General features: G+C 42.8%; 5 protein-coding genes and 2 long non-coding RNA genes across 8 annotated transcripts in view; 5 read left to right on the top strand and 2 right to left on the bottom strand.

Moving 5' to 3' along the window:
- The window catches only part of LOC135540216 (leucine-rich repeat neuronal protein 1-like), a 20844-nt gene extending 10963 nt beyond the window's left edge, over positions 1–9881 (top strand). Inside the window, exon 2 of the mRNA XM_064966703.1 lies at positions 5742–9881. Within this exon, the coding sequence (XP_064822775.1) occupies positions 5989–8151 (2163 nt within the window). The 5' untranslated portion in view covers positions 5742–5988 and the 3' untranslated portion in view covers positions 8152–9881. The remainder of the gene's footprint in view (positions 1–5741) is intronic.
- Positions 9882–45474: 35593 nt separating this feature from the next.
- On the top strand, positions 45475–50213 carry setmar (SET domain and mariner transposase fusion gene). The gene is made up of 2 exons (XM_064966702.1): positions 45475–45913; positions 48435–50213. Exons 1-2 carry the CDS (start codon positions 45809–45811, stop codon positions 49242–49244), a joined length of 915 nt encoding a protein of 304 aa, XP_064822774.1. The 5' UTR covers positions 45475–45808; the 3' UTR covers positions 49245–50213.
- A 17446-nt stretch (positions 50214–67659) lies between these two features.
- On the top strand, positions 67660–216731 carry LOC135540212 (inositol 1,4,5-trisphosphate receptor type 1-like). Of its 2 annotated transcripts, XM_064966699.1 has the most exons (62): positions 67660–67796; positions 74198–74311; positions 83132–83202; positions 95584–95699; positions 95937–96023; positions 97134–97292; positions 101102–101200; positions 101685–101768; positions 101879–102025; positions 102480–102575; positions 102828–102872; positions 102982–103011; positions 105505–105659; positions 113945–114044; positions 114135–114295; positions 115546–115687; positions 115813–115971; positions 116114–116286; positions 116713–116832; positions 117063–117257; positions 117426–117677; positions 117788–117933; positions 118049–118198; positions 118418–118608; positions 118811–118943; positions 119133–119187; positions 119318–119483; positions 119833–119997; positions 120102–120173; positions 120286–120423; positions 120620–120745; positions 120856–121056; positions 122855–123106; positions 124993–125118; positions 126223–126351; positions 127754–127874; positions 128018–128202; positions 130851–130999; positions 131952–132063; positions 132677–132712; positions 138494–138535; positions 139489–139536; positions 140681–140810; positions 145284–145471; positions 151954–152143; positions 152429–152694; positions 154256–154456; positions 154834–154944; positions 163564–163659; positions 163768–163905; positions 164464–164562; positions 165029–165221; positions 175273–175395; positions 180884–181059; positions 181737–181901; positions 185024–185213; positions 185441–185533; positions 187768–187916; positions 188153–188318; positions 189492–189652; positions 211608–211769; positions 213124–216731. In XM_064966699.1, exons 2-62 carry the CDS (start codon positions 74220–74222, stop codon positions 213211–213213), a joined length of 8313 nt encoding a protein of 2770 aa, XP_064822771.1. In that variant the 5' UTR covers positions 67660–67796; positions 74198–74219; the 3' UTR covers positions 213214–216731. The 2 variants fall into 2 exon arrangements, with proteins under 2 accessions (XP_064822771.1, XP_064822772.1); XM_064966700.1 differs by lacking the exons at positions 102982–103011; positions 132677–132712; positions 138494–138535; positions 139489–139536.
- On the bottom strand, positions 98512–102307 carry LOC135540214 (uncharacterized). Its single transcript, XR_010455725.1, has 3 exons — positions 101855–102307; positions 101650–101698; positions 98512–99501 (listed from the first exon to the last, which is right to left on the bottom strand). It is a non-coding gene; the product is annotated as an uncharacterized LOC135540214 (long non-coding RNA).
- Positions 102432–135356, bottom strand: LOC135540213 (uncharacterized). Its single transcript, XR_010455724.1, has 3 exons — positions 134474–135356; positions 104148–104266; positions 102432–103606 (listed from the first exon to the last, which is right to left on the bottom strand). It is a non-coding gene; the product is annotated as an uncharacterized LOC135540213 (long non-coding RNA).
- Positions 216732–224250: 7519 nt separating the features above from the next.
- Positions 224251–228035, top strand: LOC135540211 (class E basic helix-loop-helix protein 40-like). Its single transcript, XM_064966698.1, is given in 6 exon segments — positions 224251–224661; positions 224785–224848; positions 224980–225087; positions 225569–225680; positions 225921–226742; positions 226745–228035. Coding segments are annotated over 6 exon segments (1215 nt in total). The 5' UTR covers positions 224251–224584; the 3' UTR covers positions 226777–228035.
- Positions 228036–231808: 3773 nt separating this feature from the next.
- On the top strand, positions 231809–249791 carry LOC135540210 (ADP-ribosylation factor-like protein 8B-A). The gene is made up of 7 exons (XM_064966697.1): positions 231809–232080; positions 242761–242841; positions 242977–243050; positions 246954–247047; positions 247624–247691; positions 248170–248240; positions 248453–249791. Exons 1-7 carry the CDS (start codon positions 231958–231960, stop codon positions 248491–248493), a joined length of 552 nt encoding a protein of 183 aa, XP_064822769.1. The 5' UTR covers positions 231809–231957; the 3' UTR covers positions 248494–249791.
- Positions 249792–288358: the final 38567 nt, after the last annotated feature.

Here is a 288358-nt window from a genome sequence, read left to right as displayed (position 1 = left end):
GATAGGATAAAGTAATCCTTCTCACCCCCCCGCCTTAAATGATTTAGATGCACTATTGTAAAGTGGCTGTTCCACTGGATGTCATAAGGTGAACTCACCAATTTGTAAGTCGCTCTGGATAAGAGCGTCTGCCAAATGACTTAAATGTAAAATGTAAACCATGGCAAGCCATTAGCCTAGCAATGGCGCCTGCACTGTTATCCCCCCTCTTCCTAAATCTGTATTAAAATCCCCCCTATCACTAATTTCCTATTTGTAACACACAGGGGCGTCAGACAGTCCACCATCTCCTTCCTGTCTGCCACCACCTGTGGCACATACACCACCACTAATCTAAATTTACAATCCCTTATCGTGACATCCACCCCTATAACCCTCCCCTGCATTACAACAAAGGAATCTTCCACTTTTACCTCCCTGTGCCCACACAACATCCCTACCCCAGATGAGTGCACCCCCCTACACCCCAAACCGACTCTCCCTTGTCCCACTCCCTCTTAAATCTACTAACATCCCCTCCATCCCTCAGGTGAACCTCCTGTAAAAAACAAAAATCAAACCCCACACCCTCCAAATAACTAAAAACCACCCTCCTCTTAACAATATCTCTTAAACCCCTTACATTTAAACTAACAAAAGTAAAATTAGACTCCATGAAAAAATAATAAAACAAATACTAAACCCAGACAGAAAAAAAAAAACAGGAGACTCACCCGATGCTCCCCTGCTCCATATCTACCGGTGAGAACACCATCTGTAATCTCGACATCCCCCCCTCTTCCTCCATCACACCATCCCAGGATGCAGGAATAGTGTTTGGCTTCGGGGTGCCCTGCACCCTGGGTCTACCCCCACAATCCTCCCCCTCCCCAGTGTTGCAGCTGGTTTGGAAGAAAATTGGGGAGGCTGAGTCCCCAAACAAAAAACTCCCCACCTCCTCCTGTACCCAGTCCTGAGTCTTGTTAGGTGTGTCCCCACCCAAATGAATTTGAGAGTCTTGGGAAACCAGCAGCAACCCAGAGGTTTCTCCCACCCCCATCACTCTCTTGGCCATCCCCTCCCCCTCACTGTCGGCCAATCGCACCCTCCTCTTCACTCTCTTCTTTGGTGATGGCGGCAGTGGAGAGATACCACCCCCTCCCCCCGCCAGCTCCTCCACCATACCCCTCATCTCTTCCACCATGTCACTTTCCCCCCAGTCCACTTGCTCTTCCACCGTCTTCTTCTCTACCATTCCTCCCTCACTTTCTTCTCTCTCATTCTCCTCCACTCGGTTGCCTTCTTCCACCGCTTTTCCTGGTTCTCCTACTCCCGTGCCTTCCGTTTCCTTCTCTCTTCCATCCACCGCTTCTTGCTCCTCTTCCTTCCTTGTGGCCTTCCCCTCTGGACTTGTAGTCTTGTCATGAGGCATGTTTCCTTCCCCTCCTCTTCTTCCCCCATCCCCCGCTCCTGCTCCCCCCCAGCCGCAGACGCATATGACCTCTGACGGGCCGGGCACCCCCGCCACAGGTGTGCTGACGAGCCACACCCATGGCATGTCTTAGGCTTGTCACAATCCCTCGCCTCGTGATCCTCAGATCCACAAAATCTGCATTTTCTCATGCTGCACGAGGCGAAAATGTGTCCATAGGCCATACAGCGCCTGCAAAATGGGGGCTGACGTGCATAAAACAAAGTCCCACTGTCAGCCCCAAGGGAGAACATAGCAGGAGGATGAAGGTATCCACCATGTCCCTTTGGGTCCTCCCTGAGGAGGGCCTGGAAACCTCTCCTCCCATTCCAAAACCAAAGGGAGTCTTTGAGGTGCCTAGCTGAGGAAACGTTATACATGTATCTCCCCAGAAAAGCCCTCACCTCTTCATCCTTAACATAAGGGTTGTACATGTTAACAGTTACAACCCTAAAGTTATTCTTCGCCAGACTTGATATTTCTTAGTGGCACATCGCCCTCTCACCTCCCACTGCTCTTGCCCTTCTAAGGATATCATCATGTTTTTCTTCCGTATGTAGCGCGACGTTGTATGCTCCCTCCAACGAGTTGCCTTGGAAACAAAACACGTCCTTCACCGTCAGCTTTAGAATCCCCATCAATATAATTATTCCAAAAGATTCTCGTCCTAACGGCTCCAACTCCTTTTCCTTCCAAGCAAAACGAATCGTGTTAGCCAGCCCAATCCCAGGGATCGACCGTGATGATGTATTTAGCACCATCTCCGCAAGGAGAATGGCGCTCGTTCTTTTCTCTTCCAATACAAGAAAAAACGAAAATCCAAAAGTGACCGAAACTGTCCGGTGAAAACTAACACAGAGACAGGAACAATCACCCACAACACACTCAAAGAATATGGCTGCCTAAATATGGTTCCCAATCAGAGACAACGATAAACACCTGCCTCTGATTGAGAACCACTTCAGACAGCCATAGACTAAGCTAGAAAACCCCACTAAGCTACAATCCCAATACCTGTGAAAAACCCCAAGACAAAAACACACCACATACCAAAACCTATGTCACACCCTGGCCTGACCAAATAAATAAAGAAAACACAAAATACTAAGACCAGGGCGTGACATCCAGACACTAATTGTCACGTTCTGACCATAGTTCTTTTGTGTTTTCTTTGTTTTAGTGTTGGTCAGGACGTGAGCTGAGTGGACATTCTATGTTTTGTGTTTCTATGTTGGGTTTGTTGTTTGGCCTGATATGGTTCTCAATCAGAGCCAGGTGTTTGTCATTGTATCTGATTGGGAACCATATTTAGGTAGCCTGTTTTGTGTTGGGTTTTTGTGGGTGGTTGTCTTCTGTCTTTGTGTCTATGCACAAAATAGGACTTTTTCGGTTTTTCACATTTGTTGTTTGGTATTTTGTAGTGTTCACGTTTATGGTCTTTATTAAACATGTTGAACACTAACCACGCTGCATTTTGGTCATCCTCTCCTTCAACGGAAGAAAACCGTTACACTAATGATACTCCCACCCCACTTAGACTTTCATATACATTTGTTAAATGTCACCCCCCTTGTAAAACTGAAATGTTTCCAATATAACTATTTTGATACTTGTGATAAATGTCACTGTTATCTCTGTCTGACATTTCAAAATGGAAACACCAACATTGGTTTTGTGTACACTGGTTTAGATTGTTGTCAAGGAAACCTATGAGAGCATGAAATAAACAAAAAAAATGGTGGTTGAGTCAATATTGGATTTATGTTATGCTATCTCAAAAGTCCCCATTAATCTATGGGTTTAACCTTTGGCTTAGACCTTCATTTGTAGCTTAATGTCAATATTTATACTAAAGCCTTTGTTTGGAATACAAAGTCTTAAATGAAATGATGCCCTCGTAAATGTAATCTCTCACACTGAAATGGTCCCTCTAATGTGGTTTGGAGTCATGGACAGAATCTCAGACTAACCCCACTAACCCATATCAGATTTAAACCAATGGTATCACTGGGAATCCTTTATCCAAAGTTTGTTAAACATTTTAGGGTCCAGTGAGCATATTTTTAATACTCTAAAACAGAGTTCCCCAACTGGCGGCCCACGCATGTTTTTGGACCCAAGTATTCCGAGCCAAAAATAAATACATGCTGAAGTTGTCCAGCATTTATGAAGTTGTTTATTATTATTTATCTTCATTGTTGATATGAAATAATGCAAAAACACCAGGAAATCATCTCCAAGTTATTTAAATTTTTGGAACTCTGTTCAACACACATTAGGGATTGTATACAAATGTAAGCGAGGTTTTAAATTATTATGTTTTAGTCAAATATTATATCTCAACCTAGTTGATGATCCTTGCCCTAAAACCTCAGGATTTAGCAACTTGATTTATTTTACTGCAATTTCCTTTTGGAAGCAAGGCATCCTTGCAAGACATTGTCGCTTTGCTGTATTTTTGATGCACTGTTGACTACATCTAAGCCTATTTAAGCCTATCAGTTATGGCTGTTTATAAACAGTGATTAAACACGATGAGGTAGGTTACAGCCATTTGTAGTTAAAGAACACAGTGATCTCTATCTCTCCTGAGGGTTACATTTCCTCAGACTGATTTCTGACTCCGCTAATCCTGATGGGTCAAGTCAATCTTAACCACTCACTCTGCCTTAGCATAAGAAACATGTCTGTATTACAAGTATTTCACCTCTTATTTCACCCTGTCCTGGGAGAAAAATCCCCTGTGCAGGAGGAGCTTGAACTTGTTTCATGTCACCCTTGCTCTGTTGCCAGACAGTTTTGCACTCCGATGAATATGCAGCTCTCTTCTTTCAAAGCCTCTTAGCAATATCTTCTTAAGTGAGTGTTGATCACAGATGTTGTTTGGTTGTAAGGTCTATGGCACTGTAGTACTAATGTATGTCTCTTCCATGGAAAGGGATACGCTCTTCAGTAAAATCACCTGATGAGGTTAGGGGATTTCTTAAGTGTTGCTCAGATTATAATGCCATACAGGACTCCGCCACAGTAGAACCAGCTAGCCTGGATATGGTGGCAGACCTTTCTGATTCCCACATCTGCATTATATATGTTTACTACATATACAGGAAAGGTTGGTACTCATAGTAAATCACTAATGTAAACCCTCTTCTCAGTTCAAATGGTCCTAATGCTTCAGTAGTTTCAGGGAGGAATCAGTACTTATTGATTTCCACATGCCACTTTCAGAACTCAATTACAGAGCCTTGTAGTTGCTCAAGTGTGCATTTGTGCCAGCCTCTCCTCTGGAAAATCACTAACACTCTTTAGTGACGGTAGCAAAAGCTTAGAAACCAACTCAATAGTCAGTGAAATCATTATTCTGAAGAACATTACCACAAAAAAAAGTATATTTTAATTGATATAACATGTTCACTTTAGGTTTAAAGATATTGTGGCCCATTTGTTAAGAGTCGGAACTGTAGTGCTATATGGGATGGCAGATGCCTGGAGCTGCTCTTCTCCAGACTAGACCGTTGGGCCAGATTCTGGCTTCACAAGTCCTTCTCCTAAAATCTCTGTCCTTGGATAAAAATCATTCTGGATTATCACAATTTATATGAATAAGTGACTGTTGAGGTTGAAGAGAAGTGTGAGGTATGTTCAACAAAATGCTGTGCTTGTAATGCTCACTGAAGGCTTCTCTCAGAAACACCCTAAATATGTTCAAAGAAATCCATCATATTTCTGTACCAAAACTAGGACACAGTGGACCCTTCATTAATAATCTAGGAACTTTTTTTTTTTAATTTACGTATCTCAGAGTATTTAATGATGTGTGAAGAAGCTAATGATCTATTCCTGATGGGCCTATTGGATAGATGAGAGCACTCAATGGAATTTGATCTTTGTCAAAATATACAAGTTCTGATGGGTGTTTTTTGTATTATTGTACATGCATTAAAACAAGCTGATTTCACATTTTTCCTCATAACTGATGATGCTGCATAATTCATATTAACAATCTCTCAGATGAAGATGTAAACAGAAGGCTTGCTCTCAACATCATCAGGAGCTGTGTTACAATCATGTTTTATTTAACATGACTGACATGTAACTTTCGGTAATATTATGTGACTGGACGTATGATACAGTGTACCCTTACATATACCCCTGACAATAGTTTTCATCAACTCCCTTTGTCTCATACATATCATTTTGTTATGCTATTTGTGCTCCTTTGTGTCCTTGTGTTAAACTAAACTATAGTGACTCAGTCTTTTTTTTGCATTTTTTTGTCTTTGTTTTACAGACTCACCTTGCAGTCCTGAGGTATTGATGAAAGAATAAAACTGAACAGTGGGAGACTCACTGTAACACTGGAACTGTTTCCTTGGAACCCCCTGGGCATAGTTTTCCATCTGGATCATTTTAGAGGGATACACCTACAGGTCAACACCCCCTCTGGTTAATGACAATCACACAGCTCCCTCCAAGTTCATCTACCCCTTCTGGTGTCCAACCCTGTGGGTTTAGACAGGTGAACGCAGACAGACAGCATGGCTAGAGGGAGGTTTATCTACTGTCTACTAGGCCAGTTGTTCACTGGCCTGATTCTGTTTTCCTTTGGACTATCCTCAATCCAGAGAGATAATGATTGTCCCCAGCAGTGTGTATGCGAGATCCGACCCTGGTTCACCCCTCAGTCCACCTACAGAGAAGCCACGACGGTGGACTGCAACGATCTCCGTCTCACACGCATCCCAGGCAACCTGTCCAGTGACACGCAGGTGCTCCTCCTGCAGAGCAACTACATTGCCAGGACCAGTGAGGAACTGGAGCAGCTATACAACCTGACAGAGTTGGACCTGTCTCAGAACAACTTCAGCAGCATCCGTGACGTGGGCCTCAGCAACATGTCCCAGCTCACCACCCTGCACCTGGAGGAAAACCAGATCACTGAGATGCCTGACTTCTGCCTGCAGGACCTCAGCAACCTGCAAGAGCTCTACATCAACCATAATCAGATCAACATTATCTCCCCCAATGCCCTCTCTGGCCTGCACAACCTGCTCAGGCTCCATCTAAACTCTAACAGGCTCAAGGCCATCAACAGCCGCTGGTTTGAGTCTACTCCCAATCTGGAGATCCTCATGATCGGGGAAAACCCTATAGTTGGCATTCTGGAATTTAACTTCAAGCCTCTTGTAAACCTGAGAAGCTTGGTTCTGGCTGGAATGGATTTAACAGACATTCCTGGAAATTCCTTTGTGGGACTAGATAACCTAGAGAGTCTCTCCTTCTACGACAATAAGCTAGTCAGAGTTCCTCAAAACGCTCTTCAGAAACTACCTAACCTCAAGTTCTTGGACTTGAACAAAAACCCTGTGCACAAAATTCAAGAGGGGGACTTGAAGAACATGCTGAGGCTGAAAGAGCTGGGCATTAACAACATGGGGGAGCTGGCCTGCATTGACCGCTTTGCCCTTGATAACCTCCCTGAGCTCACCAAGCTGGAAGCCACTAACAACCCCAAGTTCTCCTACGTGAACCGCCAGGCCTTCCGTGACCTCCCCGCCTTGGAGAGTCTCATGTTGAACAACAACGCCCTTAACGCCCTCTACCAGTCCACTGTGGACTTCCTGCCCAACCTGCGTGAGATCAGTATCCACAGCAATCCCATGCGATGCGACTGCGTTATCCAGTGGATGAGCTCCAACAAGACCAGCATCCGCTTCATGGAGCCCCTCTCCATGCTCTGTGCCATGCCAGCCAAGGTCAGAGGGCAGCATGTGAGGGAGGTGCTCCAGCAGGACTCAGCAGAGCAGTGCCTGCCGATGATATCCCACGACACATTTCCCAACCACCTGAACTTGGACATCGGCATGACTGTGGATCTGGACTGCCGAGCCATGTCCCAGCCCGAACCGGAGATCTACTGGGTCACGCCCATGGGGAACAAGGTGATGATAGACACCATGTCTGAGAAGTACAGCCTCAGTAGCGAAGGAACGCTGCGCATCTCTCACATCCAGGTAGAGGACTCTGGCAGGTACACCTGTGTGGCACAAAATGTTGAGGGGGCAGACACTCGGGTGACTGCTGTTAGGGTGAATGGTACTCTCTTAGACAGCACCCAGCTGATGAAGATCTATGTGAAACAGACTGAGTCCCACTCTATCCTAGTCTCCTGGAAGGTCAACTCCAATGTCATGACCTCCAACCTCAGGTGGTCATCTGCCACCATGAAGATAGACAACCCCCACATCACCTACACAGCCAGGGTCCCGGTGGATGTCCATGAGTATAACCTCACACACCTACAGCCTGCCACCAAGTATGAGGTGTGTCTCACCGTCTCCAACATCCACCAGCAGACGCAGAAGTCCTGTGTCAACGTCACAACGAAGCATGCAGCCTTTGCTGTGGAGATATCCGACCAAGGCACTAACACTGCTCTCGCAGCTGTCATGGGAACCATATTCGGCATCATCAGCCTGGCCTCTATGGCTGTGTACATTGCCAAGCGGTGGAAGAGGAAAAACTACAATCACTCCCTGAAAAAGTACATGCAGAAAACATCCTCCATCCCACTCAATGAGCTCTACCCTCCCCTCATTAACCTGTGGGAGGTAGACAGTGAGAAGGACAAAGAGGTGCCCTCCTCCTCAGAGACCAAACCCAGCCAAGTGGACACTACACAGAGCTACTATATGTGGTGATAGCTACTGGGTCGTTCCACCAATTCGGTGCCTTTTGAGAAGTGTAACTTGGTAAAAAAAAATGTTTGATTTCACCTAATATTATCATTCTGTCATAAAGAGCACATGTTGAACTTCATTAAAAACACATTTTCTCATCTCAAAAGGTTAAATACAAAATTACTATGGTAAGTGTCTATTAAGTGCCAAATAAAGTAACAGGGTTGACGGTAACAGGGTTGACGATTTCATCTAATATCAGCCATAAATCCCCTTGTGACAGGGGGAATGGAAGTGTGTTGTGTACAACAGGGAATGCAAGCTTCACAACAAAATCGAAGTTGTTAAAATATTTCTAGCCTGTCTATTGGTAACATGCTCAGTTTTCCACCCGCTCAGTTGTCCACCCGCTCAGTTGTCCACCCGCTCAGTTGTCCACCCCAAAACACCAGATGGCCAAAAAGAGTTGAAACAGCTCACCTGCTTTTACACTTTTTTTATATATATATATAAAAGGAGAGTTCAGTTTACGTAACAAGGTTGACCTTAAAAATAAGGGACAGATGAAAATGAATCACTAATCACATTAAATAAATAATAATCTTTTGAAATGACTTTGTCAAAGTAACAATAGCCCAAAAAACTTTACAATGATGGTGAAAACTTGGAGAAATGTTGGGGTTAAGTGGGTTCAAATCTTCCTAGAAGTCAGGTCACTGAGGGGGTACAGAGGGTCATGTAAAAATGCTGAATTTTTTTACTTTAGCAAGTCTTTATTCATATGGAAAATCAGATTAATTTAATTCTCCATGTGGTCTGTATTAATAAAGGGCACTTCATTTAATAATAAACAGAATTTCAAAATTAAATATTGTTCCGCAATTTCTACTTAAAATATCAAAGGGATGCAAAAGGCACTCATTTCGTGGAATGACCCTACTATATGGTGAAAGACACTACATGTGGGGTAAATCAGAAATCATTTTCTTATAGGAGCACAAGGACATTTCTTTCGCTTCTTTGTGTGACAGTAATATGACTTTTTTTTCTTCTGTTTTCTGCTTTGCTCATATGAGGCGAAGGACTGACTAGTATTTCAGACTTTTTAGCATAGCACATTGCCTTTCTTCTTGTGCTCCCTTTTTTGACACTCAATATGACAACTTTGTTTAGCTCCCAGGACTTGGTAGTCACTGTGCTTTATTTTTTGTACTTGTTTTGATAGCACAGCATGGGTATTGTAAAGGATTCAGTCTGGATCAGCTTGCAGGAGCTGGAATTGGATCCATTTAGATTTCTTTCTCTGGCATTATTCTTAGAGAATGCAATGTTTTTTTCTCGTAAAACAGTTTAACTGTTAACTGTTGTGCACTGAAATATATAAACCAATTTGTCTATGGACTCCAATATAAGCTGACAAAGTACGTTTAGACTTGATATACTGTCTATTGAATAATGTTAGCAATCGTTCTGTAATGTTGTATCAACTATAATTTGAACAACTTTTTTGACATTAGTAAACATTATTTTTTTATTTAGAACTTAAGTTTGCAGAGAAAACACTGTAAACCAGCAATATAAATATGAATGTTTATTAACTTGGTAAGTAGACATAAGGCTTTTTAAATTCTCAGAATATTTTATTTCATTTTGCTAGAATCTGTCAACGGTCACTGATTTTGTTGTGATTTACACATGCAAATATGTTGTATATTGAGGAACAAGCAAAAATAAAATGTATTTTCCTCATATTTTTTATACGATTTCGAGGCCATGTGTCATTATTTGCAGGCTATGTTACGTCAGATATTTAAAACAGGAAAAAATCTACTTTAGAAAATGTATTTATTAGTATGCACTAATTTACCATAATTCCATATGACTATCAAACTTGAATAAAAATGAAAACATCCTCTGCGGGGAGATAAAAATGTGTTTTACAGGATGACATAATGTCAATCCGTTTGAGAGTAGGTGTAGGCACAGTGTAGATTGTGTTAACGAGAGTGAAGAGATATAACGACAAAGATTGAAATGCTGCTAAAAGCAATTATCAGAGCATAATTCATATCTGTCCGTTTAGTCTCCAAATACTGTTGTAAAAAGCCTACGAGGAGCAAACAACCCTCCGAAGCCACAGATGAAAAGTCTGAAAACCAGGAAGAAGACATATGGGGATAAATGTCAAGACAAGCCTCCCAAGCTGATTGACTCCTAGATTTCACTGGACACAGATGACAGATCTTCAGGGTTTACATGCTGCCCACTGCCATTAATGACATGTAGGGCAACAGTGTCCTCCCTAGTCTTGTCCAGTCACCAGGATGAGATGAGATGGGTGTGGGGAGCAGGGAGAGGAGAATATGAAGTGGCCAAGCATAGATCAAAGGAGGAAGTGATTATGGATAATGGGCACAATTAAGCAGCACAGATTGCTGCATTTCTAACAGTCAGCAGCCCTGCCTTAATCAGACAGATGCTAGCAGCTTCAAATTCTCTGCATTCCTAATACAGTATGAGATGGAATTTCACAGGGGTCTAGAGGTGCATAACTGAGCCTTCTGAAGGATTTTGTGTTCATGTGTAGTTCTCCATTTGGTTTTTACATTAATGTAGATGTCCATGGTAGAGATGGAATCAAACATCAGTCTGTTTCTCATCCACCATAACTGCTCTTTCACCAATAAGCTCACTGGGAGGTGAAGAGGAGGAGGGAAAATGAAGGTTAATGTTGAATGTTAATGATGAATCCTCTGCCACTTCAATGCAGTGACTTTTTCGTAGCAGGTTAGGAGAACTTACACAGCAGGCTAGTATAATTAATGTAGCAGGTTAGGAGACTGAGGGTAAGGCTAGGAAAAGGGTTTTAGGGTCAGTGAAAATGCTCTCCTAAGTTGCTACGAAAAGTCACTTCCGGTCGTAGATGTATCGAAGTGGTGTGAAAAGAGTGTGTCCCCTGTCACTCAACAGCTTTCTCATTGAAAATCAAAAAACCCACCTCAGTTCATATCACAATTTCATTGGCTCTGTCTCTAGGAAGGTCTGGGCTTATTGGGAGTTGATCGTTCAGGAAGACTATGTTGGTGTTTGATGTTGATTGACAGCTTAGAGCTTTGTAGAGCAATCAGACCATCTCAGTCGGTGTTCCCCTGATAACATATTCATCCCTCTGTTCTCTCAGTTTCTCTAACTGTCCCTCCCTATCTGTATCACCAGAGACCATCTCATCTAACTCCAATGTACTACTTCACTGCAGAAAAATGAATAAGCAGGGCAGTAGAAGTAGTATATCTGCTACAGAATCTTTATGAATGTAATGGATGTGAGATTATGTCAACGTGTTTTTTTCCCACCTTTTTTTAACCAGGTAGGCTAGTTGAGAACAAGTATTGGTGTTGTCTAAAATTAAGGGATCTCTCACCTAGATCTCTCGCCTGGCTACTCCAACCTCGGCCAACAGCTCCGCCCCCCCCTGCAGCTCCTCGCCCAAGCCCCTCCAGGTTCTCCTTTACCCAAATCCAGATAGCAGATGTTCTGAAAGAGCTGCAAAACCTGGACCCGTACAAATCAGCTGGGCTTGACAATCTGGACCCTCTATTTCTGAAACTATCCGCTGCCATTGTCGCAACCCCTATTACCAGCCTGTTCAACCTCTCTTTCATATCGTCTGAGATCCCCAAGGATTGGAAAGCTGCCGCAGTCATCCCCCTCTTCAAAGGGGAGACACCCTGGACCCAAACTGTTACAGACCTATATCCATCCTGCCCTGCCTATCTAAGGTCTTCGAAAGCCAAGTCAACAAACACTGACCATCTCGAATCCCACCGTACCTTCTCTGCTGTGCAATCTGGTTTCCGAGCCAGTCACGGGTGCACCTCAGCCACACTCAAGGTACTAAATGATATCATAACCGCCATCGATAAAAGACAGTACTGTGCAGCCGTCTTCATCGACCTTGCCAAGGCTTTCGACTCTGTCAATCACCATATTCTTATCGGCAGACTCAGTAGCTTCGGTTTTTCGGATGACTGCCTTGCCTGGTTCACCAATTACTTTGCAGACAGAGTTCAGTGTGTCAAATCGGAGGGCATGCTGTCCGGTCCTCTGGCAGTCTCTATGGGGGTGCCACAGGGTTCAATTCTCGGGCCGACTCTTTTCTCTGTATATATCAATGATGTTGCTCTTGCTGCGGGCGATTCCCTGATCCACCTCTACGCAGACGACACCATTCTATATACTTCCGGCCCGTCCTTGGACACTGTGCTATCTAACCTCCAAACGAGCTTCAATGCCATACAACACTCCTTCCGTGGCCTCCAACTGTTCTTAAACGCTAGTAAAACCAAATGCATGCTTTTCAACCGATCGCTGCCTGCACCCGCATGCCCGACGAGCATCACCACCCTGGATGGTTCCGACCTTGAATATGTGGACATCTATAAGTACCTAGGTGTCTGGCTAGACTGTAAACTCTCCTTCCAGACTCATATCAAACATCTCCAATCTAAAATCTAATCAAGAGTCGGCTTTCTATTCCGCAACAAAGCCTCCTTCACTCACGCCGCCAAACTTACCCTAGTAAAACTGACTATCCTACCGATCCTCGACTTCGGCAATGTCATCTACAAAATTGCTTCCAACACTCTACTCAGCAAACTGGATGCAGTTTACCACAGTGCCATCCATTTTGTCACTAAAGCACCTTATACCACCCACCACTGCGACTTGTATGCTCTAGTCGGCTGGCCTTCGCTACATATTCGTCGCCAGACCCACTGGCTCCAGGTCATCTACAAGTCCATGCTAGGTAAAGCTCCGCCTTATTTCAGTTCACTGGTCACGATGGCAACACCCATCCGTAGCACGCGCTCCAGCAGGTGTATCTCACTGATCATCCCTAAAGCCAACACCTCATTTGGCCGCCTTTCGTTCCAGTACTCTTCTGCCTGTGACTGGAACGAAGTGCAAAAATCTCTGAAGTTGGAGACTTTTATCTCCCTCACCAACTTCAAACATCTGCTATCTGAGCAGCTAACCGATCGCTGCAGCTGTACATAGTCTATTGGTAAATAGCCCACCCATTTTCACCTACCTCATCCCCATACTGTTTTTATTTATTTACTTTTCTGCTTTTTTGCACACCAATATCTCTACCTGTACATGACCATCTGATCATTTATCACTCCAGTGTTAATCTGCAAAATTGTAATTATTCGCCTACCTCCTCATGCCTTTTGCACACAATGTATATAGACTCCCCTTTTTTCTTTTTTTTTCTTTTCTACTGTGTTATTGACTTGTTAATTGTTTACTCTATGTGTAACTCTGTGTTGTCTGTTCACACTGCTATGCTTTATCTTGGCCAGGTCGCAGTTGCAAATGAGAACTTGTTCTCAACTAGCCTACCTGGTCAAATAAAGGAGAAATAAAAAAAATAAAAAAAAAATAACCTTGCAAGCACCACCAAGGACATAGTCATAACAACACTTGTCCTATTGTTTCCTGTCAAACCTTTTGAATCCATTTAGGAAATGTTGTTACTCATGTTACATTTTTATTTGTCATTGAATTGCTGCAACAAAACTGGCTAACATTTTATTTCCATTTCCATTATGCCTCAGAACATGCACTAGGTGTCCCCCCCCCCTCTCTTTCTCTCTCTCTCTCTCTCTCTCTCTCTCTCTCCCTCTCTCTCTCCTCTCTCTCTCTCTCTCTCTCTCTCTCTCTCTCTCTCTCCCTCTTTCTCTTCCTCTATGTTTCTCTGACTAGTGAGATGCCAGGAGAAGTTGTGAGGAAATGTCATTAAATGTCACAGACCCTTTGGGGAGACTTATGTCCTGTGTTGTGTTGGGGCTGACAGAGCACAAGGCAAGGCTGTGTTTATGGGCATCTGACAATCGGAATGGAACTGTGATGCCAATCAATGAGTTCTTTTGAAAATGTGTGTGGTAGTCTGCGCCATGTCCTATCCGAAAGGCCTGTTTCCATGACAACCCCCGAACTGAGTACACCTTTTGAAGGAGGGGACCACAAAAACACCATGTACACTTTCACAGGTGTGTAGAGAGAAAAACACGTTGAAGAGGAGGAGCTTTGAAAGAACTACGTGGATCAAAGTCAAGACAAGAATTTATTGAGAGTAGCTGTGATTTCATTGCGTTGGATTATTCTTACAATTCCTGGTGCAACAGATAAATGCCAATGCACAGGTTGGCTGTGTCTGTGTTTCTGCCAATATTGCCTAAATCTTTTTCATTTGTCAAATCTGACAGAATGGGGACGCCTCTAAATCTATGGCGACAAATGGAGATCAAATTTAAAGAGATATATTTGGCGAGGCTCTGGAGCAATAACTGAAACCAGATTAAGCGCTCCCTAATGACTGAAATATAAGCCTAATACTGTCTGTTGGCATAGTGTGTGGGAATACAGCTGGAGATTTGTCATATTGTTTCAGCCCAGAGCATGTTCTAGGTGGCTGGTGAGTCAGTGCTGGTGTCTGAGTTCTCTTTGCTGCTCTACTGGACTGTGGAGCTGGCAGCAGTGCAGCAGTCCAAAGCTGAGGTGACCTTCTGTCTCTGCCTTGACTCACAGCCCAGCTATCAGCTCTCCCCCAACAGGCCCATGGCCGCCGGCGCTCACCGAGAGAAATTAATCAAAATGTAATCTTTCTGCTCAGCGTGAGGAGGAAGCCGAGGCCTGCGCCAGGACCTGACACTTTCTATTAGACCGGCCCATTTAACAGAGATAGTAGCTCCTTTAAGAGGCAGGAAGTAACTTCCTGTAGGCACATATTTGTTCAGCAGCGTTCAGTAGATATTAAAGGGAAACTGGATATACAGTAGAGCCTAGGTACACCTATATAAATGCTGACTTTGGCCAATTGATGATTATCGGCAAGAGGATAAGGTTCCTTTTTTTCAAAGAAGAGGTTTTCAACTTATGAGAGGTGTCTATTGTATAAATAAGAAGAAGAAAGTTTATCAAATGAAGATCGCAATAGCTGGGTGGAGGAAGTCACAGCGAGCATGAGAAATCACTGAGCAGCAACTGCTGTGGCTTAACTTTCTCTGAAATTGCTTTTCAGTCAACACAAAAGGTTATGCAATTTAAATATAACATTGTATGATTGACATGAAATGCATTTTCATAAAACACATTTTATGAAACTCTTGGTAACTCGATTTGTTTTCAGAATGCCTCCATAAAGTTACAGATACAAGTGTCAGCTGGAATGAGGGCTGTGCTTTGCCTTGAATGGAATGGTTGTGCCTTATGCTACAACAGATTGACCTTCATGGAATCATGAGTGAAAGAGTAATTACTCATTCATATCTGAAGGCTTTTATGCCTAACAGATATGAATCATGATTTCTGTCATAATCTAAATAATGACAATGATTGTAAGCAAATAACTTGGGACTGTGAATTAATCTTCCTCCAAATCCATTGGAGAAGTGATTTGACATGTTTATTAGCATCCCTGAATTGCTCACTCTGATTAAATTAATGACAGCACATTACAAATTCCTAGACACATAATGTCACTTTTAACAGTGAAGCTGGTAACATTTTCCTCCCTTTAATCGAAAGGTTCTCTTTCTCAAGTGACCTGCCTGTCACCACCAGCACAAGGTGTGGGTGTGGGGGAGTTGTTACCATGGCAACATTGGTTTCTTTGTCTCCCCCTGGGATTTTATTTAATAATTATTGTTTAGATAACGAATACAATTACCTTGTTCATATAAAGAGCTTGTGAATGGGCTTTGATTTAATGCTCATCAGATTTATGTCCATGAACATAACCCCATTTTAGACGAGGGATAATTATGGAGTATCATGTATCAGGCCATTAAAATAAGGATTTGGAAGCTTATACTGTATTGCTGGCAGATTTGTTTCCCATATTTTGGACATTAATAGACTATGTGTATGTGGAGGCTGCTAAGGGGAGGACGGCTCATAATAATGGCTGGAATGGAGTCAATTGAATGCTATCAACCACATGCAAACTACTTCTTTGATACCATTCCATTTAAGAGTGGCTGACCCAGTGCTTCAGTGGTCTTGAGAGATGTGGAGGTTTAGAACCTTTAGTTGGCTCTCCCTATTTGATTTCTAGAAAAACAATCCTTTATCTGATCTTTCCTGTTTTTGTTTTGCTCGATTATTTTGGTTTGCTTCCTTAAAGTCTTACAGTTTGGTGTGGGTTTTTCTTTTGTTTGCCTCTTAGTGGACGTATTTATTGGGTGCTCATGGGGGGCGTCTTTTAGGTTCCAGTTGTTGTTGCTATGCAACTATCAGTGGACACCTCATGAGTGCCTTTTAGAACCCCTCCTAAAACCCCACCTGTTTTTGGTTTTCTTGCTGGGGAACGTAACAAAATGGGGGCTTGTATCTTGTTTCCCATGAGTATGGTAGTCGCTCTAATCACCTACTCTGACGCTTTGCTTTGCCCAGATAGTTGAGTGTTCAAAATACACATTTTGTGGTTGAGTTTCTGTGACTGACATCCACCCCGAGGGCTTATAAGATTGATTGAAACATTTTGAAAGTTGCATCACACAGGCTAATTTTAAAAAAGCCATGGACTTTAAGTTGGAAGAATTTCTGGAAACCCTACATGTCACGACTTCCGCCGAGGTTGGCTCTCCTGCCCATTCGGGCGGTGCTCGGCGGTCGTTGTCACTGTCCTATTACCCACTACTGATCCCTTTTTTGTGTTTCTGTTGGTTTTGCTAATTGGTTTCACCTGTGTGTTGTTTAGTTAATTAGTGTCTGTATTTAATGTAGGTTGTCCAGCCCTTGTTTTGTGCGGGATTGTTTATTTTGTCGTTTCGTTTTGTCTGTCGGTGTTTGCTGTTTGTTTTTTCTCCGGTTAGTCTTTATCCTGTTTTGGATATTTTCACCCTGTCTTTATTTTGGGTTGACTGTTGTTTGTTTTTTGTTCACCGGAGAATAAACGTTATTATCGCATTCTGCTCTCTGCGCCTGATTCCACCCACCTTGACTAGACGTGACACTACATGGGAGATACTAGATAAATGTATGAAGGCAAATCTGCTCCTCATTACAAAGCATTATGACATCAGGGTGACATCTGGTGATCCAAAAGCAGTAGTCAAAGAGTTGATCTGTACTGTCTTGGTGGAGGAAGAAATCCTTCTGGAGAGGAAGGATGATGAAAAGGGTCCTACGGGTGGTAGAGTATACCCCATATATGTGCAACTGAGAGAGGTAGAACTAAAGCCAAAATGGGAGCAACAGAAATTAGAGTTGAAGCACAGGAAAAGACAAGATAAGTGTGCAGCCCCCCCAAAAAATGTGAACGTGCAGCCAGACTAGAACAAGAGCGAGAAGAACGTGCACATGGCATTTGATTAAAAGATTTGGAGCTGGAAATAAGACAAAGGGAGATAGATCTGGAAGTACTCAAGTCAGGCCATCCTGCACCCTCAACAGTTTGGTTTCGGTCGGAGCAGTCGGCTTGTACTGCATTTCAACGAAAAGGAGGTGGATGTATATTTTACTTGAGCAGATTGCCACATCCCTAAAATGGCCGCGTGACAATTGGTCACTGCTCCTCCAAAGTGTTCTTGTGGGAAAAGCTCCGAAAGTGTACGGCGCTTTATCTCTTAACCATAGTTCAGATTAAGGCACTGTTAAAGCTGCTATCTTTCGGGCATACGAGTTGATCCCAGAGGCATTCTGTCTTTAGTAATTTATGAAAGACAGAATCACAAAGCCATGTTGAGTTTGCAAGGTAACAAGCTTGTCTTTTTGATCTGTGTTGTGGTCCTCAAGAGGTCAAGGACCTGGAGGATTTAAAGAAAATTATACTTCTCGAGCAGTTCCAGAATTGCCTTCACGAAAGGGTTGCTACCTACATTTATGAGTTGCAGATGAGTTTGTGTTGACACATAAAACTACCTTCACAAACAAGTCACCTCCTACTGTGAGGTTACAATCCTTTTCTACAGCACCCAAAGATAAAGATGGGCAGAAAACTGTTTTTTTTCCGTATCTGCCAGTGGGTCATTACTGCCAAGAGAAAGGACACATTGTCCTTATATATATATATATATCCCATTTAGCAGACGCTTTTGTCCAAAGCGACTTACAAGTCGGCTGGGGCCACTACTTTTGCATATGGGTGGCCCCAGTGGGAAACGAACCCACGACGCTTGGCGTTGCAAGCGCCATGCTCTACCGACTGAGCCACACAGGTCCTTCAGTTTCCTAAGTTGAAACAGAAAACTGAGAGAGAAAAATACATTTCTTCTTGTGAGAGCATCTCCTAAACAAAATGTTGGATCAGATGTGTATGAACCCTAAGTGGTGCAGCAGTCTAAGGCACTGCATTGCTAGAGGTGTCACTACAGACCTGGGTTTGATCCCTGGCTGTATCACAATTGGCTGTGATCGGGAGTCGCATAGGGTAGAGCACAAGTCGTCTGTGATAAGGGAGGGTTTGGCCGGGGTATGCAGTCATTGTAAATAAGAATTAGTTCTTAACTGACTTGCCTAGTAAATTTAATAAACCCCAACATATACATGTAAAGTAATCTACAATTTCTAGTATGGTAACAAGTATATTCCAAGCTAAAATCCAACAGTGGGCAGTCAATATGTTTTTGTCTTTAGTCACTGCGTAGCTGTAACGGCTTTCATCTGGTTGAAGAGAAGCGGACCAAAATGCAGCGTGGTATCTTTGAGACATGTTTAATGACGAATGAAAAAATGAACAAAACAACAAACGTGAAAACCTATACAGCCTATCTTGTGACAACAAACACAGAGACATGAACAATCACCCACGAAATACTCAAAGAATATGGCTGCCTAAATATGGTTCCCAATCAGAGACAACAATAATCACCTGACTCTGATTGAGAACCGCCTCAGGCAGCCATAGACTATACTATACGCCCCACAAAAACCCCAAGACAAAAACACACCACAATAACACATGTCACACCCTGGCCTGACCAAATAAATGAAGATAAATATAATATATTTCAACCAGGGCATGACACATAGGACACAGAGATGAAGGACACATCAAAGACCCAGTAGCTCTGCAGAGCAAAAACTTCTAGGCAGAGACAGCTAAATTGACCTTCAAATTGCTATGATATATGAAATCACTCCGGAGTTCCCATGGAAGCATTTAGTGGGCCTTAGTCTGCCTGTGTCTACAGCTGGACATGTAATGGGCTACTTTAACAGAGGTGGTTCCAGACTAAAACTGGATTTGCTTGTTTAATTAATTTGTATGTAGGGTTGCACATTTTGGGGAATATTCAGAGGTGGAAACTTTCCATGCAAATTAACGGGAATATATCTGCAACCCTATTTGTATGACATGATTTCTCCCCCGACACGATCTCCAATCTCTCTCTTCAATCTCTCTCTCTTTTACTCTCTCTCTCTCTCTCTGTCTCTTTATACTTTGTAATAGATAAAGGAGATAGAAAGTTTTTTTTTTAATTCGATCAGCTAAAACATGAATATAAATTATTACTTTGTTCTATGTTCTCATGGTTGTGTCTGTTGGCTGATGTTGTTGTAGTTCTGCCCACAGATTGGTCTCTGTGGTGATGCACTCTTTGTTGTGTTTGGAAGAGTTAATTGGGGGTGAACTAGCTGTACGAGCTCAGTGAAACTACCAAATGTACATTATCTCAGAATCGTTCATCCTCTGTTAAATTCATAATGAATCGGGTGGACTGATTTTACTGTTGTATTGTATTCTCCCAAGGCCTCATTAAAATAATCAGTCGGCTTGCGGTGCAGTGTGTGCATTGCTGCGGGAAGATGTTTTGGGTGGGGCTGCTGTCGAGGGGGGAGTGGGTATTTTCCTCCACTCATACAGGAGTAATAAAGACCTAGTGCACTAATTTGGTAGGATTTGTTTTTGGTGTGGATATATATACTGTATATGTTTATAAATATATGTATATATTTTGTATTTATTTATTTATCAGGGGGTGCTGCAGCTATGGCTATGAGTGTGTATAAATGTCACTGTTTGAGGACCTTTCAATTCATCAACATTTCATCTGTACACAGTCCTATTGCAAGTTTGGTTGCAATTAATTCCACTCAAAAGAAGTGTGGTGCGGTGCAACTAAACACATTTAATATGCAAAGGTTGAATAAATGTTTTTGTATCAATGGAATAATATAGTAATAAGCACCGGAGATGTCCAATAAAACAAAACAGGAGCCTTAAATCCCTGGATGGTCAATGAAATCAATGAGAGTGACTGGGGAATCTGTGTTAATACAGGTCTGTCTGTAAAACGGCCACTTCTCAGAGGGAAAAGCTATCAATCCACACCTCCCATTATACCCTGAACTCCCTCTTCATAGGCTGTCTTCCTCTCCTGCTGCTCCTGACATATTTATGTACCCGAGGATATGATCAAAGATGGTTCCACTCCATCACCCTTCTGATGGCCTAATTACTGATAGAAAGGAAACCTATTTATCAGCTCATCGTGTGTGAGAGTGTGAGCATGCATGAGCATTTGTGTGTGTGTGTGTGTGTGTGTGTGTGTGTGTGTGTGTGTGTGTGTGTGTGTGTGTGTGTGTGTGTGTGTGTGTGTGTGTGTGTGTGTGTGTGTGTGTGTGTGTGTGTGTGTGTGTACTTACAGGCCCTAGTTTTTGCAACCTCAGCTAATATCCATACTACAGTCAGCATCTTTTTGACAGTTCTTATGTCACTTCTGAGTTTTCACCTCACTCACTGACCTCGGCAATTAAAAAGCAGGTCACAAAACATCTGCTATGATTTCTTATCCATTCATTTGTATGTAAACCTCCCTATGCAATTAAACTGTTAGATAAAATAAGGCACTTTCTATCTAGAATTCTAGCCCAAGGCACAACAATTAGGTCGTTCAAGAGTGAAGACATACCTGACCGCCAAGAAAAGTATCCACAGACTCAAGGCTGCAGTATACAGGCCAGGAAACATGTTGAAGGTTGTGACTCTCTTCCAGAGGTATTATTTAATCATATATGAATATTGTCACCTGTGAGGCTCTGCAGTTGCTCTTTTGTTTCTCTTAAAAAAATAACAGTTCAGCTTAATTACAGATTTGAGCCAAAGGGCCATGTTCATTATGTTTTCAATTTGAATATGGAACAAATGTTATTTGCATTGCTTCTGATAAACAGGTCTGAAGTGTTTCTCATTTTACACAAAATGTACTAGAGCTGTACAGTACTGATGTGATGACATTGAGAATGTTCCCCAATGTTTTGCTATTGTCTGCCGTAGCAATCATTCTCCTTTTGTAATTGGTGTAAATTGACTTCTCCCAGACAGCCCATTTCATGCCTGTGTGGTTTGTGTGGGCAGTTGACAGGCTGGTGGGAGAAATATGGAGCCACAATGATTGCAAAATCATAATTGAAGAATGAGCAATGCTCAGCATAGACTACAAAGTTGAATATCATCACTCATTGCTTACTTTCTACACATAACAAGCACTATACTGGTACAAAAAGATGAATCAAACATGGGTTTCTTAACCTCTGTAAGTGCTGGTAGTCCCCTCTGTGGACTGGGGTTAGATATTGATTCAGCTGACAGCGTCTGTGAGTGCTCTTCATAAGTCAATTGGCTAAGACAGAGCAGTTTTGTGAAATATGTATTATCAGCTGGTCATGACTTGTACAATACAGGGTACAGCAGGGTTGTTTCCCTTTCGACCAAGAGAACTGCTTATAGAATCTTCACCAATATGGTCACGGAACCATTCAGGAACAAGCATGCAACTCAAGTGATCATCTGTCAATTATCCAACACTTACTGTTGATTGCTCACTGATCTGACCGTCTTTTGTGAATGCCCATTTCTCTACTGAGGGATTCAGCACCAAGCTACAGTATGTGGGAGGGAGAAAGTGAAAGGAAGAGACTCTCTCTCTCCGTGTTTTCTCTGCAGAGCTCAGAAAGTGGTAAATTACTAAGTAATTGCTGTGCTCAAATAGCAGAGCCCTCTACCAGAGCAGTGATGTGTACCTATTTTGTTGACCGGTTGGAATGTAATATTCCAAAAGCACTGAAAGACACTTTTTATGCCATAAGGCTAATCAGTACATATACAATGTTGCCATAACAACACAATCATCATTATTAGTGCATGGCTAAATATCTGTTTTTCCTGGTGTTTCAACTCCCATCACAGTAGTAGACTCTCATCACTGAGCTCCTCTGAGCAGGTATCAGTGGGAAAGTAAAAGGCCTCAACAGGACGGGGGGAAAGCAGCTATTGACCCAGTGAGGCTTCTGTGCCATGAAAGTACTTACCAGAAGAAAATCAATCTCTTGGACATCGAAAGGATGTTTTGATAGGAAATCAACACTTCTTCATCTTTACTGCAATATCTCTACATTTATTAATGAGATCACCTTGTTGGACTTAGATCAATCTGACATAAGTGATACAGTACATACAGTTTCCCACACTCAAGGAGACTCTTTAAAAATTATATAAAGCCATCACTTTAGGGGTTGGCTATTCTTAATGTGGGAGATTTATTTTTTTAAACAGACTTCTTTAGGCAAGGCACTCATGGGGGAAGTTTACTGTAATACTCCCTAGGTTGAAGATACACATCTATTTACACATATATTTTTGATCTAGCTCCCCAGGAGGTGAAGCGTGATAGGTTAAGTAAAATGTTAAATCTGCCTTATACACATTATGTTGTACTACATAGCTGGCCTCTGCCTAGTTATGTCTATCCATGTGGAAAATAGAAACTATTATACACTGATAAATCATAAAGTTCTAGTGTATGAATAGCATTTTGTGAACAGTACAGTATATGGAAGTAATTGCCAAACTGCTTCCTTCTCTCTATCATTAGTCATTTGTTCTAGTTCAGGGTGTCAGGCAACAGCTCTCAGCAACAAATATAGCTAACCATGTTTTCTAAAAGAACCGGAAAACATGCTTCCTCTAACTCTTGCCTCCAGTGGTAATGCATTGCCCCATTCCTTGTGCATTCAATTTCATGTGCATCATATAAACGTCACCTGCAGAAACAATTAAAAGATCAGTCTGGCTCTGTTTAACTTTGTAAATTACACTCCTCAAAGGCTTATTTGTTATAGGGAACACCGGTTGTGTTTTGTTTATATCTTTGTGAAATTGCTGTCAAAATATGTTAAAATCGACATAAATAAATATCAACGCATTATGTTATCCATATTTCTGGGGAAACTGGCTACTATTTTTAGGGTCTCACTCTCTCTCTCTGTCTGTCTCTCTGCCTCTGTCTCTTTCTATCTTTCTCTCGCTCTGTCTCTCTCTCTCTCTCTCACCCCCACCTCTCTCCCTCTGTCAATTCTCTCTCAGTTTAATTCAATTCAATGTAAGGACTTTATTGGCATGGGAAACACATGTTGACAAAGCAAGTGAACAAGAGAATAAATAAAAGTGAAATAAACAATAAAAAGTAATATTATATGCAAATATGCATATATTATATGCAAATAGTTCACGTACAGAAGGGAAAATAAATAAACATTAATATAAGATTGTATTTACACTGGTGTTTGTTCTTCACTGGTTGCCCTTTTCTTGTGGCAACAGGTCACAAATCTTGCTGCTGTGATTGCACATTGTGGTATTTCATCCACAAGATATGGGAGTTGGATTTGTTTTTGAATTCTGTGTTGGCCTGTGTAATCTGAGGGAAATGTGTGTCCCTAATATGGTCATACATTTGTCAGGAGGTTAGGAAGTGCATCTCAGTTTCCATCTCATTTTGTGGGCAGTGTGCCCCATTGCCTGTATTCTCTTGTGTGCCAGGTCTGTCTTCGGCAGCCTTTCTCAATAGCAAGGCTATGATCACTCAGTCTGTATATAGTCAACGATTTCCTTAAGTTTGGGTCAGTCACAGTGGGCAGGCATTCTGCCACAATCTACTCTCTGTTTTTGGCCAAATAGCATTTTTGTTTGCTCTGGTTTTTTAGAAGTTCTTTCCAATGTGTCAAGTAATTATCTTTTTGTTTTCTCATGATTTGGTTGGGTCTAATCTGTTCACAAACACAAGCAGACCCCACAGAGCCCCAGGACCAGCTTGCTTAGGGGCTTTTCTTCGGGTTAATTTCTCTGTAGGTGATGGCGTTGTTATCAGAGTTGGGAAATTGGGAATCGCTTCTTTTTAGGTGGTTATAGAATTTAACGTCTCTTTTCTGGATTTTGATCATTAGCGGGTATGGGCCTAATTCTGCTCTGCATGCATTATTTGATGTTTTACATTGTACACTGAGGATATTTTGCAGAATTCTGCATGCAGAGTCTCAATCTGTTGTTTGTGTTACGAATCCCACCGAAGATGGTGCCTCTTCCTGTTCGGGCGGCACTCGGCGGTCGTCGTCGCCGGCCGACCAGCTGCCACCGATTCCCTTTTCTGTTTCATTTAGTTGTCCGATTAGTTGCACGTGTTTCGTGTTTAGGTTTTGGTTGTGGGCTACTTAAACCCAGCAGGCCCGCCGGCTTTTGTGCAGGCTTGTTTTTCTGTTTATGGTGTGTGATTATTTTGTGGATTCCTTTTTTCCAAACAGTTTCGTCCTGTTTGTTGGACTGGGTCTTTATGCGCCCTTGTGTGTGTGGCGTGACCGTCTCTTTGTTTTTTGGAAATAAAAGATCCACATCTTTGAACTACCCTGCTCTCTGCGCCTGACTCCTTCACACACTACCTCTAGAAGCCGTTACAGTTTGTCCCATTTTGTGAATTCTTGGTTGTTGAGCGGACCCCAGACCTCACAACCATAAAGGGCAATGGGTTCTATAACTGATTCAAGTATTTTTAGCTAGATCCTAATTGGTATGTCTGATTTTATGTTCCATTTGATGGCATTGCCTTGTCTCTCAGATCATTCACAGCTTTGTGGAAGTTACCTGTAGCGCTGATGTTTAGGTCAAAGTGTGTATAGTTTTTTGTGTGCTCTACAAGTCTCTACAAGTCTCAAAAAACATTTTTAAAAATACAGCAAGAGTCGCAGCACAGAATGAAGAAATAAAATAGTACTAAAATGTGTATTGGTTAGTTTCACCACTGTTGTTAGGTGTCTAGATGGAATTTGTGTTTGTGGTCCTGGCAACTGGACCTTTTTTGGATCACCATTATTTTTGTCTTACTGAGATTTATTGTCAGGGCCCAGTTCCGACAGTATCTGTGTAGAAGATCTAGGTGCTGCTGTAGGCCCTCCTTGGTTGGGGTCAGAAGTACAAGATTATCAGCAAACAGGAAACATTTGACTTCAGATTCTAGTAGGGTGAGGCAGGGTGCTGCAGACTGTTCTAGTGCCCTCGCTAATTTGCTGATATATATGTTGAAGAGGGTGGGGCTTAACCTGCATCCCTGTCTCACCCCCGGCCCTTTGGAAAGAAATGTGTGTGTCATACCCTGATCTGTTGCCGTGTTTTCCCGTCTCCCTGCTTTCTCAAGTTCTGTTTTCTAGTTTCCCTGGTTCTGATCATTCTGCCTGCCCTGACCCCAAGCCTGTCTGTACCTTCCTGACACTGACCCCTTTACGAACCTCTGCCTGTCTTGACCCCAAGGCTGCCTGCTGTTCTGTACCTTATTGACTCTGCCCTGGGTTATGGACCTCTGCCTGCCTTTGACCTGTCATTTACCTGCCCCCTGATTGGGTCAGTATACATCTGTGACTCTAGCTGTCTGCATCTGGGTCTTATCCTGAGTTCTGATAGTGTGTGTTTTTTGGCAATTTTAACCACACACTGTCATGTTTTTCCCCCAACACCACTTTCTTTCAATTTATATAGCAGGCCCTCGTGCCAAATCGAGTCGAAAGCTTTTCTGAAATCAACAAAGCATGAGAAGAATTTGCCTTTGTTTTGGTTTGTTTGTTTGTCAATTTGTGTGTGCAGGGTGAATACTTGATCTGTCATTCAGTAATTTGGCTAAAAGCCAATTTGACATTTGCTCAGTACATTGTTTTCATTGAGGAAACGTATGAGCCTTTTGTTAATGATAATGCAGAAGATTGCCGTTGACGCATGTCCCATGGTAGTTATTGGGGTCAAATTTGTCTGAACTTTTGTGGATTGGGGTGATCAGTCCTTGCTTCCAAATATTGGGGAATATGCCAGAGCTGAGGAGGATGTTAAAACTTGTTAAGGATAGGGGGCAGTATTTCCCCTTTGGATGAATTGCGTGCCCATAGTGAACTGCATCAAAATCTGTCCTAAATTGCTAATATATGCATATTATTATTATTATTGGATAGAAAACACTCTGAAGCTTCTAAAACCGTTTGAATTATGTCTGTGAGTATAACAGAACTCACAGGGCAGTCAATCTTCCAAACTAGTTTTGGAATCCTGAAAGTTGGGGCAACTTTGACGTCATCGCCCCCTCCCTTCCCAACAAGTTATGGATCTGGAAACACTTCCTGTGTCTTCCACTAGATGTCCTCATTCAGTAGAAAGTGTAATGGTGCATTTGCTGTGAACTTTGACCTAATGGGAAGTAAATTGCTAGAGTGTCGCAAAAGATTCATGTGCTTGAAAGCGCGTATGCGTTTGGAGTGAGTGGTCTGTTCCAATCAGCCCGAGATGAACTAGGATTGCCCGGTTGGAATGCCATTCGTTTTGTACGTTCATAACATCCTGAAGATTGATTCTGCACTTAGTTTGACCAGTTTCGTCGACCTGTAATATGTAATTTGGAAGTTTTGATGCAAAATTATCCTGGACCAGAAGTCATTTTTTGGGCATTTGAGCTGAAAGTGGTAGCAGATGCTGCTACATGGACACTAGAATTGAACATTATGAAACAAAACGATTTATTGTTGAAGTAGGACTCCTTGCACTACATTCTGATCGAAGACCATCAAAGGTAAGGGAATATTTATGTTGTAATTTTGTATTTCTGTTGACTCCAACATAGCGGAGAAATATTGTTACGTCTGAGTGCTGTCTCAGATTATTGCAATGTTAGGCTTTTTCCGTAACGTTAAAAAAAATGTGACACAGCGGTTGCATTAAGAACCAGTGTATATTTTTAATTATATGTAGAACATGTATCTTTAGTCAAAGTTTATGATGAGTATTTCTGTTATCTGGCGTAGCTTTCTATAATTCCTCCGGACATTTTGGAGAATTTTCTGAACATGGCGTCAATGTAAACCGAGATTTATGGATATAAAATGTATATTATCGAACAAAACATAAATGTACTGTGTAACATGTTCATATGACTGTCATCTGATAAAATTTGATTTGATTTGATTTGAAAATCTTCATTTGTCACATGGTTAGCAGATGTTAATGCGAGTGTAGCGAAATGCTTGTGCTTCCAGTTCCGACAATGCAGTAATAACCAACAAGTAATCTAACTAACAATTCCAAAACTAATTTCTTATACACAGTGTAAGGGGATAAAGAATATGTACATAAAGATATGAATGAGTGATGGTGCAGAGCAGCATAGGCAAGATACAGTAGATGGTATCGAGTACAGTATATCCATATGAGATAAGTATGTAAACAAAGTGGCATAGTTAAAGTGGCTAGTGATACATGTATTACATAAGGATGCAGTGGATGATAGAGTACAGTATATATGTATACATATGAGATGAATAATGTAGGGTATGTAAACATTATATTAGGTAGCATTGTTTAAAGTGGCTAGTGATATATTTTACATCCTTTCCCATCAATTCCCATTATTGAAGTGGCTGGAGTTGAATCAGTGTGTTGGCAGCAGCCACTCAATGTTAGTGGTTGCTGTTTAACAGTCTGATGGCCTTGAGATAGAAGCTGTTTTTCAGTCTCTCGGTCCAAGCTTTGATGCACCTGTACTGACCTTGCCTTCTGGATGATAGCGGGGTGAACAGGCAGTGGCTCGGGTGGGTGTTGTCCTTGATGATCTTTATGGCCTTCCTGTAACATCGGGTGGTGTAGGTGTCCTGGAGGGCAGTTTGCCCCCGGTGATACGTTGTGCAGACCTCACTACCCTCTGGAGAGCCTTACGGTTGTGGGCGGAGCAGTTGCCGTACCAGGCGGTGATACAGCCCGCCAGGATGCTCTCGATTGTGCATCTGTAGAAGTTTGTGAGTGCTTTTGGTGACCAAATTTCTTCAGCCTCCTTGAGGTGCTGGTGCGCCTTCTTCACGATGCTGTCTGTGTGAGTGGACCAATTCAGTTTGTTTGTGATGTGTATGCCGAGGAACTTAAAACTTTCTACCCTCTCCACTACTGTTCCATCGATGTGGATAGGGGGGTGTTCCCTCTACTGTTTCCTGAAGTCCACAATCATCTCCTTAGTTTTGTTGACGTTGAGTGTGAGGTTATTATCCTGACACCACACTCCGAGGGCCCTCACCTCCTCCCTGTAGGCCGTCTCGTCGTTGTTGGTAATCAAGCCTACCACTGTTGTGTCGTCCGCAAACTTGATGATTGAGTTGGAGGCGTGCGTTGCCGCGCAGTCGTGGGTGAACAGGGAGTACAGGAGAGGGCTCAGAATGCACCCTTGTGGGGCCCCAGTGTTGAGGATCAGCGGGGTGGAGATGTTGTTGCCTACCCTCACCACCTGGGGGCGGCCCGTCAGGAAGTCCAGTACCCAGTTGCACAGGGCGGGGTCGAGACCCAGGGTCTCGAGCTTGATGACGAGCTTGGAGGGTACTATGGTGTTAAATGCCGAGCTGTAGTCGATGAACAGCATTCTCACATAGGTATTCCTCTTGTCCAGATGGGTTAGGGCAGTGTGCAGTGTGGTTGAGATTGCGTCGTCTGTGGACCTATTTGGGCGGTAAGCAAATTGGAGTGGGTCTAGGGTGTCAGGTAGGGTGGAGGTGATATGGTCCTTGACTAGTCTCTCAAAGCACTTCATGATGACGGAAGTGAGTGCTACGGGGCAGTAGTCGTTTAGCTCAGTTACCTTAGCTTTCTTGGGAACAGGAACAATGGTGGAACTCTTGAAGCATGTGGGAACAGCAGACTGGTATAGGGATTGATTGAATATGTCCGTAAACACAGCAGCCAGCTGGTCTGCGCATGCTCTGAGGGTGCAGCTGGGGATGCCGTCTGGGCCTGCAGCCTTGCGAGGGTTAACACGTTTAAATGTTTTACTCACCTCGGCTGCAGTGAAGGAGAGACTGCATGTTTCCGTTGCAGGCCGTGTCAGTGGCACTGTATTGTCCTCAAAGCGGGCAAAAAAGTTATTTAGTCTGTCTGGGAGCAAGACATTCTGGTCCGTGACTGAGCTGGATTTCTTCTTGTAGTCCGTGATTGACTGTAGACCCTGCCACATACCTCTTGTGTCTGAGCCGTTGAATTGACGCTTGGCTTGTTTGATAGCCTTACGGAGGGAATAGCTGCACTGTTTGTATTCGGTCATATTACCAGTCACCTTGCCCTGATTAAAAGCAGTAGTTTGCGCTTTCAGTTTCACACAAATACTGCCATCAATCCACGGTTTCTGGTTAGGGAATGTTTTAATCATTGCTATGGGAACGACATCTTCAACGCACGTTCTAATGAACTCGCACACCGAATCAGCGTATTCGTCAATGTTGTTGCCTGACGCAATACGAAACATGTCCCAGTCCACGTGATGGAAGCAGTCTTGGAGTGTGGAATCAGCTTGGTCGGACCAGCGTTGGACAGACCTCAGCGTGGGAGCTTCTTGTTTTAGTCTGTAGGCAGGGATCAGCAAAATGGAGTCGTGGTCAGCTTCTCCGAAAGGGGGGCGGGGCAGGGCCTTATATGCGTCGCGGAAGTTTGAATAACAGTGATCCAAGGTTTTGCCAGCCCTGGTGGCGCAATCGATATGCTGATACATTTTAGGGAGTCTTGTTTTCAGATTAGCCTTGTTAAAATCCCCAGCTACAATGAATGCAGCCTCAGGATGTATGGATTCCAGTTTGCAAAGAGTAAAATAAAGTTTGTTCAGAGCCATCGATGTGTCTGCTTGGGGGGGAATATATACGGCTGTAATTATAATCGAAGAGAATTCTCTTGGTAGATAATGCGGTCTACATTTGATTGTGAGGAATTCTAAATCAGGTGAACAGAAGGATTTGAGTTCCTGTATGTTTCTGTGATCACACCATGTCTCGTTAGCCATAAGGCATACGCCCCGCCCCTCTTCTTACCAGAAAGGTGTTTGTTTCTGTCGGCGCGATGCGTGGAGAAACCCGCTGGCTGCACCGCCTCCGAAAGCGTCTCTCCAGTGAGCCATGTTTCCGTGAAGCAAAGAACGGTCTCTGATGGCCCTCTGGAATGCTACCCTTGCTCGGATTTCATCAACCTTGTTGTCAAGAGACTGGACATTGGCGAGAAGAATGCTAGGAAGTGGGGCACGATGTGCCCGTCTCCGTAGTCTGACCAGAAGACCGCCTCGTTTCCCTCTTTTATGAAGTCGTTTTTTTTGGGTCGCCGGCTGGGATCCATTCCGTTGTCCTGGTTGAAAGGCAGAACACAGGATCCGCTTCGCGAAAGTCATATTCTTGGTCGTACTGATGGTGAGTTGACGCTGATCTTATATTCAGTAGTTCTTCTCGACTGTATGTAATGAAACCTAAGATGACCTGGGGTACTAATGTAAGAAATAACACGTAAAAAAACAAAAAACTGCAGTTTCCTAGGAACGCGAAGCGAGGCGGCCATCTCTGTCGGCGCCGGAAGTTTGGACCCATTTCAAGAGGTTAGTGAATGATTTTTTTTTATCCTGCTTTTGTCATTTTATATTTTGTGGTACAAAATGGCTACGTTTTGTCTTTGTTTTGGTGGTGGTCTAACATAAATATATGCTGTGTTTTCGCCGTAAAACATTTTTAAAATCTGACACGCTGGGTAGATGAACAAGGTGTTTATCTTTCATTTGAGGTATTGTACTTGTTAATGTGTGGAGGTTAAATATTTCTAAGAATATTTTTGCATTCCCTGCGCCACCGTTTCAGCTGAACAAGGGGGGGGTGCAGTTCCTGTCGGGGAACCCATAGGCTTAACAAGTTTTAAAGAGTTTAAGCCAATTGGAATTCGTGGTCTGTATATTTTATAATTTAATTTAGGATACTGTAAGGGTTTCGTAACGACAGACGCTGGGAGATGGGAAGCAAGTACAGGGTGAGGATTTAGCAATGAATAGACATGAAACTAAACAAGAACAGTGTCTAGACAAGAGAAACAAAACAACAGCAATGCAGACACAGGGATGAAACTGAGGAAGTGACAGATATAGGGGAGGCAATCAATGACGTTATGGAGTCCAGGTGAGTCTGATGACTGGTGCACGTAAAGATGGTGACGTGTGTGTAATGATGAGCAGCCAGGCAGCCTCGAGTACAAGAGAGGGGAGCGGGAGCAGATGTGACAGGATACCATCAACCCCACAGGCCTTTTTGGGTTGGAGGGTTTGTATTTTGTCCTGTAGTTTATTCAATGTAATTGGAGAAACCAGTAGTAAGATTGTATGGATTCTTCAGTTACACTGGGCTGATTTCTGATGTGACATTCCTTCTTTTTCCGTAGTGTATTTCTATATTGTTTTAGTAATTCACCACAATGAAGGCGTAGGCTCAGGTTTTCTGGATGTCTGTGTTTGGTTGGATAGGTTTCTCAATTTCTTTCTTAGGTTTTTGCGTTCTTCATCAAACCATTTGTCATTGTTGTTAATTTTCTTAGGTTGTCTGCTTGATATTTTTAGATTTGATAGGGAAGCTGAGAGGTCAAATATACTGTTGAGGTTTTCCACTGCTAAGTAAATTTCCAGGAAATTGTCTAGAAGGGATTGAATATGTTGTTGCCTAATTGTTTTATGGTAGATTTCCATTTATAGCTTTTGTTAATATTATTCAATTCCTTTGACTTTTATGCCTCATGATTAAGCAAAGCTCTGTTCGAGTAGTGTGTGTGTGTAACGAATCTCCTCTTCGTCTGAGGAAGAGTACGAAGGATCGGACTAATATGCAGCGTGGTAAGTGTCCTTCATAATTTATTAACAGAACGCACAAAACAAAATAACAAAGTGAAATGGACAAAACGAAACAGCTCTCTAAGGTGACATTACACTAAACAGAAAACAACCACCCACAAACAAGAGTGGGAAAACAGGCTACCTAAGTATGGTTCTCAATCAGAGACAACGATTAACAGCTGCCTCTGATTGGGACCCATACCAGGTCAAACACATAGAAATACCAAACATAGAACAAAAATATTGAATGCCCACCCCAACTCATGCCCTGACCAACCTAAAATAGAAACATACAAAAGGATGTAACATACGAAAGGTCAGGACGTGACAGTGTGGTTTTGCTGTGATCTGATAGAGCGTTCAGTCAGTCCACTTACAACCCTAAGAGACTCTGGGTTGAGGTCAGTGTTAAAGTAGTTTACAGTACTACTGCCAAGAGATGAGCTATAGGTGTACCTACCATAGGAGTCCCCTCAAAGCCTACCATTGACTATGTACATACAGTGCCTTGCGAAAGTATTCGGCCCCCTTGAACTTTGCGACCTTTTTTTTCAGGCTTCAAACATAAAGATATAAAACTGTATTTTTTGTGAAGAATCAACAACAAGTGGGACACAATCATGAAGTGGAACAACATTTATTGGATATTTCAAACTTTTTTAACAAATCAAAAACTGAAAAATTGGGCGTGCAAAATTATTCAGCACCCTTAAGTTAATACTTTGTAGCGCCACCTTTTGCTGCGATTACAGCTGTAAGTCGCTTGGGGTATGTCTCTATCAGTTTTGCACATCGAGAGACTGAAATTTTTTCCCATTCCTCCTTGCAAAATAGCTCGAGCTCAGTGAGGTTGGATGGAGAGCATTTGTGAACAGCAGTTTTCAGTTCTTTCCACAGATTCTCGATTGGATTCAGGTCTGGACTTTGACTTGGCCATTCTAACACCTGGATATGTTTATTTTTGAACCATTCCATTGTAGATTTTGCTTTATGTTTTGGATCATTCTCTTGTTGGAAGACAAATCTCCGTCCCAGTCTCAGGTCTTTTGCAGACTCCATCAGGTTTTCTTCCAGAATGGTCCTGTATTTGGCTCCATCCATCTTCCCATCAATTTAAACCATCTTCCCTGTCCCTGCTGAAGAACAGCAGGCCCAAACCATGATGCTGCCACCACCATGTTTGACAGTGGGTATGGTGTGTTCAGGGTGATGAGCTGTGTTGCTTTTACGCCAAACATAACGTTTTGCATTGTTGCCAAAAAGTTCAATTTTGGTTTCATCTGACCAGAGCACTTTCTTCCACATGTTTGGCGTGTCTCCCAGGTGGTTTGTGGCAAACTTTAAACAACACTTTTTCTGGATATCTTTAAGAAATGTCTTTCTTCTTGCCACTCTTCCATAAAGGCCAGATTTGTGCAATATACGACTGATTGTTGTCCTATGGACAGAGTCTCCCACCTCAGCTGTAGATCTCTGCAGTTCATCCAGAGTGATCATGGGCCCTTGGCTGCATCTCTGATCAGTCTTCTCCTTGTATGAGCTGAAAGTTTAGAGGGACGGCCAGGTCTTGGTAGATTTGCAGTGGTCTGATACTCCTTCCATTTCAATATTATCGCTTGCACAGTGCTCCTTGGGATGTTTAAAGCTTGGGAAATCGTTTTGTATCCAAATCCGGCTTTAAACTTCTTCACAACAGTATCTCGGACCTGCCTGGTGTGTTCCTTGTTCTTCATGATGCTCTCTGCGCTTTTAACGGACCTCTGAGTCTATCACAGTGCAGGTGCATTTATACGGAGACTTGATTACACACAGGTGGATTGTATTTATCATCATTAGTCATTTAGGTCAACATTGGATCATTCAGAGATCCTCACTGAACTTCTGGAGAGAGTTTGCTGCACTGAAAGTAAAGGGGCTGAATAATTTTGCACGCCCAATTTTCCAGTTTTTGATTTGTTAAAAAATTTGAAATATCCAATAAATGTCGTTCCACTTCATGATTGTGTCCCACTTGTTGTTGATTCTTCACAAAACAATACAGTTTTATATCTTTATGTTTGAAGCCTGAAATGTGGCAAAAGGTCGCAGAGTTCAAGGGGGCCGAATACTTTCGCAAGGCACTGTACCTAGCGTCCGACAGAGCTGCAGGAGTTGTGACCCGTTTTTGTTGGTTATGTTGTCGTAGTTGTGTCCAGGGGTGCATATAGGGGAGGGAATGCTGTCACCTCCAGGTAGGTGTTTGTCCCCCTGTGTTGAGGGTGTTGAGTTCTTGTCCAGTTCTGGCATTTAGGTCGCCACAGACTATTACATGTCCCTGAGCCTGGAAATGGTTGTGGATTCTATAGGGGATATAGGTAGCACACATGAGGATGTTTTTCTCTGTTCAGATAATTTCCTGTTTTTACTAATTTAATAGAGTGGGTTAGATCTGCTCTATACCAAATAAGCATACCCCCTGAGTCTCTTCCCTATTTCACACCTGCTTTTTTGGTGGATGGGACTACCATCTCTTTGTAACCTAGAGGGCAACCAGTCTCCTTTTTACCATGTTTCTTGCAGGATGACAATGTTTGTTTTTCCAGTTTCTTTGATGAACTCTGTGTTCCTGCTCTTAGGCCAAATGCAGATTACCTCAGACCTTGGGTATTCCAGGATGAGATAGTAAATGTTTTGTGTTCCATAGTGTTTAGTGTTGTTTTTGTGTGATTTAGACCTGGACCATCACAGTAGGTGTGAGCAGAGCATGTTGAGCATCTGATACATACCTCTTAGGTCAAAGGATAGGGCTTGGGCAGGTGTAATAGTGGGGGTTGGGCCTGTTGCTCTGCTCAAGGCCTGTGCATAATATGTCCTGCTGTCATGTTGAGGTCCTTGCCGCATGGGTGGGGGGCATGGGGTGGGCAGATGGGGCATAGGTATGATATGGGGGCTATATATGGTGTGGCCAGGGTTTGCTTGGGGTGGTCTTAGCTGGTTGGGGTGTGGCTGGTGATGCTGTGGTCTTTCTAGCTCTCTCAATTTCAATTTCAATGTCAATTTATTGGCATGGAAAACACATGTTTACATTGCCAAAGCAAGTGAAATAGGTAATAAACCCAAAAAATTAACAGGAAACATTACAATCACTGGATCGCGTTGTCCAGAATATGGACCGCTGGGAGAGACAGGGAGTTCTTCCAGTGCCTCCACCAGCACAACTGGGGTATATCATGGGCGCCCCTTTACCACCTGAACCCACTGGGATCCGTCTACCCATGCCACGGGGGTACGACGGAAGTCCTGCCAACTGCCAGGGTTTCCTCCTCCAATTAAACCTTTATCTGGCCACTGTCCAACAATCTCCATCGGACCATGAGAAGGTTTTCGTTCTCGTCTCGTGCCTCACCGGGAAAGCACTGGAGTGGGCCAGCGCCGTGTGTGAAGATGCGGCGTTGGACCATTTTGAGGAGTTTACCCGTCTTTTCCGGGCAGTGTTCGGCCACCCACCTGAGGGCAGAGCGGCGGATGAGCGTCTCTCATTTGAGGCAGGGGACGAGGAGCGCGCAGGAGTTTGCTCTGGAGTTTAGGACCCTGGCTGCCGGCGCGGGATGGAACAACAGGGCCCTGATTGACCATTACCACTGCAGTCTACGTGAGGACATCCGTCAGGAGCTGGCCTGCAGAAACACCACCCTCACCTTCGACCAGCTGGTGGACCTGTCCATCCGACTGGACAACATGCTGGCTACTCGCGGACGTCCAGATTGGGGTCTAGTGGTTCCATCCTCCCGCACCCCCTCTCCGATACCCATGGAGCTGGGAGGGAGGTGCAGGGTTGGTTCCTCTGGGAATCGAGGCAGCAGGCAGGGTGCTCTTGCGTCACCCCGGGTGAGTTGGCACCATTCTCACCCAGAGCCCTTTGTCGCACATATATTTGTGTCTGTCACTTTTCCGGATTTCTTTTCCCCTTGTTCCCAGCATAAGGCACTCGTAGATTCAGGCGCGGCTGGGAATTTAATTGATTAAGTGTTAGCTTATAGTTTAGGGACTCCTATTGTTCCCATGGATGTACCTTTCCCATTCACGCCTTAGATAGTCGACCATTAGGGTCAGGGCTTGTCAGGGGGACCACCGCTCTTTTGAGTATGGTGATGTGGGGGGGTCACACGGAAAATATTAGTATTTTCCTTATTGACTCTCCTGCGTATCCAGTGGTGCTAGGCCTACCCTGGTTAGCTTATCTTAACCCCACTATTTCTTGGCCACAGAGGGGTCTCACAGGGTGGTCGCAGGAGTGGTTAGGTAGGTGTTTAGGGGTTTTCGTTGGTGATACTATGGTGGAAAGTCCAGACCAGGTCTCCACCGTGCACATCCCCACAGAATATGCCAATTTGTCTCTCGCCTTCTGTAAAAAGAAGGTGACTCAATTACCACCTCAATTACCACCTCATCGAGGGATTGTGCGATAGATCTCCTGGTAGACGTTGCACTTCCCAGGAGTCACGTGTATCCCCTGTCGCAAGCAGAGACGGTGGCTATGGAGACATACAGTATGTCTCCGAATCCCTGCGTCAGGGGTACATTCGGGCCTCCACTTCACCCGTCTCCTCAAGTTTCTTTTTTGTGAAGTAGAAGGATGGAGGTCTGTGCCTGTGCATTGATTATAGAGGTCTAAATCAAATCACGGTGAGGTACAGTTACCCGCTACCTCTTATTGTCACGGCGATTGAGACAATGCACGTGGCACGCTTCTTCACTAAACTGGATCTGAGGAGTGAGTACAACCTGGTGAGTATCCGAGATGGAGAAGAGTGGAAGACGGCATTTAGTACCACCTCAAGTCATTAAGAGTACCTCGTCATGCCGTACGGGTTGATGAATGCTCCATCAGTTTTCCAATCCTTTGTAGACAAGATTTTCAGGGACCTGCACAGGCAGGGTGTAGTGGTGTATATTGATGACATTCTGATATACGCCGCTACACGCGCCGAGCATGTGTCCCTGGTACGCAAGGTGCTTGGTCGCCTGTTGGAGCATGACCTGTATGACAAGGCTGAGAAATGCTTGTTCTTTCAACAGTCCGTCTCCTTCCTAGGGTATCGCATTTCCATGTCAGGAGTGGAGATGGAGAGTGACCGTATTGCAGCCATGCATGACTGGCCGACTCCCACCACAGTGAAGGAAGTGCAGCGATTCTTAGGGTTTGCCAACTACTACCAGAGGTTTATCTGGGGTTTTGGTCAGGTGGCTGCTCCCATTACCTCAATGCTGAAGGGGAGCCTGGTGCGCTTGCATTGGTCAGCTGGGGCGGACGGGGCTTTTTTTGGCACTTGAAGGCTGTGTTTACCTCGGCTCCTGTGTTGGCTCATCCGAATCTCTCTTTGGTCTTCATAGTGGAGGTGGACACCTCCGAGGCTGGGATAGGAGCTGTGCTCTCTCAGTGCTCGGGTACGCCACTGAAACTCCGCCTCTGTGCTTTCTTCTCTAAGAAGTTCAGCCCGGCGGAGTGAAACTATGATGTGGGGGACCTGGGGCTGTTGGCTGTCGTTAAAGCTTTGAAGGTGTGGAGACATTGGCTTGAGGGGCTAAACACCCCTGTCTCATCTGTACTAACCACCGCAATCTGGAGTACATCCGGGCAGCGAGGAGACTGAATCCTCATCAGGCAAGGTGGGCCATGTTTGTCACCCGTTTTGTGTTTACCCTCTCTTACAGACCAGGCTCCCAGAACGTCAAGGCAGACACACTGTCCCAGCTGTATGACACAGAGGAGCGATCCATGGATCCCACCCCCATACTCCCCGTCTCTTGCTTCGTGGCGTCGGTAGTGTGGGAGCTGGACGCGGACATTGAGCAGGCGTCACGTGCAGAGCCCACTTCCCCTAAGTGTCCAGCTGGGTGTCTGTACGTTCTGTCTGCTGTCTGCGATCGGCTGATCTATTGGGCTCACGTCATCCTGGGGTCGGCCGGACGGTGCGCTGTCTTGGTGGGAAGTACTGGTGGCCCACTTTAGAAAGAGATGTAAGGGTTTATGTTTCCTCCTGCTCAGTGTGCGCCCAGTGCAAGGCTCCTAGAAACCTGCCCAGAGGTAAGTTACAACCCTTACCCGTTCCACACCTGTCGGTGGATTTTATAACCGATCTTCCACCTTCACAGGGTAAGACCACGATCCTGGTCGTTGTGGATCGTTTTTCTAAGTCCTGTCGTCTCCTCCCTTTGCCCGGTCTCCCTACAGCCCTACAGATTGCTGAGGCCCTGTTTACACACGTCTTCCGGCACTACGGGGTGCCTGAGGATATAGTGTCTGATCGGGGTCCCCAATTTACGTCAAGGGTCTGGACGGCGTTCATGGAACGTCTGGGGGTCTCGGTATGCCTTACCTCAGGTTTTCACCCCGAAAGTAACGGGCAGGTAGAGTGAGTTAGAGTGAACCAGGATGGTAGAGTGAACCAGGATGTGGGTAGGTTTCTGACGTTTTATTGCCAGGACCGGCCGGGGGAGTGGGCGGCGGTCGTGCCCTGGCAGAGATGGCCCAGAACTCGCTCCGCCACTCCTCCACTAACCTTTCTCCATTTCAGTGTGTATTGGGGTATCAGCCGGTTCTGGCTTCATGGCATCCGAATCAGACAGAGGCTCCTGCGGTGGACGACTGGTTCCAGCGCACGGAGGAAACATGGGACGCCGCCCACGTCCACTTTCAGCCTCAGGCCAGTGGTGGCTGGCACACTTCAGGAGGCTGAGGTGCGGGAGTTTCCTCTGCCCCCTCTGGATATTGAGGGGGTCCCAGCGGACTCCGTTCGACCCATCCTGGATTCGAAACGTCGGGCGAGGGACCTTCAGTACCTTGTGGACTGGGAGGGGTCAGGTCCGGAGGAGGGGTTCCTGTGGAGGACGTGTTAGATCCTTCCCTGCTACGAGAGTTCCACCGTCTCCAACCGGATCGCCCTGCGCCTCGTCCTCCGGGTTGTCCCCGAGGCCGGTGTCGACGCGTGGCTGGAGCCGTCGGGAGGGGGGGTACTGTCACGACTTCTGCCGAAGTCGATGCCTCTCCTTGTTCGGGCGGTGCTCGGCTGTCGACGTCACCGGTCTTCTAGCCATCATTGATCTATGTTTAATTTTCCATTGGTTTTGTCTGGTCTTCTTACACACCTGGTTCCAATCCCATTCATTAAAGTGTTGTGTATTTAACCTTTTGTTTCCCCTCATGTCCTTGTCAGAGATTGTTTATTGTTGTGTTTTATGGATTGGTGTGTGACGGGTTCTTTTACCCACATTTATTTTATTATGGACTTTGGTTTTGGAGTTTGTTTTAAGTTGTTAAAATACTCCAATTATACCAAGTTTAATTCTCCTGTGCTTTACTTCCCTGCCACCTACATACACGATGTGACAATCACAAAATGTCCAAAATAATAAAGGCATTATGTCTATATACAGCGTTGTAATGATGTGCAAATAATTAAAGTACAAAAGGGAAAATAAATAAACATAAATATAGGTTGTATTTATGTTACGAATCCCTTTTGGCCCGACAGTCTAGGGGGGATGGTAATGAGACTCGTAACATAACTCATGCAAGTTATTATTGTGACAAAGGAAAAGTGTGAACGAAATAAGCACGACAACTGAAATCTACCGTCAAACTCTAGGTTTATTTATAAACACACGGTAATGGGGGGAGCAGGAAAAGGGGCTGAGCTGGACCCAAGGAAAGAAACAATAAGTATTCAAAAACACCCCTAAGCTAGACTAGCCTACTTTAACAACAGCTAACTAACTAACCAAAAATACAGTGGGTGGTCCGCCCAGTTCTAACTAGTGTATTTAACAAAGTTCACCTACGGGTAGTGTATGCCCATGGGCGACTTGTCTTGGTTTCCCCCTTTTCCACCAGCAATCAAACACAAACACCATAACCAAAAACAATACTCACAGGCGATGACAAAGTGCTATGAGGTGCTTAAACAAAAGAGAGGTTAAGACACAAAGAGTGAACCACAGAGACCTACAGACATGGCATTTACAGAGAGATTGAGCTTGAGCTGAGCTTTAGAACAAACAAATGATGGGGTTTTTAAACCATGGGGAAGGAACTGTGATAGGTCAGGAAATAGGAGGAGGTGTGTCTTCTGATTGATGATTGATTGTTGACTGATTGGGGAGTGATGATTTTCACCTGTGAGGGGAGAAGGAGAGAAAAGAAACACACACACAGGATACACACACACACAGGATAACTGTATCCGTAACAATTTACAATGGTGTTTTATCTTCACTGGTTGTCCTTTTCTTGTGGCAACAGGTCACAAAATATTGCTGCTCTATCTTGTCAATAAAGACATTTCAAATGTCATATTATGTCTATATACAGTGTTTATCCCTCTTTTCTCTTTCTCCCCCCCCTCTCTCTCCCTCCCTCCCTTTCCCACTCTCCCTCTTCCTCTCTTTCACTCTCTCTCCCCATCCCCCCTCCCTCTCCCTCTTCCTCTCTCTCTCTCTCTCCCCCATCCCCCCCCCCTCTCCCTCTTCCCTCTTTCCTCTCTTTCTCCCTCTTCCTCTTCCTCTCTTTCACTCTTTCTCTCCCTCTCCCCCTCCCCCCTCTCCCTCTTCCTCTTCCTCTCTTTCACTCTTTCTCTCTCTCTCCCCATCCCCCTCCCTCTCCATCTTCCTCTCTTTCACTCTCTCTCTCTCTCCCCATCCCCCTCCCTCCCTCTCCCTCTTCCTCTCTTTCACTCTCTCTCTCTCCCATCCCCCTCCCTCTTCCTCTTCCTCTCTTTCACTCTCTCTCTCTCCCCATCCCCCTCCCTCGTTCTCCATCTTCCTCTCTTTCACTCTCTCTCTCTCCCCATCCCCCTCACTCTCCCTCTTTCACTCTCTCTCCCATCCCCCCTTCCCTTTCCCTCTTCCTCTCTTTCACTCTCTCTCTCCCCATCCCCCTCCCTCCATCCCCCTAACTCTGTTCCTCTCCCCATCCCCCTCCCTCTCTCTCTCTCTCTCCCCATCCCCCTCCCTCGCTCTCTTTCTCTCATGGACACAGAGGTTAAAAAACAATCAGTAAATCAAATGTACATATCTTTAAAGCCCTTTTTACATCACCAGTTGTCACAAAGTTCTTATACAGAAACCGAGCCAAAAACCCCAAAGCACAAAAAATGCAGATGAAGAAGTACTGTGGTTAGGAAAAAAATCCCTAGAAAGGCAGGAACCTAGGAAGAAACCTATAGAGGAACCAGGCTCTGTGGGGTGGCCATTCCTCTTCTAGCTGTGCCAGGCAGATATTATAAGAGTACAGGGCCATTAAGGCCAGATCGTTCTTCAAGCTTCCAAAGGGTCTGAGGTCAGTTACATTTGCTCCTGGGTCTGTGTTTTATTACCAGGGGATTGAGGTGAAGCTCTCCTTGACATCATCGCTGCTCTGTCACCGAGAAATACCTCAGATGACAAATATCACCATTTGTCAGCTACACCTTTCATGACTTATTTTGTCAGTGCATCGATCTCGCTTTAAAATATGTCTGGAACACATCTAAACATCATAATAGCACTCACAGTTATCTTTTCAACTGCCAGTGATTTAGAGATATCAATGTTACTGGAAACAGAAATAAAACTATGGTGAGCAAAACAGTTGCTGTAGGACTCCATGATGGAGGAAACCATAGAATCTCTCCAGGGTATCTAACATCATGTTCAGTTGATAATGATGCTATAGATTACTTTACTCTGAGGATTGACTCCTTTGACATCCCACTGAGCATAGTCCAATATGTCTTTAAAACAATCAAACCCCGACAAATGAGGCAATATATTTTTTTGTCTCTCCACAACTTAACAAGGTTTACTATATCCCATCTGTAACATGGATTTTGATCCATAGCAGGGTAAGTGGAAGTTGAAAATGAATTGATTGGATTCAGTGAGTTTCAGGGAGTGGAGACTCTTGAGCTTGGCTGGGCACGCTGCTTGCGAATTGCTCAAGGCCATAGGACGGGAAAATAATTATACTTATTTAGTTTGATATAATAAAAAACTATTCAAGATGTATTTTAGCATGTATTTAACATGCATTCTTTATCCTCTTCATAGGATAACTGAATGTATATGTTATATTGTATTTATATGTTCTATTGATTGTTTATTTTCTGTTATTGTCTGAGCTGTAACGTCAATTCCTATGCTTCTATTTTCTGCACTCACCCAGACCTATCTTCATCCTTCTAACCTGACACTCAACCACAGTACACGAAGGCCAAGGTCCATCCCTCTCCATTACTTCAATTCCAGACAGATTAAGGGTTCAATTCTTTTCAAATAAGCAGAATGTGCTCTATTATGACCTCAACCTTTCTTCTCCATCTTTGTGCGAGACAAATCTGTGGAATGGCTCTCTCCTCCTTCCCCTGGGCCTCCTCCTCCTGGGCAGGCAGCAGTAACCTGCAGTCAAAAGAGAAGAGAGAAGAGAGGACAAGGGAGCTGAGTAATGGGTGAGACATCACTTTTGGGGTTTTCTGTGAAGAAATATCATCATGACACCTTCAGAGAGTCTCTCACCAGTGGCTTGTTCAGACTTGCAACACCAGGCATGTGATTCCCTTGGTTCCCCCTGCGTTAACATGAAAGATTCTTGTGTCCTCTATTCCACTACTGTATGAACATCTAGTCGGCTGTTTTGTTGCTGTTGTAATGTTCATCATCAGTTGTATTTAGCTGGGTAACAATTTAGTCATCAGACTTCACACAACTGTAATAGACAGTTGAGTTTGTGCTCCAACAGTGATGGTTTAAAAACACTGCAAACCTTGGGGGGGGGGGGAGGATGACCATGCCTGACTCTACCTAATTGCTTTGTGAAATGTTGTCATGTGAGTAAATCATGCTGCTGTTGCTGTTGCCTAGCAGCAGAGGAAGTCTTCTAACAAGTCTCTGAGGATGACTGCTCCAGGGCGTGAAAATTCAAGCTGAAGCCATTCTACACACAGACCTACATACAACCTTCATGTCACTTCACTGGAGAGGGAGGAAAAGTTTGTCAACGTGTTTGTACATTGTGTCAATGTACATTACCTCCATGTCTGTTAATGTGTTTAATTATTCTTTATTTGTTTCTATGTTTTCTTTCTTTTTTACCTTTCACCAATCCTTCTTGTTTGGCAACCTCTGTTGTTTTCAGAAGCTGTGCTCCTCTTTGTTTCATTGGCAGTGGATCCGTGGCCCTTTATGCACTGGGAGAACTGTGATGGGAGGCTCCTTTGAGAAGCACAGGGAAATGGCACAGGCAGAGTCCTAGTAATCAAGCCCATTCAGGCTAACAAAGGGAAACGGAGGTAGCCTTTTAAATGTTTTTTTCTTTTTTTCTCCAAAGTCAAACAAGACAGTGAGCAGCAATGCCACAGCAACTTTTCCCACAAGCTGAGAGCAGCATCACTGGCAATTTGAAGCCAAGTCAATCAACAGAGAAGCAGAGGACATGGTCTATCATGGTTTTGATTCACTGGCTGTCCAACCACATGTATTATGCCCTTCAAAGTCCAGGTCTTCTGTTGTCTTCTCATTAAACACAAAATAGTTCATAGTTCCCCAACAAGCTCTGTCAACAGGAGAACAGAAGGTAAGGGATGTACTTCATCCTATTGTCAAGCACTATTGTGAGAGCCAGACAATGTAAAGTCATTTTAATTACATAGAGACCTTAATTAAGAAAAACAAGCTGGTACTTCTGGTACTTTAGCACCAATTTTCAAATGGGAAGTCCACTCAAAACACATTCCCTCTTTCTCAGTGCACATTACCTTCCTCTATTTTATTGGATAGCAAACTCCCATTGGTAAATGCAATGTATTTGTGTGGACTGAGTTTGCAACACTCTGGGAATCCAGAGGGATAAACTCCAAGCTGTGCGGGTAGAATGTTATACAGTCTAGCTAAATACTATTTCAACCTGTACTGTTTGCTTATTTTTCAGCGGACAGGGAGGCAGGAGCACACCGTAAGAGGACAAACATGCTGATGGGATTTTGAAAAAGTTAATATTTTATAGAGATTGGAGGACATAAGAAAAAATATATATACCGCATTTGCTGACTGTACAGACCTGGGCTCTTCGATCAGTTAATCATCATGACAGCCATCAATAATCTTAAACGCTCTGTCCATATCTAATGTCAGTTTCCCTAAAAAGTAATATTGTTGGTGAGCATCTACTGTCCTCTTCAATGCCCTAACGGCATTCATTTGGTTTACATTATATTTCATTCCCAGGAGAAATTCAGTAAAACTCAAAATCACGAATTTAGTTTTTTCACAAGGATATTGTAAATGAGAGAGGATAGCAGGAGTATTCTCAGAGGAAGAGGACAAACGGTCAGTTGTGTGTGCAGCTGAGATGCCAGCCAGCAATGTTGCAATGTGACCTCTCTCCATCTGCTTCCTTCAGCCACTTGAGTCCAAACCTATGCATTTATTATGTATGACAACATCAAAACATCATGCCATGGTAGGGATATAGCTGAAAACTGCCAAAATGACTCACCTGAAAATAAAAAAATGTTCTGCATCCTGTCCAACATCTATGCCTTTGAACAAAAAGCGAACTTAAAGGAAACCCTGATGACCGCATTGTTTGTTTTAAGGCCAGGCAGTATCTCTCGCAGCAGTATCACACCATATTGGACAGGATAGTGACTGAGGAAGAAGGTAAACATAAGCCTGGAATCACAACTTTCTTTCTTAATTTCCTATCCCCTCCCCATGGGTCTGAGGAACAGATGGAGCGTGGTGCTCCCAAACCCCATCATTACAGGATGGATGATGTCACTCACTGGCAGGACGGCAGGGTTGCTTCCAATGTTGTTCATTTGGTGTGTCATTATCTCCAAGGTAACACTGGTCAACCTGTTGCATCCTGACTGCTTGCATCACTGCCTGGTATGGCAACTGCTCGGCATCCGACCGTAAGGCGCTACAAAGGATAGTGCGTACAGTCCAGTACATCACTGGAGCCAAGCTTCCTGACATCCAGGACCTACCGCACGTCAAGCGGTACCGGAATGTAAAGTCTAGGTCCAAAAGGCTCCTTAACAGCTTCTACCCCCAAGCCATAAGGCTGCTGAACAATTAGTCAAATGGCCACCCAGACTATTTACATTGACCCCCACTGCTTTGTTTTGTTTTTCATGCTGTTTATTATCTATGCAGCATTACTTTTTTTACTTTACTTTATTTTTTACTTTAGTTTATTTAGTAAATATTTTATTAACTCTATTTTGTCGGTAAGGTCTACACCTGCTGTATTTGGCTCATGTGACACATAAAATTGATTTGATTTGAGAGGTCCTTGCTCCTCATTCACGCATGTGTCAGGTTGTCCCCCTCACTCTCCAGCTGGGTTCAAACTAATTTGTTTGTGCTCATATGATGTGGGAACCACAGTACACTTTTCCCTCCTATGGCCATGTTTTATTAGCTCGATAACAATGGCCTACCATGATTCATTGCGCGATGACTGTACCTGGGTCTCTTTGTCAAGTCTCACAGCGCCACATACCGCAAAAATTGCATAAATGCATAGTGAGATTGTGCTCCGAGGCCGCTAGGTGGCGACATTGTAAAACATTCACACTAGACTTTCCGGAAGCGTCTCTTCTTTGAGTGTTGTAGTGTCTTTTCTCGGTTGACATGATTCTCGAGCTTGCTAAATTTGAGAGCTGAACATTTAGCGAGAAAATATGAGTATAATAAAGGTTTTTGATCAGTATTTGTGCAAGGGTCTCGAAAATGTTCCAGTTTTACGAGAGGGTAATGTCAGCAAAGAAGAATATTCTGAATTTCAGGTAAAATGCTTTATTGTAGCTCGTCGTAGCTGACTGGTTAGCCCATGCCAATACAACGAGCCAGCAATCTAACTTAGAAATTGTTAGGCACCATTATTCCACGTGTGTAATTGTTTATATGGATAAACCATAGTTACTTGGCCTATGCTACACTGTGATAATGAAACTATTGCATATTCTTGCATTAGTGCTTGTAAACAATGCTCTGATGAGAACCATGTTGAAGTCAATGAAGTAGCAGTTTTCTTTATTTTCGGGGGGAAATAACAAAAGGTGCAACAACCTAATTTCTTTGCAATATGAACATTTAGAAATGCTTTCTTAGAATTAGCAACATGTCTGGTCGAGGACCTAAAATCAGTTGCGGTCAGTGCCGTTTAAGATGAGGGAGGACGATTTTTTTTTTAATGAGCATGGCTTTCTTTCTATTATAGCATAAGGGTGACTGTCATTCATCTTCCATTCACCCAGTTCAATGTAACAGCGATAGGTTTAGGCTACTACATGATACTAACATTTTCCCTATACCCATCATGAGGTTGCTACAACCTAGCCTATGAATTAAAGTTTATAACATAGGTGACACCCTGACGGTGACATTCAATACTGCCTTGCACACTCTTGCCTGCATGTAGCTGATATAGGGTGTAATCGTTAGTCCAAAAGTTGCAAACAAGAGTTTCTATTGGACACATGTAGGTATGTTTATCCCCATTTTGTTCCATTTGCTTCTATTTAAGAAACATTTTTCAACAGAATCAGCGGAATGAATACACTCCATATCACACGTAAACACAGTTCACGTTCATAGTATTACTTCTCGCTTGCGCTCTCCTCCTCTCACCCCTTCCCTCGTGGACTTCAATACACAACACTTCAGCTGTATGTGACCAGGCAACACAAAAAAACATTCCAAACCAAACCGCTACATACAGCCTACATCGTTGTCACCATATTTGCTAAAGTAATGTCATAGTCAGCATAGCTAATATAATGAACTCGTTAGTATACCCGCTACAATCATGCAGTAATGTTAGTGTACAGTCAGTAAGCAGTTACACCGGTGGACCCCGGTGGCAATACATTTGTAAAACCAGAAGCTTACCTTGACTTGGAAGAGTTCCAGTGTTGTGTTTGATGTCATAGCCAGCTAGCTAACATAGCATCCCTCTGTTTGAGCAGGGTGTTTCAGTAGGCTGAACTAGCTAGCTTCATTTGCTAGTGAAGTCAATGAAACTGAAACTGAAAAAAATGGGGGAAAAGTCTCTATTTCTCACTTGCTTCTCCTTCATTTTGGAAGAAATACATATTTTTTAAACTGTTAAACTATTGTCTTTATCTCTCTTTGAGGCAACTACTCACCACATGTTATGCACTGTAGTGCTAGCTAGCAGTAGCTTATGCTTTCAGTACTAGATTCATTCTCTGATCATTTTGATTGGGTGGACAACATGTCAGTTCATGCTGCAAGAGCTCTGATAGGATGGAGGACATCCTCCAGAAGTTCATAATTACTGTGCAAGTCTATGGAAGGGGTGAGATCCACAATCCTCCTAAGTTTTGTATTGAAGTCAATGTACAGAGAGGACAGAAGCCAGCTGCACTGGCGACACCATGGTGCTACAGAGTGCTGTGGAGGCTACTGTAGACCTTCTTTGCAAAATAGTGTGTTTTAATCAATTATTTGGTGACGTGATTATATTTAGTATAGTTTCATCTAAAAAGGATAACTTTTTTAATTTTTATTTTATTTTTATGAAATTCACTGAGGAGGATCTGCTGAGGATCCTCCACTGTTTAAAACCAATAAAACCCATTGGAAACTGTGTGGTAATGATAATGGGCCTACATTTATACAGTTACTTGACTGTGTCCAGCTCACTAATAATCACCTAAATTGAAATTAGATAGTCAGGGAGTATAGCAAATTCCAAATACAATGGCTAGAGGACAATATTTTGCAAATTCTAATGGCAATGAAATAATTTATAACAAATGTTCAGTGTGGCTCTCCGGACCTCATTGAAGACCAAATGCGGTCCCCAGGGCAAAATTAGTTTGACACCCCTGCTGTAGACACCGGTATAAAGAACAGCTGTAGATCTTCATTTAGGTTGTCTAAACTGTTTTCTGCCAGCTGGTGGCAGCACAATATCATCCCTGGCCACCACTTGGACTGTCTGGGTGAAATAGAGAGAATCTGAAATAGGCTATTGTAATTACTGAACTTTCGGAACTGCACCACTTTACAATCTCCTTACATGTCTTTCTCTTTGAGATTTTCACCACGGCTTGCTTAAAGGAACATAGCTATGCAGGATTGGATGATATTACAGGGAAGAAAAAACATAGCTTCTATGTGTGATTGAATAAGCTTTTTCTCTAACTATGTCCTCTAAACAAGTGAAATCCCCCAGAGCCTAATATCTTGAGTGGTTGTTTTTTTAAATTTTTTAAAAATTCGTTTGTATCTGATAAAAAACTTCAGTCCCCTCTCCTCCATCTGTCTCCTTGCTTTCAGTATTCTCCAGAGAACATCCAGGGGCCGGGATGTGACATAGACCCCAGTGAGGTGACTCTTCCTGGATGCTCCTGCTACGCCCACTCCTGCCTTAGAGAGAGCTGCTCCTGCCTGCAGACTTACGGACAGACATGCAGACAAACGTACGACAGCCATGGCCGACTCCAAGAACAGGGGGATACGGAGACTGGTTACTGCAGGCCTGTGTTTGAGTGTAACGCCTTGTGTGGCTGTAGTGAGGCCTGCTGTAACCGGGTGGTCCAGAGAGGCCTGGGGCTCAAGTTGTGTGTCTACCCCACAGAGGACAGAGGCTGGGGCATGCGAGCGCTGGAGCCCATCCCCTGTGGAACCTTTGTGTGTGAGTATGCCGGGGAGGTGATCGGCTTTGAGGAGGCCAGACGCAGACAGCTTGCTCAGGGGCTTGAGGACAACAACTACATAATTGCTGTGCGGGAGTATGCTGGCCAGGGCCCTGTCAGTGAGACCTTTGTGGACCCAACTGTGGTTGGGAATGTGGGGCGTTTTCTGAACCACTCCTGCCAGCCCAACCTGTTCATGGTGCCTGTCCGGGTGCACTCCCTGGTGCCCAGGCTGGCCCTGTTTGCTAGCAGGGACATCACCCCTCAGGAGGAGCTCACATTTGACTACTCAGGGGGCTATAGCAATACACCCTCTGTGGAGAGGTTGGTCCAGAGTGACCCTGGGACAGAGGCCAGTGAGACAGGTACCCTCCAGAGGAAACCATGCCACTGTGGTGCCCAGAACTGTTCCCAATTTCTGCCACTGGATTTATCTGTTCTCAACAATTAGATTAGAGGGATGCATTTATTTGGTAAATGTTTATACATGTTTTGTTATTTGAAGTGATCATGTTGTACTGGAAAGGAGAGACACTTTGCACTGAACCCTTTTTTTGTCGTTTCTGTTGAATACAACTCTCTGTTGAATCACTAACACAGGCTTCTGGGGTATTCATCCTATGCTTACCAGTGTGGCATCCATCTGGCTTAAAGATGAAATCTGGGATTGGTGCCTCCATCTCGAATAAAGGGGAAATCTGGGATTGGTGCATCCATTTTGAATTCATAATGTCATTGATTATAAAGGGCTCATGCGCTTAGTTCAACTGTCTTAACCCATCAGAACCCAAAATATAAACCTGTTTGTAATTCTAAACAAACTGTAATTCTAAACAAACACGGTATAGTTTCAAAACATGGTTAGAATGTAATTGATGGTCAGTAGCTCTCTTTCAATTTTAGAGTGGCTACAGCCCCAACTGTCAGCTGTTTACCATAACAAGTGCCAGGGTGCCATTTTTGATGACCCACTTTTCTGTCACGACTGCTCAGTCTCCACCCTCTTTCTGTTGGATGGCATCGCTGATCTGATATAAAGATACAGCATTTCTATCACAATGTATAAACTTCATCTGTGTTGTGCAGACCAGCTAAAAGCTCTCTCTGTCAGAGAGTACTTGTGCTATGTGGGGCACGTCCCACCAGACCTAGCTATCAAAACACTTCAGTCCACAAGTGGCCTATATATAAGCCCTCGCCCCATATCTCACTGACAGCAGATTCATCTAGCAGGTCTTTATATTAACTATGCACTGACTGATATTGACTACAGCAAAAGAGGGGTCTGGCTTCGTAGGGTTTTGTATACTTATAAGAATCATATGTGCACATCTGCTCATAAATTGGCACAACAATGTTGTATGCGAAGACATTTCTCTCTCTAAAGATGTCCATTTAACCTTTAAAGATATATAGCATACACGTTGGTGGTATCTTGTCTCCATCCCTCAACTTTACAAATATCTCTGTGGTCTTTCAACACAGTGTCCTCCTGAAGGTATCTTCAGCTCTTCATTGGAGCCAAGAATCTCCAGAGGTGTGAGCAATTAAGAAGGGCCGGAGGGTATTTTAATATAGTAATGGGTCTTATTCCCATGCCACAGGAGGGGCCAAGGTGTCCTGCTTTACTGTGACCATTCTTAAATCAAGCCCCTCCTCTCAAACTGCCCCACTTTCAGTCTAGACCCGCTTTCATCCCAGCTGCTTATTAATATCCACATCTAGGTTAATTAGCACAGAGACCGTGGTGTGTTCCATCCAGAAATAAGACTAGCACTCCAGTCACGTTGGGGGACGGAGGAGAGCAGCGTGGCTCAACCACTGGGTGGACTCATTTTACTTCAACCAGGACAAAGGGTTGGCGGAATTGGCACATTTTAGACCGTCCTATTGGTCCTGAAGTAAATGTTTGCCCAGCCGAGGCACCATATGAGCATAAATGAATGCACCCATCCTCTACCATGGTTTGGAGATGGAAGGCCTAAGCCAATCAGAGTTAACCATCAGGTGGATTTGTTTTTCTTTGTTAGAGAGAGAGATGAACTTTAATGCATCAACCTAGATTTTTTCTCAGCTACTGTATGAGGGTTCCCTTTGCTCTATTTGTTTAGTTATGTTTGGTTATGGTCCAAATGTTCCATGGCAACCCTTCTGCTGTCATCCCATTCCTATCACAGGTGGCACAAGTATATCACAGAAACACCTTTGACCAGTGACATTTTGCTTTAATCAAGGTAGAGGTCTGGTTGGTATGTGTTAACAGGTGACAGCTATTTTGGACAGGTGATTGGACACCAAGGTTTATTTCTTTATTACTTTTATTTGAGATGGACAATGTACAACAAATCATACGTCTCAGTGTATGAGAAGTGATGTGTTGCACCAGATTGAGCTGACAGCTAATTTACATCTGCAGTCACCGGTGGTAGGCATGGTGCAGGCAGGCAGTGTTCAACACAAACTGTTCAGGACTGGAGCTAGAACTCAGTGCCTCATTCCCAGGACAGTCATCTAGCAATCAGCAGTTAACCACATGATATGAGCTTCCTCCTGGTGATTACAGTGGTCAGCTGCTACAGCACAGCCCTGGTGACAGTCACACTAGTCACAACACTTAAGAGGGACAGACATTTATTGTAGACGACAGTGAGGTTATACCCAGCTAGCACATTTGATTCCTTGGAAGTTGTGGGAATGTATGTTTTTGTTTTCCCATTTGTTCTGGTTATGAAGCCATACATTTCCTGACCTTTAAACTGAACGTTTTCTAAATTTCGCCTGTTCTGGGAATTTTAATTGTTAGGTTGCAGGGAGGTTCTGTGAACGTTTTCCCCTGAACGTTTTCCTGGGAGGCTTTGTTAACGTTCTGAGATCGGAAATTATATTTTATTTGAAGCTAATTAAATTACTTTCTTTGAAATTGTTTCAATAAGAATTGTATTAATACTGCTAGCTTAGGTTAACTGTTTTGAACTCCAAGCACAGAGAGGACACATGGGAATTCATTGGTTTAGTCATTAATCATGCAAACAGATCAAATGTTTTATTGTTCTATGACATCAGTGAGACTCAAACCTATGGTCTTCTACTCTCTATCCAGGGAATTAGTCCACTGCGCCACCAGGATGGAGCTAGTGTGCCATGTTTTTTTAAACTCATACAAAGCTGTTCATTTTAGTCTATTTAAACAGACTCGATTTCAAAGGAAACAAGCACTCATTAAGATGACACCTGAACACACTTAAGGAGATAGAGGATAGAGTTTTTAAATAAAAAATATATAATTTTCTTTGAACATTACTAATGTTTTCTTGTGTTTTTTTATGGAAAGTTTCCTTAATGTTCTGAGCACATAACTTTAAATAGAACCATGCGGAAACCTGCAGAAAACGTTACTCTGAAGTACTGTTTCCACAGAAGAATGTTGTTTTTTAGCGTTCTCTGAATGATCTTGAGAATATGACTTTAAATAGAAACATTATGGGAAGGTTATATGCTAAATAACAATAGTACAACCACACTCTAAGAAAAACATATGGTTCTCAGAATGTTATTATTTTTTTAATTTTACTTAACCAGGCAAGTCAGTTAAGAACAAATTCTTATTATCAATGACGGCCTGGAAACAGTGGGTTAACAGCCTGTTCAGGGGCAGAATGACAGATTTGTACCTTGTCAGCTCAGGGGTTTGAACTTGCAACCTTCCGGTTGCTAGTCCAACGCTCTAACCACTAGGCTACCCTGCCGCCCCAGTAGCTGGGCACTGTTCTTCTGTCTACAATATACAGTAGGTCATACCTGTACCATTTTAACTCTCTTTGATCTCAAGAAAAATGTATAGTGACCAATGTTTTGCTCAATTCTTCATCTAAAATGAGCATGGTATAGCCTAGTAAGAAAATGTATAGAGTTCAGGGAGAATGTGTTTTTGTCCTAGATGCATAGTACTGGTTGATCTAGTAGTTTGTCTTGAAAATAAAAACATGACTTGCCATAGTGAGCTCCATACATATAATCAGCGGATTATTGAAGCCAGTGTTGTGGTGGTACACTTTCTGGACACTTTCTTTTGTGTGAGTGTCCAATGACACAATTTTTCCACATTTTACAGCTCTTAACTGGCCATTGCAGTGCCTTGTTTTCCACTGATGCTAGGTACATAAAGGGCTGCTAATATGACTTTAACGTGATAGAGACAACAAGAAGCGAGAGTCTATTTCAGGATGAATCACCAGTGTAGTAATAAGACCTGGCAGCCTGTCATCTCTGAAGTGGAGCACCTCTCTAATGAGGGAACAGATGTCATTGCCACCAAACTTGGGGCCAATTTTTTTTTTATCGAGTCAACACAGATAAAAATAGATCTGTTGGAGCCACAGCTGGGAGAATAAATACATCTAATTTCAAGAGTTAGTAGTGTTTCAGGGCTTTGGAGTTGTTTTGTAGATATTTGTATAGAGAAATTTGACAAAATTGTGTATCATCAAAACATTTGTTGTTTTCTCTCTAAGATGTAACAATCTTATTACCAGTGTTCGCTCTCTCACCACAGTCCGTGACAATACAACACATTTGGTGTTTGACTGGAACATCTTTGTGTGATGTTTTCACACATTCCTGTGCCTTGAATTGGTAGATGGATTGTCGACTGTATATTCATGGAAACATATGTACATTGGGACAGTACAACAGATACTGAACATATGTAATGTTAGTATGTAAGCATGACAGTGAAAGCTTGTTGTTTTTTGTTTTTTACCTTTAATTAACTAGGAAAGTCAGTTAAGAACAAATTCTTATTTTCAATGACAGCCTAGGAACAGTGAGTTAGCTGCCTGTTCAGAACAACAGATTTGTACCTTGTCAGCTCAGGGGTTTGAACTTACAACCTTCCAGTTACCATGTCCAACGCTCTAACCACTGGTCTACCCTGCCACCCCAGGAATTACCTGCTGTTAAAGGGGGATCTTGTTCTATGGGTTAAATAGGTGAGTTGATCATCACCCCTGCATTGCTTTCTAGATGTTCACCTTGTTCAAAGGAGGGGCTCATTGGTGCAGTCATCACACTCTTGAAATGTGGAGAATCACACTCTTCCATTTTTAGGTCCACTAATTTAAATGCTGACAATCTGAGGCAAACACCACCTGGTAGACAATATGTTCTAGTTCATCTCTATTATGCTGAAATCAAGAGCATGGGGTGAAGAGACATTAGTATTTTGGTCTACAAAATGCATATGAGTGGATGGTATGACAATATACTGTACACATGAGCAGAATGAATGTCCCATGATATCAAGCATTTATTCTGTCACCCTTGAAGTGATGGGCTGTGTATTTCCATTTACCAAAGATGGAAGTCAATTCTAAATGCCTGCAAAGAATAATGTGTAGGAAAATCCATGATGTGAAAATCATTTTTCACACCTTGAGAGCAGCAACAGAAATAATAGCACAAACCAGTAGGCCTAATTAGAATGTCTCTATAGCTGGTTTAATAAGCATGTTTCCGTAGGGGATAGCGAAGCCATTATACCGGTATAATTGTATTTTATTTTTAGTGAGAAAGAACTCTACCCTGTAGGGCACAGCATCAGTTCCTGTTCTTTTGACAACAAAACCCAAGTGAAACTGAACCCTAGACCTGTACTCTGAAGAGAGGAGAGGGCAGTGAAATTCACGAGAACGTGCTCTGTCACTAGACATTTGAAAAGCAACTGCATCTTGACTCTGTTGGGCATAAAAAATATATGTATCCTAAATTGTCCTCTGGTCTCAACTCCAATTACAAGAGTTATTTTTTTCTCCCAACATCCTCATAACAACTTTTGTCCTGTTTCTGTCACTCGCATCTTCATGCAACCAAACCCAGAAACCTGTCTGTCCGCAGGCTGCTGTCTTACAACACATTCTAGCCAATAGCATTTGAAACATCTGATGTTATCAATGGGGGTATTCTACTTAATCTGGCATTTATTTTTACATTTCTGGCTTGGTTGACTTGATGGGATGCAAATGAAGGGAGGACAGGAACGAAAGGAAGTTGCTTTCAGAGAGCTCAGTACTCCCATGCAGGCATGGCTTATAGTGTAATGTAGAGGGGGGGGGGGGGGCACTTCTGAGATAGATAAACCAACCAGCCATGTTCTGTCCTCTGTCTCACTGGGATCTGAACCACATGGTTCATAACAGAGGTGTAAGGGGCTGGCTGCTATAGTCTGGTAAACTCCATTAGCTTTGAACATGCAGCGGCTCCTCTGAAGAAAGAGCTTATTCATAGTCTGCACACCACACGTCATAGATGGAACGAGCTGCATGGGGAAAGCAGCATAGAGACTGTTGACAGTTATGTGTCTCGCCTGTCAGGGGAGCAAAATCAAAGTGGTTCTCTGGTAGAGTGTTAGGGTCAAAAGTACAACACCCTGATGGAATGAATATTTCTGTGTTTGAAGAGCCTTTCCTGGGTCTAACCTGATCTGCTCTGTTACATTCACTAGGTAGTGTAAGCTTCACATCGTCACAAAAACTAACTCTTGCCAAGAAGCCCCATCAGTAGAGCAGAACATGGAGAAGACAGGATATAGTGGGTTACTGACCTTGAAACCTGGCACATTCTGAAAAACAGAAGGTTTGACCCAGCTTGCATACACAGAAGCTAGAGAAAGGTAGTGCAATGTTAAATCTGAGGAATGGAGGAGAGAGGAACTGTCTCTGGAGTCATTGCTCCCAGCAGTGTCATGGTTCACTGTACCAGATACAGGAGATGGTGAGAAGCTAACACATCCTTGTGTTAGTGCAGTGCTCCCTCTTCATATCCATTACCATGTCTTTCCATATAGTTGTTTTGTATTTCTCCTATCAAATGCACATCACTTATGGTGTGCTGGCCTGGGCCCAAAAAATATTGTAATCAGAAAGTAGTACCCATCGAGTGACATGAGAAAACTCCAGAGGCTTACAGTTGGTCATCCACTACAAATGGAGAAAGATTTCACCAGATAATGACACAAAACAAAGGCAGTACGTCTTTATTATGGAATATATCAGAGAGGAAGCTCATAATTATTTCCTAAGAATGAAAGCAATAGCTGCACATAATACCAGAGTTTCTTTGGTTGTAATTGAGTTTGGCCTCGCTATCATCATTTTGATCAATACGAGGATTAGATTAGAGACAGGGCCCACACAGAAATAACAACCTTGAGACTCAGACAAGGCTTGTGAATCACGATAACCATCTATAGGTAACTGCTAAAATAAAGGAAACACCAACATAAAGTGTCTTAATAGGGCATTGGGCCACCAGGAGCCAGAACAGCTTCAATGCACCGTGGCATAGATTCTACAAGTGTTTGGAACCCTATTGGAGGGATGTGACATCTACTTCCACAAGAAATTCCATCATTCTGTGTTTTGTTGATGGTGGTGGAAAACGCAGTCTCATGTGCCGCTCCAGAATCTCCCTTGCTATTCGGGATCCCTACCCCATTGAAGTTGAAATGTAAAAAGTTTAATGTAAGGGTTATGGTTAGGGTAAGGATTAGGTTTAAGGTTAGGGTTAGGGTTTAGGGTAGGGATCCCAGATAGCACTAACCCTCCAGAGTCTCCCATAAGTGTTCAATTGGGTTGAGTTCTGGTGACTGAGATGGCCATGGCATATGGTTGACATTATTTTCATGCTCATCAAATCATTCAGTGACCACTCATACAAAGCCATGGTAGCCAAAATAATTGCCTGCCCAGAATTTTTATACATTACCCTAAGAATGATAGGATGTTAATTACTTAATTAACTCAGGAATCACACCTGCGTGTGGAAGCACCTGCTTTCAATACACTTTGTACATTATCCTTCAATTACTTACATTTCTAGTGTTTCCATTATTTTGGCATTTACCTGTACATTTATACCCACACACAACGTTGGCAGAGGAATGGCGTCAGGCAGGATCAGTCAGACACAGTGGTTCTAAAACTGAAAACACACACACAAGCATTCACGTACACACATACTGCACATTCCCTCAAATATCACATACACCCACACACATGGGGAATGCATTTAGTCATCCCACTCTCTGTTTAACATTCTGTGCATTAAGTAGTTGTTGCAGTCTTTTCTGTGTGAGAACAGAAAGGAACAGAAAATCCTATCAGAAACAGACATATGTCCCAGAGTACTAAAGGCCATATCCACCATAAGCCAGACTGTTAGTGTTTCTGGCTTTGTCACTGTCGTTAAGCTCCCTGTCTATGACCGTTTACTGATAAAATAATCTATCTCGATGTCTGAGCAGTTTGTTGTTTTAGTTTAGCTGTGGGAAGAATAACTCTTTGGATAAAGCAAACACTACCAAATATCCCTATTCCTTTGTATGCTTATAACCAAATTATTCTTATTAGAAACAGGGCTGACTGCTCTCTTGATAAAAGGCCTTATTTAAGCAATAAGCCTCGGGGGTGTGTGGTATGTGGTCAATATACCACGGCTAAGGGCTGTTCGTAACCACAACGCAACGCGGAGTGCCGCGTAGCCGTGGTATGTTGGCCATGTACCACAAACCCCAGAGGTGCCTTATTGCTGTTATAAACTAGTTACCAACCTAATAGAAGGGTAAAAATACATCTTTAGCCATACCTGTTGTATACTGTCTGATATACCATGGCATTTAGCCAATCAGCATTCAGGGCTCCCTCAATCCAATTTACAATTAACATTATACAACGGGTGGGTCTAATCCTGAATGCTGATTGGTTAAAGCCGCATTCCAGCCGTTGTCTCATCCACAAGTCACCACTGGCTAAATCTACAGTATGATGTTAGTTAAAATGCCGATTTACTCTATTCCACCTGACTGTGCAATCCACTGTCTCATCAGCCCAGCCAAACAATTTATAAACTTGATCTCTACTATAAAAAGCATCTAGACATTATCTCACATTTCTTTTCGACTAACATTTAGTTTTCAACAGCGGAGATTTGTATACACCTTGCTGTCTGGGTCTTTTTCTTCGACATTTGTTACATCTCCGACATTGTTTCAATATTCAAATTCGACCTCCAGCTGTCCCATAGTAATGAACGTGTCGGGATGAGACAGATAGGGAGGCAGCGTTTCTCAACCAGTCGAAATCATGAATCAGCTGGCATCATTTTTATGGATATATACAAAGAAATATCAATTGAAAAAAGGTAAACCAAAATTAAGTTTGCAGTCTTTCCAGCTAGTTTGCAGTATTTCCAGCTTTAGTTTGGAGTGTTAGCTGTGTTGTTAGCTAGCTCCTCTGAACAACAGTGTACTGACGAGTGAGCTCATTTTCTATGCCAGGTGAAATCACTCCTCAATAGTTCATTGTTATGGATGTATCCAAATGAAATGTAGAAAACAACTTCAAACAAATGCAAATGCAGCAACTTGGTTGTTATTCTGGCTTCACTTTATGACGTCACTGTAAGTTAGCCATAGTTGGCTAGCTAGCAAGCAAGGGATAAGAACGATGCTAGCCAGTATGGCAATGGAACATTAGGAATGAACGAATGGGTTGCTTCCACAGATACAGAAAAAAAAGACTGAACGGCCGGGTCACGTCTCTATCGAACCAATAGAACGAACAACCAGCCGGCTTGAGTACCAACCCTAGATTTGTGTCGGGACTATATCTTGTGGAAGGATGAAATTGTATGAATAAATTAATCAAAATAATGTTTTAAATTAAAATATGTCAATCATTATGTGAATATTTTGGTAACCCGCTGTATAAAAGTGATAATGCCCTCGAAGCTGGTGTTTGGAGGATATATTGACACGGTTTGCCAGCCCTCACCTTCTTCTCGGGCCTAACAACACCCGTGGCAATATATCCTCCAAACACTGGCTTCTCGGGCATTAGCACTTAAACAACACTGCAATTGCACTTCCTTGATTATTGGTGCTCAAAGGAGAAATACTTCCAGGGGAAAGGTAATAGGTGGACCAAGTGTGACCAACTTAAGTATTTTTGTGATGAATAATACATTTTCATTGTGCAGCGTAGCAACTCGAGAACACCTTGCAGTGTATCAACTCGAGTACACCCTGCAGTGTAGCAACTCGAGAACACCATGCACTGTAGCAACTTGAGTACACCCTGCAGTGTAGCAACTCGAAAACACCATGCACTGTAGCAACTTGAGTACACCCTGCAGTGCAGCAACTTGAGTACACCCTGCAGTGTAGCAGTGTAGCAACACTGCAGGGTAGCAACTCGAGAACACCCTGCAGTGTATCAACTCGAGTACACCCTGCTGTGTAGCAACTTGAGTACACCCTGCAGTGTAGCAACTCAAGAACACCCTGCAGTGTAGCAACTCGAGAACACCCTGCAGTGTATCAACTCGAGTACACCCTGCAGTGTAGCAACTCGAGAACACCATGCACTGTAGCAACTTGAGTACACCCTGCAGTGTAGCAACTCGAGAACACCCTGCACTGTAGCAACTTGAGTACACCCTGCAGTGTAACAGTGCAGGGTAGCAACTCGAGAACACCCTGCAGTGTATCAACTTGAGTACACCCTGCAGTGTAGCAACTCGAGAACACCCTGCACTGTAGCAACTTGAGTACACCCTGCAGTGTAACAGTGCAGGGTAGCAACTCGAGAACACCCTGCAGTGTATCAACTCGAGTACACCCTGCAGTGTAGCAACTCGAGTACACCCTGCAGTGTAGCAACTCGAGAACACCCTGCAGTGTATCAACTCGAGTACACCCTGCAGTGTAGCAACTCGAGAACACCCTGCAGTGTAGCACACACCCTGCAGTGTAGCAACTCGAGAACACCCTGCAGTGTAGCAACTTGATTACACCCTGCAGTGTAACAGTGCAGGGTAGCAACTCGAGAACACCCTGCAGTGTATCAACTTGAGTACACCCTGCAGTGTAGCAACTCGAGAACACCCTGCACTGTAGCAACTTGAGTACACCCTGCAGTGTAACAGTGCAGGGTAGCAACTCGAGAACACCCTGCAGTGTATCAACTCGAGTACACCCTGCAGTGTAGCAACTCGAGTACACCCTGCAGTGTAGCAACTCGAGAACACCCTGCAGTGTATCAACTCGAGTACACCCTGCAGTGTAGCAACTCGAGAACACCCTGCAGTGTAGCAACTTGAGTACACCCTGCAGTGTAGCAACTCGAGAACACCCTGCAGTGTAGCAACTTGATTACACCCTGCAGTGTAACAGTGCAGGGTAGCAACTCAAGAACACCCTGCAGTGTATCAACTCGAGTACACCCTGCAGTGTAGCAACTTGAGTACACCCTGCAGTGTAGCAACTCGAGAACACCCTGCAGTGTAGCGACTTGATTACACCCGGCAGTGTAGCAACTCGAGAACACCCTGCAGTGTAGCAACTTGAGTACACCCTGCAGTGTAGCAACTCGAGAACACCCTCTAATGTAGCAACTTGAGTACACCCTGCAGTGTAGCAACTCGAGAACACCCTGCAGTGTAGCAACTTGAGTACACCCTGCAGTGTAGCAACTTGAGTACACCCTGCAGTGTAGCAACTTGAGTACACCCTGCAGTGTAGCAACTTGAGAACACCCTGCAGTGTAGCGACTTGATTACACCCGGCAGTGTAGCAACTCGAGAACACCCTGCAGTGTAGCAACTCGAGAACACCCTGCAGTGTAGCAACTTGAGTACACCCTGCAGTGTAGCAACTCGAGAACACCCTGCAGTGTAGCAACTTGAGTACACCCTGCAGTGTGCGAAGAGACAGCAGGTGCCACTTGGGTACCTTCAGGAGTGTTACTCCCATCATGCTTTCAAATGTGTCAAAGTGATCTGGTGTTACATGCCACTCCCAATGCATTTGGGTCACACAGATCAAAGTGATGCTACAGTGAAGTCTACCACACAGCATTTAAATGAACTTCAAAGCATCAACTACAAAATCTATTACAGAGCGATCTGCAACTATTTACATCTCAAAGGCCTCTCAATGGCCTCCTTATTGTGCACTAATCAAAATCAGAGTGTACGGTGGATGTGGAAGGAAGCTCTCATATGTTAATAGATGCACAGAAGCTGAACATTACTCATCATCCCTTTAGAACTTGCAGTTCTCAAAGTAACATGATCTATCAACAAGATGTGAAGAAACTGAGCTGTGTGGCTGTGTCTGTTTCTGTGGCTGTGTCTGTGAGTCTATGTGTGTGTGTGTGGGTGCTTAAATACATGGTAATAATATAGTATTGAGAATATCACAGACCAGATGAGAAAGTGGACCCAGAGCCATATAGAGAATTGGGCAAATCCCAGTGGGCACACACTGGTTGAATCAACGTTGTTTCCACGTAATTTCAATTAAATGATGTTGAACCAATGTGGAAACAGCCATCACTAGCACATCAGAGGCGGCTGCCTATAGACATAGATTAGGAATCACTGGCCACTTTTAGAAATGGATCACTAGACACTTTAATAATGTCTTCGTATCTTGCATTACTCATCTCATATGTATAAACTGTACTCTATCCTGTTCTACGGTATCTTAGTCACTTTGATTGTGTGTAAATATTGCATCACCTATCTCATATGTATATACTGTATTCTATACTATGCCTCTGTATTGTAGTCCAATGCCGTTCTGACGTATGTGTACATACATTCTTAATACTTTCCTTACTTAGATTTACATGTATTTTGGGTATATGTTGTGAGACTGCTAGATATTACTTGTTAGATATTACTGCATGTCGGAGCTAGAAGCACAAGCATTTCTCTACACCCACAATAACATCTGCTAAACACGTGTATGTGACCAATACATTTGATTTGATTTGATTTTAATAGACATTGAATTGACATCTGTGCACAGTGGGATGCGGTTTCTGTCTGAACGTTCCTAGAGCACACTTTCCCCTCCCTAGCCGTTGCTAAGTGATAATTGACGCTTCCACGTTGTGCTGTTTATTTCTGATAGCTTTCAATATCTACATTGTAGAATAATAGTGAAGACATCAAAACTATGAAATTTCACATATGGAATCATGTAGTAACCAAAAGAATGTTAAACCTCTTAAGGATCCACCCCTTTTAAAAAAAAATGACATACCCAAATCTAACTCCCTGTAGCTCAAGCCCTGAAGCAAGGATATGCATATTATTGGTACCAATTGAAAGGAAACACTTTAAAATTTGTGAAAATGTGAAAGGAATGTAGGTGAATATAACACAATAGATCTGGTAAAAGATCATACAAAGAAAAAACAACTGTTCTTTTTTATACCATCATCTTTGAAATGCAAGAGAAAGGCCATAATGTATTATTCCAGCCCACGTGCAATTTCGATTTTGGCCACTGTGTATTTGCAAAGTTTTAGACTGATCCAATGAACCGTTGCATTTCTTTTCAAAATTGTGCACTCTCCTCAAACAATAGTATGGTATTATTTCACTGTAATAGCTACTGTAAATTGGACAATGCAGATAGATTATTAACAATAATTTAAGTGTTCTGCCAATATCAGATATGTCAACATCAACTGTTCAGAGGAGACTGCATGAATCAGGCCTTCATGGTCAAATTTCTGCAAAGAAACCACTACTGAAGGACATCAATAATAAGAAGAGACTGGCTTGGGCCAAGAAACACAAGCAATGGACATTAGACCGATGGAAATCTGTCCTTTGGTCTGATGAGTCCAGATTTGAGATTTTTGGTTCCAACCGCCGTGTATTTGTGAGAAGCAGAGGAGGTGATCAAATGATCTCTGCATGTGTGGTTCCCACCATGAAGCATGGAAGAGGGTGTGATGGTGTAGGGATGCTTTGCTGGTGACACTGTCTGTGATTTATTTAGAATTCAAGGCATACTTAACCAGCATGGCTACCACAGCATTCTGCAGCGATACGCTATCCCATCTGGTTTGCGCTTCGTGGGACTATCATTTGTTTTTCACCAGGACAATGACCCAATACACATACAGGCTGTGTAAGGGCTATTTGACCAAGGAGGAGAGTGATGGAGTGCAGCATCAGATGACCTGGCCTCTACAATCACCCGACCTCAATCCAATTGAGATGGTTTGGGATGAGTTGGACACACTTTCTCATTCCAGAGTGAAGGAAAAGCAGCCAACAACTGCTCAAGCATATGTGGGAACTCCTTCAAGACTGTTGGAAAAGCATTCCAGGTGAAGCTAGTTGAGAGAATGCCAAGAGTGTGCAAAGCTATCAACAAGGCCAAAGGAGGCATTTTCGAGGGAATCTAAAATCTAAAATATATTTGGATTTGTTTAACTCTGTTTTGGTTACTACATGATTCCGTATGTGTTGTTACATAGTTTTTATGTCTTCACTATTATTCTACAATGTAGAAAATAGTACAAATAAAGGAAAACCCTTGAATGAATAGGTGTTCTAAAACTTTTGACCGGTAGCTTGTGTGTATATATATATATATTTGTTTTGTATACAATATAGCTCATCTTTATCAAGGGACCCAACTGTACATTGTAAAAATTAAGAAAAACCCTTGAATGAGTAGGTGTGCCTAAATTTTTGACTGGTACTGTATATGCAGGGCTCCCTTGTAAAAGAGACACTGGTCTCAATGGAGACTCCCTGATTAATAAAGGCAAATCAAATACTCTGTAACCCACACATACACTTCTCTGTAAGGTCCTTCAGTCAAGCAGTGATTTTTAAACACATATTCAACCACAAAGACCAGGAAGATTTTCCAATGCCTCGCAAAGAAAGGCAACTATTGGTGGATGGGTAAAAATGAAAAAGCAGACATTGAAAATCCCTTTGAGCATGGCGATGTTATTAATAACACTTTGGATGGTGTATCAATACACCCAGTCACTACGAAGCTACAGGCATCCTTCCTAAGTCAGTTGCCAGAGAGGAAGAAAGCCGCTCAGAGATTTCGCCATGAGGCCAATGGTGGCTTTAGAACAGTTACAGAGTTTAATGGCTGTGATAGGAGAAAACTGGGGATGGATCAACAACATTATAGTTACTCCACAATACTAACCTAAATGACAGAGTGTAAAGAAGTAAGCCTGTACAGAATAAAATATTCTAAAACATGTATCCTGTTTGCAAGGCACTAAAGTATCTGAGCATCACTGAGTACCACTCTTCATATTTTCAAGCATGGTGGTGGTTACATCATGTTATGGGTATGCTTGTCATCGGCAAGAACTAGAGATTTTATTTAAACATAAAAATACACGGAATAGAGCTAAGCACAGGAAAAATCCTACAGGAATATCTTGTTCAATCAGCTTACCAACAGACACTGGGAGACAAATTCACTTCCAACAGGACAATAACCTAAAACACAAGGCCAACTATACACAGGAGTTACCAAGGCGACATTGAATGTTCCTGAGTGGCCTTGTTACAGTTTTGGCTTAAATCGGCTTGAAAATCTATGGCAAGACTTGAAAAGGTCTAGCAATGATCAACAACCAAATTGACAGAGCTTGAAAAAAAATGTATGTGCAAATATTGTACAATCCAGGTGTGCCAAGCTCTTAGAGACTTATCGAGAAAGACTCTCAGCTGTAATCCCTGCCAAAGGTGATTCTAACATATATTGACTCAGGGGTGTGAATACTTACAGTATATAAATAAGATATTTTTATTTTATTTTCAATAAATTTGCAATTCTAAAAACATGTTTTCCACTTTGTCATTATGGGGTATTGTGTGTAGATGGGTGAGAAAAAAAATTTTTTTATATTTAATCTATTTTGAATCCAGGCTGTAGCACAACAAAATGTTGAATAAGTCAAGGGGTATGAATACTTTCTGAAGGCGCTGTATTTATGAATCTGAGTGGACGTAAGTGGTGTGATAGTTGATTATGTAAAAATGCTGACATAGATAAAAAATGCACCTTATCCTGAAGTCATTGATATTGAAAAACATATGGCAAATGCTACACGCTTTTCAACTGATCATCTTAGTGCGCCGCTGAATTCCAATGGTAGGTGAAACAATCTCAAACCGTGCTATTTACTGTTAATTAAAATTATAATCCTTAGTTGCTACATTCATTTTTGGAGTTGTAAATTATTGCTATATCCATTGATTCTTGAAGAATATAAATGCTTCGTGAGCTTAGTTCAACTGTTGTACCCCATCAGAACCCAAAACATAAGCTTGTTTTACTCCAATGTTTGTAAACAATGTAAATATAAACAAACACTGTATAGATAGATGGTCTGTCCTTGTATCCAATGCTCTGTCTATGAATTTGAGAGTGGTTACATTTCTCCAGGCCAATCCCTCAACTTTCTACCAAAAGAGAAGCGGGGTGTCGCTTTGTTATTGTTTCAACTAAAGAATCTACCTTTAAGGGATCTCAATGTTATTTTTGTTAAACAATCAACAAGTGAATAAGTGGGATCTGGAAACAGCCAGGGGAGCACTTAAATGTATTAAATTCATCTGGGAAGTGTTTTACTGGCTTTAATGTTGCATGGATGCTTTTTAATGTTTTAGACAGAGTACACTGATTAGTCTGTGTTCTAATTCCAGAAGTTAAAAAAATAGAAAGACAAGACTTTAATGGGGCATATTAAACTGAACTAGATCACTCACACTACGTCAGAGTTTCAAAACTTGAAAGCAAAGAGAGAGCTTGCTAGCTGAAAGAGTTAAATTACCGTTATCGTAACCGAATTGTAATTCCTTTCTCTGGTTGTTTGTTCATGTTCATTGTCCACCATAGCTGAAGATTCTTTTCAAAACACATCATGCTCTCTAAGTTGCAGCATGGTTACAATACAGTTGCATTTTTCAGGATATTCCATCAAGGGCAAGGAATGATTATCTTTTTCTGTGTGAACAACAGCCTAGAGGAAATAGACCATGCAGTTTCAATTGTTGAGGTGTCTGTCTCAGTTGAATCCTTTTCATAAAACACAATTCATTGAACAGTGTTAGTGACAGAGTTGAAGAGTTTGTGTTTTTGGCAGCAGCGTTTCCACACAATGACTGTGTTTCTCTAATTTCTCTTCTCAGACTGGCATATACAGCATGAGGCCTAGCTATAAGGGAGAGTGGCTGTTTTTGACATTTCTGTTTTTGACATGGAAAACATATATATTAAAACATATACAGTATATAATAAGGTCAAAACATCACTCAATCAGGGATTTCATCCTCCATCATCATCATCGTGTGCATGGTAAATTCCATGTCATGTGATATTCTTTTTTTTCTTTTTTTCACCTTTATTTAACCAGGTAGGCAAGTTGAGAACAAGTTCTCATTTATAACTGTGACCTGGTCAAGATAAAGCAAAGCAGTTTGACACATACAACAACACAGAGTTACACATGGAGTAAAACAAACATACAGTCAATAATACAATAGAAAAATAAGTCTATATACAATGTGAGCAGATGAGGTGAGATAAGGGAGGTAATGGCAAAAAAAAGGCCATGGTGGCGAAGTAAATACAATATAGCAAGTAAAACACAGGAATGGTATATTTGCAGTGGAATAATGTGCAAAGTAGAAATAGAAATAATGGGGTGCAAAGGAGCTAAATAAATAAATAAATACAGTAGGGGAAGAGGTAGTATTTTGGGCTAAATTATAGATGGGCTATGTACAGGTGCAGTAATCTGTGAGCTACTCTGACAGCTGGTGCTTAAAGCTAGTGAGGGAGATAAGTGTTTCCTGTTTCAGAGATTTTTGTAGTTCGTTCCAGTCAGTGGCAGCAGAGAACTGGAAGGAGAGGCGGCCAAATGAGGAATTGATTTTGGGGATGACCAGAGAGATATACCTGCTGGAGCACGTGCTACAGGTGGGTGCTGCTATGGTGACCAGCGAGCTGAGATAAGGGGGGACTTTACCTAGCAGGGTCTTGTAGATGACCTGGAGCCAGTGAGTTTGGAGACGAGTATGAAGCGAGGGCCAGCCAACGAAAGCGTACAGGTTGCAGTGGTGGGTAGTATATGAGGCTTTGGTGACAAAACGGATGGCACTGTGATCCAATTTATTGAGTAGAGTATTGGAGGCTATTTTGTAAATGACATCGCCAAAGTCGAGGATCGGTAGGATGGTCAGTTTTACAAGGGTATGTTTGGCAGCATGAGTGATGGATGCTTTGTTGTGAAATAGGAAGCCAATTCTAGATTTAACTTTGGATTGGAGATGTTTGATGTGAGTCTGGAAGGAGAGTTTGCAGTCTAACCATTTTCTAATTCTGCTCCAGTCAATTATGGTGCCACCAACCTCCTGTGGTCAGATGTTTTGGCTTATACTACACTAGCTTAGATCAGGAACAGTTTTAAGCTATTAATCTGTTGCTATTCTGATGCTATTTATTTTGATGCTAGACACCCACATAGGTCCAATTGTCTGTGGACAAATCACTGCCAAAAAGAGACTGCAGTTTTAATAGATTGTTCATTCACAATGACACACTTCAGCCTACACTTTAGTCTACAAAGTTATTCATAGTGTCACAGTTTATAATAGAAGGCCTAATACACTTTTAAGCTAAAATAATCATCACAGCAATAGTAAAACAGCTCTACACATAAGTCTATTAATATGTCTATTTTTAAATTGCAAACTTCAGTGTCAATACCATACAATGGATCGCAGCCTACAAGTTAAGCCTACAGTTTTTATCATTGAAATAACATTTCCCAAACACTGCAATATATATATATATTGTCCTCAGTGGCAATCAGCTTCTTACCTCCTCCACATGCGCATTGAAGAAATGCCCCTTTTGCTTATATTTATAAATAAATATATATAATATAAGCAAAAGGGGCGTTTCTGCAAAGCGCATGTGGAGGAGGTAAGAAGCGGATTCCCACTGAGGACAAATTCAGCTGTCAAAGAAGCTTTGTTCTAACTGGAGTTTCAGTCGGCGATCATGGATTTAAACGAGGACGGCGCAGTGGAAATTCACGTTTGCTGATCCAGCCCGATTCGGTCATTTTTTCGCCTCATTCTTTCTTTTGTGAAGGTAAAGTCTTATGCAGATTCTCACCCTGTAGCATAGTTTTGAGAGGAGCATCATCCTCTAACGTCATACATGAATTTTCAAGGAACCCACGCGTTATAGTCTACCTCGATATAGTAGGCTATGTCTTCTATAGTCTTTAATGCATTGTGCTTTCAAGACCACCAAAATTGGTCTGTATCGTGGAATAAAACCTGGAACTTCAGACGTTAAAATGTCAGATTGTTTTTAGACAAGTGCATTTTGAATGAGCTGTGAGAAATTTCAAGGTGGCCACGGATACATTTTTGGTTTATGTGACTCGGTTACATTTGACAGCTTCAGGAAATGAAAGATGTAACAAGGTAGCCTAAGCAACAAGCAAAGACTGACAATGTAGCCTAACAATGTAATCATAATGTTTCAATTGAATATATATATATATAAATAACTACTAATTTTGTTTCATCCTGATGAATTAGGAGCCTATCCAAGACAATTCGTGTTGCCTACATCAATGATAGAATAGGCCAACAAACCAAGAGTAAAAACAAGCATTGTCAGATGGTTCTGATGGACCTATTTGCTACATTCTAGATGGCTACAATATTCCCTTCTGTTTGGATCATTTTTATATTGGGGATGTTGAGGCACAATGGTTTCTCACATTGGGGATTTGGGCAGGATTTTTTACTAATGGAAAGGTCTGCAGACATTTCAGTTTGGACACTAGGTAATTAGAGTTGTAGGTTTTTCAAAATATTCCATAAAGAGTGAGGCCTACTTACAAACAATCAGAAGCTATATTTTGTTTGAATGTAGGTTTCATGTACAGGTAACTGCCAAAAACAAAGGATACGCCAACATAGTTTCTTAATAGGACGTTAGGACGCCACGAACCAGAAATGTAATGCACTTTGGCATAGATTCTACAAATCTGATCAACTCTATTATTAGAGGGATGCGACACCATTCTTCTGAGATATTCCATCATTTGGCGTTTTGTTGATGGTGGTAGAAAATGTTGTCTCAGGCGCCACTTTAGAAAGTGCCATACATTTTCAATTGGGTTGTGATCTGGTGATGGCCATGGCATATGGTTTACATTGTTTTCATGCTCATGAAACCATTCAGTGACCACTCGTGTTCTGTGGATAGGGGCATTGTCATTCTATGTGGGCATAGGCATGGTAGCCACAATAATGGCCTGCCCAGCATTTCTATACATGACCCTAAAAATGATGGGATGTTAATTGCTTAATTAACTCAGGAACCACACCTGTGGTAGCACCAGCTTTCAATATACTTTATGTCCCTAATTTACTGAAGTGTTTCCATTATTTTTGCAGTTACTTGTATCTGTAGCCTATCACTACCCAGCAACCTGCATGAGCTGTGTTGAGTGTTGAAAACTATAATTTGAAACCATTAATTTCAAGTTCAATTGGCCTAAACCGATATATAAAGGAGGACCCCTGCCCTGTGGCGCAACAGAATTTGAGTGTGTCACTATTTCCAATAAAAGGAATACTGTCATGGACTAACTGCCCATGCAAAAGCCCAGAGATATTTACATGTTGAACTGGGGAATAAACTTTGCCAAATGACATCAGTTTATTAATGCAAAAACAAATGAGATTAGCTTTAGTTCAAAGGTTACATGGTGTCTCGTAGTGCAAAGTATAAAGGAGCTCACTCAGGTGGTGATGCATTAAAAAAAAAAAACATTTTAAGTGAGATTCACATGAGCACCACAATGTCTTCCCCCCCCCATGCTCTACCAAGGTTTTCTAACACACAGCTTGACCTATTACCGTAACTATATTGTACTTCCAACTATGTGTAGGTAGGTTGCTTAGGTTTCAAACCTTCTCAAAGAGCTTTTATAGAGGAGGTGCTTCCATAATAATGGGATTTGTACCGTATACAAGGTGAAGCATTGGAATCTTCACACACCACAGTAAGACATTATCTCATTACACATACTTACAAGACCATCAGGCTTGATTGATCTGTGTTGTCTTGTAGTAGTGTGGTGCATGCCTGCATTTTATTTCAGCAATGTATGTCATGGGGGGGGGGGGGGGATAATAACATCCTTTTTTGGTCATTAGGTGCCAAACATAACAACAGGTGGTGCTGTGTTAGAGCCTGTCTGCATTCCTAATTTCTGTAACTATTAGCTTACCTGTGTAATATTGGCATAAGCTCACAACCACTTGTTTCAAACATGGTCCTATTTTATAAATTGCTGTGCTGATCAATGGACAGTTCATTACCTTTGTCAAAATAATATGTAGCTTAAAGTTATGTTTGTACTTGTATTTCTTTTTGCAATAAATATGGGGTCGCTACAATAATACACATTTACAATAGGCTTATATCTAAAAATGCATACAGCCAAAGGATGGATGAATATAAACTGGTATACATCATTTTAATAGCGGAACACTGTAAAGTCCATTATCCTTCTGAAGAGTATAAATTAGACTGTTTGAGAAGCTTTGAATCCCAAGCAACCTGCCTACACAGATTGAAGTACAATACCAACATAGCTACTGTAGTAGGTCAAAGTTGTGTGCTGGAAAACCTTGGTAGAGCATGGGTGGAATAGGCTTTGTGGTGCTCATGTGAATTTCCTTTTTCGGCTTCTGACGATGCCTTTTCTCACTTAAATTGTAGTTTTGTTTTTAATTTCCATGGTTTTTACACTGGAAGGTGCCTATTATACTACAGCTTAACACGTGCTCTCCCTGTGAACCCTCACAATGTTGTGCATTTTAGATTTTATTTATTGAATATCCCAGCTCATAATCCTACTGATCATTGCTCAAAGCAAATTGGCGAGAGCAAGGAAACAAAGACTGAAGCAAATATTTACTATGCGATTACACAATGTAGCTGGCTCGATGACTACAAGAGCGCGAAATATGGATGAGCTGTTCTCATCAGAAGTGTTCTGAAATATTCTTTTTCGCCAAGGCGAGGTGTGACTGAATATATCATAGTCATCCTCCTTGGTGGAAATGACTTGGGACAGCCCTGGTGCGTCAGATGCGAGTTGATTTTGGAGGTAGTCCAGCTGAATTCTCCCCGGGAAAACGATGATCTACTCTGACAGCACACAGTGGAGGAATTAGATGTTCCAGTGCGACGAGGACATCAACAAGCACATAGAGATGTCCAGGTGCTCTGTCAACCAGCTGGTGTTTGCATTTCTCTGTGACAGGTGCATGCCCACAATCCTCCACTCAGACATAAAGCACTGTGTCCCCGGGAAGTACCGTAGGGAAGGCGTGCATCTCACGGATGATGGAAATGACCTCTTCCATGAGAGTCTGAGAGCTGGGCCCGTATCCACAAAGTGTCTCCGAGTAGACAATTGGTCACAAGTGCTGAGAATGGAGACATTTTATTCCTACTCTTACGGGGGAAAATAAAAGCTATGCATGAAGCCTCTTCAGTAATACGGCACACCGAGTCTACAACTATTTAGGACACCTCCATGAGCTGTCCTAACCAATTCATGAAGAGTTACCAGCAGGTGTCTTGATAATAGAAAAAGGCAGAGATTCAGTGCTTCCTGCACCATAGACAGGCAATTGCTTTGGAGTTATAGAAATATCAAACATTCCTTCATGATCAATCTATAAATAATCTAGACCTACATGCAACAATACCGCTTGCCCTTTTGACAATGATTTCTTATGGGGCCTTATTCTCATGACGTATGCCTAAATACTTACAACCACTAGACTAATAAATAGTCAGCTTTTCTTTCAATTATTTCATTAAGCTGCGTGTTATTTCAAGTAGAATATCACGTTGTTATAAAAGATGCCTATAAGTGGGTAATTGAAAACATTTAATTGCGTTTGGGTAAAAATTATAGACCTTTCAAACGTTTTATCCCACATTATCGGCAAGTAACTACTGTGCCAAAACAATTGAGTTGGTTAACAGTATTGACAAGTGTGTAGATATTCTGCTTTTAACCATTATACTGTATGATTCAGTGCAAAATGCCTATCACATTATAATGTGTCTATCACATTATAAAAAATATTGGGATTGGACATTTTATCATGGTGAATAGCCACTATTCCTTCCCGCCCTCCCTGCCTTTCAATGGACAATTGCCCTGCCCACACCCCAATGTACATTTTATATTTAAGCAATAAGGCCCAAGGAGGTGTGGTATATGGCAAATATATTAATGGCTAAGGTCTGTTCTTAAGCATGATGCAATGCGGAGTGCCTGGACACAGCCCTTAGCCGTGGTATCCTGGCCATGTACAGTATCACAAACCCCAGAGGTGCCTTATTGCTATTATAAACTGGTTACCAATGTAATTAGAGCAATAAAAATACATTTTTCCTCATACCTGTGGTATACGGCCTGAAATACCACGGCTTTCAACCAATCAGCATCCAGAGCTCGAACCATCATTGTCACATTTGTCACTATAAAGTCCATGGAGAATAAGAGCACCTCCTCCCAGCTGCCCACTGCACTGAGGATAGGAAACACTGTCACCACCGATAAATCCATGATTATTTCAATAAGCATTTTACCACGATTGGCCATGCTTTCCACCTGGTTACCCTACCCCAGCCAACATCTCAGCACCCCCTGCAGCAACATCTCAGCACCCTACCCCGGCCAACACCCCCGCGCTTTCTAAAATCTTCGAAAGCCAAGTTAATAAACAGATCACCGACTATCTCAAATCCCACCGTTCTCCACTATGCAATCTGGTTCCCGAGCTGGTCACGGGTGTACCTCAGCCATGCTCAAGGTCCTAAATTATATCATAACCGCCATCAATAAGAGACAGTACTGTGCAGCCGTCTTCATCGACCTGGCCAAGGCTTTATACATCTGGCCCTTCTTTGGACACTCTGCTAACAAACCTACAAAAGAGCTTCTACGCCATACAACACTTCTTCCGTGGCCTCCAACTGCTTTTAAATTCTAGTAAAACTAAGTGCATGCTCTTCAACCGATGGCTGTCTGCACCCTCCCGCCCGACTAGCATCACTACTCTGGACGGTTCTGACCTAGAATATGTGGACAACTACAAATACCTAGGTGTCTGGTTAGGCTGTAAACTCTCCTTCCAGGCTCACGTTAAGCATCTCCAATCCAAAATTAAATCTAGAATCGGCTTCCTATTTCGCAACAAAGCTTCTTTCACTCATGCTGCCAAACATACCCACGTAAAACTGACTATCCTACTGATCCTTGACTTTGTCGACGTCATTTACAAAATTGCCCCCAACACTCTACTCAGCAAACTGGCTGTAGTCCATCACAGTGCCATCCGTTTTGTCACCAAAGCCCCATATACTACCCACCACTGCGACCTTTATGCTCTCGTTTTCTGGCCCTTAATGCATATTTGTCGCTAAACCCACTGGCTCCAGGTCATCTGTAAGTCTTTTCTAGGTAAAGCCCTTATCTCAGCTCACTGGTCACCATAGCAACCCCCACCTGTATGGCGTGCTCCAGCAGGTATATTGCACTGGTCATCCCCAAAGCCAACACTTCCTTTGGTTGCATTTCCTTCCAGTTCTCTGCTGCCAATGACTGGAACGAATTGCAAAAATCTCTGAAGCTGGAGTTTTATATCTCCTTCTCTAACTTTAAGCAACAGCAGTCAGAGCAGCTTAACAATCACTGTACATGTACACAGCCAATCTGTAAATAGCACACCTAACCACCTCATCCTAATATTATTACTTACCCTCTGGCTCTTTTGCACCCCAGTATTTCTACTTGTACATCATCTGCACATCTATCACTCAAATCAAATCAGATTTGATTTGACATCTATCACTCCAGTATTAATGCTAAATTGTAATTTTTCTTTTCTATTGTGTTATTGACTATACGTTTGTTTATGTGTAACTCTGTTGTTTTTGTCGCACTGCTTTGCTTTATCTTGGCCAGGTCACAGTTGTAAATGAGGACTTGTTCTCAACTGGGCTACCTGGTTAAATAAAGGTGAAATAATAAATAAAAAACAGTTGTAAATGCGTGTGTAATATATTTATTTATTTTTTCATTCACACCTGCACTATTGGAGCTCGGAGCTCAATAATTTTACTGTACACTGCAACTAGGCATGAGTCTAAATAAAAATCTATCAACCGGAAGGTTACAAGTTCAAATCCCCGAGTTGACAAGATACAAATCTGTTGTTCTGCCCCTGAACAGGCAGTTAACCCACTGTTCCTAGGCCGTCATTGAAAATAAGAATTTGTTCTTAACTGACTTGCCTAGTTAAATAAAGGTAAAATAAAATTAATAAATAATAGCTCTAGGCCTATAGGTTAAATAAGCAGTATTTATCAGGGTAAATTACTGTACATCTGTGTGGTATATTTATCACACCAACTCTTGTCTCTTCCATCTTTTCCAGGCACAGTCCAGGGTGAGGCAACATGTCAGACAAGATGTCCAGTTTCCTCCACATCGGGGACATCTGCTCTCTCTATGCAGAGGGCTCCACCAGTGGATTTATCAGCACTTTAGGGTATGTCTGTCTGCCTACTGTTATACTGCTGCATATGAATCCAATCCCTCTCAACTTGAAAGACGCACATGCTCATAGATTCATGTCTGTCACGGTACACATCCAATGTCAGACACGGGTTGGTGTACATTTACACATAAACATACACATACACACAGAGCCAGGTACCAGTGAAATAATGAACCTGGTTGGGGCCAGGGAGACAGCTGGAACTGCTGCCAAGGTGATGATGTCAAATAATGTAGGGGTTTATTTAATGGCTTATTCAGAGTCGTGGCTTTACTTCACAAGCTTTAATAATGTTTGCTCCTCTAGTGTTATTAGCAGAATAAACCCTTACTCATTCCATTGTTATTAAAGTAATGCCGTTTCATACCGGTTTCAGCTGAAGTGGTGGAGCATATAATAATAAAAGCTAGATTGCAGAATGCTTGTCATTGAGGTGATAATGTTCTATGCCCTTAGAAGACATTTTGAGAAATGGCAAGGGAGAGAGTGTTTGGAGCTGGAGTGTGAGAGGCAGAGGCAGAGGTCACAGAACATTTTTTGGAGTCCAGCTGAGGATGTAGAGAGGGAGGACTGAGGACACAGAAGTGAGGGGTTTAAAGGCAAGGGGGAGGAGAAAGTGAAACAGTAGGGATGGTGAGTGTCAGGGAAGAGAGGAATGTGTTTGAACAAGTGAAATGTTATATTGAATGGGATAGTGTCAGTGGGATATGGATTAGGTAATGTGTTGGCTGTTTATAGGATGTGTTGGCTGTCCTTTTTGTCTCTTCCAAGTTGTACCATTAGTAAAACCATGAAATGATGGTCCTAAGTGGCTTAAATTATTTTGCTTCCTGTGTTTGAATTTAAATATTGAGAGCTTATGTTGTATACATTTATACAGAAGTGATTGCTCAAATTAAACTGTACATTTGAACTCGTCCTTCCCCTGTGTGATCACACCCATTTAACAGAATTTCACGCCTAAACTTTCATCACGGCTCAGTGAGGGTTGAGGGAGATCATTGACTGAAGCATGAGCTGAATTCACAACAAGGCTTATGGGCTTGACGACACCTCAGCCTCTAGTTCTCTGGTGTCAGAGCTGCGAAACTACCTCGTCTCCTTCCTGTTCCTCCCATCTATTTTCTGCTCCTTCCTGTTTGTTGTTCTTTTCCCTCAGTGACAATGAACACGGTATCTGTGTTGCCATCTCCACTCTTAGCCTCCTTTTTAGCATTGTCATCCATGCCTCTTAATCATACATCGTCACTATCTGGCCCTTTGCTGGGCCCCCATTCAAGCCTTGCCCTGCCATCTCTCAAGAAGCCCCTGCTCTTACACAAATTGCGTAACCAGGCCATGGAAACAAATGTGTGCATGGCTTTGAAGATCAGCACCTTGACCATACTCGATTGTCAAGTTGCCAGCCTGGTAATCATTTTTTTCTCTCCCCCTGGTCCCCTCTCTGTTGTGGTTGCCCTCTGTTAGGAGATGAGCTGAAGGGAATGAGCTATATTTAGAAACAGCAGGCAGTGTACAGGAGGTTGTGATACTGTTGGTTGTCTCTGTGTATCATACTGACCATTATAAAGCTTTGTAACGAGCCACCTGGTCTGCAGCTGGTTTTGAGAGGACAGTTCTGTTCACTACTGTACCAGGGGTCTGGCCTGGGCTGGCTGCTTTCTCGAGCACAGAGCAAGACTGCTGCCCTTTGCTGATTTTACATCGACGTTATTACACCTCTTTACATTATTACACCTCTTTACATTATTACACCTCTTTACAGGCTCTGCATAGAAATTCAGTTGAATGACGTCTAGCATTTTCCTTGTAGTGTGTAGGCTGTATTGTTCTGTAGGACATTATTGTATTGTTTAAATCATGTGTAATTCATACAGATACATGTATCCATGATCAGTACAATTCAGGTCATCCATGTGATGCATGGACAAGATATTATTAAATAAAACAAATAGTTTTAGTCAATCGTAACCCTATTCATTTCCCTTGGGGATATGCTTACAGTGTGTTTTTTAAAATTTAAACAATATAATAATGTCCTACAATACATAGCCTGCACAGGCTATAAATGGAAAATGCTGACTGGACTGGCTCCAGAACCCCATCGAGGTGTCATATTTATCTTTCCGACTACCTGCCAAGCATCCTGTGTTTTGCAGCCAGGAGTAAATCTGAGGCCTATAATGGACTGAGCTTTTATGAAATGGATTATTCCATGGGTGTTATACCTGTGTAGTAACACTGTAAATACTATAGTAACAGCATTGTAGTTGCATATTATTTTAATAAGTGCTTTGGGTGTGCTATATAATGGCAAATGAAGGGAGCTGAATGTTTTGCTTTTCCACTTGTGTAATTACAATAAACATTCAACTCCATAAATGTTATTATTTAACAATACTATGTAACATGTCAATACAACGTTGTGCTTTGTGTAATGTGTTGCTACACAGGTTATAAGAGCAACAACTCTTATCAGACACCAATAGTGTTAATGGCTCAGCAGAATGCTCCAAGAATGATGATCCATATGAGGACTTAGTCCCAATCTTGCATGGCTGCACCAAAATAGGAATCAGACAGAGAGTTGTCCTCTGTAGCTCAGATGGTACAGAATGGCGCTTGCAGCGCCAATATCGTGGGTTTGATTCCCCCGGACCACCTGTACGTAAAAGGTATGCATGCATGACTGTACAGATGTAGGATCTTACACTGAACAAAAAAACACATTTCCTTCGCATACTCTTAGAAAAAAGGGTTCCAAAAGTCTTCTTTGGGTGTCCCCATAGGAGAACCCGTTTTGGCTCCTCTGTGGAAAGGTTTCTACCTGGAACCAAATAGGGTTCTCCTATGGGACACCCAAAGAACCCTTTTGGAACCAGCGTGCCACTGGCCATCAAAGGTGAGCATTTGCACTCTTAAGTCGTTTATGACGCCGAACTGCAGTCAGGTCAAGACCCTGGTGAGGATGACGAGCAAGCAGATGAGCTTCCCTGAGACGGTTCTTAACAATCTGTGCAGAAATTCTTCGGTTGTGCAAACCCACAGTTTCATCAGCTGTCCAGATTGCTAGTCTCAGACCATCCCGCAGGTGAAGAAGGTGGATGTGGAGGTCCTGGGCTGGCGTGGTAACACATGGTCTGCAGTTGTGAGGCCAGTTGGACTTATTGCCAAATTCTCTACAAGAACATTGGAGGCGGCGTATGGTAGAGAAATTAACCTTAAATTCTCTGGCAACAGCTCTGGTGGAAATTTCTGCGGTCGGCATGCCAATTGCAGATTCCTTCAAAACTGGATATGTCTGTGGCATTGTTGTGTGACAATACTGCACAGTTTAGAGTTGCCTTTTATTGTCCCCAGCACAAGGTGTACTACCTGTGTAATTATCATGCTTTTTTAATTGGCTTCTTGATATGCCACACTTGTCAGGTGGATGGATTATCTTAACAAAGGGGAAATGCTCACTAACAGGGATGTAAACAAACTTGTGTACCAAATTTGAGAGAAATAAAGCTTTTTGTGCATATGAAACATTTCTGTGATCTTTTATTTTAACTTATGAAACATGGGACCAACACTTTAAATGTTGCGTTTATATTTTTGTTCAGTATAATTTGAGCCAGTGTCACGCCCTGGTCTATATTTATTATGTTTATCTTCATTTATTGGGTCAGGCCATGTTGTGACATGGGTTTATTTGTGGTGTGTTTCGTCTTGGGGTTGTGTGGGGTGTATAGCATAGTCTATGGCTGCCTGAGGCGGTTCTCAATCAGAGTCAGGTGATTATCGTTGTCTCTGATTGGAAACCATATTTAGGTAGCCATATTCTTTGAATGTTTTCGTGGGTGATTGTTCCTGTCTCTGTGTCTTCACCAGATAGGACTGTTTAGGTTTTCACGTTCCGTTTGTTGTTTTTGTATTGTTCGTGTTTTTTCATCATTCATTAAACATATCTAAAAAATACCACGCTGCATTTTGGTCCGCTCCTCCTTCAACAGAAGAAAGCCGTTACAGAATCACCCACCACAACAGGACCAAGCGGCGTGGTAACAAGCAGGTGCAGCGAAAGGAGGAATGGACATGGGAGGAAGAATTGTTCGGAGAAGGACCCTGGGATCAGCCTGGAGAATATTGCCGCCCCAATGAAGAACTGGAGGCGGCGAGAGCTGAGAGGCGCTGGTATGAGGAGGCAGCACGGCGACGCGGATGGAAGCCCGAGAGTCAGCCCCAAAAATTTCTTTGGGGGGGGGGGGGCTCAGGGAGAGTGTGGCAGAGTCAGGAGTTAGACCTGAGCCCACTCTCCCTGTTTATCGTGAGGAGCCAAGGAGGAGACCAGAACCAGAGCCGGTGTTGGAGGTGAGCGAAGCAGAGACTGTGAAGGAGTTAATGGGGGAATTGGAGGAGAGAGAAATGAGGGAGTTGCTGTGTTGGTGCTTTTTGCATGGAATTCGCCCGACGGAACGTGTCAGGGATTTGATGGCACCTGGGTCAGCGCTCCATACTCGTCCTGGGGTGCGTGTTAGTCGGCTGGTGAAGTTGGTGCCAGCCTCACGCACCAGGCCTCCTGTGCACATCCCTAGCCTTGCACGTCCTGTGCCAACACTGCTCTCAAGATCTCCAGTACGCCTTCACGGTCTAGTCCATCCTGTGCCACCTCCACACACCAGCCCTCCGGTGGCAGCTCCCCGCACCAGGCTTCCTGTGCGTGTCCTCGGCCCAGTATCACCAGTGCCAGCACCACGCATCAGGCCTACAGTGTGCCTCGCCTCTCCAGCGCTACCGGAGCCTTCCTCCTCTCCAGTGCTGTCGGAGCCTCTCGCCTTTCCAGCGCTGCCGGAGTCTCCCGCCTGTTTAGCGCATCCAGAGCCTTCCTCCTCTCCTGCGCTGCTGGAGTCTCCCACGCTGCTGGAGTCTCCCGCCTGTTTAGCGCAGCCAGAGCCTTCCTCCTCTCCTGCGCTGCTGGAGTCTCCCGCACTGCTGGAGTCTCCCGCCTGTTTAGCGCAGCCAGAGCCTTCCTCCTCTACAGCGCTGCTGGAGTCTCCCGCCTGTTTAGCGCAGCCCGAGCTGTCAGTCTGCATGGAGCAGCCAGAGCTGTCAGTCTGCATGGAGCAGCCAGAGCTGTCAGTCTACATGGAGCAGCCAGAGCTGTCAGTCTACATGGAGCAGCCAGAGCTGTCAGTCTGCATAGAGCAGCCGGACCTGCCAGTCTGCATGGAGCTGTCAGTCTGCATGGAGCTGTCAGTCTGCATGGAGCTGCCAGTCTACAAGGAGCTGTCAGTCTGCATGGAGCTGCCAGTCTACATGGAGCAGCCAGAGCCGCCAGTCAGCCAGACTCTTCCAGATCCGCCAGTCAGCCAGACTCTTCCAGATCCGCCATTCAGCCAGACTCTTCCAGATCCGCCAGTCAGCCAGACTCTTCAAGATCCGCCAGTCATCCAGACTCTTCCAGATCCGCCAGTCAGCCAGACTCTTCCAGATCCGCCAGTCAGCCAGACTCTTCCAGGTCAGCCAGACTCTTCCAGATCCGTCAGATCTGCCAGTCAGCCAGACTCTTCCAGATCCGCCAGTCAGCCAGACTCTTCCAGGTCAGCCAGACTCTTCCAGGTCAGCCAGACTCTTCCAGATCCGCCAGACTCTTCCAGATCCGCCAGTCAGCCAGACTCTTCCAGATCCGCCAGTCAGCCAGACTCTTCCAGATCCGCCAGTCAGCCAGACTCTTCCAGATCCACCAGACTCTTCCAGATCCGCCAGACTCTTCCAGATCCGCCAGACTCTTCCAGATCTGCCAGTCAGCCAGACTCTTCCAGATCTGCCAGTCAGCCAGGATCTTCCAGAACCGTCAACCAGCCAGGATCTTCCAGAACCGTCAACCAGCCAGGATCTTCCAGAACTGTCAACCAGCCAGGATCTTCCAGAACCGTCAACCAGCCAGGATCTGCCGGATCCAAATACCTGGCTGAGCTTCCTCTTAGTGCTGGGCTTCCTCTCAGTCCCGAGCTTCCTCTCAGTGCTGAGCTTCCCCTCAGTCCCGAGCTGCCTCTGCCCCGAGCTGCCCCTCAGTCCCGAGCTGCCCCTCAGTCCCGAGCTGCCCCTCAGTCCCGAGCTGCCCCTCTGCCCCGAGCTGCCCCTCTGTCCCGAGCTGCCCCTCTGTCCCGAGCTGCCCCTCAGTCCCGAGCTGCCCCTCAGTCCCGAGCTGCCCCTCAGTCCCGAGCTGCCCCTCAGTTCCGAGCTGCCCCTTTGTCCAGTGGAGTTCTGGGTGAGGACTACTAGGCCATGGTCGGCGGAGAAGGTGGACTATCCTAGGACGCGAGGAGGGGGGACTAAGACATTTATAGAGTGGGTTCCACGTCCCGCTCCGGAGCTGGAGCCGCCACCATGGACAGACGCCCACCCGGACCCTCCCTATTGTTTTGATGTGAGTCCGCACCTTAGAGGGGAGGGGGGGGGTTCTGTCACGCCCTGGTCTATATTTATTATGTTTATCTTCATTTATTGGGTCAGGCCAGGGTGTGACATGGGTTTATTTGTGGTGTGTTTTTCGTCTTGGGGTTGTGTAGGGTGTATAGCATAGTCTATGGCTGCCTGAGGCGGTTCTCAAACAGTCAGGTGATTATCGTTGTCTCTGATTGGGAACCATATTTAGCTAGCCATATTCTTTGAGTGTATTCGTGGGTGATTGTTCCTGTCTCTGTGTCTTCACCAGATAGGACTGTTTAGGTTTCCACGTTCCGTTTGTTGTTTTTGTATTGTTCGTGTTTTTTCGTCATTCACTAAACATGTCTAAAAAAATACCACGCTGCATTTTGGTCCACTCCTCCTTCAACAGAAGAAAGCCATTACAGCCAGTTTGCTACAGCAGGAAAATAATCCTGCAGCAACAGGAAATGGAAATTATGTGGATTATAATTACTGGAATAGTTTGTAGGGGGTTGATACATTTTTTGTTAGGACAAATCAAATCTGAAATTTCAAAGTGGAAATACTAACTATACTAACTTTTTCAAAACTCAAATACACTACAAGTTTGAATTTCACTTTGGACAAAAGCATCTGTTAAATGGCATATATTATTAAATTATTATATGTTAGAGTGCTTGATGAATGCCATTCACAGATGTTAAGGTGTTCAAATTCCAAGTGCCTCTCAAGTCAGCTGTGTTTTCTTAAGTTTAATAAGGCTCAATGGATTTAGATGTTTAAAAGTTAGGCTAAATGTGAATAACAATGTAATACTAAGTATTAGTAATAATAATGCAAAAAAATCTAGAGCCCCTGAAACCCAAGAGTTTTATCCACCTAAAAGCTTTATTTACAGGCCCAGCCCCAATCCTTTAATACTCCTCATTTCAACAGCTTCTCCCAAACCAAATATTTATTTTCACCCCTTAATACACATTTCAGCCAGGAATTCAGAGGAAATTTCAGCTAAAGCTGTTCTTGCTCCGTTTATTTTTAGCTTAGAAGGTTTGGTTTAGTTCTGAGTTAGCAGACTGGCTTAGTATTGCTTGAGGCGCTGATTTCAGGCCTTTATGTCCTTATACTGTAGCTTCTCTCAATGTGCGGCCTCCAGAGAGCACTGTGCCCTGCTCGGCCAAAATTAGGCATACTGAGTTTGATGGACAGTTCCCACAGCAATCTGCCCTCTACGCCTCTTGACCAATAATCCTGTCGCTGATACAGTGAAGTAGTGCCATTATGCACTGTGATGCATGCAGGGTTAACATAGTCTCTCAAACTCAATCATCAAGTTTGTGGACGACACAACCTTAGTAGGCTTGATTACCAACAACGGCAAGACAGCCTACAGGGAGGAGTTGATGGCTCTGGGATTGTGGTGTCAGGAGATTATTTTGGACGTCAGCAGAGGGAGCACCCCCCTAGCCACATCGACGGGACAGCAGTGGAGAAGGTGGAAAGTTCCTCAGCGTACATATCACTGACCAACTGAAATGGTCCACCCACACAGGCAGTGTGGTGAAGAAGGCGCAACAACGACTCTTCAACCTCCAGGAGGCTGAAGAATTATGACTTTGCACCTAAAACCCTCACAAACTTTTACAGATTAGCATTACTCATCTCATGTAAATACTGTATTGTATACTATTTACTGTATCTTAGTCTGCCGCTCTGACATTGCTCGTCCCATATATTTATATATTCTTAACTCCTTTCCTTTTATTTTTGTGTCTTGTTTGATATTGCTGCACTTTCGGAACTAGAAGCACAAGCATTTCGCTACACCCGCAATAACACGTGTATGTAACCAATACAATTTGATCATGATTGGTTTTCATTTGTGTCTTTCGCACTCAAACATCCACATGGACAGCCACACAAAGCCCTGAGCACCGCCCCCTTCCAATACAGTTGTTGTGTTTTCAAATCCAATCAACGTGAGGTCTCAATCCCCCCCCCCCCCCCCAGAAAAAGAAAACGTTGAAGAGAACCAATCAAAGCTCATTAAGAAATAAACACAAATCTGTGCAAATATTGTATTTACAACGGCCTCCTGTCCAGACCGGTGTGTCAGCTCTCCCTCGCTGACCATGTGAGTTGCATCAGCCAGGCTAGGAGTAGCATAGATCAAACAGGTTGTAGTTATGAGTAAAAGAGAGGTTTTAAATCCGGATGGAGATTACAGTATTGAGCAACTCAACAGCATTCTGTGCTGTGTGTGTACCAGTAGCATTCACTGCTCAGAATGAAACTTGTGGCTGATGTATTGTTTGTCTGTTTCTGCAGGCTAGATGTATGTGTAGTTAGAGGGATGAGTGTTTGATTGACAGCTGTCATTGCTCCTCCTGTTCCCAGGCTTGTGGATGACCGCTGTGTGGTACAGCCAGACACAGGGGACCTCAACAACCCGCCCAAGAAGTTCAGAGGTAATGAGTACACCCCTTCTATCACTCTGTTCAGGCTGCTGTTCAAATGCAAGCGTCCAACCCATACTGTGGGATCAAAGAGTCAGCAAGGAGTTATGGCATTGACTTCATGTGATCTTTTTTCACTCTAGTTTCCTCTCTTAGTCCAATCTCTGCTCAGATGTCATTACAATGGATATGATGTCAGCTGGAAAAGGCCTTGTAGAATCTCTTCCAACTCTGAGGCCATCATTGCAAGAGGATTATAACTAACTACTGTGGGTTTAACCCAGTGGTTTGTGCTCCATGTAAGCATTAGATCAGTAGTTGACACTGAGGGGTTTTTAAAGGTATGTTGAGACATGGAGCCATGACCCCTGATCCTTTGTTATGACATGTGAACTGATGTCTGTGGAAATTAAACTCTACTGAAGCTAATTAACCTTGTATTCACCTGCCTCCTCTAACTGAAATGTGGCACTAGACTATACTACAGTACAGGCTACATTACAGTGCAGTTAATACACCACATTGTGTCACCTAGTGAGAGGCCTGTGTTGACTGTGTTGGGGGTGGTTCACTCCGATGCCCTTTGTTCTTTCACCACTAAACTAAAATGTTCCTTATACTTGTATCTGGTAGTGGCAGCGTTTTTTTTTTAAATTAAAGGTGTTGGCAAATGTATCTAATGTCTTCAGACTATGAAAAGATGGCAGAGTGCCATGTTTCTTTCATTATTGAGGCTTATTCATGCAGTCCATTTCCTGCAAATGTAAGCAGTGTGGATTACGCCAGAGTTTAGTGTTTCTGAGACTGTCTAGAAGTCTGGAACAGGCTTGTGTGTTCTGTGAGTAAGAGATAGTAGGCTATTTACTGACAGTTTCTCAAGGCATTTTGGATTGTCAGCAATACATTTTAGTCATTTAGCAGACGCTGTTATCCAGAGCGACTTACATTGCATTCATCTTAAGGTAGCTAGGTGAGACAACAGCATCACAATCGTAGCACGGGGGGAGGGGGAACTTATTTAAGATACTCTTCTTTTAAGATACTCGTGAGACTTATTTACGATACTCTTTAAAGAGAGAGGCTATCAGACATTTTCAGAAGATGGGCAGGGACTGACATTAGACGGAAGCTTTTTCCACCATTGGAGAGCCAGAACAGAGAAATGCTTTGACTACAAGATTAAGCTAGTATATAGCCTGGTCATGAGTCGTGCTCAGGGTTCATGCATTAGATCTGATTGATATACATACAGTACATCTTTCATGGCAGGTCTGACAGGCTTCACTGCTCATATTCAAAGTATTTCTATAAACAGATTAGCATTCCAAATCATATAGATTGATGCAGTAGTGCCAATGATGCATCCTACTGGGTGTTGGACTCCTGTGTGTTGCCAGGGTTTGCCTACAGTAATGTTACCTGTGAAATGTCAAACTATTTGGTGGTTTTGAGGCCCATTTGTCCCTAAAGCGAGCCCTGGACAATGTCTTGATGTTGATTGCAAACCCTTGTTCCCAGCTTGCTGTTATTGGGGTTTGGATTTGAGCAGGCTGAGGCAGCAACAAAAATAGTTGTTTGATGTGAGATTCTGTTTACTTCGTTTTCACTTTAACTAGAGCTTCATATCTTCAGAGGCATCTTAATCCATTAACAACACTATCCTCCGAAGAAGAAAAAAATCATTCTAAGAGTGTATTTTGATGCCACTGCTGTTTCATACTTGGATGTTTTGGAATTCACCTTTATTGCTTTAACACATCTAATGCCATGGGTTTGTTGTATAGTCAATCAACAACACCAAATTGTCGGCCCAATTACTGTGATTAAAGAGGTGATAGTACACTGGGATTCGTGCCTTCACTGGTGTCCGTCATTAATTGCCATGGCTGTCTGTCAGTTTGAACTGGAGCTGGGTCAATCCTATTGCCATAGTAACAACATATTGGCCTTTCCCAGGTGGAGATTTCAATGGTGGATTACGTGTGCTACTGTCTTTTTAGCTCATGTGGAACACATCTGCTTAATTAATGCATAATGCAAATGCTGAATTTCATAATGAACTGTGTTTGGTACAGAATATGATGATGATGATGATAATAATAGACTACACTCATGTATAGTAGCACTTTGATTGAAACTGGATTAGGTTATTTTGGAGAAAAAGCTATCTACCAGCTATGGATTTGTATGATTGGTTGGGGATTACTGTATATCAAGCTTCTGTGTTTAACTTTATTCTCAGTCTTGGCGACGATATCTAACTTATTCCCCCACTCAACCATACAACCTAGCCAAGACATTAAGAATTCTAGTCTGATCAGTGATGTGTCAGACAGTAAAACAACCTGAGTGTTGACAGTTTTTACAGTGATTTTTACAGTCCTCCCTTTAGCTCAAGGTCAGTGCAAAACGATTCTGATAGCATCAGGGCGGGCCAGCTGGGAGTGATTGTGATGCGCCTGCTGATGGGCACCTGGAAGCTCTGGCTGCATACTGTCTCGGTCTCTAATGGAGCCCTTTTTAAATTAGCACAACACCTTGGCAGGCCTCCAGTGCAGACCTTTGAAAATACATTTTTGAGTGAAATGACGTGATTGCCAATGTGAGTTTCATTTATTCGAATCAAGGTCATGGAAATTAAATTGACCTTTTTATCCCTGAAAATGAAAGCCCTAGTTTACTTTATATAGCACGTCTGTGTCATTGTCACACAAATCACTCTATATTATGTCAACCTTCAGTGACAATGGTGACAAAATGAAGATGTAATGAAACACACCACAACTCCTCTAGTATATTGTACTCTCCTGCACTGTTGCACAGTGGAAGATGATTCAATGTAAGGAGACATGCCTGTTGTTGCTCAGGGAAATGTATTGCTTCTGGTTAGTTGTGTGATTTGCTAAATGGATGGTTTTTGTTTTTGGCGCAGGAGCCCAAGATACAGTAACTCCTTCATGTCAAGCAGCTGTTCAGTCTCAATCTAGAGGCTCAGTAGACTCAGGAGGCAGCACCATCACTGTCTTTAGGCCTCTAACAAGACTGGCCCAAATATGTCACTGCTTAGTATTGAGAGAAGAGGAATCAATAGCTACTAAAGCAGCAGGGTACCTTACTATCTTTATGTTCCTTTTCATTCTCTTTTTGGACTGAGAAAACAGTCCTACGTAAAATGTCTTTAGCCACGATTGTTTCTGCTCAATGGCATGTAATTGTCAAAATGGTGAGCAGTTTTTGTTTGCACGGCTGTTGTTTCAGTTCCCCAAATAGCCACATTAGACATGCACACTACTGGACAAGAATCTATTTAATCATCTAGTCTTGGAACCTTAACTTCAGTCACTCCCATTGCTGCAACTATATGGACTGATGGTTTATTGGGATGTTATAGGTCAGAGGAGTTAAAGAGTTTGTTTGAGGGGTAGGCCTTAAATAGTATTTGTAGACTCCAACTCCTTTTTAAGATGGCGCTGACAGACACGGTTGCCCTGTTTCTAGCTCCTAGCCAACTTTGAAGTAGTTTGTATTCATTATTTGTTTTCATTATTTGCTCAATGTTTCTTGTGTCATTACCTACAGCAGAAAATAGCTTTTGGACATTAGATCAGCAGTCACTCAAGCAAAATTTGCACAAAAATGGGTCATTTTTTTGAACTTCCCAGGGCAGCTCTATTTATCCTGGGGTTGCAATAAAAAACGCTAGCGCCGGAGAAGAGGAAGAAGTGGGGCCCTAGTCAGACTCAGACGGTATGCATACCATCCACCGCTTCAGATTATTTTACTCGCTAATGTTCAGTCCCTGGACAATAAGGTAGATGATCGCCTTCCTGACAGACACCAGGGACTGTAACATACTCTGTTTTACGGAATCATGGCTCTCTCCGGATATATTGTCCCCATCCATTCAGCCAGTGGGGCTCTCCGTCCATCACGCAGACAGGAAGAAGGAACTCTCTGGGATAAAGAAAGGTGGAGGGGGTTATTTCATGATTAACAACTCATGGTGTGATTGTGTTAACTTACAGGAACTCAAGTCCTTTTGTTCTCCCGATATGGAATATCTCACCATCAAATGCAGACCGCATTAACTCCCAAGATAATTTTCTTTGGTTATCGTCACTGCCGTGTATATTTCCCCTCCAAGCCTACACTGTGACTTATTTCAAGGAACTACACTAAACTATGTACAAACTGGAAACGGCATATCCTGAGGTCGCAATTATTGTAGCTGTGGACTTTAATAAAGGAAATCTGAGGAAAACAAATATTATTAACACACTGTTGAAGGAATTCTAAATTCCCCTGTATTATTTCCCAATCAGAATTAAATACTCTGTCAATGCATTCGAAGGGTTTGTAAGACCCAATATTTTTATAAGAATGGACAGAGCCCCAGTCTTAAAAGTCAGGTAACAGCGTTTTTATTCAAGAGAGTACTGGTATATACACATTTTTCCACAGGTTCTAAACTGAAAATGACGTCAGCGTTTTCTAAATGTTCTATCTCTTCATGACACCGGTAGAGAGGCCCAATAGTTCTCGAGCCTTCCCTCCTCGCCTGTAGCCAAGGTCAGTCAGTGTAGATATCATTCTAGACAGTCTAGAGATAGTCCGTCCCTGCCATCTGGAGATAGTTCATTCATTTGTACCAAGGCACTGTTCTAAACTCCTGACTATATTATATACAATTGGGAATGGGAGCAAGAGAGAAAATTCATATATGTACAGTACATAATAGCATTTGGACTAGTCAGTCCTGATTGAAATGTATACATAATTAGTCATCATTGATAAAAATTCCCTTAACACACACGCACATCAAGTACTTTGGATCATTGTTTCTCTCTTCCGGGATGGCTACAAGGCCATCCCCTGCCCTCCCTTCGGCAAATCGGATCATGCCTCCATTCTGCTACTCCCCACCTATAGGCAGAAACTTAACAGGAAGCACCCGTGGTAAGGACAGTTCAACATTAGTCTCATAAGAGCTTTGCAGACCTGTATTGTGCAATATTTCCCCATATGTTATTTTTCTTCAAGCTCGGTCAAGGAGTTTGGTATTATGGTTAGAGCAATTTTCAAGTCTTGCCATTTTGATTTTCAAGCAGATTTAAGTCAAAACTGTAGCTTGGCCACTCAGGAACACTCATGTTCTTCTTGTTAAGCAACTCCAGTGTATATTTGGCTTTGTGTTTTAGTTTATTATCCTGCTGAAAGATAAATTCCCCTCCCAGTGTCTGCTGTGAAGCAGACTGAAACAGGTTTTTCCTCTTGGATTTTGCCTGTACTTATCCCATCCTGTTTCTTTTCATCCTGAAAAACTCCCCATTCTTTGCCAATGTTAAGCATACCCATTCCATGATGCAGCCACCACCATGCTTGAAAATGAGGCAGCTACTCCGGGATGTGTTGTTGGATTTTTTTGCAGTATTACTTTCGTGCCTTTTTGCATACATATTCATGTTTTGGAGTATTTGTATTCTGTACATTTGTATTCTTCTTTTCACTCTGTCACTCCGGTCAGGGTTTCTCAAACTCTGCCATAGGGCCCCCTCTGGATGCACATTTTGGTTTTTGCCCTGGCACTACACGGCTGATTCAAATAACCAACTCATCAAGCATTGATTATTTGAATCAGCTGTGTAGTGCTATTGCAAAATCCAGAACGTGCACCCAGGGAGGGCCCTAGGACAGAACTCAGGAAACCCTGATTTAGGTCATTATTGTAGAGTCCCCACAGTGTGGATTTATCCTCAGTTTTGTCCCATCACAGCCACTGAAATCTGTAGCTGTTTTAACATCTACAATGGCCTCTTGGTGACACCCCTTAGCAGATTCCTTTCTGTCCTGCAGCTCAGTTCAGAAGGACAACAGCAACTTTGTGTCTGGGTGGTTTAATACAAAATCCACAGCATAAATATTAACTTAACCATACTATATATTCAATGTCTGAGTTGTTATTGTTACCCATCTACCAATCACTGCTCTTCTTTATAAGGCTTTTGAAAAGGTCCCGGGTCTTTTGTAGTTGAATCTGTGCTTGAAATGCAATACTTGACTGAGGGACCTTTTTTCATAGATGTTGTATGTTTGGGGGACAGAGGGAAGGGGTAGTCATTAAAATGTCAACCCTATTATTTCAGAGTCCAAATAACGTATGATGTGATTTGTCAAATTTTACATCTAGGCTTGCATAAACAAAGGGGGAGAATACTTATCTAACTTTATTTGAGATATTTAATTTTTATTAATTTGTAAAATTGTGTAGAATTCTTTTCACTTTGACATTATGGATTTTGTGTAGATCAATGACAAATTACTATTAAATCTATTCAATTGCACTTTGTAATGCAACAATGTGAAAGTTCAAGGTGGTGTAGACTTTCTAAAGGCACTGTATGTACATAGTCATTGAACACTGGTCACTTTAATAATGTTTACATACTGTTTTACATGTGTATATACTGTATTCTAGTCATGGCTCATCCAATAGAACTACTGCAAATTTTCTATTCATATACAGTCCAGTTGAAGTTAGAAACACAAGCATTTTGCTGCACCTGCGATAACATCTGCGTACACGACCAATAAACTTTGATTTGATTTTCCCACTGACCTCCGTGCCTTATTTGGCCATGCTGTTTAACTGGTGACATATATGCAGAGGAAGACAATATATATATTAGTACCAGTCAAAAGTTTGGACACCTACTGATTCCAGGGTTTTTCTTTATTTTTACTATTTTGTACATTGTAGAATAACTAAGGAATTATGTAGTAACCAAAATATATTTTAGATTATTCAAAGTAGTCACCCTTTGCCTTGAAGTAACTTTCAAAGTTCTTGAAATTTTATGTTTTAATTATTATTTATCTATCCTTCATTTAGGTTCTTAAAATGTTCTGTATTGACTGACATGTCTTAAAGTAATGATTGACTTTTAACAAGGCACACCTGTTCATTGAAATCCATTCCAGGTGACTACCTCAAGAAGCTTGTTGAGAGAATGCCAAAAGTGTGCAAAGCTTGTCACAGGCCGGCTCATAGCCTGTGGCAAAAATGAGGGGACACAAACAGGTATAGGCCAATCAAAAATGTTCTTTATTATGAGCCAAAACTATTAACTTTAAACAAAGGAATGAGGTGTGAAAGTATCATAATGTAGGGTGTATGTAAAGTGCAGGGATGCGTGAATCTGTGTGTGTGAATATGACTGAGTGAAAACTACAAAGGAACAAACAAAACAGGATCATACCTGGAGGAGCAGAGAGAGAGAGAGAGACGAGTGGTTAGTGAAGCAGTTTAAATACCCTGAGCCCAGGTGGCTCCAATCACTAACAACCCTCTGCCTGCAGGAGGAACCACCGCTCCAATGCAGGAGGGGCCGTGACACTGTCATCGAGGCAAAGGGTGGATGCTTTGAAGAATGTGAAATGTATACAGTGGGGCAAAAAAGTATTTAGTCAGCCACAAATTGTGCAAGTTCTCCCACTTAAAAAGATGACAGAGGCCTGTAATTTTCATCATAGGTACACTTCAACTATGACAGACAAAGATAATTTTTTCCCCAGAAAATCACATTGTAGGATTTTTTAAATGAATTTATTTGCAAATTATGGTGGAAAATAAGTATTTGGTCACCCACAAACAAGCAAGATTTCTGGCTCTCACAGACCTGTAGCTTCTTCTTTAAGAGGCTCCTCTGTCCTCCACTCGTTACCTGTATTAATGGCACCTGATTGAACTTGTTATCAGTTTAAAAGACACCTGTCCACAACCTCAAACATTCACACTCCAAACTCCACTATGGCCAAGACCAAAGAGCTGTCAAAGGACACCAGAAACAAAATTGTAGACCTGCACCAGGCTGGGAAGACTGAATCTGCAATAGGTAAGCAGCTTGATTTTAATAAATCAACTGTGGGAGCAATTATTAGGAAATGGAAGACATACAAGACCACTGATAATCTCCCTCGATCTGGGGCTCCATGCAAGATCTCACCCCTTGGGGTCAAAATGATCACAAGAACGGTGAGCAAAAATCCCAGAACCACACGGGGGGACCTAGTGAATGACCTGCAGAGAGCTGGGACCAAAGTAACAAAGCCTACCATCAGTAACACACTGCGCCGCTAGTTACTCAAATCCTGCAGTGCCAGACGTGTCCCCCTGCTTAAGCCAGTACATGTCCAGGCCCGTCTGAAGTTTGCAAGAGAGCATTTGGATGATCCAGAAGAAGATTGGGAGAATGTCATATGGTCAGATGAAACCAAAATATAACTTTTTGGTAAAAACTCAACTCATCGTGTTTGGAGGACAAAGAATTCTGAGTTGCATCCAAAGAACACCATACCTACTGTGAAGCATGGGGGTGGAAACATCATGCTTTGGGGCTGTTTTTCTGCAAAGGGACCAGGATGACTGATCCGTGGAAAGGAAAGAATTAATGGGGCCATGTATCGTGAGATTTTGAGTGAAAACCTCCTTCCATCAGCAAGGGCATTGAAGATGAAACATGGCTGGGTCTTTCAGCATGACAATGATCCCAAACACACCGCCCGGGCAACAAAGGAGTGGCTTCGTAAGAAGCATTTCAAGGTCCTGGAGTGGCCTAGCCAGTCTCCAGATCTCAACCCCATAGAAAATCTTTGGAGGGAGTTGAAAGTCCGTTTTGCCCAGCAACAGCCCCAAAACATCACTGCTCTAGAGGAGATCTGCATGGAGGAATGGGCCAAAAAACCAGCAACAGTGTGTGAAAACCTTGTGAAAACTTACAGAAAACGTTTCACCTCTGTCATTTCCAATAAAGGGTATATAACAAAGTATTGAGAAACTTTTGTTTTGACCAAATACTTATTTTCCACCATAATTTGCAAATAAATTAATTAAAAATCCTACAATGTGATTTTCTGGATTTGTTTTCTCATTTTGTCTGTCATAGTTGAAGTGTACCTATGATGAATATTGCAGGCCTCTTTCATCTTTTTAAGTGGGAGAACTTGCACAATTGGTGGCTGACTAAATACTTGTTTGTCCCACTGTAATATATTTTCATTTGTTTGGTTACTATGTGATTCCATATGTGTTATTTCATAGTTTTGTCTTCACTATTATTCTACAATGTATAAAGTAGTAGAAATATAGAAAAACCCCTTGAATGCGTTGGTGTGTCCAAATATTTTACTGGTACTGTGTTTGTGTGTGTATTTTTAGGAAAAAGATCAATTCGAAGCTGAATTACAGACTTAGGCTACCTACTTGAACTTTTAATTTTCTAAACATCTCTTCTGAATATAATATACACCTTTCTCAGAAATAGACCACAATGTCTTGCACTGGTAAACTGCTTCCCCTTGAAATCTCCCCCCCCAGGCCCTGTCTTGTGTGCCGTTTTATAATATGTAATATGGTGTTTGATGAGATGCAAGACCAGATGGTTAATTGTATTTTAGCAAGACAAGTTGACAGTGTGTTCATGCAACAGTACAGCAGGAATACACTATGCAGATTTCCTGGAACCAAATCATGCCTAATATCGCTGACATACAGAGAGGCACACTCACTCATGGAGAAGCACTGTGCTTGGCTGGAGATTGATCAATCCTCAACTGATTTACTGTGAGACGGATGGCACTAGTGTTTGTGGAGTGAGCTCATCATTCTAGAATCATCATTGCCCAGTGGAATGAGAGAGCCATGTTTATGGAAGCTAACAAGGTGTACCACATCTCTTTTTGAATGCGCAGAAGAACAGGGGCATAACATTTTCTTGTGAATTTATAACTGACTTGCAAATAATAGGCAAAGCCCTGCTCAAGACTGTGTGACACGTAGCCTATGCGTTGGTTTGAAGACATGTAAGCATAGGAGGCCATAGTGCCTGGTCAAAGTGACTTTGGGGCAAAGTGGGCAGCTGCCACACTCCACTTTCAGATGAGGAAGCATCATTCTACCCCTTCAATTATAGATTTTTCACAAATGTGATTATAGAATTGTGAAACCCATTCAAAAGATTAGGGGACATGATCTGGAAGTAAATCAGAAGGGGCAATCACTTCACTTGTTCATTTTTCACGGGCTGCAGCTCATTCTAGCTATTTAATAATAACTAGCTACAGAAATGAACGAACTACCTAGCAAAACAATACAAAAACATGAAAAGATGGCTAGATATCTTGTTTAAAAAAAATCAGATCACCCACAAGTTTCAAACCAAAGGAAGAAAGATGAAGGCTTTATTCAGCAGCCACTAGTTAGCTGTGCGATTCTAGCTAGCGTTAGCTACACCACTTTTTTCACTGAGCTATGTCCCTCGGTATATTGAAGCCAGTCACTAAATAAAATTGGGTGAAAATTCGTTACTCACTAAAGTAAAGTTGTTGCTGGAGTGCTGACGGAAGTTTTTAAGCTGTCATTTCACCATATAAAATAAACTACTTCTGAGCACTTTGTTTACCGCCAGACCAGATCTGGCGCATGCAACTTGCATTGTAGTTCAGATCTGACACATGCAGTTGGACCAGAGCAAAACATCAGCCTATATGTAATCTTGGTTAATCCAGAACTCAAATCTTGCGTAAATTGTCGGATGCTATGTTTATGTAGTCTGTCCATGAGAGATTAGCCTACATTGAATCCATGAGGTGAATACTATGCGGGTAGGTAGTGAACTACTTTGTTGTTTCAGGCAATGTCAGCAGTTTTTACTGTTACTGAAGCTCTACAATCTATGGCAGATTCAAGGCACCAGGGTTATTGTGGTTCCGAAGAAAGTACTCTTGAGAGTGGTGTAGAACAATCGAGCATTTGTGGTGTTCTGAGAGTCCTAACAAGCCTGGTTACAGTTCACCTACACAGTGAAAGGATCGCGTTCTCTCTCTGTGTTTGACAGGCATTGCATTTGAAGTATAGGGCAGCCTACTGAGGAGTTGACCTCGAGATGACACATGACTACCCTCCCAGTAGGTGCTGTGATATGAACATGTTTCACCTGCAGGGGCCTCGGTGTCCTCGTGGTGCTCCAAGGTTTGTGTGGGGTGGAGCAGCGTACTTGTGTGTCACCCCACCTCTCCAGCCTCTCCCAGGCCTCATCATCACTCCTCCAAGTAGTCACAATAACAGAACTGAGACTCCATGCTACGTCTCAGTGCGCCTGAGCACTGAGCAAAGGGAAGTGTAGCAGACTAAGTCCTAAAATCCCTGTTGAGTATTAATAGCCCGGTTAAGCTGGTTTCTAGGGAGCATATGCCCAGCATTTTAAACCTAACTTTTTTCTCTCTGATCTATGCGGTACTATGCGACAGTAATTGTTTTGGTGTCATGTCTGACAGTTAGGTGTGTCTCTCGAGGAAATATTACCCTCTGCTAGGACGACTCGTTGCTGTCTGTGATAGTATTTATACACTTCTCAGAGAGCTGGGATCTCATGGATTGAAGGAGAGAATGCAATGTTATTTGAAGAATGTGACCTGTTGAATCTTTTAACCTCTGGATAATCACGATCATCCAAAGCATGTCGTAGTAATGTGAACATTCTGAAATAAGTCTTTACAATATTTAGTACAGTGGGCTTCCTGCGTAAACTACAATTTATTTGATCTGAACTAAGCATTTTGATGGCAGCCTGTTTTATGTTGATTCCTGTCTCCGTTCCTCAGTGTAAGCCCTCTGGGTTGTGTCCTACTGTACCCTGCCATTTCCTGCACAGTTTGCCAACTGTTCATAAAAAGGAAACTGTTCATTCCCTTCCTTCCCACTGTGTAGCATTTGCATATAACCCTCCCCATTCTGTCCCCCTAACCTGGTCTCCTTCACTCTCTAAACCCACTTCCTCTCCCTCTCTCATATAGCGGGCCCTCTCTTCTACCGCTCTGTTTTCTGTCTGGCTCCTCCTCCTGTGCTTACCCATCCAGCCCTTCCCTCTCTTCCTTCATGCGTCCCATGACAGCTAATCCCTGGACGCTGTGGTGTTTGTTGGCCAAGTTTTTGTGGTGTGCTTGGTGCTGGTCTGGAGCAGCTATTTTTACCCCTGTCACAGATAATCAGATCTCCCATCATTGTGCTTTGCAGGTAGCCAGCCTCGGAACCGGAGGAGGAACTAGTGTGTTTTCTGTCAGGACTCACACTGTTCAAGATCTGATCAGCTCTGTGATATTTCTAAAGAGCTCTACTATCCCCAATTGGATCAGGCCAATGTGTTTACCTACAAGAGAATCAAAATGTCTAAAATCACCATCATCCTGTTATATCTATTTAGCTCGTCATGTCCTTGTTATACTGGCAGCCTATTACTCTTCCATGCCCTTTTGGCAACTTTCCACTGCTTTATACGTCATGTACTGAATGTTATGAACTTGATAATAAATCTTCACCTGTTTTCTCTGTCTTTCCAGACTGCCTTTTCAAGCTGTGCCCCATGAACAGGTACTCTGCACAGAAACAGTTTTGGAAGGCAGCAAAACCAGGTGGAAACAGCACCACTGACACAGTGCTCCTCAACAAACTCCATGTGAGTACCTCATCTCACGGCTCATTATGCCTGCTAGTTCTAAGCTGCATGCATTGCCGTGTTGCTGAGGTCGAGCAAATCATTACAAGTGAAACACTCTTCAAGTTTATAACACAACATAAACCCAGATCTATATTCCATAAAGTACGGCTTCTTATTCTTAATGTGTTTTGGAGCAGTAAATCTAATTGGTGGCCATTATATTCTCTGACATCTCGTTTTATCCCTATATTTCAGCATGCTGCTGATCTGGAGAAGAAGCAGAATGAATCAGAGAACCGAAAGCTGCTAGGAACTGTTATCCAGTACGGAAATGTCATTCAGGTATGAGCAGGAAGAGTAGGGGTGATAGGGTAACAAGGAGATTGAGTTTGGTAAAGCCACAATATAACAGTGTCATTAAGGTTAGTGGAAAGCCTGGAGCAGAGAGGCAATACAGCTCTTCCATAAATGCAGCGAATTATCATCCAGGCCTTATCACCCCCTGCATATGTGACCAGTGATAGTCTCCTATGCAGAAATTAGATCATCAGGCCACAGGGAAACAAATGGGTCTAAAGTGTGTCAGTTGATTTCAAGTGACAGACCCTCAACCCTGGTAGTTGTGATATCTGTCATCTAAAAACACCAACATATACTGTATCTATTTTAGGGCAGCTGTCTCCTGAACTTTAGTCCTGAACATGCTCACATATGTATTGGCGGAAGTGGTACAGTAGGTGTATTGGGTTTATGTGTTTTAGGTGTGTGATGACAGGTAAGGTATTGAGGGCAGTAGGGTACAGCTATGCTCCTCTGCCAGTGTTTGATATTTACCACAGGCTTACTGTGGTAAGTGGTTGCAGCACTTGAGAGCATGCATTGTAAACGCATGTATCTGTAATTGTCTGAGACATTTCAAATGACAGTTGTCTTGTTTTTTCAGTCCCTGCTTTCTCCCTCAAAACAAACAACCACAAAGGTTGGTTAAGGTCTAGTCTCCCAGTACCAGACATCACACTGAATACTTGTTTGAGGGGTCGATGCTGGTTGAGTCAACATGGTTGATTTCTTGGGTGAAATTATGGGGCAAAGGGGGTCATGAGAAACATATTTGAACTTGGGCCTTGGAGTATTATAAAAACAATTCCAGGGGGAGAAAAGGGTCCAGAAAGAATTCAAGTGTGATATTTTCAAATGGCAGATTATTTTGTGGATATTCGGGAATGGCCACTGTGCCAGTATTTGACATCTAACTCAATCTCTTCCTGTAGATATACTCCTTAATAGACTCAGACCATGACATTAACAGTATCTGTCTATTAAACCCCAATATACAAAGTAAGAGACTTCTATAATCATTACATATTTAAACTTGATCAAACTCTAATTGGAAATGTAAATTATGTTTACATGCACTTGCAACTGTGTCTGTTGTTTGCCACCCTGTTCCAGCTGTTGCACTTGAAAAGCAATAAGTACCTGACGGTGAATAAGCGTCTCCCTGCCCTGTTGGAGAAGAATGCTATGAGGGTGACGCTGGACTCTGCAGGCAACGAGGGCTCCTGGTTTTACATCCAGCCCTTCTACAAGCTGCGCTCCCTGGGAGACAGTGTGAGTGTCCAGCCCAGTGTTGGCTTTAGTGTTTGTCAGATAGGAAGTCTGGTCATGTCTCTGTAGATAAACAACGAAGCCCAGACAACAGCCTTTCCACTCAAGATCAAGATGCGATGCTCGTTTTTGTGATTCTTAGTTATTGGTAATGTTTCAATTTGTTAATTGGTTGTCTAGCATTTAATCATTCAGGCTAGCTGGTTCCAGTTGTATATGTCCATAGACATGTAGGTAGAGAGTGATTAAGAGCCTATGTAACGACTGTCTTCGGGTGAAAGAGGGAGGACCAAAATGCAGTGTGATGATAATCCATAATTTAATGGGATACTTAAACAACGAACAAAACAATAAACCGACAGACAAAAATCAACGAAGACGAAACAGTCCTGTAACGTGAACACTAACACATAGGAACAATGGTAACAGGAACAATCACCCACAAAATACCCAAAGAATATGGCTGCCTAAATATGGTTCCCAATCAGAGACAACGATAGACAGCTGCCTCTAATTGAGAACCAATCTAGGCAACCATAGACTTACAAAAACACCTAGATCGGTTAAAAACACCCCCATAAACATACAAAACCCCTAGACAAGACAAACATATACATCACCCATGTCACACCCTGAACTTACCAAAATAACAAAGAAAACAAAGAATACTAAGGTCAGGGTGTGACAGTACCCCCCCCCCTCTCAAAGGTGCGGACTCCCAGCCGCACACCTAACACTATCTGGGAGGGTCTGGGTGGGCATAAATCCGAGGTGGCGCTTCTGGCTCGGGACGTGGTCCCCGCTCCATTTCTGACTCGTCACACTTACTTAATGTCTCTGGAGCGGGAACCCTCACTGCCAACCACGGATTAGAGGGCGCCACTGGACTGATGGTCAAATCCGGAGTGAGTGGCGCCTCTGCATTGGAGGGAGACTCTGGCGGATCCGGACTGGAGGGAGACTCTGGCGGATCCGGACTGGAGGGAGACTCTGGCGGATCCGGACTGGAGGGAGACTCTGGCGGATCCGGACTGGAGGGAGACTCTGGCGGATCCGGACTGCGGCCCGTCGCCGGGAGGTTCCGGACTGCGGCCCGTCGCCGGGAGGTTCCGGACTGCGGCCCTTCGCCGGACGCTCTGGCCTGGGCACTGTCGTAGGAGGTTCCGGTCTGCGGACTGTCGCCGTACGCTCTGGACTGGGCACTGTCGCCGGACGCTCTGGACTGGGTACTGTCGCCGGACACTCTGGACTGGGTACTGTCGCAGGACGTTCTGGACTGGCGAGGCACTGTAGGCCTGGTGCGTGGTGCAGGTACTGGTGGTACAGGGCTGGGGACACGCACCTCAGGGCGAGTGCGAGGAGCAGGAACAGGGAGTACTGGACCCAGGAGGCGCATTGGTGACCTGATGCGTGGTCCCGGCACTGGTGGTACCGGGCTGTAGACACGCACCTTAGGGCGAGTGCGGGGAGGAGGAACAGGATGTACTGGGCTGTGGAGGCGTACTGAAGGTCTGGTGCGTGGTGTTGGCACTGGTGGTACTGGATAGACCGGACCGTGAAGACACACTGGAGGTCTCGAGCTAATGTCCTGAACAACCCGTCCTGGCTGGATGGTGACTCTAGCCCGGCACGTGCGGGGAACGCAGGCACAGGACGCACTGGGCTGTGCAGACATACGGGAGACATAGTGCGCAACGCCGGCGCAGGATATCCTGGCCTGAGGAGACCCACTGGCTGTCTGGAGAGCAGGGCTGGCACCATCCGCCCTGGCTGGATCCTCACCCTAGCCCGGCAGATGCGGGGAGCTGGGATGTAGTGCACCGGGCTAAGCACGCGTACTGGGGACACTGTGCGCTCAACCGCATAACACGGTGCCTGACCAGTACGAAGCCCTCTCTCTCCACAGTAAACACGGGGAGTTGGCGCAGGCCTCCTACCTGGCTTTGCTACACTCCCCGTGTGCCCGCCCAATACATTTTTGGGGCTGCCTCTCGGGCTTCCAGCCGTGCTGCTTCTTCAAACCGCCGCCTCTCCGCTTTGGCTGACTCCAGCTCTGCCTTGGGGCGGCAATATTACCCCGGCTGCATCCAGGGTCCTTCTCCATCCAGTATCTCCTCCCAACTCCAATAGTCCTGATTGCGCTGCTCCTCCTGCTGCTGCCCGTTACCACGCTGCTTGGTCCTTTGTTGGTGGGTGATTCTGTAACGACTGTCTTCGGGTGAAAGAGAGGAGGACCAAAATGCAGCGTGATGATAATCCATAATTTAATGGGATACTTAAACAACAAACAAAACAATAAACCAACAAAATTCAATGAAGAGGAAACAGTCCTGTAACGTGAACACTAACACATAGGAACACTGGTAACAGGAACAATCACCCACAAAATACCCAAAGAATATGGCTGCCTAAATATGTTTTCCAATCAGGGACAACAATAGACAGCTGCCTCTAATTGAGAACCAATCTAGGCAACCATAGACTTACAAAAACACCTAGAACGGAGACACCCCCATAAACATACAAAACCCCTAGACAAGCCAAACACATACATCACCCATGTCACACCCTGACCTAACCAAAATAACAAAGAAAACAAAGAATACTAAGGTCAGGGTGTGACAGCCTAACAGGTCATGATCTCACTGAAAGTTCACCTGAACAGTCTGGCATGCAAGATTCGAAAGCTCCTGGTATACACCCTGAGATTCTTAAAACAGGTGAATTAAAACACCATGAGATTCATTAAAACACCATGAGATTCATTAAAACACCCTGAGATTCTTAAAACACCCTGAGATTCATTGAAACACCCTGAGATTCTTAAAGCTCCGTTCGTCAGTGACCACAGCAAAGATCATTAACAAAGGGATCTTTAGGACAGCACTTCTCTGACGCTTGATGCCGCTGAAGTTTACCTGCTTTATAAATAGAAGCCGTGGTGCAGAGAATTGACAAGTTGTAAGATTAAATTAATACATAATTTCCTATTTTGACATTGTGTTGGCCTTAGGGTTTCTACCGGTTTAATTGCAAGTAGGCTACTATAGGTCATCATCATTAGCTTTAGTCATTAGGGTTTTTCAGGCTGAATTATTCCTGTGCTGATGAGAGGTCAAGTGTGGCCACCGAGTGCTTGGTAGCCAACACGGTCTGATGGGAACAAGTCAAACAATGTGTTATCATATTTGCCTGGTGTTACATAGCACCAGTAACTAGCTATAACAACATTGAGGACAGAGACTTTAGGGAAACATTAGGATAAAGGATGTTAAAAGGAATTCATTATGCAGTGCTCAGACCCGTTTGGCAGTACATCCTGTGCAGCAGCAGGACTTCACCTTGCTATTTTGATACCACAGCTTTTCTCTCATATTATGCAATCAACTGATGCCAAAAGTTGAGAGGTTCTGTTTATCTTGAAGGGCACTCTAAACTGGACTGACCCCTTACTTTCTTTCCCTGTGTGTGTCTCGGGGCTGTCATGCGTAACAGCTCTCCTGGGGCCTCTGTAGATGAGCAGATAGCACGCTCTGGAGGACACTAGTGGTTGTACAAGTGTTACTTGTGGTTTTCTACTGGCTGATGGGTCTGATAAAGACAATCATACTGCCTCTCTGTTTGCTGTGTCTCTGATGGTTTCTGTACAGTAAGTGTGGACAGCTGTGTGTTTCGGTTTGTGAATGTGTGTGGCTGTGTGTGAACGTGTGTGGCTGTGTGTGAACGTGTGTGGCTGTGTGTGAACGTGTGTAGTTGATCATGGATCTCTGTGTGTATAATAATGCTATTTGATTGCTCCCCTGTATGTCTAGGTGGTGATTGGAGACAAGGTGGTCCTTAACCCTGTGAACGCTGGACAGCCCCTTCATGCCAGCAGCCATCAGCTGGTAGACAACCCAGGATGCAATGAGGTAGAATACATGTTTCATCTTCATTGTCTCCTGGGTGGAGACTGCGTTTGTAACAGAAACCATATTCTCCATTGTTATGTAAACCAAGGTGTGCCTGCACATTTCACTTCCACAAATCACAAGTAGTGCAGGTTTTAACCATGTTGAGAAGTGTGCCTTATTCTTAATTCTCATGTCCTCTCAAAGATGAGGAAACATATTCACTGTACAACTAGCTCCTCTCTTATACTTGTTTCATATATACTAATCATCGGCAGTATTATCTTGAGTTCATTAAGTGAGGGTCCTTAATCCACTCTTAAGGCTCAACCGCCATTAAGACAATTGACTCTTCAGTTAAAGACTATATCATTACTGTGCTCCTCCTTACAAACCCAGCAGACTCCCAGGCTCATTTGTTTTTGTCACTTTTTTAAGCCAAACTTAATTATGTGAATAAATGTCTTTACCTTAGCCTTTCCTGACTCATCCTCTTGGTTTTCAGGTGAACTCCGTGAACTGTAACACAAGTTGGAAAGTTGTTTTGTTTATGAAATGGAGCGACAACAAGGAGATTATTCTTAAAGGGGTAGGTACTCTGATATTTGATAAAATGTATTAGACACAATAACACATTAAATAGGTTAGCTGGCTCTCCTTCCCCATGATACTGACTGGTGTCTGTGTTTGTGTTGCCAGGGTGACGTCGTTCGGCTGTTCCATGCAGAGCAGGAGAAGTTCCTGACATGTGACGACTTCAAGAAGAAGGAGTATGTCTTTCTCAGGACTACAGGACGCCAGTCCGCCACCTCCGCCACTAGCAGCAAGGCATTGTGGGAAGTGGAGGTGAGCATAGAACAAGTAGATAGTAGATACATGGTCTGAGTCATGTCACACAAACATGCCACAGGAGGCTGCTGAGGGCAGGATGGCTCATGATAATGGCTAGAATGGTGTGATTGGAATGGTATCAAACACAAGAAAATCATGTTTTTAATGTGTTCGATACCATTCTGTTCCAGCCATTACTATGAGCCCATCCTCCTCAATTAAGGTGCCACCAGCCGCTTGTGAATCACACATACAGTGAAATTTATCGACATGGTTACACACAACCTTTGATTGTGGAAGCCTTGCATTGACATGACACTCTGTAGACTGTTCCAAAGCTTAAGGTCTGGAACAGAGAGAACCAGGTGAAACTATGTGGGTTGTCCTGCATCTTACAATGTGTTTTTACTTGTATGTTATCAGTCCAGACGTTGTCCTCATGCTGTCAGGTGTTGCATTCTTCTGTCAGGTGGTCCACCATGACCCGTGTCGGGGCGGGGCTGGCTACTGGAACAGCCTGTTTAGGTTCAAACACCTTGCCACAGGGTCTTACTTGGCTGCTGAGGTGAGTCCCCTTACAGTGACAGTAGACATATTACATGGTAGTCTACCAGCCAACCACTTGCATTTGATTTATACCTGGGAGTATAATGCACACAATCATCTTGCAGTACTTCATTATGCGATCTGAAAGTCTTAACGACAGGGCTTGATTAAGTTTAAGTTGGATTGACTTTATAGTAATTTATAAGAGGACTTCTTGCTTCCTCACATGTTGGAGTTAAGTATCCTATTCTGTTTCTTGGTTTATTTTCAGGTGAATCCTGACTATGTGGAAGAATGTCCTGAGCCCCGATCCTCAGTAAGTCAACCAGAGACAGCTCTATATCTGTGTTTCATGTCTATGTTGTGTTTGCTGTCTTGCCCTACCTACTGCTGCTGATCTGTGGTGGATCTTGTTTCCTCTCCAGGTGGTGGATTTTGTTCCCTTTAACTTCCAGGTACTGTGCCTGTCCTTGTGTTTCATCCTCTCAAATACTTCACTGATGAGTTGAGGGACTCTTTAACCATGTTTTAATAATCAACTCACCCTCTTGAAGAGAACTAACCTAGCTAAATTAGTGTCCCCCAATTCAGGCTACTGTTTGTGTGTAGTGTGTTTGAGTGGTTATTATGAAAACAATTCACTATATGGGGTCGAAAGCTGAGGCCAAAACCTGTCCGTTTGTTCTGACCTCTGCTGCAAACATTTTTTAAAGTAAAGAATAGTTCAGTGAGTGCAGGTTTTTCCTTTATTCAACATTATCTATTACCATCTATCATTTGAAGCTATTTCTGTATATTCTAAAAGGAGTTTATTTTTGTAACATTGGCAGTTGTGGTAGTTGTGGTAGAGCACCACAGCATGTAAGCACACCATATATTTAGATGATTTGTATATGGTACTAGAGCTCACATATAGATGGCAGTATAACACCATATTACTGTGGATGAAGTCATTATACAGTGTATATATGGAAGGAATATGCCAAAGAATATTATTTTCTGGGGTGGAATCCAGGGTCTGCTTTCCAGTGGCGATTTTAGCATGTAAATCTTGGTGGGGCAAAAAAGAAAATGTAAAGTAGGATGCATGCCAGCAAAGCCACTAAACAACACAACATTAAACAATACATTAATGGCACTATAACGGTGACAAACGGTGCCCACAAACTGTTAGGGCCGACATAAAGCTGTTCAAACAGCAGTCCCAACACCTTACCACTGCTACACCTGGCTATCAGCAGATCCTTGTCTGGCAGCGAGACAGTTCATTCAGCCTCATTTACTGCCTTTATAAAATCATAGCTTATTTGGCCGACTTGTTTAAATAAATGTGGTTTCTAATGACAATTGAGATGTACAAACTATGGCATAAGGGACGACAAGCGGATAAGAAGCAATCCGTAATTCGATGAAGCCATTAATGATTTAGGACGGATAAAGGGTAAATGGACCAAATTATTAGGGTGAGGCACAAAGGCTACTAACATCTTACTACACAACATACACATAGTATTACTTTCTTAGCTACAGTATATATATCCCCCTGGTATATTACCTAATTTATGCAGCAGTATACAATAAATGTTTGGACCTTGTTGTGCTGTGCTCACTTGAACAGGAAGGGGGCAGGACGGTCCTTCGTGGGCAAATTTTGTCATCCAAAGTCTGGCATTCTCTGGATTTATGGTGCTTTCAAAACAACTGGGAACTCTGAAAAAAACAAGGTAGAATCATGATGATGTCATTGAGCTTGTGGTTGTAGCTCTAGAAAGAGTCCGAATTTACAGTTCTGAGTTGGATGACCGTTCAAAACATATTTCGCCAGTCGGAGCTCATTCAATCCTGACTTCCCAGCGCTCTTGAACTCACTGATGTCAAGTTTTCGCAGTTCCGAGTTAACAGTTGTTTTGAGCGCGGCACAAATCATGCTTCATTGACAGCATGGCCAATGTTGAAAGTTTATTATTTTAAACTTGGTAAAGAGCCGCTTAATCCCAGATTTGGGACCACACAGCCACTGTCACTGATTCCTTCCAAACCACCCATTGTTGAATTTGCGATTTTCAACTTGTTGTGTAATGTCCAATGGCTAAAATACCTACATTTTGGAGCTGCCTTACGCAATAAAACAAAAAAGAGACAATGTTTGTATGTGGCTTTATTAACTCAATGATATTTATATTTATTTTTTTACATTGTTTGCAAACTGATATGTGACATGCTAGAAATGTTGGGCTCAAAACAGGTGGGGCTCTGCCCCTCTCCTCTCCCTGACCTGAATGATGGGTCGCCACTGCTGCTTTCCACGATTTGTTTCCGTCACTGAATTTACAGCTTTCAAAAAATACTTACAGATGATAAAATATGATCATATGAGGCTAATTACATCACAAATTGACTTAGCTTTTCGATCTGTAAACTTGACAGGATGAGTCAACCACACATTATCTCTTCTAAAAGTGGAAAATGTCTCTGAATTGGCATGACTTCAATCTCAATATAACCTCATGCTCAGTCTTCATCTGATTGGTACTGATGAGTACAGCAAAGGAAAGATGTTTGGGTGGGTGTATTTGTCTTGGGGGAAGCTGGATGAAGTTTGGTCAATTATTTCCGATGATGATTTCTCTCTTCTTACTGTATTGTAAAGCTGCAAATTAGAAAATGTCTTTAACGACTGTGGTAATCCAAACAATGTTGCAATGCTTTATCATCTTAATGTGATCCACTGATATAGCATTGATTAAGCTATTGTTGCCATGCATAAGTCAAACTATAAACAGATTGGAGGAAATGTGTGCAACATCTTCATGCTCTCAGCCTCATCTGTTACACACAGTCACATACAGTAATATCACTGCATTGAAAGTCTGAACTGAATTGCTGAGTCGGGATTTTAGTATGAAGCTCCATAAACTGACAGCGTCCTCTCCCTACTGTACCTGCAGTTGGACTCGGATCATGAAGCCCTGCGAGCGCGTCTGCGAACCCCTCAAGAGAGAGTCATGTACCAACTGGTGTCTGTCCCTGATGGCATGGACATCTCCTCTATCTTTGAGCTGGACCCAACCACCCTGAGAGGGGGTGACTCCCTGGTGCCCAGGTACATAGACAAATATCACTCCCCTCCACACATGCATTACATTCTATGATCTGCCTTTCGTCGCATCTTCAATCAACCTGGTCTAAATAGCACGGGTGTGATGCTTGATACAAATCTGTCTCGTCAGGGCAAGAGTTGGCCATGTGTGGGGCTCTGCTTCCTTCTGTAGCGTCCATGTTACAGACTGCTGCTGCTGACAGTCACGTTGTGTTGACTGGACGGGGGACCCACCATGACATATGAAACTGCTATTGATGCGGCTGCTCTTCACACCTTTCCTGTCTGGCAGGGGCTCTGGGCTCAGTCCCTTCGTAGACAGGATTAGGGCATTTCAAAGGCTTCAGATTTCTGGGCAGCGACAGAGGAGGGCCTTTGGGGGTGTCTAATCACACAGCCTAGTTAGTCTAAGAAACCCAGGAGCAGCATTTACAATTCAGAGATGATAATTTCAGGGCAATTTTGGGATAGCTAAAGGATGGCCGATTGTTTGCTCTTTGATCTGAATAGTGAGTTTGCAGGACAGTTGAGCTCAGTGCAATTTTGGCGCTTTTGTTTTCAAAGTGATTCATATTTTTCTAATGAAAAAATATCTCACCGTCTACCACTGAGTGTGTGCGCACCTGTGTGTGCGTGCCTGTGTGTGCACGCCTTTGTGTGTGTGTGTGTGTTGTAGGAGGTAGCACAGTTTGTTAACACTAGCTAATGATAGTCAGGAAAGTCCCGGTATGGTTTTAAGCAGGAAACCATGGTAATGGGGCAGACTGCAGCGCTACAGACTGGATCAGGATATCCAGAAGATGTTGCAACATGCCGTGATTTAGTCATATCTTCCAGCTGAAAAGAGAAGCCAGATGTTGCATAACCATCCATCCATCCACCCACACACCATAAACACACCATCATCTGGAAGGCATATTTTCCCATGAAGTAATTTGATCTTTCAGAGGGCTACTGCCAACTACGTGGGAATAGTCAGGTCCTGTCCATAGTACTGCATATACTTCTATATTCACATCTGGTGTGTTCTTTCCTTTTCACCTCCTGACTGCATCATGTGTTGGCTAAAATAACAATAGTGTGGTTGTTTCTGTCACCAGCGCCACATAAGACAAGGTGTGTGCCCCCTTCCCCCGTAGTGTCAGTTGGCATTGTGTCATGTTGTGAGGTACCTGCCTGCTGGCTACCATTGGCAGCACCCTCGCCCTCTGGTCCCCCTCCCTACCTGAAATAACCCATATTCGCCAGGACAAAGGCAGCCAAGCTGGGCTTTAGTTGCCAGTCATTAAGAGTGAGTGTGGTAGAAGTAAGCCTGTTATCCTAACAGGCCATTATGCAACCAGGCCAAGAATACAGCCAGAGAAGGTGGACACACACATAGATCCCAACCGGTATATTATTTCACTGAAATACAGGGCCTTCAGAAAGTATTCATACCCCTTGACTTATTCCACATTTTGTTGTGTTACAGCCTGAATTCAAAATGGATTAAATTATTTATTTTTCCCACCCATCTACACACAATACCCCATAATGACAAAGTGAAAACATGTTTTTAGAGAACTTTGCAAATGTATTTAAAATTAAATAACAAATTTACATAAGTATTCACACCTCATTGTAGAAGCTCCTTTGGCAGCGATTACAGCTTTGAGTCTTTCTGAGTAAGTCTCTCAGAGCTTTCCAACACCTGGATTGTGCAACATTTGCCCATAATTCTTTTCAAAATTCTTCAAGCTCTGTCAAGTTGGTTGTTGATCATTGCTAGACAACCATCTTCAGGCCTTGCCATAGATTTTCAAGTAGATATAAGTCAAAAATGTCATTTGGCCACTCAGCAACATTCACTGTCTTCTTGGTAAGCAACTCCAGTGTAGATTTGGCCTTGTGTTTTAGATCATTGTCCTGCTTAAATGTGAATTCCTCTCCAAGTGACTGGTGGAGATCAGACTGAACCATGTTTTCCTCTAGGATTTGGCCTGTGCTTAGCTCCATTCCATTTATTTTGTTACCCTGAAAAACTCTCCAGTCCTTAACAGTTACAAGCATACCCATAACATGATGCAGCCACCGCCATGCTTGAAAATATGTAGAGTGGTACTTGGTAATGTATTGGATTTAGCCAAAACATAACACTTTGTATTCAGGACAAAACATGTATTGCTTGCCAAATGTTTTGCAGTTTTTCTTTAGTGCATTGTTGCAAACAGGATGCATGTTTAAGAATGTTTTTAATCTATAAAGGCATCCTTCTTTTCATTATGTCATTTACAGGTGAAGTCGGAAGTTTACAAACACTTAGGTTGGAGTCATTAAATCTCGTTTTTCAACCACTCCACAAATGTATTGTTAACAAACTATAGTTTTGGCAAGTCGGTTAGGACATCTACTTTGTGCATGACACAAGTACTTTTCCAAACAATTGTTTACCGACAGATAATTTCACTTATAATTCACTGTATCACAATTTCAGTGGGTCAGAAGTTTACATTCACTAAGTTGACTGTGCCTTTAAACAGCTTGGAAAATTCCAGAAAATTATGTCATGGCTTCAGAAGCTTCTGATGGGCTAATTGACATCATTTGAGTCAATTGGATGTGTACCTGTGGATGTATTTCTAGGCCTACCTTCAAACTCAGTGTCTCTTTGCTTGACATCATGGGAAAATCAAAAGAAATCAGCCAAGAAAAAGAATTGTAGACCTCCACAAGTCTGGTTCATCCTTGGGAGCAATTTCCAAACACCTGCAGGTACCACGTTCATCTGTACAAACACTAGTATGCAAGTATAAACACCATGGGACCACACAGCCGTCATACCGCTCAAGTAGTAGACGCATTCTGTCACCTAGAGATGAACTCACTTTGGTGAGAAAGGTGCTAATCAATCCCAGAACAACATGAAAGGTGAAGATGTTGGAGGAAACAGGCACAAAAGTATCTATATCCACAGTAAAACGAGTCCTATATCGACATAACCTGAATGGCCGCTCAGCAAGGAAGAAGCCACTGCTCCAAAACTGTCATAAAGAAGCCGGACTACGGTTTGCAACTACATATGGGGACAAAGATTGTACTTTTTGGAGAAATGTTCTCTGGTCTGATGACACAAAAATAGATTTGTTTGGCCATAATGACCATCGTTATGTTTGGAGGAAAAGGGGGAGGCTTGCAAGCCAAAGAACACCAACCCAACCGTGAAGCACGGGGGTGGCAGCATCATGTTGTGGGGTTGCTTTGCTGCAGGAGGGACTGGTGCACTTTACAAAAATAGATGGCATCATGAGGAAGGATTATGTGGATATATTGAAGCAACATCTCAAGACATCAGTCAGGAAGTTAACCTCTAGCGAGCAATCCCGTATCCGGGAGCGTAATCATAGCCTCAAGTTCATTAGCATAACGCAACATTAACTATTCATGAAAATTGCAAATGAAATGAAAGAAATATATTCACTCACAAGCTTAGCCTTTTGTTAACAACACTGTCATCTCAGATTTTCAAAATATGCTTTTCAACCATCGCTACACAAGCATTTGTGTAAGAGGTATTGATAGCTAGCATAGCTTTAGCCTAGCATTCAGCAGGCAACATTTTCACAAAAACAAGAAAAGCATTCAAATAAAATCATTCACCTTTGAAAAACTTCGGATGTTTTCAATGAGGAGACTCAGTTAGATAGCAAATGTTCAGTTTTTCCAAAAAGATTATTTGTGTAGGAGAAATCGCTCCGTTTTGTTCATCACGCTTGGCTAAGAAAAACCCCCGAAAATTCAGTCATTACAACGCTGAACTTTTTTCCAAATTAACTCCATAATATCGACAGATACATGGCAAATGTTGTTTAGAATCAGTCCTCAAGGTGTTTTTCACATATCTATTCGATGATAAATCATTCGTGGCAGTTGTGTTTCTCCTCTGAAGAAAATGGAAACATGCACGCAGCTGGAGATTACGCAATAATTTCGACGGAGGACACCAAGCGGGCACCTGGTAAATGTAGTCTCTTATGGTCAATCTTCCAATGATATGCCTACAAATACGTCACAATGCTGCAGACACCTTGGGGAAACGACAGAAAGTGTAGGCTCATTCCTGGCGCATTCACAGCCATATAAGGAGACATTGGAACACAGAGCCTTCAGAATCTGGGCCATTTCCTGTTTGAAATTTCATCATGGTTTCGCCTGTAGCATAAGTTCTGTGGCACTCACAGATAATATCTTTGCAGTTTTGGAAACGTCAGAGTGTTTTCTTTCCAAAGCTGTCAATTATATGCATAGTCGAGCATTTTTCATGACAAAACATCTTGTTTAAAACGGGAACGTTTTTTATCCAAAAATTAAAAGAGCGCCCCCTATATCGAAGAAGTTAAAGCTTGGTCGCAAATGGGTCTTCCAAATGGACAGTGACCCCCAAGCATAATTCCAAAGTTGTGGAAAAATGGCTTAAGGACAACAAAGTCAAGGTATTGGAGTGGCCATCACAACGCCCTGACATCAATCCTATAGAACATTTGTGGGCAGAACTGAAAAAGTGTGTGCGAGCAAGGAGGCCTACAAACCTGACTCAGTTACACCAGCACTGTCAGGAGGAAGGGGCCAAAATTCACCCAACTTATTGTGGGAAGCTTGTGGAAGGCTACCCAAAACATTTGACCCAAGTTAAACAATTTAAAGGCAATTCTACCAAATACAAATTGAGTGTATGTAAACGTCTGACCCACTGGGAATGTGATGAAAGAAATAAAAGTTGAAATAAGTACTTATTCTGACATTTCACATTCTTAAAATAAAGTGGTAATCCTATCTATCTACCTAAAACAGGGAATTTTTAGTAGGATTAAATGTCAGGAATTGTGAAAAACTGAGATTAAATGTATTTGGCTACGGTATATGTAAACTTCCAACTTCAATTGTATGTTAGTATTGTAGAGTAACTACAATGTTGTTGATCCCCTCTCAGATTTCTCCTTTCACAGCCATTAAACTCTGTTTTAAAGTCACCATTGACCTCATGGTGAAATCCCTGAGCTGTTTCCTTCCTCTCCGGCAACTGAGTTAGGAAAGGCACCTTTATCTTTGTGGTTGAATCTGTGTTTTGATATTCACTGCTCGACTGAGGGACCTTACAGACCTTTTTGTGTGGGGTATAGCTGAGGTAGTCATACAAAAAAACAATTTTAAGCACTATTATTGCACACAGAATAAGTCCATGCAACTTATTATGTGACTTGTTTTGCAAATTTTTACATAACAAAAGGGTTGAATACTTATTGACTCAAGACATTTCAGCTTTATTTTATTTTACTTCTTAAAACATTAGTCCACTTTGACATTATGGTATAGTGGGCCAGTGACAAAACAATCTAAATGTAATCAATATTAAATTCAAGGTGTAACACTATGAATTGTGGAAAAAGTCAAGGGGTGTGAATATTTTCTGAAGGCTCTTTTTTCGAACGATATTGGTCTTTTTCCATTTTATTAGTCATATGTACAGAATACACATTGTATACACTGTCCAACGAATTGCTTACTTCCCACAACAACAATAAGAAACAACAATAGGAAATAAGAAAACAAACATAAAGTTAAATGGCTCAGTAGAACATAATAAACATTTTAGCATGAGCATAATAGAGGACGATACAATATTTACACATTTTTGTGCAGTATTTTGTAATAATAAGAGTTTGGTAGCAGCAGTTGTGATGTGTGTGTGTGTGTGTGTGTGTGTGTGTAGCATTAATGTCTATTTGTGTGTGGGTGTTTATGTGAGTTAGTGCATATGTGCTAAGGTGTGGAGAGTCAGTCCAAGTGGTCAGTCCAGTTTAAGTGTTCAGCAGTCTGATGGAGCCTGTTGGAATCAGGAAAACCTCCCACAGACCTAGCCTCAGTCCAAATCTGCATGTGCTTCAGGGAAGGGAACAGAGCTGTGAAGTAGCACAAAGCCATGAAGGAGTGACTGCTCAACTGCAGTTTTTCCCGTTAAAACCCAGAAGTTATTATTTATCATTTTATGTTTCTACTGTTGTGTGAGAATCTGTTTTTGGGTGTGTTCTTTCATGCGTGTTCAATCATGTGGTGTTCCTAGGTGTGGATTGATGCTGGCCCTCAGATCATCTTCTCCTATGCCATTGGCACCTACTATGCTGCAGCGGCCTCAGGAAAAAAAGAAAAGACATTAGTTTCTTCTCCATTTAGATTTGTTTCATCAAATTGTGAAATAATCCATGTCTGTTGTGAATATAGGTGATTATGATTCTTGGCATCATAACAATTACAGTCAAAGGAGTTGGACTGCAAGTTCCAACACAATCACCTATATTTACAACAGCCCTATTTTCCTTCCATTTTTTGTCTAGACGGCATAGTTGTGCAAGAAAGCAAGGTTCGGTACCCTTAGTGTTGGTACACAAAAAAGTGTTTGAATTTTGGAAATGGATGCTCATAGAGTTGTGGCCAAAGGTTTTGAGAATGACACAAATATTAATTTCCACAAAATTTGCTGCTTCATTGTCTTTAGATATTTTTTGTCAGATGTTAGTATGGAATACTGAAGTATAATTACAAGCATTTCATAGTGTCAAAGGCTTTCACTGACAATTACATGAAGTTGATGCAAAGAATCAGTATTTGCAGTGTTGACCCTTATTTTTCAAGACCTCTGCAATCCGCCCTGGAATGCTGTCAATTAACTTCTGGGCCACATCCTGACTGATGGCAGCCCATTCTTGCATAATCAATGCTTGGAGTTTGTCAGAATTTGTGGGTCTTTGATTTTCCACTAGCCTCTTGAGGATTGACCACAAGTTCTCAATGGGATTAAGGTCTGGGGAGTTGCTGGCTTCTTTGTGGCTTCTTTGTTGCACTTCTTGACACCAGGCCATCCTCTAAAAGTCTTCGCCTCACTGTGCGTGCAGATGCACTCACACCTGCCTGTTGCCATTCCTGAGCAAGCTCTGTACTGGTGGTGCCCCAGTCCCGCAGCTGAATCAATTTTAGGAGATGGTCCTGATGCTTGCTGGACTTTCTTGGGCACTCTGAAGCTATATAGAAAAATTTAACCACTCTCCTTGAAGTTCTTGATGATCCGCAATATCCTTGCCTGTGAAGCCTTTTTTTGTGCAAAGCAATGATGATGGCACATATTTCCTTGCAGGTAAGCATGATTGACAGAGGAAGAACAATGATTCCAAGCACCACCCTCCTTTTGAAGCTTCCAGTTTGTTATTCGAACTCAATCAGCATGACAGAGTGATCTCCAGCATTGTCCTCGTCAACACCCACACCTGTGTTAATGAGAGAATCACTGACATGATGTCAGCTGGTCCTTTTGTGGCAGGGCTGAAATGCAGTGGAAATGTTTTTTTGGGGATTCAGTTAATTTGCATGGCAAAGAGGGACTTTGCAATTAATTGAAATTCATCTGATCACTCTTCATAACATTCTGGAGTATATGCAAATTGCCATCATACAAACTGAGGCAGCAGACTTTGAGAAAATTAATATTAGTGTCATTTTCAAAACTTTTTGCCATGACTGTACACTTGTTTGAGGACGTTACAGAATGCCATCACACCCACCAATGGTGAGAGCCCACTGTAGCTGTTATTACCATCATCTATGCCTAAGTAGGTTTTGGGTGATTTAAACAACACATTGATACACACACAAACACACACTCAAAGAGCAAGCATCCTGCGAGGGAGAGGAATAACTCACCACGTTAGAGCAATGACAGTGTTGTTGTTATTGTAGAGGTTACTACTAGGGGGGATACTACTGACTCTGCCATCTATGACCATGCAGAGTGACCATGCAGACAATGCACTGTTATAGATTGTTGAGCTTGAATCAGGAGCAGAGCATGAGTAATCAATAACATTTTATTTTATTATATTAGGATCCCCATTAGCTGATGCCATGACGCCAGCTCGTCTTCCTGGTGTGACATGAGTTATTGAGCATCCTGTCCCATCCTCACAGGGCTTGGTTTACTTAACAGGACAACAACATTTGCCCATCCAAGTTAACAGAGCATAGCAACGATGGCAGTAATTCTGTTGCTGGAAGGTGTGATAACAGGGTAAAACCAGCTGGTATTCCCCAGTATTACCACACACTTCTATGAATGTTTTAGCAACGCTCACTTTTCAAAGCTACTGTAAGGTTGACACCTAAGGAAATACAATCCACAGACATTATTTTGAATATACAAGACTTACTATAGTGTTTTTTTATATTGTTGCTGTCCTCTGAGTTGCTCTGTCTTGATCCCTCAGGAACTCTTTCGTGAGGCTCAGGCACCTCTGCACCAACACATGGGTCCACAGCACCAACAACCCAATTGACAAGGAGGAGGAGAAGCCTGTCATGTTACGGGTGAGTGGCTGGGAAGGATAATAGTGGGTGACCGTTGGTCGGACTTGAACATCTATTTATTGAAAGTATGTTTTACATGTCCCTGTTTAGATTGGTACATCAGCGGTTAAAGAAGACAAAGAGGCCTTTGCCATAGTGCCTGTCCCCCCAGCGGAAGTCAGAGACTTAGACTTGGCCAACGATGCCAGTAAAGTGTTAGCATCCATCGCTGGCAAGCTGGAGAGGGGCACTATAACCCAGAATGAGAGGAGGTAAAGTGTGTCCCTGCCGCACTCCTTTGACCTACTGTATTACTTTATTGTTCAAAGGTTTGTGGTCACTTAGAAATGTCCTTATTTTTGAAAGAAAAGCAAAAATAATTGTCCATTAAAATAACATAAAATTGATCAGAAATGTTGTCCTGATTAAAGAAGCAATAAAACTGGCCTTCTTTAGGCTAGTTGAGTATCTGGAGCATCAGCATTTGTGGGCCTGAAACAAAGTACTTTCCTCAGAAACTCGTCAGTCTATTCTTGTTCTGAGAAATGAAGGCTATTCCATACGAGAAATTGCCAAGAAACTGAATATATTGTACAATGCTGTGTACTACTCCCTTCACAGAACAGCACAATCTGTCTCTAACCAGAATAGAAAGAGGAGTGGGAAGCCCCGGTGCACAACTGAGCAAGTACATTAGAGTGTCTCGTTTGAGAAACAGAATACTCACAAGCCCTCAACTGGCAACTTCATTAAATAGTACCAGCAAAACACCCGTCTCAACTTCAACAGTGAAGAGGCCACTCCAGGATGCTGGCCTTCTAGGCAGAGTTGCAAAGAAAAAGCCATATCTCAGATTGGCCAATAAAAAGAGAAGATTAAGATGGGCAAAGGAACACAGACACTGACAGAGGAACTTTGCCTAGAATGCCAGCATTAGTTTTCCGTTTTCAGCTGTGCTAACATAATTGCAAAAGGGTTTTCTAATGATCAATTAGACTTTTAAAATGATAAACTTGGATTAGCTAACACAACGTGCCATTGGAACACAGGCGTGATGGTTGCTGATAATGGGCCTCTGTATACCTGTGTAGATATTCCATAAAAAATCAGCCATTTCCAGCTACAATGGTCATTTACAGCATTAACAATGTCAACACTGTATTTCTGATCAATTTGATGTTATTTTAATGGACAAAAGTTTTGCTTTTCTTTCAAAAACAAGGAAATTTCTAAGTGACCCCAAACTTTTGAACGGTACTATATCTGGTAGGTTGAAAGTATTTTTAGAAGGCTGTTGTTGGACTTTTGACATTTGGTAGAACTATTATTTTTCATGTTGAGATTGTCATCATTTAACACCTACACCAGGTAGTAGTTTTTCTTTAACACCTACACCATAGTTTTTCTCCTTTAGCTGTTGTTCCTAGCTCATCTCTCTGGAGAGGCTGGCTGTAGGAGTTGGTGTTATCTGGTACCTTGGTAGAACCAGTCACCTCCCTGGCCCTGTCACTTTGGTCTCTAGGTTTGTCACTAAGCTTCTAGAGGACCTGGTCTTCTTCGTGTGTGACATCCCCAACACTGGCCAGGATGTGCTGGAGATCATGGTCAACAAGCCCAATCGAGAGAGACAGAAACTCATGAGGGAGCAAAACATTCTAAAACAGGTACACCTCATCGTACAATACAGCGGTAGTATCATCTACATTGGGCTTGGTTAAGTTGACCTCTCTGCATTGTCAGTTTGAGCATCACAATTAAAATTACACATGGAATCCATATCCCTCTTTAGATTTTCAAACTTCTCCAAGCCCCGTTCACGGACAGCGGGGATGGTCCCATGCTGCGATTGGAAGAGCTTGGTGACCAGCGCCACGCCCCCTTCAGGCATATCTGCAGGCTCTGCTACAGGGTATTACGGCACTCCCAACAAGACTACAGGAAGAACCAGGTTGGTGTGCATAAATTATTGATTGATTGATGTTGTATCAGACGCAGAGATGCAGAATTTATTTTGTTAAAAGGCTAAGTTTACTTGACCTGTTAGTTGTACGTTAGAATGGTGCTGACCCTCACTGACTCCCCCTCTACAGGAGTACATAGCCAAGCAGTTCCGCTTCATGCAGAAACAGATAGGCTACGATGTTCTGGCTGAGGACACGATAACAGCCCTGCTCCACAACAACCGCAAGCTCCTTGAGAAACACATCACAGCTGCTGAGATTGACACCTTCGTCACCTTGGTCAGGAAGAACCGGGAGCCCAGGTGAGACCAAGAAGAGGGGCAATAGGATGGGGGCATGCCATGAGCCTGATTCAGAAGGTTGTTTGTGGGCAGTTTGGGTGGAACTTTTTTTGTACAGCACCAGCCAGGGAATGTAGTAGATGTAGATTTATTCAAATGTATGCATGAGGATATCAGAGGAAGGGATTGTGTGGGATCATGGCACTGGAGGTAATTGCTGTCATTACTGCTGTCAAGCTCCAGTCATGCCTTATGCTACTGGTGATATGAGAAACATGCTGGTCCAATGGCCTGGATGAAGAGGGCTTTTACTGGAGTCTCATGGAGCTGGTAGGGGAACTGGGACAGAGCCAGAATAAGCCTACTCTGGGAGCCTGTAGTGTAGCCACTGGCAGTTGGGCCTGTACATTGACAATCATTCCCTTTCTCTTCGTCTCTTATCTTCAGGTTTCTGGACTACCTGTCTGACCTGTGTGTGTCCATGAACAAGTCCATCCCAGTGACTCAGGAGCTAATCTGTAACGCCGTGCTGGACCCTTCCAACGCAGACATCCTCATCGAGACTAAGTATACCCCCCTAGATATGATGATTTTGTTTTACCCTAGCACTGAAAACATGAGCGTGGGTGTGTGCATGTGTTTGAACATTGATCTGATGCTTTCTAATTAGACTGGCTCAATTGCTGTTATTAGTAATGCTGTCGATTTATGGAAACAAAACACAGATGTGTTGTTTCAGTATTCATTATTTTCTGCAGTTTCTTTGTTGACTGTCTGTTTTATTTGCCGCCGACCAGGCTAGTTCTGTCGCGCTTTGAGATTGAGGCTGTAACAATTGGGGAGGCTCCCGTGGAAACGGAGGAGGATGAAGAAGAGGTGTGGCTCTTCTGGAGGGACAACCTCAAGGAGATCAAGAGCAAGAGTGTCAGAGAGCTGGCCCAGGACGCCAAGGAGGGCCAGAAGGAGGACCAGGAGGTGGTCAGCTATTACAGGTCAGGGATCAGGGCCTTACAGGGTTCACAATGCGTTTTGGTTGGATAGTTAGTGTTATGACAGTATGTAGAAGCATATGCACCAGTCATTTGATTGTCTATGTGTAGGCCTGCTTTCAGACTAGGGCCCTGACCAGATGTTAAAGTATGTTCCTCTCCCTCTTGCAGGTACCAGCTGAACCTGTTTGCGCGGATGTGTCTGGACCGTCAGTACCTGGCCATCAATAAGATCTCCGGCCAGCTGGACGTGGACCTGATCCTGCGCTGCATGTCTGACGAGGACCTGCCCTACGACCTGCGCGCCTCCTTCTGCCGCATGATGCTGCACATGCACGTGGACCGCGACCCCCAGGAACAGGTCACCCCCGTCAAGTACGCCCGCCTCTGGTCTGAGATTCCCTCCAAGATCGCCATCGGCGAGTGAGTGGGGTTTATGAACGTGTTATTAGAGTCCTTTCAGAGATATTCTACATTACCTGAGCTCATCTACAGGCTACCCTTTACACAAAAATATTCTCTCCCTTTCTAAGCTACGACAATGATGGGACAACCAGAGATGAGATCAAGGAGAGGTTCTGCCTGACCATGGAGTTTGTGGAGAACTACCTGATGTCTGTGGTGTCTCAGAACATCCCCTTCGACGACAGAGAGAAAAACAAGCTCACCTTCGAGGTAGGTTTCCCTGGAAACAGCATGATGTCAACCAGACAACTTTACTTTGAGGTAGGAATGCATAATGTATATGTGGAGAATTTACTCCCCTCCTTTTTCTCTCATATCTATGAAGGTAGTTAACCTGGCAAGGAACCTCATTTACTTTGGCTTCTACAACTTCAGTGACCTGCTGCGACTGACTAAAATCTTATTGAACATCCTGGACTGTGTTCATGTCAGCACCATATACCCCGTCACCAAGCTGGAGAAGGGAGAGGAAAAACAAGGTGAACAGCACACTGCTGCCTGTCTGTTACCCTTCTGTCAATTGGTATTGGATGTTACTGATGTACTGTAATTGAGGCGCACTATCTCTCTCTCACTCTTTCTCAATACACCTCCCTTCTATGATGAATCACGTGGAGTTGATAAGGTTTGGTTAATGTGTTGTCTGTGAGTAAGTGCCTCATTTCAATTCTGAGGTGTGTGTGTGTGTGTGTCCACAGGCAGTAATGTGATGAAGTCTATCCACGGGGTGGGGGAGCTTATGACCCAGGTGGTCCTCAGAGGTGGGGGTTTCCTACCCGTCACCCCCACCCACCAGCCGGAGGAGGGCGTGGTCAAGACCCAGACGGAGCCGGAGAGGGAGGACATCATGGTGATGGACACTAAGCTCAAGATCATCGAGATCCTCCAGGTAACTCCTACCCTTTTCATCTGGATTTTCATGTAGATTGTCTGATAATTGTATCCAATTATCATGGCTTTGATTTCCCATAGTATCAAATAAAATTGTATACAAAATCTACAACATATTTTTCTCTGTATGATTATTCTTAGTGGGGAGCTCGAAAGCCTGGTGTTTTAACTAAATTGTGCGTTCTGTTTCTGTCCACTAGTTCATTCTGAATGTGCGGCTGGATTACAGGATCTCCTGCCTACTCTGTATCTTCAAGCGGGAGTTTGATGAGAGTAACCCTCAGGGTGATGGCGCACCATCTAGTGCTAGTCAGGATGGAAATAATATGACAGGTCAGCATACTGACGGCCAAAGCCTTGTCCTTTTTTGTTACTGATTTTACCCTCAAGCTACTGACCCTACAGACATACCAGATGTTTATTTTCAGAATGATTAAATTAATGTATGGTGTTGATGGTTTCTAAAAGGGAAGTATGGCCTTCAAAGAGCTTCACAATAATGTAAATGCTTCATTTTTTTAGGGGCTCTAGATTTTGAGAACATTGAGGAGCAGGCAGAGGCGATCTTTGGAGGAAGGTAAACCCTCTCATTTTAAATCTTGATACAATGGAATGCAGTGTCCGTTTCCATAATTACACTGTATTAACACTAGCGTAGGTCTTATGAAAGTATCCCCAGTGTCTGAGCCTGGTGTGTTGTCCTGCAGTGAGGAGAACACCCCTCTGGACCTGGATGACCATGGAGGGAGAACATTCCTGAGGGTGCTGCTACACCTCACCATGCATGACTATCCTCCCCTGGTGTCTGGGGCCCTCCACCTGCTTTTCAGACACTTCAGCCAGAGACAAGAGGTCCTCTTGGCCTTCAAACAGGTAGACCACCGCCCAAACCCATAGGCTCCACAGCCACAAGAACACACAGGTGCTCTGTATCATTGCTCCTCACACCCATCAATAATCTTATCTTTAGTTAGAAAGTCATTTTATGAATTAGCAGCAGTCGTTGGGTTAAAAGGCGCTTGAAGGCCTAGCTTGCTGTGAATATTCAATGCCCAGGGGGCGGGGCACAATTGGCCCAGCGTCATTAGGGTTTGGCCAGAGGTAGTCCGTCATTGTAAATAAGAATTTGTTCTTAAATGACTTGTCTAGTTAAATTAAGGTTAAATAAAAAATCAATACAATTAAGTCTACATTCAGGTGTACATCTTCCTCTTCCTCTTAGGTCCAACTCTTGGTAACCAGCCAAGATGTGGACAACTACAAGCAGATCAAGTCAGACCTGGACCAGCTGCGCTCCATTGTAGAAAAGTCTGAGTTGTGGGTTTACAAGAGGCAGGGGGATGATGACGGAGGGGACGGACCCTCAGAGTCCGACCATAAAAATAAGGTATTGTTTCAACTGAACTAATGGTTACTGTACATCTGAAGGCTTTTGCTGAATGCTTCACATGAATATGAACAAGATCTCATTCTAACTCTGTCCATGTGCAGGGGGATTCAGGCAGCTCAGACAAAAAGAAGACGGAAACCACCAGCAGTTACAATTACAGGGTTATGAAAGAGGTACAATCTTCTTAATTTTCTCTCATTGTTCCATCACACACTGTAAGGAGTCACATCAGATATGTATGAGGTAGTCAGTCTCTGAGCCTCTTCTCTCTTCCCCTCTGTTCAGATCCTGCTGCGGCTCAGTAAGCTGTGTGTCCAGGAGGGAGCGTCAGGGAAGAAGAGTAAGAAGCAGCAACAGAGACTACTGAGGAACATGGGAGCCCACAGTGTGGTGCTGGAGCTACTGCAGATCCCCTATGAGAAGGTACTGAAAGATAGGATGGGCCAGACCTATACTCTCATCACCTCATGCTTTAGAGAGACTAAAAAGGCATAAAGGCATGAAGCAAGCACATAGACTTGTACAATTACGAGGTCAGCAATGACATTTGTGGAAGGTTTGAATGATAGCTCCAGCTCTTGGGTTGAGTGTCTGTCTGTTCTTGTGATGAACACTTTAGGGTGAGGACGTCCGCATGCAAGAGATCATGAAGCTGGCCCATGAGTTCCTCCAGATCTTCTGTGCAGGGAACCAGCAGAACCAGATCCTGCTGCACAAGCACATTAACCTGTTCCTCAATCCAGGGGTGAGTGGACTCCTGGGGTAAGGGTTGGCGCTGGGCTCGGAAGAACCAGTGGTACTCCATCATTCCAATACCAATAAAGCAGCTAGTTTAATGCTTATCTTTCTCTTCAGATTCTGGAGGCAATCACCATGCAACACATCTTCATGAATAACTTCCAGCTGTGCAGTGAAATCAACGAGCGTGTGGTACAGCACTTTGTCCACTGCACCGAGACGCACGGCCGCCATGTACAGTACCTCAAATTCCTGCAGACTATTGTCAAGGCTGAGAACAAGTTCATCAAGAAGTGTCAGGACACCGTCATGGCTGAGGTGGGGCAGGATAATTGCAGTGCACACGTGATTATAATGCAAATGAAACACACTATACATTTCTGTAATATAAACCAGCAATACTACCCAAACAAACTTGCTTTCAAATCTACAGTGCCTTGCAAAAGTATTCAGCGCCCTTGAACTTTGCGACCTTTTGCCACATTTCAGGCTTCAAACATAAAGATATAAAACTGTATTTTTTTGTCAAGAATCATCAACAAGTGGGACACAATCATGAAGTGGAACGACATTTATTGGATATTTCAAACCTTTTTAACAAATCAAAAACTGAAAAATTGGGCGTGCAAAATTATTCAGCCCCCTTAAGTTAATACTTTGTAGCGCCACCTTTTGCTGCGATTACAGCTGTAAGTCGCTTGGGGTATGTCTCTATCAGTTTTGCACATCGAGAGACTGTATTTTTTTCCCATTCCTCCTTGCAAAACAGCTCGAGCTCAGTGAGGTTGGATGGAGAGCATTTGTGAACAGCAGTTTTCAGTTCTTTCCACAGATTCTCGATTGGATTCAGGTCTGGACTTTGACTTGGCCATTCTAACACCTGGATATGTTTATTTTTGAACCATTCCATTGTAGATTTTGCTTTATGTTTTGGATCATTGTCTTGTTGGAAGACAAATCTCCGTCCCAGTCTCAGGTCTTTTGCAGACTCCATCAGGTTTTCTTCCAGAATGGTCCTGTATTTGGCTCCATCCATCTTCCCATCAATTTTAACCATCTTCCCTGTCCCTGCTGAATAAAAGCAGGCCCAAACCATGATGCTGCCACCACCATGTTTGACAGTGGGTATGTTGTGTTCAGGGTGATGAGCTGTGTTGCTTTTACGCCAAACATAACGTTTTGCATTGTTGCCAAAAGTTCAATTTTGGTTTCATCTGACCAGAGCACCTTCTTCCACATGTTTGGTGTGTCTTCCAGGTGGCTTGTGGCAAACTTTAAACAACACTTTTTATGGATATCTTTAAGAAATGGCTTTCTTCTTGCCACTCTTCCATAAAGGCCAGATTTGTGCAATATACGACTGATTGTTGTCCTATGGACAGAGTCTCCCACCTCAGCTGTAGATCTTTGCAGTTCATCCAGAGTGATCATGGGCCTCTTGGCTGCATCTCTGATCAGTCTTCTCCTTGTATGAGCTGAAAGTTTAGAGGGACGGCCAGGTCTTGGTAGATTTGCAGTGGTCTGATACTCCTTCCATTTCAATATTATCGCTTGCACAGTGCTCCTTGGGATGTTTAAAGCTTGGGAAATCTTTTTGTATCCAAATCCGGCTTTAAACTTCTTCACAACAGTATCTCGGACCTGCCTGGTGTGTTCCTTGTTCTTCATGATGCTCTCTGCGCTTTTAACGGACCTCTGAGTCTATCACAGTGCAGGTGCATTTATACGGAGACTTGATTACACACAGGTGGATTGTATTTATCATCATTAGTCATTTAGGTCAACATTGGATCATTCAGAGATCCTCACTGAACTTCTAGAGAGAGTTTGCTGCACTGAAAGTAAAGGGCTGAATAATTTTGCACGCCCAATTTTTCAGTTTTTGATTTGTTAAAAAAGTTTGAAATATCCAATAAATGTCGTTCCACTTCATGATTGTGTCCCACTTGTTGTTGATTCTCCACAAAAAAATACAGTTTTATATCTTTATGTTTGAAGCCTGAAATGTGGCAAAAGGTCGCAATGTTCAAGGGGGCCGAATACTTTCGCAAGGCACTGTATATGGTGTGTCAGTAGAAGCTGATAAGAACAGTATGTCTGTCTTCCTCCCGCTAAGCTGGTCAACTCAGGCGAGGACGTGCTGGTGTTCTACAACGACCGTGCATCCTTCCAGACTCTGGTCACGATGATGCGGTCGGAACGGGACCGTATGGATGAGAACAGCGCTCTGAGGTACCACATCCACCTGGTAGAGCTGCTGGCCGTCTGCACCGAGGGAAAAAATGTTTACACAGAGATCAAGTGCAACTCTCTGCTGCCTCTGGATGACATAGTGAGGGTGGTCACCCATGAGGACTGCATCCCTGAGGTGAGTGAATGTCGGTTGTGCCAACAGGCAAGCGGGGTAGACCGCTGGAAACATATGATGAGCCCTATTTGTATATTGTGGAGCTCATCTGAACAGATGCTTCTTGAAGCAAGTTAGGCTAAATTATAATTATTTGGCTCTTGAGAATAATGATGTACTGTACCTAGGTAACTCTAAAGTTGTTAAAGGTCAACTGTCTCTTAGAACCAACTTTTCTGGTTTTAAACAGTCTATGTGGCATCAATGTGAGTCAGAAACATAAATTCTAGTGTCAAAATTGACTACAAAGTGTAAATAGGATAGTTTTGGTCATAAAGTCAGTCTCGTCCCAAACAGAGTTTTGTAAGTGAGTTAGTCATGACTTACTGGATGGTTTTGGTATGGAAGCAGCTGTGCTGGTTGCGCTCTATCAGCACACTATCCAATCATAGCAGCCAGAACCTCCAGACAGTGCGACAGACCTGCCCATTATATAGCGCCTCAGACTATTTTACATAAGGAAGCACATCGCCAATATTATATTGAAATAACCCTTGGCCCTAAGCCCTTTATGAAGTGGCCACTTGCTGATGTGTTTGATAGCGTCTATCACTTGAATGTACCCATTTTTGCGGAAAAATTTGAATTGAGACGATCAGAGCACACTTGTATCCCAACTACAACTTGTCAATATTCCAAAAACCCAGGCATTCGGGAGCATCTTGTGTCTTCCCGCAATCTGTTTTTGTAACATGATTCTCTATGAGCACTGCCCGACAGACGTGCACTCTGATAATAGATAGTGAGAAAGTTGTAAAAAACGAAATGGCACTGAAACACACACTTTGCCACTCCCCAGTGACTTGATAAGCTGATTGTGGCCTGATAAGCTGATTGTGGCCTGATAAGCTGATTGTGGCCTGATAAGCTGATTGTGGCCTGGCTGCTCAATGTGCCTGTTACAGTAGCTACTACTTGCTAGCTTCATTGACAATCAGAGTTGAAACTTAGCTAGCTACCAAGTGATTTCGGGAACTGATAAACAGTGTGTAGCTTGTGCTTTATTTATCATCGTATGACAGCTTGCAGATAATGTTATAGACTTGTTACTGTTCTCAGACATCAGTCCTGAGCTCGTAGCTAGACTTTCTGGACTTGATAGACTGTACGAAGTGCACTGACTAATTTTCCATGCTATTTTTTTACGCGAGAAATACTGCACCAAACACCTAAATTAGAGCTCTGCAAAAAGTCTACATTTAATTTCAGATTTCTTGATTTATCTTAGATTAATTCTGCCTAATTTAACAAAGTGACTATTTTGAAGAAGTGGCTATGTTGTTGCTACGGTGACTCAGGAGGGACAAACAACAGTACCTGCCAGGGTATGATTAAGCAATAAGGCCCGAGGGGGTGTGGATACAGCCCTTAGCCGTGGTATATTGGCCATATACCACAAATCCCAGAGGTGCCTTTTTTTTGCTATTATAAACTGGTTACCAACATAATGTGTGGCTCAGTCGGTGTGGCTCAGTCGGTAGAGCATGGCGCTTGCAACGCCAAGCGTCGTTTTTTTGGGCCACCCATATGTATAAACTGTAAGTTACAAAAGCAAATGGGATATATTATTATTATTATTATAATTAGAGCAGTTAAAATAAATGTTTTGTCATATCCGTGGTATGCATACCCGTGGTATACCACGGCTGTCAGCCAATCAGCATTCAGGGCTCGAACCACCAGTTAATATGCAAACGTTACAGACCCATATCAACCCACACAACCAAGACGGCTCTCATTTGGCTCCTGCTTGGCTTCAGTTCTATAGCATTTCTTAATGAGCAATCTTCCAAACGAGGCCAAATCACAAAGTGCCGTCGCCCTTTAATTCCGACCTTCCTCTCTAGGTGAAGATAGCCTACATCAACTTCCTGAATCACTGCTACGTGGACACAGAGGTGGAGATGAAGGAGATCTACACCAGCAACCACATGTGGAAGCTCTTTGAGAACTTCCTGGTGGACATATGCAGGGTAAATAAACACACATCACATCTGTTCCATATCTTATGGCTTGTCAACAGACATGCAGGTGACATGTTACTGATAGCTTGTTGATAGTTTGTTAAGCGTTCTACAGGGAGACTCTCCAAATAAAGTGTTATGGTTTCAAAATTCCGGTAACTTTCCCAAAATCCTCAGGTTTTCCAGAAATCGCAAGAGCCTAACCCTCCCCTAACCCCGGCCAAACCCTCCCCTAACCCTGGCCAAACCCTCCCCTAACCCCGGCCAAACACTCCCCTAACCCTGGCCAAAGCCTCCCCTAACTCGGACAAGGCTGGACCAATTGTGTGCTGCCCTATGGGACTTCCGATCACAGTCGATTGTGATACAGCCCGGGATCGATCCCTGGTCTGTAGTGACCCCTCTAGCACTGTGATGCAGTGGCTTAGACCACTGAGGATGCAAATTAAATTGTATTTTCACATGCGCCGAATACAACAGAATACAACCTTACCATGAAATGCTTACTTACAAACCCTTAATCAACAATGCAGAGTTTTAAAATTGTAAGAAAAATGTGCTAAATAAACTAAAGGAAAAATAAGAACACAATAAAATAACAATAATGAAGCTACCAGTACCGGTACCAAGTCAATGTATAGGGGTACGGGGTAGTCGAGGTAATATGTACATGTAGGTAAGGGTAAAGTGACTATTCATAGATAATAAACAGAGAGTAGCAGCAGCGTGTGTGAAGGAATGTGTGTGTGTTTGGCGTCCATATGAATGTATGTTTGTGTGTATTGCAGTGCCAGTGTAGTATGTCTGATTGTGTGGTTAGAGTCCAATGACTGTACTTCGAGCCTGTGTAAGACAGTCAGTGCAACAAATAAGAAAAAATAAGCGGGTCAATGCCAATATTCCGTTCAGCAGTCTCATGGGTTGGGGGCAGAAGCTGTTAAGCCTTTTGGTCCCAGGCTTGGCGCTCCAGTTCTGCTTGCTGTGCAGTAGCAGAGTCTTGTGTGACGAGAGTCATTGAAGTGTTTTAAGGGAGGAAGTGTGGTCCAGTGAATGCTCACCCATTACCCACTGTCTGATGAGTCAACCTTGTATATCTGTGTCTGCTGTCTGTAGGTGTGCAACAACACCAGTGACAGGAAGCATGCAGACACGGTTCTGGAGGGTTACGTGACAGAGACGGTCATGAGCATCGTCACCACATTCTTCAGCTCGCCCTTCTCTGACCAGAGCACCAGTCTGCAGGTAACCATGACTGCAAAACAACACAACTTAAATAACCACCATAACGCACAACATGTTACAATCCAAGCAGTTGAATGGTGGATATTCTGAGCTGTCGGATGAAATCTGGTATCAATCATTTTCTGTTGATAGTGATATGTGTTAACTTATTGTTTTATAAAGGGCATTCATGAACATTATCCCCAAGGGCCCACACACTTACATTTATCATGTAACATATTACATTTCTTCAAATAGGTGGCGCGTCAAGTGTATGTAAGTATGGGTAAATGTCCAGCTGTGGTTAGTTTCCTGTCCCCTGGGTGTGTTCCTTACCAGCAGTCCTAGACTAGCAATAGATTTCATATGGAACTGAGTCAGCACCTTCCAAGAACCCTTTACAGATGCTGGCGTCTTGAGAATCCTCCCCCGAGTTCCTTCCCAGATCTTTGTTTCGCAAGATGCCATCACTGCTGGGATGTGTTTGCAAACAGCAAGTAGAGAATGGTCAATCACTCTGTGGTCTACTGTAGCCTAAAGAAGTTGGGAGGTGTGCTGTGTGAGGGAGTAGCCCATTGCTTTTCTTGGAAGCTTTTTCAACCACTCGTGGTGAAGGCTAGTAATACCAATGCAAGATTATCTTGTAAGGAATTGTGTTTCCTGTTTTGCAGGAATAGTTTCACTCCCATTAGACTTTATTAGGTTTTGTTTTTCTCATCGTCATTTTCTCACCCTTAAAAAATTCCTCCTCCGTCCACCATCCCACATCCCAAGACACTTACAGTAATATGCGTGTACACAATTTATGTGAAGCACCTAATGATGATATTCATTCCCTTCTATCCCATGACAGGCAAGCATTCTGGGAAAGATGACCGAGGTATATGTTGTGCTGTAGGTTTGTGTGCAGCTTGCTTACAGGGTGTTGTTAGGTCCTGATGGTAGTGGTGATACTGTATGTATTAGACATTGGTACAGCAGAACTGGTTGATACCTGAACTGATTCTGGTAATAACCAACAGGCATACTAGAAGTGATAGACCGTCTTACCTACTGTAGGTGTATAATATAGCACGTCTACAGCACATACGGTTAAAGATTCTAGGATTCTACGGGCAAACAGGAGAAAACTCTTTGAAACCGAAAACATAAATTAGCATTCAGGTAATACCTTGTCAGTTTCAAACCTTTCTCTGGTTTCTCCCTGCAGAACATGACCAGTTTGTGTCTGAGAGCACCCTATGGTCTGAGATAAACCACAAAAGCCTTTGTTGATCACCATTGGGGATTTTAACTTTGGTTAATGTGTAGCTTCTGACTCATCTTTTGACGCCTTCTCTCCTTTCATATTTCCTCTACTTTCTTCCTGTCTGTTTCTATCGGCTCTCTCTCTCTCTCTTCTCTTTTTTTCTCTCTCCCTCAGACTCGCCAGCCGGTGTTCGTTCAGCTCCTTCAGGGGGTGTTTAGGGTGTTCCACTGTAATTGGCTCACCCCCACACAGAAGGCCTCAGTTGAGGCCTGTATTAAGGTGCTGTCTGATGTGGGTAAGATACCTGCACTTGGCCTCCACCTGCTTCCCAAACACTGTCTTGATAAAGTATATATAATAATATTTCAACATCTTTTGAAACTATTGTTAAATGAGCTCACCTCTTAAGTTTGCATCCTACTGTTTCATTGCACACAGCCAAGAGTAGAGCCATTGCCATCCCTGTGGACCTGGACAGCCAGGTGAACAACCTGTTTGTCAAGTCCAACAATGTGGTTACCAAGTCCATCCTGAGCTGGAGGCTCTCTGCTAAGAATGCCCCCAGGAGGGACTCCAACGCAACCACGTCGGTCAGCTACAGGAACATCATAGAGAGGCTACAGGTGAGACTTCATAATGGCCATGTCCATCACCTACAGGAACATCATAGTGAGGCTACAGGTGAGACTTCATAATGGCCATGTCCATCACCTACAAGAACATCATAGTGAGGCTACAGGTGAGACTTCATACTAACCACGTTTAAGCTACAGGAACATCATAGAGGCTACAGGTGAGACTTCATACTGACCATGTCCGTCAGCTACAGGAACATCATAGAGAGGCTACAGGTGAGACTTCATAATGACCATGTCCATCACCTACAGGAACATCATAGAGAGGCTACAGGTGAGACTTCATAATGACCATGTCCATCACCTACAGGAACATCATAGTGAGGCTACAGGTGAGACTTCATACTAACCACATTTAAGCTACAGGAACATCATAGAGGGACTACAGGTGAGACTCTGGAATATATTGAGGAGTTAACGTTTACTGTAGCTTTGCATCTAACAGTGGGTTCAAGCCTAGTTCTGACAACATTTGATATGGGTAATCAGGAAATCAGTTTCATTTTGATTTTGAATTCAATAACATCCTGCTTCTGTTGTTGGGAAAATTAGGTGCTGAGATTTTGGAACTCCAGGTCAATTGGCCAATCTATTCCCAGAAATGGAATGCATGGAAGTGCAATAGTAAAGGAAAGATTTGTAATTCCCAAGAAGGTTAATACAGAGTTTGTTACAATTTCTTTTCAGCCAACATACTGAGGATACTAGCAGACCATATTGCCACTCCTATTTGCCCTATTTTCAATTTAAGCCTACTAGAAAGTATGTGCCCTCAGGCTTGGCGGAAAGAAAAAGTAATTCAGCTACCTAAGAATAGTCAAGTCCCCTATACTGGCTCAAATAGCCGACCAATTAGCCTGTTACCAACCCTTAGTAAACTTTTGGAAAAAATTGTCTTTGACCAGATACAATGCTATTTAAAGTAAACAAATTGACAACAAACTTTCAGCATGCTTATAGAAAAGGACATTCAACTGAGAGAATTTGACTATGAAAAGATTGTGGGGGCTGTTTTGTTAGACTTCAGTGTTGCTTTTGCCATTATTGATCAGAGTCTGCTGCTGGCAAAACATATGTTATGGCTTTACACCCCCTGCTATATTGTGGATGAAGAGTTACTTGTCTAACAGAACACAGAGGGTGTTCTTTAATGGAAGGCTCTCCAACATAATCCTGGTAGAATCAGGAATTCCCCAAGGCAGCTGTCTAGGCAATTTAAGTTTTTCAATCTTTTCTAATGAATTGCCACTGGCTTTGAGTAAAGCCAGAGTGTCTATGTATGCGGATGACTCAACACTATACATGTTAGCTACTACAGCGACTGAAATGACTGGAACACTTAACAAAAAGTTGCAGTTAGTTTCAGAGTGGGTGGCAAGGAATTAGTTAGTCATAAATATTTCTAAAACTAAAAGCATTGTATTTTGACAAATCATTCACTAAACCCTAAACCTCAACTAAATCTTGTAGTGAATAATGTGGAAATTGAGCAAGTTAAGGTGACTAAATTGCTTGGAGTTACCCTGGATTGTAAACTGTCATGGTCAAAACATATTGATACAACAGTAACTATGATGGGGAGAAGTCTGTCCATAATAAAGATCTGTTCTACCTTCTTAACGGCACTATTAACAATGCAGGTCCTACAGGCCTTAGTTTTGTCGCACCTGAACTGTTGTTCAGTTGTGCCACAAAAAAAGACTTTGGAAAATGGCAATTGGTTCAGAACAGGGCAAAACGGCTGTTCCTTGGATGTACACAGAGAGCTAATATTAATAACATGCATGTTAATCTCTCCCGGCTGAAAGTGGAGGAGAGATAGACTTCATCACTACTTTTATTTATGAGAGGTACATGTTGAATGCACTGAGCTGTATGTTTGAGCTACTGGCACACAGCTCGGACATCCATGCATACCCCACAAGACATGCCACCAGAGGTCTCTTCACAGTCCCCAAGACCAGACTATGGGAGGCGCACAGTACTAAATAGAGCCATGACTACATGGAACTCTATTCCACATCAAGTAACTCATGCAAGCAGTACAATTTGATTAAAACAAACAGATAAATGGAGCAGTGGGGGCTGTGAAGCAACACAAACAGGCACAGACACATACATACACATACACAACAACATACGCACTATACACACATGTACACAAGGATTTTGTTCTGTAAATATGTGGGAGTTGTGGAGTAGGGACCTGAGGGCACACAGTGTGTTGTGAAATCTGTGAATGTATTGTAATGTTTATAAAATTATATAAACTGCCTTAATTTAGCTGGATCCCAGGAAGAGTAGCTGCTACCTTGGCAGCCATTGTTTTTGGTAAACAATGGTTAACTTCTGCTTTTATATGTTTGTCGAGTGAGCAGTCTGAGACAATAAGGTCACAATGTTGACCAGCATATTTTTCAGTTTTGTCAGCTTCCCTGTTGGGGCAGGACTTCCACAGTAGGGGCTTGCACCCAGGCACCAAACCCATAGAGACAGTTAGGTTGGGATCAGACCTACCCATGATCTAAAATTCAGTGTGCCAATGCCCTGAGTTTCCCTGTGCCCTGTCTGTGTCCTGTCTCTGTTTCTGTTACGCCTCAAACCGTGCCTGTCCTCTGCTCTGCTTTGTGTTGTAGGACATAGTGTCGGCCCTGGAGGACCGTCTGCATCCCCTCGTCCAGGCTGAGCTGTCTGTCCTGGTGGACGTGCTGCATCGCCCTGAGCTGCTGTTCCCTGAGAACACAGACGCCCGCAGGAAATGTGAGAGCGGCGGCTTCATCTCCAAGTGAGACTCCAGTACCCACAAACCACGGCAAGCCACCCACATCCCTGACAAGTTTACAAACAATCGATGCGCCTCTTTCCACGTCCAGTAATGGACCATAGTCTGCAATTTTCTTTGAAATTCTGCAATTTCTTCCAAAGCATTCATAAACCAAATAAGGGTTAGTCCACTTGGAAATTATCTAGCTGTGGTTTGACTGAAAAGTCTGTACAGTCACATGATACTGTCTCAGTGTTCAGGAATGCATGGTGTTAACCTGATCTGAGCTCTTTCATACTGTACCTGTTGAACTGTAACTAGAGCTGGGACACATTTCCCCTGTAAGTCTACACAGTAATTGAATTCATCATTGAGCAGGGCGTCCCGCTCCAAACAGGCTAAATACGGAAGTGACCCAGGGCTTTGTTTTCACATGTCCTACCCTGAGCCTACTGGAGCTCTGGCTCCCTCACACAGTCCTTCCTCCCTCTCTCCCTCCAAGCTTGCCTCCCCCACACAGGCCAGGACACTCCTGTGTATGTTGTGCTTGATAAGGGCTGAGATTGGATAACAGGGTGGGAGTGTGGATGTCTGTGCTCTTTGAACAGATTCCGGCTCAGGGATTAGCCTACTGTAAAGGGCCGCAGGGAGGGGAAATTCATATGTGGAGGAGCACGTGAGACACCACCAGTTCACACTGATTCAGGAAACTGATTTACGGTACAAAGGCAATACAGTACAGTACTAGCCTCAATGTGTAGAATACAATGGGACCTTTATGGAAAGCCTGTATGCCAGAAGAGATTGGGTCTACTGGGTTCATTGAAGCTTCAGCACTTGACTCATATACAGGATTGGTAATTTGGATTGAAATCTCTCTGAAATCAGAGTATTTTCTAGTTGTTGTGGTATGCAGTTCTGTACAGTGCAGTATGTGTGATCCACCTGCCCCTGACCTCTGACCTCTGCCCAGGCTCATCAAACACACCAAGCAGCTGCTGGAGGAGAACGAGGAGCGGCTGTGTATCAAGGTGCTGCAGACTCTGAGGGAGATGATGACCAAAGACCGTGGCTATGGGGAGAAGGTAGCTACCTACACTAAAATGGCCATCTTCACCACCTCACAATACTCATCTGGTTCTCTCTACGCTGGGATTTATCATGAGAGGAAACAGAGTTACTTGGAGGCCTGGTATTCTGTAGCTCTTTACAGAGGTCAGTGCAGAGGTCAGGGTTTAAGAGCAAAGATGGAGTTGGAGGTTCAGTTTTCCTCTGCTGACCTGTGCCCTCCCCAAAATACTGGGTGTACATAGGTCTGTGATTGGATGGGATGAGTCTTTTGGCTTGGTTTATAACCTACAGTAGCAGTTGCCCTTCTGCAGGAACAAGATGCCAAGGGTGTGTGTATATACGGTATCCTCCGTGCTATTCACAATCACACACTAAGACACGCGCTTAAACACTAATACACCATTTATGTGCCAATGACTCTCTGTACTAATCTCTGATTAATGCACTTTGTTCTCTCTGCTGTTCTGTTGATACTTACAAATCCATTGCTTTGAGATGTAGTAACTTGTGTGTTTTTTACTAACTGACATGGTGTGTGTTTCTGTCCAACTGCTTGTCTGTTTCCAGCTGCCTCCCCTCCCCTTAACACAGCTCTACTAACTCTGCCACTATACTCTTCTCTTCCAGCACATTGCCTTTGATGATGAGATGGATGTGGCTGAGGTTGATCATTTTCCTTCTTTCGTTTGATTTCCGTCTCATACTAGTGGTGTAGCTAGATGCACCTGTGTTAAAGTTTTGCTGTATTATGTGCTGCTGACCTCCGTGAACTCTTCCCCATGCTCTCTCTGTGTCTGTCAGAGTAGCTGCCAGTTGCCATGTGTTGTACTGTGTAACTGTGCCACCACTAGCATGCTAAGAACTGTCTGGTAATGTTGCCAACTTGCCATACTTCTATGTGTCTTTATTGTAGTAATCTGCATGAAGTTTAGTTGCTGGTCATTGTGTACTTCTTTTGTATGAGTGTGTCAGAAGTTGTGTGTCTTTTCAGAATGGACTTGCACATTGTCAATCTTTTATTTTAGGAAACAGTGCATACAGACTGTAATGATAGACCACAACGAGCAAAATGAGTCTACACGTCAGTGGATGTAGCCATTTAGTACATAACTGGAACACGGCGATGGCTTTATGGTTCAGTCATAATGATGTACTTTCTAGTCTTAGCAGCTTTGGAGTTTCTGTGGTGAAATACTTAATGGTGCCATTCCTTTCTCCATCTGCACATTTGTTTGTGTGCATTTCCTTGATTCATTTCCCCCCCTTGTGTTCAATGCACTGTGTCACTTAAGATGTACAGTAATTTGCAGTGCTCCGCCATATAGTATATTTATGTATCCTTTGAATGGGAAAAGTGGAGATATTTATTGTGCAAACTGCAAGCAACTTTGAAACAAGTTCAATTCGGTTTGCAGCTTTATTCACCACTTTCTCCTCACAGAACTGAGACTAGACAGAACAAATTCCTTTGGGAGATCAAGTGGTAGGCTATCTGAATGGAGGCAGGACATGAAGAGCCAGCACCCAGGGTTTGGCTTGAGGGGGAAGCAGCAAGGGGGAAGGTTGGTGTCAGGTGTTGATCATACCCAGTCTCTCTTTGGATGGTGGTCAGAGGGACAGGGGCAGGGTGGTTGCCCCTAAGCACCCCATCACCATTACCACAGCAGGTGTGTGAGTATTTATACACATGGAACTATCCCTTAAACGTAGTGGTGGAAACCAGATCATCCCCACATCCATAGAGGGTAACGGGGTGTTTGGGTGTGCAGGTGTTCTTGCTTTGCGCGTGTGTACTGTATATGTACATCCGGGAGTGTGTCTGTGCGTGCCCTAGAGGAAGTGGAAACTGCAGATATCCTCTTTCTTCCCTTTCATCTTGTACTGCGTCTGTCAGGGGACTTTCAGAAAGCCTGAGGCCGGTGCCATATGGGAGGGACTAATGTGGCATCACATTCCCACTGATGTCATAGAACAGAACACCTCTTTTACTCAGAAGCCGTTCTATTATTATTCCCCTTCTCCATGTCAACGCACCAGACTGTACAGGACACCACATTGACTAAAACCTATATTGAGAATGTATGACATTTAAGAGCACAACCTTCAATCACAGATTATATCGTTTTTTGTTTTTTTTTACCTTTAGAAGGTTTTGTTTAGTATTAGTTGCAGTATTACTGTAGTTATCTTTTTGGTCACAATAACATCATCTAGTCAACTTGTATTGTCTAGTAAATGAGCATGTACACAAGATAGTAATGATTTACAGCAGTAGAGACTAACTTCCTTTCAGAAAAAAAGGAAAGCAAACAATGGAGTGAGAGAGACTGATAAGAAGGAGAGGTAAACACAGATATCAGTTAGACTGACCGTTGGAGAGTCTACGATCTGAGCTGTATGTCTGCCAGGAGGTCACATACTCACATGAGTGTCTTCTCTCTCTTTTTCCTCCCTCCATTCCTCCCCCCAGTGTTATCCAGTGATGGAAATCCCCGGCTACTTCTTTGTTGCCTGAACGGACCCTTCCCATTCGTAGTGTCTGAAGAATGTGTACACCCCACCCACACATCCGGCACGTGCATGGACCCAGGAGGGCCCCCCTATGGGATGCAGTGTCCCAGGCTCCATGCTGATCCAAAGCCCACACTTCCCCTCCGCGGCAGAAATGGCAGCAGCAGCACTGGGCTGTCTGTCAGTTAGCTTTTAAATTAGCCCTGTGTTCAGCCCGCATTTCTGCTCTGCCCGACATTGCACCTCCTCTGTGGCGTATCCCGCTACAGGCCTGACATATAGTACAGTACTCCCCCTAGTCATCTGTGAAGCACTGGGGACTGTAGGTCTGATCCTGTGTGTCTGTGTGTGTGCCGTGTGACTCTTTCGCTCCCTTTCCTTGCTGTGTGTGTCCATGCCGCCTGATCGCTATCGTCTCATTATCCCTGGCAATGTCGCTCTTTCTGTCCCCCTCTCTATTTCTCTCTCTATACCAATCTGTTTCTCTCTGTCTCTCCCTCTTCTCTCCCTTCACGGCTATTCTGCATCAGTCAGTGCTGGTGTCCTCTGCCTCAGTATGTCCCTGCTTGTCCTCAGCTATTCCCAGAGCTTCTGCAGTGTGTGTGAGGCGAGGGGACCCTAGTTGTTTCTCTGATCCCCTCCAACAGGGGGAACTATAGACATTTCTGCTGGCCGTGTAGCTCTGTCCCAGTTTCCATGTAGCCTGCCTTCGTCCTGCACGATTCTTGGGCTCCCGCCAGCTCGCAGGCAGCGGTTACATAAGAGCTAACGTTATTTTTTTCCCCTGGAATTCAGACTCTCCACTGATGTGTGACCTTCAGCAGTAATTGCCAGTAAAAGTGCGGCACGGCTGTTTAATGAAAGACTGGCAGTGCCTCGTGTTTGGCGGCGCTGGGCGAGCAAGGGAGCGTGGCAAGGGAGGGCAGGAGTACAGGCCATTTTCACAGCATACACCTGTTAACTGTTTCAGGGTGGGGGGCACTGCACAGCCTACACCTGTTAACTGTTTCAGGACCACCTCTGGTTCACGGAAGACCACTGATGTAATGGTGTAAGACCAAGCACAAAGGAAATCATCTCTCTGTCCTCCCCCTTTGATTATCCCCTCTACCTGCCTATTTACTGTGCTCTCTAGGCTATAATAATAATGCTAGGGGATATGAGGGGGATCAGCGGGGATGGGGGCCAGGGACAGGTAGTTATTGCTAGGGTGCCGATGACAGTCCTGTCACTAGACGAAAGGTCAGGCAGGTTATATAAAACAGAAAGAAGGGGGTGGTGTTATTCATCATCACACCTTGATACAAGTGCAGAATCCTTTCATCTTTCCACTGCTGAAATGTGGCAGTAACTGAAATGTGACAGATGACCTAATGTTTGTTGTGATCCCGCCCATTATACTACTATATACTTATACTATACTACTATATAGTCGACGTCATATAGTCTGAGAAAACGTATAAGTGGAACCAATGTTGGCAGTCATGGGTCGAGCTGTGTCTAGGGCTGATGCCAGCAGTTCCATGGGGAAATTATTGGCGACCCTGCCCCAGTAACTGTGCGTTCAAGATGGCTCTAATGCCCAGGAATCGCTGATTCAAACTCCCATTGAATGTCAAAATATATTAGTCACTCACAAAATAGGGAGTTTTGCTGAGCACCTATCTTAGTTTACTCCGGTTATGGCCGGTATGTACTTCTAAAAAAAGCAACCGAAAAAATGCCTCTTCGGCACCTGAAATGTATTGAGCTGTTGTAAACTTCCAATCTGTGCGTGCTTGTAAATGTTTATTGAGACCATTTTTGGAAGTGCATACCGGCCGTAATGGGAGTATTTGAAGATAGTTACTCAGAGAAACTGCATATTTGGTGAGTAACTAATGTATTTTGAAATTATAACTCTAGCAGAGCTGTCTAATGCGAGTTTGAATCTGAGCTTCCTGGGCATTAGAGAGGAGACGCATCATACTCATCGTCAACATCTCTAACACAGAGACTTGGGCAGGTCGACCCCAGCCTTCAGCTCACTGGAACATGGAAGACAAATCAGGTCCAATGAGGACCATAATGAATGTCATTCTCCACCACTCAAAATGTGACCAATGGGAAATACACTTGAAAGTAACTCTATGACATTGTGATTGAATTGAAATAGACAAGTGAATCAGGGTTGACACATTTGAGCCTTGTTTGCATGCATCATCCTTTTTCCTGTGGATATTGATGTTTTATGTAAAGGGGCCTGATAAGGGGAGATTCTTGTCTAGTCTAACAATTACTCAGTCAGCATGACTGGGCTACTGGGGCAGAGTCAACCCCACTGTGGTCTGTCTATCTGTCTCTCTGCCTTTTCACTTTGCATTTCCATTTCAATGTATCACATCTGTCTACTCCTTCTAAAGGTCCTTTTTAACAAAGTGTTTAAGCAAGAATTTGAGTCTGAGTATGAGTCTGAGTGTCATCTGAGGTGTTAGATTTTTTTGTGTGTGATGTTTGTTTTAATGCTTTTTTTCATTTGCATATATTATTATGCACTGTATCACTAATACACTCTATATACAAAAGTATGTGGACACCCTTTCAAATTGGTGGATTCGGCTGTTTCAGCCACACCCGTTGTGGGCAGGTGTATAAAATTGAGCACACAGGCATGCAATCTCCATAGACAAACATTGGCAGTAGAATGGCCTTACTGAAGAGCTCAGTGACTTTCGATGTGGCAACCGTGATAGGATGCCACCTTTCCAACAAGTTAATTCCTCAAATGTCAGCCCTGCTAAACCCGGTCACCTGTAAGTGTTGTTATTGTGAAGTGGAAATGTCTAAGAGCAATAACGGCTCAGCCGCGAAGTGGTAGGCCACACAAGCTCACAGAACGGGACCGCCGAGAGTTGAAGCGCATAGCGCATACAAATTGTCTGTCCTCGGGTTGCAACACTCACTACTGAGTTCCAGTAAGGCCATTTTACTGCCAGTGTTTGTCTATGGAGATTTTGTGACTGTGTGCTCAATTTTATACACCTGTCTCAGGCTTTTTTTCATGGTTCGGGCTACCCCCCCCCCCCCCCCCCACATACAGAAATGTCTTGTCAAGATTGGTGTGGAAGAACTTGACTGTCCTGCACAGAGCTCTGACCTCAAACCCATCGAACATCTTTGGGATGAATTGGAACGCCGACTGCAAGCCAGGCCTAATCGCCCAACATCAGTGCCCGACCTCACTAATGCTCTTGTGGCTGAATGGAAGCAATTCCCCACAGTAATGTTCCATTATCTAGTGGAAAGCCTTCCCACTACAGTAGCAAAGGGGGACCAACTCCATATTAATGTCCTTGATTTTGGAATGAGATGTTTGACGATCAGGTGTCCTAATACCTTTGTTCATGTAGTGTACTTCTGTCATGCCACTAAAAGCCATATCTGCAAGTCTGATTTGTCTGTCGTAACCCCTTAGTCCTTCATGTAAGGACGTGAAATTTCTAATCCTTTCACATAAAAAAACTAAACAGTACATTTGTACATGCAAGCAACTGTGCGAAAGCATTGGCATGTGAACACAAGGAGCGTAGAATAGTGATGACACAGAGTGCTCCAATAACCGCAGAAACTTAGAATACTGTAGATACGTTAGATAAGGGCATGTTTGTTGTCCCCTTGCTTCTCCGTGGCTGGCTTTGAGTCATGCGCTTTTATTACTGTTGGGCACATGACAGGCCAACTGATTAACTGTAACCAGCCAGACGGGCAGGGAGCATCTTTGCAAAGCAGCATGGCCTTGTATCGGTCTGTTTGCACTGTGAGGCAGGTGACCTGAGAGCTGCCTGAGGTTAATTTGCTCAGGGAGAGTTCTGCTTTTTGTAGCAACAACATGACTAACTGTAGTCTAAGCCACACCTTGACTAACCCAGACCTTTTATTTATCTATCCAATCAGCTGGCCCCTCCGCTGGCTGAGCCAGAAGTTCCTGCTGCAGATGTGAGTTCAACACCCATATTGGCCCTGGGCCTCAGCATATGGGTTGTTGTTGAATATACTGTAGTTGGTAGATTGTCCGTCCTCTACGTTGTGGTGGCCGCATTCCATTACAGTAGTCATCACTCCTCCCAGCTCATCTAGATGGAACAAGTCAAATCCTTCCCCACGTCTTTCCTTTTTCAGGTCCGACTCACCAAAACACACATAACAAACGCCAATGTTTCCAGCTTGTGGACTTTCTATAATACTGTGAACCGACATATGTTTGTCCCTCTCTCCCTCCCTCTGTTCATCCCTCCATCCCAGTCCAGTTTCCTGACCTTCTTTCTGCAGGGTTTTGGAACTGCGCGCTGGGTGTTTTTCCACGGCAGATGGGAACATGGGTTTACACTGTGTCCGTGGCCTTACTAGCACACAACACTGACTCCATTATGTAACCTGGATAGGGCTGGGTTTTTTCTCATGGCTTGAGTTGTGTTTCTGCCCCTGGCAGCTTCTCGCTACCTTATGTAATTAACATGGTTTCATTTGTGTGACGACTGCAAAGTAACAAGGGAGATACTCTGGCCTGTACAGTTTATCGGTTGAAATGTATCCAATATTAAAGGAGTGAGCAGCAATATTTAAGCCTTGTTTAACATTGTTAACGTAAATGTTTCAAATGAAAAGGGTTTTAAATGAATGACCTTTTGTTCCTGCAGCAAGCCACCTTATGTTATTAGTTTTTTTTTCTTGTCTCTAAGCCTGCATGGTTACGTTCCTACCCCACATCCACCCCAACACACCACCCACCTCCCTCTGTTAACTGCATGATATCATTTGGCCCAGTTTCCTGCATGTCAGGAAAGTGACTAATGTGCACAGTATTAACACCCCTCTTTTGTTTTGTTTTTGTTTTCCCTAATTTCCTTTTTGGACTTGATTTGCTTTCTGCTAACTCACCTCACCCTCAGGAGCTTGACCCCAACCAGCCCGAGAAGCAACTGGAGGACCAGAGGAGGGTAGGTAGAGTCCATTCTGGTCTGATCCTTTCTGGTCCAGTGTCCCCCAACACTGCTCTCTCTGGCCCACCATTGCTGGGCTGGTTGTCTTAATGCATTGATGCACCACTCTGCCCTAGCCGGCAGCCACTCTGCTTCCACAGCATGCCCACCTAGTCACAGGGTTACCTCCCTACTAACTAACTGGCCACTGGGTCTGAGTGTCAATGGGTTTAAAGAGGAATATACAAAACTGATATGTATAAATATGAGTTGGAACATTCCGAGGCTCATGCAATACCAAGTATCGATGGAACTGCAGTTTGGATGTAAGTTATCTAAGTAACAGAAGGTTGGGCTGCAATAAGAAGTTCATACCAAGGATGATTTAGCTATTTTATTTTGAATTTTACGACCCCATGAAATATACAAAATATATTTAAAAATTATTTGATGAAATTGTTAATTTGGCTTTACTTCTATTAGCCCATACAAATGCATTGAATAAAAGTTTCATTACATAGAACAACAGATAAGAAGTGTCTGTCCTACATCTGTGAGATATAAAAAAGATCAGGATTTGTTTTTGTTTTTTTATTCGATTATTCATGTATTCAACCCATTATTTTTGGCACTAAACTGTATATACTTCCATACGTTTTTTTCAACGGGTAGCGGTGGGCTTCAGACGAGTCTTGTGTGGTATCCTACAGCAAAACAACCGACGTGTTCGTGAGAGTCTCATCTTCCCACAGATGGGTCTTGGTGTGTAGCCCAACTGTTTGGCCTCTACAGACAGAAGTTGGCAGATCGGCTATAACCGACTTCAGACGAGTCCCAAACGCTTGTGGAGCAAAATGGAGAACACTATTGTGTTCGTGACAGTCTCATCTTTCCATAGAGGGGTCATAATAGTTTGTAGGCCAAACCGTTCGGACCCTCTAGCTCTGTCACCTTTCACTGCAGATGGGGTAGTGTTGCGGTGGATTGAGACGCATCCAATGCAAAAAAAACGTATATATCTCTAGTTTAAACTGACAGATGTTATGGGGATTATTTAGTATTATCCTAATTTGATGTCCTTGGGGGAGCAGACATCGACTCTAGGGTTTATCTCATGATGATGATGTAGGCTTCATCCTCTGACATCACCTCTTTCCACCAGGGTGAAGCCCTGAGGCAGATTCTGGTGAATCGTTACTATGGGAACATTAAGCCTGGGGCCAGAAGGGACAGTGTGACGACGTTCATCAATGGTCCTGTCCCCCCTGGAACAGAAGGGAAACCTCGAGCAGGTACCTGTGTGTCAATGTATCTCTGTGACACTCTGTATCTGTTTGTCTGAACTGGCTGACGTACAGTATACAGTGGAGTCATTTTGAACACTATATTTTTGAGATGTTATTTTTTACTTCTCACACAAAATATTTTTCTCTGAACAGTTGGATTAGTATAAAATAATATATATATATATATGTGTATGTATACATATACAGTTGAAGTCGGACGTTTACATACATCTTAGCCAAATACATTTAAACTTAGTTTTTCACAATTCCTGACTAAATTCTAGTCAAAATTCCCTGTCTTAGGTCAGTTAGGATCACCACTTTATTTTAAGAACGTGAAATGTCAGAATAATAGTAGAGTGATTTATTTCAGCTTTTATTTCTTTCATCACATTCCCAATTGGTCAGAAGTTTACATACACTCAATTTGTATTTGCTAGCATTGCCTTTAAATTTTTGGGTCAAACTTGGGTCAAACATTTCGGGTAGCCTTCCACAAGCTTCCCAAAATAAGTGGGGTGAATTTTGGCCCATTCCTCCTGACAGAGCTGGTGTAACTGAGTCAGGTTTGTTGGCCTCCTTGCTCGCACACGCTTTTTTAGTTCTGCCCACACATTTTCTATAGGATTGAGGTCAGGGCGTTGTGATGGCCACTCCAATAACTTGACTTTGTTGTCCTTAAGACATTTTGCCACAACTTTGGAAGTATGCTTGGGGTCATTGTCCATCTGGAAGACGTATTTGCGACCAAGCTTTAACTTCCTGACTGATGTCTTGAGATGTTACTTCAATATATCCACATAATTTTCCATCCTCGTGATGCCATCTAGTTTGTGAAGTGCACCAGTCCCTCCTTCAGCAAAGCACCCCCACAACATGATGCTGCCACCCCATGCTTCACGGTTGGGATGGTGTTCTTCGGCTAGCAAACCTCCACTTTTTCCTCCAAACATGACGATGGTCATTATGGCCAAGCAGTTCTATTTTTGTTTCATCAGACCAGAGGATATTTCTTCAATGATCTTTGTCCCCATATGCTGTTGCAAACCATAGTCTGGCTTTTTTGGGGCAGTTTTGGAACAGTGGCTTCTTCCTTGCTGAGCGGCCTTTCAGGTTATGTCGATATAGAACTCGTTTTACTGTGGATATAGATACTTTTGTACCCGTTTCCTCCAGCATCTTCACAAGGTCCTTTGCTGTTGTTCTGGGAATGATTTGCACTTTTCTCACCAAAGTACGTTCATCTCTAGGAGACAGAACGCATCTCCTTTCTGAGCGGTATGACGGCTGCGTGGTCCCATAGTGTTTATACTTGCGTACTATTGTTTATACAGATGAACGTGGTACCTTCAGGTGTTTGGAAATTGCTCCTAAGGATGAACCAGACTTTTGGAGGTGACAATTTCTTTTCTGAGGTCTTGGCTGATTTCTTTTGATTTTCCCATGATGTCAAGCAAGGAGGCACTGAGTTTGAAGGTGGGCCTTGAAATACCTCCACAAGTACATCTCCAATTGACTCAAATGATGTCAATTAGCTTATCAGAAGCTTCTAAATCCATGACATAATTTTCTGGAATTTTTAAAAAGCTGTTTATAGGCGCAGTCAACTTAGTGTATGTAAACTTCTGACCCACTGGAATTGTGATACAGTTAATTATAAGTGAAATTATCTGTCTGTAAACAATTGTTGTTAAAATTCCATGTGTCATGCACAAAATAGATGTCCTAACCGACTTGCCAAAACTACATTTTGTTAACAAGAAATTTGTGGAGTGGTTGAAAAACAAGTTTTAATAACTCTAACCAAGTGTATGTATACTTCCGACTTCAATTGTATGTATGTATATGTGTGAGTGTGTGTATATATATATATATATATATATTTACAAAACTATGAAATAACACATATGGAATCAGGTAGTAACCAAAATATTTTATATTTGAGATTCTTCAATGACAGATTTGCACACTCTTGGCATTCTCTCAACCAACTTCATGATGTTGTCACCTGCAATGCATTTCAATGAATGCATAATTAACAGGTGTGCCTTCTTAAAAGTTCATTTGTGTCAATTATTTCCTCCTTAATGCGTTTGAGCCAATCAGTTGTGTTGGACAAGGTAGGGGTGGTGTACAGAAGATAGCCCTATTTGGTAAAAGACCAAGTCCATATTATGGCAAGAACAGCTCAAATAAGCAAAGAGAAATACAGTCCATCACTACTTTAAGACATGAAGGTAAATCAAGCCGGAAAATCTCAAGAACTTTGAAAGTTCCTTCAAGTTCAGATGCAAAAACCATCAAGCGCTATGAAGAAACTGGCTCTCATGAGGTCCGCCAGACGCAGAGGTCCGGAAGACGCAGAGTTACCTCTGCTGCAGAGGATAAGTTCATTAGAGATACCAGCCTCAGATATTACAATAAATGCTTCACAGAGTTCAAGTAACAGACACATCTCAACATCAACTGTTCAGAGGAGACTTCGTGAATCAGGCCTTCATGGTCGATTTGCTGCAAAAAAACTCTACTAAAGGACACCAATAATAAGAAGAGACTTCCTTGGGCCAAGAAACATGAGCAATGGACATTAGACCGGTGAAAATCTGTCCTTTGGTCTGATGACTCCAAATTTGAGATTTGTGAGACCCAGAGTTGGTGAAAGGATGATCTTTGCATGTTTGGTTCCCACCGTGAAGCATGGAGGGGGTGTGATAATGTGGGCTTTACAGGTGATTTATTTAGAATTCAAGGCACACTTTTAAAGTTTCCTAAAGTGCAGTCACAAAAACCATAAAGTGCTATGATGAAACTGGCTCTCATGAGGACCGCCACATGAATGGAAGACCCAGAGTTACCTCTGCTGCAGAGGTTAAGTTCATTAGAGTTACAATTCTCAGAAATTGCAGCCCAAATAAATGCTTCACAATGTTCAAGTAACAGAGACATCTCAACAACAATTCAAGGCACGCTTAATCAGCAGGGCTACAACAGCATTCTGCAGCAATACACCATCCCATCTGGTTTGGGCTTAGTGGGACTATCATTTGTTTTTCAACAGGATAATGACCCAACACATCTCCAGGCTGTGTAAGGCTATTTGACCAAGAAGGAGAGTGATGAAGTCCTGCATCAGATGACCTGGCCTCCACAATCCCCTGACCTCAACCAAATTGAGATCATTTGGGATGAGTCGGACTGCAGAGTGAAGGAAAAGCAGCCAACAAGTGCCCAGAATATGTGGGAACTCCTTCAAGACTGTTGGAAAAGCATTCCAGGTGAAGCTGGTTGAGAGAAAGCCAAGTGTGTGCAACGTTGTCATCATGGCAAAGGGTGGCTATTTGAAGAATCTCAAATATAAAATCTATTTCGATTTGTTTAACACTTGTTTTGGTTACTACATGATTGCATATGTGTTATTTCATAGTTTTGATGTCTTCACCATTATACTACAATGTAGAAAAAAGTACAAATAAAGGAAAACCCTTGAATGAATAGGTGTTCTAAAACTTTTGACCGGTAGCTTGTGTGTATATATATATATATATATATATATATATATATATTTGTTTTGTATACAATATAGCTCATCTTTATCAAGGGACCCAACTGTACATCTCAATACCTCAGAGTATTAAAGCTTGTTGACGTGTTCCAGACTCGAATCAGGATGATGAGTCATGGTTAGTCTCTTCTCCACGCCTGGAGAATAGGAATGAGTTCCTTCCTGTTCATGCTTGTGTCTGCATGCCTGCCTGCCCCCACCATGTCCACCATTAAGACTTTGGACCCAGGCTCTGTCCCTCAGCATTTGAGCACTCTCCTCTGACTGAGCCAAGCCGTGCTGTTGCCAGGCAACCAGAGATACGAGCTCTTGATTAGAACATTTCGTGGAGTGTGGACACCTGCTCCCACAGCCAGAGAGTGGCCCTCTGGGTAACATTATCACACATCTGTGTCCTTGTGTAGCTGGAGCAGGTGTCATCACTGGACAAGGCTAGCTAGTCTTAGCTAAGAAATACAGCTATTTTCAAGACATGGAATGATCTTCACTATACTTTTGGCATCCGGTTTTTGGTTTAGTTTAGAGATCATATCCATCAAGATTCATCTCATTAAATGATATAATAAGCTAATTATGCAGTGAATCAATGAAAAGGAAAGAGACAGACTGACCTCTTTAATCTGCCCGTCAAGCAATCCTCTTGATTGAGGAAATCCCTGTGAGATGATGCAATTGTACTTTTACTCTCATTTACAGTGACAGATTCACATGTCTGTCTCTGTCTCTGTTTCTGTCTTCCTTCCTTCCTTCCTTCCTTCCTTCCTTCCTTCCTTCCTTCCTTCCTTCCTTCCTTCCTTCCTTCCTTCCTTCCTTCCTTCCTTCCTACCTTCCTTCCTTCCTTCGTTTGTTTGTTCTGGCTCTTGATGACTATCTGCCTGTCCCGCTCTCCCCGTCTCTCTCTCCCTGTCCCTCCCCAGTGGTGAGTTCAGGGGCGGCCGCAGCCCGAGGGGAGCTGACCCTGCATGAGGTCCAGTGCCGTCTGGATAAAGAGGGTGCATCCGACCTGGTAATTGACCTCATCATGAACGCCACTAGCGACCGTATCTTCCAGGAGAGCATCCTATTGGCCATCGCCCTGCTGGAGGGCGGGAACACGGTCATCCAGGTGAGAATTAACCCGTGCCAGGAGCACAATGTGATATGAGTAGAACATGTTAGAGAAGAGGTAGAGTGGGAGAGACTGGGCCCAGAGGAGGAGAGCAAGAAGTGGAGGCAGAGCAGGAACTAATGGTCTATCTGCTGGGAGAGGTCCAAGCTCTAAGCTCTGAGTAGCTCCCCAATGCGTCACTACCTCCCCTCCTCTCAGCCAGCCAGAAGGGGTTGCTATGACAACAAAACCAATTACTTCTCTGACCGCACAGCAAGGTTAAGAGAAGAACATGGGGATAGTGGTGGGGAGCGGGGTGGGTGATTGTTGGGCAGTTGCATTTTCTTACTTTGAACCTGCGTTTTTTGAGAGTGTGTGTATCTCTGTGTGAGTTCATGCGTTAACAGGCCTGTTACGTAATAGGGCTTGTATTTGTATAGTGGTTTTACCTGATGAACCCTGGCTTGGCTTCCCACTGCACAGGCAGTTTACCCAAAGGAACTCACATATGACTCCTGTTATATAACCACAGCATGTCACTGGCTGAATAATGCAGAGACCACAGAGCCTTATTAACTGCGTCTCACTGTGCTGTCAGAACAAGGGGAGGAGGAGCAGCCCTGGGAGCCAAATGTTCTAGAAAGACCAGACACCTGTAGAAAACCACACCCTAGGTTGTAGTCCTCCATCCCACTGTCTCACCTCACACAGATCCACATATCACACACATACACATCCAGGGCAGCTGTTTAGATCTGTTGAGTGTTTTGGTCAGGTTGGGTTCGAAAGGCTATATGTCTTCCACTTTTGCTGATAGTAGATAACAATGGGTTTGTGCCATGAGTGTGTATTTCTTTTGGCATTGTGGCGATGCGCCCTGTGAAGTTTGGGTTAATATTTGCAAAGTTGTGTGTGTGTGTATTTGGTTGGTGGTTACCAACCTCATGCAAAAGTGTTCATTCTGAAGAGTTTCTCACTGCAGTGTGGGTGTGTGAGAGAGTTGAGCCGGGGAATTACTGCCATTACTCATTGAGACTTCTATTGTAAGGGGATTGCTGATCCTCATGCCTTTTTTTAGTTGAAGCATAATTTACTCCCACTCTTAAACACCATTATGCTATCCTGCACACGCACTGGGGTCTTGGAAAGGATCTCCCTGCAGGAAAACATTACAGGTAGTAGTCAGGGAAAGAGATTGGCAGGATAATGTATTATTTGGAGGGGGTGGAGGTGGGGTTCTCTCATTGTAGCCAAGGAGCCTGCACAACTACACACAGGGCTTCTTTCTTTCATAATCCCAGATTGTTTTTTCACTCACAATTTGCAGGGGACAAGTCAGCTTTGTTGCGGGATCACGTATGGTGCTGAGTGAATCATATCAGCAGTCGCATCACATTTCTGTCTCTTACAAAATTCTGGACCTCTCTTCAATGACAAAAAGACTCTTGATGTCAATTTTTTGTGGTAATCTGGGGCAGTTGCCGGGCCAACGGGAAAGAGGTAGGGAAGGAGGGAGTAGTATGAAGGGCCAGTAGTATGAAGGGCCAGTAGTATGAAGGGCCAGTAGTATAAAGGGCCAGTAGTATAAAGGGCCAGTAGTATGAAGGGCCAGTAGTATAAAGGGCCAGTAGTATAAAGGGCCAGTAGTATGAAGGGCCAGTAGTATGAAGGGCCAGTAGTATAAAGGGCCAGTAGTATAAAGGGCCAGTAGTATAAAGGGCCAGTAGTATACAGGGCCAGGGCCAGCTATACTCAGCTTTGTCTCAGGATGGTAAGTTGGTGGTTGAAGATATCCCTCTAGTGGTGTGGGGGCTGTGCTTTGGCAAAGTGGGTGGGGCTATATCCTTCCTGTTTGGCCCTGTCCGGGGGTGTCCTCGGATGGAGCCACAGTATTTCCTGACCCCTCCTGTCTCAGCCTCCAGTATTTATGCTGCAGTAGTTTATGTGTCGGGGGGCTTGGGTCAGTTTGTTATATCTGGAGTACTTCTCCTGTCCAATTCGGTGTCCTGTGTGAATCTAAGTGTGCGTTCTCTAATTCTCTCCTTCTCTCTCTCGGAGGACCTGAGCCCTAGGACCATGCCCCAGGACTACCTGACATGATGACTCCTTGCTGTCCCCAGTCCACCTGGCCGTGCTGCTGCTCCAGTTTCAACTGTTCTGTCTTATTATTATTCGACCATGCTGGTCATTTATGAACATATGAACATCTTGGCCATGTTCTGTTATAATCTCTACCCGGCACAGCCAGAAGAGGACTGGCCACCCCACATAGCCTGGTTCCTCTCTAGGTTTCTTCCTAGGTTTTGGCCTTTCTAGGGAGTTTTTCCTAACCACCGTGCTTCTACACCTGCATTGCTTGCTGTTTGGGGTTTTAGGCTGGGTTTCTGTACAGCACTTTGAGATATCAGCTGATGTACGAAGGGCTATATAAATACATTTGATTTGATTTGATTTATAAAGGGCCAGTAGTATGAAGGGCCAGTAGTATGAAGGGTGAAAGGGAAAGAGCTGAGGTGAGCTGCAGCCCTGCAGGGGGAAAGAGGAAGTGCGTTAGTGAAAACCAAGATGATTTATTTATATTTGCACACAAGAACATACAAAACAATATGATAAAAGTTTAAAAGGCAAAAGAAAGGACCTCCTGAGTGGCACAGCGGTCTAAGGCACTGCATCGCACTGCTAGAGGCGTCACTACAGATCCGGGAGACCCATGAGGCAGCGCACAATTGGCCCAGCGTCGTCCGGGTTAGGACAGGGTTTGGCCGGCTGGGATGTCTTTATCCAATCGTGCTCTAGCTACTCCTCTGGAGGGCCTGGTGCATGCATGCTGACACGGTCGCCAGTTGGACGGTGTTTCCTCCGACACATTAGTGCGGCTGGCTTCCGGGTTAAGTGAGCATTGTGTCAAGAAGCATTGTGGCTTGGCAGGGTTGTGTTTCAGAGGATGCATGGGTCTCGACCTTCGCCTCTCCCGAGTCCGTACGGGAGTTGCAGCAGTGGGACAAGACTACAAGACTGTAACTACCAATTGGATGTCACGAAATTGTGAAGAAAAATGGGTAAAAAAAATGTTTTTAAAGGCAAATGAAAAGAGCATGTGCAGGAGAGGTAGAAAACACAGAGGTGTGTCAGGCCCCTCCCTGTTTCAAAATATTCTATATTAAAAACAAACAGAAAAGGTACCCAGATTTTTAAGACTAAGAATATTATTTTGCAACCCAGGCAGGCTAAGGCTGTAAGTATTGAGCCAACCAACCCACAGGAGCAAGGAAGCAGAGGCTTGTACTGTACATTGGCTACTGGTGGTCACCTGTATGGAAATATCTATCACCTGTGGCTACTCCCGTTCAGAGCCTTAAAGTCAATGTAAGGCTTTGCTCCAGCGTCGACATCCCAGATAGGTCAGACAGTAGCGACTACTGCCAATTGGATTGTGATGCTCCTTGCTCTGTTTGGAAGGCTCTCTGACCCACACTGGAAGTTGATGCCCACACTATTGGCTATTACAGCACTGACAGTGGGCAGAACAGCCTGCAGGCTGTGGTGAGGTCATTATGCTGTTTCAAGGGATAACTAACTTGATTCCTCCTCTATAGAAACTCAAATTAGGTCATTGTTCAGTTTTTGACTTGTTTTAATTGAGTCTGAATTGATTGTCCTTTGCATGATGGAACACTGTCTTGACCAAGCTTTCTGGTCCACTATTGGTTATTATCAGTGCTCAAAGGCAAAACTGGCTTATTTTCTATTTTCTTCTTTGTCTTGTGAGAGTGATATAAAAAACAGAACTTCTTAGAAATCCAATCCCTTCAGGCCTGTAGGTTCGAGAGAAAAGTATAAATAGAATTGTCATAGGGAGAGGGGGCGTTGGACGGGAGGCTGGAAACTGACATGCCATGTTGATGATAATGATCAACTCTGCCGTCTGACTGACCTGTCATTTCACAGAGGAAGCTCATGCTGCTGGTGTTTTGGCACATGTGCAGATCAAATACACCGCTGGAACTCCGATAAAGGTGTTCCTAATACTTCAAAATATTTCTTAGAAATCCAGGTATTTTAATCGGCGTATGATGATTATGACCTTGTGGCAATTAAGAGAAGAGTAAGGTGTTTACATGACTAATGCCATACTCGGCCTACTGCCGTAATCAGTTTAATATTGTGTTGTTAGTGTGCATGTAAACATACTCACTGTTCCAAACTCTCCTGAACTCCCCCCTATAATTCCACCATCCTGATGGAAGTGGCTGGTAGGGGTTGTGATTGGAGGTAGGTGGTTTATTTGTTTGTTTTTCTATCCTCTTATACTGGATGTGACCAGGCCTTGTGTGAGAGCGGGTCTCCTTGGTTACCGACTGGTGGGCATGGTACGGTGCAGGAGCCCTCTATTGATTACAGCCACAGCTCTGTCGCTCACTGAGGAAGGGAGGGAGGGAGCGGAAGCCTGCGATATAAATAGACCTTACATAACTGCCCCTTGTTGATGCCAAGAGCCAGCATAGCAGTGAAGGGAGAACAATAAAAAACAGAAAGAGAGGAATGCAGAATTACCTTTTTTTTTTATGGAGGAGGCCCCTTTGCCAAACATTGGGGAGAGACAGAGACCATAGTGCACCCAGTGGGGTGCACCCAGTAGGGTCTAGTCTGCTGCAGAGAAGAGGATAAGCTGGTGGTTTCCTAGAAGAAGGAATCAGCAGGTTGATGGTGCATATCAAGGGCCCAGGGATAAATAAGCTCACCACCACAGCCATGCTGGTGTAAATTACATTTAGCAATGCCCAAGTACTATTAAGTATCACCTAGTAACTACACCTTAATGCCTAGTCTACACTCTTAGGAAAAAGGGTTCCAAAAGGGTTTTTCAGCTGTCCCCATAGGGGAACTGTTTTGGTTCCAGATAGAACCCTTTTTGGTTCCATGTAGAACCCTCTGTAGAAAGGGTTCTACCTGGAACCAAAAGTGTTCAACCTGCAACCAAAATGGTTTCTTCAAAGGGTTAGCTATGGGGACAGCTGAAGAGCCCTTTAAGGTTCTAGATGGCACCTTTTTTTCTGAGTGTATAATAAAACCCCTCAATTTTCCCATAGAGAAAAATGTCAATCTTCCTTCCGTGTTGTGCTATTGTTGCAGACTATGACATGTTGTTATGTACCCGAGATATAGATTTTAAATCTGTTTCAGATAATTGGAAACTGATCGCAAGTAAGTTAGCAAACTGACAAATTCCTTGATATGTGTAGATTGCCCTGACAGGGTTTTCCTTAGCAGGCTCTGTTCCTGCTTGTGCTGCTGCTGCTGCTGCCGCTGCTGCTGCTGTTGTTGACTTGAACATAAGGCGACAGTCAGGTGTTGGCATAATGATGGTCATCCAAGTGATCCGAGATGGAAGTACTTGTTTATGGTCACAGTCATGAAGGCTTCCCATTCAAATGAGGTCATGTTTTTAAAAAGTTGCTTTCTGGCAGTTTTCCCCTCTGTGTGGCAATGTGGGTGGATGTTTGCCTGGTTACATAGTCACTGTTGATTTCTGATCCTAATCACCATCAATGAATGAGCCTGGTGTTGTAAACAAGGTTGACTTAACCTTGTTGAAAGAGGGACAAACTACAGTACTTTGATTAACTTAATGGTGGACCTCCCCCACTCTCTTCCTTCTCACCCACCTGCCTTTGGTCTCGTCTCCCCTCCTCTCTCCCCCTTTCCCTCTCACCCACAAACTAAATGGGACAGGATATACCAGCCTGTAGCACATGGAATAAAAAGTTGTCAATTAGTTTGCCGACTTTCATTTAAAGTTTTGTTTTGGTTATATTATTGCTAAAGTACTTGCTGAATATGCTGAGTTGACACACTTCCTGTGAATGTTGTGTACCTGGCTGGGATTTCTGTGTACCTGGCTGGGATTTCTGTGTACCTGGCTGGGATGGCTGTGTACTTGGCTGGGATTTCTGTGTACCTGGCTGGGATTTCTGTGTACCTGGCTGGGATGGCTGTGTATCTGGCTGGGGTGGCTGTGTACCTGGCTGTGATTGCTGTGTACCTGGCTGGGATTACTGTGTACCTGGCTATGTTCTCTGTGTAAATGTGTGTACAGTGCAGCCTGCCCTGCACGGTACCAGTAGAGGTGTGCCCCTGGGGCAGAGAACAGATGGTATGATTTCAGGTGAGCACAAGGAGGGTTATGTAACAGAGCTGCAGTGAGAGAGCCTCTGGCTGCATAACAGACAGGCAGACAGGCAGGCAGGCAGGCTGGCAGGCTGGCTGGCAGGCTGTCAGGGTAGATGTGGTCAAACGGAACAACACACATGCTAGACCTTTAGGCTGTTTACCTTGTATTTGTCAAATGGGAAATGTGCATATGTAGATAATCTGACAACATAATCATAATACGTCACTATGAAAACCTCTAGCTACCAATTCCCTTATTAACACAGAATTATCTGAAACAAAACCTCTTAAATCTGCAACATTGACTTGTTCTTCTTGTCCAATTCCAGAAATCCTTCTTCATGCGTCTGACGGGAGAAAACAAGTCAGAGATGTTCTTCAAGGTGTTCTATGAGAGGATGAAGCTGGCCCAGCAGGAGATCAAGGCCACTGTGACTGTCAACACCAGCGACCTGGGCAGCAAGAAGAAGGACGAGGAACCCCCAGACAAGGACACGCCCATTGCTAAAGGAAAGAAAGGTCAGGGGTCAGGGTAGCAGGGCTGGTGTGAACAGCATCCTAGTCCTGTCAAGTGGGACAGTTAATACAGTGAATTTACTACACTCGGAAGATGGTAGAAATCATAAATCAGTCATTCACAAATACCTAGCTGTTTGACACTGCAGTGCAAGCTGGGGCCAGATAATGAAGTTCAAGGTCTGTGACAGCTCCAGCTCTGCTCCTGTGTACACTGTACAGTGAGACTATCCTCTATGTCCCCTTCGTTGTGAGTGTCTCTTATTCCTCATGTTCTTCTTTTACCAGGGAAGGTGGTGGCTACGATGGCGGTTGCTGCGGTGACGGAGGAGGTCAAGGAGCAGCTGGTGGAAGCGTCCACGGTCACAAAGAAGGCGTTCACCACGTACCGCCGTGAGGCCGAGGCCGAGGAGCACCTGGCCACTGCCGAGTGTCAGGGCCCCGCCAGCACGCCTGATGACCAAGAGGGGGAGATGAGTGTCATCATTACCATCATGCAGCCCATCCTGCGCCTCATGCAGCTGCTGTGTGAGAACCACAACAGGGAGTTGCAGGTTGGTCAGCCACACCACCAGTGGGCACTACTGTGGTTTACGATGCACCAGTTCGTTATAAAGGGGGGCTGCAATGGTTGCTCAGGCCCTATGGCACACTTACAGTTTCAGTATTGGTACATTTCCATCACCAGATCGTTATACAGAAATGAAACCAGATGGTGAAAATAGACATTATTTGTTGGAACAACGTGATGCAACTGTTTCCGTATCTGATAGTGGTTGGTCTGGTTTCACTACGAGGACAAGTGTGGTTGTGTTTTTAAATGGGGAGGTTCAATATCTCAGACAGACATTGAACTTCCCCCACTAACATACTCTGTGGAGTAAGGTCAAGACTCCACATAATTGACAGATAGCTGGATGCTGAATAACCATGGGTCACCATCAGTTTTGTGCACTGTATTTGGCCTGTTTGGATTGATCCTGAGACAAACACAGTGGGCTAAGCTAATCATGGTTTAATCTCATTGACATGTTTAGACATGAGTTAAAGATGCGTCTCATCCCTAAATAATCCAGCCATTGATTTAAACTTGAATAAAATGTCATTTGATTCGTCACATGCTTTGTAAACAACCAGTGGCGTGTATTCATGGATGCCAAGGGAAGCCAGGCTTCCCAAAAAATGTACAAAATAAAATGAAATAAAAAACAAGAATATTTAGTCTCTCTTTTTTTCATAATTTGTTTGTACAGATGAACGTGGTACCGTGGTACCCAAGAATGAACCAGACTTGTGGAGGTGTACAATTTTTTTTCTGAGGTCTTGGCTGATTTATTTTTTATTTTCCCATGATGTCAAGCAAAGAGGCACTTAGTTTGAATGTAGGCCTTGATATACATCCAAGATACACCTCCAATTGACTCAAATTATGTCAATTAGCCTATCAGAAGCATCTAAAGCCACAACATAATTTTCTGGAATATTCCAAGCTGTTTAAAGGCACAGTCAACTTAGTGTATGTACATTTCTGACCCACTGGAATTGTGATACGGTGAATTATAAGTGAAATAATCTGTCTGTAACAATTGTTGGTAAAATTACTTATGTCATGCACAAAATAGATATCCTAACCGACTTGCCAAAACTACAGTTTGTTAACAAGAAATGTGTTGAGTGGTTAAAAAACGAGTTTAAATGACTCCAACCTAAGTGCATGTAAACTTCCGACTTCAACTATATTTCATTGACTATTTAACTAACTATTTAGCAATCTTATGGCTTTGGGCTAGAAGCTGTTCAGGGTCCTGTTGGTTTCAGACTTGTTGCATTGGTCCTGGATGGCAGGGAGCTCGGCTCTGCTGATGTACTGGGCCTTACGCAAATGCACCGCCTCTTAGGCAGTGGGCAACTATATCAGGCAGCCTTTTTAACATAGCACATTAATAATTTATATTTTCTGATAATATTATACTCAACGCCAGTACTTTGTAGTTTTTCAGTGGAATAACCCATTTGTTCATAGAGGGATCTAAGGTTATTGTTCATAATGTTTAGAGTGAATGTATGAATTAGTGTGTCTCTAATTTATAAGTTGTGTGTCTCTTTCCGCTCCAGAACTTCCTGAGGTGTCAGAACAACAAGAACAACTATAACCTGGTGTGTGAGACGCTGCAGTTCCTGGACTGTATCTGTGGCAGCACCACGGGAGGCCTGGGGTTGCTGGGACTCTACATCAATGAGAAGAATGTAGGCCTCATCAACCAGACAGTAGAGAGCCTCACAGAGTACTGCCAGGGACCCTGCCATGAGAACCAGGTGGGCACACACACTCACACCTCCTGCTACCTAGATCAAAAGTTATGTTTTTTATGTGTGGATGGAGTATCATGAAACGTTGTAGTCAAATGACCCAGTGTTTGCGTATAACTGCTGTCTCCATTTCAGTAATTGCAGGGTTGGTCTTATCTGGCAGTGCTTTAATTAAGCTTTTTAATTCTCTTTACAAGCCCAGATAGGTCCCAGTACACACCTCCATACAAAAAAATGTGTTCCTTGCATGACTTTTTCTTGCAGGATCATGTCAGACTAAACAAAGGCCTTTGTAATATTGTTTTCCGGTTAATCTGGAGATATTTTGACTCAATCATAAACACAATGTCAAAAAGTTTCCTGTCTGTCTGTTTCTCTGTCAGAACTGCATCGCCACTCATGAATGCAACGGTATCGACATCATCATCGCTTTGATCCTCAATGACATCAACCCCCTGGGCAAGAAGAGGATGGACCTGGTGCTGGAGCTCAAGGTTGTCTTGGTTTAGTAGTGATGTTGCACCCTGTTTGTTTTCCTTTATTATCCATTTGACATATTTCTTTGTTCTGTCTTGGTTTAATGCATTTTTTAACCAACAGCACTCATGACAACCTGCATGTTATTCATCCTCCTGATGTTCTGTATCCCTCGTAGGGTTGCAAAGGGTCTGAAACGTTCTCAGGAAATTTTCCATGGGAAGTTAAGCCCGGGAAATTTGGGAATTTTGCTTAAATTCATCAATAAAGTTAGCTTATAACAGTGAACCTTTTTTGTTGGATACACATAAGGCGATTCTAGGTCTTGTGGCATATTTTGGTTAAACTATCCCCAATTCTATGGAATTGCAACCCTCTGCAAGGCACAGTGCATTCTTCCATCACATGTGCAGTGAACTCTTCCATTACATTTACATTTACATTTAAGTCATTTAGCAGACGCTCTTATCCAGAGCGACTTACAAATTGGTGAATTCACCTTCTGACATCCAGTGGAACAGCCACTTTACAATAGTGCATCTAAATCATTAAGGGGGGGTGGTGAGAAGGATTACTTATCCTATCCTAGGTATTCCTTGAAGAGGTGGGGTTTCAGGTGTCTCCGGAAGGTGGTGATTGACTCCGCTGTCCTGGCGTCGTGAGGGAGTTTGTTCCACCATTGGGGGGCCAGAGCAGCGAACAGTTTTGACTGGGCTGAGCGGGAACTGTACTTCCTCAATGGTAGGGAGGCGAGCTGGCCAGAGGTGGATGAACGCAGTGCCCTTGCTTGGGTGTAGGGCCTGATCAGAGCCTGGAGGTACTGCGGTGCCGTTCCCCTCACAGCTCCGTAGGCAAGCACCATGGTCTTGTAGCGGATGCGAGCTTCAACTGGAAGCCAGTGGAGAGAGCGGAGGAGCGGGGTGACGTGAGAGAACTTGGGAAGGTTGAACACCAGACGGGCTGCGGCGTTCTGGATGAGTTGTAGGGGTTTAATGGCACAGGCAGGGAGCCCAGCCAACAGCGAGTTGCAGTAATCCAGATGGGAGATGACAAGTGCCTGGATTAGGACCTGCGCCGCTTCCTGTGTGAGGCAGGGTCGTACTCTGCGGATGTTGTAGAGCATGAACCTACAGGAACGGGCCACCGCCATGATGTTGGTTGAGAACGACAGGGTGTTGTCCAGGATCACGCCAAGGTTCTTAGCGCTCTGGGAGGAGGACACAATGGAGTTGTCAACCGTGATTGCGAGATCATGGAACGGGCAGTCCTTCCCCGGGAGGAAGAGCAGCTCCGTCTTGCAGAGGTTCAGCTTGAGGTGGTGATCCGTCATCCACACTGATATGTCTGCCAGACATGCAGAGATGCGATTCGCCACCTGGTCATCAGAAGGGGGAAAGGAGAAGATTAATTGTGTGTCGTCTGCATAGCAATGATAGGAGAGACCATGTGAGGTTATGACAGAGCCAAGTGACTTGGTGTATAGCGAGAATAGGAGAGGGCCTAGAACAGAGCCCTGGGGGACACCAGTGGTGAGAGCGCGTGGCGAGGAGACAGATTCTCGCCACGCCACCTGGTAGGAGCGACCTGTCAGGTAGGACGCAATCCAAGCGTGGGCCGCGCCGGAGATGCCCAACTCGGAGAGGGTGGAGAGGAGGATCTGATGGTTCACAGTATCGAAGGCAGCCGATAGGTCTAGAAGGATGAGAGCAGAGGAGAGAGAGTTAGCTTTAGCAGTGCGGAGCGCCTCCGTGATGCAGAGAAGAGCAGTCTCAGCTGCATGTACAGCTGCATGTACAGCTGATTCTCAAGATCTTGCACACTAATGAGATGCTTTTGAGGCCAAACTACTACACTGTCTGAGCCAAGGACTACATGCTTTCCGGTAAGTTTTGATTACAATACAGGGTGGGGGTGAATATACACTGCTCCAAAAAATAAAGGGAACACTTAAACAACACAATGTAACTGTAAGTCAATCACACTTAGGAAGCAACAATGATTGACAATAAATTTCACATGCTATTGTGCAAATGGAATAGACAACAGGTGGAAATTATAGGCAATTAACAAGACACCCCCAATAAAGGTGGTTCTACAGGTGACCACTTCTCAGTTCCTATGCTTCCTGGCTGATGTTTTGGTAACTTTTGAATGCTGGCAGTGCTTTCACTCTAGTGGTAGCATGAGACGGAGTCTACAACCCACACAAGTGGCTCAGGTAGTGCAGCTCATCCAGGATGGAACATCAATGCGAGCTGTGGCAAGAAGGTTTGCTGTGTCTGTCAGTGTAGTGTCCAGAGCATGGAGGCGCTACCAGGAGACAGGCCAGAACATCAGGAGATGTGGAGGAGGCCGTAGGAGGGCAACAACCCAGCAGCAGGACCGCTACCTCCGCCTTTGTGCAAGGAGGAGCAGGAGAAGCACTGCCAGAGCCCTGCAAAATGACCTCCAGCATGCCACAAATGTGTATGTGTCTGCTCAAATGGTCAGAAACAGACTCCATGAGGGTGGTATGAGGGTCCGACGTCCACAGGTGGGGGTTGTGCTTACAGCCCAACACCGTGCAGAACGTTTGGCATTTGCCAGAGAACACCAAGATTGGCAAATTCGCCACTGGCGCCCTGTGCTCTTCACAGATGAAAGCAGGTTCACACTGAGCACATGTGACAGACGTGACAGTCTGGAGACGCCGTGGAGAACGTTCTGCTGCCTGCAACATCCTCCAGCATGACCGGTTTGGCAGTGGGTCAGTCATGGTGTGGTGTGGCATTTCTTTGGGGGCCGCACAGCCCTCCATGTGCTCGCTAGAGGTAGCCTGATTGCCATTAGGTACCGAGATGAGATCCTCAGACCCCTTGTGAGACCATATGCTGGTGCGGTTGGCACTGGTTTCCTCCTAATGCAAGACCATGCTAGACCTCATGTGGCTGGAGTGTGTCAGCAGTTCCTGCAAGAGGAAGGCATTGATGCTATGGACTGGCCGGCCCATTCCCCAGACCTGAATCCAATTGAGCACATCTGGGACATCATGTCTCGCACCATCCGCCAACGCCACGTTGCACCACAGACTGTCCAGGAGTTGGCAGATGCTTTAGACCAGGTCTGGGAGGAGATCCCTCAGGAGACCATCTGCCACCTCATCAGGAGCATGCCCAGACGTTGTAGGGAGGTCATACGGGCACGTGGCCACACACACTACTGAGCCACACACACTACTGAGCCTCATTTTGACTTTTAAGGACATTACATCAAAGTTGGATCAGCCTGTAGTGTGGTTTTCCATCTTTAATTTTGAGTGTGACTCCAAATCCAGACCTCCATGGGTTGATAAATTTGATTTCCATTGATCATTTTTGTGTGATTTTGTTGTCAGCACATTCAACTATGTAAAGAAAAAAGTATTTAATAAGAGTATTTCATTCATTCAGATGTAGGATGTGTTATTTTAGTCTTCCCTTTATTTTTTTGAGCAGTGTATTTTATATGACATACATAATTTCTTTGCTAACTAGTAAATAGTAGCCTACAGTAAAGTGTGTTTAATTAAATAATTTCGAACTTGTTAACAAATTCTGCTAGTTAGTTTTTGATACCATGTGGGTTTTAGCTTGCTTGAGTGTTAATTCACCTGTTTCCATACATGTTTAATTATCAAACATTTATCTTACAAATGAGTTGTTTACTCTAACTGCACAACTATTTATCTGTACATGGAATTATATTTGTTGTTTTCTTACTCTTTTTATGATCTTTACAGGAAAATGCCACGGGCACTATCTGATGTGTCGAGATATTTCACTGCAGCTAATGTAGAAGGAAAAGCTGTGTACATTTCCAAATACTGTGCCAAATCATATGTGAAGTATACAACAAAGATGCAGAATCATCTGGCCAAGTGCATAGAGCTCCCTCTGCACTCACAACTAGCAACCTCTGACAAACTTCCCTCTATTTCTATTCAAGGTGAAAATTATGAATCAGACACCTTATCGATAGCAGCAGCTCATGGTCCTCCTGGAATCAGAAGTTTTTTGACTCAATGAAGGAACGTAGTCAAAGAAATGCTGATGAATGTCTTGCTGTGTAAGCAAATGGTTCACCTCTGATGCTCACAGGCAATGTGTATTGGAAGAGATTTCTGAATGTTCTTCACCCAGCATACACTCCTCCAACCAGACATGCTTTATCTACTCTGCTGGATGCAGAGTTCAAGTGAAGGTCAAGCGTCAACAGTGAAGAGGCGACACCGGGATGCTGGCCTTCTAAGCAAGGTCCTCTGTCCAGTGTCTGTGTTCTTTTGCCCATCTTAATATTTTCTTTTTATTGGGCAGTCTGAGATATGGCTTTTTCTTTGTAACTCTTCCTAGATGGCCAGCATCCCGGAGTCGCCTCTTCACTGTTGACATTGAGACCGGTGTTTTGCGGGTACTATTTAATGAAGCTGCCAGTTGAGGACTTGAGGCATCTCAAATCAAATCAAATGTTATTTGTCACATACACATGGTTAGCAGATGTTATTGCAAGGGTGGCGAAATGCTTGTGCTTCTAGTTCCGACAATGCAGTAATAACCAACGAGTAATCTAACCTAATAATTCCACTACTACTACCTTATACACACAAGTGTAAAGGGATAAAGAATATATACATAAAGATATATGAATGAGAGATGGTACAGTATGTGTCAGGATTTGGCCAGGGTTGTTCCGGTTTTTGGTCACTAGATGCCCCCATTGTGCTTTTTGACCTTTTGCTTTCCCTTGATCCCCATTATTATTTGCACCTGTGCCTCGTTTTCCCCTGATTGTATTTAAACCCTTAGTTTCCCTCAGTTCTTTGCTCTGTGTTTGTATGTTAGCACCCAGCCCTAGTATTCTGTGTACTCTTGTTGATCCCGGTGGACGCTCTTGTGGAATTCTGTTTTTTGTTCTTGTTTATTTATTTTCGAGTATCTTTTGAGGCTTTTTATGCTTTACCTACCACCTTGTGGATTTACCTTTTTGTCTTGGAGGATTACCTTGTGGATTACCTTGTTCTTGTGGAATTCCTTTTGAGGTTGTGGAGTTACATGTTTTCCTGAAGGACTTCACTTTTTACTTTATTAAATACACCGTCTCAAGTACTGCTGTGTCTGCCTCATCTTCTGGGTTCTGCTGATTATTCGTGGCTCAGTTGGTTAAGTGACTGTTTCTCACTCCGGAGACCCGGGTTCGTAACCGGGTCCTGACAGTATGAGATGAGAAATGTAGGGTATGTAAACATAAAAGTGGCATAGTTTAAAGTGGCTAGTGATACATGTATTACATAAAGATGGCAAGATGCAGTAGATGATAGAGTACAGTGGCTCGGGTGGTTGTTGTCCTTGATGATCTTAATGGCCTTCCTGTGACATTGGGTGGTGTAGGTGTCTTGGAGGGCAGGTAGTTTGCCCCCGGTGATACGTTGTGCAGACCTCACTACCCTCTGGAGAGCCTTACGGTTGTGGGCGGAGCAGTTGCCGTACCAGGCGATGATACAGCCCGACAGGATGCTCTCGATTGTGCATCTGTAGAAGTTTGTGTGCTTTTGGTGACAAGCCGAATTTCTTCAGCCTCCTGAGGTGCTGCTGCGCCTTCTTCACAACGCTGTCTGTGTGGGTAGACCAATTTAGTTTGTCCGTGATGTGTACGCCGAGGAACATAAAACTTACTACCCTCTACACTACTGTCCTGTTGGTGTGGATAGGGGGGTGCTCCCTCTGCTGTTTCCTGAAGTCCACGGTCATCTCCTTTGTTTTGTGACGTTGAGTGTGAGGTTATTTTCCTGACACCACACTCCGAGGTCCCTCACCTCCTCCCTGTAGGCCGTCTCGTCGGTGTTGGTAATCAAGCCTACCAGTATAGTGTCGTCCGCAAACTTGATGATTGAGTTGGAGGCGTGCATGGCCACGCAGTCGTGTGTGAACAGGGAGTACAGGAGAGGACTCAGAACGCACCCTTGTGGGGCCCCAGTGTTGAGGATCAACGGGGGTGGAGATGTTGTTACCTACTCTCACCACCTGGGGGCGGCCCGTTAGGAAGTCCAGTACCCAGTTGCACAGGGCGGGGTCGAGACCAGGGTCTCGAGCTTGATGACAAGTTTGGAGGGTACTATGGTGTTAAATGCTGAGCTGTAGTCGATGAACAGCATTGTCACATAGGTATTCCTCTTGTCCAGAAGGGCTAGGGCAGTGTGCAGTGTGGTTGCGATTGCGTCATCTGTGGACCTATTGGAGCGGTAAGCAAATTGGAGTGGGTCTAGGTTGACAGTTAGGGTGGAGGTGATGTGGTCCTTGACTAGTCTCTCAAAGCACTTCATGATGACGGAAGTGAGTGCTACGGGGCGGTAATCTTGGGAACAGGAACAATGGTGGCCCTCTTGAAGCATGTGGGAACAACAGACTGGGATGAGGATTGATTGAATATGTCCGTAAACACACCAGCCAGCTGGTCTGCGCATGCTCTGAGGACGCTGCTGGGGATGCCGTCTGGGCCTGCAGCCTTGCGAGGATTAACACGTTTAAATGTTTTACTCACGTCGGCTGCAGTGAAGGAGAGTCCGCAGGTTTTGGTAGTGGGCCGTGTCAGTGGCACTGTATTGTCCTCATAGCAAGCAAATAAGTTATTTAGTCTGTCTGGGAGCAAGACATCCTGGTCCGCGACGGGGTTGGTTTTCTTTTTGTAATCTGTGATTGACTGCAGACCCTGCCATATGCCTCTTGTGTCTGAGCTGTTGAATTGCAACTCTACTTTGTCTCTATACTGACGCTTAGCTTGTTTGATTGCCTTTCAGAGGGATTAGCTACACAGTTTGTATTCGGTCATTTTGCCAGTCAACTTGCCCTGGTTAAAAGCAGTGGTTCACCAGTTTCGCGCGAATGCTGCCATCAATCCACGTTTTCTGTTTTGGGACTGTGGGTACGACAACGCCGATGCACTTTCCAATGAACTTGCTCACCGAATCAGCATATTTGTCAATGTTGTTGTTGGACGCAATGCGGAACATATCCCAATCCACGTGATCGAAGCAGTCTTGAAGCGTGGAATCAGATTGGTCGGATGAGCGTTGAACAGACCTGAGTGCGGGAGCTTCTTGTTTTCGTTTCTGTCTGTAGGCTGGAAGCAACAAAATGGAGTCGTGGTCAGCTTTTCCGAAAGGAGGACGGGGGAGGGCCTTCTATGCGTCGCGGATATTAGAATAACAATGATCCAGGATTTTACCAGCCCTGGTTGCACAATCGATATGCTGATAGAATTTAGGGAGTCTTGTTTTCAGACTAGCCTTGTTAAAATCCCCAGCTACAATGAATGCAGCCTCAGGATATGTGGTTTCCAGTTTACATAGAGTCATATAAAGTTTGTTCAGGCCCATCGATGTGTCTGCTTGGGGGGGAATATATACAGCTGTGATTATAATCGAAGAAAATTCTCTTGGTAGATAATGTGGTCGAAATTTGATTGTGAGGAATTCTAAGTCAGGTGAACAGAAGGACTTGAGTTCCTGTATGTTGTTATGATCACACCACGTCTCGTTAATCATAAGGCATACCCCCCCGCCCCTCTTCTTACCAGAAAGATGCTTGTTTCTGTCGGCGTGATGCATGAAGAAACCAGCTGGCTGCACCGACTCCGATAGCGTCTCTCTAGTGAGCCATGTTTCCGTGAAGCAAAGAACGTTACAGTCTCTGATGTCTCTCTGGAATGCTACCCTTGCTGTTTCTCTCTGTTTCTCAAACTAGACACTCTAATGTACTTCTCTTCTTGCTCAGTTGTGCACCGGGGCCTCCCACTCCTCTTTCTATTCTGGTTAGGGTCAGTTTGTGCTGTTCTGTGAAGGGAGTTGTACACAGCGTTGTACAAGATCTTCAGTTTCTTGGCAATTTCTCGCATGGAATAGCCTGAATTTCTCAAAACAAGAATAGACTGATGAGTTTCTGAAGAAAGTCTTTGTTTCTGGACATTTTGAGCCTGTAATCGAACCCACAAATGCTGATGCTCCAGATACTCAACTAGTCTAAAGATGGCCAGTTTTATTGCTTTTTTTAATTGGTACAACAGTTTTCAGCTGTGCTAACAGTTGCAAAAGGGTTTTCGAATAATCAATTAGCCTTTTAAAATGATAAACTTTAACAATGTCTACAATGCATTTCTGATAAATTTGATGTTATTTTAATGGACAAAATGTGTGCTTTTCTTTCAAAAACAAGGACATTTCAAACTTTTGAATGGTGGTGTATGTTAACCTTTTTGGGAGATGCGATGGATCGTTGAGGATCATTCAATATTCCTTTTTGTTTTTCATTAAAATCATGTGAAGAGTCAACTAAGGTTAAATTTGTAACTACATCTATTTTATTTTTTTCTATTGGGAGTTATTTAATCATTTGCAATTATATCTACTTATGATGAGGGAAAATGTTTCTGCTTCTGTTTCCATATGATGTGGTAAATATATCCAATGCAAAACACATCTACATTTAAATGGTATTAATATTAATTTACATATATTTACATATATTCCTGTTAATTCCCGTTAATTCCCACAGAAAGTTTCCACCTCTGAATATTCCCCAAGATGTGCAACCCTAACCCCTTGCCCCTCTCTCCCCTCTCTGTTCCAGAATAACGCCTCCAAGCTCCTCTTGGCCATCATGGAGAGTCGCCATGACAGTGAGAATGCAGAGAGGATACTGTACAACATGAGGCCTAAAGAACTGGTGAGTGCCATGTATTGGTAGTCAGATATACCTGCAGCATGGCATGGCACAGAGGACATTTTTAAGGAGAAGTTATCTGACGGTCTGGTTTGTGACGTTCGTATGCAGGTGGAGGTGATAAAGAAGGCCTACATGCAGGGAGAGGTGGAGCCGGAGGAGCCTGCTGAGGAAGATGAAGATGGTGAGGAAGAGCATGCTGCCTCTCCACGAAACGTGGGCCACAACATCTACATCCTGGCTCATCAGGTACTGTAGAAAGCTGACTGACTGCATGCAGCTTTACACATCCTGTAACAGCTCCTATACAACCTATAAACGTATTATATCAGAGCTCTTCCACTCTGACCCCCTTTAGGCGCAATTCAGCTCTATTCTATTAGTCTATTCAAGTAGTTATGTGGGTGAACAACACAGACAGTTTCAGTTATGTAAATAAAAATGTTGATCCCAAGGCATGATGCCCAGCATGCTAGTGTGTGAAAACCGAATAGTCCACATATTGTACACAAACAGTGGCATGTACTGTCAGATGCATCTGGTGTTGCAGTGATCTGGTGTCAGTGTCAGTTCCCTGTCCCCACAGGGAGCTAGAGGAAGTTCCAGAACACACCTACTGTAACACGTTTCATGCCACCTATCAGATACAATGAGGAAAAATAGACCCCAAAAAATGAAGTTGGTGACTTCAAGACGCTGATTGCAAATTTTGACCAATGACAGTACAATAAAAATTCATAAGCATAATGTGATACATCACCTGATGGCATTGGTGCATTCATGCAATGCATTGGTGCGTTCATCCAGTTGGCCCGCCACAACAAGGAGCTGCAGGCCATGTTGAAGATCTATGGGGAGGGGGATGATGCCCTGGAGTTCTATGCCAAGCACACAGCTCAAATTGAGGTCAGTCATTTTATCCATCTGTTTTCACCATGTCATTTTCTGTTTTATTACCCCTGTATTAACTTTGGTGGATTGCAACATGTATTTTGGCAATATGTTTAGACTTTTTGTTATCCTAGGCATGTGACAGTCATATAGACTTTCTTTACCTGCTGTCAGTATTTTGTATGTTATTAGGGAAAGAATGCTGTCAAGGAAGAGCTTATCAAATGAGTGTTCGAGGAGTTGTGCAGTGCTTTTATACACACAAACAATCACTTTCTTTACTCCTCTTCACTTGTATAACAGTCTATTATAGCCAGATCATGTCTTAGCCAGTTTTCCAAGATGAAGAATAGGCACCAACATGCCACTGTCAAACAATAAAGTTTTGAGCCTACCCAGTCCAGGGCCTAGAGTTGCCCATCCTCCCCCTGAGAGAGAGGGTTTGTGATGGGCAGCACTGGCTGCATGTGGTTGTGCCCAGATTGTGCGGCTGGATCGCACCATGGAGCAGATAGTCTTCCCCGTGCCCAATATCTGTGAGTTCCTTACCAACGAGTCCAAGCTGCGGGTGTACTACACCACGGAGCGTGACGAGCAGGGCAGCAAGATCAACGACTTCTTCCTGCGCTCCGAGGACCTCTTCAACGAGATGAACTGGCAGAAGAAGCTGCGAGGTACTCAAGAGCCAACCACTGGTAACGCAAACACGGTTCCCTGTGCGTCTCTCTCCTTACCTCTCTATACTAGGTACCTGCTTTACATGCCCTCACCCCTCACAGACCCCTCAGGGCCCCTCAGGAGACTCCCCAGGCTGGGTCAGGTCCTCCATGTATGGGCCAGAGAACCACCCTGAACCCTGGAGGAAAGAGGGCATGTAAAGGTTATATGTTAAGTTAAAGTACATAACATAAGGTGGATAAATGTTAAGATATTTACAATGTAAGGTTGCAAGTCGCTCTGGATAAGAGCGTCTGCTAAATGACTTAAATGTAAATGTAAATGTAAAGTTGCAGGGCACCAGACTAACTTCTCCCTGGTGTCACTGGTCCCACTAGCTTTTTCAATTGGTGGCACTAGCCAATGATTTGGTGGCACCCAAAAACACATTTCTGCAGCGTCCCACAATAGAATACATTTGAATCATAATCTTATACAGTATCTCATATCATCTCATTATAGAGTCATTCACAATGCTTTATTAAAAACTGAGATGGAATTTCATCTATAAATTGTTACATCTAATCTCCCTTTAAAAAAATGGATGGTAATTCTTCCATAGGGAGAGGAATATTTGCCGTATTATAGCTTATCTCATGCTATTTTACACATTTTGCCATGAGGCTGACATTTTTTTTACTGTTTTAAATTTCAGGGATTCTTGAAAGACGGGAACTTTTTTTCACAAAAAAATGTGAAATATATATTTTGATACAACAAAGTATCAGCTATCACAAATCAAATCAAATTGTATTGGTCACATACACATATTTGGCATGCAAAGGAACAACCTCTGAACTTCTTGCATCGAGCAATCCCGGATCCGGGATCCTATTTATAGCCTCAAGCTCATTAGCATAACGCAACGTTAACTATTCATGAAAATCGCAAATGAAATGAAATAAATATATTTGCTCTCAAGCTTAGACTTTTGTTAACAACACTGTCATCTCAGATTTTCAAAATATGCTTTTCAACCATAGCGAAACAAGCATTTGTGTAAGACTATTGATAGCTAGCATAGCTATAAGCCTAGAATTCAGCCAGCAACATTTTCACAAAAACAAGAAAATCATTCAAATAAAATCATTTACCTTTGAAGAACTTCAGATGTTTTCAAAGGAGACTCTCAAGATAGCAAATGTTCAGTTTTTCAAAAAAATATTATTTGTGTAGGACAAATCGCTCCGTTTTGTTCACGTTTGGCTATGGAAAAAACCTGTATCCAGTCAAGCTCATTAGCATAACGTAACGTTAACTATTTATGAAAATCGCAAATGAAATTAAATGAATGTGCTAGCTCTCAAGCCTAGCCTTTTCTTAACAACACTGTCATCTCAGATTTTCAAAATATGCTTTTGAACCATAGCAAAACAAGCATTTGTGTAAGAGTATTGATAGCTAGCGTAGCATTTAGCGTAGCATTTAGCGGGCAACATTTGCACAAAAACCAGAAAAGGATTCAAATAAAATCATTTACCTTTGAAGAACTTTGGATGTTTTCAATGAGGAGACTCTCAGTTACATAGCAAATGTTCAGTTTTTCCTGAAAGATTCTTTGTGTAGGAGAAATCGCTCTGTTTTGTACATCACGTTTGGGTACCAAAAAAACCCGAAAATTCAGTCATCAAAACGGCAAACTGTTTTCCAAATTAACTCCATAATATTGACTGAAACACGGCAAACGCTGTTTAGAATCAATCCTCAAGGTGTTTTTCACATATCTCTTCATTGATATATCGTTTGTGAATGTCTACTTTCTCCTGTGAATCGCTTGGAAAAAGACGTGCAGTTGAAGATGACGCACCAATTTCGACGGAGGACACCGGGCGGACACCTGGCAAATGTAGTCTCTTATGGTCAATCTTCCAATGATATGCCTACAAATACGTCACAATGCTGCAGACACCTTGGGGAAACGATAGATCGGGCAGGCTCATTCCTTGCGCATTCACAGCCATATAAGGAGACAATGAAGAACAGAGCCTCAAAAATCCTGCTCATTTCCTGTTTGAAGTTTCATCTTGGTTTCGCCTGTAGCATCAGTTCTGGGGCACTCACAGACAATATCTTTGCAGTTTTGGAAACGTCAGTGTTCTTTTTCCAAAGCTGTCAATTATATGCATAGTCGAGCATCTTTTTGTGACAAAATATTGCGCTTAAAACGGGCATGTGTTTTTATCCAATAATGAAATAGCGCCCCCATAGATGTAACAGGTTAATACAAATAAAAAAATATCAGAAAAAGCAACTAACTGGATTTATGTCTCCATCAGACAGCATAAAAAGCATTACAACAAGTGTTTAATGGCCTTGATTGTTTCATTCTAACATTAGATTATTCAACTACAGTATGTAATACAAATCTCCAAACTTCTTTTTGTTTTGTTTTATAGCACTATTAAATGGTCTAGGGCTAATTGTATTAGCATTTTGGCATGTTTTTCTAGATTTAGAACATAAAACAACATTTATAAAGCAAACATTATCCCATAGGTCTAGCACAGCTAATTCTTCAGTTGATTAATTATACTGTATGTTGCAGAACAGTGATTTTAAATATTTTTTCAGAATATTAACAGTAAATATGCTACATTAGTGACTGAGTTGACAAACCACTGACACAGTTGACAACAGACACTCAAACCAGACATACAGTGCATGCAACTCAAATATTAGGAAGGTGTTCTTAATGTTTTGTACACTTAGTGTATCTTGATTGGATAAGTATTCACCCCTGAGTCAATACATGTTTGAATCACCTTTGGCAGCAATTACAGCTGTGAGTCTTTCTCTGTCTAAGAGCTTTGCACACCTGGATTGTACAATATTTGCCCATTATTCTTAAAAAAAATATTCAAGCTCTGTCAAATTGGTTGTTGATCATTTCTAGACAACCAATTTCAAGTCTTGCCAAAGATTTTCAAGACGATTTTAAGTCTTACTGTAACTAAGCCACTCGGGAAGATTCAATGTTTTCCTGGTAAGCAACTTAAGTCGCCTTGTGTTTTAGGTTATTATCATGCAGAACGGTGTATTTTTCTCCCAGTGTCTGTTGGAAAGCAGATTGAACCAAGTTACAGGCTCCTGAGTGCTAGATGCATCACTACAGACCCTGGTTTGATTCCAGACTGTATCACAACCGCCCGTGATTGGGAGTCCCATAGGGCGGCGCACAATTGACCCAGCGTAGTCCGGGTAGTGTTTGGCAAGGGTTGGCCATCATTGTAAATAAGAATTTGTTCATAACTGACTTGCCTGGTAAAATGAAGATTAAATAAAAAATATGCTAATTTTTCAGTTAATATCCATTATCATTTTTTTCCCTCTTGGATTTTACCTGTGATTAGCTCTGTTCCATTTTTTTTATCTAAAAAACTCCCTAATCCTTGCCGATAACAAGCATGCCAATAACATGAGGCAGCCACCACCATGCTTGAAAATATGAAGAGTGGTACTCAGTGTTGGATTTGCCCCTAACATAAGTTTCTATTCAGCATGAAAGTTACATTTCTTTGCAGTTTTACTTCAGTGCAGTGGTCAACAACCGGTATTCCTAGTTGACCAAATATTTCTGGAAAAACAACAACAATAAAGCATTGTTTCGCGCTGTTGGTGGTGGGTGCACTTGATTTTGCAGCCCTAGTGCCGGGAAGACAAAGTGTTCCCATTTTGAACCATTTCATGTGTCTGAAGGTAGAACCCCGCCTACCCAACAGGCCCAGAAAGCAAAGCAAGTGCACTTGTAAGCCTACCACTTGCCAATCAGATAGCACTGATCACCGTGTCTGCACTGTTTCTTCATGCCATAGACTGTAAAAAGAAGCCTCTAACTGCAAAGTTACTGTGAGATTTCCAAACTTTTTAAACCATGTCTGAAGAGACAATTAACAAATACAGCAAAGAGCTGCTGTTGTTATGAGTAAGTTCATGTTTAAGTTCATGTTTATTCAGCCCTGTCAACGCTTTGTTCAACACTTTTATAAGCCATAAAAATTGCGTTCCCCTTGGTTACACTCACGCTACAACCAGCACTGCAGCCGCAATGAATGAGTATAGCAAAGTGCTTTGATCATTAGTGGCTTGTGTCTTTTTTAATATCTTGGAATATTTAACTGTCTCTGGTCATAGGAATAACAACATGAATTGGTGCATAATGCAGTGCAACTTAAGTTTCGCCACATGCTGGAAGACTGTCCCCTTTTCTCAGTGGAGGTATGGAGAAATGCTTTTAATTGGTTAATGTTGCATAGGCATACGTTTTTTTAAGTCATGTTTTGAGCAGTAGATCTCGGCTTGCATTTTGACTCAAAGTGATCTTGATTCAGAAAAGGTTGGTGACCACTGCCTTAGTGACAAATTGAAAACATAATGCATGTTTTGAAATATTTGTAGTCTGTACAGGCTTCCTTCTTTTCACTCTTTAATTTATGTTAGTATTGTGGAGTAACTACAATGTTGTTGATCCCGCCTCAGTTTTCTCCTATCACAGACATTAAACTCTGTTTTAAAATCACCATTGACCTCATGGTGAAATTCCTGAGCAGTTTCCTTCCTCTCCAGCAACTGAGTTAGGAAGGACGTCTGTATCTTTGTAGTGACTGGGTGTATTGACACACCATGAAAAGTGTAATTAATAACTGCACCATGCTCAAAGGGATATTCAATGTCCGTTTTTATTTTTGTACATTTTTTTTACACCAATCTACCAGTAGATGCCCTTCTTCGCGAACCATTGAAAAAACTCCCTGGTCTGTGTGGTTGTATCTGTGCTTGAAATTCACTGCTCAAATGAGGAACTTTATAACTATTTCTATGTGTGGGATACAGAGATCATTTAAAAATGATGTTACACACGATTATTGAAAACCGATTGAGACCTTGCAACTTATTATTTTACTCCTTAAATTATTTAGGCTTGCCATGACAAATGGGTTGAATACTTATTGACTCAAGACATTTCAGTATTTCATTTTTAATTATTTCGTAAACATTTCTCAAAACATTATTCCACTTCGACATTATGGGGTTTTGTGTGTAAATCAGTGACACGAAATCTAAATTGAATAAATTTTAAATTCAGGCTGTAACACAACACAACTTTCTGAAGGCACTGTATTTTTGTTTAATACAAACATTCGTAAAATATGGAAAATTATTAATTTGAAAATCCCTTATAAAAACATAACCAGTTGTTGACAAAATGTTGACAAAATGCCATTTTTCTTCTTCTTTCAAGTGGGTATACACAGTAGCAATTTTGTTTTCCATAGTTGATTTATTACTCTAAAACCAAATTAAATGTAATAGAATATTCATTTTTGTTCAAATATATCAGGCAGATAGAGTTGACAGTTTATGGTTGTAACCATGGTGAATCCAATATTGTTTGTTTAAATCTATCGAAAGTAGAGAACTTTCCAGAGTATGAGTGGTATTGTTGCGCTACATGTAATGAGGACATGAATAAGGGGTCCTTATGGTATAGCTGACCCTGACGGAGTTGACCAAATGTCCGGGGACATCTTTTAGGAATCACAGTTTTCAGAGAAATATTCTTTAAAGTTACAGAGGGCTATTGTAAGAAACTGCATAAGAGTGCTAGAGGCGTCACTACAGACCCTGGTTCGATTCCAGGCTGTACCACAACCGGCCGTGATTGGGAGTCCCGTAGGGCGGCGCACATTGTAAGTAAGAATTTGTTCTTAACTGACTTGCCTAGTTAAATAAAGGTTAAATAAAAAATATGTAAAGATCATTTTTCAGTTAATATCCATTTATTATCAGTAAAAAAAAACTATTTAAACTCTTTTTCCGCTATTTTGGGGGGGATGCTTTGCTCATGACAAGGGGATTTCCAGGCGTAGAGCCGACATGGAAATTAATAATATTGAAAGTATTTAGAAATTTCCCAAAACGAATCTTTCCCCTATAAAATTCCCCTAAATGTACATTTTAAACTCAAATAATGCAACAAAATATATTTTTTAGTTTTACAAAAAAAAAAGTTTACCTGCTGAACAAGGATTGTCCCAACTTCAAGAATCTCTGAGCTAATTTCCTGCTATTTTCCACTTTTCCATAAGGCTGTGAGAAAATTATGCAATTTCTTTCATGGCTTCAGATGTGTTCATATGCTATCCACAACCCCTAAAAATGGGGGCTGCCTCACCTTGCGGTGGCTGTTGGGATATGTGCTATGCCAGTAATACACACACAAATAATCACATGGGATATATTCTGATTGTTTACTTCACCGAGTACATGTGATAAAGGAGGGAGAGTATAGATAGCTAGGCAAGAGGCTGAGCTTCTCTGAGAATAGGGAATGATCCTCTCCCAGGGTGTAATGAGATTGGAGGTCAGTCTGAGTGGGTCTCTTCCTGAGAGAGTCAGTCCAGAATCCATCAGACAGTCAGTACAGGAGCAGTCAATACTCCCTTCACACACATCTGCTGGCACCAGGCCCACAAGGGTTGAGGCAGAACAGACTGCGAGAGTAGGTAGTCTGCTGACATGAGCGATCTATAGGACTGCTCCCTGGTGTAGGACATGACCAGATTAGGCCTAACTACTGAAGAATGGGATCCAGACACCATTAGAGTGACTGGGGGAGAGAGTGATTCAAGAGAGCTAGAGAGGAAAGGAGTTTCTGAGGAGGTAGAGGATGAGACGCTTTGAAAATGAGATCTGTTTGCAGACACTAAGCCTGTGACGGAAGAGTCATTATCTGAATAAGCATTGTCTTACAATAGTAACTCATGGTGCAATTGTTGGAGCTCTCATCACCAAGACGACCCACCCAACGTACCCCATGTTGCACATCTAGTAGGGCGTCTCCTTATTGACGCCTAGCATCTGATCCCTTCATCCCCCTTCAGGCTGCGGTCGCTGTATGACTGCACTCTTTGTTTCCTCAATGGGAGCGTGTTTCTGCCTGTCTGTCCCTCTGTGAGCCCTGTACTGCAAGAGGGGACTGTACTCTGACACACATGGCGCACTTGTCTTATCTGAATGAATCAGCAGCACAGCGACTGAGAGAGCATGTTGTTTCATTGGTGCATGAGTGCGGTTGCTGCTGTTTATAAAAGTCCCCACCCTTAGTTCCTCTTTTCAAATGAAAAAAGGGTTGACTGTTGAGATTACAAGTTAAAGTTCAAATCCCCAGGTTTGGACAGTACTGAACACACTCCAAAATCACCCTATAGGTTTAATATACACCAAATTAGCATGCTAATTGGCTTTGCACCCTTTCGATGTTTGGGAAACACTGCCCTACAGTGTATCATGCTTCAGCTGCTACAAACAAGGCAACAACTTCAGTCATTTCCTGCATCATTTGCAGGATAGTCACAAGACATCCCACTGGGGTGTATTACTTGCTGCAAGGAAAAACTGATAAGTGAATCGCCCAATCACCCCATGATGTTTGGGTACCAGTTAACAATAACCTTACTACAACTAACCAACTGATACAACATTGTCACTCCTTCCCCCTTTCAAAATAATCATACTTGACATACAGTACCAGTCAAAAGTTTGGACACACCTACTCATTCCAGGGTTTTTCTTTATTTCTACTATTTTCTACATTGATGATGATAATAGTGAAGACTTCAAAACTATGAAATAACACACATGGAATCATGTAGTAACCAAAAAAGTGTTAAACAAATCTAAATATTTTTTATATATTGTTCAAAGTAGCCACCCTTTGCCTTGATGAAAGCTTTGCACAGTCTTGGCATTCTCTCAACCAGCTTCATGAAGTAGTCACCTGGAATGCATTTAAATTAACAGGTGTGTCTTGTTAAAAAAATAATTTTTGGAATGTCTTTCCTTCTTAACGCGTTTGAGCCAATCAGTTGTGTTGTGATAAGGAAGGGGTGGTATACAGAACATAGCCCTATTTGATAAAAGACCAAGTCCATATTATGGCAAGAACAGCTGAAATAAGCAAAGAGAAATGACAGTCCATTATTACTTTAAGACATGAAGGTCAGTCATTCTGGAAAATGTCAAGAACTTTGAAAGTTTCTTCAAGTGCAGTCGCAAAAACCATCAAGCGTTATGAAGAAACTGGAGCTCATGAGGACCGCCGCAGGAAAGGAAGACTCAGAGTTACCTCTGCTGCAGAGGATAAGTTAATTAGAATTAACTGCACCTCAGATTGCAGCCCAAATAAATGCTTCACTGAGTTCAAGTAATAGTCACATCTTAACATCAACTGTTTAGAGGAGACTGCGCGATTTTTTTTTCCAACTGCTGTGTCTTTGTGAGACGCAGAGTAGGTGAACAGATGATCTCCGCATGTGTGGTCCCCACCATGAAGCATGGAGGAGTAGGTGTGATGGTGTGAGGGTGCTTTGCTGGTGACACTGTCTGTGATTTATTTAGAATTCATGGCAAACTTAACCAGCATGGCTACCACAATATTCTTCAGCGATATGCTGTCCCATCTGGTTAGCGCTTAGTGGGACTATCATTTGTTTTACAGCGGGAAAATGACCCAAAACACACCTCCAGGCAGTGTAAGGGCTATTTGACCAAGAATGAGAAAGATGGAGTGCTGCATCAGATGACCTGGCCTCCACAATTGCCAGACCTCAACTCAATTGAGATGGTTTGGGATGAGTTGGACCGCAGAGTGAAGGAAAAGCAGCCTACAAGTGCTCAGCATATGTGGCAACTCCTTCAAGACTGTTGGAAAAGCATTCCTCATGAAGCCGATTCAGAGAAGACCAAGAGTGTGAAAAGCTGTCATCAAAGCAAAAGGTGGCTACTTTGGGGTCACTTAGAAATGTCCTTGTTTTTGAAAGAAAAGCACATTTCTTGTCAATTAAAATTGATCAGACATACAGTGTAGACATTGTTAATGGTGTAAATGACTATTGTAGCTGGAAACAGCTGGAATATCAATCAGTCAAATGTATTTATAAAGCCAGCTGATCAGCTGATATCATCTGTCACAAAGTGCTGTACAGAAACACAGCCTAAAACCCCAAACTGCAAGCAATGCAGGTGTAGAAGCACGGTGGCTAGGAAAAACTCCCTAGGAAGAAACCAGGCTATGAGGGGTGGCCAGTCCTCTTCTCGTTGTGCCGGGTGGAGAATTATCTACATAGGCGTACAGAGGCCCAATATCTACAGAGGCACATTATCAGCAGCCATCACTCCTTTGTTCCAATGGCATGTTGTTAGCTAATCCAAGTTTATAGTTTTAAAAGGCTAATTGATCATTAGAAAACCCTTTTGCAATTATGTTAGCACAGCTGAAAACTGTTGTACAGATTAATGAAACAATAAAACTGTACTTTAAACTCATTGAGTATCTGTAGCATCAGCATTTGTGGGTTCGATTACAGCCTCAAAATTTCCAGAAACAAAGACTTTCTTCTGATACTCATCAGTCTATTCTTGTTCTGAAAAAGGAAGGCGAGAAATTGCCAAGAAACATAAGATCTTGTACAACGCTGTATACTACTCCCTTCACAGAACAGCGCAAACTGGCCCTAACCAAAATAGAAAGTGGAGTGAGAGGTCCCGGTGCACAACTGAGCAAGAGGACAAGTAAATTAGAGTGTCTAGTTTAAGAAACAGATGCTTCACAAGTCCTCAACTGGCAGCTTCATTAAATTGTTCCCACAAAACACCAGTCTCAATGTCAACAGTGAAGAGGCGGCTCTGGAATGCTGGCCTTCTAGGCAGAGTTGCAAATAAAAAGTAATATCTTTGACTGGCCAATAAAAAGAAAAGATTAAGATGGAGAAAAGAACACAGACATTGGACAGAAGGACTCTGCCTAGAAGGCCGAATGTGTTTACATGTGCAATAGATACTGTATGTGTATTTGCATCTCCTTTGAATCGTGACTTAGTTTGATGAGTGCAGTATTGTGATGGTGGTGTAGTTGTAGTAGTGAATGCACTGTGTGGTTGTCTGGTGTAGAAGTGATACTGTTGACTGTCTATTGACTGTGTGTGTTGGCACTCCTTGTCCCCTCTCCAGCCCAGCCCATTCTATACTGGTGCTCTCGCAACATGTCCTTCTGGAGCAGCATCTCCTTCAACCTGGCTGTACTCATGAACTTGCTGGTGGCCTTCTTCTACCCTCTGGAAGGAATCCGCAGAGGTCAGTGAGTTCTGTCCTCCACCTCCCCTTCCTCCTTATCCTCCCCATCTGCCGTCTCTTAATCATCTGAGTAATTTGCAGGGTGTCTGTGCCAATCAATGGCTGATCTCTGTATGTGTAATATTAAATCAATCACATTTTATTGGTCACATGATGGTCACATGATGTTATTGTGGGTGTAGCGAAATGATTTTGCTTCTAGCTATGAGAGTGCAGTAATATCTAACAAGTAATATCGAACAAATTAAACAACATATACCCAATACACACATCTTAGTAGGAATGAATTAAGACTATATACATATGGACGAGCGATGTCAGAGCGGAACGGACAAAGATACAGTAGAATAGTATAGAAAAAAACAGTATATACAGTTGAAGTTGGAAATTTACATACACCTTGGCCAAATATATTTAAACTCAGTTTTTCACAATTCCTGAGATTTAATCCTACTAAAAATTCCCTGTTTTAGGTAGATAGATAGGATTAACACTTTATTTTAAGAATGTGAAATGTCAGTATAATGGTCGAGAAAAGTACTTATTTCAACTTATATTTCTTTCATCACATTCCCAGTGGGTCAGAAGTTTACATACACTCAGTTAGTATTTGCTAGCATTGTCTTTAAGTTGTTTAACTTGGGTCAAACGTTTTGGGTAGCCTTCCTCAAGCTTCCCACAATAAGTTGGGTGAATTTTGGCCCATTCCTCCTGACAGAACTGTTGTAACTGAGTCAGGTTTGTAGGCCTCCTTGCTCGCTCACACTTTTTCAGTTCTGCCTACAAATTTTCTATAGGATTGAGGTAAGGGCTTTGTGATGTCCACTCCAATACCTTGACTTTGTTGTCCTTATGCCATTTTGCCACAACTTTGGAAGTATGCTTGGGGTCATTGTCCATTTGGAAGACCCATTAGCAACCAAGCTTTAACTTCCTGACTGATGTCTTGAGATGTTGCTTCAATGTATCCACATAATTTTCAACCCTCATGATGCCATCTATTTTGTGAAGTGCACCAGTCCCTCCTGCAGCAAAGCACCCCCACAACATGATACTTCCACCCCCGTGCTTCACGGTTGGGATGGCGTTCTTCAGCATGTAAGCCTCTGCCCTTTTCCTACAAACATAATGATGGTAAATATGGCAAAACAGTTCTATATTTGTTTCATCAGACCAGAGGAAAAGGTACAATCTTTGTCCCCATGTGCAGTTGCAAACCGTAGTCTGGCTTTTTTATGGCGGTTTTGGAGTAGTGGCTTCTTCCTTGCTGAGTGGCCTTTCAGGTTTTGTCGATATAGGACTCGTTTTATTGTGGATATAGATACTTTTGGTCCTGTTTCCTCCAGCATCATCACAAGGTCCTTTGCTGCTGTTCTGAGATTGATTTGTAATTTTTGACACCAAAGTACGTTCATCTAATGGAGACAGAACGCATCTCCTTCCTGAGCGGTATGACGGCTGCGTGGTCCCATGGTGTTTATACTTACGTACTATTGTTTGTACAGATGAACATTCAGGCATTTGGAAATTGCTCCCAAGGATGAACAAGACTTGTGGAGGTCTACATATTTTTTTCTTGACTGATTTCTTTGGATTTTCCCATGATGTCAAGTTAAGAGGCACTGAGTTTGAAGGGAGGCCTTGAAATACATCCACAGGTACACCTCCAATTGACTCAAATGATGTCAATTAGTCTATCAGAAGCTTCTAAAGCCATGACATAATTTTCTGGAATTTTCCAAGCTGTTTAAAGACACAGTCAACTTAGTGTATGCGAACTTCTTACCCACTGGAATTATAAGTTAAATAATCTGTCTGTAAACAACTGTTGGAAAAATTACTCGTGTCAATCAAAAAGTAGATGTCCTAACCGACTTACCAAAACTACTATGTTAACAAGAAATTTGTGGAGTGGTTGAAAAACGAGTTTTAATGACTCCAACCTAAGTGTATGTAAACTTCCGACTTCAACTGAACATATGAGATGAGTAATGCAAGATATGTCAGCATTATTATGTGAAAGAGATGCCGTAGAATAATATAGAAAACAGTATATACACATGAGAAGAGTAAGGCCAGGTATGTAAACATTAAGTGACTAAGATAGTGTAGAATAGTATAGAATACAGTGTGTATATATATATATATATATATATATATATATATATATATATATATATATATATATATATATATATATATATATATATATATATATATATATATATATATATATATATATGAGATGAGTAATGCCAGATATGTAGACATTAAAGTGACTAGTGTTCCAGACCGCACCACCCTCTGGAGAGCCTTGCGTTTGCGGGCATTGCAGTTGCCGTACCAGGCGGTTATACAGCCCGACAGGATGCTTTCAATTGTGCATCTGTAAAAATGTGTGAGGGTTTTAGGTGACAAGACACATTTCTTTAGCCTCCTGAGATTGAAGAGGCTCTGTTGCATCAGGTTCTCTGTTTATTCTACATGTGTGACTGTTACAAAACAGGATATTTGAATGAATGACACACAGCGACCATTAATGAGATGGGAGCTGCATTACAATGCATAATACACACAACCACAAGCTGTTTGGGAAGGTGAATGGAGCGAAAACTTGTTCACCCCTTTTCTTTTAGTATTTTATGAAGTTATTGTGATTCTACTTTGCCGTACTTTACATGTCAACAGTAATTTACAATACACATGCTTATTTAGACGTTTAGTGACTTGATGCCTACTGTGCCAAAGTGATTTAGAGTTGTTAAATGGAAGTGACCAGTGTGTTGCTATTAGGGTGGCTCTAGCCTTCATGGCAGAGAAAAGTTTTAAAGGTTTTCTGCAGTCCTACACATTTTGCCATTGGCTGAGATAAAATGTTGCATTTTCAGTCATGATTAGCAAAAGTTTAGATAACTGACAAATTTACAAATCTAATAATTATTAGCCTACATGGTTAATTGTGACTGTCAGTGACTGACAAAACAAGAGAAAAACTGCTGATGCACAACCAAATGTCAAATTCTACTATTCTGACTCTAACAGTAAGTTGAAACCCTGAGTGTAATCACAATTTTTCCTTTGCGGTAGAAATATCAAATAAAAAATGTTTTATTGTCACATACACCTGATAGGTGCAGTGAATATGTTGTTTTACAGGGTCAGCCATAGTAGTACAGTACCCTTGGAGCAAATTATGGCTAAGTGCTTTGCTCAAGAGCACATCAACATATTTTTCACCGTGTTGACTTGGGTATTCAACCCAGCAACCATTTGGTTAGTGGCCCAACTCCTCAAACTGCTAGGCTACCTAGTACCTAGTACCTGTCTGGGCAGTGTCTTAAAATCATCCTAAAATCTGCTCTGAGCTGGGAGTTTATTTAGTCTTATAACAGGTTTTAACAGGATTGCTAGGACCTTTTCTGAGATGCTTTGTGGATACAGGCCATGAGCTGATTATTGATACAGGGTTTGAGCTTAAGTTAACACACACACACCCACTTAATGAACCTGTCACCAGATTCCTGTCTTCACGCTGACACTGATGAGCCTTGAGTCAGGATCCACTGCCATGTACAGTATCTGTCTCTATTGTTTGTAAATTAGGCTGTGTGTGTGTACTATGTGTTGCCTCCATGTGATCTGGTTACCCTGAGCATGGCAGGAACCATAATGCCCAGAACGCAGACTGCAGTGTTTGGTCTACCTTGAAAAGTGACATCTAACCGATAAGGACTGGGGTGGGTCCCTCTCAGCTCTTAGATCATTCACAACACTCTCGTCAAATAATTAATGTCCAATAAACAGCAACAAAGTAGAAGAAATTAGAATGTGCTTGGAAATCTATATTTCTGTGGACATAAAGAAAAAGATGAATACACAATACAAGTCGTACTCATTCTTTATATTGCTCTCTCCCTCTCTCGCCTCTCCTCTCCATGCCTGAGGGCAGTGTTAGTCTGTGGTGGTGTGTAAACCACAACCCCAGTCATTAAGGCCTCTATTGTTCCAAGACAGTTACAGAGAGAAGACCCACATTGTGACTCGCATAAACTTTACATTGTTCTGTCTAACTGGGGTCAAGCAGTGCAGTCCCTTTTGTGTGTGTCTGTGTGTCTGTGTGTGTCTGTGTCTGTGTGTCTGTGTGTGCGTGTGTGCGAGCTAGCGATCGAGCATAGCATCAGAATCAAACTGTAGGGCTCAGGGCACGTCTGCTGGTGTGCAATGGGGGAAATGATGTCAGCTTAACAATGTAGCCAGCCATCATGACTTGCATATCATTATTGCTCATATTAAATCTTAAACGCCTATACAACTGATTGGTCCATACTGATATATGTCTGGATGTATGCCAGCTCTCATGCTGCTCGTTGTTAATGTTCAATCTAGCTGCTTGTAAAATAGAAGTGAACTTCAGTGGCCTAGTAGACTTTTACAACTTTTTTAGCAATACTTCCTAAATATATTGTGTGGAAGTGTGACATTTAGATAATAAACTAAGCTTTTATTGAAATATATTTTTGAGAGCAGGAGAAATGCAAAGGCTTACATTATGCAGGTGTAGAGATAGGTGAACAAAAAGTAGGAATAATAGGATTAGATTAGTGAGAAATAACACCTGTAATACTGTGTCTCTGAAAGGTGGTTTCTCTAAAGGTCCTGTGAGTTAACAGAATTGAGCTTTGCCCAGAGCTCGGCAGATGCACTCTCCTATAAAACATTCCTGGGCTTGGCTGTGGAGTCCAGCTCCCTGGCGGGCTGTCAGCCGGCAGACCTGGGATCACTCCCAGACCATCCCTCATGAATTTCTCAGGAGCCAGGTGTATTTTTAGCTGCCCCAGTAATGTAACATGCACCTGTCATGTGATCTCTGCAGAGAGGAGAAGAGGGGACAAAACTGGCCTCTGGCTGGGGCCTAGAAGTGAATACGGCAAAACCGACGATATTGTTTTCGTCTTGACACACATGCACAAACACAGTTATCCGACTGACTTTGTCTTTGTTTTGCACAGACAGAGCTGGGACTTAGCCACCAAGTTAGTGCCAGTTAAGCTCATTTTAAAGCTTCACTGAACCACAACATTCTGATGTGTCACACTTTCACCTCTGTTGTAACCGGCAGCATTGTGAAGTTCTAGAGCTCTGCCTCATCTCCCCGAGGAGATATTTTGCCTGAGCATGTCCAACAGGTTAAATTACTGCAGAGGGATGTCCCGCACTGGAGGTCTAGAACAGATTGTTTGCTTGTTAATACGACCCAATGCGTTGCCATCTATCATTACAGCAGTTGGATGACGCTTGTAATGTTGGCTGCTTTTGTCTTTTGATTCAACATTCAATATAAACATATCTTTAACTGTATCTACCGTAGGCCTATGTGTCACTGTATGAATATTCCATGTAGGAATCTTGTATGGACAACACTATCCACGCCCCATCTCTACCTTTAACCCCCCTTCTCACCTCTCTCCTCTCCCCCTCCTTCTTCCAGGTACTCTGGATGGTCACCTGTCAGCCCTGCTGTGGATCGCCATGCTGGTGTCCCTGGCGATCGTCATCATCCTGCCCCAGCCCCACGGCGTCCGGGTCCTCATCGCCTCCACCATCCTCCGGCTCATCTTCTCTGTAGGCCTGGAGCCCACCCTCTTCCTGCTAGGGGCCTTTAACGTGAGTGAGTGAGTGAGTGAGTGAGTGAGTGAGTGAGTGAGTGAGTGAGTGAGTGAGTGAGTGAGTGAGTGAGTGCGCGAGTGAGAGTGCGCGAGTGAGAGTGCGCGAGTGAGAGTGCGCGAGTGAGTGAGTGAGTGAGTGAGTGAGTGAGTGAGTGAGTGAGTGCGTGTGCGTGTGTGTGCGTGTGTGTCTCTGTGACTGGGAAGGTTTGTGGTCACATGGTCCTGTCACAGTAGCTCTTGTGCCCTCAAATACCTTATCCAGTGTCCTTGCCTGACCTGTATGTGAGGTGAAGTGCGTCGTATGTCACTGTGGGATTCCACAGAGCTGTGGGCGCTCTTGTGTCAACCAGACCAAATGAACACTCATTGTACCTATCCAGTGTGACAATAAAACATTATTATTTGTTGTTGTTGTTGTTGGATGGATGGATGCATGACCAATGCTTCTTGCACATCAAGTTTTTTGGAGTGATGTCAACTTTTCCAGGAGCAATTTTTCACGTATATGCCAGTCTCTGTAAAATAACAAAAATGTGTTGAGTCTTAGTCTGCTGTGCTTTATAGGTTCTGAATATCTTTACTTAGTTGTTACAGATGCAAGTATGTATTTTTAAATGAACATGGCAAGGTTTTGCTCTTTGACTCAATCCTTCAATGTTTTCCACTGTTCCTCAGGTGGGCAATAAGATGATCTTCTTGATGAGTTTTGTGGGGAACAGGGGGACGTTCACGCGGGGCTACAAGGCCATGATCATGGATGTAGAGTTTCTCTACCACCTCCTCTACCTGATCATCTGTAGTCTGGGTGTCTTCGTCCATGTTTTCTTCTACAGTCTGCTGGTAAAAACTGTACTCTCACTCACTCGCCTTCTCGCTCATTCTCTCAAATCAATTCAAATTTGATTGGTTGCATACACATATTTAGCAGATGTTATTAATTAAGGGTGTAGCAAAATGCTTGTGTTCCTAGCTCCAACAGTGAAGAAATACAGTGCCTTGCGAAAGTATTCGGCCCCCTTGAACTTTGCAACCTTTTGCCACATTTCAGGCTTCAAACATAAAGATATAAAACTGTATTTTTGTGAAGAATCAACAACAAGTGGGACACAATCATGAAGTGGAACGACATTTATTGGATTTTTCAAACTTTTTTAACAAATCAAAAACTGAAAAATTGGGCGTGCAAAATTATTCAGCCCCCTTAAGTTAATACTTTGTAGCGCCACCTTTTGCTGTGATTACAGCTGTAAGTCGCTTGGGGTATGTCTCTATCAGTTTTGCACATCGAGAGACTGAATTTTTTTCCCATTCCTCCTTGCAAAACAGCTCGAGCTCAGTGAGGTTGGATGGAGAGCATTTGTGAACAGCAGTTTTCAGTTCTTTCCACAGATTCTCGATTGGATTCAGGTCTGGACTTTGACTTGGCCATTCTAACACCTGGATATGTTTATTTTTGAACCATTCCATTTGTAAGTGAAATAATCTGTCTGTAAACAATTGTTGGAAAGATTACTTGTGTCATGCACAACGTTGATGTCCTAATCAACTTGCAAAACTACAGTTTGTTAACAAGAAATTTGTGGAGTGGTTGAAAAACGTGTTTCAATGACTCCAATCTAAGTGTATGTAAACTTCCGACTTCAATTGTAGGGCAGCAGCCTCTAAGGTGCAGGGTTTAGTAACCAGGTGGTAGCCGGCTAGGAACTAAGTTCAGGGCAAGGTACTGGGTGGAGGCCGGCTAGTGATGGCTATTTAACAGTCTGATGGCCTTGGGATAGAAGCTCTTTTTCAGTTTCTCGCCCCAGCTTTGATGCACCTGTACTGACCTTGCCTTCTGGATGATAGTGGGGTAAACAGGACGTTGCTTGGGTGGCTGAGGTCCTTGATGATCTTTTTGTCCTTCCTGTGACACCGGGTGCTGTATGTGTCCTGGGGGGCTGGCAGTGTGCCCCCGGTGATATGTTGGCAGACTGCACCACCCACTGGAGAGCCCTACGGTTACGGACAGTGCAATTGCCGTACCAAGTTGTGATACATCCCGACAGGATGCTCTCCATGGTGCTTCTGTAAAATTTTCTGGGGGTCTTAGTGTAACCGGTGTGAAATGGCTAGCTAGTTAGCTGAGTGCGCACCAGTCGGTGACGTCACTCACTCTGAGACTTGAAGTAGTTGTTTCACTTGGCTTTTGTGGCGCGATGGGTAACGGATGCTTCATGGGAGGCAGTTGTTGATGTGTGCAGAGGGCCCCTGGTTCGAGCCCTGTTAGAGGCGAGGAGGGGGACGAAAGCAATACGGTTACGTTGATCAGCCACAATCAGCTCCTTCGTTTTGTTGGCGACTCTCCACCATGGCCCCCATGTCCTCCCTGTAGGCCGTCTCGTCATTGTTGGTAATCAAACCTACCTCTGTTGTGTCGTCTGCAAACTTGATGATTGAGTTGGAGGCGTGCACGGCCATGCAGTCATGGGTGAACAGGGAGTTCAGGAGGTGGCTGAGGATGCACCCTTGTGGGGCCCCTGTGTTGAGAATCAGCATAGTGGAGGTTTTGTTACCTACCTTTACCACCTGGGGGCGACCGGTCAGGAAGTCCATGACCCAGTTGCACAGGGCGGGGCTCAGACACAGGGCCCAGAGCTTAATGATGAACTTGGAGGGTACTATGATGTTGTAGGCTGAGCTCTAGTTAATGAACAGCATTCTTACATTCTTACAAGTATTCCTTTTGTCCAAATGGGATAGGGCAGTGCGATGGCGATTGCGTCATCTGTGGATGTTTTGAGGTGGAATGCAAATTGCAGTGGGTCTAGGGTGCCAGGTAAGGTGGAGGTGATATGATTCTTAACTAGCCTGTCAAAACACTACATGATGTCAGCTGTGAGTACTATGGGGCGATAATAATGTATTTTAGTTACCTTCACTTTCTTGGGTACAGGAACAATGGTAGACATCTTGATGCAAGTGGGGGCAGCAGACTGGGATTGGGAGAGATTGAATATATCCGTAAACAGCCAACTGGTCTGCGCATGCTCTGAGGACGCGTCTAAGGATGCCGTCTGGGCCGGCAGCCTTGCGAGTGTTAACATGTTTAAATGTCTTACTTTAGCCACGGAGAATAAGAGTTCTCGGGAGTGGCCCGCGTCAGTAGCACTGTGTTATCCTCAAAGCAGGCGAAGAATGTGTTTCGCTTGTCCAGGAGCAAGATGTTGGTGTCCGCGACCTTGCTGGTTTTCCCTTTGTATCCCTGCCACATATGTCTCGTGTCTGAGCCGTTGATTGCAACTCCGCTTTGTGTCTGTACTGATGTTTTGTCTGTTTTATTGCCTTACACAGGGCATAACTAAACTGGGCCTTGTAGCCATCCCGGAAGGGAGAACAATGTCCCAAAGTTGTTGAACCGCGAGTACTGCAGGCAATGTGTTCGTAGAACTACAGATTTGCTTTATTGAAGTCCCCAGCTTCAATAATTGTGGCCTCAGGATATACACATAGTCCAGTGTACTTCCTTGCGAGCCGTCGTGGTATCGGATTGAGGGGGAATATACACCCTTTGACGATGACCGAACAGAATTCTCTCGGGAAATAATGCGGTCTGCATTTGATTGTGAGGTATTCTAGGTCGGGTGAACAAAAGAACTTGAGTTCCTGTACATTACCACAATCACACCATGAGTAGTTAATCATGAAACATACACCTCCGCCTTTCTTCTTCCTGGAGAGTTCTTTATTCCTATCTGCACAATGTACTGAGAACCCAACTGGTTGTATGGGACTGGGACATTGTATCTCACTCACTCACGCACGCACACACGCACACACACACACACACACACACACACACACACACACACACACACACACACACACACACACACACACACACACACACACACACACACACACACACACACACACACACTCACCCTCCCCTGTCTCCCACTAAGCTGTGTTTGTTTCTCCTGTAGCTCTTTGACCTGGTGTACAGGGAGGAGACGCTGCTGAACGTGATCAAGAGTGTAACCCGTAATGGCCGCTCCATCCTGCTGACTGCCGTGCTGGCTCTCATCCTGGTCTACCTCTTCTCCATCGTTGGCTACATCTTCTTCCAAGATGACTTCCTCCTCAATATTGACAGGATACCTAATAAAACACTAGGTAAGGTCAAAGAGCAGGCACTATGACACTTAGGGGTTCCCAAACAGAACAATATCTTCTGTCTATCCTCCCCATTCTGATTGTCACATTTTAAAATTACTTACACCAGATTTCCTGCTGTGAAATAACTCTGCAAGGCCAAATAGGGTCCCTCCGTTACAATAGACAATATTGAGCCAACAAAGGCACGAGTGTTCCTCCTGACCTTTTGTTTTCCTGTATGGCAGAGAGTGGAGCCAGTATGGTGGGAGATTTTCTGTCAGCAGGAGTGTGTCGGAAGGACAGCGGGGAGAACTGCTCCACAGAAGCTGTTATGGATGGTATGTGCTCCAGGAAAAGTGTGGGTATATGTGTGTGCGCACAGCCTTGCATGTCTGTCAAGGGGTTCTCCTGTGTCCTCACAGACCACCTGAGTCAGTCCTCCCCCAGAGAAGACGCTTCCCACAATTCCACTCAGACGGAAATCTGTACTATGAGGCAGTCATGGGGTTAGGCCTTGGTTGGGCCTGGCTGGGTTTGGCTGGGCTGGGAGAGGCTATACTGACACTCCTGGTGCCCAAATTGATAACATATGTTGTGCAGCGGAGAGTCGATGGATTCTGTTCAGTCAGTCGTCCTGATAAGCCTTTCGTTCCCAGGTAGCTAGTTTATGCTGGCAACATGCCAATTAGCTAACGTTACGACAAGCCGGTGTGAATGACCAATGCAACGGTGTTGTGAGGTGCTTCCCACTGGGCAGCAATTGCTTCACCGGGCAGCTGTATCACGTCGCTGGTGGTAGTTGATGTTGCCAATTTCTTCCATACTCCATTATATTTTGAGCAGCCTACACAACAAATAACTTGTAATGGTAGTAAACATCTTGATGGCACGGTGATACAGTCTACTGCTGCTCAATGGCAAGAGTTTGCGCTGCAAACCTGCAACTTAACACATGGTACAGTGTCCTTGCTCCCGAGTCCCGCGTGCCGAGCACTGCTGTCTTGAGGTAACTTAGAGGGAAGGATAGATAGTGGAGCTAATTTCAGGCCAGGGTGACGGGCAGCTGAAGCACATTTGTTGATTTTGTAGTCTGATAAAAACTGAATGATTCTCAACTCCCAAGTTCCAACTTTCTTCCAAGTTTCAAATTCACGCTGAAATTTCTAGCAACAAGCATAAACTAGCTTGCTAGGGAGGGCTCATTAGGAAAAGACAACTGACAGACCCAGGGGTTTAGGCCTGGCTGGGTTTGGCTGGGCTAGGGAAAGCATAGGGGTTTATGCCTGGCTGGGTTTGGCTGGGCTGGGGGAAGCGCACAGGGTTTCAGGCCTGGCTGGGTTTGGCTGGGCTGGGGGAAGCACACAGGGGATTAGGCCTGGCTGTGCTAGGGAAAGCGCACAGGGGTTTATGCCTGGCTGGGTTTGGCTGGGCTGGGGGAAGCGCACAGGGTTTTAGGCCTGGCTGGGTTTGGCTGGGCTGGGGGAAGCACACAGGGGATTAGGCCTGGCTGTGCTAGGGAAAGCGCACAGGGGTTTATGCCTGGCTGGGTTTGGCTGGGCTAGGGAAAGCTCACAGGGGTTTAGGCCTGGCTGTGCTAGGGAAAGCGCACAGGGGTTTAGGCCTGGCTGGGTTTGGCTGGGCTGGGGGAAGCTCGCAGGGTTTTCGGCCTGGCTGGGTTTGGCTGGGCTGGGGGAAGCTCACAGGGGTTTAGGCCTGGCTGGGTTTGGCTGGGCTGGGGAAGCTCACAGTGTTTTCGGCCTGGCTGGGTTTGGCTGGGCTGGGGGAAGCTCATAGGGGTTTAGGCCTGGCTGGGTTTGGCTGGGCTGGGGGAAGCTCACAGGGTTTTCGGCCTGGCTGGGTTTGGCTGGGCTGGGGGAAGCTCACAGGGGTTTAGGCCTGGCTGGGTTTGGCTGGGCTGGGGGAAGCGCACAGGGTTTTAGGCCTGGCTGGGTTTTGCTGGGTTGGGGGAAGCTCACAGGGGTTTTGGCCTTGCCGTGTGTGTCTGCTACTGGAGGACCAGGATCCAGAGGGAGGTTGGAGGAGAGGTTAGGGATTAATTGCCATCAGGCACAGGACGGGTTCGCTCTGAGAGGGTGCCGGGAGCAGCTCATTGGGATCCTGGCATTCGAACAGACACTGTTGACTTCTTTAGAAAAATCTCCCAAATTAAAGATGACCTCAATGCTGCCTTAATATGCTGACCCAAACTTTTCTGGAACTTGTCAGGCCTGACGGTGTCTGGGTTCAAACCTCATGTAGGCCCAAATTAATGACACTAGTCTGGTGACCTGTTGTTTTGTGAGAACTGTTTCGGAGGGTTACACTGGTATTTTCAGTGGCTCCTGTGCTGGGAAGAAGCAGGCTGTGGTAGGGTTGATTTGCAGGCTTATTTGGAGTGAGATGTTAAGCTTTTGTTTGCACAACATTGTCCTAATTCACTAAATCGCCGTGTCCCCCCCCCCCCCCTCAAGACAGAATTTGCCATGAGGTATTGTATATGAGAAATGTAGATGTGAGTTAGAGGATTGGATTTGTTGTGGATTTACACAATGTCCCTGATGTCCCTCTGTAGCTGCCATAGCCACCCAGCCGTCGGCGGTGGTGATTGAGGACAAGGAGCGGTCGTGTGACTCCCTCCTCATGTGTATCGTCACTGTCCTGAGTCACGGCCTGAGGAGTGGAGGTGGTGTGGGGGATGTTCTGCGGAAACCATCCAAAGAGGTATGCAAATGCCCATGTTGAATACCATCAATCCATTTACATTTCCCACAGGTCCAGAAAGAGGAAGAAACCAACACAGTTTAGCTTCACCTCAATCTCAATTATTGCTAATCAACAGGGAACAATTTTGCTGCAGTTATGTTTTATAGCTGCAGTTGTCTTTTGATAGTTGACTTGTTGAAATGTACAGGTATATGTTATCAAATTCCTGTTCCTTTCTCTCATGTATTTGCTAGGAGCCTCTATTTGCTGGCAGGGTGATATATGACCTACTTTTCTTCTTCCTCGTCATCATCATCGTCCTCAACCTCATCTTCGGAGTCATCATCGACACCTTTGCTGACCTCAGGAGTGAGAAACAGAAAAAGGAGGAAGTCCTGAAGACAACATGCTTCATCTGTGGTGAGTGGCCCTACCTGGGTCTGACTGGGCTCTTCTGGCCTGTGTCCCCCGCGAGTGTTCAGTGGCTGATGCTGAGCTATCATGATGGTAGCTGCAATTTGAGCTGGGGTTGGAATGACTAGTGGATTTGGTCTTTAGAGTCTATGAAAAGTAGTGCTATTTAACACTAGGCTTGTGGTGCAGTCCAGCGAGTGTTGGATGAGGATGAACATATGAGTGGTCTAACCTGAGACTGCACTGTAAGTCTGTCTGAGCCTGTTACTTAAGCAATAAGGTCTGAGGAGGTGTGGTATATATGGCCAATATACCACGGCAAAGGGCTGTTCTTTTGCATGACGCAAAGTGGATTGCCTGGATAAAGTCCTTAGCCGTGGTATATTGGCCATATATCACACCCCCCCGAAGTGCCTTATTTCTAATATGAACTGGTTACCAAGGTATTAGAGCAGTAAAAATAAATGTTTTGTCATACCCGTAGTATACGGTCTGATATACCACGGCTGTCAGCCAATCAGCATTCAGGGTTCAAACCACCTAGTTTATACTGTTGCATGCCTCACAGCTGGCCCGTGGTAGAATGGGGGCTGTTTTTGCTCCGTTTAGCAGCATAGACATCACAACACCTCCTCTTCCCAGAACCAGAGTGGTTAGTCATGGATGATGCGATGCGGAGGAGTAACTTCCTCCTGTTACCATGCAGGTTCTTGACCATGTTAGTGTGATACACTCACTCAGCCATGAAACACTCCTCCCAAAGTGCAACACAATGGAAATGAACGGTATCACATCGGCATACACAAGCTATTAGTTAATGTAGCCTTAGTTACTTTAGCCTATACATTTTCTTTTTCATGCATTTTACGTATGACAGGCCCCGTGGGATGAAGTAGGATCAATGGGCAAGTAAAATACAAATGTAAGACATTAAGAACCAGCTTTAAGACCGTATTCTATTCTCCCTCTGAAGTGTATTGTATCCTTCTCTCCAATGACAGAACCTCCCCATGCTATAGTTGTCATGACTAAAGTCATCACAGACAATCACCAGACTGATAATGAATGGCTCATTATTGCCACACATGCATTTGTTTGTTTACCGATTAAGTAACTGCCATGCATTTATGTTCCGGCATGTGTTTGACAATTTGTTTTTGTGTGTCCCTTCGTGTGCAGGCCTAGAAAGGGACAAGTTTGACAACAAGACGGTGACATTTGAAGAGCACATCAAGGTGGAGCACAACATGTGGCACTACCTGTTTTTCATAGTGCTGGTCAAGGTGAAGGACTCCACAGAGTACACAGGACCAGAGAGCTACGTCGCTGAGATGATCAGGGTACGACTAGACTACTACGCGTATTATGACCTAGATATCTTATAACTTGTAAAGCACCAGCCAAAACAGCTTATTATAAAGGAGATTATTGATGATACACATCAAGATAGGCAGGTATGTGGTAATAAATAGATCTCTGACAGTGAGTTGGCAGTTCTGCATGACTTCATCAGAAGCGCTCACATATCTGAGCTTTGATCAAATGTGTATCCTCAGAATGAGGGTCAGCTCCTATACTAGATAGAGAGATTTTGGCATGCAGTAAAATATCTCTGTTCCATGGTGAGAATAAATCTAAAAACATGTTCAGAAACAGAAAACCACATAAGCGCCAATACATTGTAGACTTTTTAAAGGTCCTCCTCCACTGCTTTGCTGCAGATGGCCCAGTCCACCATCTACTAATCTAAATTAACTCAACCTAGAGATATGTGGGTCCTGAGTCGAGGAGAGTTGATTGCTATGGCTGGCCAGATTTTTCTACCATTAATTGGCAGCTGTCCCAAAGCAGTGGCATTGTGTTTTGTAATCCCTGCCTTCGTGACCATTGAATCTCTCCAAAGTATTATCACATCTGTAAGCTTTGTGAATAGAGAATTAAGATCCAGACAATGTTCCATTGGCATGGAGAATTAAGATCCAGACAATGTTCCATTGGCATGAAATGTGTTAATCCCCGAAAGCAGCCATCCTAGCAAACCAAAATTGGTTCTGGGATAGTTCCTAGAACATTTATTCGGTTGTGGTAAATGTTCCCATAACACAAAACTGTCCAGTCGTGCTGATAATTATAGAATGTTTGTGTAAAACTTTCACCTGATGTTGCAAGAAAGGTTCCGAGAACCCATTTCACCTGTTCTTTAAAGGTTCACAGAATGTTTCATTAGGTTGTGGGAACAGTCTGGTGGGAACATTGTGGGGAGATCACAGAACATATGTTCCAAAACAAAAACACTATACAGTTGTGTGGATAATTCAACCATGTTTATTTTACAAGACTGTTCCCAGAACACATTTCTTCTGTTCTTCAAAGGCTCCCAAAACATGTCTTAAGGTTGTGGGAACATTATGGGTATATGACAAGAGATAGTTTCCTAAAACGCTAAAACTGTCCAGTTGTATTGTATTTGTATTCATTATGGATCCCCATTAGTTGCTGCCAAAGCAGCAGCTACTCTTCCTGGGGTCCAGCAAAATTAAGGCAGTTTATACATTACAATACATTCACAGATTTCACAACACAAGGTGTGCCCTCAGGCCCATACTCCACCACTACCACATATCGACAGTACTAAATCCATGTGTATGTATAGTGCGTATGTTATCGTGTGTGTGTGTGTGTGTGTGTGTATGCATGTGTCTGTGCCAATGTTTGTGTTGCTTCACAGTCCCTACTGTTCCATAAGGTGATTTTGATCTGTGTTTTAAAAAATCTAATTTTACTGCTTGCATCAGTTACTTGATGTGGAATAGAGTTCCATGTAGTCATGTAGTACTGTGTGCCTCCCATAGTCTTTTCTGGACTTGGGGACTGTGAAGAGACCTATTGTGGCATGTCTTGTGGGCTTTGCATGTAGTTTAGAAAGACAGCTCGGTGCATTCAACATGTCAATACCTCTCATAAATAAAAGTAGTGATGAAGTCAATCTCCCCTCCACTTTGAGCCAGGAGAGATTGACATGCATGCTATTAATATTATCTCTCTGTGTACACCCAAGGGCCAGCCGTGCTGCCCTATTCTGAGCCAATTGCAATTTTCCAAAGTACTTTTTTGTGGCACCTGACCACACGACTGAACAGTAGTCCAGGTGCGACAAAACTAGGGCCTGTAGGACCTGCTTTGCTGATAGTGTTGTTAAGAAGGCAGAGTATCACTTTATTATAGACAGACTTATCCCCATCTTAGCTACTACTGCATCAATATGCTTTGACCATGACAGTTTACAATCTAGTGTTACTCCAAGCAGTTTAGTCATCTCAACTTGCTCAATTTCCACATGATTTATTACAAGATTTAGTTGGGGTTTAGGGTGTAGTGAGTGTTTTGTTCCAAATACAATGCTTTTAGTTTTAGAAATGTTTAGGGCTAACTTATTCCTGGCCACCCACTCTGAAACTAACTCCAGCTCTTTGTTGAGTGTTGCAGTCATTTCAGTCACTGTATTAGCTGGCGTGTATAGTGTTGAGTCATCCACATACACATAAACTCTGGCTTTACTCAAAGTCAGTGGCATGTTGTTAGTAAAAATTGAAAAAAGCAAGGGGCCTAAACAGCTACCCTGGGGAATTCCTGATTTCAACTGGATTATATTTTAAAGGCTTCCATTAAAGAACACCGTCTGTGTTCTGTTAGACAAGTAAGTCTTAAAACACATTATAGCAGGGGGTGTAAAGCCATAAAACATACATTTTTCCAGCAGCAGACTATGATCAATAATGTCAAAAGTTGCACTGAAGTCTAACAAGACAGCCCCCACAATCATTTTATCATCAATTTCTCTCAGCCAATCATCAGTCATTTGTGTAAGTGCTGTGCGTGTTGAGTGTCCTTTCCTATAAGCATGCTGAAATTATGTTGTCAATTGTTTTACTGTAAAATAGCATTGTATCTGGTCAAACACATTTTTTTTCCTGAAGTTTACTAAGGGTTGGTAACAGGCTGAATTGGTCGGCTACTTGAGCCAGTGAAGGGGCTTTACTATTCTTGGGTAGCGGAATGACTTTAGCTTCCCTCAAGGCCTGAGGGCACACGTTCTCTAGTAGGCTTAAATTGAAGATGTGGCAATATCGTCTTCTATTATCCTCAGTAATTTTCCATCAAGATTTTCAGACCCCGATGGCTTGTCATTGTTGATGGAAAACAAAAAAATGTTTCACCTCTTCCACACTGACTTTACGGAATTCAAAAGTACAATTGTTGTCTTTCATAATTTGGTCCAATATACTTGGATGTATTGTGTCAGCGTTTGTTGCTGGCATGTTATCTCTAAGTTTGCTTATCTTGCCAATGAAAAAGTAATTAAAGTAGTTTGCAATATCAGTGGGCTTTGTGATGAATGAGCCATCTGATTCAATGAATGAAGGAGCCGAGTTGGCTTTTTTTCCCAAAATTGTATTTAAAGTGCCCCTAAGCTTTTTACTATCATTTGTCGTGTCTTTGGCTATGCCGGATTAAGTGATATGACATGCTATTCTATAAAATTATTTCTCTGTAATTAATATTATCTGAATGAGCTGATCATGTAAATGTAATTAACCTGTTGAAACTCCCCATCCCGGATCCGGGATCGTGACTAAAGCCTCAGGCTCATTAGCATAACGCAACGTTAACGATTTCTGAAAATCGCAAATAAAATGAAAATAATGCGCCTGCTCTCAAGCTTAGCCTTTTCTTAACAACACTGTCATCTCAGATTTTCAAAATATGCTTTTGAACCATAGCAATTGACTAATTTGTGTAAGAGTATGCTAAGCTAGCTTAGCATTTTGAGTAGCATTTAGCACACAACACTTTCACAAAAACCAGATAACCAAATAAATAAAATCATTTACCTTTGAAGAGCTTCGGATGTTTTCAATGAGGAGACTCTCAGTTACATACCAAATGCGCAGTTTTTCCTGAAAGCGTCTGTGTGTAGGAGAAATTGCTCCGTTTTGTACATCACATTTGGCTATCATAAACGAACCGAAAATTCAGTCACCTACAACGTCAAACTTTTTCCGAATTAACTCCATAATATCGACGAAACATGGCAAAGTTGTTTGGAATCAATCCTCAAGGTGTTTTTTCACATATCTCTTCATTGATATATCGTTCGTGGAAGCCTGCATTCTTCTCTAAATTCCATGGAAAAATACTGGCAGCTGACTTTTGCGCACCAATTTCTGGACACCGGGCGGACACCTGGTTAATGTGGTCTCTTATGGTCAATCTTCCAATGATATGCCTACAAATACGTCACAATGCTGCAGACACCTTGGGGAAACGACAGAAAGGGCAGACTTACTCCTCTCGCATTCACAGCCATATAAGGAGACAATGGAAAACAGAGCCTCAAAAATCCTGCTCATTTCCTGGATGCCGTCTCATCTTGGTTTTGCCTGAAGCTCACGTTCTAGGGCACGCACAGAAAATATCTTTGCAGTTCTGGAAACGTCAGAGTGTTTTCTTTCCAAAGCTACCAATTATATGCATAATCTTTTTGTAACAAAATATCTTGTTTAAAACGGGAACGTTTTTCATCCAAAAATGAAATTGCGCCCCTAGAGTTTCAACAGGTTAACTAGAGAGTCGGGCACCACAAAATAATATTTATAAAGCTGTTATCTTCTGAATAAACTCTTAAAGACCTAGTAATATTTCACACCAATCGCAGTCAATATCAATCATCATCTTAATTCAGTCTCATCTGAAAGATGTAAATTCTTGGTTTTCTGCACGAACCCTGGCTAACAATTTGAGTAAGGAATACAAAATTGTGTTTAGTTAGGTATTTAGTAAATAAATAATCACACAGAATTACACATACACATAATTAAATCATAACTTGATTACAAATTACGTCATAAAGGAAACGTCCCATTCGCAACCAAAGCTCACGCTGATGTTGGCTTTGTTCTGTAGTTATTATCTGAACCATTCTGATATCGGACCGTCGTCCTACATCCTCGGAACAGGAGGTTATATTGTCATCAAGGGCTTTTTTAGGAAGGGATAGGAGGGCGTGTTTGAAATGTTTTATAGCCCATGTCCTTTTACAGGGGCGGACCACTGATGGAGCAGAGCCCCATCTTATGAAAACCCAAATCTCACATTTTAGAAGCTAAAATCACATTTCATCCCATCACAAATAATTTCATATTCAAACATTTAAATTGAAGAACAATTCCATGTGAATCCGATAACTCTGATGTGTAGACTTTCCACTGTAGAGTTTGTCATCTTATGATTGATGAGAATGTCTCAAATGACAACCGAACTGACATTATATTCATTAAGTACCTACACATATGTTAAATTGGTCGCATTACCAGAATATAGTTAATTTACCCCCACCTTCTGATGTTCCCAGAATCTCTATGTTAACCAAGGGTTTTGCAAATGTAACCTCAGTAGGGTAGAGAGAGGAAAAAGGGGGGAAGAGGTATTTAAGACTGTCGTAAATCTACCCCCAGGCCAACGTCATGACACATTCTTTATATAATTTATCTTTGTTTCATAGTGTAGTTGATTTTTATTTTTATTTCGTTTAGTCACATGATTTCTTAATTTGCATTATGTTTGCAAAATCAGTTGGGCTGCCAGACTCATTTGACATACCTTTTGCCTCATTCCTCTCAACTATACCATTTTTCAATTCCTCATCAATCCAAGGGGAATCAACAGTTTTACCTTCATTTTCTTAATGGGTGCGTGCTTATTAGTAACAGGAATAAGTAGTTTCATAAATGCGTTAAGTGCAGCGTCTGGTTGCTCCCCTATTTATTTAACGAGTCAAGTTTAGGAACATATTCTTATTTACAATGACAGCCTAGGAACGTGGGTTAGCTGCCTTGTTCAGGGTCAAAAGGACAGATTCTTGTCAGCTCGGGATTCGATCTCGCTTTCGGTTACTGGTCCAATTCCCTAACCACTAGACTACCTGCCGCTGCTTACACACCACAGACCAGCAAATATTCTTTACATCATCAATATATGAATCGCTACAAAACTTCTTGTATGACCTCTTATACACTATATTAGACCCAGCCTTTGGAACTTTGGTTTTCCTAGATATGACTATTATATTGTGATGAAAACATCCTATGGATTTGGATACTGCTTTAAAACCTGTTAGAGATCGGGCTACTTTTTTCAACATTCTGTTAAAAATCACGCAACATTTCAACGTCCTGCTACTCATGCCAGGAATATAGTATATGCATATGATTAGTATGTGTGGATAGGAAACACTCTGAAGTTTCTAAAACTGGTTAAATGATGTCTGTGACTATAACAGAACGTGTTTCGTGGTCAAAATCGCAAGGAAACCTGATCACAAAATCGACGAAGAAAAAATCAATCCGCCAGTCTCTGTATTGTCTATTGCAAGGTATAATAGATATCGACCGGCTTACAGTTCCTACAGCTTCCACATGATGTCGCCAGTGTTGTGATTTCTATGCAGGTAAATCCTTGGTCATATGAGTAATAGGCACATCCTCTCGTCGGGTACACAGCAGGAAGAAAAGGAAGGGGGAAAGTGGACTACGTTTTCCAAACTTGCTCCTATTGAATACAGATCGCTCCGTGATCAATTTGATCGTTTATTAAAGTTTACTAATACCTAAAGTTGGATTACAGAAGTAGATTGAAGTGTTTTGTCAAAGTTTATAGGCAACTTTTTTAATTTAAAAAAATAATGTTTAGAAACGGTGTTTTTCCTGGATCACACAGTCTTCATAAATGGACATTTTGGGTATACAAGGACCGATTTAATCGAAAAAAGACCCAATTGTGATGTTTATGGGACATATAGGAGTGCCAATAAAGAAGCTCGTCAAAGGTAATGAATGTTTTATATTTTATTTCTACGTTTTGTGTAGCACCGGCTACGCTAATTCTTTTGTTTACGTCCCCTTCAGGTATTTCGGGGTGTTGCATGCTATCAGATAATAGCTTCTCATGCTTTCGACCGAAAAGCATTTTAAAAATCTGACTTGTTGGCTAGATTCACAACGAGTGTAGCTTGAATTGAGTAGCCTGCATGTGTGTTTTAATGAACGTTTGAGTTTTAATGAGTGCTATTAGCATTTGGCGTAGCGCATTTGCATTTATTGTTGGCAAGGTGGGACGCTAGCGCGTCGGGTTGCCCAGAGAGGTTAAATCAAATATCTGCAGCGTTAGCAAAAATGTGATTAATACATGTTGATGATTTAATTCCTGTGCTGTTTGTAACTACCCTGGTAGGTTGACTGACAACCTGAACCAGGTTGCAGGCACAGGTTACAGTTTGGAGTTTTACCGGAGCTTTACCGAGAAAAGACTTATAGATGACCTGGAGCCAGTGGGTTTGGAATACCTATATGTAGCGAGGACCAGCCAACAAGAGCGTACAGGTCACAATGCTGGGTAGTATATGGGGCTTTGGTGACAAAACAGATGGCACTGTGATAGACAACATCCAATTTGCTGAGTAGGGTGTTAGAGGCTATTTTGTAATTGACAAAATTTTGTAATTGACAAAATTGTCCAGAGTAGTGATGTTCAGCAGCATGAGTGAAGGAGGCAATCGGTTGAAGAGCATGCATTTAGTTTTAATTTTGCATTTAAGAGCAGTTGGAGTTTGGAAGGAGTGTTGTATGGCATTGAAGCTCATTTGGAGGTTTTATACCACAGTGTCTAAGTCAGAAGGGCCAGAGTAGTGATGCAGAATTTAATTTTTTTTTACATTTTTTTTTTAAATTTTACCTTTATTTTACTAGCATTTAAGTCAGTTGGAGAACAAATTTTATTTTCATTGATGGCTTATTTGGAACAGTGGGTTAACTGCCTGTTCAAAGGGGCAGATGTATACAGAATTTACCTTGTTTTCAGGGATTCGAACTTTCAACCTTTATTTTACTAGTCCTGTGTGGCTCAGTTAGAGCAAATTCGCTTATTTTCAATGATGGCCTAGGAACAGTGGGTTAACTGCCTGTTCAGGGGCAGAACCAGCAAACTTGTACCTTGTCAAAAGCATCTCAAATGGGATATATTATTATTATATTACTAGTCCAACGCTCTAACCACTAGGCTACCCTGCCGTGTTGTCTGCGTAGAGTTGGATCAAAGAATCACCCGCAGCAAGAGCGACATCATTGATATAGACAGAGAAAAGAGTTAACCCGAGAATTGAACCCTGTGGCACTCCCATAGAGACTGCCAGAGGTCCGGACAACAGGCCCTCCGATTTGACACACTTAACTCTAGCTGAAAAGCATTTAGTTAACCAGGCGAGGCAGTCATTAGAGAAACCAAGGCTGTTCAGTCTGCCGATAAGAATACGGTGATTGACAGAGCTGAAAGCCTTGGTCAGGTTGGTGAAGACTTCTGCACAGTACTGTTTTTTATCGATGGTTGTTATGATATTGTTTAGGACCTTGAGCATGGATGAGGTTCACCCGTGAACAGCTCGGAAACCGGATTACGGTGAAGGTACGGTGGGATTCGAGATGGTCGGTGATCTGTTTGTTCACTTGGCTTTTGAAGACTATAGAAAGGCAGGGCAGGATGGATATAGGTCTGTAACAGTTTGGGTCTAGAGTGTCTCCCCCTTTGAAGAGGGGGATGACCGCGGCCACTATCAAATCTGTAGGAATCTCAGATGATATGAAAGAGAGGTTGAACAGACTAGTATTAGGGGTTTGGACAATGGGGTGGAAAATTTTAGGAAGAGAGGGTCCAGATTCTCTAGCCCAGCTGAATTGTTGGGATCCAGATTCTGCTGGTCTTTCGGGACATCAGCTGTCTGGATTTGGGGGAAGGAGACGCGGGGAAGGGGGCTTTGGCCAGTTGCTGTGGGGGGTGCAGAGCTGTTGTCCGGTGTTGGGGTAGCCAGGTGGAAAGCGTGGTATACTGTAGAGAAATGCTTATTGAAATTCTCGATTATCATGGATTTATCGGTGGTGACAGTGTTTCCTAGCCTCAGTACAATGGGCAGCTGAGAGGAGGTGCTTTTGGGAATTAGTGCTGCAGGATGCAAATTTCTGTTTGAAAAAGCTAGCCTTTGCTTTCCTAACTGATTGTGTATATTGGTTCCTGACTTTCCTGAAAAGTTGCATATCGCGGGGACTATTCGAAGCTAGTGCAGTGCGCCACAGGATGTTTTTGTGCTGGTCAAGGGCAGTAAAGTCTGGAGTGAACCAAAGGCTATATCTGTTGTTAGTTCTACATTTTTTGAAAGGGGCATGCTTATTTAAGATGGTGAGGAAAGCACTTTTAAAGAGCAACCAGGCATCCTCTACCTACAAGATTAGGTCAATATCCCTCCAGGATACCCAGGCCAGGTCGATTAGAAAGGCCTGCTCGCAGAAATGTTTTAGGGAGCGTTTGACAGTGATGAGGTGCGGTCGTTTGACAGCGGACCCATAACAGACGCAGGCAATGAGGCAGTGATCGCTGAGATCCTGGTTGAAAACAGCAGAGGTGTTTTTAGAGGGCAAGTTGTTCAGGAAGATATCTATGATGTTGCCCATGTTTATGGATTTGGGGTTGTACCTGGTAGGTTCCTTGTTAGATTGAGGGCATCTAGCTTAGCTTGTAGGACGGCCGGTGTATTAAACATATCCCAATTTAGGTCACCTCAAACTCTGATGATAAATCAATTCACATATGGTGTCCAGGGAACAGCTGGGAGCTGAGGGGGGTCTATAATAAGCGGCAACAGTGAGAGACTTATTTCTGGAGAGATGGATTTTTAAAAGTTGTAGCTCGAATAGTTTGGGCATAGACCTGGATTGTAGGACAGAACTCTACAGGCTATCTCTACAGTAGATTGCAACTCTGCCCTCTTTAGCAGTTCTGTCTTGACGGAAAATGTAATTGGGGATGGAAATTTCTGAATTTTTGGTGGCCTTCCTAAGCCAGGATTCAGACATGGCTAGGACATCAAGGTTGGCGGAGGGTGCTAAATCAGTGAATAAAGCAAACTTATGGAGTAGGCTTCTGATGTTAACATGCATGAACCCAAGGCTTTTCCGGTTATAGAAGTCAACAAATGAGTGCCTGGGGACACACAGGACCTGGTTTAACCTCTACATCACCAGAGAAACAGAGAAGGAGTAGGATAAGGGTACGGATTCAGGCTAAACGAACTGGTCGTCTAGTGCGTTCGGAACAGAGTCTAAATGGAGCAGACTTCTGGGTGTGGTAGGATAGATTCAGGGAATATTGCACAGACAAGGGCATGGTAGGGTGCGAGTACAGTGGAGGTAAACCTAGCCATTGAGGGACGATGAGAGAGGCTGCATCTCTGGAAGTGCCAGTTAAGCTAGTTGCGGTCTCCGCATCTGTAGGGGGTGGGGCAAGGGAGCTAACCGAGGCATGTAGAGCGGGACTAGGGGCTCCGCAGTAAAACAAAACAATGAGAGCTACCCTAAACAACAGTATACAAGGCATATTGACATTAGAGGGAGGCATAAAACAATCACAGGTGTTGATTGGGAGGGCTAAGACAACAACGGGTAAACAGCTAAGACAACATGGGTAAATGGTTAAATGGTGATGAATGGGCAGAGAGGGTCAGTTAGCTACACACAGAGCCTGAGTTCGAGGCTGGGGCTGACAGATAAACAAAATGAAGTGCCGTGTAAATGAACAGTCCAGTAGGCATTGGCTGTGTAGCCGAGTGATCATAGGGTCCAATAAGCAGCAATAAACGGAACCGGGAGCCGCTTGGCAGTCGTTACTATGCTAGCCCATTGGGAGACACGGCGCTCAGAGAGTTAGCAGGCCGGGGCTATTAGCTGGGCCCTCACCGACATCAACGAGTCAGAGGCCGGTTGAGAGCACATCGGCCGAATTACGTCAGCAGACCAGTCGTTTTGGATCGGCAGGGCTTCTTGTCGACAAAGGGTCCAGGCCAATTGGTAAGAGAGGTATTGTAGTTGGTGTACTACGTTTCCTATCCGGGGGAATGGGAATGGGCCTCGCTTGAGGCTAACTGGTGCTTGCTTCTGGACAAGAACGTTAGCCACGGCAGCCACTCGGTAGCAGCTAGCTAGTTGCGATGATCCGGTGTAATGGCCCAGGGTATGCGGCAGGAATCCGGTGATGTAGTGGGGGAAAAAAGCAGTCCAATATGCTTAAGGCTGACATCACACTGTGCAGACAGACCGATATTATCCGGGCTAAAGCAGCTGGTGACTGTGCTAAAGGTAAAGACTGCTAGCAGTGACTAACAATGACTAAATAGATAGTAGCTAATTAGCTGGCTAGCCTCTGAAGGCTAGCTTCTGTTGGAGGGTCCAGTTATAAGGTCAACAACAAAAGAATTGCAGATCCATACCACGTTGGGTGAGGCGGGTTGCAGGAAAGTATATTTTATTCGAAAATGAAAAAAAGAGATTGAAATATATGTATATAGAAAAGCAAAAAAAGCTGAATATTTACAAGGGACAAAAACGGGACAAAAACATACATGCCATCTTGGACAAGGAAAACACTTTATCTTGTCCTTGGCCTATATCCTAATCTGACTTTGGTGCAGGTCATGTTGTTCTTCACATTACTGTCTCTGGTAAACACACACTATATCAAAAATAGAAATTGTCCAGATACATATACTGTATAATTTATTAGATGATGCTTACCCAGAGACACTTGTCTAAATTGATGGGTCATGTGAAAGAATGAGTCACTATTATCTAGATATGTACAATAGATTGCTGTAATCCTCCCCAGACACATCTGGCTAACTTGATGGATCATGTAGTCATCTGTTTTAGTGGAGTTTTTAGCTAGCTAGCTAAACAATGAATCCATAATCCCAACCCATACGACTAGCAGTAGCAACACTTTTGCCGTTCTTCATGGCTAATGGTATATCTTTCAAAAAAGTCACGGTAGCAAGGATTATCTACACATACTGAGCAGCTCATGTTATAAAGAGAAGCATGCTACATTGCAGACCAATCCGAACTCATCTCTCGGCATGTCCGACCCATCCATTATCTCAGCCAATCATGGCTAGCAGGAAGTCATTTTCTGAGTCTAAACCAACTAGGCTCGTAATTTAACAATTGAACTATTTTATTCATATTTACAGATGGCATACAAGCTTGTTATTAAGGCACATGAAAGTGCACCTGTTCCAGAAGGCATTTCTGCCAAAAAAAACAACAACATTTTGTCAAATGCCTCTCACGTGACATACACTTCAAAATATGTTCATTTATTTTTTATTTAACTAGGAAAGACCGTTAAGAACAATTATTTTTTCTTATTTACAATGATGGCCTAGGAACACTGCCTTGTTCAGAGGCAGAACGACAGATTTTTTTACCTTTGTCAGCTCAGGGATTTGATCTAGCAACCTTTTGGTTACTGGCCCAACGCTCTAACCACTAGGCTACCTTCTGCCCAAAGTTAGTGCAGGACTCTCTAACCCTGTTCCTGGAGAGCTACCCTCTTATAGGTTTTCAATCCAATTCCAGTTGTAACTAACCTGATTCATCTTATCAACTAGCTAATTATTAGAATCAGATGCGCTAGATTATGGTTGTAGCGAAAACCTACAGGACGGTAGCTCTCCAGGAACAGGGTTGGAGAGCCCATTGTTCTAGTGTAATAGGTGTATAATAGGCTAATTCTATTCATCCATTTTCCCTTCTTACTCTGCTGGTTACCCTAACAAGCATAATAGTGTCTAATTCTGCTTGTTGTGAAGATGCCTCAGATTCACAGTGGGGATTGAAGAGATCAGGGGGTGTAAAAGAAGTCAGACAACTCTGACAATGACTGGGACTGACGTCAATGGCAGAAGGCTTTAGCTGAAATGTCGGATTGAAGGTGTAAATTGATGATGCTTGAATCCGGTCCACCAGAATTTGTTTCCCTCATTATTTTTGAGGCCCACGCTCACTGCTCCAAGATGCATCCGCATCTTGATTTGAACTTTGAATCGCATTGATAAGAAAATGCATTAGAGTCATTTCAGAAGAAGGGAGAGTGAGGAGTTTTTTTGTTGTGTTTTGCATACTGTTACTATTTGTCTGTTAGGTCAAGTTTGAAATGTGAACTGTGTCTTTAATTTGCATAGAATAATAGTAGATGTAGTGGCTTGCCTGTGACGTTTCTGTTGCTGTCAAAACCACACAGCTTCCTGTTTCTCTGTCATGGCCCTTGTGGTTTTAATAATGAAAAATGCACTTCTTTCATTTCCATTGAACCATTTTGAAGATTAACTTAATGTCAGCGTTGACCGCACGCGGTCTGAGACTTACTGGAAGTGTTTTCACTTGTAAACACCCAGCCCCCCAAACACACCGCTTTGGGTTGCTGGGCTGTTAAACTGACTCTTGACACAGATGGCAAAGGGCAGAATTAAGCAATCTTGCTGTACGTTACGTCTCTGCTCCCCTCTCGTCCAAGATTAGCCTGCCACTTTTGATTGAAATTGATTGCAGACAAACAAGGGTCTAATTCTACATTCAGCAGTATGCTAGCATAGGAAACTAGTATACTGTGTCTATTGGGGGTGCGTCTCTAGTATATTATAGTATGCAGACATCCAATACAGAATGTACTTGATAACATGCGGGACAGCAGCACTGTGTGATTTTGGATGTTCAGGAAGTGGAGCATGCACACAGCACTCCTTTCCTCCTCTCAGAATGAGTACATGTCTCTGTGTGATTCCCCTGTCCTGCTGTTTGTCTGATCCAGGACCAACCTGTGGCTCACTGCAGTCACCACTCTCACCCCCCACTTCTCAGACTACACCACTGAAACCAAGGGACTTTTCCATCCATGCAGCTGTACTCACAACAGACACAGGCTACAGTGTAGGTGCTCCCCAGCACCCTCCTGTTCAGGCAACACTGAGCTTCTGTTTACTGTTGGGTCTGTAGTAAGGCTAATTGATAGGGTAATGCTATTTTGTAAGGTGAGAGAGTGCATATGCATGTAGCTAAAGGAGTGACTGTTTTGTATGGTGTGTATGTGTGTCTACGCACTTGTGTTTTTTTTGACGGGAACTCCAGACAGACCCATTCACACGGCCTTGGCTTGTTTGAGGTCAGGTTCAGACAGTGCACAATAACATTGGTATGTCGTGGCCTAGTGCTGGAGGAGATGGAGGGGTGAAAGAATGCGTTTGGAGTGACCCTTGGCTGCTCGCCTGGATGATTGCAGCAACCCTTTCACTGTCTCAAGGCTCTAGTGACTGGCTGCCACTCATACTCTCCACGTGTAAAACTGTATGTACACTGTGTGCACTAGGCAGACCTTGTGCAGTAGAGCAATTCCACGGTAACAGAATGACGCTGAGACTCACTTCACTTTAAACGTATGCCAAACAAAAACCATTGATTGCCAAGTTAAACCATACAACACTATGCACAAGGGCTACTTCGAACAATTTCCACCAAAAATGTTACAGAAACACATTTACTGGAACAACAGTGCAGTTTGGTAACAGAATGACAGTAAAATCTCCCTCAGTTTTTTATGTGACCACATTTTCCAAAAATAGCTATGATATGACACCTTGAGTTTGAAAAAAATCTATTTTGATTATTGAACTACAGTAAGTGAAGTGGATCAACGCCCGGTAACATATGGATGGTAACAGAATGACATCATGGGTCTGTGATCTATACTATACAAAAATGCATAATTATGAATGTCATATTCTTCATGGTGATGTATCCTGAATAGGTACACAAAGGTAGAAAGAGGCATTGTCCTCCTTTGCATGTTTGGGTATTATTCTACACATTGGCTATTATTCTAATTAGCTCTCCCCCAAACAAGACAAAATTTGGTTGGTCCGGGCCGCATCAAATCTGTACCAATCATAGACGTCTATGTTTCACAAGTTTGGACCTCACAGTAGAGCAGAGCACAGCAGAGTAGAGTACAGCAAAGCACAGCAGAGTAGAGTACAGCACAGCACAGTATAGTTCAGTACAGTAAAATATAGTTCAGTACAGTAAGAATAGAGTTCAGTAGAGTAAATTATACTGTAATCTACTCTAGTGTGCTCTGCTGTATTAAACTCTTTACTGTACATTACAGTACCTTACTGTATTGCACTGACCCATACTCAAGTTTACTGTACTGTACTGTGCACAGAATGACAAGACATTAGGCAATATTTCTTAAACTTACAGAAGGCAAATAATTTCTGTAAAACTACATATAAATGTTGATAATACCTTTTAAGACTTTTTCTGCTAGATTTTTACTAAGACGTCTTTTCCAGCTATTTGGCCAGAAATCAAAGCCTTTGCTTATTCCTAATTTTTAGGGTGCCTTAATAAACACTGGCTGTACAAAACATTAAGGACACCTGCTCGATCCATGACAAAAGGGTGTGGGGGGTGCAACTCAATATTAGGAAGGTGTCCTTAATGTTTATATACACTTAGGTTTCATTTGACTCCAAACTGTGCTCCTACGAACTTCATATGTTTGCGCTCATGGGGGTGGGGTTTTTACACGGAAAAGCCCAGTACATTTTCTCTTTTATGCACAGATAGAGCCCAACACTCTTAGACAAAAAGGGTTTCAAAGGGGTTCTTTTGCTGTCCACACAGGAGAACCCTTTTTGGTTCCATGTAGAACCCTCGTTGGAAAGGGTTCTACATGGAACCCAAAACGGTTCTACCTAGAACCAAAAAGGGTTCTTCAAATGGTTCTCCTATGGGGACTGCCAAAGAACCCTTTTAGGTTCTAGATAGCACCTTTTTTTCTAAGAGCATAGGGGTGCTGAAGAACCTGCCCTTTTGCCCTCTTGATCATTTGATTGGTGGCGTAAAAAAAAAGTGTTATTCTATTTTTTGTCTATTTTCTCTATTGTAACTTTAAATACAATGAATTGTCTATCAAAGTAGATAGCTTTTCATGAACTCATGAATCTTAAAAAATATTAAATAGTTCAAATCACAATGCGGATGCACCTCGGAGAAGCGATTGGTGGGCCACAATAATAATGAGGGCCACAGATACTTGCAGACTTGAGTCAAGCACCATCAATTTACACCTTCAACCTGACATTTCAGCTAAATCCTTCTGCCATTGACGTCAGTCCCAGTCATTGTCAGAGTTGTCTGACTTCTTTTACACCCCCTGATCTCGCCAATCCCCTCTGTGCATCTGAGGCATCTTCACTACAACAAGCAGCATCTGACACTGTTATGCTTGTTAGGGTAAAAAGCAGAGTAAAAAGGGAAAAGGGATCAATAGAATTAGCCTATTATACAGTATTAAACCTATTACACTAACACAGGGATCTCCAACCCTGTTCCTGGAGAGCTACCATCCTGTAGGTTTTTTCTACAACCCTAATCTAGTGCATCTGATTCTAATAATTAGCTGGATTAAATTCAGATTTTAGGTCACTGGCCTACACCCAATATCCCATAATGTGAAAGTGGAATTATGTTTTTATTTTTTATTTTTTTTACAAATCAATTAAAAATGAAAAGCTGAAATGTCTTCAGTCAATTGGTATTTAACCCCTTTGTTATGGCAAGCCTAAATAACTTAAATAAATGTTTTTAACAAGTCACATAATAAGTGCAATAATAGTGTTTAACATGATTTTTGAATGACTACCTCATCTCTGTACCCCACACATACAATTATCTGGAGGTCCCTCAGTCGAGCAGTGAATTACAAACACAGATTTATCCACAAAGACCAGGGAGGTTTTCCAATGTCTCACAAAAAAAAGGACACCTATCGCTGAATGGATATATTTTCAAGCATAGTGGCAGCTGCATTATGTTATGGGTATGCTTATAATTGTTAAGGACTGGGGAGTTTTTCAGGATAAAAAAGAAAGGGAATGGAGCTAAGCACAGGCAAAATCCTAGAGGAAAACATGGTCCAGTCGGCTTTCCACCAGACACTGCGAGATGAATTCACCTTTCAACAGGACAATAACCGAAAACACAAGGCCATATCTATACTGGAGCTGCTTACCAAGAAGACCGTGATTGTTCCTGAGTAGCCGAGTTACACACCCAAGCTAACTGGCTAACTTTGGCTAGCTTGCTGAGTGAACAGCTCACTGACCATTTATTCACACTATCAGGGCTGGTTAGGCTGTTTTTATGTTATCCAGAGCGTTGATGATTGCAACTGTGCTGCTGTCAACAATTTAATTACGCTTTTTTGCCAACGTTTACTGACACAGGCCATATTCAACGGGTGTTGAGCGTTCATAAATTTGTCAGTTATTCTGCGCTCTGGCACACTCAGACGAGAGTGCTGTGAAATCGGAGTAGATTGCCAGAGCGAATTTACCAGCTACGTCTATCAACATCTGTCGCAGTGAAATCATAAACATTCTATGGAAATGTATACTTGCATAGTGGAGTCTTTTGTTAAGACATGTAGCTAGCAAGCTAAACAATGAACCATAATTTAAACTCATGACGTTTACTATCCTGCATGAATCTGCTGGTATCTAACCAACCAGGTTCAATATTAGCTAGCTAACATTAGGCTATAACTAGCAAAGCAAATGACTCTGAGATATGAATAATATTACTACACAAATCATACACGTAACGTTAGCAAGCGAGCCAGCCAGCTAACATTAGCTAGCTAGCTAACAGTACATTTTAACTTGAAATGAAAACGACTTTCTGACTAAATTTGAAACGTGTAATATCTGAAAATGGAGCTAGCTAGACTATCTTACCCATATACATGGATGGATGCTTCTCCCTCTCTGTCACGGATTCCATGGTTGCCCTTAGTTTGAAGATGTAATTCGGAGACAGGTGTTTTCTCCATCTCCTTAGCTATCATACTCTAATTCCACTGATTTCAAAACTCGGTCCTCCAGAAAGTGGAGAGCAGCACTTATGCTATTCTACTATGCAATATATATTTTTAAAAGCCATGTTAGACAGGATTACCAACAGTACACATACTGACCAGCTCAAATAGAGAGAAGCATGCTACATGGCAGACCAATCCGAACTCTTCTCTTGGCATGTCCAGCCCACTCATTATTTCAGCCAATCAGGGCTAGCAGGAAGGTTGCTTACTTTTTCTGTGGCTAAACCAACTAGGCTCATAATTGAACAATTGTATTCGTATTTAACGATGGCATACATATTTGTTATTAAGACACATGCAAGTTTACCTGTTCCAGAAGGCATTTTGATCAAATAAAATAAAAATTACTTGCAAATGGCTCTCCTGTGACGTGCGACATATGCCCAGTTTCCTGAAATGAGCAGAGGTGTAAATAACCTAATTAAGTAAAAATACTTTAAAGTACTACTTTAATCGTTTTTGGGGGTATCTGTACTTTACAATACTATTAATATTTTTGACTAACACCCAAAAGTACTTGTTACAATTTGAATGCTCAGCAGGACAAGAAAATGGTCTAATTCACACTTATCAAGAGAACATCCCTGGTCATCCCTACTGCCTCTGATCTGGTGGACTCACTTAACACATGCTTCATTTGTACATTTTGTCAGAGTTGGAGCGTGCCTCTGGCTCTCCGGAAAGAAAGCAAAACTAGAAAATATGGCCGTCTGCTTTGCTTAATATAGGGAATATGAAATGATGTATACTTGTACTTTTGATATTTAAGTACACTTTAGCAATTGCATTTACTTTTGACAATTAAGAATATTTAAAACCTAATAATTTAGGCTTTTACTCAAGTAGTTTTTTACTGGGTGACTTTCATTTTCTATTAAGGCATTTTTACTTTTACTCAAGTATGACAATTGGGTACTTTTTCCACCACTGGAAAAGAGCCACATTTATGGTCAGTTTACATATATATTAGAGGGTATTTATGTCAAAGTTGTATAATACCCGTATAAACTGTAAACTAATAATTCTATTACATAATTTCTGATATCACATGCCTTACTTTTATATTCCTATATAAGTAAAATCAGGATTATGCCTGTACTGCCATGCATTCCAATTAGACTGGTTTGGATTACACACTGACCAATATGGGTGCCATTTTAAACCCATTCTGGAACTTTGAGGGTTCTAGTAATTTAATAGGATCTCTATTGTTAATTCTAAGTAAATGATGTGTTCTCTGTTTGGCCCTCACACATTCAACAAGGCAAATGGTAGACCTGACTGTGTTTTTAAGGAAGTTAAATTGGAACTCCCTGGTATGGAAAGTCCCCAAATGTAATTCTATTACATTGTATTATAGACTTGATTTGTGCACACAGAGAGTGAAACAAAGAGTTGCTTATTTGAGAGAAACACAAGTCAAAGCAGCATATGTATACCAAGTGAAGCCATAGCTAGCTAATACATTTGATGTCATTTGAGTTACATTAATGTGTAAGGCTTTGTCCCCCCAAAAAACAAAGGGTATTAGCATGTTAGTGGTGAAATAAAATAAAATAAGTGTATATCAGAAATTGTACTGTATTAAATGAATGACAACATGTATGAAAATCTTTTTTTTCCCTGAGCAAGCATTTGTAAAGATTTGATTGATGTTTAAATTGTAGCTTATTTGATCAATTCTGAACATTAATAGGGTTGTACAGCTACCAGTAATTTACCAGTAAGTTACCGGAATCTTCTGTAATTCTGGTCATTTTAATTTTTATAAAAATGTGTTCATATATAGTATTTTTTTTATTAAAACAAATCTGTGTCCATATTGTCAATGACTTTCTAGTGGATAGACCATATAGTTCAAAACAAAATGGCCTAATTAATGAAAAAAAAAGCATCTAATTAACAATGGCATTTTCTTTTATTAACTCTCCCAACTATAGATTTTTTTCACAACTGCCACATGTTTGGCGCCAAAACATTTACAACAAAGACATTTTGACATAATAAAATAAATACATGTGTAAAAAAAATCATGCTGAATCCCTAAAATGGTATTTACTAAGTTAATGGTTAATATTTAGGATAATGTTTTAATTATATTTTTTAAATCATCTTATTTAATATATTTTACATCTGTTAAGGCCACACAGAGGGCCAAATATAATTAGACTTGTGATAATCTGAAGTCATCTGATAAAATTCCCAAAGCTCATTGAAAGTTAATAAAAATTATTGTAGTTTACAAGTAAACTTAAACGTTTCCAGTAATTTACCCTCTCTTTGCAACCCTAGATATACAATATACAATTAGTATACAAAAGATTAGGAATGTCTGCCCCTTCCATTACATAGACTGACCAGGTGAATCCAGGTAAATGCTGTGGTCCTTTATTGATATCACCTGTTAAGTCCACTTCAATTAGTGTAGATTAAGGCAAGGAGTCAGTTTGAAGAAAGATGTTTAAGCCTTGAGACAATTGAGACATAGATTGTGTATGTGTGCCATTCAGAAGGTGAATGGGCAAGACAAAATATTTACATTTGAAGTCAGAATTTTACATACACTTAGGTTGGAGTCATTAAAACTTGTTTTTCAACCACTCTACAAATTTATTGTTAACAAACTATAGTTTTGGCAAGTCAGTTAGGACATCTACTTTGTGTACGACACAAGTAATTTTTCCAACAATCGTTTACAGACAGATTATTTCAATTATAATTCACTGTATCACCATTCCAGTGGGTCAGAAGTATACATACACTAAGTTGACTGTGCCCTTAAACAGCTTGGAAAATTCCAAAAAATGATGTCATGGCTTTAGAAGCTTCTGATAGGCTAATTGACATCATTTGAGTCAATTGTAGGTGTACTTGTCGATGTCATTCATGCCCTACCTTCAAACTCTGTGCCTCTTTGCTTGACCTCACAAGTCTGGTTCATACTTGGGAGCAATTTCCAAATGCCTGAATGTACCACATTCATCTGTACAAACAATAGTACGCAAGTATAAATACCATGCGACAACGCAGCCATCATACCACTCAGGAAGGAGATGCGTTCTGTCTCCTAGAGATGAACGTACTTTGGTGTTAAAAGTGCAAAACAATCCCAGAACGGCAGCAAAGGACCTTGTGAAGATACTGGAGGAAACAGGTACCAAATTAACTATATCCACAGTAAAACGAGTCCTATATCGACATAACTTGAAAGGCCGCTCAGCAAGGAAGATGCCACTGCTCCAAAAATGCCATAAAAAAAGCCAGACTATGGTTTGCAACTGCACATGGAGTCAAAGATCGTACTTTTTGGTTGGCCATAATGACCATTGTTATGTTTGGAGGAAAAAGGGGGAGGCTTGCAAGCCAAAGAACACCATCCCAACCGTGAATCATGGGGGTGGCAGCATCATGTTGTGGGAGTGCTTTGCTGCAGGGGGACTGGTGAACTTCACAAAATAGATGACTTCATGAGGGAGGAAAATTGTGGATATATTGAAGCAACATCTCAGGACATCAGTCAGGAAGTTAAAGCTTGGTCGCACATGAGTCTTCCAAATGGAGAATGACCCCAAGCATACTTCCAAAGTTGTGGCACAATGGCTTAAGGACAACAAAGTCAAGGTATTGGAGTTGCCATCACAAAGCCCTGACCTCAATCCCATAGAAAATTTGTGGGCAGAACTGAAAAGTGTGTGCGAGCAAGGATGCCTACAAACCTGACTCAAAATTCACCCAATTTATTGTGGGAAGCATGTGGAAGGCTACCCGAAACGTTTGACCCAAGTTAAAACAGTTTAAAGGCAATGATACCAAATACTAATTGAGTGTATGTAAACTTCTGACCCACTGGGAATGTGATGAAAGAAATAAAAGCTGAAATAAATAATTCTCTCTACTATTATTCTGACATTTCACGTTCTTAAAATAAAGTAGTGATCCTAACTGACCTAAGTCAAGGAACTTTTAATAGGATTAAATGTCAGGAATTGTGAAAATCTGAGTTGAAATGTATTTGGCTAAGGTGTATGTAAACTTCCGACTTCAACTGTAAGTGCCTTTGATTGGGGTATGATAGTCGGTGCCAGGTGCACCGGTTTGAGTGTGTCAAGAACTCCAGCGCTGGCGCATTTTTCATGCTCAACAGTTTCCTATGTGTATCAAGAATGGTCCACCACCCAAAGGACATCCAGCCAACTTGACACAACTGCATGGTACACTCAGTGTTTTTTTGGAAACATTTTTACAATATGTACTTATTACAGTGTAAGGCATAGTAATGTGAAGTGTTACCAAATATTTTCTATAACTTCTATAATTATGATGAGAGAACGGAATTAAAATGTATTGCCCTTATTTCAAGTGTTTCAACAAATGTTCTAGTCATGCTTGAATAACATATCTCCTCCCTCTGTTCACCAGGAGCACAACCTGGACTGGTTTCCACGGATGCGGGCCATGTCCCTGGTATGTAGCGATGCGGACGGGGAGCAGAATGAGATCAGGAGCCTGCAGGAGAAACTGGAGTCCACCATGAAGCTAGTCTCTAACCTCTCTGGACAACTGACCGAGCTCAAGGAGCAGGTGAGGGGGCCATCTATCCTCGTAAAGTGAACTGATCATAGTCTGTATAGATATTGATATGAAAATCATTTTATTTTCCATATATTTTGTGTAGCATTTGGTGTGTTTAATGGTAACTTGCCTTGTTCAGTTCAATAACATTTTTCATAAATCATTTCATCAAACTCAGCACACTGTTTCTTGTAAATAAAATAGTATTTTGGTCTTTCAATGAAATGAGAAGTGTTTGAGGATACGGGTGGTATCTAGACCCAGACAGGAGGAAATGGTTGTTGTATGGCTAATGGTTTAGATGACGACACAACTACCCTTTCCCCTTGATTTTTCAGGATTAAATATCTCCATAAATAAATTTTTGCTTGGTTGATGTCTACTTAGTTTTTCAAAATTCTTTCACATGCACACTGACATAGACCAAATTGAAAATGTTACTTTAGGAGTTTAGTTGACCGACAAATTCAGACTTAACTGTGCTTTTACATTTAAATTGTTTCAGTCTTATTTTCCCAGAAGTCAGGGCAGTGCACCCCCCCCCCCTTACCCGAAAGGTTCGTGAGTATGCTCCATGGCACTCAAAAGTGGCACACAAACAAGAACATCGTCTCACAAACAACAGACCCAAACAAGAGCTCCCTCTGTTACATCATTCCAATGAAAATTGACTTAATTAGTTTGCTGTGGCACAAATAAAGAGTCACATTCTACTATAACTGAGTTTAGCCAGTGGCCACCCCTATGGCTCTCTATCGTAATACTACAATGCTGCTCTTTCTAGCACTTCCCGACATCTAATAATGATTTCCTTTATAATGCTCAACTCATGATGACCAACAGCATTGTTATGAGGGTATTTGTATTGCCGTTGCTATATTAAGATGACAAAGAAAACGTTTTTTTTTTTTGTTAAACTTATTTTGTTTGTTTTAGAACTTTAATTGATTTAAAATGGTTGTTGTCCCTATTGCCATAAAGGCCAACATCTTTCATTATTACTCATGCGCCTGGCTTGAAAGTTTCACTATTGGTCTTTTCTTTTGGACTTTTCTTTTGTTTCCTGTGGTTTACTTGTTGTTAGAGGAGATGACATTCTGAAAGGATAGAGGATACGTTTCAAATGAAACCCTGAAACCCTCCCGTTAAAGCCAAAAGCTTTGCTGTGCAGAATTTGCAGGCACGGGCAGTTTATACTTTTGTTTCTCTGAACAAGAAACGTAGTAGCAGCTTATTTGGAGGTACTGTAAGTGTCAGAGACAGACAACCTATATCCCACCCATAGAAGTTACAAAAGCAGCAGATGTACAGATACAGGAAATGAGTAAATAACCTAGCATCTGTCCTGTGTGTTGTCCTCTAGATGACAGAGCAGAGGAAGCAGAAACAGAGGATCGGACTGTTGGGTCATCCTCAGCATCCTCAACACGCCAACCCCCAGCAAACTGCGTGAGGCTGAGGCAAGGACGCCCCCCCTACCCAGCCACAAGACCCAGGGAGAGCTACTTCTACTGCTTTGTGTTTGAATAGGGAACAGATTGCAGAGTCTTCACTTAGTGCTCCCTCCCGTCCTGCATATATACTGTAGCTACCAAATGTGTTTGTGAAGCGTAGCACATTGAATTAGCTAGTCATATAATTGTAATATGTAGGTTAGCCTACAAAGGTATAACTCAAACAAAATCACTCCACGCCCAGACAACCCATCCTTTTTCCAGTCCAGTTGGGATCGGTGCCAAATGTTTTCTATGTAAAAATGTAAGTGAATTCTCATTACATGGCCTTTACTGGGTGAACTTGAAATACAGCAGAGCAGGGCCGACAATATGGGCGGGCTGTAGGGGGCCTGGTCTGCCCTACCGTACCTCCTTGAAATATTGATAATTTATTTGACTGAGAAGTCAGACGCATCAATCTCAGATAAAGCATGTGAGCGAAACAGCGCCCCTCTGTCTCCGTATGTGTAGACCATGTATCTGATGCTGTCTGAACAAAAGGAGTATGTCATGTCATACTTTTTCTGGCCAGACAGCATCAGATACATGGGCTACACGTAGTAATACAGAGTGGTGCTGTTTCGCTCGATGATTTCAGCAGAGAGGCAGAGGTGAAGCAAGAGGGCTCACTCTCGCCACAAATCTGTCCTGTTTGCATTTCTATGGGCATAATATGCAGACCTAAGCTTGTTGCCTGCATTCCCACAGTGACTCGCACTGTTAGGGCGGAGACATGAGCATCTCGTCATTATATACAGACATCTGGTTTCAGCCATTTGCGAATTACAAAGAAAAGTTGGTGGGTAAACAGTGTACTGTTCAGATAGTAGCTTCCCCTAAAGTAAATTGATGTTTTGCCAAAATTATATAATGACTTCTGTCTAAAGAAAATAACAGTAAATACTTTATCAGAAATCATGACTTAGCCACAGAGGATCATTCGTTTATTTTTTATTTTTAGATAGCTGTGGATTATTTCAAATCACAAGTGCATAGGCCTATGCCTATTTAGAAAGCCATCAATTTGGGCAGAGCACGTGGCAATAAGCCTAGCTAATTATTGAATTGTGGCTGTCAGCGGAAAAACATCTAAAATGTGTGAAGATAATGTGTCTTGAGTATAATTTAAAATGTTGAGACAAGAAGTGGAGGGGTGTGGCGAAGATATGGGCGTCTCTCTCCAGAATGCATGCACTCAGCTCTCCAGAATATGCTCCGCTGTCTCCCGTGAATTCTTGCACATTCATTGTTTCATTGTGTGAATGGTTTTCCCTTTGATCATTTATTTTGATAAATTCCCCATTACACATGTAACCAGTAAGCCTAGTAAATGTACCATTAATCTCTGTTATTTGGTTACATTAATTTCTGCAGTCATTTACTGTTCTCATTTTCGGAGTGGAAACATTGTTTACAGAGTTCACAACCTGCTACACTTGTGAGAAACAAGTTTTGGTTTATTTCATAACCATCATTTTAGGAGTTTTGTCATTGTATTTTGTTTGGAGTGCTCCATGTGAGCAATGAGCATGTGAGTGGTTTCTCTCCCCTGATAACGTTGAGGGAGCGCCTGAGCACGCCAACGAGCTGAGTTGATGCAATGTTGCACTAGCAAGTCAAGACAGATAGATAGAAAGAGAGGCATGCAGGTACAGTAGAGCGATGAATGTGATTGAAATAACCTGAATTTTCTTCAGGATATTTTCTACAGTTTTTATTTGTTGCTTTAGGCCTATGTATTTTACTTAGTTGACGATGGAAGTTGTTGGCCTAGGTGCTGCATTGGCCTATAGGCGATCTCTGAACTCTGTGTTAATTTCTTTAGCCTATAAACTATAAAAAATAAAGGGAGTCGCACACTCCATATATGAACTCTCAGTAATTTATTGGGTAAATCACCAACGTTTCGGCGTGACTCTCTATATTTTTATAGTTTATTCGCCATTAGTCAGCACCTCCACACAAAATAAGTTTTCTGGATGTGCGCCAGCTCATGTTTATTTTATACATTTCTTTAGCCGCCAATGGATCACGGTGTATCAATGTGTCCATTTGGCAGAGGCTGGTGCTCTTGCATTGGTTGAATTTTAACTTTTAGATTTGTGTCATTTTAATTCAGATTTTTATGATTAACCACGTAACAATAATTTTGAGAAACAAAAACATTATTATGGAAATGAAACTGTTCCACAAAATGTGCATATACAAATAATCATAACTGATACGCAGATAGGTAGAAATGGCGGGATAAACTGTAAGCTTCCCCAAACTTGAAACTCACGAGCTGCCTATGGCCTTTATTATAACACCCATCAACAAAATTTGTGCAAGCGCTTGCACGCAAGAGGTCCCGTGAAAAAAATGGGTCCGCCTATAAAAATGAAATGCCTGTCCAACTGATTCGTTCTGGCGCCGGCCCTGCAGCAGAGCTGTACCGGACACAGGAAGATGTAGTCCGACGTGAAATGGCACTGGGATACATGGAAATAAACATCTTTTTGTATTTACTACTGGTATAGCAAGCAGTATTTAATGTCTTATTTTTGTATCCTGTGCAATATCACTACTTTAATATGCAAACTCCTTGGTGTGTGAATTTAAGTTGTTCCTAAAGTAATGTCTTATTTAATAGGGACAGACTTTTTTCCACATGGGAGCTTTATTTTGTATTATTTTGCTTTTAAATGAAATAGGGACCTGTTGGACTTCACATATGAAAATGACTCCATGTAGAATAGCAGTTGGTCAGACAGATTAAGCATTGTTCTGGCCTTCCTGATTTTACTTGTTTTATTTCTTTCAGAAGGTTGCATAAAAAGTCTTAAATGCACTTCATAGAGATAGTATATTGTCTGAGAGCAAGTATAGGTCTTGTTTTCGGTTTCATTTCTGCAAATAAGATTGTGTCCTATCTTGTACTATTTTATGGTATCTGCTTTCTTATATAAAACTGCCATTTAAAGCTTTTAGGATACTTGCTTTTCTTCATCCAAACAAATGTATTATGTAAAAATGTCATCATGCTGTTATGTGTTTATTAATCATATTTCCACATTGTCTTGCACTACATATTATTAGCATCTGTCATAGAGGTTTATCCTCTTGTAATTATAACACCTGTCATGTGTGCCATTTGTTCCTTTTAAGACCTTTTTTGTTCTGATTTACTACTTGTGACAAAGCCACTTTTTTTCCCTTTGTTTTATCATTCACCGCAGATTTCTGTTCTCAATTCTGCTGTTTATTTGATATATTATTATTTATTGATTTGTATTGTTGTACTTATGTCGCTTAAGCACTATGTCGCTTAAGCCATTGTTTTTTTGTATAGGGACCCATGTTTTCAGAAAAGTAATGTGGAATTTAAAATCAGTGTTACTGAAAATGAATGTGCAGAGGACTAATTTTAAAGATTTAAGCACTGTTAGAATTGTAAAATAATGTAGAATTGTCTAATAAAATATATGTAATTCTCCTTTACATCCACCACTGAATTTTGTCACTACACTGTATGCTACTGGGCTACCATATGAAGGGAAGCTGTAGTCCAGTCTTTTCGTTTCCCTCTGCTCACTGTGTGAATGGACAGTCTTGTAGTCCATTGTAAAATCTAGCTGAAAAGGTCAGAGGTAACTTCCCCACATTTTTCACCTACTTATGCAGTGTCTGCTTCTGTTAAAGAAATATTACTTTATTTGTAGTCAACTCTTTGTAAGTATTGTCACAAATATTGAAGAATTTATACACAGTACATAGTATATGCGGATATGCTGGTGCACAGAAGAGTTTTGGAGATTGAGATCCTCTTAGGGTGACAATTTAGTTATTCAGAGAAAAGGAGCATGTTAATAAAATATGAATAGACTTGTACGTGTCTGTAGACTTGAGAACATCAGCAAGTTTACAGAGTAACCAAACGCAAAGTCACAAAAGGAGCTTTTAATTGTCCAGCTTCATCGGTGGACTTTCCTGCAGTATTTTCCACATACCTAAGGTTTATTAAACAGCAGTGGTGGAAAAAGTACCCATTTTATCATACTTGAGTAAAAGTGAATATACCTTAATAGAAAATTATTATTAAGTTAAAGACACCCAGTAAAATATTACTTGAGTTAAAGTCTTTGGTTTTAAATAGATTTAAGTATCGAAAGTAAATGTTATTGCTAAAATATGCTTCAGAATCAAAAATAAAAGTATAAATCCTTTAACATTCCTTATGTTAAGCAAACCAGATGTCACCATTTTCTTGTTTGTTTTTTATTTACGGACAGCCAGGGGCTCACTCCAACACTCAGACATAATTTACAGACAAAGCATTTGTGTTTGGGGAGTCTGCCAGATCAGAGGCAGTAGGGATGACCAGGGATATTCTCTTGATAAGTGTGAATTTGACCATTTTCCTGTCCTGCTAAGCATTCAAAATGTAACGACTACATTTGGGTGTCAGAAAAAATGTATGTAGTAAAAAGTACATTATTTTCTAAGGGAATGTAGTGAAGTAAAAGTTGTTAATAGTCAAGTACAGATACCCCAAAACACAACTTAAGTAGTACTTTACACCTCTGCTAAACACTGACAAATGAATATGGAGTGAATGCTTGTAATCTGTGCAAAGGCAATGTAGTATGAATATGGTTGTGACTAAATACAGTCACCTCAAATTATTGACACCCTTGATAAAAATGAACAAAAGATGATGTATACAATAAATAATACAAATACTGAGCTACAATGCCTTCAGAAAGTATTCACACCAATTTACTTTTTTCTACATTTTGTTGTTACAGCCTGAATTTAAAATGTCACTGGCCTACACACAATTTTTTTCCAAGGTGCACCTGTGTAATGATCGTGCTGTTTAATCAGCTTCTTGATATGCCACCACTGTCAGGTGGATGGACTACTTGGCAAAGCAGAAATCCTCACAAACAGGGATGTAAACCAATTTTTGCCCAATATTTGAGATAAATAAGCTTTTTGTGCGTATGGAAAATCTTTAGGATCTTTTTTTTTTAACTCATGAAACATGGGACCAACACTTTACATGCTGCGTTTATATTTTTGTTCAATGTAAGCTCAGGGGTAAAAATGTTGTAAACAAGTCACATAAGTTGCATGGACTCAATCTGTGTGCAATAATAGTGTTTAAAACAGTTGTATAATACTGACTCATCTCTGCACCCCACTCATACAATTATCTGTAAGGTCCCTCAGTCGAGCAGTGAATTTCAAACACATATTCAACTACAAAGACCAGGGGGATTTTCCAATGCATCGCAAAGAAGGGCACCTATTGGTAAATGGGGGGGAAAAAAACATTGAATATCCCTTTGAACATGGTGAAGTTATTAATTACATTTTGGATGGTGTATCATTACACCCAGTCACTACAAACACATAAGTGTCCTTCCTAACTCAGTTGCCGGAGAGGAAGAAAACCACTAAGGGATTTCACCATGAGGCCAATGGTGACTTTAAAACAGTTACAGAGTTAAATGGCTGTGATAGGAGAAAACTGAGGATGGATCAAGAACATTGTAGTTACTCCACAATACTAACCTAATTGACAGAGTGAAAAGAAGGAAGCCAGTATAGAATATTAATATTCCAAAACATGCATCCTGTTTGCAACAATGCACTAAAGTAGTACAAAAAATGTGGCAAAGCAATTAACTTTTTTTCCTGAATGCACATTACTGAGTACCACTCTCCATATTTTCAAGCATAGTGGTAGCTGCATCGCGTTGTGTATGATTGTGATTGTTTTGGACTGGGGAGTTTTTCAGGTTAAAAAAGAAACAGAGTAGAGCTATTCACAGGCAAAATCCTAGAGGAAAACCTGCTTCAATCTGCTTTTCACCAAACAGCTTTCGGCAGGGCATTAACGTATAACACAAGGACAAATATATACTGGAGTTGCTTACCAAGAAGACAGTGAATGTTCCTGAGTGGCCGAGTTACAGTTTTGACTTAAATCTACTTGAAAATCCATGGCAGGACTTGAAAATGGTTGTCTAGCATTGATCAACAACCAATTTGGCAGAGCTTTGAATTTTGAAAAGAATAAAGAATATTTTCTCCAGAAAGGCGCTTCTACAAATTATTGACTCGGGTGTGATTACTTATGTAAATGATATATTTCTGTATTTCATTTCAATAAATTTGCAAACATTTCTAAATACATGTTTTCACTTTGTGTAGATGGGTGAGGGGGAAAAAACAGTTTAATCCATTTTGGATTCAGGCTGGAGCACAACAAAATGTGGAATAAGTCCAGGGGTATAAATACTTTCTGAAGGCACTGTTTTTTGGTAATACAATTGCACAGAGAAATAGATTTTGTTTAACAAGTTATATATTTTTGCTCTCAAAAAGATAGGTGTGACAAAATTATTGACCCTCACAAACCTCTACAAATGCACAATTGAGAGCATCCTGTCAGGCTGTATCATCGCCTGGTATGGCAATTGCACAGTCCGCAACTGCAGGGCTCTCCAGAGAGTGGTGCAGTCAGCCCAATGTATCACCAGGGGCACACTGCCTGCCCTCCAGGACATCTACAGCACCCAGTGTCACAGGAAGGCAAGGAAGATCATCAAGGACATCAGCCACCCGACCCACAGCCTGTTCACCCCACTACCATATACAAGGCAGAGACAGTAAATGTGCATCAAAGCTGGGACAGAGAGACTGAGAAACAGCTTTTATCTCCAGGCCATCAGACTGTTAAACAGTCACTACTAGTCTTAGTCACTGTTCTACCCAGCTACCACCTGATACTCTACCCTGCCGCCTTAGAGACTGGTCACTTAAATAATGTTTACAAACTGTTTCACCTACTTCATGTATATCAAATAGAATAAAATATGAAAAGGTATTATATAAACGGTATGTAATGTACTCTAGTCATTGCTCATTCATATTCTGTCCATACTGTCAATAGACACCTTAAGTGTATGTACAGTGCCTTTGGAAAGTTTTCAGACCCCTTGACTTTTACCACACTTTGTTACATTTTGTTTTTTCCCTCATCAATCTACACACAATAACCCATAATGACAAAGCAAAAACAGGTTTTGAGAACTTATTCATTTATAAAAATAAAAACTGAAATATTAATTTTACATAAGTATTCACCCTTTGCTCAGTACTTTGTTGAAGCACCTTTCCACTCAACAAATTGGATGCAGTCTATCACAGTGCCATACATTTTGTCACCAAAGCCCCATATACTACCCACCACTGCGACCTGTATGCTCTTGTTGGCTGGCCCTTGCTTCATACTCGTCGCCAAATACACTGGCTCCAGGTCATCTACAAGCCTCTGCTAGGTAAAGCCCCGCCTTATCTCAGTACACTGGTCACCATAGCAGCACCCACCCGTAGCACGCACTCCAGCAGGTATGTCTCACTAGTCACCCCCAAAGCCAATTCTTCCTTTGGCTGCCTCTCCTTCCAGTTCTCTGCTGCCAATGACTGGAACGAACTGCAAAAATCTTCTGCACATCCTACCATTCCAGTGTTTAATTGCTATATTGTAATTACTTTTCCACCATGGCCTATTTATTGCCTTACCTCTCTTATCGTACCTCATTTGCACATGCTGTATATAGATTTTTCTACTGTATTATTGATTGCTTGTTTGTTTATTCCATGTGTAACTCTGCGGTGTTGTATGTGTCGAGCTGCTTTGCTTTATCTTGGCCAGGTCGCAGTTGCAAATGAGAACTTGTTCTCAACTAGCCTACCTGGTTAAATAAAGGTGAAATAAATAAATAAAAACTTGGCAGCCATTACAGCGTAAAGTCTTCTTGGGTATAACGCTACAAGCTTGGCACACCTGTATTGGGGGAGTTTCGCCCATTCTTCTCTGCAGATCCTTTCAAGCTCTGTCAGGTTGGAGAGGGAGCGTTGCTTCACAGCTATTTTCAGGTCTCTCCAGAGATCTTAGATCGGGTTCAAGTCCGGGCTCTGACTGGGCCACTCAAGGACATGTCCCGAAGCCACTCCTGCATTGTCTTGGCTGTGTGCTTAGGGTTTTGTCCTGTTCGAAGGTGAACCTTCACCCCCAGTCTAAGGACCTGAGTGCTCGAGCAGGTTTTCATCAATGATCTCTCTCTACTTTTCTCCGTTCATCTTTCCGTCAATCCTGACTTGTCTCCCAGTCCCTGCCACTGAAAACCATCCCCACAGCACAATGCTGCCACCACCATGCTTCACCATAGAGATGGTGCCAGCTTTCCTGCAGACGTGACATTTGGCATTCTTGGTTTCATCAGACCAAAGAATCTTGTTTCTCATGCTCTGAGAGTCCTTTAGACTCCAAGCAGGCTGTCATGTGCCTTTTTACTGAGGAGTTGCTTCCGTCTGTCCACTCTACCATAAATGCCTGATTGGTGGAGTGCTGCAGAGATGGTTGTCCTTCTGGAAGGTTCCCTCATCTCCACTGAAGAACTCTAGAGCTCTGTCAGAGTGACCATTGGGTTCTTGGTCACCTCCCTGACCAAGGCCCAAGACCCGATTGCTCAGTTTGGCCGAGCGGCCAGCTTTAGGAAGAGTCTTGGTGGTTCCAAACTTCTTCTATTACATAATGACGGAGGCCACTGTGTTCTTGGGGACCTTCAAGCTGCAGAAATGTTGTGGTACCCTTCCCCAGATCTGTGCCTCCACACAATCCTGTCTTAGAGCTCTACAGACAATTCCTTCAACCTCATGGCTTGTTTTTTTGCTCTGACATGCACTGTCAAGTGTGGGACCTTATATAGACAGGTGGGTGCCTTTCCAAATCATGTCCAATCAATTGATTTTACCACAGGTCTAGTCTAATCAAGTTGAAGAAACATCTCAAGGGTGATCAATGGAAACAGATTCTCCTGCGCTCAATTTTGAGTCTCATAGCAAAGGGTCATGATATTTATGTAAATGAGGTATTTCTGTTTAATATTTGTATTACATTTGCTAAATTTCTGTTTTCACTTTGTCAATATGGGACATTGTGTGTAGATTGATTAGTTTAAAATATATACATATGAATACTTTCCGAATGCACCATAAACATATTGTAATAAACAATGGAATATTCTGAATAGGCTAATGGATTCCAAATTAGAGACCTGGTCTGTTCCATATTTATCTACAGTGGTGGACTGGGACCAAAAAAAATCAACCCTGGCATGGGACCAAAAAATCAACCTGGCATTTCTAATATTGAGGCCCTCCCCCCATTATTAGCCAGATAATGATTGGTTTGAGCAACAACAACAAAAAAAAAGTTAGACAGGCCCACTGGGCTAAAAATGGACCAGCCCATCTGGTATTTGCCCAAAATATCAGATGGCCAGTCCTCCCCTATTTATCAACCTTCTAATCTAAGTATATTGTCCAGACATATCATACTACAGTGTAAGCTTACTATGCTATTTGTAATTATCTGCCATGAAAAAATATGTTGTTCTTGCTGGGAACATACATGTGTGTGGTGTGTGGCCACTAGGTAGACCGGCACGCTCAGCTCTAAAGTGTATGACGTCAGTGGCAGGGAGCTGGTTTCGGTTCGCGTGGCCATGTTGGAGCTCAACGTGACAGCTCAGTGCAGCAGGTAACACACCGATCAACAAAATCATCCATCTGCAGGTGCACGTGTAGACTCAAATTATTAATGTGTGGAAACCGTGTCCACTCTGAGCCTATTGGCACATGCGAGAATACAGAGCAGCGTGGGGAAAATAAAACATTTGGCTATGCACCACACCAAACAATTATTCCCACGGGGCATTACAGTTTTATATAATAGTTTATTGACTGTAGTCTACTCTTAGGTTAGGTGGATTGGTTTATTAGGAATTATTGTCATGGACACAGGCAGGCCTATATAGGCTTTATCTAAACCTAAAATTGAAAACCTACTAAAGATAATACTTAAAAGAGAAATATATGAAATACAATTTTCTCATCATGAAGGTAAAAAAACATTCACAAACATTTTTATTTTAAATGGGCAATTTGCATTTGCTACATCCATTTTTAGACGTATACATTAATATACATTACTTTTGCATTAATATACTTATACATATGTAGGCCTACCCATTGATTTTTGAAGAATACAACTTATAAATACCTGATGAGCTTAGTTCAACTGTGGAATACACCATCACAACCCAAACGATACGCTTGTTTTACTCCATGTTTGGAAACAATGTCAATGTAAACAAACACTATATAGCCTCAAAACATGGTTAAAACTGTAATGTTATAATAGATAGTCAGTTCTTGCATCAATAGCCCTGTCTATGAATTTGAGATTGGTTACATTTCTACAGCCCCATCTCTCGGTTTTTTACCGAAACAGGGGCGAGTACACGCGTTGTTATTGCTTCTACCGATACCTGCAGCTTTAACCCTCACACTGACACAAGTTGAATATGCGAGGCTACACGCGAAAGAAAAGATATATGGTCTTCCCTGTAAATGTTCTGTGGATATATTCTGAATTGTAATAAAAATAAGCCATAGAAGGGGTAGCTTACCTTCTCTCCCCTATAAACCACTATTCTGCATATGACTATAGTATAACAGGAATGTGATAATGCATCTATTGTATCTTAATTCTGACACTTTCCTGTAATAACTTTATATATGCCATGCCACTATTATGCATATGAATGCTGTACATGGAACAGAAGCCGGAATGTAGAACATACAGTAATAACAAACAGTAGTCTATAAGGCTAAATGTGTAAGGAATTCTGCCCTACTTTCTATATAGTAAACATATACTTGCACGTTCTGCCTAGAGTTGTCTTATGTTCTCGTAGCATAGCTGTAGCATGGTGGTACACGGGACACAGCCCACTAGAATAAGAGGGAGGGCCATTCTCGTGCAGATCCTCTTTAACTATAGAAATGGGTTGTACTCTAGATGGCTTGAAAGCACCGTCCAACACGTGAGGCTCATGTGACGGAGGTAGATCAGCTCTCCAACGGGGAGACGTGTCTAGTCACAGGGTTTATTTAACACGTAGACCAAACCACCCCTCTATCACACATTTACCCGGGAGTAGAGCATCTGAACTATTGCTGTGCTTGGATCTCAGAGTGACAACATCACATTGACAGTCTCTGCAAAGCAATAGCCTGATGAAATAATATTCTTTATAGAAAAGTGTTCACTATTGAATAGCATAACATAAGAATAATTTTAGCAATAAGAACAAACTTGTTTCTCTCTCAGATGACAGTATTAGCTGAATATTGAAAGACAACTGAAGCCTAGTTTTAAGATTGAATTGTTTGGATACCAATATTTGGATTTCATAAAGACGCAAAATGGAGAGGATTACAAGTGCGCAACCTCCTCCTTGTATGGCAAAACACCAGTCGCAGGAGATGGCAGACATGCAAGGGTAAGCCCCCAGATACAGCTTACAATGTATGCATTACAAAACTGCAAAACAAAATAGTATTCTTATGTAAATAATAAAAAAAATCATGACTTATCAATACTTTCTATTATTTTTGTCCTATAGAAAAGATTTCCCAAAGTACGTGTGCAAACACCGAAAGGGAATAAAGCGCGTGGAAGACAGTAAGGTATGCTTATGTTCTTTACTTAAAACATTTTGTACATCTTAGGTTTACTTTTGTCGGCAATTTCTTATTTCTTATACCCTATTGAATACATTTTACACATCTACTAACAAATGGCCTTTTTTCTCCCACAGGAGACATACAAGTTACCCCACCGATTGATTGAGAAGAAAAGACGTGACAGAATCAATGAATGCATTGCCCAACTGAAGGATTTATTGCCAGAACATCTCAAACTCACAGTGAGTACTAATTTAATGTGTAGCCTACTACTACTGACTGTGTAATAGGAATGCAAAAGCGCCACCTGGTTGTTCATGATTCATTTGTTGTACAAATCAATGCCTTGATTAGTCTGATTCCTTAAATCCAAAAATGATGCCTGTTATGACAAAGGCAACATATTATTCATTTTTTTTTCATAATGTAAATAACTTGTTTATTATTATTATTATTACATCAATAGTATTTCATATTATCCAATTGAAAAGTTTGGTTAATTATAATAATTTAATTAACTGCCTATGCATATTGCCTCAAACCCTTTCAAAACAATTTACATAAACAATATGTTGATAAACTATGTCTTAAATGTACTGTGTTGTGTTGGTGTGGTGTGCAGATTGCCTGCCTCCCTACCCTGTGGCAGTTTGTCTTCTGTTCAGCTGCTAAAACTGTTATATAAGAAAGATCAACATGCTTATCAAGGTCTTCCTGTTTTAGACTCTAGGCCATTTGGAGAAAGCTGTGGTGTTGGAACTCACCCTGAAGCATGTGAAAGCCCTGAGCACTCTCCTGGAACAGCAGCAGCAGAAAATCATTGCATTGCAAATCAGTAAGTTTGATACCTTGAGTTACACTGTTTCATTTTATTATGGGCTACACTCTTTCCTCCCAATCAATAGTATTACTTATTATTGACAGGCCATACCATCGAGACGGTGCTGCTCAATCAAAGCTAAAATTGTATCTTTCCCATTAAAAAAAGAAATAAAACAAGTAACCTGTTTCATTGCCAAAACTGTAGCATTATTAAATATGAACCTAATACCTGATATTACTTTGTTTCTCTCAGGGGATCAGAGCAGTGTTAGCTCAGAGAACAGTGAGGAGATGTTCCACTCTGGCTTCCATGTCTGTGCTAAGGAGGTCCTCCAGTACCTGGCTAACCAGGGGAGCAGCAGAGACCCCCTGACCCCCTCTGAAATTACCAGCCACCTCCACAAAGTAGCATCAGAGGTGCTCCAGGGTCCATTCAGCCCCCGGTCCGAAGAGCCCACCCACAAACCCATCGATAGCATGGAGAAGCCTGCTGGTCAGATGCCTCAGGGCAAGGAGGGTCACCCCAAGAACTTTGTGTCTGTCATTCAAAGGACATACCCCCACGGACATGGAGAGCAGAGTGGCAATGACACAGACACTGACAGCGGCTATGGAGGGGAACACGAGAAACGGGACCTCAAAGCCCAACGCTCAAGCTACTACAGCAAGGAGGGGGAGCTCAAATATGCTCTGGCTGAGAGGATGGCAGGAGGTGGCGTCAAGCAGGAGGGTGCTGAGCCCCAGGCCAAGAGGTTCAAATCTGACTACTCAGAGGACGAGTCTTCCTCTGGGCAGGTGGTTAGCAGCCATCACAGCTACATGAGCTTCTCCCAACACCAGACCCCCCTCTGCGTGCCCTTCTACCTCATCCCCCAAGCAGCTGCATCGTGGCCCATGATGGAGAAGTGCTGGTTCCCAGGGGGCATGCCCTTTTTGTACCCGGGCATGAATGTTTCAGCAGCCAGCTTGTCTCCAGAGAAAATACCTCAAAACTTAGTAATGTCTCCCAGGGCAGGTTCCCCGACACTCTACCAAGCACCCATGGACTCACCAGCCCTCCTTCAAGCTTTAAAACAAGCCCCCCCATGAACTTGGAATCCAAAGATTGATACACGTTTGTGTTTGCACCCTGCTCTATGAATGTTTGGGGTCGAACGGATCGCCTGCTGGAAGGCATCCAGGTTAGCAAGGACAAACACGAGAGCACCAGTTTGTCTCCCTCAGCAGCAGCAGCCCACACTCTCCCTTTGAGAGCAAACAACAACTGTCACGCACAAACCCAGTGGCCACAACCCTCCAAACCAGCCCACAGATCAACCTTGGAGCCAGTTAGCACTGAAGCTCTGACCCTATGGAGGATCACAGATGACCTGTTGCAAAGCTCTGAGTCACTGTGAAGAGCTGGTCAACACAAGGACATGACAAAAGTGGTTAAGAGAAGGACTTACTGTGGGGATGGCTTCCCTGCACTTGTGTTGAATGTCAGAGTTAAACCCTGACTGTGATGAGCAGACAGCACAGCCCCCAGCCATTCAGACCTGCCCTTTGCACACACACCGGTCTGTATTGATTGTAAGAATTTAACAAAACCCCTGTAGATGCTGCTTGAGGTTCTATGTGTTTTAGACGTGCGACCGGAGGATCCACATTTTCTGCATCTGTAACTGCTGAAACTGCAACGGACCCGCCTTTAGACCAGAACGCTACCAAATACGTCTCTGGTTTATGTTGACCAGGGTTGTCACAAAATCCATTGCTCCCTCTTCACCCACCAAGTGTACGCTACATTGCAGCTAAATGGACTCAGGATGGTGTCACCGGACCTGATATGTGTCACTCATGTAAATAGAGGAGTGATGCATTCAGTTATGCATTTTAGTTTTGAGTTTGTAAGTCACTACCATTCGTGCAAGTAGTTCTTGTGAGGTAATGTCTTGTAATTATTTTGTTTATAATACTTGTACATCTTTATTTTTGATACATAGAGTGTATTGGCATTGCAACTAGAGGGAGGGAATTTTAGATGTCCATAATGCTGTTTGCCAAGAGAATATATAGCATTGTGCTAAACCTGATTTGCATCATGCTCATTATTAATTTCGGGTCTGGTCAATTTCTGACCTGATCGTAGTTCATGCCTGATTTTGCTTAAAGCAGACAAATTATGGCAGATGCCTAAATGTATTTGTATCAATTATTGAGGCTTTGGCAAAGAGAGGAGAATGAATGTAATGCTACAGCAAAATGTTAGTTTTTTATAGGATGAGGTACTTGGGATTTTCATTTTGGGACATAACAGAAGGTTGCTTGTTGTACATATTTTGTCTATAAAGTATTGTTTACATAAAGTTTTTTTCTGTGGAAATTAGAGTTTGGGTCTGAATCTTGGTAGAACACTAGCATGTTGCACAGCAATGCAACCCAACCTTGCTTCTCATCATAACATCACATGCTTACATAACATTAACACTCACATAATCCATAAAGCAGCAGTCAGGGGCAGACTGGGACTAGAAATCGGCTCTGGCATTTCTGACAAACCGGCCTATTTTTTCCTAGAGGCCCCCACAACAGCCCATTTTTTTCCTCGAGGCCCCCATTATTAGATAGATAATTATAATTTTGTGCAACAACAAAACAATAAAAGTTAGACAGGCCCACTAGGATATAAATGGACCAGCATATATGGCATTTGCCATTGTAGACCTAAATCAAGAATACATGAAAAAAAAGAAGACTTGGATTTAAGCAGGTTGCTGTAGGTAACTATACATTTACAATATCATGTTCCACACGACACAACTTGATAGGGATTCTATAACAGACTGATAGGATATTATAGTATGACTACCTGACATTTTGGAACTAGTGGATTGATTGATAGAAAAAAATAGATTAGTCTTCATCATATTAAGGATAGCCTAGTCAAGCATATATGCAATAATATTTTGAGTGATTGTAAGTTTTATCAGTTAGAGGAAAAGTTCTGTGAAATCGTTTTATATAGGCATATGCCTATTCATCAGAAAATAAGAACTAACCAACAGAACCAATATAGGCCTACCTGTTTTAGGCCTATAGCTTTTTTTCCTACAGCATGTGGGCCTATTCCTAAAGCAAAAAGATAGGTAGCATAGCCTCTGTCAAATAACCCCAGAGAAGCATAATCTTCCAGCACCAAACTGGACAAGATCAGGACAATGTGCATAACAAGTGATATGGAAACATTATAGGCTGTATACTTGTTGAAGTCAAATTGCAGTTCCCATTGCTAATGCTGGTCAATCTGAATAGTGCAATAGGCTACCAGTTTATCATATCTGTTTACCTGTCCCACCGTTAATGCATTAACTGTATTTTCAGTGCAGTACAGTTGACTGTTAAAGAATAACAATGGAAGACACAGCAATAATCTCATACTGGCATAAAGCATAGCCTATCTTCCAGCACCAAACTGAACAAATGTGCATAACAAGTGTGATTTTTTACATTATAGGCTGCTAAAGGCTACTTGTTGTTGCATAGGCAGCGGGACCTTACAGCACACATAGTTAATTATTTGCAAATGCTGGTCAACCTGAATAGTGAAATAGGCTATCTGTTTAACATATCATTAATGGCTGCCCCACCATAAAATGACTGACGGGCGCTCTTTTTAACCATTTTAGTAAGCTATAGAAATGCATTTATTAATGTCTAAATTTTTTTTGCCATTTTTTATGCGAGCTAAACATATATTTTTTTTAGAATCAAAAACAAACAAAAACAAAAATAATCCAGTCCCTATAAGGGTTTTAAAATAATAGAAGCAAAGTTACAAAAATAAAAATAGAAAAAAATTGTGAAAAACAAGTTACAAAAAAAAACAAATAGTAGAACAGCAACAAAAAAGGTTAATAAGTGGCTATATTAAACTAGTATAGGCCTAGGTGCATATTGCCGAATAGGTATAGATGTAGGATCTTAGTTTGAGCTCATCTCCTATAGAAAGAAAATAATCTTGCCGCAACAGGAATTCTGAATTATTATGTGGATTATAGTTAATGGACATTTTTGTAGCAGTTGATACATTTTCCGGAAAAGGAAAATCAAGTCTGAAATTTCTAAGTGGAAATTGGGAACTTTATAGAAGCCTTTTTAAATCTCAAATACACTACAAGTTATCCTACAACATTTGTATAGCACCAAATAAAATAATTGAAAAGTGACAATACAATCTATAATAATTTAAATGCAGAAATGTCAGGACGTATTTACCTTTATTTTTTATTTTTTATTTCACCTTTATTTAACCAGGTAGGCTAGTTGAGAACAAGTTCTCATTACCAATTGCGACCTGGCCAAGATAAAGCAAAGCAGTGTGACACAGTGAACAACACAGAGTTACACATGGTGTAAACAATAAACATGCCAATAACACAATAAACAAGTCAATGACACAGTAGAAAAAAGAAAGTCTATATACAGTGTGTGCAAAAGGCATGAGAAGGTAGGCAATAAATAGGCCATAGGAGCAAATAATTACAATTTAGCAGATTAACAATGGAGTGATAAATGAGCCAATGATGATGTGCAAGTAGAGATACTGGTGTGCAAAAGAGCAGAAAAGTAAATAAAATAAAAACAGTATGGGGATGAGGTAGGTAGATTGGGTGGGCTATTTACAGATGGACCATATACAGCTGCAGCGATCGGTTAGCTGCTCAGATAGTTGATGTTTAAAGTTGGTGTGGGAAATAAAGGTCTCCAACTTCAGCGATCTTTACAATTCATTCCAGTCACTGGCAGCAGAGACCTGGAAGGAAATGCGGCCAAATGAGGTGTTGGCTTTGGGGATGATCAATGAGATATACCTGTTGGAATGTGTGCTACGGGTGGGTGTTGTTATCGTGACCAGTGATCTGAGATAAGGCGGAGCTTTACCTAGCATAGACTTATAGATGACCTGGAGCCAGTGGGTCTGGCGGCGAATATGTAGCGAGGCCCAGCCAACTAGAGCATACAGGTCGCAGTGGTGGGTGGTACAAGGTGTTTTGGTAACAAAACGGATGGCACTGTGATAGACTGCATCCAGTTTGCTGACTAGAGTGTTGGAAGCTATTTTCTAGATGACATCGCCAAAGTCGAGGATTGGTAGAATAGTCAGTTTTACTAGGGTACGTGTGTCAGGGTTTGTGAAGGAGGCTTTGTTGCGAAATATAAAGACGATTCTAGATTTTATTTTTGATTGGAGATGTTTAATATGAGTATGGAAGCAGAGTTTACAGTCTAGCCAGACACCTAGGTATTTATATTTGTCCACATATTCTAGGTCGGAACCGTCCAGAGTGGTGATGCTAGTCGGGTGGGTGGGTGCGGGCAGCGAAAGGTTGAAAAGCATGCATTTGGTTTTACTCGCGTTTAAGAGCAGTTAGAGGCCACGGAAGCAGTGTTGTATGGCATTGAAGCTCGTTTGGAGGTTGGTTAGCACAGTGTCCAAGGAAGGGCCAGAAGTATATAGAATAGTGTCGTCTGCGTAGAGGTGGATCAGGGAATCGCCCGCAGCAAGAGCGACATCATTGATATATACAGAGAAGAGAGTCGGCCCGAGAATTGAACCCTGTGGCACCCCCATAGAGACTGCGAGAGGTCCGGACAACATGCCCGATTTGACACACTGAACTCTGCCTGCAAAGTAGTTGGTGAACTAGGCGAGGCAGTCATTAGAAAAACCAAGGCTATTGACTCTGCCTGCCGATAAGAATATGGTGATTGACAGAGTCGAAAGCCTTGGCCAGGTCGATGAAGACGGCTGCACAGTACTGTCTTTTATCGATGGCGGTTATGATATTGTTTAGTATAGTGGCTGAGGTGCACCCGTGACCAGGTATTTAATCAGGGAGTCACCATTGAGCCCCGACTCTTTATTACAAGTGAGCTCTGCATACACAATTTCATAAAATACATAAGATGACAGTAGCCTATCCTCTGAGAATGAATAATTAAACGAGACGCTCAATCGTGATCACCACAGTGACCCTTGATGTAAGATTTTCTAAATAACAATACTAACTCGCCATCTTGTGGTGAAAAATAAGACCTACACGTAATGTTGATTGAGTCTCGAGACACAGCCGTCATGGTCATATGACAGCGGGTATGCTACTTCCTGTAGACATACTTTTTTTTGGCCGAACGGAACAGCTGTCTGGAGGCGGATAGAACCATATCATTAGGAATTAATAGGATCTCTATGAATAGAAGTTACTGGTCTTGCTGTACTACTTTTGTGTTCAGTGGCACTCATCAAGATGCTGGCGCTAATTAACAGACTTTTGGACTGGTTTAGGTCTCTCTTCTGGAAAGAAGAGATGGAGCTCACGTTAGTTGGACTTCAGTACTCCGGGAAAACCACCTTTGTCAATGTGATATCAGTAAGTAATAAGGATTTAATTACCACACCACATTAATAAAAAATGTTCGCATTGACATGCTGGTGTTGGATAGGAAGAGACCACGAGCCGCTGGACTGTCTAGCCCAGCTAGCTGGTATGTAAGGAACCTGTGTGCTTAGTTGAGTTGGTTAGCTACCATCTGAGCTGAAACACTGTTTGCTAACATAATGCTATGCTAGCATAGCAGTAAGTACAGGTGCTCTGCAGTGTCATCAGCTAGCTAGCTAGCAAGTAGCCGACTCAACTCCACGATTTACGATGGAGTTGAGTGGCGACTACTGTGAGCGGACTGTAACTCCGACGTAAAATACAAGTACGTTTTTATATATATTTTTACAGTTTTCTGCGCCCAAAGAATGTGTGTAATTGGGCTATTTTTGTGCTGAAATTAGTAGTCTTTGATGTGACGTTGGAGTTCAGTTTTATAACGTTAGTAGTTAGTAAGCATCATGACTGGCTGACTTTAGCCATAAATAAGGCTACTTTATCATGTAACTGTTAGCTATGTCACACGTATTCTAAAGTCAAATTCATTTATCTAACTCATATGGCAACGCTGGAGTTAATATGTAACGTTAGCAAGCTGAGGGGCATCACTTTTTTTGTTTCTGCAGTCAGCTAATGTTTGCTAGTTAGCATGGCTAAAGCATAACAAACCGTTAATCTGTCTTTGTCAACACATTAAATGGACAGTCAACATCACTCATCACTCAAATTGTAACGAAGTGTGACCATTTGGAATTATTAAACCCACAGTCCTTTGTTTTGGCCTAAACCACAAAGTAGCTAGCTAGCTAGCTAGCTATAGGCTAGGCCCTACTTCTGAGAGCTGAATCACGAGGCTAGCAATTTTTTTTAAACTCCAAACTACAATCCAACTAGTTTTTTTTCTGGCAGACTTCTGCTGTTATTACATCATCCAAGTGAGATGAAGAGTCAGGTTTCATTCATATCAAGGGGCGTGACTGCCTCCCTGCACTGATACAAGACACATGGAAACATAACATCAACAGTTAGGCCTATAAGAATTGCACAGTTGACAACGAGAACTCCGAGACCAGATTAACATCCTATCTGGGCTACTGTTTTAGAAGTGCACACTACATAGTACTTAAGGGTATTTAAAAACGCGGAGTTGGTTCACTCTCTCAGACCATGGCTGTGTTCAGCTGACCTACTGCTGATTAGGCTACATTTCCCTCTCCACAAGCCTTATCAAATGTGTCCCAATGTCCATATTTGCTCTTTGGCAATATACTTATAGACAGGCAGGCATGTAGAATTTTGGGCCTGATTTGCCAAGTCATTTAGAAGGACTAATAGTGTTGCACAAGGAAAGCAGTTCCTTTGTTTTCCCTAGTTGTTCCACAATGTTGGCGTTCTACCCCATGCAGAGCACACTTGGTACAGTTACAGCCCCCCAAAAATAAATTTAGCCAATCCATACACTAATATACATGCATACATACATACATTAGGTGGGGAGAACAAGTATTTGATACACTGCCGATTTTGCAAGTTTTCTTGCTTACAAAGCATGTAGAGGTCTGTAATTGTGATCATAAGTACACTTCAACTGTGAGAGACGGAATCTAAAACAAAAATCCAGAAAATCACATTGTATGTTTTTTAAGTAATTAATTTAGCATTTTATTGCATGACATAACTATTTGATCACCTACCAACCAGTAAGAATTCCAGCTCTCACGGACCTGTTAGTTTTTCTTTAAGAAGCCCTCATGTACTCCACTTATTACCTGTATTAACTGCACCTGTTTGAACTTGTTACCTGTATAAAAGAAACCTGTCCACACACTCAATCAAACACTCCAACCTCTGGCCAAGACCAGAGAGCTGTATAAGGACATCAGGGATAAAATTGTAGACCTGCACAAGGCTGGGAAGGGCTACAGGACAACAGGCAAGCAGCTTGGTGAGAAGGCAACAACTGTTGGTGCAATTATTAGAAAATGGAAGAAGTTCAAGATGATGGTCAATCACCCTCGGTCTGGGGCTCCATGCAAGATCTCACCTCGTGGGGCATCAATGATCATGAGGAAGCCCAGAACTACACGGCAGGACCTGGTCAATGACCTGAAGAGAGCTGGGACCACAGTCTCAAAGAAAACCATTAGTAACACACTACGCCTTCATGGATTAAAATCCTGCAGCGCACGCAAGGTCCCCCTGCTCAAGCCAGCGCATGTCCAGGCCGTCTGAAGTTTGCCAATGACCATCTGGATGATCCAGAGGTGGTCATGGGGTCTGATGTGACACAAATAGAGCTTTTTGGTCTAAACTCCATTTGCCGTGTTTGGAGGAAGAAGAAGGATGAGTACAACCCCAAGAACACCATCCCAACCGTGAAGCATGGAGGTGGAAACATCATTCTTTGGGGATGCTTTTCTGCAAAGGGAACAGGACGACTGCACCGTATTGAGGGGAGGATCGATGGGGCCATGTATCGTGAGATCTTGGCCAACAACCTCCTTCCCTCAGTAAGAGCATTGGGTCGTGGGTCGTGGCTGTGTCTTCCAGCATGACAACGACCCGAAACACACAGCCAGGGCAAGTAAGAAGCATCTCAAGGTCCTGGAGTGGCCTAGCCAGTCTCCAGACCTGAACCCAATAGAAAATCTTTGTAGGGAGCTGAAAGTCCGTATTGCCCAGCGACAGCCCCGAAACCTGAAGGATCTGGAGAAGGTCTGTATGGAGGAGTGAGCCAAAATCCCTGCTGCAGTGTGTGCAAACCTGGTCAAGAACTACAGGAAACGTATATCTGTAATTGCAAACACAGGTTTCTGTACCAAATATTAAGTTCTGCTTTTCTGATGTATCAAATTCTTATGTCATGCAATAAAATGCAAATTAATTACTTAAATCCAGAAAATCATGTTGTATGATTTTTTTGTTTTCGATTCCGTCTCTCACATTTGAAGTGTACATATGATAAAAAATTACAGACCTTTACATGCTTTGTAAGTAGGAAACACTGCAGATTTTGCAGGTTATCAAATACTTGTTCTCCCCACTGTGTGTGTGTGTATACATACATACAAAAAAGTATGTGGACACCCCTTCAAATTAGTGGATTTGGCTATTTCAGCCACACCCATTGCTGACGGGTGTATAAAATCAAGCACACCACCATGCAATCTCCATGGACAAACATTGGTAGTAGAACAGCCTTATTTAAGAGCTCAATGATTTTCATCAGGGCACTGTCATAGGATGCCACCTTTCCAATAAGTCAGTTTGTCAAATTTCTGCCCTGCTAGAGTTGCCCTGGTCAAATGTAAGTGTCATTGTGAAGTGGAAACGTCTAAGATCAACAACGGCTCAGCCGCGAAGTGGTAGGACACACAAGCTCACAGAACGGGAGTGCTGAAGCACATAGTGCGTAAAAATCCTCTGACCTTGGTTGCAACACTCACTACAGAGTTCCAAACTGCCTCTCGAAGCAACGTCAGCACAATAACTGATTATTGTGAGCTTCATGAAAAGGGTTCAGCTCGAGTGGTGTAAAGCTTGCTGACGTTGGACTCTGGAGCAGTGGAAACACGTTCTCTTGAGTGATGAATCACACCTCGCCATCTGGTGGACAGACAGATGAATCAGGGTTTGGCGAATGCCAGGAGGATGCTACTTGCCCGAGTGTATAGTGACAACGGTAAAGTTTGGTGGAGTAGGAATAATAGTCTGGCCCCTTAGTTTCAGTGAAGGGAAATCTAAAGCATACAATGTCATTCTAAACGATTCTGTGCTTCAAACTTCGTGGCAACAGTTTGGGGAAGGCCCTTTGTGCACAGCGGCATTGACATGCTGAAAAAAAAGTGAGGTCCATACAGAAAGGGTTTGTCGAGATCCGTGTGGAAGAACTTCACTGGCCTGCACAGAGCCCTGACCATCGGACACCTTTAAATCAATTGGAATGTCAACTGCGAGCCAGGCCTAATTGCCCAACATCAGTGCCCAACCTCACCTTACCAGAAGAGTGGCGGCTGTTATCGCAGCAAAGGGTGGACCAACTCTATGTTAATGCCCATGATTTTGGAATGAGATGTTCAATGAGCAGGTGTCCACATACTTTTGGTAATGTAGTGTGTGTCCATCACAGGTTGGTGGCACCTTATATGGGAAGGACAGGCTTGTGGTGATGATGGGAGCGGAAAGATTGGGATGGTGTCAAATGTATCAAACGTATTATTATTATGGGCCGTCCTCTTCTAAGCAGCCTCCACTGGTGTCCATTATCAAATGTATTTATAAAGCCCTTCTTACATCAGCTGATATCTCAAAGTGCTGTACAGAAACCCAACCTAAAACCCCAAACAGCAAGCAATGCAGGTGTAGAAGCACAGTGGCTAGGAAAAACTCCCTAGAAAGGCTAAAACCTAGGAAGAAACCTAGAGGAACCAGGGCATGAGGCGTGGCCAGTCCTCTTCTGGATGTGCCGGGTGGAGATTATAACAGAACATGGCCAAGATGTTCATAGATGAACAGCAGGGTCAAATAATAAACAGTGGTTGTCGAGGGTGCAACAGGTCAATACCTCAGGAGTAAATGTCAGTTGGCTTTTCATAGCCGATCATTCAGCAGTGGAAACCACCACCACTCTCTACTGCTCCTATGGTCTCTAGAGAGTTGAAAACAGCAGGTCTGTTCCATAGCCGCAGGCAGAACAGTTGAAACTGGAACAGCAACACGACCAGGTTGACTGGGGACAGCAAGGAGTCATCAGGCTAAGTAGTCCTAAGGCATGGTCCTAGGGCTCAGGTCCTCAGAGAGAAGGGAAGAGGGAGACAATTGGAGAGTAGAGGTCAACCGATTATGATTTTTCAACGCCGATACCGATTTATTGGAGGACCCCAAAAAAAGCCGATACCGATTTATTGGAGGACCCCAAAAAAAGCCGATACCGATTAATCGGCCAATTTAAATAAAAAATAAAGTTTTTATTTGTAATAATGGCAATTATAACAATACTGCATGAATGCTTATTTTAACTTTTTTAACTTTTATTTTACCTTTATTTAACTAGGCAAGTCAGTTAAGAGCAAATTCTTATTTTCAATGACTGCCTCGGAACAATGGGTTAACTGCCTGTTCGGTCGGGGGTTTGAACTTGCAACCTTCCAGTTACTAGTCTAACGCTCTAACCACTAGGCTACCCTGCCGCCGCAACTTAATATAATACATCAATAAAAATCAGTTTAGCCTCAAATAAATAATGAAACATGTTCCATTTAGTTTAAATAATGCAAAAACAAAGTGTTGGGAGAAGAAAGTAAAAGTGCAATATGTGCCATGTAAAAAAGCTAACGTTTAAGTTCTTTGCTCAGAACATGAGAACTTGTGATAGTTGGTGGTTCCTTTTAACATGATACTTCAATATTCCAAGGTAAGAGGTTTTAGGTTGTAGTTAATATGGTATTTATAGGACTATTTCTCTCTGTACTGTAGCGACCCGCACAGACAACTGTGTGTTGTGTTGTGTTAGGCTAGTAGGTGGTTGTGTTGTACTTACCAGTACCCAGTGTTCGCAGGGTCTGACATGCTAATCAACCTGCTATCTGCCAATCACGGGAATGTTCTGATGCCGGGCATCTTGGCGGAGTGGCGTGGAGGGGGGTTGGGCAGGGGGATGGAGCATCGGAAGTTAAGACCAGGTTTAGCCTTTGTTCTCCCTTTTATGTCTGGCCTTCAAAAGAGAAGGTCACGGTTGGCTTGTGGGGTTATCTTTCATTTATTTGGTGTAGGCTACGGCCAAACATTAGCCTGTGTAAAGTTGGGTTAATAAACCGTCAATTCGTAAACTCAAACATCTGTCTGGACAATTGTTCCTTTATGATCTAGTCAGGTCATTACATTGGTGTCAGAAGTAAAAATGTTGATAAAAGTTAGCCAGCTAGCTAGCTGACTTTTACGGTAGCTAGCCACAGGTGAGAACGGGGTTGAAAATGCTTTGAGGGAATCTGAAAGTGAAGGTGGATGTAGGGGACGACTATGTCCAAGGAGGTGCGTGTGCATGGACGTCGGAGGATCTGGCTGAGGAGATCGCCAGGGCGTCGGAGCCCAGAGGCCGCTTGAGGGAGGACGTTAGTGCCTCGTCGACTGTGCTTTGCGCGGATTCTGGTGGGCGGACCGAAGGGGTGACGTCGACGCGGCGGGACGAGGAATCTGGGGCTCAGGATGTAAACAAACATGGTGGCGCCCAGTTCCCAGCTGCGTCCGTATCTGACCCCGAAGTATTCCGGTAAGGCGGATTGGGAAGCTTTTCAAGCCCAGTTTGAACTGTTAGCTCATTTTAGGGGTTGGTCGAATGAATAAAGGGCACTGCGGTTGGCTTTATGCCTCACGGATGATGCTCTGGCCTGTTTGATATTGATTAGCCCCGAGGACAGACGTGATTATGGTGCTTTAGTGGGAGCACTGAGCAGGCGCTATAGACAGTGTGTACAGCCCGGGATGCTGCGCTCCGAACTGAGTAATAGACGCAGGCAGCCTGAAGAGCCTCTACGGGTGCTAGCTAATGACATTGAGAGCCTCTCTCGGCAGGTCTAATCTCGGCAGGGCTCTCTCCTACGGAGCTGCGCATACTGACCCAGATGGCTCATCCTGAGTCATTGCAGATAGCCTTGGAGATGGCTTTGGAGAGGGAGCTAGTGTGGGCTGGGGCTTCAGCTGGAAATGTTTCAGTGGCTGAAACGACAGAACTCATTCGTGCTGTGTCGTTACAGGCGGCACGAAACACACGCCCTGGTCCTAGGGTCTGCTGGAGTTGTGGCCAGCCAGGCCATCTGCGCCAGGGTTGCACCATGTCCCCCAGAGCTCAGGGAAACGGCTCGGGGTCCGCATAGACCGGGTAGTGCGGACCCCTTGCTTTCTATCCCAACCACCATCTTCAGGAGGAGCCCACTGGCACAGACGGGGAAGCAAGGCTCCACTTCCCCTAGAAACAGACGAGGACAAGCGGATGGAGCCTGTTCTTGTGGTGGGCCGGACCTGTGTTGGGGACTTTTGTCATGTCACTGTGGAGGGGGTGCCCTGCTCCGCCCTGGTGGACACTGGGTCCACAGTAACCCTGGTGAGGCCAGATATTGTGTCAGGTTGGACTCAGTGTGAGCCCACAACTGTGCAGTTCCGCACGGTCACAGGTGAGCTGGCACCCATGAAAGGGAAGGGAATAATGACTCTGACAGTAGGGGGCAGGACTGTGTGTCATCCTGTGTGGGTGGCGGCTAGAGGCCGACCGATTATGATTTTTCAACGCTGATACCGATTATTGGAGGACCAAAAAAGCCGATACTGATTTAAGCGGACGATTTTAATGAAAAAAAAATGTATTTGTAATAATGACAACTACAACAATACTGAATTAACACTTATTTTAACTTAATACATAAATAAAATCAATTTAGCCTCAAGTAGATAATGAAACATGTTCAATTTGGTTTAAATAATGCAAAAACAAAGTGTTGGAGAAGAATGTAAAAGTGCAATATGGGCTATGTAAGAAAGCTAACGTTTCCGTTCCTTGCTCAGAACATTTGAAAGCTGGTGGTTCATTTTAACGCGAGTCTTCAATATTCCCAGGTAAGAAGTGTTAGGTTGAAGTTATTATAGGACTATTTCCCTCTATACCATTTGAAATTTCATTAACCTTTGACTATTGGATGTTCTTATAGGCACTTTAATATTGCCAGTGTAACAGTATAGCTTCCTTCCTTCTCCTCGCCCCTACCTGGGCTCGAACCAGGAACACATCGACAACAGCCATACTCGAAGCAGCGTTACCCTTGCAGATCAAGGGGAACAACCACTCCAAGTCTCAGAGCGAGTGATGTTTGAAATGCTATTAGCGCACGCCCCCCTAACTAGCTAGCCATTTCACATTGGTTACACCAGCCTAACCTCGGGAGTTGATAAGCTTGAAGTCATAAATAGCGCTGTGCTTGTGAAGAGCTGCTGGCAAAACACACAAAAGTGCTGTTTGAATGAATGCTTACGAGCCTGCTCCTGCCTACCATCGCTCAGTCAGACTGCTATATCAAATCATAGACTTAATTATAACATAACACACAGAAATACGAGCTTTTGGTCTTTTAATATGGTCGTATCGGAAACTATCATTTCGAATACAATACATTTATTATGTCAGTGAAATACGGAACCGTTTATCTGACTGGTGGCATCCCTAAGTCTAAATATTCCTGTTACATTGTACAACCTTCAATGTTATGTTCAATAAATTCTGGCAAATTAGTTCGCAATGAGCCAGGCTGCTGAAACTGTTGCATATACCCTGACTCTGCGTGCAATGAACGCAAGAAAAGTGATAAAATTTTACCTGGTTAATATTGCCTGCTAACCTGGATTTCTTTTAGCTAAATATGCAGGTTTAAAAATATATACTTCTGTGTATTGATTTTAAGAAAAGCATTGGTGTTTATGGTTAGGTATAGTCATGCAACGATTGTGCTTTTTCGCGAATGCACTTTTGTTAAATCATCCCCCTGCGTTGCATCGATTATATGCAACGCAGGACACACTAGTAATATCATCAACCGTGTGTAGTTAACTAGTGATTATGATTGATAGTTTTTTTATAAGATAAGTTTAATGCTAGCTAGCAACTTACCTTGGCCTCTACTGCATTCGCGTAACCGGCAATATGAGGCTGGTGGTTAGAGCGTTGGACTAGTTAACCGCAAGGTTGCAAGATTGAATCCCGGAGCTGACAAGGTAAAAATCTGTCGTTCTGCCCCTGAACAGGCAGTTAACCCACTGTTCCCAGGCCGTCATTGAAAATAAGAATGTGTTCTTAACTGACTTGCCTAGTTAAATAAAGTTTTTTTTTTTTAAATGGCCAAATCGGTGTCCAAAAATACAGATTTCCGATTGATATAGAAAAATTGAAATCGGCCCTGATTAATCGGTCATTCCGATTAATCGGTCGACCTCTATTAGAGAGCATACTTAAATTAACACAGGAGACGGGATGAGACAGGAGAAATACTCTATAATACACTGACCCTAGCCCCCTGACACGAACTACTGCAGCATAAATACTGGAGGCTGAGACGGGAGGGTTCGGGAGACACTGTGGCCCCATCCGACGATACCCCCGGATAGGGCCAAATAGGCAGGATATAACCCCACTCACTTTGCCAAAGTACAGCCCCCACACCACTAGTGGGATATCTTCAACCACCAACTTACCATCCTGAGACAAGGCCGAGTATAACCCACAAAGATCTCCGCCACGGCACAACCCAAGAGGGGGCGCCAACCCGGACAGGAAGATCACGTCAGTGACTCACCCCTCCTAGGGACGGCATGGAAGAGCACCAGTAAGCCAGTGACTCAGCCCCTGTAATGGGGTTAGAGGCAGATAATCCCAGTGGAGAGAGTGACAAACCCACTGGACCCACAACCTGCTTAATTCATGACCCCAAATACCAAGACCATTTGAAGTCTAGGCATATGTATTGGCTTGACTTAAGAATGTCCTTTACAGTAATTGTTGGATACTCTAGTCTGAGTAGAAGAGAGATAATTACCAAAGAGGCCTTGCAATAGCAGATTGGAATAGTTTCCCCATGCTTGTATTCATCACAAGAATGCAGCACTTTTTCACTTCGTTATGGTCAGGTGAGCTGGACAAAGCTGCGCTCTCACCCACCCCGTAGTCAGCAGTGCGACACCAGTCACACAACTCTAATGCAGTTTTTTGTGTATGTTCTTGAAATCCCTCTGTTTGCCTTGCTACTCAAGTGTTTGTATAAAACTATACTGATGGCAATGGTGGCTGTCATTGGACTTTTGCTTTTCTAGAGCTCATTCCTACAATCCCCTTTGGAGCAGACTTGGGATACCCCTCTCAATCTGTTGGTGTTACATTTTTGCAAGATGGTGCTTGTGAACTCCCTCCTGCACTAAAAGGCAACTGTGAAGTGAATGTGTCATTTGACCAGGTGGCCAGGAAGGCACCATAATAGAACCAGGTGTTATGAGCCTCATTTTTTTGGGGGAACTTGGTTGAACCTCAGTGTGTCACTTTCTTCCTGTTTTAGTTCTCACATCTGAAAGTCCAAACCCTTCAGCAATTTTGATAAGCTTTCCCAGAATATTTTTTTAAATTCAATATTAAGTGTGATTTTGTGTGTTCTAAAATGTTACATATTTTCAGTGTCTGGAATATTTGAAATTCTAGGCATAGCCAAAGTTGTTTTTAAGAGGGCATTTTGGAAAAATGGTCATGCAACTGACAGACATTATATAGAGCATCCCAAAAATTGTTGTAATCTTTTTAATTTCTTTCACCTTATAATAACCTCAATGTAGAGACAATATTGTAGACAATCATACCCCTTTACATTTCTGTGACCTTTAACTGACCATACCTACATTTTATGGAGTCTTTGATACCATAATCGGTAGTGAATTATGTTGGCAAACGTCCTTCAAATGTTCCAGGCTCAAGCCTGGCCACCAACTATCCCCCAAATCTGCAATAATACATTTTGGTACTTTTCAAATTGCTGCTCAATGTGTAGCCAAATGCTTGTGTCTAGCTTTGTGTGCTAAATGTCCATATAGCCTATAAAGCATTCCTCATGTCCTTAGTTCACTTTTCCTTGTTTTGGTTTCTCACAGTCTGGTCAGTTTAGTGAAGACATGATTCCCACAGTCGGCTTCAACATGCGGAAGGTTACCAAAGGCAACGTGACGATTAAGGTAAAGGGTTGCCATTAAACTCTGCTCTAATTGCTGTCTGTGCTGTGCATCTCCCCGGGAACGGTATGGAAAGATGAGTGTCTGTGCAGTGTCCACATTGACCTACTGTCTGTCTGTATTGTGTCTACTGTGCAGATCTGGGACATAGGTGGACAGCCTCGCTTCAGAAGCATGTGGGAGAGGTACTGCCGAGGAGTCAATGCCATTGTGTAAGTATCTGGACCAGAGTAAGCCACCTTGCGGCTCCACTCTAACCATAACATGCTCTGTATCAACGTTTGCTGTGGTCAGTGTGTGTCAATGCCAGGACTGTTTCCTCTCACCAATGTCTCTACCCGGTCTCATTATATGCCCCTGGCTCTAAAATGCAGGCTCATACCCTCTCAAACGCTGTGGTTCCTGTCCTAATTTGAACCAAAAACACTTAGAGCTGCATAAAGATACTTTTTTATGGTCTACTTTAGCAATCACGCTGGGTTCAGGAGAACTATCTTTTCAGGATGCATTTAGTTTAGAACTCGGCCGTCTGACTGTTCTTCTCCACCATTTTCCTTGCTGCAGTAATACAAGATGGCATTTTCATGTTTTTCGTCACAACTGTCTTTTTTGTGCTTTTCTAAGTCTTCACTCCATGTGACTAATATTTTAGAAGTAGTTTTCAACAATATTTGCAAAATGGCATTGATATTTATAAAGTGGGGCAAAAAGCCACCAATTGTGCAAGTTCTCCCAATTAAAAAGATGAGGACTGTAATTCTCATCATAGGTACACTTCAACTATGACAGACAAAATGAAAAAATAAATCCAGAAAATCACACTGTAGGATTTTTAATGAATTTATTTGCAAATTATGGTGGAAAATAAGTATTTGGTCAAAACAAAAGTTTCTCAATACTTTGTCATTGCCAACAAAGGGTATATAACAGAGGTCAAACATTTTCTGTAAGTCTTCAAGGTTTTCACACACTGTTGCTGGTATTTTGGCCCATTCCTCCATGCAGATCTCCTAAAGAGCAGTGATGTTTTGGGGCTGTTGCTGGGCAACACGCACTTTCAACTCCCTCCTAAGATTTTCTATGGGTTGAGATCTGATGACTGGCAAGGCCACTCCAGGACCTTGACATGCTTCTTACGAATCCACTCCTTCGTTGCCCGGGCGGTGTGTTTGGGATCATTGTCATGCTGAAAGACCCAGCCCCGTTTCATCTTCAATGCCCTTGCTGATGGAAGGAGATTTTCACTCAAAATCTCACGGTACATGGCCCCATTCATTCTTTCCTTTACACGGATCAGTCATCCTGGTCCCTTTGCAGAAAAACAGCCCCAAAGCATGATGTTTCCACCCCCATGCTTCACAGTAGGTATGGTGTTCTTTGGATGCAACTCGGCAATCTTTGTCCTCCAAACACGACGAGTTGAGTTTTTACCAAAAAGTTCTATTTTGGTTTCATCTGACCATATGACATTCTCCCAATCATCTTCTGGATCATCTAAATGCTCTCTAGCAAACGGGCCTGAACATGTACTGGCTTAAGCCAGGGGACACGTCTGGCACTGCAGGATTTGAGTCCCTGGTGTCGTAGTGTGTTACTGATGGTAGGCTTTGTTACTTTGGTCCCAGCTCTCTGCAGGTCATTCACTAGGTCCCCCCGTGTGGTTCTGGGATTTTTGCTCACCGTTCTTGTGATCATTTTCACCCCACGGGGTGAGATCTTGCGTGGAGCCCCAGATCGAGGAAGATTATCAGTGGTCTTGTATGTCTTCCATTTCCTAAATTGCTCCCACAGTTGATTTCTTCAAACCAAGCTGCTTACCTATTGCAGATTCAGTCTTCCCAGCCTGGTGCAGGTCTACAATTTTGTTTCTGGTGTCCTTTGACAGCTCTTTGGTCTTGGCCATAGTGGAGTTTGGAGTGTGACTGTTTGAGGTTGTGGACAGGTGTCTTTTATACTGATAACAAGTTCAAACAGGTGCCATTAATACAGGTAACAAGTAGAGGACAGAGGAGCCTCTTAAAGAAGTCACAGGTCTGTGAGAGCCAGACATCTTGCTTGTTTGTAGGTGACCAAATACTTATTTTCCACCATAATTTGCAAATTCATTAAATCCTACAATGTGACTTTCTGGATTCTTTTTCTTCTCATTTTGTCTGTCATAGTTTAAGTGTACCTATGATGAAAATTACAGGCCTCATCTTTTTAACCTCTTGGTACTCTAGTATTTCATTTTTGGATAAAAAAACATTCCCGTTTTAAACAAGATATTTTGTCACGAAAAGATGCTCGACTATGCATATAATTGACAGCTTTGGAAAGAAAATACTCTGACGTTTCCAAAACTGCAAAGATATTATCTGTGAGTGCCACAGAACTGATGCTACAGGCGAAACCAAGATGATACTTCAAACAGGAAATGAGCAAAATATTTGAAGCGCTGTTTTCCAATGTCTCCTTATGTGGCTGTGAATGCGCCCTGAACGAGCCTACTATATCTGCCGTTTCCCCAAGGTGTCTGCAGCATTCTGACGTATTTGTAGGCATATCATTGGAAGATTGACCATAAGAGACCACATTTACCAGGTGTCCGCCCGGTGTCCTGCGTCGAAATTGGTGCGTAAACTTCAGCTGCAAGTATTTTTCCATGTGATTTGAGAGGAGAAAGCAGACTTCCACGAACGATATATCAATGAAGAGATATGTGAAAAACACCTTGAGGATTGATTCTAAACAATGTTTGCCATGTTTCAGTCGATATTATGGAGTTAATTTGGAAAAAAGTTCAGCGTTTTGGTGACTGAATTTTAGTTTTTTTTGGTAGCAAAACGTGATGTACAAAACGGAGCGATTTCTCCTACACAAAGAATCTTTCAGGAAAAACTGAACATTTGCTATCTAACTGAGTCTCCTCATTGAAAACATCCGAAGTTCTTCAAAGGTAAATGATTTTATTTGAATGCTTTTCTGGTTTTTGTGAAAATGTTGCCCACTAAATGCTACGCTAAATGCTACGCTAGCTATCAATACTCTTACACAAATGCTTGTTTTGCTATGGTTGAAAAGCATATTTTGAAAATCTGAGATGACAGTGTTGTTAAGTGGGAGAACTTGCACAATTAGTGGCTGACTAAATACTTTTTTGCCCCACTGTACTTAATAAAAAATATAAATGTGTAAAGTGTTTGTCCCGTGTTTCGTTTCATGAGCTGAAATAAAAGATCCCAGAAATTTCCCATATGCACAAAAAGCTTATTTCTCCCAGATTTTGGACACATTTGTTTACATCCATCAGGTGTAAACAGGTGTAGCATATCAAGAAGCTGATTAAACATTATCATTACACAGGTGCACCTTGTGCTGGGGACAATAAAAGGCAACTCTAAAATGTGCAGTTTTGTCACACGATGCCACAGATGTTTTGAGGGAGCATGCAATTGACATGCTGACTGCAGGGATGTCCATCGGAGATGTTGCCAGAGAACTTACATGTTGATTTTTCAACCATAAGCCGCCACAATGTCGTTTTAGAGAATTTGGCAGTACGTCCAACCGGCCTCACAACCGCAGACCACATGTCGCCATGGAAGCCCAAGAACTCCAAATCGTCATCTTCACCTGCGGGATCATCTGAGGCCAGCCACCAAGACCGTTGATGCAACTGAGGGGTATTTGTCTGTAATAAAGTCCTTTTTATGGGGGGAAAAAATATTCTGATTGGGTTGGCCTGGCTCCCAGGTGGGTAGGCCTATGCCCTCCCTGGACCGCCCATGGTTGCGCCCCTGCCCAGTCATGTGAATTCCATAGATTAGGGCCTAATGAATTTATTTCAATTGACTGATTTATTTTATATGAACTGTAACTCAGTAAAATCATTGCATGTTGCGTTTATATTTTTGTTCAGTTTAGTTCAAATATAGTCTAGTTGAAGCTACAGCCTCTTTTTAGCTGGAAGTCTGGATTCATTCCCTATGACGATGGTGATCAGTGAGAAAATGCAATGCTACTGAATGCCTTTGAACTTTGAGTTTTATATATGTTTTGTGTCCATTTGCATATGGATCTACTAGACCGAATGCTTTGAAAAACCTGCGTCTGAGCATTGTCTTTTTCTCCAGTTACATGGTGGATGCAGCAGACCGTGAGAAGGTAGAAGCCTCCAGGAACGAGCTCCACAACCTGTTAGACAAGCCTCAGCTACAAGGCATCCCTGTAAGTCAGTTTTTCAGTCAAATCTAATGCTATATCAATCCCAATGAGTGGCCAGTCAGTGACACTTATCTTCCTTGAGTTCTTCAGACCCAATGTTCAGCACATCTTGGTTGACCTTGACCCATGCCATACATCCCCAGGAGCGTCCAATGACTCCAATCAGATGCATTTGATCATCACTCCTAATTGGCAATTACGGCCACTAATGGTTTAAGTTACTCAGGCTAAGTGGCATTGGAAGTGCTCAAGTTTGTACCCAGCCAAGATTTTTTATTAGATTTCAGATTCCAGCCCAGCAGCTTGCCAACTGACAGGACAATGTTTGTCATGCTGACTCTGTTGCCTTCCAGCTTGCCATATAGGGGTTGTATTTTTCCACCAACAGAAGGTTCTGTAATAGCAAAAGAGGTAATGCAAGACGTATAGATTATCAGTCCAGAAGGAGTGATGTATCTGGAGTAACGGGGAAGGCAGCCCAGTGGGATTGGCTTTGCTGAGAAATCTGAGTCACAGAGAGAGATGGTCATAAAGCCTGCTCCGTCTCCATACACCCACTGACCGCTCTTCTCTCCTCAGGTTCTAGTGCTTGGTAACAAGAGAGATCTTCCCAGTGCGCTTGACGAGAAGCAACTCATCGAAAAGTTGTAAGATACTCTGTTTCTCCCTGTTCCTTGAATGATCCATTTGTCATATTGGTCAAAATGAGCACAGACATGTTAACCTATATATCCTTCATTTGTATGTGATCTTGACAGTGTAATATTCCCAGGGGTAATGAAATGGCCATGACTTCAATGCACATTTGAACTTTTGTAGCCCATTTCTTGCTAACCATTTATCTTGAGTACGTGTTTTACGGATGGCTGGTTGATGCGAGGTTGAAGAGAAATACCCTGCCAGATCCTTAAATGCCTTTTTATCTTGGCATGGTTTAGAAGGACTATTACTTACATACTCTACATCATTGGAAGGTGATAAAAGGACATTTACTGTATATTTAATTCACCTAGAAGACACTTTTATCCTGTATACAATCAAGGGGGGGGTGTACAACAACAACAACAACAAAAGAACCCCAAAAGTAGAAGGAACCATAGCACTTACTGATTTAACTCTCTACAGGAACTTGTCAGCCATCCAGGACAGAGAAATCTGTTGTTACTCTGTTTCCTGCAAAGAGAAGGACAACATAGGTGAGTAGTAGTATGAGGGAGGCAATTCACACAGCCACTACCAATGATCAGTTTCTGCATTTCTAATTCAATTAAGATGGAGTGCTGTGCTTATGCTCATTCTTTTAATGTTTTTGTCCCCTCTTTGTAATACATGGTGTCTTCTGTTTTGCAATAGTTTTGTGATTTTTAAATATATCCGCAATAATGTGACAGTTTTATCCCATCTTCAGATATCACTCTACAGTGGTTAATCCAGCATTCCAAGTCTTGAAGGAGCTGAGAGTGTAGGTCCAGCCTGCTTCTGTGTCCTCCTTGCTGCCGCTGAAGTGGTTCTCTACCGCCCTGTCTACTCTCAACCCACCACCACATTCTGCACCGTTTGTGTAGTCTTCAATTCACCACCACAACACCAACTACTGCTTACACTGCTTAGTCTTTCAGTTGTCACAATACAGTGATGAAGGACAGCGGAGAGTACCTACTCATCATACCTGTTTACAGTGGAGAAGTTCTATGGGTTTGTGTCCATCCTTTGGTTTTAACGCTACTAACTGGGTTCAGGGAGTCTCATGACCTCCCAGCCCACTGGCATTATATCAGTTTGACTCTGTATTTAGGTGGTGGAATCCAGTCTCTTCATTCAGTATCTACTCCAGTTCAATGTCCCCATTTGGTGTCAATGTAATATTGTTTGATTATAATTAAGGTTTTTGCCAAAACACGTCGCATGTGTGAATGCCTTTATATCCTGACACACTGTGATATATATATATAGATATGTGTACGTTAATTGATTTGCTGGTCAATGGACATATTTAATGATGTATTTTATGAAGTGGCTTACAGTTTACATGACATGGAAAGTAAGACTGTATGGAATGCTGTAGTCTTGAGCTCAATCCTAAAAGGGGTCTGCAGAGTTTTAAGTGCCTTCTGCAAAATCTCTTTGATTTCTGGAGCAAATTAGCTTTTCATGCAAGAAGATGATCATCACACCATACAGATATGCTGTACATAATGAATGTTTTGACTTTTGACCCACGTCATTTACATAGTGGTCTCTGGACATGTTCATTCAACTCTGTAGAATCCCACATTATTTAATGCACTTGTGTAAATATGCTTCAATAATGAAAAGTGATTGATGTAAATAGGATGAAATGTAGCTTGATTTGAAGGGGAAGCAGAAAAACTGGAAGTTCGCCACATTTTGTGAAAGATGAATAATAATTATGATACTTTTCAGATTGTAACTGCTTTTTGAGTGTGTCTCATTGGTTACTCTTGAATATCAAGCCCACAGAGGGTCATATAATTAAATTGATCAGAAAGCCAGCCAGTGTTACTCATGGAGGAGGTTATGGCAGATGTCACTCAATTCCTCACAATGATGATCTGTCCCTCATCTGTTGTCTGAGACAGTTTTACATGGATGCTTTGTCATCTCTAAGCTTTTGCTTGAATAATTATGTATTTTGTGAAGCCTTACTGATCCAAGGAAAATGCTGCAAGCCACAAGATGTCACCTGTCTTAGTTTCACATGTTATATTAAAGAGTCATTATCAGTTCTACAGTGAGTAGACAATTATTTATTGAAATGTTCTCCAATTGTGACCTTATGACACTAGATTTCAGAGTTCTTTTCTGAAGAGAAAGGTGTTGTGCTGGCCGCCTAAATGTTTTATGGACATTTATTTACGTGTAAACAAACAGTTAAAACTAGATACAGAGGGTGTGTGTATATATAGAAGATAATGGACCTATAGATTTAAAAATAAGTTCATCTTTGAGAACTAACATTTTGGAAATTTCAGAAAATTTGCTTTAGAGGGCCTCAATGTCAGTGCTACTGTACATTTGGCCATGGCCCACCACCAGATTCTATTCTGTCCCTTGACAGTAAATTGTTCACTGCACTCAAATGTGAAGTGCTTTCAATACTAAAATATCCCTGCTTTGCTGCTTGTACTGTACTAGCTATTCTGCACCTCATCTAGTTTGCTTGAGGATGTCCTCAGTATAGTACCTCACATTCAGTTGTTTTGTATTGGGGCATCTCTCTTTGTATACTTGTAATGATAGTGGTCTAGTAGATATACTGAAAGTGGGGGCCAGGTAAACCATGTGCTTTTGCAGAATTGGGTGGTTAAAGCGTGTTACCTCTAATCCTATGTTTGCTGTCCCAGACATTTTATGGAAGAATGACACCATATGGAATAAAAGACATCGCTGGCCGTGCCCCACCCCCCAATGTGAATTTGTATCTGTGTGCAAAACCGATAGATTCAGCTGCAGAAAAATAAGAAATTAAGATTTGTATTCAGGTGAATGCTCTTGTATGTGTTTATTGCATTTTTTTTCTGTGACTGCTTAATAAAATACTCTTAATTTTTTAAGGTTCTATTTACTTACGCTATTTAGCACTGGGAATGCATTCCCAGATAAATGCCCTGCTGATGTTGGTAGTCATTAGATTTCTGTCCACAAGAGGGAAGCAAAGTACTGTGAAAGCTGAAAGCAGAGGGAGCAAGTCATGGGACCATAGTCCAGGTTTTCCCAAACACGGTCCTGCCCCCTCCCCCCTGGGTGCACATTTTGCCCTAACACCACCCAGCTTATTCAAATAATCAAAGCTTGATGAGTTGGTCATTTGAATCAGCTGTGTAGTGCTAGGGCAAAAAAACAAAACGTGCACCGGAGGGGGCAGGACCCCAGTTTGAGAAACCCTGCCACAGCCTAAACTTGTAAGCTACTTCCTTCTCTTGAAATATTATTGAAGCCTTCTAAGCCTGCAGCAACAGGATTTGGAAGTTTAGTCCATTATGTTAGCTTAGGGCGGTAGGTAGCCTAGCGGTTAGAGTGGGCCAGTAACTGAAAGGTTGCTAAATCGAATCCCCGAGCTGACAAGGAAAAAATCTGCCCCTGAGCAAGACAGTTAACCAATTGTTCCTAGAGTGTCATTGTAAATAAGAATTTGTTCTTGACTGACTTGCCTGGTTTAATATATATATATTTTTTTAAATGTTGCTTGATCAGTGATAAGGCTAGGTCGGTGGTTAGATGGCTAAATCTGTGGTTAGGCAGTTATTAGCTGGTCAAAAGGAGGCTACATGAAAAGTGGAATACTGTGGATACAATTGTGTGTTAGTGCAGGTAATTCAGTGAATTTTTGTAAATCACAAAGCTCATCTGCATTTCCTGCGGTGCAGGTGTGATCAAATTGAGATCCCACATCTGTATTTGTGGGTCAAAAAGACTTTACAGTCGCTCTGTGGTGAATTGATCTATACATTACCAGTCAAAAGTTTGGACACCTACTCATTCAAGGGTTTTTCTTTATTTTTACTATTTTCTACATTGTAGAATAATAGTGAAGACATCAAAACTATGAAATAACACAGGGAATCATGTAGTAAATGGAAAAAAAGTGTTAAACAAACAAAAATGTTATATTCTTCAAAGTAGCCTTGATTACAGCTTTTTCCAACAGTCTTGAAGGGTTTCCCACATATGCTGAGCACTTGCTGGTTGCTTTTCCTTCACTCTGCTGTCCAACTCATCCCAAACCATCTCAGTTGGGTTGAGGTCGGGTGATTGTGAAGGCCAGGTCAAATAACCCTTACACAGCCTGGAGGTGTGTTTTGTGTCATTGTCCTGTTGAAAATCAAATGATAGTCCCACTAAGGGCAAACCAGATGGTATGGCGTATCGTTGCAGAATGCTGTGGTAGCCATGCAGGTTAAGTGTGCCTTGCATTTGAAATAAATCACAGTGTCACCAGCTATGCACCCGCACACCATCATACCTCTACTTCCATGCTTCACGGTGGGAACCACACATGAGGAGATCATCTGTTCATCTTGTCTGCGTCTCACAAAGACATGGCAGTTGGAACCAAAAATCGCACATTTGGACTCGTCAGACCAAAGGTAACGAGTTCAAACAGGTGTAGTTAATACAGTTAATGAGTGGAGAACAGGAGTGCTTCTTAAAGAAAAACTCACAGGTCTGTGAGAGCCAGAATTCTTACTGGTTGGTAGGTGATCAAATACTTATGTCATGCAATAAAATGCAAATTAATTAGTTAAAATCATACAATGTGATTTTCTGGATTTTTGTTTTAGATTCCGTCTCTCACAGTTGAAGTGTACCTATGATAAAAATTACAGACCTCTACATGCTTTGTAAGTAGGAAAACCTGCAAAATCGGCAGTGCATCAAATACTTGTTCCCCCCCACTGTATCTGGTGTAAAGTATCTCCAGTGAACTTGTTGGAAAATGTACCAAAAAAAGGTTTTTCTCCCATAAATGTGAAGCAATCTTACATATTGGCTTGACACAACCTAAACATCCTGCCTTATCTGATCATTACATAACTGCATATTTCAATAAGAGGCTACGACAAATTGTGGAGTCCACAATGCACTCTCAGTTTTTTGGTGTGTAAATTCACTGTCATATACAATATTGAAATCAAACTCCTACCATAATAATTGGAATAAGTGTAGGGGGAAACGAAGTGATTCCTGTTCTCACGGCTGTAAGCGTTGTAGAGTGTGTGTGTGTGTAGTTTACGATTATAAGGAACACAGTGGATGGCCTTGCCTCAGGGGTTTATGAACATAAGGTCATGGACTTGACCTGAAGGTGTAACATGTCTTCATGTATGAAAAATGACTTCACTCAGTCTCCAGACAGTGTAACAAGTGTACAGTATATCAATGCCTTCATGTATGTACACCGTGTACCAGACATACATCATTATTATTACACAACCAGCCACAACACTTACTGTATGTAATGTGACACAGCATGTTCTGTTCCAATCACCTGATGTCACAAACCCACAATGGTTAGTAGTTTATTTTCTTACATCTTCAAAATAGCAGTTTAGTGTCTTCAGCCAAATGACCATTATTTTCTTAAATTACAGGGATCCTCCTAAGAGAAATTATTCTAGCACAGCCTGCTTCTCCAAACTTGTTTCAACTCTTCATGATGTCCAGTGGTCCAGTTGAAAATGATGCAGCCCTTATTGACAGCAAAGGGAACCATTGATAAAAGTTGCTAGGTTAGGAGGATTAGAAATGGGTTGAACCAGACGGAGTTTACAAATGCTTTATCACAGGTGATGTGTTCCAATGAAGAAATAGTAGCTCGTCATATTGGGCTGGGGCCTCATTTATAAAACGGATTTATGATCAGTTTTGATCTTAAGTATGACTTACGCAGAAAACCACATATAAGTAGTTATTTATAAAACCTTACTTTGACGTGAACATGATTTTATCTCTATGCAAAGTCTAGACCTGACGTAAGTGATTTGCCTGCTGGTTATGTAGGAGTATTGCAGTTTGGGACGCATATGCGTCCAAGCCTGTTGTAAAACTTTGCATTAGCTTTTTGAACATTTTTTTAGGAATGATCAATTAAACGTGTGATGAATTAATTACCAGACGCATGGAGTTGTGAATTAATAACAGGATGTGATGTTCTATAAATAGCGTGTCAAATTAGAAAAAAGTAACCGTGGCTGTTCTTAAGTTATTGGAAGACATTGAAAACCGTGCTGTTATAAGGGAGCGAGATTTCAGAGACCGGAATTACTTTTTTGCGGATGATGATCGCTATCGCCTCCCAAGAAATGTTCTGTTAGATTTGTGCGTGAATTTAGCGCCTAATCTGGAAAGGAAGACACGCTGTAATCATGCCATACCTGTATCCAGCGGAGGATTTAGGTAAAGGCCATATGTGCAGACGTCATCTTGTTGGGAGGGCACCGGGCGCCCGCACCAAAAAATAAATAAAAAAATAAAATCGGAATGGTGACATTTGCGCGATCGGTTTTCTATCCCTCATTTGCATATCACGTCAATGATATCATTTCACCGTGTGGTACTGTGGGTCAATTAACCTTATCGGATTGGGAGCCCTGATTCTAGTTTGTGAGCTAGGCAGGCCTGGCCACATCTGCAGTCCTCTGCATGCCTCCTTGCAGCATATCTAAGGCACATTCACACAGATGAGCAGGGACCCTGAGCATCTTTCTTTTGGTATTTTTCAATAGAAAGGCCTCTTTAGTGTACTAAGTTTTCATAACTGTGACCTTTATTGCCTACCGTCTGAAGTTAGTGTCTAAACGAATGTTCCACAGGTGCATGTTCATTAATTGTTTGTGATTCATGGAACAAGCATGGGAAACAGTGTTTATACCCTTTACATTGAAGATCTGTGAAGTTATTTGGATTTGGACTGCTGAAGTGCAGGTGCCGTAAATGTTAACTTCATTTGAGATTTATAGATCACAGGTGTGTAAATTACAAATAGGCTTCTTAGAACTTGTATAAGCAAGGTGTTTTATGCTCAGTGTCTTTTAGGAATTGAACTTAAAAACTTCTTATGGCTGTGGGGCAGTATTGAGTAGCTTGGATGAATAAGTTGCCCAAAGTAAATGACCTGCTCCTCAGTCTCAGTTGCTAATATATGCATATTACTATTAGTATTGGATAGAAAACACTCTGAAGTTTCTAAAGCTGTTTGAATTATGTCTGTGAGTATAACAGAACTCATATGGCAGGCAAAATCCAGAGGAGAAATCAAAACAGGAAGTGAGAAATCTGAGCTTTGTATGTATTCACCAGAGTCCCCAATGAAATCTCCTTGGGAAATTAATGATGTTGCACTGCCTAGGGGTTCCACTAGATGTCACCCATCAATATTACTTTTAATGAGACTTCTATAGTGTTGTGGGAGTGAATGATAGCAGAATCTATCAGGTGTCTGGCAGTCAGCAATTTTCTGATCACGCTTATTCCTCATGGTATCCACTTGCGTTCCATTGCTAATGAAGACAAGAAGGAATACTCCGTTTGGAACGTTATTGAAGCTATATGTTAAAAACATCCTAATGATTGATTCTGTACTTAGTTTGAAATGTTTCTTCGACCTGTAATATAACTTTTTGAAGTTTTTGTCCGATGTAACGCTGACCAGAATGAGCGCTTGGATATGTATAACAAACGCGCTAACAAAAGAAGGTATTTGGACATATATAACGGACATTATCGAACAAAACAAACATTTATTGTGGACCTGGGATTCCTGGAGTGCTTTCTGATGCAGATCATCAAAGGTAAGGGAATATTTATCGTGTAATTTCTTGTTTATGTTGATGCCATCATTGCGGCTATTGTCCCGTTTACTTCTGAGCGCCGTCTCAGATTATTGCATGAGTTTCTTTTTCCGTAAAGTTTTTTTGAAATCTGACACAGCGGTTGCATTAAGGAGAGGTTTATCTATAATTCCGTGTTATAACTTGTATTATCATCTACATTTATGATGAGTATTTCTGTTGAATGATGTGGCTATGCAAAATCACTGGATGTTTTTGGAACTAGTGAATGTTACGCGCCAATGTAAACTCATATTTTGATAAATATGTATTGTGTAACATGAAGTCCTATGAGTGTCATCTGATGAAGATGATCAGAAGATGAAGATGATCAAAGGTTAGTGATTAATTTGATCTCTATTTGTGGGTTTTGTGACTCTGGCTGGAAAATCTTTTGCTGGAAAAAATGGCTGTGTTTTTCTGTGGCTATGTGTCGACCTAACATAATCGTTTGCGGTGCTTTCGCCGTAAATCCTATTTGAAATCGGACACTGGTGGGAGGAACAACAAGACTACCTTGAAAACGATATGAGACATGTATGTTTGAGGAATTTTAATTATGAGATTTCTGTTCTTTTGAATTTGGCGCCCTGCACTTTCACTGGCTGATGTCATATCGCTCCCGTTAACGGGATTGCAGCCATAAGAAGTTAAGCACACCGTCGGAAAATATGTCACGGCTAAGTTCAAGTATAAATCCACGAACATTTTTATAATTGAGGCCCCTGGACCGGAGCAATTCATCATGCAATGCTTCTGAATGAGGAGATACTCAGAAGGCTTATCACTAAACCCTATCCTTAAAGACATGGGAATCTTTGTTTAAGTACACAGGTTTCTGTGTATCATGTTTTGGATAAGAAGAAAGTCAGTCACATTTCCTGACCTATATGGATGCATGAACTTGACCTCCAGGCAGTGTAACAAAATATTTTTAGTTTGCCTTGTGATCCATTTCACTCCTAGTCTGTGAAAAGGAGAGGTCACAGTCTCACAACTCTAATCTTGGTGCTTAACTTCCCTGCCAACTGTCTCTCCACATCTAGAGGGGGGTTTTCAGCAAGAACAGCTTATTTTGTGCCTCCACATCTACATTTTAGTTTTTTTTCAGTAAGAAAGGCTTACATTCTTTTGTCTGTCGAGTTAAGGCAGATTGGGCTTCACTTAAGGAGCCTTTTAGTCCTAGACTTGGAGCTTGGCTACCGCTTGCCTTGCGGTAGCAGAGAAAACAGTCTGACTTGGGTGATACTCAGCTTGTGCAGTGAGACAAGGAATAGCGCATGCCTTTTTTGTGACTTTTCAAATCATAGTTGCACACCTCGTAGCTTAGGCGATAGGCCTATATGTTTATCTATTTCACTTGAATAATGTTTACATATATTGCATTACTCATCTCATATGTACAGTGGGGAGAACAAGCATTTGAAACACTGCCAATTTTGCAGGTTTTCCCACCTACAAAGCATGTAGAGGTCTAATTTTTATCATAGGTACACTTCAACTGTGAGAGATGAAATCTAAAACAAAAATTGAGAATCACATTGTATGATGTTGAAGTAATTAATTAGCATTTTATTGCATGACATAAGTATTTGATACATCAGAAAAGCAGAACTTAATATTTGGTACAGAAACCTTTGTTTGCAATTACAGAGATCATACGTTTCCTGTAGTTCTTGACCAGGTTTGCACACACTGCAGCAGGGATTTTGGCCCACTCCTCCATACAGACCTTCTCCAGATCCTTCAGGTTTCGGGGCTGTCGCTGGGCAATACAGACTTTCAGCTCCCTCCAAAGATTTTCTATTGGGTTTAGGTCTGAAGACTGGCTAGGCCACACCAGGACCTTGAGATGCTTCTTACGGAGCCACTCCTTAGTTGCCCTGGCTGTGTGTTTCGGGTCGTTGTCATGCTGGAAGACCCAACCACGACCCATATTCAATGCTCTTACTGAGGGAAGGAGTTTGTTGGCTAAGATCTCGCAATACATGGCCCCATCCATCCTCCCCTCAACACGGTGCAGTCGTCCTGTCCCCTTTGCAGAACAGCATCCCCAAAGAATGATGTTTCCACCTCCATGCTTCACGTTTGTTCTTGGGGTTGTACTCATCCTTCTTCTTCCTACAACCACGGCGAGTGGAGTTTAGACCAAAAAACTATTTTGTCTCATCAGACCACATGACCTTCTCCCATTCCTCCTCTGGATCATCCAGATGGTCATTGGCAAACTTCAGACGGGCCCGGACATGCGCTGGCTTGATGGCGTAGTGTGTTCTAATGGTTTTCTTTGAGACTGTGGTCCCAGCTCTCTTCAGGTCATTGAACAGGTCCTGCCGTGTAGTTCTGGGCTGATCCCTCACCCTCCTCATGATCATTGATGCCCCATGAGGTGAGATCTTGCATGGAGCCCCAGACCGAGGGTGATTGACCATCATCTTAAACTTCTTCCATTTTCTAATAATTGCGCCAACAGTTGTTGCCTTCTCACCAAGCTGCTTGCCTATTGTCCTGTAGCCCATCCCAGCCTTGTGCAAGTCTACAATTTTATCCCTGATGTCCTTACACAGCTCTCTGGTCTTGGGCATTGTGGAGAGGTTGGAGTCCGTTTGATTGAGTGTGTGGACAGGTGTATTTTATACAGGTAACGAGTTCAAACAGGTGCAGTTAATACAGTTAATGAGTGGAGAACAGGAGGGCTTCTTAAAGGAAAACTAACAGGTCTGTGAGAGCCGGAATTCTTATTGGTTGGTAGGTGATCAAATACTTATGTCATGCAATAAAATACAAATTAATTACTTAAAAATCATACAATGTGATTTTCTGGATTTTTGTCTTAGATTCAGTCTCTCACAGTTGAAGTGTACCTATGATAAAAATTACATACCTCTACATGCTTTGTAAGTAGGAAAACCTAAATCGGCAGTGCATCAAATACTTGTTCTCCCCATCTTGCCTATGCCGCTCCGCCGTTGCTCATCCATATATTTGTATGTATATATTCGTATTATATTCCTTTACTTAGATTTGTGTATATTAGGTAGTTGCGGAATTGTTAGATTACAGTACATGTTAGATATTGCTGCACTGCCGGAACTAGAAGCACAATTTCGCTACACTCGCAATAACATCTGCTAACCATGTGTATGTGACCAATAAAATGTGATTTGATGTGTATGTCTTCATTCACTTGTAGCCTAATTCTTCGCTGAAATGCCTGTGAGATGGACCAATCACGTTACCGGCATTGGCTACATCTGAAGGAGCCATGTGAGTGAGAGGTGCTTCGGAGCGAGGTAAGCCGGGAGAAGGGATTTATAATTATTATATTCAACCCAAGGGCACAACAGCCACATTGGTTGCAAAAGGCATCAATTATTTTCGGGGGCATTACAGCCACACAAGGGGGATGCTGCTGGGAAATTTGAGGCCTTTTTAGAATATTATAAAGTGCTTGTCAAATTGTGAATGAGAGACAGATGAAGTGTGTGCAGCTTGTGACTTTTTTCAAATCATCATTAAAGTCCCATCATGCAGCCATAGAATGTATTAAAAGTCTAATATATTGCCCAATGTTTGTATCACAAATAAAGTTGAATAAATAACTCTAAATTAAGCTTAAAGGAGGACCAGTTTCTTTGTTTACCGCTCAACACAGAATAGCCGCATGTGCGCACTTCCTTTGAAATCATTTGGAGAAAATATCCTTTCTATGTTATTAAGCTATGTTCAGTTGTATTCTTCATACTATAAAATAATTTCAAAAATTATGTCACCGAATTCTAAGCAAATCTTGTCTAATAAATGAACAGGTGTAGCCCATAGCCATATCAGGGCCTAACATAAGGACAACTCCGAGTATGCTATTCTGAAATAGACTACATGTTATTTAGTTTCTTTAAAACTGTCTAAAATAAATATTGGATTTATTGTGATGTGTAGGCTGTATTAAATTGATTTATTTAATACAGCCTACATATTAACTTTTTATAATGTATATGTTCCAAAGGTCTGATTCAGTGGCTTGTACGCTATGTGTGGAAGCCAGGAGATGCTCAACATGTTTGTAAATTAACGGTCCAATACCGTGAGACTGGCAGTTATTTGCATGACGATCGCCAGTGGACATAATATTAGAGAGCGAGTGAATTGATTGCAAGATCAATCTCTTATCTCTTCCACAAACCCAAACACACACACGATGACAGAAAGATGAAATTATATGCTCTCAACAGAAAGTACAATCAGATTATTTGCTCATTTAAGAGGGGACTGACTTTGAACTACAGAGGAAAAGCAGAGATTTAACTATTAACCATCATTATAAATAATCAAAAGTGACATGCAGCTTAACGTACAGGTAATTGACTCTTTGATAATAAATAACACACCCACTATACAGGAAATCCTCCCATGGCCTCCCAAATCAGTTTTCTAAATATACATTACTTACTAATATAGTTATAATTAGCTGCTATACATAACAAGAGAGACAGATGAACAGATGAGTTCATTAACTTTTGTTTTTGTTTTTAAGTAAATGAAATCATGTAGCTTTGAAATCCTCTGGCTATTCATTATAATGCCACTAAGATGACTGTGAGAGTCCTGGAGGCTGGGGCTGCAGAGCCACGGCGGTGGCCAGGGACAGACAGTGATTATAGGCCATAAGTAACAGGTGGTGGTGGCAGTAATCAGACCCCATGCGGCACACTGTCAGTGTGTCCAGTGGGCATGGTGTTAACACATTTACAGCTCCCCTGGGCAACATTTGGCCCATTAGGCCTGCGTAAAAGCCTGTGGTGACAGGTCACCTTGGTAGAGGGTGGCACTGCGGCAGCAGCAGGGCATTCTGACAGGTCACATGGGACTGTTTGTGCACAGAAACATCAAGACACTGCCTCAGTCTCAAGACGCTGTAGAAGAGAGAATGGTGAAAGGTGGCAGCATGGAGGTGTTACATTATCATGACTTCTTCATTACCAATAAAGAACAGTTGATGCACACAGAGCGTTGAATTATACTAAATATGTGACTTTGAAAAAATACAAGTTTGAGTTCAACTTTGATCATTATGATCATAGCACAAAGCTACGAAAAATATGATATATGCAGAGAACATAAAAGGCTCTAATCTTGGCTCATTGACATCAAGATTAAAACAGTATCTCTGAAATGGGAGACATGAAAGCAGACACCTTCAAGTTCAAACACATAACAGAGCCTCGGGCAAATGAATGAAACCTTTGATCCCTTCTCATCTTAATAAAGCAAATACTTGGCCTGCTTAGAACCTTGTTTCCCTGGCAATACTTGCCTGGCTAACCAAACACCATGCCACGTCATCGGACATTAGTTTCTTCTCTGCAATAAGTCTGGATCTGAGTACATCCCCTACGATTTACTGATGGAAATATGTTCTAGACCATCTGATTGGTGCCAGAAACAGATGGGTTGGTCCAGAGCCAAAACACACGTGTGTAAAGTAACATTTAGGAAATGTGTCCATGGCTTTGATACTCTGATTGGTTAGAGATGATTTAATTACTGATCACTTTGTTTTGTACAACACCCCTTATTTTGACATCACCACAAACGACTTAAATTGCAAAACTGTATCTTAGAATAGATGTGTATGTAACCTACAGTCCTTTCTAAATCCTAATACCTATAAACATATTAGTTTCTAAGATGACTAAATGAACTCCTCTCACCTTACTGAATTTCAATGACTACAGTCTTTGTCTCTGGAAAGTCACTTGGTCCTGACGATGATGATGACGATGATGAAGGAGCAAGTTGAAAGATACACTTCTGTGGCAGAGGTTTTTACAAGGTTGTTTGGCCTTTGATGTCTTGTCTTATGTATGCTTCATGAAGAAAGATCATTTGTCATATTAATGTGATGAGTTTATTTCGCCTGAACTGGAATTCCTGAGTGGCGCAGTGGTCTAAGAGAGGCGTCACTGCAGTATCTGGTTCGATCCAGGCTGCATCACATCCGGCCGTGGTTGGGAGTCCCATAGGGCGGCGCACAATTGGCCCCGTTTCGCCGGGGTAGGCCGTCATTTTAAATAAGAATTTGTTATTTTAACTGACTTGCCTAGTTAAAAAAAGGTTAAATTAATAAAATTCATGGTTATATAACCAGCAGGCACATGACCAACTGTCCACATCTGTTTTGGGTTTTCACCTCTACAAGGAATCGCACAGCAAACGATTCCATAAATACACAGCACACTCAGAAATTAGAGCATAGTAAATGGAATAGTGTGTCTAGATGTTAATGTATTAAAGTGTATATAGCAAAGTTATCATTACTCATTGTGTATTTAGTCCTCATGTTATTATTTATCTATTATTTCGGGGGGGGGGGGGGGTTCTCTCTGCATTGTTGGGAAAAGACCCGCAAGTAAGCATTTCACTGTTAATCTACACCTGTTGTTTATGAATCATGTGACAAATAAAATGTGATTTGACTATATTAAAATAGGTTTGGCTAAATGTCATCAGGAGTTTGTGCTGTAGAAAGACTTCATGTCCCTGTTCAGCTCCAAATCTATCATTAGGAGCAGCAAGCAGAGGAGCACCTCTCAACTCTCAGTTAAATAAACAACTATTCCATTTTTTTATTATCATAAATGACCCAATGAAATTAACAAGACACAATTTCACTCTTCATACTGTACTGTACGCAGTAATAATCAACTCTGATTGGAAAACACAAAGCACATTTAAACTATGAGCAGCCCTATCCCTCCCAATGTACCTCTGCCCAATATACTTACTCTGTCGTATCCTCAATCCTTCCATCTTCACCTCCACCCTGACATACAATACAGTACATTTTCTGCCAAAGCAGAGGTGGAAGTTACAGTACCAATGTATGGAACAGATTTAGTCCTCATGATGTATTGTGTAACATCTCCACTTTCCCCCTTGTGATGATCACAGGAAGAGGATCATTCATTTTCTCTGCATCTCCCAGTGACCCCAGATCCAGAGGGAGGGGGCATACATCTCCAGAGGGAGGGGGCATACATCTCCAGAGGGAGGGGGCATACATCTCTCTCCTTCAGAGAGTACACACTATTGAAAGCATACTGTCCAAATCAGGTTAGATAGAGAACTGAGCCACAAAGGAGGCAATAGTGCAGGCGCAAACTCAATCTCGCTCACACACTGGCCCTCCCTCCTTCCCTGCCAAACCAACAGAATGGAGTGTAAGGCAGATACAGAACATCGGAATGTATGGGAGATAGGGTTTTGGAGCAGTTACCAGGATCTGTTTTGTAATGTCACAGGAGTACTGTACTGTATCCTCACCATACTGTTCTGTATCTGGCAGAGAGCAGACACCACTCTGAATAGGACTTGTCAGTAAATCTAACGGAGTGGGACTAACTCAAGTGTAACCAGGATTTCATAAAGATTTAGGGGATTTCAGTGGAAGATGCCTTGGAAAGAAATAAGGAAGCATTTTAAAGTAACTGTCCAGTGAAAATCTCTCTTTTTCAAACACCCCACCTCAAACTTGTATCTCAAACAGACAGTTTCAAAATTGCTTGCTATTTTCTCAGAGAGGATGATCAAATCAAATTTTATTAGTCACATGCGCCACAACAAACAGGTGTAGACCCTTACAGTTAAATGCTTACTTACAAGGCCCTAACCAACAATGCAGCTTAAAAAAATATGGATAAGAACAAGAGATAAAAGTAACAAGTAATTAAAGAGCATCAGTAAAATAGCAATAGCGAGACTATATACAGGGGGGTACCGATACAGAGTCAATGTGCAGTGGCACCGGTTAGTTGAGGTAGCATGTACATGTAGGTAGAGTTATTAAAGTGACTATGCATAGATGACAACAGAGAGTAGCAGTGGTGTAAGGAGGGGGAGGCACTGTACATAGTCTGGGTAGCCATTTGACTAGGAGTAGAAGCTGTTTAGAAGCCTCTTGGACCTTGACTTGGCGCTCCGGTACTACTTGCTGTTATGTACTTGAGTGAAGACCCAAAAGCGGTTTTAACAGAAAACAGAGTTCTTTAATGAAAAACAGGAATGGCATAAATCCTCTTCCAACGTTGACAATGGAACAAAAAGAACGTAGTATAGTGCAGGATGCACCTGCCAGGCAGACTCCGACAGGATAGGACAAGGTGGAAGCAAACGAGACGACAGCTTGCTTCTGGCATCAAAAACACAAACAAGAATCAGACACTGAAAGTAGCAGGAACAGAGAGAGAAATAGAGACCTAATCAGAGGGGGAAGAGAGAACAGGTGTGAAAGAGTGAATGAGCTAGTTAGGGTAGATGTAGAACAGCTGAAGAATGAGAGACAGAGAAGGTAACCTAAAAAGACCAGCAGAGAGAGACAGAGTGAAGAGAAAGGACAGGAACAGACATAACAAGACATGACACTTGCTGTGCGGTTGCAGAGAGAACAGTCTATGACTAGGGTGGCTGGAGTCTGACAATTTTTATGGCCTTCCTCTGAAACCGCCTCGTATAGAGGTCCTGGATGGCAGGAAGCTTGGCTCCAGTGATGTACTATGCCGTTCGCACTACCCTCTGTAGTGCCTTGCGGTCGGAGGCCGAGCAGTTGCCATACCAGGCAGTGATGCACCCAGTCAGGATGCTCTCGATGGCGCAGCTGTAGAACATTTTGAGGATATGAGGACCCATGCCAAATCTTTTCAGTCTACGGAGGGGGATAGGTTTTGTCGTGCCCTCTTCATGACTGTCTTGGTGTGCATGGACCATGTTAGTTTGTTAGTGATGTGGACACCAAGGAACTTGAAGCTCTCAACCTGCTCCACTGCAGCCCAGTCTATGAGAATGGAGGCGTGCTCGGTCCTCTTTTTAATGATGTCATCCTCCTGAGGATTATGAGCTGGCCAATCAGCGGTTTACTCTCATTAATATATTGTTATTACCGGTAAACGCCTATACCTTCCATATGCACTTATTTACATGTGAGAAAAATAGATACTAGTTTGCAAACACACTGCTTTACTGATTGTACATCTGGATTTGGATTGTGTTGGGCTACAAATGAGTCCCTCTTGACTCTGTTCAGATAATTACAATCATCATTAGTGTTAGCCATTGCTGCACACTCAACTACAGTCTCAACAACTGACAGAAAAGACAGCTGTTAATTAAAATGTATTCCAGGTGACTACCTCATGAAGCAGGTTGAGATAATGCCAATAGTGTGCAAACCTGTCATCAAGGCAAAGGGTTGCTACTTAAAATAATCTCAAATATAAAATATATTTTAATTTGTTTAACACTTTCTTGGTTACTACATGATTCCATATGTGCTATTTCATAGTTTTGATTTCTTCACTATTATACTACAACGTAGAAAATAGTAAAAATAAAGAAAAACCCTTGAATGAGTAGGTGTGTCCAAACTTATGACTGGTACTGTATCTCAGCTGGTGAAATGGGCACTTCAATGGGAGGTGGGAACCTCCAGATAGGGCAACCTCTCCATCTGTCTCTGGCCTCACTCTGTTCCACAGAGGCCAAGAACTTGTCTGGTCTGACAAACCATTCCAAGGGAAATACAACTGCTCTAAGAAGAACAAGGAATAATTTATTTATCTTGGTTTACTTAACATTAGTCCTTTTGAGGTGTACCTGACAATGATAATTTTTTATGTGATCCACCTCTGGCTAGCTGGAGAAAGACGTTCAGAGAAGAGAGGGGTGAATCATTTCCCTCTGTTAGAGGGAGCAGTAGAATTCAATCAGTAATATATCTAAAGGGGGTAAATAAAACGGTTGGTTTGTAAAATGTCACTATGCTTCACATATTACTTATTGAAACATAGTCCTTCAGTATGGCATTTTGAACAATTTCTAATGGGAAATGAATCATTGTTTGTCTTTATGTAATGCTGTAATCAGATTCATATGTTTACAGTGTCTGTTTAATGTTTCTGATACTGTACAAGGCGGTGTGTTGAAAGCTGCTTGAAATATGTTTTTATTGTATATTAATGAAATGAAAGATTCTTGTTCTTGCTGTCTTTTTCTTTATGCGGATGACTCTACACTTCTGGTGTCTCACAAAAGTAAAACTGTGATGGAGAGAATACTTAGCACAGAGTTTACTAACATTAGCAAATGGCTAGGAGATAGATTATTATCTCTGCACTTAGGGAAAACTGAAGCAATTATTTTTGGATCCAGACCTAAATTGTGTAGGTTGTCTGAAATCAGAGTGGAGTTGGGGGGTGAGGTGCTGAATACTAAAACCTCTGTTAGCTACTTGGGATGTATCCTTGATGGAAGCTTGGGAGGTGAGAGCATGGCCAATAAGGTGCTCGGGAAGGTTAATGCCAGGATTAAGTTTTTGGCTAGAAAGTCCAAGCTGCTTGATTAGGACTCCATGAAAGTGCAAGCTACTGCCCTCATTCAATGTAATTTTGACTATGCTAGTACTTCCTGATTTGGGGGCTTATCTAAATTTATGAAGGGGAAGCTCCAGATTGCCCAGAACAAGTTGATCAGTGTAGTATTGAAGGTGAGTCCACGTACTCACATAGGCAGGAGCTGCTTTCAGGAACTAAACTGTCTGCCTGTTGAGGCTAGGGTGTCCCAGATTAGACTAGGTTTGGTTTACAGGAGTATTTATGGTCCTGCGCCCAGATATTAAAGTGATGACTTTCCTCGTGTTAGTGATGCACACAATCACAGCACCAGATCAGTACCAGATCAGGTGCTGTGATTGTGCTGTGTACATACAGGTTCAGGAGTAATGCTGTGAAAGGTACTTTCTTGTATACTGGAGCCTCAGAATGGAATGAGTTGCTTCTGCCTATAAAAACAACGTTCTCTCTGGACAGCTTTAAACATAAAGTAAACATATGTTTGATGTCCTCTGTGCCCATATGAATAACCCCTATGATGTAACTGGAATGATGAGATAGATGTTCTTCTACATTTTTGTTTTATTATTTCACTGCCATACTGTGTTCAATCTTGTATAGCCATCTTGTCTCAAGAGGACCACAATGGAAATAAGTCCCAGACTTTATTGTGTGTTGTCCTCGATGATTTTATTAATGTGCATGTATGGCGTTTAAGTTTTATGTGTGCTTGTTTTTTTTTAAATGGATCGAATGAATAAACTAAACTAAACTGCTGATGTGTACAGTAATACTGTCTTTCAGAGTGAAGAGAAAGGACAGGAACAGACATAACAAGACATGACAGTACCCCCCCCCCACTCACCGAGCGCCTCCTGGTGCACTCGAGGAGGAAACCTGGCGGCAACGGAGGAAATCATCGATCAGCGAACGGTCCAGCACGTCCCGAGAGGGAACCCAACTCCTCTCCTCAGGACCGTACCCCTCCCAATCCACTAGGTACTGATGACCACGGCCCCGAGGGCGCATGTCCAAAATCTTACGAACCCTGTAGATAGGTGCGCCCTCGACAAGGATGGGGGGGGGACGAGCGGGGGCGCGAAGAACGGGCTAACACAGGAGACATGGAAGACCGGGTGAACGCGACGAAGATAGCGCGGAGAAGAAGTCGCACTGCGACAGGATTAATGACCTGAGAAATACGGAACGGACCAATGAACCGCGGGGCCAACTTGCGAGAAGCTGTCTTAAGGGGAAGGTTCTGAGTGGAGAGCCATACTCTCTGACCGCAACAATATCTAGGACTCTTGGTCCTACGCTTATTAGCGGCCCTCACAGTCTGCGCCCTATTACGGCAAAGTGCCGACCTGACCCCCTTCCAGGTGCGCTCGCAACGCTGGACAAAAGCCTGAGCGGAGGGGACGCAGGACTCGGCGAGCTGAGATGAGAACAGCGGAGGCTGGTACCCGAGGCTACTCTGAAAAGGAGATAGACCGGTAGCAGACGAAGGAAGCGAGTTGTGGGCGTACTCTGCCCAGGGAGCTGTTCTGACCAAGACGCAGGGTTACGAAAAGAAAGACTGCGTAAAATGCGACCAACAGTCTGATTGGCCCGTTCGGCTTGACCGTTAGACTGGGGATGAAAGCCGGACGAGAGACTGACGGAAGCCCCAATCAAACGGCAAAACTCCCTCCAAAATTGAGACGTGAACTGCGGGCCTCTGTCGGAAACGACGTCAGACGGAAGGCCATGAATTCGGAAAACATTCTCGATAATGATCTGAGCCGTCTCCTTAGCAGAAGGGAGCTTAGCGAGAGGAATGAAATGAGCCGCCTTAGAGAATCTATCGACAACCGTAAGAATAACTGTCTTCCCCGCTGATGAAGGCAGTCCGGTGATGAAATCTAAAGCGATGTGAGACCACGGTCGAGAGGGAATAGGAAGCGGTCTGAGACGGCCGGCAGGAGGAGAGTTCCCAGATTTAGTCTGCGCGCAGACCGAACAAGCGGCGACAAATCGACGCGCGTCACGTTCCCGAGTGGGCCACCAGAAACGCTGGCGAATGGAAGCGGCGTACCCCGAACGCCGGGGTGGCCGGCTAACTTGGCAGAGTGGGCCCACTGAAGAACGGCCGGACGAGTAGGAACGGGAACGAACAGAAGGTTCCTAGGACAAGCTCGCGGCGACGGAGTGTGAGCGAGTGCTTGCTTTACCTGCCTCTCAATTCCCCAGACAGTCAACCCGACAACACGCCCTTCAGGGAGAATCCCCGGGGTCGGTGGAGACCTCAGAAGAACTGAAGAGACGAGATAAAGCATCAGGCTTGGTGTTTTTTGAGCCCGGACGATAAGAAATAACAAACTCGAAACGAGCGAAAAACAGAGCCCAACGAGCCTGACGCGCATTAAGTCGTTTGGCTGAACGGATGTACTCAAGGTTCCTATGGTCAGTCCAAACGACAAAAGGAACGGTCGCCCCCTCCAACCACTGTCGCCATTCGCCTAGGGCTAAGCGGATGGCGAGCAGTTCGCGATTACCAACATCATAGTTACGTTCTGACGGCGATAAGCGATGAGAGAAAAACGCGCAAGGATGGACCTTGCCGTCAGAGAGAGCGCTGAGAAAGAATGGCTCCCACGCCCACCTCTGACGCGTCAACCTCAACAACAAACTGACTAGAGATGTCAGGTGTAACAAGAATAGGTGCGGATGTAAAACGATTCTTAAGAAGATCAAAAGCTCCCTGGGCGGAAACGGACCACTTAAAGCACGTCTTAACAGAAGTAAGGGCTGTGAGGGGAGCTGCCACCTGACCGAAATTACGGATGAAACGACGATAGAAATTAGCGAAGCCCAGAAAGCGCTGCAGCTCGACGCGTGACTTAGGAACGGGCCAATCAATGACAGCCTGGACCTTAGCGGGATCCATCTTAATGCCCTCAGCGGAAATAACGGAACCGAGAAAAGGGACAGAGGCGGCATGAAAAGTGCACTTCTCAGCCTTCACATAAAGACAGTTCTCCAAAAGGCGCTGGAGGACGCGTCGCACGTGCTGAACATGAATCGAGAGAGACGGTGAAAAAATCAGGATATCGTCCATGTAAACGAAAACAAAAATGTTCAGCATGTCTCTCAGGACGTCGTTAACTAGTGCCTGAAAGACAGCTGGAGCGTTAACGAGGCCGAAAGGAAGAACCCGGTATTCAAAGTGCCCTAACGGAGTGTTAAACGCCGTCTTCCACTCGTCCCCCTCCCTGATGCGCACGAGATGGTAGGCGTTACGAAGGTCCAATTTGGTGAAAAACCTGGCTCCCTGCAGGATCTCGAAGGCTGAAGACATAAGAGGAAGCGGATAACGATTCTTAACTGTTATGTCATTCAGCCCTCGATAATCCACGCATGGGCGCAGGGACCCGTCCTTCTTCTGAACAAAAAAAAACCCCGCTCCGGCGGGAGAGGAGGAGGAGACTATGGTACCGGCGTCGAGCGAAACCGACAAATAATCCTCGAGAGCCTTACGTTCGGGAGCCGACAGAGAGTATAATCTACCCCGGGGGAGTAGTTCCCGGAAGGAGATCAATACTACAGTCATACGACCGGTGTGGAGGGAGAGAAGTGGCCTTGGAACGACTGAACACCGTGCGCAGATCGTGATACTCCTCCGGCACCCCTGTCAAATCGCCAGGCTCCTCCTGTGAAGAAGAGACAGAGGAAACAGGAGGGATAGCAGACATTAAACAGGTCACATGACAAGAAACATTCCAGGATAGGATAGTATTACTAGACCAATTAATAGAAGGGTTATGGCGCACTAGCCAGGGATGACCCAAAACAACAGGTGTAAAAGGTGAACGAAAAATTAAAAAAGAAATGGTTTCGCTATGATTACCAGAGACAGTGAGGGTTAAAGGCAGCGTCTCACGCTGAATCTTGGGGAGAGAACTACCATCTAAAGCGAACAAGGCCGTGGGCTCCCCTAACTGTCTGAGAGGAATGTCATGTTCCCGAGCCCAGGTCTCGTCCATAAAACAGCCCTCCGCCCCAGAGTCTATCAAGGCACTGCAGGAAGCAGATGAACCGGGCCAGCGGAGATGGACCGGAAAGGTAGTGCGTGATCCAGAAGGAGAGGCCTGAGTAGTTGCGCTCACCAGTAGCCCTCCCCTTACTGATGAGCTCTGGCTTTTACTGGACATGAGGTGACAAAATGACCAGCGGAGCCGCAGTAGAGACAGAGGCGATTGGTGATTCTCCGTTCCCTCTCCTTGGCCGAGATGCGGATACCCCCAGCTGCATAGGCTCAGCATCCGAGCCGGCGGAGGAGGGTGGCAGTGATGCGGCAGGTGGCAGTGATGTGGAGAGGGGAGCAACGGAGAACGCGAGCTCCTTTCCACGAGCTCGGCGACGAAGATCAAACCGTCGCTCTATGCGAATAGCGAGGGCTATTAAGGAGTCCAGACTGGAAGGAACCTCCCGGGAGAGGATCTCATCCTTAACCTCGACGAGGAGACCCTCCAGAAAACGAGCGAGCAAAGCCGGCTCGTTCCAGTCACTAGAGGCAGCGAGAGTGCGAAACTCAATAGAATAATCCGTTATGGATCGATTCCCCTGACATAGGGAAGACAGGGCCCTGGAAGCCTCCTCCCCAAAAACAGAACGGTCAAAAACCCGTATCATCTCCTCCTTAAAGTCCTGAAACTGGTTAATACACTCAGCCCTCGCCTCCCAGACTGCCGTGCCCCACTCACGCGCCCGTCCGGTAAGGAGAGAAATGACGTAGGCGATGCGGGCTGCGCTCCTGGAGTAAGTGTTGGGCTGGAGAGAGAACACCACATCACACTGAGTGAGGAATGAGCGGCACTCAGTGGGCTCCCCAGAGTAACAGGGCGGGTTGTTGATCCTGGGCTCCGGAGACTCGGAAACCCTGGAAGTGGGCGGTGGATCGAGGTGGAGTTGGTGAACCTGTCTTGTGAGGTCGGAGACTTGGACGGCCAGGGTCTCAACGGCATGTCGAGCAGCAGACAATTCCTCCTCGTGTCTGCCTAGCATCGCTCCCTGGATCTCGACGGCGGAGTGAAAAGGGTCCGGAGCCGCTGGGTCCATTCTTGGTCTGATTCTTCTGTTATGTACTTGAGTGAAGACCCAAAAGCGGTTTTAACAGAAAACAGAGTTCTTTAATGAAAAACAGGAATGGCATAAATCCTCTTCCAACGTTGACAATGGAACAAAAAGAACGTAGTATAGTGCAGGATGCACCTGCCAGGCAGACTCCGACAGGATAGGACAAGGTGGAAGCAAACGAGACGACAGCTTGCTTCTGGCATCAAAAACACAAACAAGAATCAGACACTGAAAGTAGCAGGAACAGAGAGAGAAATAGAGACCTAATCAGAGGGGGAAGAGAGAACAGGTGTGAAAGAGTGAATGAGCTAGTTAGGGGAGATGTAGAACAGCTGAAGAATGAGAGACAGAGAAGGTAACCTAAAAAGACCAGCAGAGAGAGACAGAGTGAAGAGAAAGGACAGGAACAGACATAACAAGACATGACACTTGCTGTGCGGTTGCAGAGAGAACAGTCTATGACTAGGGTGGCTGGAGTCTGACAATTTTTATGGCCTTCCTCTGAAACCGCCTCGTATAGAGGTCCTGGATGGCAGGAAGCTTGGCTCCAGTGATGTACTATGCCGTTCGCACTACCCTCTGTAGTGCCTTGCGGTCGGAGGCCGAGCAGTTGCCATACCAGGCAGTGATGCACCCAGTCAGGATGCTCTCGATGGCGCAGCTGTAGAACATTTTGAGGATATGAGGACCCATGCCAAATCTTTTCAGTCTACGGAGGGGGGATAGGTTTTGTCGTGCCCTCTTCATGACTGTCTTGGTGTGCATGGACCATGTTAGTTTGTTAGTGATGTGGACACCAAGGAACTTGAAGCTCTCAACCTGCTCCACTGCAGCCCAGTCTATGAGAATGGAGGCGTGCTCGGTCCTCTTTTTAATGATGTCATCCTCCTGAGGATTATGAGCTGGCCAATCAGCGGTTTACTCTCATTAATATATTGTTATTACCGGTAAACGCCTATACCTTCCATATGCACTTATTTACATGTGAGAAAAATAGATACTAGTTTGCAAACACACTGCTTTACTGATTGTACATCTGGATTTGGATTGTGTTGGGCTACAAATGAGTCCCTCTTGACTCTGTTCAGATAATTACAATCATCATTAGTGTTAGCCATTGCTGCACACTCAACTACAGTCTCAACAACTGACAGAAAAGACAGCTGTTAATTAAAATGTATTCCAGGTGACTACCTCATGAAGCAGGTTGAGATAATGCCAATAGTGTGCAAACCTGTCATCAAGGCAAAGGGTTGCTACTTAAAATAATCTCAAATATAAAATATATTTTAATTTGTTTAACACTTTCTTGGTTACTACATGATTCCATATGTGCTATTTCATAGTTTTGATTTCTTCACTATTATACTACAACGTAGAAAATAGTAAAAATAAAGAAAAACCCTTGAATGAGTAGGTGTGTCCAAACTTATGACTGGTACTGTATCTCAGCTGGTGAAATGGGCACTTCAATGGGAGGTGGGAACCTCCAGATAGGGCAACCTCTCCATCTGTCTCTGGCCTCACTCTGTTCCACAGAGGCCAAGAACTTGTCTGGTCTGACAAACCATTCCAAGGGAAATACAACTGCTCTAAGAAGAACAAGGAATAATTTATTTATCTTGGTTTACTTAACATTAGTCCTTTTGAGGTGTACCTGACAATGATAATTTTTTATGTGATCCACCTCTGGCTAGCTGGAGAAAGACGTTCAGAGAAGAGAGGGGTGAATCATTTCCCTCTGTTAGAGGGAGCAGTAGAATTCAATCAGTAATATATCTAAAGGGGGTAAATAAAACGGTTGGTTTGTAAAATGTCACTATGCTTCACATATTACTTATTGAAACATAGTCCTTCAGTATGGCATTTTGAACAATTTCTAATGGGAAATGAATCATTGTTTGTCTTTATGTAATGCTGTAATCAGATTCATATGTTTACAGTGTCTGTTTAATGTTTCTGATACTGTACAAGGCGGTGTGTTGAAAGCTGCTTGAAATATGTTTTTATTGTATATTAATGAAATGAAAGATTCTTGTTCTTGCTGTCTTTTTCTTTATGCGGATGACTCTACACTTCTGGTGTCTCACAAAAGTAAAACTGTGATGGAGAGAATACTTAGCACAGAGTTTACTAACATTAGCAAATGGCTAGGAGATAGATTATTATCTCTGCACTTAGGGAAAACTGAAGCAATTATTTTTGGATCCAGACCTAAATTGTGTAGGTTGTCTGAAATCAGAGTGGAGTTGGGGGTGAGGTGCTGAATACTAAAACCTCTGTTAGCTACTTGGGATGTATCCTTGATGGAAGCTTGGGAGGTGAGAGCATGGCCAATAAGGTGCTCGGGAAGGTTAATGCCAGGATTAAGTTTTTGGCTAGAAAGTCCAAGCTGCTTGATTAGGACTCCATGAAAGTGCAAGCTACTGCCCTCATTCAATGTAATTTTGACTATGCTAGTACTTCCTGATTTGGGGGCTTATCTAAATTTATGAAGGGGAAGCTCCAGATAGCCCAGAACAAGTTGATCAGTGTAGTATTGAAGGTGAGTCCACGTACTCACATAGGCAGGAGCTGCTTTCAGGAACTAAACTGTCTGCCTGTTGAGGCTAGGGTGTCCCAGATTAGACTAGGTTTGGTTTACAGGAGTATTTATGGTCCTGCGCCCAGATATTAAAGTGATGACTTTCCTCGTGTTAGTGATGCACACAATCACAGCACCAGATCAGTACCAGATCAGGTGCTGTGATTGTGCTGTGTACATACAGGTTCAGGAGTAATGCTGTGAAAGGTACTTTCTTGTATACTGGAGCCTCAGAATGGAATGAGTTGCTTCTGCCTATAAAAACAACGTTCTCTCTGGACAGCTTTAAACATAAAGTAAACATATGTTTGATGTCCTCTGTGCCCATATGAATAACCCCTATGATGTAACTGGAATGATGAGATAGATGTTCTTCTACATTTTTGTTTTATTATTTCACTGCCATACTGTGTTCAATCTTGTATAGCCATCTTGTCTCAAGAGGACCACAATGGAAATAAGTCCCAGACTTTATTGTGTGTTGTCCTCGATGATTTTATTAATGTGCATGTATGGCGTTTAAGTTTTATGTGTGCTTGTTTTTTTTTTTAAATGGATCGAATGAATAAACTAAACTAAACTGCTGATGTGTACAGTAATACTGTCTTTCAGAGGTCCTGTAGCTGGCATCTGCTCTGTGTCATCAGAGGACAGCATATTATTTATCCATGATGCATTAAGTAGAACCTGGGGCTGGGGATAGATAGCTGTGCCCTGTGTGGCCTCAAGTTCACGTTCCTCCACAGAAATAGATGTGTTACCCTCAGGCTGTGTGTGCTTTATGCCTAGACAATAGCATTCTAGTAATGGTTAATCACTGTTACTATATCCCTATCTGTTGAAAGACATGTAGGCCGTAGATACACTCACCCCATAAACAACGACCTCACAGCCCAGCACTCACCATGGCAACCACTGGACAGGTCGTATGGCAATCTTCACAGGTACACAGCAACACACACCTTATCCTTTGGGAAGTAACACATCCATAAAAATGATTTAGATTGTGTGTACAGCACACACTTTTCATGTCGTAGAATACAGTACACTATATACTTTCCTTGGTCAAATCTTGTTGAAGTTGTAGTCTAATTATACATGAACTGATGGAGGCAGTTGAATAGACAATCCTTCATGCAACACTGCCACAGAATTAATGACTGGAAAGTGTGCTTGAGAAAAGCATCAACTTGAACCTGCCAAAGAAAAACTGCCGCTTGGAAACCTCTGCCACCAATTTGGTGAAACTTAAATGAACCTCTCCCATTTACCTCTCACCCAATACACAATTTAAAGCATGAATATGAGTATGAGGTGAGGAGAAAAGAGCACACTCAATGAAACTGTGTGTTTAGAATAGCTATGAGTTCACTGCCACTGAGCACACCTCTGTTCCTTTTGGCAGAGCCAGACACAATATGACAGATTAAACGACTGGCTTCCGGGTTAAGTGGGCGGGTGTTAATTAAGAAGCACGATTTGGCGGGTCATGTTTTCCAGGGATTCATGACTTGACCTTCGCCTCCCGAGCCTGTTGGGGAGTTGCAGAGATAAGACAAGATCGTAATTGGGGAGAAAAAAGGAGTTAAACTACTAATTTCTTTGTCTCATTTCACTTTGCTCCACCTTTTTGGTTTGCTTCCTGTCTTTAACTTTGGTGTGGGTTTTTATTTTGTTTTTTAGTGGGCGCTCATGGTGGGTGTCTTTTAGGTTCCAGTTGTTGTTGCTAGTCAACTTTCAGTGGACACCCCCATGAGTGTCTTTCAGAACCCCTCCTAAAACCTGCTAAAAACTGCTTTGTTTTGGTTGTTGGTCAGTAACGCTTTGTAAGTTCCCCCTTCTATTTGAGCGACACTATTTGGTTAACTTGCTGGAGAACTTACAAGACTAACAGTGAAATGATTACATATGGGCCCTTCCCAACAATGCAGAGAAAAAAATTATAATAATAATAACACAAGGATTAAAAACACAATGAGAAACGATAACTCAGGGTACCAGTACCAAGTCGATGTGCAGGGGTACGAGGTAATTGAGGTAGATATGTACATAGGTAGGGGTAAATGACTAGGCAACAGGATAGATAAACAGTAGCAGCAGCGAATGTAATGAGTCAAAATAGTTAGTGCAAAAAGGGTCAGTGCAGATAGTTCGGGTAGTTATTTAGTTAACTATACTGAACAAAAATATAAATGCAACAGAACGATTTTAATGATTTTGCTGAGTTCATATAAGGAAATCAGTGAATTAAAATAAATTCATTAGGCCCTAATCTATGGATTTCACATGACTGGGTGGGCCTGGGAGGGCATAGGCCCACCCACTTGGGAGCCAGACCCAGCCAACAAGAAAGAGTTTTACAGACATAAATACTCATCAGTTTCATCAGCTTTCAGGGTGGCTGGTCTGGTGATTCCACAGGTGAAGAAGTTAGATGTTGAGGTCGTGGGCTGGTGTGGTTACACGTGGTCTGTGGTCGTGAGGTCAGTTGGACGTAGAATTCTCTAAAACGACATTGGAAGTGGCTTATGGTAGAGAAATTAACATTTCATTCTCTGGCAACTGCTCTGGTGGACATTCCTGCAGTCAGCATGCCAATTGCATGCTCCCTCAACTTGAGTAATAAGCTTTTTGTGTGTATGGAACATTTCTAGGATCTTTTATTTCAGCTTATGAAAGATGGCACCAACACTTTACATGTTGCATTTATATTCTTGTTCAGTATATTTAGTAGTCTTATGGACTTGGTGCATCGGCATCGCTTGCCGCACGGAAGCGGAGAAAACAGTCTGTGACTTGGGTGGCTGGAGTCTTTGACAAGGGTTACCTTGGCGTTCTTGGGCACAGGAATGATGGTGGTCTGCTTAAAATGTCTAGTTATTACAGACTGGGTCAAGGGGAGGTTGAAAATGCCAGTGAAAACAACCGGCAGCTGGTCAGCACATACTCTGATTAAGCGTCCTGGTAATCTGTCTGGCACCGAGGCCATGTGAATGTCAACCTGTTTAAAGGGCTTACTCAAATCAGCTACGGAAAGCCAGATAACACAGTCGTCTGGAACTGCTAGTGCTCTCACACATGGTTCAGTGATGCTTGCCTCAAAGTAAGCGTAGAAGGCATTTAACTCGTCTGTTAGTCTCGGAGCATTCGGCAACTCGAGGCTGGATTCGATCTTAGTCCTGTATTGACGCTTTGCATGTTTGATGGCTCATCAGAGGTCATAGCGGCATTTCATATAAGTGTCCGGATTAGTGTCCCGCTCCTTGAAAGCGGCAGCTCTAGCCTTTAGCTCAGTGCGGATGTTGCCTGTAAACCATGGGTTTTTGTTGGGATACAGTGCATTCGAAAAATATTGAGCAAATTTATTTAAAAAAATAACTACTGAAATATCACACTTACAATGCATTCAGAAAGTATTCAGACCCATTCACTTTTTCCACATTTTGTTACGTTACAGCCTTATTACAATTTTTTTTTATTCCTTATCAATCTACACACAATTCAACAAAATGGCAATGCGATAACAGGTTTTAGGAATTTTTGCAAATGTATTAAAAATAAACAACTGAAATACCTTATTTACGTAAATATTCAGACCCTTTGCTATGAGACTCAAAATTGAGCTCAGGTGCATCTTGTTTCTATTCATCATCCTTGAGATGTTTCTACAACTTGATTGAAGTCCAACTGTGGTAAATTCTATTGATTGGACATGATCTGGAAAGGCACACCCATGTCTATATAAGGTCTCACAGTTGTCAGCACAAAAACCAAGCCATGAGGACAAAGGAATTGTCGGTAGAGCTCCAAGACAGGATTATGTCGAGGCACAGATCTGGGGAAAGGTACCAAAAAATGTCTGCAGCATTGAAGGTCCCAAAGAACACAGCGTTCTGCATCATTCTTAAATGGAAGAAGTTTGGAACCACCAACACTCTTCCTAGGGCTGGCTGCCTTGCCAAACTGAGCAATTGGGGGAGAAGGGCCTTTGTCAGGGAGGTGACCAAGAACCCGGTGGTTACTCTGACAGAGCTCCAGAGTTCCTCTGTGGAGATGGGAGAACCTTCCAGAAGGACAACCATCTCTGCAGCACTCCACCAACTGGGACTTTATGGTAGAGTGGCCAGACGGAAGCCACTCCTCCGTAAAAGGCACGTGACAGCCCACTTGGAGTTTACCAAAAGGCACCTAAAGGATTCTGACTATGAGAAACAAGATTATCTGGTCTGATGAAACCAAGATTGAACTCTTTGTCCTGAATGCCAAGCATCACGTCTGAAGGAAACCTGGCACCATCCCTACGGTGAAGCATGGTGGTGGCAGAATCATGCTGTGGGGATGATTTTCAGTGGCAGGGACTGGTGACTAGTTGGTATCAAGAGAAAGATGAACAGAGTAAAGTACAGAGAGGTCCTTGATGAAAACCTGCTCCAGAGCGCTCAGGATCTCTGAGTTTCATCTTTAAAACAGGACCCTAAGCACACAACCAAGACAATGCAGGAGTGGCTTCGGAATAAGTCTCTGAATGTCCTTGAGTGGGCCAGCCTCATAAAATGGCTAACATTTAGAATCAGGTGCAAATTATTAGAAAATCATTAGAGAGTAACTTGGGAAGGTCCAGCCTTCCATAAAATTAGAACCTTTGTCTGGTTTGGTATTAACCATATGGATGTGTGGTAACACATCACTCAACACACAAAAACATTCTGGGACACTGTAAAGTCCATGGAGAATAAGAGCACCTCCTCCCAGCTGCCAACAGCACTGAGGTTAGGAAACACTGTCTCTACCGATTAAATCCACAATAATTGAGAATTACAATAAGCATTTTTCTACAGCTGGCCATGCTTCCACCTGGCTACCCCTACCCCAGTCAACAGCCCTGTGCTCCCCACAGCAACTCGCCCAAACCTCCCCCACTTCTCCTTCACCCAAATCCAGAGAGCTGATGTTCTTAAAGAGCTGCAAAATCTGGACCCCTACAAATCAGCTGGGCTAGATCTGGACCATCTCTTTCTAAAATTATCTGCCAAAATGATTGCAACCCCTATTACTAGTCTGTTCAACCTCTCTTTCGTATCGTCTGAGATTCCCATAGATTGGAGAGCTGCCGCGGTCATTCCCCTCTTCAAAGGGGGAGATACTCAAGACCCAAACTGCTACAGATCTATATCTATTCTACCCTGCCTTTCCAAGGTCTTTGAAAGTCAAGTTAACAGATTACCGACCATTTCGAATCTCACCGTACCTTCTCCGCTATGCAATCTGGTTTCAGAGCTGCCATGGGTGCACCTCAGCCACACTCAAGGTCCTAAACGATATCATAACCGCCATCAATAAGAGACACTACTGTGCAGCCATATTCAGCGGACCTGGCTAAGGCTTTCGACTCTGTCAATCACAACATTCTTATTGGCACACAACAGCCTTGGTTTCTCAAATGATTGCCTCTTTTGGTTCACCAACTACTTCTCAGATAGAGTTCAGTGTGTCAAATCGGAAGGCCTGTTGTCTGGACCTCTGGCAGTCTCTATGGGGGTGCCACAGGGTTCAATTCTCGGGCCAACTCTCTTCTCTGTATACATCAATGATGTCGCTCCCGCTGCAGGTGATTGTTTGATCTACGCAGACGATACCATTCTGTATACCTCTGGCCCTTCGTTGGACACTGTTAATTAACCTCCAGATGAGCTTCAATGCCATACAACTCTCCTTCTGTGGCCTCCAACTGCTCTTAAATGCAAGTAAAACTAAATGCATGTTCTTCAACTGATCGCTGCCCGCCCATCCAGCATTACTACTCTGGACGGTTCTGACTTAGAATATGTGGACAACCACAAATATCTAGGTGTCTGTTTAGACTGTAAACTCTTATACATCTCCAATCCAAAATTAAATCTAGAATCGGCTTCCTATTTCGCAACAAAGCATCCTTCACTCATGCTGACAAAAATACCCTCGTAAAACTGACCATCCTACCAATCCTCAACTTCGGCGATGTCATTTACAAAATAGCCTCCAACACTCTACTCAACAAATTGGATGCAGTCTATCACAGTGCCATCCGTTTTGTCACCAAAGCCCCATATACTACCCACCACTGCAACCTGTATGAACTCGTTGGCTGGCCCTCCCTTCATACTTATCGCCAAATCCACTGGCTCCAGGTCATCTACAAGTCTCTGCTAGGTAAAGCCCCGCTTTATCTCAGCTCACTGGTCACCATAGCAGCACCCACCCGTAGCACACACCCCAGCAGGTATATCTCACTGGTCACCCCCAAAGCCAATTCTTCCTTTGGCCGCCTCTCCCTCCAGTTCTCTGCTGCCAATGACTGGAACGAACTGCAAAAATCTCTGAAGCTGGAGACTTCTGTCAGAGCAGCTCATAGATCACTGCACCTGTACATAGCTCATCTGTAAATAGCCCATCCAATCTACCTCATCCCCATACTGTATTTATTTATTTATTTATCTTGCTCCTTTGCACCCCAGTATCTCAACTTGCACATTCATCTTCTGCACATCCTACCATTCCAGTGTTTAATTGCTATATTATAATTACTTTGCCATCATGGCCTATTTAAATAATAAAAATAAATAAATAAACATCATGCCAAGATCAAAATACCTATCCGAGGCCCTCAGAAGAAAGATTGTTGATGCCCATGAGTCAGGGAGGGGTTACAAATCCATTTCCAAGCAATTCGAAGTACATCATTACACTTTCCGACAGATCATCCACAAATGGAGAAAATTGCAGACCACTGGTAATCTACCTAGGACAGGTGGGTCCCACCAAATTCAACCCAAGAGCTGACCGAAAGATGCTCATAGAAGTCTCTAAGAACCCCAGGGTAACATCAAGGGATCTGCAGGCCTCTCTTGCCACAATCAATGTCAGTGCATGAGTCAACTGGCCTGGCATGGTTGGTCAGGAAGGAAGAAGCCTCTGCTCTAAAAAGAGTATATCAAGACAAGACTGACGTTTACCAGACAACACCTGGGTAAGTACAAAACTACTGGAACAATGTGCTCTGGACAGATGAGTCAAAGGTGGAATTGTTTGGCTGCAATGCCAGATGCCATAGTTTCGTTTTCGACAAACATCTTTGAACAGAATAACCTCATACCAACCATAATGCATGGAGGCGGTGGACTTATGGTTTGGGGCTGCTTTTCTGCCTCAGGGCCTGGCCAACTTACCATCATTGACTCAACCATGATTTCCGTATTGTACCAGAGAATTTTTGAGAAGAATGTGAGGCCATCTGTCATAAAGCTGAAGCTGAACGGAACATGGATCTTGGAACAGGACAATGATCCACACACAAGCAAAGCTACAACATAATGGCTCAATAAGAAGAAATGGAGGGTTATGGAATGTGCCCGAGTCAAAGCCCAGATCTCAATCCTGTCGAAATGCCGTGGGGGGACTTGAAGTGGGCCTTGCATGCAAGAAAGCCCTCAAACGTGACACAGTTGAATCAGTATTATAAGGAGTGGGCAAAAATTCCTCCCAGTCGATGTAAGAGACTGATAGACAGTTACAAGAAATGGCCACATTAAGTTATTTCAGCCAATTGAGCTAGGGGAGTACTCATTTTTTCCACACTATGGAATTGAATTTGTCGATTTTTGATTAATAAATGATTGCAAAGTATATCTTCCAGTGTAATTTGTTAAAATAGATTACCTTTCTGTCAATGGTGTTGAAATAAGGATTACATATCCATCTGTTCAAATATGTAATAAAAAAAGACACATTTGTAGGGGGTGTACTTCTCATTCATATGACTGTCCATATCCCAACCAGAAGCCATGGATTACAGGCAATATCCGCACTGAGCTAAATTCTAGAGCTGCCGCTTTCAAGGAGCGGGAAAATAATCCGGATGCTTATAAGAAATAACGCTATGCCCTGCGACAAACCATCAAACATGCAAAGCGTCATTACAGGACTAAGATTGAATCCTACTACACCGGCTCTGATGCTTGTCAGATGTGGCAGGGCTTGCAAACTATTACAGATTACAAAGGGAAACCCAGCTGCAAGCTATCCAGTGACCCAAGCCTACCGAACGAGCTAAACGCCTTCTACGCTCTCGCTTCGAGGCAAGCCACACTGAGCCATGCATGAGAGCACCAGCTGTTCCAGACGATTGTGTGATCAGGCTCTCCATAGCCTTATCTAAGGCCTTTAAACAGGTCAACATTCAAAAGGCAGCAAGGTCAGATGGATCGTGCTTTGGGTCATTGTCCTATTGTAGGACAAAATTGGCTCCAATTAAGTGCTGTCCACAGGGTATGGCATGGTGTTGCAAAATACAGTACAAATCTCCCACTTTACCACCACCAATGCACCCCTAGACCATCGCATTGCCTCCACCTTGCTTGACAGATGGAGTAATTTTTTCTGAGTTTCACAAATGTTCTTCTTTGTGATCTGAACACCTCAAACTTAGATTCGTCTGACCATAACACTTTTTCCCAATCTTCCTCTGTCCAGTGTCTGTGTTATTTTGCCCATCTTAATCTTGTATTTTTATTGGCCAGTCTGAGATATGGCTCTTTCTTTTCAACTCTGCCTAGAAGGCCAGCATCCCGGAGTTGCCTCTTCGCTGTTGGCGTTGAGACTGGCATTTTGCGGATACTATTCAATGAAGCTGCCAGTTGAGGACCTGTGAGGTGTCTGTTTCTCAAACTAGACACTCTAATGTATTTGTCCTCTTGCTCAATTGTGCACCGGGGCCTCCCACTCCTCTTTCTATTCTGGTTAGAGCTAGTTTGCACGGTTCTGTGAAGGGAGTAGTACACAACGTTGCGCAAGATCTTCAGTTTCTTGGCAATTTCTCGCATGGAAAAGCCTTCATTTGTCGGAACAAGAATAGACTGATGAGTTTCAGAAGAAAGTGCTTTGTTTCTGGCCATTTGAGCCTGTAATAGAACATGGATGACTGACTCATTATGGCCTCAACGTGTTCTTTATAGCAGGATAAAGGAGCCAGTGGTTTTATTTCCCCCTCCAGTACTTCTTTTCATGATCTTTGTCAGAAACACATAGATCAAACATCTAGGGAGATTGTACAGTGACAGACGCTGGAGGTGCCTTAGCAGCTATTATAGGAGTAAAAAGACATGTCATTAGGGAGGTCTATTACAAAAATAAAATCCTACACCCATGGATGTACTGTGTGTGACTCTCCTCATTTCTTCGGATGTCTTAGTCACTGGTTCCCTCTAATGAAGAGCTGGTCTCCAAGGAGCTCTAGACAGAGGTGGACAACCTGATATTTGCATTTCTATAAGTTAACTAAAAGAAAGAGCCAATTAGCCATCCAGACAGTTTTCTATTATGTGTAGGCTACAGGAAACTCATAACAAAAAAACAAAAAATTTACTTGGAATTAAAAAAGGACATGAAAGTACAGTAAGTGTGGCACACATCCAAGATTGACCACATCACACTCAATAAAGTTGTAGAATCACTTCAGCAGTTGAGGCATCCATGATCCTGCATTCTAATTCTATCCAACACTCCATGTTGACACAAATGTTCAAAGAATTACACTCCCTACATCATATTTTCATTCAATATTTATAAATCCAACATGGTCCGATAAAATGGACTACAGTGCTTTAAACGCAGACTCTACAATAAATACTCAATCTATATGTAAATATGAGGTACATTGGAACTTTGAAAAAGCTGGAAAATGCATTACCTTTCCCATTTGATCAGAGCCCCTGGAGCTAAAGTTATGACTTGTAATGGAATTTGAGGGGCAGAGAGACTCAGAAGCAGGAAAGCTGGAAGTGTAAATGCAGGCACAGGGGATCTGAAACAACGATTAATAACAAAATGGCTCTGGAAAGGTTACTCTTTTCCAAGTCCAATTATTAGAATTATTGCTTTATGACATGTCAACAACTTTCTCTCCAAAATTTACACAAATAAAAAGGTGTGAAGGGTTCACACTCAAAAAGATGTCGCATAAAGCTTACCTCATTTTTTTACCACGTTAGACCTGTCTGTTACATGGTGAATGTCCAGGTAACCATGTGTCTTTTATGGGGTGTGGTGGAGGAGTAAAGAGGATGTGTGTGCCATGATGCTCCATTTGGATCATGTGCTATCCACACATAGTGATTAGCCCCAGATTACGGCCCATGTCGGGACACGAAGGAGGTGTTTGCAAATGCCTGTCAGGGTTGGGACTTGAAACCTCTAATCCCAAAATAATGATTTAACAACTTTGGAACATGTTATTTACTAAACAGAAGCAATCACAGCCATTTGGATCCTGGCAAAAAATGACCCCATAATTAGAGCAAATGTAGCAAAGGTACTTACAGTGAGTAGCTACCATCACAGCAGCAACAATAACAGTGCCTGTAAATAAAGACATGTCTGGATGCACATAAAATACAGTACCTTCACCAGCAATGACTCTGCATGTGGTGGGATAACAGTCAGTGAAACCCTAAATATAAAGTATTTTTAATTTCACATGAGGAATAATAGGGATGAGCCAGCAAAGTGTTAGGCCTATAGACTGTTCCCACAAAGGCATGAATCCTCCAGAAAACATCCCAAAATGGAAAGAAGATGGAAAGACAGAGGTTTCACACTGGACTGAACATCACTCCTTCCCAAACATACCATTCTAGGAATTTTAAAAGATTGATAGATCTTGATCAGTAGTCTTTTGGTGGAAAGGTTTACAAATGTTCATGTTTCCATGCACCTCCCTCCTCAATTTATTTTCCTTTTAAGAAGTGACATAAAAATGAACCGGTTGCCAGTTGTGAAGGCTGTAATGCTCCTCTCCCTTGGGAGGATTCACTGCACTCTCATCGTGTGGTTTGGTTAGGCTGTGCCTTCAAGAGAAAACATGAGTCTGATGGGGAACATGACAATAAAGACTCCTTGGACCCCCCACCCTCACTATTTTTCCCAAATGAACCAAAACATGAGTAGTCACACTGTTTCCATTTCAGCTGAATTTTAAACGGCACCACCTCAAGCTTAACCTGCTGTGCTCTACTCAGCTGAATGCAGGTGCTCCATCACTGGACCATGTCAGATACAATCTGGATAACAAGGTGCCAGATAACGTGAACCCTGAGCAGGCTTTAAAAAATGAGAGCTTCAAATGATCATATTTCTTAACTTTTTGATTTGACGGACTGCAATGCGAACATTGCATTTTATAGTAAGCTACTAACGTTAAATATTTGCAAGTGAGTACCCCAAAAACAGAGAGAGGTTTAAACTTCATGACAGAGGAGAGGGAAAGAGATAGATGTACTGTTGGTGTTAATGCGTCAGAGGCAAGGAGACCCAGAGGGGGAATGGTGTCTTCGACACAATGGCATAGGGGAGTATTCAGCTCCATGTTTTAACAGCTTCTACCCCCAAGCCATAAGACTGCTGAACAATTAATCAAATGGCCACTCTGACTATTTACATTGACTTGGTACTAGTACCCTCTGTATCGAGCCTTGCTATTGTTATTTTTATTGTGTTACTTTATATTTTTATTTTACTATTTTTACTTTACTTTATTTAGAAAATATTTTCTTGACTCTTTCTTGAACTGCGTTGTTGGTGAGGCTTGTAAGTAAGCATTTCACAGTAAGGTCTACAACTGTTGTATTCGGAGCATGTGACAAAAACTATTTTATTTCCTTTGATTCACAAGTGAAAGTACATAATCCAAGTGATAGGCTAATATTGTCACCCATCTTAATTTAATGTTGTCTTTACAGACACTATATAATATGTGTGAAATGAGTTTTGATTTAGAATGGACCATTATCATGCACCTGTCTTGGAACATGGGGAAAAGAAATCTGTCGACTATGCACTCAAATAGCGAATGGAGGATGCTTTTCCCATGGTTCATTTTCATGCCAGCCAGGTAGGCTAAACTCCTGTTGTAAAGTGAAGCAATATGCTCAATATTAGGAAATTTGATAAATAGTAGGCCTAGCCTATAGAAAGCTGATGGGATCCTCCTCTCTTCATTAGAATCCATCAAAACGCAAACGCATACCCTATAGAAATGTTGCGTGACACGAGTTCATAGGCTCTCATGAATATATTATCATATTTTCCCCCTCTATCCTGCTACTATGACTATGACACCGGCGTCTGGGCCGATGTCATACTGTACTGGCAGCAGCTGTCGTGGTGCTATCACTGGGAACTATTGAGCCGAGCCGCCCAGGCTGTCCGTTATAGATTCTTACCTCAGAGGCTGGGTTATGAAAATATCCATGCTGTTTATGCATTTGCAAGGCAGAGGGTGAAACTCCGGTTAGCTATATTGAGTGTGTCAATAGGCCTTCGCAGTCAAAAACGAAGCAGCAGACTAAAGCAATTGTGAAATTTGTAAATTTGAAGGTTTGGTCGAGTCTAATTAGTCCAGAGGTGGCTGTACAGTCAGCCATCTTTTTTTCCAAGGCTGGAATTCCCATGCTCCCACCAGACATCCTTCATTGAAGGTTGACCTCACTCTCATTTTCTTTTCACTGTACTGGAGAATATCCCAAAAACCTCCACACATTTATAGAAACGGTCTGGGAATCTGCGAGTGGCTCAACGTTACTCACTTTATCGAGGTAATCACATTTTTCTCAATTATCTATCAGGGTTCCAGTAGCCATATAAGCCAATTTCAGAGAGAGAGAAATACCCATGAGTCACATAAAACAGAGAAACGTGGGACAGCAAAGGAATTTGTTCCAAGAAGACCCCTTTCCTGTAGTTATAATGGAGCTGTGGTGTAGTGCTTTCCACTCAGTCTTGCCTCCACTTTCAGAGGTATGCCTTTGAAATCCTGCAGACTTCCCTCCACTCCTCCTGATCCTGCAGCTTCTCTAACTAATTAGTGTCAAGTAGCATCACCTCACACTGCCAAAGATCTCTTTATGTAGTGCGCCCCTGACACCTCAGCCTGATTCCCTGAATAAATAGCACTTTATCAGCTATTTTTTGTCCGCTGAGACAGAAAAACACCCGATGTTACGCAAGTGTTTCTCAGAAGGCTGGTGTTGTGACACGGAGCGTTAAGTTGTGTGTTGATCCCCTCAGACCCCTCAGTTTGCAGTTTCCACATAAACAACTCAGACAGGCACGTGCCCTCACAACACGGATAACCATACATTTCCCAGGGGTTGAACTCTGGGCCTCAGCCCTGTCAGCCCTGGGAGTGAGGCTGGGCTGTCAGGTAAGTGAGTAATAGATGTGATGTGGTTGGGAGAGGAGGTTGGTTCTGGAAGGCTGGTGAGGGTCCAGCATGGGGAACATGGACAAGAAAATCCCAGCGTCTCCAAAGGCTACTATGGAGAGAGATGTAACCAGACCAGGGTAGCAGGGAGAGTAAGTAGACCCAAGGGCCTGGCTGGCAAGTATATTCATAATACTGAATACTGGAGCTGCCTGCCCTTTACTGTTTGTCCCTCTGTTGTGGGGCTCTGGAATATGTGTGTGCATGTGTGTGTGTGTGTGCGTGCATGCGTGTATGCAGTGTTGAGGAGTAACTAATTACATGTAATCTGATCTTTACATGTAATCTTTACATGTAATCTGATGACAAACAAACGTTAATCAGTTACATTACCAGCTAAATTATTGGAATCAGATTACAAATACTTTTGAAAAACTAGATGATTACTTCTTGATTACTTTTAAATTCAGAAATGATTTTTCAAAAAAATACATTGACACCTTTGTTTTCTCAATGACATTCAATTCAGCTTTGAAAAAAAGATGCAAGTTTGTTCCACCTGAGCGAGTCTGACCACAAGTCAGAGACCACTAGATGACACACCAAATGCTTTGATGGATCCATTTTGTCTTCTTCTAATGCCTCTTACAGTTTCTCAGTCGCTTTGGTGCATTTCTTAGATCAAAAGTGCAATTCTTGATACTACTTGTACAAATTCCAAATCATATAGTCACTTGTGCACATCATTAGAGCAATTTTTTATTACTTTGAACAAATTGCAATTGATAATGTACAAGTGACAGCTTTTTCCCACATTATCAATTGCTCATGTCATGTTGATCAAAATATATTAGATGGTTCTCTGTTGAATAGTCTTACCCCTCAAAACATCTAGGCATTAGTTCCTTGCATAAGCCATTACATGTAAAATTGTTGAACTATTTGTCAAGCATAGTTTTACACATTTCTATTAGACCTTTTGTACAAAAATGTGAATTGATGAATCGTGCAGGTGAAATTGACCCTCACTCATGAAGGAATGTAAAGTGTTAGTTCAACCAACAATCAACCAGTTGTCTAAATTGCTCAAAGGTGCATCTCATGAAGAATCAATTGGCAAGCATATATAGACAGACCACAACACAGAGTTGCAATTTCCAATAATGGATGGATCAGGAAAGAAACAGGGTCAATAGCCAAGAGGAGGAAGAAGAGGAGCAAGGATGCGTGATGGAAGGCAAAACAGAGGAAGAGGCAGAAGAGGACATAGGCGCATATCTGATGACATAAGGGCCACTATTGTAGACCATGTTGTCAATCATGGCCTTTCAATGGCTGAGGCGGGTCGAAGGGTGCAGCCGAATATTGGGAGATCAACCGTGTCCTCAATAGTTCAAACGTTTCGAAGAGAGAACAGGTATGTCCACCAATGTATAGTGCACTGTTACTGTATATAAGCAGTATACTGTATACTTCCTACAATGCTTCATATTACAGTAGTCCACTTGTATTTCACAGCATACAGAAATATACTCTATACAGATACATACTGCACCTTACATGCACCCACCTGTATGTTTTACAGTAAAATGTGTTCGCATAGTTTTTGTCTATGTGAAAGCGTGTGATGCATCACTGCATTTTT

This window comes from Oncorhynchus masou, chromosome 5 (genome assembly GCF_036934945.1).
Source record: "Oncorhynchus masou masou isolate Uvic2021 chromosome 5, UVic_Omas_1.1, whole genome shotgun sequence".
NCBI classification, from domain to species: Eukaryota; Metazoa; Chordata; class Actinopteri; order Salmoniformes; family Salmonidae; genus Oncorhynchus; species Oncorhynchus masou.
Note: the sequence above shows the minus strand (reverse complement) of the source record. Positions and strands in the feature narration are given on the sequence as shown.

Excerpts from the sequence above, each read along its gene's own strand:
- setmar (XM_064966702.1), top strand. The coding sequence starts at position 45,809 with ATGAGTATAATAAAGGTTTTTGATCAGTATTTGTGCAAGGGTCTCGAA. Across the intron at positions 45,914-48,434 it reads AAGAATATTCTGAATTTCAG|TATTCTCCAGAGAACATCCA; the intron begins GTAAAATGCTTT and ends CCTTGCTTTCAG.
- LOC135540212 (XM_064966699.1), top strand. The coding sequence starts at position 74,220 with ATGTCAGACAAGATGTCCAGTTTCCTCCACATCGGGGACATCTGCTCT. Across the intron at positions 152,695-154,255 it reads ACCACAACAGGGAGTTGCAG|AACTTCCTGAGGTGTCAGAA; the intron begins GTTGGTCAGCCA and ends TTTCCGCTCCAG. Across the intron at positions 154,457-154,833 it reads GACCCTGCCATGAGAACCAG|AACTGCATCGCCACTCATGA; the intron begins GTGGGCACACAC and ends TTTCTCTGTCAG.
- LOC135540210 (XM_064966697.1), top strand. The coding sequence starts at position 231,958 with ATGCTGGCGCTAATTAACAGACTTTTGGACTGGTTTAGGTCTCTCTTC. Across the intron at positions 232,081-242,760 it reads CCTTTGTCAATGTGATATCA|TCTGGTCAGTTTAGTGAAGA; the intron begins GTAAGTAATAAG and ends GGTTTCTCACAG. Across the intron at positions 247,692-248,169 it reads AAGCAACTCATCGAAAAGTT|GAACTTGTCAGCCATCCAGG; the intron begins GTAAGATACTCT and ends AACTCTCTACAG.